General features: G+C 47.1%; 2 protein-coding genes, 1 long non-coding RNA gene and 1 other non-coding gene across 9 annotated transcripts; 2 read left to right on the forward strand and 2 right to left on the reverse strand.

Moving 5' to 3' along the window:
* Positions 1 to 11,826: 11,826 nt before the first annotated feature.
* On the forward strand, positions 11,827 to 206,009 carry LOC149361179 (monocarboxylate transporter 12-like). Of its 6 annotated transcripts, none has more exons than XM_089572607.1 (7): positions 11,827 to 11,887; positions 150,902 to 151,004; positions 180,398 to 180,581; positions 186,006 to 186,149; positions 191,045 to 191,389; positions 193,978 to 194,520; positions 205,163 to 206,009. In XM_089572607.1, the coding sequence occupies exons 1-7, from the start codon at positions 11,865 to 11,867 to the stop codon at positions 205,426 to 205,428; spliced, it is 1,608 nt and encodes a 535-aa protein (XP_089428733.1). In that variant the 5' UTR covers positions 11,827 to 11,864; the 3' UTR covers positions 205,429 to 206,009. The 6 variants fall into 6 exon arrangements, with proteins under 6 accessions (XP_089428733.1, XP_089428734.1, XP_089428735.1 ...); XM_089572609.1 differs by lacking the exon at positions 11,827 to 11,887 and adding an exon at positions 74,130 to 74,280; XM_089572610.1 differs by lacking the exon at positions 11,827 to 11,887 and adding an exon at positions 92,192 to 92,411.
* On the forward strand, positions 52,569 to 52,640 carry TRNAT-AGU (transfer RNA threonine (anticodon AGU)). Its single transcript has one exon. It is a non-coding gene; the product is annotated as a tRNA-Thr (tRNA).
* On the reverse strand, positions 95,386 to 102,234 carry LOC149361181 (uncharacterized). The gene is made up of 3 exons (XR_016288919.1): positions 101,927 to 102,234; positions 101,355 to 101,458; positions 95,386 to 96,703 (listed from the first exon to the last, which is right to left on the reverse strand). It is a non-coding gene; the product is annotated as an uncharacterized LOC149361181 (long non-coding RNA).
* A 1,513-nt stretch (positions 206,010 to 207,522) lies between the features above and the next one.
* Positions 207,523 to 230,469, reverse strand: LOC149361182 (uncharacterized). Its single transcript, XM_089568016.1, has 5 exons — positions 230,447 to 230,469; positions 222,922 to 223,167; positions 213,108 to 213,251; positions 209,301 to 209,878; positions 207,523 to 207,924 (listed from the first exon to the last, which is right to left on the reverse strand). Exons 1-5 carry the CDS (start codon positions 230,467 to 230,469, stop codon positions 207,710 to 207,712), a joined length of 1,206 nt encoding a protein of 401 aa, XP_089424142.1. The 3' UTR covers positions 207,523 to 207,709.
* Between the last annotated feature and the right edge of the window lie 57,889 nt (positions 230,470 to 288,358).

Below are 288,358 nucleotides of genomic sequence, written 5' to 3' on the forward strand. Positions count from 1 at the left end.
CGTGCAATCTTTTTTCAGGCACGTAAAAAATCGCACGATTAAATTTAGTATGCCAACTAAGTACAGCATGAATTCTAGTTCTCATTACACGCCTTTCAGGAATAAACAAATTAGGGTAGTGAGAGCATAGCAGAAGAGAACAGCAATAAATGTAATTTTTATGCGTAACAAAAGACAGATTGGGTTTCATTCTTTAATATGACTCGAGAAAGAATACGTAACAACTTATCTCCGTTTTCATTTGCAAAGACCGATTTCATTGCCAGCTCAATGCTCTCTCAGCGGCTACGTAGGTAAGCATCGACCAAAGCGGGTCTCTAGTTAAAGCGTAATGCTTTTTAGGGACACAAACAAAATGACACAGGCATATTCACATATGCATTCTTTTCTATGCTGTGAAACTGCGATATGGACAAGGTGCATCGCTTCACACTGAGTAGCACCCCAATGGAAAGATGAACACAGAAGTGAGTACGCGCACACACCAAAGCAACGCTGTTAATAATGAAGGATTGGCAAGCTTAGTACTTTGTGCGTATTTTGTTTCGTCTTCGATTCTCCGTTGGGTCTACGCACAGTGACAGATCACTGGACGACCAGGACGCATGGATGATGAGGCAGCACACGTTGTCAACGCCAGAAGGTCGGAAGAAGCCTCCGGAGCCCCTGACTGAGGAACGACCCACAAGCACTCCAGCTGCCATCCTCGTAGGAATTTTGAGGTCACTCAAGTCCTACGTGGAGGGATGCGAAAATATGCGTTTTGAGCAAAGGAAAGGGCGCAGTAGGTCTCAGATCTCACATCTCGGTGGCACCTCAACCGCACCTTAACGCATGCAACTGAAGGCCCACATAAAATTGGTCCCAACCCCTGTAGCAAGCTAGCCTCCAACTTTCCGCCTCAACATCTCGGAGGTCACCTCAACTGCACCTTAAGAGAAAATGTATTCGAAGAAAGTATGCATTTGAAGGTGGATATGCCATTGGTACAAAGCCATGTCGCAAGCTAGACTTGGCTAAAACATGTAAGTTATACGCAAAGAGAAATGCTTCGACACCACACGGAATGCTGTGCGATGAACGGTTGCTCAAAACTTTGGTGAATGTATTCGAGAATACTATCATCACAGTGAGGTCAATCAATGATAAAATCGCTGGGATTTCGTCTCTCCGTGGGATATCTGTTGCTCAAGCCAGCGTCGTAGGTTCGGCGGACGCGGTTTTGCGCCACGCGTCTCTATCCATCCTTGACTTCGGGACTCCCCTCCTCGAGGTTTGCAGCTCTCGAATGCAGACCAATGGGAGGCCGCATTGCTCAGTTCTGACTCGGACACACAGATCCGGGTTGTGTCAAGAGCCCTAGAAGTCGCGGAACGCCACGGGCTCATGGCCAGTTGATGGGGCTATAACCCCACACCATCTGCTACTTTTGTCGGCGAAAATAAAGTTTATCCTCCTCCACCTTCATAAATCCTGTTCTCTTCTGTCTGCGCGTGGCAGTGATTAATTGTGACTTATCTCGGATGTGGCTTTACCACTCTCTAAATTTGGCGTCATCCTGTCACCTCATCACGCACGTCGACGGCTCGGGTTCGATTTCCACCTAGGTATCAATTCTCTTTTCTCATTTTTATTCTATTGTCTCATGACGTAATATGACCGATGACGTCACATACCTAGTGACATCGCAGGGGACAACTTCCGGCGGCATATTTTGAGGACACTTCCGGCGTCAACATAGCCATCTAATACTTTAGCATTAATAAACGTTTGATCAATCAATCAGTCACCACTTTATCGGTGGCGCACATTTCACGCTACGCTACGGTCTATTGTCTTTACTTGCAGTGGCAGCTTCAATGCTGCATTTAAAGCACTGGTCTGCTTTGTAATGATGTGGCTGGGCTTCGGAATTGGCAAAAGACGTTTTATAGATATCAGCAGATTTTGCGCGTCAACAAAGTAAAGGACCACGAGCCACAGCGAAACATATGCGCCAAAGGTCTTTCTGTGCGTCGAAGCTACTCAACAGCAAAACTGAAGGAACGATCCTTCAAGATTTATAAAAATGGCACATCATCCAGGTACACCTTCAGTGGAGCGGGGTTAATACGAGCACGGGGCGACGTCAGCTAGAGCTGTATCGTTGGCTCACGGTCGCGAGAAGTGAATACGCTAGTGAGAACCGCCACCGCGAGCTCCTATAGCGTTCAAATCAGAGCGAACGAGTGGTGTGGCGAAGTGTAAATGCACGTTCGGCGCTCCATGCATCCTTCCCCAGCACAGCGAAAATTATTTTCTTTCACTGCACTAGCATCAGTTATGACAGAAGCCAACAGCCACAGAAACCGTGGCTTCTCTCCTGATACAGCGCATCAGGAGAGAAAACCAATCCGGTAAAAAGTCCAATTCTTTGTAATCTCTACAAGGATTCGATATCGACGCTCTTCCCGCCCCCATTGTATCGTTCTGTCTACTTTGGGCTCGTGAGTCATGTTGTTTTAAAGCGAGTGCGTAAAATGCCAATTTCTCCTTGCACCAAAACCTTTTTCTATAAATTACACACCGAAACTCTACCTGTCAACACGTGGCTCGACAGCAAAAACATTTTTGTTTCTTCTGTAAACTTTCGCAGGTGCAATGTGCCTGAAACACCTGAACATTGTTTTATAGACTGCAAAGACGCGATTTTGTTTTAGAATGTTGTGTTGAGGACGCTACAGAAAGACTTTCTCGTAAATTCCTACGGTGTGCGCTACCTTGTTGTTCCCCAACCTGCCTCGAGCCCCTATGATAATGCCACGTATCATTGCAGTGTGTGTTCGTTCACGCTCAAGGCAGCAGGAAAGGGTCGTTATCTCTTTTGTTCGTGGCGCGAGAAGCGACCAGACTAATCTCGATTGTTCGCAGCCATGAAAGGCTGCATCTAGGTTTTTCCAGATTACCGTAGATGATCTTGACCTGTTATCTGGAAGTTTCCTTGCCGGCTTTAAATTTAGCGATGCCGCGAGCGGCGGACATTCGTAGTTCGACGATTGACGAGCACGCTTGTTGCTTACGCCGCCACCGAGCGAGTCAGTTCTTTTGCGGGCGCAAGTCAGCCCAAATAAAGAGCTTCGTTTGCAAGTATTTCTGGTGTCTTCCTGACCGCTGGACTGCCGTCACTACAACGTGACAATATGATTCTTCTGATTGTACTTCATGGCCTTTGGAAAACGCGCATGCAAGACCGTAACTTTGTACCTGTTGTTTCGCCAAGAATCATTTTAGCTGAATGTTGCTGCAGGTAACGGACATTTATAAAGAATCGGACTTTTTACCGCCATGTCAGCTCGATGGTTTGGAATGAACAAAGAAGCGTCTGGTGAATACGGTGTCTTCGTTCACTCCCATCTTCCTCCCTTCCCGTTACGGCGAGGTTCAGGTGTCCACCGAGATATGCGAGACAGATACATTTCGCGTTCTCAAAAACCAATTCACCGACGCACAAAGCGTACAACCGAACGGGCGATGGTGTTCTGTGGACTTGCTGGCAGCGTGGAGGAATGGTCACATGACCAAATATGGCGGCGCCCATGCTCCCGCGCTGTAGAGCGCCTATAAATGCGCGCTTGCCTTGGCGCGAATGCTTTGCTAGGCAGTCCTCTAAGGAGAACTGGCAGCGACAGGAAGAAGCGAGAAAGGACAACATGCACAAGAGACGCCAGAACAATGTGAAGAACGTCTTGCAAAGCGTCGTGCTAAGGATGCAGCTCGCCGACAAAGTTCTACCTCGCAGTGTGGTTGCACGTCATCGGTCACCAATGAATCTCAACACCTGACTGCTCGGGAACACCGCAATGCTACCAGGCGAAGCAATGAGCCGAATAATCGCCAGAAGGCAATGAGCCGAAGAATTGCGCTCTGTCTGTCTCCTTGGCTTTTTCCTGTGACTGTCTTTTTATAGCGCAACTTGGTTCCTTCAAATCGCCAGAAGAACGCGCGCACCATTGCTAACGCAATTTACCCGGTTTAACCAGAGTTAAACCACTGCCATTTTTTCTAGTGGATCGAGCCAGGAGTAAACGGATCGAAACAGATGCAGGAACCGTAGTTTTCATCGTTAAATATTGTCGACAAGAAATTCCCCTCACGACATAAATATACCAAATACAAAGGAAAATATTCCCCGTTGAACTTATTCTGGAGTGATGCGCCTAAAATCGTCCTTTCTGCAGTACAAATATACAATACGGTCAGTTTAAATAAGAGTGTTTCTTTAGCTACTTGGCTCATCTCAGTTTATCTGGAACGTAAGTGTAACCAGATTAAAAGCGTACCGCGCTGCGATGTCTTAACTTTGAGTTGAAACCATTTCGGTAACCTCCATCTTCCGCCCCATTGGTGAGTACCGGTTACAGCTGCTGTACGCTTTCCTATTGATGAATATTAGTAAATGGCCATTTATGACCTGAGATAACCTGTCGAATGCGCTTCACTCTATTGTAATTTTTTTAGATATTTACGTCTATGCAAATACCTACCTGATGTAGTTACTTGCATTTATATATTACTCTATGTATTCCGTTACCACTTCCAGCGCCTCGCTAAAAATCGTAAAGCGCGGTTCCCTTCCAAAGTTACTGAGCATTTGGCACGTGTATATTAAAAAGGGCCTTGATGTGGTATTAAATCCAGGATATCCGCTTTTATCCTTTGGCGACAGAGAGAACGAGCATGCGGCCTAAGAAAATAAAAAGATCATAATTTCCGCCGTGCCCGCTCTGTGAGTGCCATGCACTGCGTGCTTGTCGAACAGAGTGAAATTCATGGGTGTCTGGCCTCCGCCGGATTCCGGAAGTGCAATAAATTCCACAGTGGCAGTACTGCTGGCGACTTCGCCAGGTTCTGCAAATTTGGGAATGCTTTCTCCAATGATGTAACCATGCTGTAACCATGATGTGAAAAAGTCCGCACTTACAGTGGTACTGCGGAACTGCGTAGGTAAGCGCACGAAAGGAAAATACCGGAATCTTTTAACTCTAGTTACACACAGCTTCCGGCACGCATCACATTTTATAAGCAATGGAACGGCTGCAGAAATACCTTAGAACGATAAATCCAGCAGCCGGGCGTTTGCCACCAGCAGAATGACAGCGACATGTAACCATACGGTGTCCGTTTGTCAAAACAGCGGCAACTGTGATAAACACTTGCAGCTCCGGACGCGCGCGCGCAGCAGCGTAAACTTGGGTGCCCGTTTGTGAAAAAAGCTGCGACCGTCAGGCACATGTGCGGCAGCCTCAGTTCATCTGTGCGAAGCACATATGGGATTGCGCAACTTTGCAACATTAACGCTGCAGACTTGCGAGCACGCGCTTTACGAGAGAGTACTTTGGACGTGGGGCACGTAAGCCCTGGAGTGTGGTATTTCTCCTGCACTAAGCTGATTGCAGAAGTGGCAAACGTACATAAATACCGCTCGTATATATGGTTTTTTAAAAGAAAATGGCATTGCGGCTGATAAATGCTTGCTGGATGCTGGTGCTATTTCCGTGGTTAAAGATAAAGAGAATATTCTGGGCCATGCCTAATCCTAAAAAGCACAGACTGATCGCCGAGTTGGTGTTACATTGGAGACCACGTTGCAGAAGGATAAGAAGGACGCAGACAGCACAAAAGCGGTTGTGTCGTCTACGTCCTTCTCGTCCGTATTCGTGCGCGCTCGTACGCGGTATGCTTAATTCTAGCTTAATATTAGTGAAACCGGAGCACTGATTTTATTACAGGAAACCAGAGCGAGCATTTCACCAGCAGCAACACCAGGAGCCCGTTTCATTGTCTTTTAATTATTCCGTACCCTCTTGCCGTGTTATGCAATCCTTGCCCAAAAATGGTACAAGGAGCAGTACAACTCGTTCAGAATAGATTTACAAACGTATTTCCGATCACAGGACGCACCACTTTGACATTGGAATTGCAGGTAAATCACTTCCTTAGACGGGGCCCCTTCATTAATCGTCGCTATTTCTCTATTTTCCCTGCTAGACATAATTAGCCCTAATTATCTCGGAAATCTATAATTCACAACTCATTTCATTTTTTTCATTTATTTATACTGTCAGCCCAGATCACGGGCTATAACAGGAGTGGATAATGAGGTATAAAAAATAGCAAAAACACAAACATTGAAACGGGCACAAAAATTCGGTACATAAAGCGTTCACCACTTACACAAAAAATACAACACTGGCATATAATTCATGTAGACAATAAAACATCATGCAGCTTATCCAAAAATTCCCTAAGTGATTGTGAGGTGACAACAGAGTTTGGTAGCATATTCCATTCCTTAATGGTTCTTAGGAAAAAACTAAATTTAAAGCAATCATTCCGGACTGTGGGCATTGGTATGTACAAGCTGTGACGATGGCGTGATATTTCTCCAGTTTTAATTTCAAAGTACTTTGAATGGTTTATTTTCAAGCTGCGGTTAATAATCTGAAAAAGAAACTTGAGCCTGTCACATTTGGTTCTAAAATCGAGCGCTTCCAAATCAGCACGTTTACACAAAGACGTTGGGGAATCAGAATGTCGGTACCTATTAAATATAAACCTAGCACCGAGACGCTGAATTCTTTCCAGCTTAGAGCAATTGAATGCAGTGTGGGGGTCCCAAACGATTTTTCCATATTCGAGAATGGGCCTTATCAAGCTCTTAAAAACCAGACATTTGATTGAAGGGGTTGCACTATGCATATTTCGTCTGAGGCTCCAGAGTGCTTTTGAGGCCTTGGAACATGTATTATCTATGTGTGAATTCCAACGTAAGTCAGAAGTAAGTGTTAATCCAAGGTATTTGTATTTATTGACCCGGGTTATTATTCTATCATTGATACTATAACTATAATCTGAGATAGTTTTCTTTCTTGTAATGCTCATAAAAACTGTTTTATTTGGATTTAATACCATCTGCCACCTTTTGCACCATTCGTTGATTTTTTGCAAATTTAGATTTAGTTCAACATGATCTTCCAGAGTACCAATTTGTTTATAAATGATGCAGTCGTCTGCATACAATCGGACAGGTACACTGAGTTCGTTAGGCAAGTCATTGATGAAAATCAAAAACAGGAGCGGGCCCAGGACGCTGCCCTGCAGAACGCCGGAGTCTACTGGACTAGTGCTGGATTTATGAGCATGAACTTGAACATACTGTGCTCGACAGGAAAGATAGGACGTAGACCACTTAGTTATCGTTTCACTTTTAAATATACATCTGATTTTAAGTAACAGTTTAGGGTGCGAGACTTTATCAAACGCTTTTGCGAAATCTAAAAATACTATGTCTGTTTGCATGCGGGAATTAATTGACAAGCAGAGGTCGTGTGCAGTTTCAGTGAGTTGTGTGTTTGTGGAAAGTCCCTTGCGAAAGCCATGCTGATTAGCAAATAACAAATTATTACAGTCAAGGTAAGTTAATAAATGTTTCTAGATGATATGTTCAAGTATCTTAGAGCAAGCACAAATGAGGGAAATAGGTCTGTAATTCTCAACGCTCGAAGTAGGACCACTTTTAAGCACAGGCGCTATTTTCGCATTTTTCCAAGCAATGGGAACACAACCACTGTCGACAGACGACTGAAAAATTTTAGTTAGAAATTTGGAGGTCCACTCTGCATATATATATAAAAATTCATTCGGGATTCCATCTGGGCCTGGACTCTTTTTGGTGTCTATATTCAAGAGCAAATTCAGTACCCCTTCCTCACTGATCTCTACATCCGATATAGGAGGACTATCCGCAGGCTGAAAACACTGCGATTCGCCATCATCACGTGTGAAAACCGATGTAACAAATGAATTAAATCTCTCAGCTAACTCTACGCTCCCTTCATCATTTGCCTGCTTATTTTTACCTGAGCGATTTACATACCTCCAAAACTTGCTAGGTGCCTCGGTTAGAAACCTTGTGAGAGTCTGACTGTACAATTTCTCTTTACTTTCTTTGATGAGGCGTTTTAATTCATGGCTCATTAGATGTATGGAGTTTTTCAGTACAGGACTTGGGTGGTCTGATCATCTTTTACGCTTATGTTTTCGCTGTCTTTTTTTGTGAATGATATCCCTATTAATCCAAGGATTCCTTCTTCTTATTGTTTTCATGGTTTTAGGAATAAACATATTGATTCCATGCGCTATCATGTTTGCAAAGAACTCCCACAACTCATCGGTTCCAGCTCCGTCTTCATAGAAGCTCATGAATTCATTAAACGAGTTTTCGAGGTAGTCTAATACTCCGACATCGTCAGCAGCAGCAAAATTCAAAACAACTCTTCTACAAGGTTTATGACGTATATCAGGAATCCTATTGAGGGACACTACCACCATCTTATGGTCAGACAAACCTTCTTCCACATCACAACTCTGCAAAAACTCTTGTAAACCGGATGACAAGAAGACAAGATCCAATATCGAAGATGTGGTTGAACACACTCTTGTGCTCTGGTCAACAATCTGGTTCAAATCGTAGCAATATGCGAGTTCAACCAGCTGTTCCCTGGTAGCTACATCAACATTGCCAGGAGAAAGAGACAACCAATCAATTTCAGGCAGATTGAAATCACGAAGTAACAAGATATTGTCACCATAGTGAATTTTGGAGTCCAATAATCTTTTCAAGGCAATAAGCACATCAGTAGTTGAGTTTGGAGCTCGGTAGAAAGCCCCCACTAAGACACTGCGAGAATTCAGCATGATTTTGACCCATGCAGTTTCTAAATCTCCAAACCCTTCCATGACAGAAAAGGCTATGTTGCTCTTTATCATTATCGCAACGCCACCACCTCTCCTTTCACGGTCTTTTCTTACTATGGAGTAGCCGGGGGGTGTAACTTCACAGTCTCCGAAACATTTGTGTAGCCAAGTCTCAGCACTAAAGCAACCCTAAGGCAGCCCACAGAAACACATAACTGGAATAACTGTAAACGTAAATTGCATGCCTCTGATGCCGTCTGCACGTCAAAACGCATTGCCCAATGCGCCATTACAGGTATTAAGAACTAGTTTACTGAATCTTTCATGTGACAATTACAGATTGCTGTGCGAATCTTTTTCAATGCTACCTTTCTAGGCTTTCTTCAGGGATACTCACTGCATTGCGTTTGGAACGAAGTATTTCATTTCGGGTCATGTTTCTCGATGTGTGCCTGCCGATTCTATTTTCAATTGCACTTCTTGACTCCTGGTATAACTGAACGCAAGTGCGCCATTTCATTTGTTTTTGACATTTATTATGCTCTCGTCGCAGAATTTCATGTTGTTCTATTGTGCATGCGGTACTTCGGTGCACTTACTTCACGCTCTGGGTTTATGATTGCGCATATACATATATTTTCATTTCTAGTTTGCATTGCACTCTCTGCGAAATTCTGAGGGTGAATGCAGTGTTGCTAATAAAAAAATACAATGTAGACTATTATTAGAGTGCGGTACAGCAATTTGAAAAGCCAAGAGTACTTTCAATCGACCTATACTCACAGAAGAAACAACTTGGAAGGGCAGTTCGTGATGAAGTCCATTATTTTTAATTCCTCCCGCACAGGCTGCAGACAGAATTGTTGTGACACCTACCATTATCTTTACTGGGACACTGGAGGCTCCCATGAGAACGTAAGTGCATCCCGTGTAACACCACGATTATCGCGGCAGTTCTTGAAGCTGTTATAGGCTTCCTCCCAATTACCAGGTTAAATTATCGAAGCGATATAGCGATATAATAGCGCATATTAAGACAGGACACACGAAGACACGAACAACACGAGCGCTAACTTCCACCAACAAGCTTCCACCAACAAGCCCAAAAAGCTACGCTTTTGAAATTATCGAAGTCGCCAGGGACGTGAAGAGAAGCATTTTTGGTCATATTTGTTCGCTGCCAGAAAAGAGAGGCAAAACAAATGTAAAATGCAACCATATCAAACAGTTGTGGGTAAACGAATTTTTGAGCGGCAAATTGTTTATGAACACAGTAGTTGCATACAATGTGAAATTTCACTAGAACAATAAATACATATGCACATCACCCGTCGGCAGTGTTGCAATCTTTTTTTCTATTTCCGTTTTTTCTATTGATTTTCTATGGCAGTCTTTCTAGTTCGATGCGATCGATGGAAACATTTTAAACGAAAAATTTTGCTACGTACCATAAGAATAAACCATTACCTTTTAAATTTTCATAATAGTACAATTTTCAAATTTTCAGAATTTTTGTCTGTGAATGTTGGACATGGTCCTCAAGCGGTGCATTCGTAAGATCGACTGTCAATCTTGATGTAGCTATGAAATTGTGCTCCTTGATACTAGTGCGCGCCATGCTCCCGGTATCGTAACGACATTGATAAAAGAGAAAGAGCTGTTCCAAGCAAACACTTGCAGCATTCGCAGACAGCACAGAGGGATGCTCCGAGAGTGACGCAGCGCCGCAATGTGCCCGCCGTTTTTTCCGACTACCCTGCAGATTGAGTACGCCTGCGTGGTTCTCAACCTACCTTGCTTGAACGAGCGTCACTATGCGCTCTTGCGCAGAGCATTACCATTCAGCGGCGTATAACGCTGGAGAACTCATGCCTTGGTTGAGCTGCCCAATTTACAACCGTCAAATGTTTGACGCCGTACAGGCATACAAATTTCGTTTTCAAAAGGCCGCAATTCGAGCACGGTGCACAGCGTTTCTTTGTTGCCGTTCACGGCTTCAATCACCTAGATAGTACGATGGCAGCCATACTTGTGCATGAATGCTACTCGGATTTCGCGGGACTTCTCTAACATATTGCTGGAATTTATTTTCAGCACACATGTTTTGCAGAAATGGCAATGAAAAATTCGGTTGTGTTATTTTCGAAACAAATGGTTATTTTCACACCGCGCAGCGGGCGATAATAAAGTTGACCGTCTTAGGCTGTAAGTAGGGCACATAATTTACTTTCTAGCCTGAGTTGCATCGGGACGTTAACCCCAATAAACAAACAAACAAACAAAGAAACATAATTTACTTTCCAATTTGATGTGGTACTCCTCAACTACGTTATCAGGAAAACGGGGAGAAACTAAGCGTGCGTGCAAGACTCGTTTTTCTGCGGCAGCTGGCTGGCGCTTTGCTTTTGACAACGTGCCTGTAGATAACAATAAATCTGTCACGTTAAAAGTTAGACAGGAGATTCTATAAAAAGGCTTCCTGCTTGAACGAAGCGCAAAGGTCACTCCAGTGTACGGAGTTAAATGTTATGGGCAGACACATCCCTTTATTCTGAGTGAGATCAAGCATATGAGGCAGGAAACGATCGCACATCACCAACAATGCACAAATAGACGCGCACGTCCGCCATAGACATGTGTTGGACGTGACGCTTTTTTTTTTATAATCGCCGAAAGGAACGTTAAGGAAAGACTGGCAAGATTTTTTTCAGTACGAAGCGAACTTTGGCCTACACCGCTAACCGGCTGGTAGCGCTGAAAATAGCTTCGAACAAGGTTTAAAACCCTAGGGCGGAAGCGATGCGAATATCCTTTGTTCAGGCAGGATCCTGCTTGAGTGCGCGCTTGAACGGCGTAGTTGCGGAGTCCAGCCCGCCAGTATGCTCGTGACGGAGGGTGCGCGCTATCATCCTCCACAGCGCAGGTGCCGTTGTGGAGGATGTTACTCTTTATGTTGTTCCCGACGAGTGTCATTCCTGCCCCTAAGGAAAAAAAACAACACGTGTACAAATCTACGCGCACCTTCAGCGCGTCGCGGCTGAAGGCTTTTTTTCTGTGGACAGTGAAACATCAGATCCCTATGGAAGTGGGTCAGCGCAGCCGCTCGGCCCAGCTTTGTAACCCGCTGGATGCTTACTGGCCGGAGAGAAAGGTCTGTGCACATTTTTCTCTCCTCGACTCGTTCACCTGCAGTAACTAACTTCCCCACACAGGAGAGCGGGAGAGTGTTCACATCGCATTATTTTATTAATGTAAAATCAACAGATGTCTCATCGATACGAAAACCCGGCGTCGTCCAAAAAGTGGCGGTGTTACAAACCTCGCGATTGGTTGAAACAGTTTGACGTCATCTAAGGCGGGAAAATACAAAATATTTTTATTTTTATTTGGAATACTGCCAGTCTCTAGTTGAGACCATTGGAGGTGGGCATTACATGTATCAGATTTAACAAAGTGAATCTGATTGCTCAAAGCAGCTTTATGAAATTCAAAACAACAAAGGAACAAGGAGTAGTCATGCAGTGCAGAAAACAAAAACGAAGTTAACAAATTTATACAAGCACTCTCACGAAAGGCAAGTTTAAAAGAAAACATTGGCACAACTGACCGCGTACTGCAAGATATCGACAAAACTAATGCAAATCGTTAGTTTTTTTAAAACAGAGTATTTTGTTCAGAGCAAAAAACTGAAAGTGAATCCGCGTTAGTAATGGATGCATCTATGCTGTGCCATTCTCTTGCTACTAGCGGGAAGAAAGTTTTTAAAAGTATCACTTTAATGTACAGGGTAAGTCAAAAGTACCAAGGCCGCAGGGTTTGCTTTCGGCCAGCATAGTCGGGCAGTTGAGATACCCTCGAAGCTCAAGATATCTGCAGAAAATAGAAGAAGGATCGTTCTACCATCTCAAAACCCTGATCGCTTTATCGGAATCTCAGGTGCCAAGATATACCGATGAAAAGCGGACCATGTGGCCTGGGAACTTTTGACCAACCCTGTACATATTCAGTTAGTGTATTCTCGTGCTGGTTTCTTAAGGCTCGTTTCTGTGACAGTGAAACATACTTTGATGGATCAACCTTGAACATGTTATGAAGAAGCTGATAGAGGAATTTTAGACGCGCGCTCTTTGTCTCTGTTGATAGTGTTTCGAGCTCGGAGATTGCAGCTAGTTCAGTTGACGAGTCTGTTTGTTTGTACCTATTGCGAATAAACCTCACTGCTTTACGCTGTATTCTTTCAAGTCGTGAAGTATTGGTTGCAGACTGAGGAAACCAAACTGTGTTAGCATACTCTTGTACAGGTCTAATGAACGCTTTATAAGCTAGAAGCTTAGTTTGTTCTGGAGCAAAACGAAGACATCTTTTAAGAAAAAACAGTTCCCGTAATGCAGCTGAGGTTACGTTTTGGATATGTTCGCCCCATCTAAGATCTTTAGTTAGCTTAACACCTAAATATTTGTGTTTGTTAGCGAGGGCCAGCGGAATACCATTCATTGTGTACACAAAGTTCGATCGTTGCTTTTCCCTTGTTACTGCAATTACTACAGATTTCTTTGTGTTAATTGACATCTGCCAGTTATTACACCAATGAGCAAGTTTTTCTAATGATCTGTTATTTGTGACATGGTCTTCAGGGCTCCTGATTTCTTGGTAAATTATACAGTTGTCAGCAAAGAGCTTGATGTTGCAGTTAATATCGGTGGTAATGACATTAATAAAGAGGAGAAACAGCAAATGTCCAACAACAGAGCCCTGAGGAACCCTGGATGAGACTGGTACCGATTTGGATTTGGTGATTGTATAGAACGAATTGTGAACGTTGCTGTAAGAAGTGTTCTACCCAAGCCACAAGTTCTCCATCGCCGATGAAACCCCGTAGCTTTGCGATTAGCTTGAAATGACAAACACAGTCGAAGGCTTTAGCGAAGTCGAGTAATATGATGTCAGTTTGGCTGTTACTGTGAATACTTAGAGCAAGGTCATGTACAACCTCTGTTAGTCGAGTAGTTGTTGATAGGCCTCGGCGGACTCCACGTTGATGAGGTTATTGCGCTTTAGAAACTCGGTTAGGTGCTTTGAATTTATACAGGGTCTGTTCTCAAAGTAGTAGGACTGGTTTTTTCCTGGGCGAACGGGCGGACGAGAAGTGGTCTGCGCGTGCAGGATTGTTGAAGGGGGATATTGGGAATGCTGGGGAAAATCGGCAGTCGGCTCTCGGCCGTTGAAGAGAGGAGGTCGTTTGTACTGTGAACCCCTGTCGAAACGTTTCGTCACGCAGAATCGTCGAGCGTTTATTGGATCAGCGATACGCGATCAACTTTTGAGTAAATCTTGGTAAAATGGGCAAAGAGACTAACGACATGATTAAGGAGGCCTACGGTGACGCTGCCATGGGTAGATCGGGTGTTTTTTGAGTGGCACAAGCTGTTCCGAGAAGGTCAGGAAAGAGTGGAAGACGACGACCGCTCCGGACGCCCCTCGACCAGGAAGACCAACGAAAATGTGTAGCGAGTGAAACATTTACTGAACAGTGATCGTAGAATGAGTATCAGAATGATTGCTGATGACTTGAGCATTCCTAAAACCCAAGTTTCTGAGATCGTGACAGAAAACTTATCCATGAGGAAAGCGTGCGCGAAGTTGGTGCCGGGAGTGTTCTCAGAGGAGGAAAAGGCCAACCGGTAGGATCTTCTTCATCTTCTGAATGATGACCCCGATTTTTTGCCCAGCACAAGGCGGCAACGCTGCCTCAGCCCCCCCCCCCCCCCCCCCCCCCCCCACAGCGTCGACTTGGCCCCGCCAAACTTTTTTCTATTCGCCAGAATAAAATAGACGCTCGAGGGGAAACATCACTTATCGGTAGAGGTGGTTCAAAACGCCGTGACGAGGGAGCTAAACAGCATTCCGGTCCAGGCGTTGCTGGAGGCGTACGAAAACTGTAAAACTCATTGGCAGCAGCGTGTAGGTGCGGAAGGGTGCTACCTTGAAAAATTGTAATCGTTTGTACTATTCTCTCGAATAAATTTTGTTTAAGAAAATGAGTCCTACTACTTTCAGAACAGACCATGTATGTTCCATTATTTTCCATGAGGTACTAGTGAGCGATACCAGCCTGTAGTTTGAAACTAAATAAGTGTTGACTGATTTATAAATCGGTAATACCGTGGCGATTTTTTAGTCATCTGGTAGCCTGGAAGTACTAAGGGATTTGCGATAGATTATACCTAGGTATTTGCTGCATTTTTCAGCATATCGTTTTAAAAAAGCATTTGCTATTTCAACTGGCCACTTGCTTTTTATTTTCTGGACCGAGCAGTAGATTGAAAATACTAGCGTTGGTAATAATAAGGGGTTCAATTTTCGGAGAGCACTGTATAATTTGATTTCGGGTACAACATAGTTATCTACAGTGAAAACCGAACGAAAAAAATCATTATGCTCGTTTGCTTTTCTAACATTTTCTTCAACTGGTAGATAAGAGGTGTCGTTTTTGTGGGCGATAAAATATTTTCTAAATCATTGCGGACTATTCACGAGAAAACTAGAAAGTGTAACTTGGAAATAGCGTTGTTGGGCATTTTTCGCTTTTTGTTTAAAGGCTGAAAGAGCAAATGCTAGCCTCGATGTTTTTAGCACGGTTACTCCCTTGATCTTGATGCTCTGTTTAAGCTCACATTCACTATACAACGGCCACAATGCTCCTCTTATTAAACAGATGGATATACTGCCACTACAATCATTACTTGAATACAGGACTGTCTTGACAATACTGCCACGTATCATTGTAGTGTTTGTTCGTTCACGCTCAAGGCTGCAGGAAAGGGTGGTTATCACTTTTGTTCGTGACGCGAGAAGCGACCAGACTAATCTCGATTGATCGCAGCCATGAAAGGCAGCATCTAGGTTTTTCCAGATTACTGTAGATGATCTTGACCTGTTATCTGGAAGTTTCCTTGCCGGCTTTAAATTGAGCGACGCCGCGAGCAGCGGGCATTCGTAGTTCGACGATTGACGAGTACGCTTGTTGCTTACGCCGCCACCGAGTGATTCAGTTCTTTTGCGGGCGCAAGTCAGCCCAAATAAACAGCTTCGTTTGCAAGTCTTTCTGGTGTCTTCCTGAGCGCTGGACTGCCGTCACTATAACGTGACATCTGGTGGAGGTGCTTGGTAGCATTCCATGTACCGGACACCCCCTACAAGCCGTGACGCCAGCCCTCTGAGTCATTTACCGCAGGACCTTAGTCCAGTCCACCGCGCAAGCCGACGTCTGCAAGGCGACGCACCTGAGTTCGGGATTCTGCCGGACCCTACCCGGAAGCGAAAGCCAGTAGCAACGTCCTCCATGAGCTTGCCCCAGACGACGACTCCAATCATTTTTCACCAGCCCCGGGTGCCACCAACCTTCGACGCTTCGCCTGGCGCCGACCCCGAAGAATGGCTGGAGCAGTTCGACCGTGTGGCTCTCTTTAACAACTGGGACAACGCCATGAAAATTAGGTACGTCTTCTTCGCCTTGGAGGGACCAGCAAGAATCTGGTTTAAGAATGAGGAAGCTAGCCTTACGGATTGGGAAACCTTCAAGGAGCAGCTTCTCAAGACTTTCACAAACGTCGTGAGAAAGGAGAGAGCCCAGCAGCTGCTACAGTCTCGCATACAGCACCCAAAGGAGACCGTTGCACTGAGGAGATGAAGCGTCTCTTCCGGCTTGCCGACTCGAGCATGAAGGAAGAAGAAAAGGTCAAGCTGCTTATGCAAGGAGTTAAAGAGCAACTCTTTGCGGGCCTCGTACGAACCCACCGAAAACCGTCGCGGAATTTGTAGAAGAGGCATCCACTATGAAAAAAACTCTTGATGCCCGAGCCCACCAGTATGACCGCCTGCAGCGCATTTTCTCAGCAAACTGCCAGGACACTGCTAACAACGATAACCTGCGGGAGGTTATCCGTCAAGTTGTTCGAGAGGAGCTCCGACGATTGCTGCCAACGGGAACGCAGCCGCAGCTTTCATCGCTCACAGTCGTCATCCGGGATGAAGTTCAACAGGCCTTGGGTGTGACGCCGACCACCACGCAGCCTATGGAGCCCCCAGCCATGACTTACGCCGCAGCTGTGCGCCGTCCTGCACCTCGACGACTGGACCCAAGCCCCTATCGCCCTCAGCCAGCTGCGTTGGACCGCCGCCCTCTCGCCCGAACCCGCCCGTCCTACGAGCATCGCACCCGGCCGAGGAAATGCGACGAGTGGAGAACTCCCGACCAGCGCCGCCCACTATGCTTTCACTGTGGCGAAGCCGGCCACATTATCCGGTATTGCCCATGCGAAATGGGCATCCGAGGGTTTTCTTACGACGCCCCACGACCCCGACCCGGCCAGCGACCAGCCGAAATCGAAGAGTTTTTGCGTCGGGAAGAATGCTCACCGCCCAGCCGCCTATCACGTTCCCCGTCGCGATCGTCACCGCGCTTTGTATCTCCTAGCCGAGGCTGCGCAGTGCGTCGACGCTCTCCCAGGCCCCGAAGGTTAAACTGAATAAAGCAGCCTCTGGAGGTGAGGTTGCTTATGAGCGCAAGAACTAAGATCCTCCATCAACGAAAACACAAGACTATGCCTCAACTACGACGACCCCTACGATGACGACCCCTACGATGACGACCCCTACGATGACGACCCCTACGATGACGACCCCTACGATGACGACCCCTCGATGAAGACCCCTCGATGACGACCCCTCGATGACGACCCCTCGATGACGACCCCTCGATGACGACCCCTCGATGACGACCCCTCGATGACGACCCCTACAATGACGACCCCTACGACGGCGACGATCCCTACGACGGCGACGATCCCTACGACGACGACGATCCCTACGACGACGACGATCCCTACGACGACGACGATCCCTACGACGACGACGATCCCTACGACGACGACGATCCCTACGACGACGACGATCCCTACGACGACGACGATCCCTACGACGACGACGATCCCTACGACGACGACGACAACTACGACGACGAAAACTACAACACCGACGACGACGACACGGCCACGACACGACACGACGACCCCTACGACGACAACGACAACAACTACGACTACGACAACTACGACGACGAAAACTACGACAACACCGATGACGACGACACGGCCAGACTTGAAGGTTTTACCGCTGCCTTTAAACCTTGTTATGAATGCTAAAGGACTCGAAGCTAGCATTCTCCGTGTTTATTTTCACTTTAAAGCATCGAGGCGATGCTTTTTTCTACGTATCATTGTAGTGTTTGTTCGTTCACGCTCAAGGCTGCAGGAAAGGGTCGTTATCACTTTTGTTCGTGACGCGAGAAGCGACCAGACTAATCTCGATTGATCGCAGGCATGAAAGGCTGCATCTAGGTTTTTCCAGATTACTGTAGATTATCTTGACCTGTTATCTGGAAGTTTCCTTGCCGGCTTTAAATTGAGCGATGCCGCGAGCAGCGGGCATTGGTAGTTCGACGATTGACGAGCACGCTTGTTGCTTACGCCGCCACCGAGTGATTCAATTCTTTTGCGGGCTCAAGTCAGCCCCCCCCAAAAAAAACGCTTCGTTTGCAAGTCTTTCTGGTGTCTTCCTGACCGCTGGACTGCCGTCACTACAACGTGACAATACACACATGCCTTACATGCCGTTACACTCATCGCTATTCTGTATCCCACCACTATGCACTCGCAACGCCACTCATAGAAATTTCCGTCTTCCGAAAACGAAGTCTATGGAGAAAGAAGGAGGGCCCATGTTGGTATTAAGCTGTGGAACAAGCTTCCAAGTGAACTCAAACATTGTAAAACTTTTCCTGTGTCATTGAAGAAATATTATAAACAATGAGTGAAGCCAGCGTTTTTTCTTTCCATCTATTTTAGAGTGTTTGCATGTGCTTGTAAAAGAGGCTTGGTGCTCTGAATATTTTTGCTCTCTGTACCCATTTATGTCTTTCTAAGTTCATGAGCTTTCATATGCATGTAATTAATTTTAGTTATGCCTGCAATTTTCTTTCTTTGAAACTGAATTGCATGGATCCCAACTAACTTTTAGCTAGGGATCCCGATGTTTTCACAAGCATGCCTTGTATGAATGTTGAGAAATAAAATTGAATCAATCAATCAATCAATCAATCAATCAATCAATCAATCAATCAATCAATCAATCAATCAATCAATCAGTCAGTCAGTCAGTCAGTCAGTCAGTCAATCAAGCTGTTTAACACGCCGTTTTGCTCGAACGACTTCACGTGTAATCCAAGGATTTTTTGTTGGCGGGCGTTTTGATATCAGGGGTACAAAATTAGATATACAGTGGCCTACAATGCTCTTGAACGCAAGCCAAAGAACATTTATTGCAGTATCTGTATTGCACGAAAATGCGGAAAAAGAATCAAATTCATGTTCGAGATACGTAAGTATGCTTGCATCGACAGCTAAGTCAAATCTAGGTACAGTAGTTGAAATGGTTCGAGTCGTCATGTCAATTCCTAGGGGAAGTACGCAGACGGGAATGTCATGGTCAGATATCCCATTGATGATGTCAGTCTTTGTCTTTTCGATTGGAAAATTGTCGCTAAGGAATATAAGATCAAGCATGTTTTTCGATGTATCTTGTGTGCGCGTTGGATATTAAACTGTTTGACAAAGGTTAAAGTTCAACACCAAATCGACGACTGCATAGGTTGCAGAGGATGAGAGGTGCACGTTATTCCAATCCATTTCAGGCATGTTAAAATCCCCCACGAGTATCACTCGAGAATTTTGCTTGCGAATATGACATTGCATATATTCATGAGTAATAGTTATACATTCATGCCCTGAAGAAGGGCTCCTGTAAACGCAACCTACAATAATATAAGCACCGTTTGCTTGTAGTTCACAAAATACAGCCTCAGCGCCTTCTACTTCTGGCAGGACGACGAAAGAAAGGTGCTTTCTAATCAGCAGGGCTACGCCACCACCACGTGTCTGTCGATCTTTGCATATCACGAAAGAGCTTGTAGGAGCGATTTCACTGTCCAAAATGTCTGTCGACAACCACGTTTCGGTGATGCCTACTATATCGGGTTCGTATTCCAGTAGCAAGTTCTCAAGGTTATCAGTTTTGTTAAGGATACTTCGGGCATTTATGTTTAAAATTGTTAGACTTTGGATTGTGCCCTGCGACGCGTCACTCGTGGGCCTGGATCGTCGTTTTTTTCCACTGGTATTGTGTCATTTCTTTCATCGTCCCATACAAACAAGCGGCTATTGATATAAAGTTTATCAAATGCCAGTGTCACCTTTTCACATCTATCTCGGTGTGGCTTTGAACTTTCCCACAACTTTTGCGCAGTTCACGTATTTTGGGCGAAAAATCTAAGCCAATCGAGTACATCGTTTCCTTTAGCTTGCGACAGTTTTTCAGTATTTCTATTTTTTGTCTTGTATGGGGAACCTGCGCTGAAGTTTGCCGTGTCGATGGCAGCGCTGTAACACACAGCATAGCGTGAGGAGCAAGCAGTTTTTGGGGCACTCGTGGTGCTATTTCACGCCACCTTCCTGAGCTTATTGGCGTGAGCTTCTGCGCACTGTCGAAGCCACACGTGGTGCCTGTCAGCTATCTGGGTTATGTCCTCAGAAGCGAGGCAAACAGTGCTATCAACCAAACGCGGGCTTCTAATCGTTCAGAATGTGCCCTCGCGTTTGTAGCGGCCCAAGCGACTGACGGCAGCAGTTTTTAGTCGAATAGTGGAATAACTCCAGTGCCACCTGGGCAGCGCAGGCTCCCCATTCAGGAGTTTAAAAATTACCGGCCGCGATTTATTCGGACCTGGTTTAGCTAAGTAGTGAATTCGTTCTATAGACACTGGGTCTAGTTCTAGCTTGTCCTGCATTATTTCTTTATTGACAGTGCTTTCAAGACGGACGTTCGTTTCATAATCAGTTTCAGGTAGGCCGTATATAATCAGGTTGGATCGTCTGCTACCGTTATCAAGGTCAGCAATTTTTTTCTCTAGTTTGATGATTACAAGTACATATCATCTACCTGCTTTTGAAAATTGGCAACGGTAGTTTCTAGCCTGGTTACCGCGTCTAGTTTTTTTATCAATTTCGACCAGCTTCTTTTCCTTTATATCCTTGATGTCTGAGGCTATTTCCTTGAGTTGTTTGACAAGCTGTGCAATATCCGGACCCGGGTTCGTTTCTATATCGCCTTCCAACAGAGGTGCTTTCGCAAACATGATGTTAAGCAAAACACAAAGCTCATCAGCCGCGGGCAGGGCAGCACTATCAAACAAGGGTCACTTGATCTAAAATATTTTCCATAATATTTTTTCATGTGCATCATAGTACTGGCTATTAACAAGTAATAGCCAGTACTGTTACTTACAAATTCCGCAACTGCAAAAAAAATATAATAGAATTGAAAAAACAAAATGGACATGAACCAAAAGTGCAGTAAAATTGCAATGCTTTACCGTTTAGTCGCACGTAAGTTCCTTATCTGCCCCCGGTTATTTTTTCCCAATACTGCCATCTTTGGTAGCCTCAGGCAGGGGGAGCTGCACGATATGAAATAAGTCCGCATAGATATAGAGCGCAGAGAAACAACAGTAAAAACAATGCAGCGACCCATGTAACGCGCATACATAGCAGAAATAAACAGTACACACCAAACCCAATGATGCAATAATATTGCGTCGGCTTTTCTATTATACTAAAAGTACTCATAGCTTGCTTTAGGTGGTGCCAGTGCTCGTTAAAAAAAGCAAGGGCTCTTGGTTCTATAATATTACCGCTCGATAGGAAAATTTTGCAATTTAGGATTGAAGTTCATGAAATGGGCCTCACGACTCCGCATAGTGATGTCTTGTTAATGGTGTAGCTAGTGATTTTATGTATGCGCCAAGACTCATTGATAGCTTTTCATTTTTCAGCAAAAAGTTCTTTTATTTTTTCTTTCTTCTGCCATGGTCATTAAAAAAGGTATCGGACACAGGGTAGCAAGACTGCAACAGCGAGATGATTGATCGCAAACCGAAGCAAATAAAGACCTGCTAGTCAATCACTCAGCGCGTTATTATTTTTCTAGCTTTTTTATTTTTATTTATTTATTTATTCATACTGTCAGCTGCTGCCAAGACAGGAGTTGAGATCCTTGAAATAAACAAGAACTAGATGCAGTACATCAGCAGATCACCGCCTTAGGAGAAATACAAAACAATACAACAATACAAATTTATAGGAAAGACAAAATGACATGTGATATGGGTCAAAAACATACCAGTCAAACCAGTCACAAATACTTCATGAGGGCGTTTTCAAACGCCTTTAAATCCGAACATTGAATCACTTCTTTTGGTAATTTGTTCCATTCGTCAATAGTGCGAACCAGAAAAGAGTATTTGAAGGAATCTGTTCTAAAATCCAGAGGTGTGATATGTTTGGAGTGTTTTGTTCTGCTGCCAGAAGCATTCAGTGGTTTGATGTATCGGTCTAGATAGACCTTACAGCTACCTGTCAGCACATGAAAAAAGAATATCAGTCTGTTAAGCTGCATTTTCTGCTTCACAGTTGTCAGCCCGGCCCTGTTTCTAAGTTCAGACACTGATTCAGTTCAGAGCTTAAAAGTGTCAGCAGCAGCAGCCGTGCGCGCGTAGCCTGCGAGCCAGCTGTTCCTCAAAATTGGCGAGAGTACAAGGAATAGGTGGTTCTTAGGCGCGGGTCTTCTCGGAACCGTGTATGATGTTTGCGGGAGAACCAGTTAATCATTGAAGACCTATGCGAAAAATGAACACAATCATTGGGTTGCACTGGCTTGAGGGTGGTTGTTCGTCTTATGACAGACGCTTTTTTGAAGGTGTCATGGTTGTCTGACGCGACGCCCAGAAGGAAGCATGATTAAATGTACTGAATAACTTCCAGCACGACACCAGCACAACAGAGGGAGGAAATATCCAGTGGCTTGATTTCTGCGCCTCTGTAGTAACATGAATTATTCAAAAACATTTCGTACTGCTGTAATATCTGGGCCTACGTATAACATGTTCATGAGATGGTGCCTTATATATTCCCGACTAGATTGTGCTGACCTAACCTCATCGTGGGAGTGTGCCTTCTCGCGTGGCGCTCGTCTTGCCACTCTCGATCCCTGAGTGAAGCTAGATAGCCGTTAACGCGCGTGTGTAAGGCCCAGACAGCTTCACATACTGAAATTCTCCCTAAGAGTTTTTACATTCCTGATATTGAGACTTCAGGCGTAAAAAAGGTTGTATCCGAATGATAGAAGAACATTCCAGAAACTGGTAGAATTTCTTTTGCGAAATCCTTGCACTTGCTTCCCTTTGCCTTGTTGGCGACTATGAATCTGCTGTTTAGTAGAGGCTTCAGGCAGAAATATTCGCAGAGAGATTGCTTGCTTCTCTATCTGAATTTTTCTTTAACTGTGCTGAACACAGTTAGCAAACGGGGGTTAGTACGGTCTCGCATATGGTCGGGAACTGGGGAACAGAGGCCAGATATTAAATCTAAACTGCAAAATGATCAAGATGGGCACGAACGAGCATCAATGACAGACATTAAATTATTGAAATGGGGCAGGTGCTAGAGAAATGCTTCGAAATATCAAGCTGTGGTGAGATTGTACCGATACACATTTTAATATCAAGCGCGGCAAAACAACGCGGACGAAAGAAATAACGCACGGTCCTTGCGCAGCTGAAGCCCACTGATGCAGAAATCCATTGGGCGACCATTTCGCAGGTCACTTGGATGTTCTGCGAAATGATGGACTCCGCGTGAGCACTGGGCCAAGGTGGGCTGCTTTCGCCCCTGGCGCCTAACACCTTGAAATGTTATACATGGTTTGGCCTGCAAAAATCCACGTTTTGGGTCGATTCGACCTGCGAAGAACCACCATTGTAAACCGCTAATATGGGCTACCATTAGGGTATTAGGGAATTTTTTTACACGTGCTTGACTTGGAAACTTTGTCCTCTTTTTTTTCTACAATGTATTATGCAGTTTGCAAAGCAGAAACATTTGACAAATTAAGCAGGAAAATTGAGCACCACCCAGGGAGCCACACTGATAGCCGAGAATATGCAGTCTATACAAATTCCACATTTTGTTTTCGGCAGAAAAGGCTCTCTAACCATAGCGACGATGAATGTTTTTCACACGTAGTCGACAAGCCAACAGCCTTACTCACCATGCACCTTCATTCTGTCGCTAACCGCATAGTCGTTAATATCTTCAGAGACAACGAATGTCACCTCTCAAAGAGGCGCGTTCACTGTCCTGCTGTTATTTCACTTCACCACTGCTGCAAAACACATTTTAATATAGCTTTCTTTGGCTGTATAAGCTTGTCTTTGTACAACAGCACCGCGCCTTTTCTCAATAATAAATGCGAAGTTTTGGCTATTAAAGCGTGCTTGTAATATTTCCTGATGCGACACACACCGCTCTCTACTGATGCTGATGAGTGTATAATTTTTGCAACTGCTGATAGTACGATTTTGTACAGTTGTTTTCACAGGAGGTCCCGTCACCACTGTTGACTCTGGGACCTCCTTCTTTACTCCATTGTTTTTGTAACCTGTAACCTGCTACATGCAATAAACGAAATTTCAATGGACAAGAAAATGACAGGTTTAACGTCAGGAGAAAGAAAGACAGCCCAATGGCCGCGTCAGGTAACAAACGGGTGTTAATGATATCCTAGTTGATCAAGAAGGAGAAAAGGGAATAAGCAGACATTTACTGTTCAGGCAAGGTAACGGATGGTCATTAAGGGTAACGAAGAGGATTCCAAGAGAAGGCAAGCGTAGCAGGTGGCGGTGAACAATAGGTGGATGGTCATTAAGGGTAACGGACTGGATTCTAAGAGAAGGCAAACTGGCAGGTGGCGGCAGAACGATAGGTGGGGGGGGGGGGGGGGGGAATCAAATTGGGAAGTTTGCGGGGTTAAGGCAGCCGCAGCTGGCAGAAGTCAGGGTTAATTGGAGCTATATGGGATAGGCCTTTGCCCTACGGGAGGCGTAGCAAGGCTTGTGATGAAAGCGTCTTCATCCAGCTCACCTCTGCCCTTAAAGAGGAAAATGAACGTTTTGCTAAAAATTGCATATAAGCATCGAGGACAAAAGAACTCAGAAGGTGAGGTTATATTGTGCTGCTGGCCTCCTCAAAACAACTTTTCTTAAACCCGTTTCCGTTTCTATCCCTTTCTCCGGGCACACCAAATCCGACCCAAGGCACCCGATTGGTGGGCTGAAGCACGGCCCATGGATGGAGAACTTTATTAAGCAAGCGAGTTTGGACCGTGCAAGGTCTCAGGGCCACCGCACAGCCCTCACATTACGCGCATGTGTCCAGGCCACGTAGGGCCATGGCACTGGCACCCCAGTTCACACAGCGAAGTTGCGTGTCCGGGTCCTGCGACGCAAGGAGGGCCTCCCATTCCTCCCATGTACCGATGGCGGGCTGTCCCTGCGTGGGAGGATCGGCAGGGCAGCCGAAGAGGATGTGGTCCAGGGTGGCGGCCCAGGCCAGTGAAACTCGCCGCAAGCTGGCAAGTGGGAGCAATGGCGTCACGGGGGCGGAGGTGTGGTGCGGAGGGTGCGGTCCGCACCGGGTGCAGAGCTCGAACCGCAGGAGCTTTAACAGGAACAGGGCCCGTTGGGCATGCAGAGCCCTTTTTAACAGTGAGTGTGCGCAGTTTTTTAATTCCTAAAAATTCAGCCTTCTCTGCCTGTATGAAAAGCAAAAATACATTAGGTATAGAGACACCTCGAAGCGGCATGCATTTACCTGGATGAGGCCAAGCATTGTTCATTACTTCATTTCTTCATATTCAACCTTGAGTTGAATTTTTTCGTCTTGCGGAACGTTTTCAGTAGCCGTTTGAATATTCCTCAGGATATCCCTGCCTGGGGCTCATGATAGGGTCGGGATTTCTAATTTGGAATCTATGAACAAAATACCTGACACCTACATGGAAACACCCAGGTTCCCATGCCTTGCTGTGTTATCTAATGAATGCAAACTGAAAAAGAAACAGAGAAGTTCAAGAAAGGATCAGCAAATTTGGCGCCCTCACTGTGAGAAAAAAAATCTTTTGCCTGTTTTCTTTTTGCTCCATACAAACTATGAGTGATTACATTTGTCCACCAAATCCCAATAAGTTGTCTACCTGCATATGAAAATCGAATGCTTGGAGAAAATTGAGTTACTACTTGTGATCCTATTACCCTTTAACATCAACACATAAATTCTATTTCATGCTATATGGTTACCCCCCCCCCCCCCCCCCCCCCCCCTCAACAGAGGAGACTTCTTGGTTCTGCAGGAACTCTTACCGCTTCGTCGATTGCATTATCGGCAGTAAATTGTTGCCCACGCAGAAATTTCTTTGGTTTACGAAAGAGAAGTAATCACCGGCACCAAGGTCGGAACAGTAGGGTGAATGCCTAAGCTCCATGAAGACGCTTTCCCAAATAGTTTGCATTTGCGAGACTTCTATATTGGCGTATTGGCGTGAGCAGGCTTGGCGCAATGCATTTGCCGCCAACTTCACATGGCATTTAGCTTTGATTTCTCCCGTAAAGCCATCGCTATTTAAGCATAAATTGCTACAGTCATCATCTTCTGTGGCATGCATTTTATTAATAAAATACGTCTGGTGTTCTAAAGAAGTGATGCCGTAATCTTTCAAGCTGAAGTTAGCACACTGAATTTCTTTAGATAGAGTTGGAGCCCAAATGCTTCCGTTGCACGAAATTTGAAATCCCTTCATTTTTGTCTCGCCCACACTGAATTTCTTTTGCCAGCCCGTCACTTCCAGTGCTTTAACCAAACTTAATCGGTAATGTGTACATGCGCATAAATATTTCGAGATACTGAAGTAAACGACTTCTAGAAGCTGTGAAGGTGTTTGTTTTGCAGTAATGAATAATGTTGCCTTGTAATTATTGCAGTTTAATTTAGCTATCTTACGGTATCTGTCTAAGCTCTCTTTTTTGTTCTTGCTTATTCCAATAGCAATAAATTATGTTGTATTTGTGTGTTTGATGGAGCCTTGAGCCGTTCACCACTGTACTAGTCCTTGATCGTTCCTGCGTAAAGAGTACACGCGCTTTCACATGCTGGAAAGGTCTGTTGAATCAGTTGATTATTAGTTTCTCTCTAGTTATCTATGCAGATAAAACGCCAGAGGTTCTACATTTGGCCGGTTGCCTTTTTAACTATTTGTAACTTTTCGTGCTTATATCGTCGCAAACCTTTCAAATGCTCGCGAAATTTTTGCATTTCTTTTCGCACTCTCAATCGCCATATTCCTCCATATCTTCAGAACACTGATGCGTTCTTCTCTTAATTTTTGAGCATTTGTTGAAAAAGCAATATTCTTAGGTATTGTTTTTGTGGCCGTGCTAATATGAAATTGCCAGTATATTCATTAAGTGGGTTTTTCATGCATTTGCGTGCTGAATTACCTGTCGTAAGACATAGATTTGAAGTCAGCTCAACATTGAAGCGGAGAACGGCAATAGCACCGTGCACTGGAACACAAGGGGGAGGGGTGACTCTTTGGTTACTGCACCGGGTGTAACCTACACCATTTACGCCACTGCGTGGGAGCCGACATTCTCCTTTTATTTCTATAATTATGCCTCGTAATGGCAAGGCCTTGTTTTGGCACCGCTCGACAGTACGGCGCAAACCGACAAACAGGCAGTATCTAGAATGTGGAAGTATCCCCCGATATATTGTTGCAGACCTATTATAAAACCAGTAAGGCCATGAGTTCCAGAAGCCCTCAATCTATGTCGTTCAAGGGGATGAATGCAGTACCAATCTCTGTGCGGTAGACGATGCAAAAAAAAAAACGGTTAGCAGATTAACGATCTAAATGCGCGGCAATGTCCTAAATATCCGTGCTTACGATTTCCAACGGGTGTGGCATAAAAGTAAAAGAAGTTTGTATTTTAAAAGAGAGAATTTATGGCTATCGCTTTCAAGTTTCTCAGGTTACTCAGAGAAAAGTACAAAAAACATTGCTCAACATGGCGGCATCGGCCAACAGCGCTTTTAAATGGAGACTAAAGTTAAATAGCAAAATTTATGAATACGAAGTACTCCTCGGATTTTTTTTCTTCATTCATTTTTGTCGCCTCAAATACCATTTGTCGAGCGGAAAGGTGTTCGCGTTGCTGAGAAAATAACAAATGAATGTCGCGAAATCTATCACGATTCAAGTCAGAATCGAAGCTTTCTCCCCGTTCACGTAATTTTTGTGACATCTGCATATTCCGGCGCTTCTGCCAACCAGAGCGAGAACATCAAGCGTGCGCCACGTGACATGACGCCTGTCAACTATCCCGATGGAGCCGACAGCGGCTGGTGGGTCTCCAGCTGGATCGCATATCGTACCATTCGTCAATGCTCTCGTATTCGGTGTGTTTCCCTATTCCCGCGCGATTCAACAGCAGTGTGGGTTTTGTTGCCAGTTAATCTGTGTCCCGTGCACATGGGAACATCACCAGCTTGTTGATCTCAACGACAAAAATCCCACAGCAAGCAAGCGGAGCGATTTGGCGTAGGCCTATTAGCGCGTCAATGAAAATCAGAGACACACTCTTCTGCAGTTGTTTCTCTTGTCGTTTAGAGGGACTCGTAGACTGCGTGGTCTTTGCGATGTACGAAGTAGTGCATCATTCGCCTTTGAATGCACTCTCAGCAACGCATCTGACAGCGATGAGTGAAGGGATTTATGGTTTCACTTCTTTTCGCATCGAGCCCAGGCAGTTCAGCGTTCGTTTGTGTCAGTTAGACTAAACAGGAGTGGAAGGCATGCCGCGGAACAGAACCTGCATCTCGAGTGCGCGTACAAGAACTTGCAGTGCCAGGCAGGTAATATCTGTTAGATAAAAGACGGTCTCAAGAAAAAGAAAGCAGCCTCTTGGCATCCATTCGTTCGTATGCGCATGCCACTCATCTTCATGCGCAAAGTTCGAAAGCAAATTGACCAAACCTCGAAGTTGTTAATGCTGTTAAGTAACAACCCGGTCCGAGTTCATATTGTCATGTGTTTGTTGTTTCGAAAAGTTTGAGAATATTTGTAATCATACAACGAGGTACAAGAAGCTGACACCGTGCTTGCCCAAACGTCGCTGTAGGGAGGAAAATGTTGCCCCTCTGCAGTTGCAAACGGGAATTTGGCGCCGCTTGCAGTGCGGCTGGCGCATATTCGTTTGTGTTTATTCCTTGATATCCTGTTCAATGTGACGGGGGCTTATTGTTGGTTTCTTTCGTTTATGATCATGTTGATATTTAGGCTGATGGTGATGACGCAATTTTCTCGCTTATCAGTGCTCTATCGGGAACAATCCACCCTACTTAGTCCCGCCGTGGTGGCTCAGTGGTTATGGAGCTCGGCTACTGACCCGAAAGACGCGGGTTCGATCCCGGCCGCGGCGGTCGAATTTCTATGGAGGCGAAATTCTAGAGGCCCGTGTACTGTGCGATGTCAGTGCACGGTAAAGAACCCCAGGTGGTGGAAATTTCCGGAGCCCTTCACTACGGCATCTCTCGTAGCCTGAGTCGCTTTGGGACGGTAAACCCATAAACGAAACTAAACTAAACCACGCTACTTAGTCAATGTAGCTTCACTAAGTATTCCTCTTCAGTGCCCCTTTAAAGGGGACGCTTCTAATTTCCCTCCACGCATCCAGCGAACTCAGAACCGTGATACAATCGTGGAAAGTGCGAGATGGAACCCAAGAATGCATTTCTGCATTTATATAATCGTTTTTAGCTGTGCTGCTCAAATATGTTCAACACTGAGTCAGCGTCGTCTAGAGGTGCGAAAGCTTCAGTGGAGGTGTATCGATTTGGCACTTCGTTCTGCTAGTTCCGACGACAGTTTGCTCTCTTTGGAATTCATTCGTTTGCCTTCAAGAAACAATGTACACTCTGTATAGCCCCCGACAAAAGTATACAGCCCAAGAAGTTTGCTTCTAAGCTTTTTAGCAGTGCTACCTAGCACATCTAGGAGTCCAAAGCTTGGGAGGATTCCGAACGCGATGCCATTCCTATTTCGAGAAATTACGGTCCCTGAGGATGCATAAAGAGGCAAGCAGCAGGTATCAAAAGCAAACCCCTTGGGCCGTATACTTCTGACGAGGGGTGTAGATAGCGTTGTGCATTCGGTCAGTGGCCTCTAATTTCTTCTCTAATTTCGGCCAGTACATAATTACCACGTATCTTGCGCACAATCCATGTGCATCTGAATCTCAGTTCTACTCATCTAATTGCCTTTCTACCGCTTGCGGCGCCGTCTTCAGTTTAGTAACAAGGCATTTTGTTCTTGTCTCCGTTCCAGCCCCACGTATGAGCACTGTATAAAACTCTATAATTTTCTTATAATCCACAGTCGTTTGCCATTCGCCTTGTCATATCCTTTTCATACCGAATAGTGGCCACTGCTTCGTCGAGATATATGTATGCACTCACTTGAAGCTTGCGATATTGTACGGCCTATCACATACTTTTTCACCTTTTTCGTGCTCTTGAATACTAAGGAAAAAATGTAGGACAACAAAGAGAAGGACTGATATAGTCGGACAGACAAAGCACTAACAACGATTTATTCCACGAAGGAAGGTGGGTTTTATACCATCGTATCACAGTTGCAGCATGAGCACATTAATCTAGCAAAGCATATCACACAAGTACGCAAGCTTCTTTGGCAAGACCGTGAGAAGGGCTGCTTACACTGTAATTTTACAGAACTGCAATTCATACAGCCTCAGTTATTTTCCGCGTAAGCCGGTTTTTGGGCCCTTTTAAAAAAAATCATTTTTTGAGAAAGTGTATGCATTGACAATCGTGGCAGTGGACTGACAAACCTTTCTCACTCATGTTTCCCACACGTCAAGCCATGCTCCCGAATCTTATCATTCAAGCGTCTGTTGGTACACCTACATACTGCTTCTCCCAGGAATGAGGTATTCGATAGGCGACGTTTTCAATGTAATTCAAAAAATTTCGCCATGTGTATTTTCATAGCAAGTCGCCTTTTTTACTTCTGTCACATTTTTAGTGCACAGGTGACTCAACATAATTGAGGCCGAAAAACACTCGAGAGCCCACTCGCTACTCTATATTTTTTTACTTATGGGGCGGCTTACGAAAGTATATGTTAACGGCAGCATTTCCTTACTTAAGTGGAGTCTCATGATTGAATCCCGCCTTTTTCTGGTATACCTTCTTCAGAACGCTTTTCGTGACAAACACTGGAACATGGGAGGGCACCGAGTTTTAGCAGCGGCTTACACTGTTGTGAAAAACTTTCATGCATGAGGTGCGGGCAAGATTTCTTGACTACCTTCAGAAAATAAAGACGAGCAATAAATATTTTCGCAAGTTTAGAGGGGGGTGAACGAAATAGTAACAATGGTTTTTCCCCACGAGGTTCGAACTTCTAGAACGTCGGCCCTGCTGCAGTATGGGGCTATTGTCAAGGAATTTGATTTCACCTTTTTCAGGTAGTTCAAGCGTTAGTTCAAAAGATTTAAAATGCTCACGAAGCAATGCGAGGACATTAAAATCGTAAATCATGGTAGAACCGTCATGTCCGTTAAGTGCAATGAGGAAATCGTCAACACACCTAAAATTTTGATAATATTAGTGTCAGTTACCGTATCAGCAAAAATACCTCTTCGACCGGGCTAGAAACAAATCGCTAAGGACGGGAGCAATACAAGACCCAATACAAATGCCTTAACTATGATGGTAAGGTTTTTCATCCCACACTATGAAAGCGGAAGTGAGGAAATGTTCGTAGTTCTAGAAAATCATTAACCGAAACACCAGATGCATACTAAAGTGCAATCGGCCGATACTGATTGATACAAACTTCAACACAGGATACCAAAGTATTGTGTCGAATGGAATAGTAGAAATCTTTTATGCCGATAGAAAAAAGCAAGTAGGCTCCTTTCCCATGTGCCATTACAAAACTATAATCTAGACAAAAGACACCTGTCAAGATGTGATGAGGTGCAGTATTTAGAGTACATGAACCGAACAGCTTTACGTTGAATACTTTCTATTGCAATAATGTTATTTTTTGTGGAAATCTCAGGCAGTGCGCGCGTGCTCTACTATGCTAGTGTATGCTAGCTGTCTTACGTTAGCAGGGGCAAGTTGTAGTTTATGCCTCAAAGACAAGAGATTACGGAAGGACGAAGCGCACACGGTGCCAATATGCTTGTTGCAGCTGGTATATGCAGTTTACAAGCGCAGCGTAGACGGAACATTTCTTATTTTTGTTTCAGGCTCGAAGTGCCACTTAATGCACTAAGCGTCGTTCAAACTAGAATTGTTTGTTTTGTCAGCATGGGCTAAGAAAACTGTAAAGCCCACTTGCCGCATTTACGAAATATCGCGTTGAATGTGTGAAGTGAAAGAACAGGGGCGAGTGCTTAAAACTGGACGTTTATCGACAACAGAAAGAATGGTTTGGTTTATTGGTTTATAGGGGTTTAACGTTCCTAAGCAACTCAGGCTATGAGGGACACCGTAGTGAAGGGCTCCGGAAATTTCGACCACCTGGGGATCTTTTAACGCGCACTGACATCGCACAGTACAGGGGCACGGAGCTTCAGGGAACGGTAGTGCGCATGCGCAGAACGCAAGCGCGAGCCCTGCGTCTTGCGTATGTACTTTGCGTTGCGTGGCTTGCGTGGTTAACGTTGACAGCATGGCGGTGCCCTGCCCGCCCGCTTAGGACCAAACACTGCATCGCCGTTGCATTTTTCGACGCGATAGCTCGCTCTTAACGGTTGTATTCGCTTTTATTTGGCGCATTCTACCGCTCTTTAATGATACAGGTGAGAAATAGTCATCGTTTTTTAGATAAATTCAAGAATTTCTCCATGTTTAGCCTAACTGTGTACGGCGTACACTGGCGTCGTGGCAACGACTCTCGGAAAAGTACTTTAACTTTGCGCTGCAATTTATGTTTCATTGGTTCAATTGATTTACACTTAAAAGCAAAGCCCTCAAATCCATCCTTCACTGCCATTAAAGAAGCAGAAAAAAGGTTCTTCAGCATACAGTTCAGGAGCTTTGACTTGTCACTCTATGGCGCCACAGTATGTTACGCTTTCCGGGCGCTACGCTGGGGACTCCCAACTAAAACTCTCGTTGCCAGGACGGGTGGGAGTGCGCGTAAGGTGCGCCCGTAGCGTACGCAAAGCTGTTGCGGACGCACAGCTGAAAGTGTCGAATGTGTAAGTACAGCTGTACGTGAAATTTTAGAGGTGTATTGTAATGAAATTATTCATTTATTAACAATCCTGCCGATTTGGAAGAGGATTGTTTTGAGAAGCGCATGCAAAGGATAAGCGAAATTTGGAGGTCGTGGGGTCGGGCCCCATCAGCGGCATGGGGTTGTTTTTTCTTCTGAATTTTTATTGTTTTTGTTTAAAAGATTTAATATTTGCACAATTAATCTACAATTAAAGTTAAAAAAGGTCGGAATGGCCGGTTGGTCTGATCGTACGCTGGGCACTTCACGTCTTCGTCCACTCGTCCGGCGACACGTTGCCGGTTGGGGCAGCCACTCCAAACTTCTTGAAAAGCAAAACACTGATTTATTGAAGACTGGAGCAAAATACAAGAACTTAGAGAAAAAGGCGGTTTAAAAAAGGCTGTTAACAAAAAGGCTGTTTAAAAGAAGAGCTGTAGAAAAGCGGCCGAGACTGGGACTCGGCGCGCTCCTCTCTGGTCTTTGTTCGCAGCGGGTTTTAACCCTTCGATAATTGGGCGGAGCTTTATTAAATCAGCTCTCGCTTAATTTCAACCAATCCCGCTGCAATGGCACTGTAGGTACAAGTAGGTGGAGCCCAGTGCTCGCCAGAGCCCGACTCTAGAGGCGCCAGTAAGTCCACCGCTTCGGGGGTTTCAAAAGTCGCCGACTTTACTGTCCCCCACCCCCACTTGACAGCTCATCTCTCTTCAATGCGAAACGGTCGCCGACCCTCTGCAGCCCTGACAAGGCTGTTCGCGGTCTGCTCCCCGTTTCCCGCAGCCTTGGAGAGCGCCCGAAGAGCGCGAAGCCCTGTCTCCATTCTGGACCCCTCCAGACGGACATGGTAGGGAAAAATTAGCTACCGGCGCCATAGGCGTCTGCTTAACAATTAATTAAGACAATTAAAAAACATCCCTTATATGCTCCATAGTTTCGGTGGCTGTCGGCTTCCGTCAGGTATGTCACAACTAGCCCGCCTTTTCCCTTCACTTGCATGCTTAATAGTTTAATGTGGGCCTCGACTCTGGCAGTCTTCTTGCCATTTGTATCAAAAGAGGGTTCTCGCACGGCCTCCGCCCACACCCTTCGACCACGTTCCTACGTGGCACTCGCGGTAATGCTGGAAGTACAGCGTTCGCCGCTACGGACGAGGGTGGCGCTGGTGAACACTCTCGAGGTTCGGTTGCAATACACATAAATACCCCCGAAAGCAGAAGATTGAACACCCGTCGCCGTATCTCAGTTGGTAGAGCACAGGGCGCGAAATTCGGAGGTCGTGGGGTCGGACCCCATCGGCGGCATGTGGTTGTTTTTTCTTCTGATTTCTTATCAGTGAAGTGATTGAATATGTACATTATTCTTGCTGAAGTTAACACCACGAATTTGAAGGAAAAACAAATCCCCTGTGCTCTTTGGTTCCGCGGCAGCTGACTTCCGACATGCGTATCGTAACGAACAGCTCTTTGCCCTTCTCTTGCACGCCTCACAAATTTATTAGGGACTTTTGAGGAGAGGAAATGACGCAGTAACTGTCTCACATGTCTCGGTGAACACCTCAACTCGGCTTTGAGGGAAGGATCGAAAGTGGGAGTGAAAGAAGAAAGAGAGGAAGATTTGCAGTAGTAGAGGACTCCGGAATAATTTCGACTACCTGAGGATCTTTAGCTTGCACTGACATCGTACAGCACAAGGACACCTTTCGCGTTTCGCCTGCATCGAAGCGCGGCCGCTGCGGTCGGGCTCCAACTCGGGTACTTCGGCTCAGTAGCCAAGCACCCTAACCATTTACCTAATACGGCGGGTTGCAAGCCAGGTTCGAAGGCTGATGGAACAAAACGGCTGCGGTTAGACAGCCGTGAATACAGCACATGTTAAAAAAAAACAGAATTTCGTTAGTTGGACGCCGGAGGTCCTGCCCAAAAGTTATATGCATCTTTCGCTGGTTTGGCAGCAAGGTCACACTGTCTAGCTATACCTAGCAGATTCTCTTTGCGTATGGGTACGGATGCATTATGCATATTTGGCGTTCGTTAAAAAAAAACATTGCCGGAAGTTAGCGCCCACTACGACTTTCCTGCTCCCTTGTCGTCAGTTTCCGCTGCCCGTCTTGCCGTTAGAAGTGTATACAAGGGTTTCTGATATGTACAGTCTTGCAGTATAATGTGTGCTGTGTTCACGAACAAGGACAAGTAAAAGAGACGACACAAACGATGCGGAGAGTATCATCTGTTTTCAAGAAGCAAAGGCGTTATATAAATAGATCAACAACCTTCTTTTTTTGGTTATGCAGGAAATGGTATGTCCCACAATTTGGTCATCATTAGCCACATTTCATTTCGAGCCCATCTCCACGCCTTGGTAAATTTGACCTTTCATTTGAGTGAGTGAAGAATGACTGATGCATTGTCACAGGATTGTTCCAAAGCAGCTTCCGAAATTCCTCTCACAACCCGGCTTCTCGAAGTGGCCGGAATAACTTTGCTTGCAAAATCACTACGGAATGAGGATAAAGAGATGGCATGAGAGGTGAAAGGAGCACAAAAACACAATGGAAAACAAAAATATGACCAACAATCTTGTGCTTTCTGGTAAGAAATGCCCATCGGAAATATCAGAAGGGAAGAAATAAGAACTGCACCTCGAAAGCAAACACGGTCATGGGAAATGAAGATCTCATGAGCATTGCGTCCAACCAAGACAAGTTTAAAGTACATGAAATTAAAACAGAACACAACGATCATATAGACATCAGAACGCAACAAAAACAAGGTACATATCGACATAAAAGCCATGCGAGGGAGAAAAAAAGAAATTCTAATTTACACAAATAAGGCACATTTAACGAAATACATGAGGAACCAATATTTCAACACACCACCGCTAGCAGTAAGGTAGTTTGGTAGCACTCAGCAACTGCGCGATCCGCCTATTGATTTACTCATGGCCGTACATACGGTAGCAGAAAATATGTTACATATGTGTGTTTTGCTGCCGCGCAAATGTGCGTATGTGCGGATCCCAAAAGTACTACATGCACCACTTCCATATCTGTTGTGGGAAGACGTTTAGGTGTGAGCAGAAGTGGAACCGTATTGGTTTTTTGGAACATGGCGCCATAAAGAAGGATGTTTTTCACATATTCATGTTTAGCGCACATGGTTACGCTAAAAAACCTCCCTGTATTGAAAGCAATATGGGAGCTATTGGCCAGGCAGAAGAGGAGCTACAGCTTCGTTCAGCCCGCAAAGCCCTGGAACAGACAAAACAGTACGACTCCTAATATTCGCTCGCTTTCTCTTTATTCGGCTACCCTATGTGCTACTCTTGCATTGCATTTCATATCCGCTTCCCGAAGCGTGGCCTACTCAAGCTTCTAGTCCCTGGATCCCAAAAACACCTCATGAGAGTTGTGAACTTGAGGCGCTTCGCAGTTTGTTGTCTCGTGATTCCAAATACCCAAACAGTCGTGGAAGTTATACTCGTGTATATTAAAATTATTCTCCGATGTAAAGCTAGCAAACAGACCTGTCCCCTGAATGGCTGAAAGTAACAAAACTACGCGCATATGGCCTTGCAAAGAAACAGATCGAGATGATATAGCAAAATTTCGCTTATACAGCTGTGTTAAGGGTGTCAACTTGCTCTTTTTTTACAGTGCAGCAGTGGAAGTGCAGCAGTGGAAGCTCGTTCGGTCTGTCCTTGTGGCATACATAATGCATCTTTCATCGCATATGCGTGGTTTTGTTGAAGAAATGTTTGAAATAGAGATTTTATCGAGCGACATCAGCTCGTTCTATTTGTGGCCTTCGAAAAAAAAAACAGATATCATAAGCACGTCTGTACTGCGTTTGATACAGAGGGCAATAAAGGTTTCCATTACACTACTCCTATCGTTCCATTTGAAGGCATTATGAACGCACAATAAAACAGACATTTAGAGCGGCACTGAATGCATAAAGAGAACCGTGAAGCGAATAATTTCCTTTTATTTCTCTCTAACACATGCCTGCTGTGGACTGAACGCTTACCACCGAAATTTTTATTTATAAATAGGTGAAAGGACTTTAAGTTCCAACTTTAATACTGCCTCAATTTTTCATGACCATCATCTTCTGGCTAAAAGCGTAAGATGGAATTACTTGTGAGATTATGGCGAAGAGCAAAGGTCAGAAACGCGACAATTCATCACTGGGTGTGGATTGCGCGCTGTAGCAGGCGTCGAGGTGTTTTTGCCTGGACGACGCTCCCTTTCTGTTCGGTGCACGGACGACTTGCGTGAGCCGTACTTTCTTGGGCGCATGATGAATCGTGCGTTCAGTCTTGTTTCGTACGATCGGCTACATCGAGCAGCGCCTTCGCCATTCTGGCGCAATTCCAGATTGGCGTGTTGCTCGCCATTCTCGTGGACAATATGCCTCTAACTGCTGCAGATTTAAAGCTCGGTATGGAACCACCTGGCTCTTGGCACAGATCGTTATTATTTGCCCGAGCGACTTCCTTGTGCAAGGCGTAATCACTGCCCTTTCGCTCTCTGCCTCTGAGTGCTCCTAACGCCCCCACAGTTCAAGGACAATGCGTTCTTTGCAATCTGCTGTTTAGTCACAAATGTGTGCCTGCTCCGTGTCATGGGTTAGCAGCGTAGCAAGGCTCGCTAAGCAAGGTAAACAAGTAGTCCTTAGATGCGCAGCGAGGAAATGGGTCGGTCGGTATGGCGCAGATAGAAAGTGTAGCGATGCGCACTTTTCAACTTAGGAACAGACGCACTAGTAAGAAGCGGTGCGCTCAGCTTCTTGCAGTTGCTGTCCTCATCTATTATGCTTGGGAGTCCGTTCGGCTCTCTAGAGAGCGACTTTGGACGAAATGTTGTCCCCTGGCTTCGAAAATTCGGAGCATTTGCTCACTTTTCCGGCCGAAGATGCAGTAACGGCATTTGCACTCGCTGCAGAACCTCTCTAATACCGGTGCCCCGATTGCCAGGTTTATCGGCACTCTATCACACAGGTGGCGATCTTTGGATGGGGCTCTGTTCATGGGCTCCATATCGCTTACGGCGCTTGGTCGGCGAGGACGCGATGACTTTTCACAGCAGTTCCCTTTTGCAGCGTTGCCTGTAAGCAGCGGGGCTATCAGCAGGTATTTTGAGAGCGTTAGGCTGCTGCATACAAAGATCCGAGCCCTGACGCCGGGTCCTCAGAGAGGAGCCTCTATGCAGCTTGAAGGCGCTGGGTTCATTCTCATGTCATAAAATCCAGGGAACATTCATAAGAACGAAGAGAGGAGAATCGGTTAACGCTGCTGTGGCGAAAGAATCAATTGGGACCTACGTCGTTCAGTGCTCTAGGGTTGCAGTTAGGGTGGAGTCAAGTGCGAAGGGCTCTACGCAACTATGAAAAGGATCGTTGTTTCGCAGTGTTGTTATTTTCACGTAGCTTCTTCAGGAAAACCTTCCAGTGCGGGCAAAACAAAATGGTTTTACGGAGTGGTGGTATAGTCTTTCTGCTGAAAGTTTGGCCTTGTTAACGTGTATATAACAAGACGTCACGATTTTCACGACGAATTGTGAATGCCGTTCCTACCACGTTAACTATCATAGATTGCGTCGAACTACAATAAATTATAGCTAGTCTGGTCACGCCTTCCGTAAAAATTTCATAGGGATTTGAACTGTTTAGTCAGTCGCAGGTGATCTCTAGCAGGTATGCTATCCCTTTTTTTTTATTGAAATTAATCCATGTACTTTTTTCTGAAGCTTCGGGCTACTTCACTTTGCCCTGGTATAATCACTGCCAGTTAGTCATAAGACACCACCTTCTGGAAGGAACAATTCGGCATGTTATTGTCTATACCAGAAAGCAACCCGAAACACGCTAGCCAAAGCACAGTAAAGATTGGGTGTTCGGTGTAAGGGAGTTAATATCACATGTCTAGCTGGACTACTGGGCGTGTTGGACTTGACCCAAATATGTCACGAATAGGGAAATCTGAAAGTCTGTCTGTTTTTTTCCGCTTTTCGGAGCAAGTTTCTGCAACGCAAGACGCCAACTAGAAAAGTCCTAAGAAAGAGACGATAGCACCATGTCATGGTACTGCTGCGAAGGGAAAATACAGCACACGCTTTGGCAGTTATATGCGACGTGAAATGAATACTCTTTTAGGTAATTCACCACTTAGATGTCACTGTTACTTGGGCTCTTTGTTCCCCAAGTGTGAAAGGATAGGTATCGCTTCCAAATGCGGTACCTATCCAATCGGCATCTAGGTACCTATCGGTACCTAAGAAATTTTAGCTGGAGATAAAGGTGACGCACCCGAACGCAATGCGCGAATAATCTGAGCTCAAGGCCGGTGAAACGAGTTGAGTTAAATCGAGGAAAATGCAGAGAGCTGTGGAAAAGAAAATGACAGGTGTAACGTTAAGAGACAGGATGAGGGCACAGTGGATCACTGAACAAAGACAAGTTTAGGACATCCAAGTCGCAGTCAGGAAGAAGAAATGGGCTTGGGCACGGCATGCAATGGGAAGGCAAGGCAACCGATGGTCGTTAAGGGTACCGGACTTGATTCCAAGAGATGGCAAGCGTAACAGGGGTTGGCGGAAAGTTAGGAGGGTGGATGAGATTAAGAAGTTTGCTTGGATAGGGTGACCGCCGCTGGCACAAGACGGTGAAGTGGAGAGATATGGGAGAGGCACCTATCCTGCAGTGGGCGTGGTCATGCTAACGTCAGTCTTGCAGTGAGTCATCATGATGGCGACGGATAAGAATGTGGCCGAACTGTTGCCTTGCAGTACGCTTGACCTGGCTGAACATTCGAACGTACCTGCCTTTTCGTACACTAATCACATAAAAATTTGAATGACTAATGTTTCTGTTAAAACTTCCCATACTTTAGTGGGGCATAAAACATGTCAGGAAAATATAGCTCTACACACGACTTATGCAGTCAGGATAATTAAGTTCGTGCTTCAGTTTGCTTTTCCTAGGTCAAAATAACATCTTTCAGTTTTCGAACAGGAATTTTCCACAGCTATAAAGCATGGAGAAAGATAATGTAACAAAAAACGCCCATACGAACGCGCGCGTGTGTGTCATATCTGTCTTTCTGTTTCCTGCTTTGCGCTTCATACACGCGAGCATTTTAGCGACGAGGCCGAACCTCAACCCTTGTCCTGTCTATTTTATCTTAAACACCGCACAACTTTATGGCATGGGGCGTGTCACGTGACCTCTAACCAGTATGATGTTAAATCCAGCCGTACTTTTAGTATATTCATTCCTTTTCTGGATCGCTAACGAAGGCTCTCAAATGGCAGATTAGGAAATTCTTCCTCGCTGAGCCTTGAGTCCTGTCTCCTCACTGGGAAATGTTTTTTTTTTTTTGCGTTGGCTTTTGCTTGCTTTGCGCTGTGAATTAGCTAGCTCATGTACAAATTCGCCGCCTTAAATACAACGCCAGCGTTGAAACTACCTACAGCACCTGCCGCAGCATCTGCAATGGTGGAGACCGTCACGTGCGGATTCATCGAAGCCATCTACCCACAACGTAAAAGCAGCGCCATGGTACGGCTTTTGCGATGGGCAAGTAAGCTGCCCGCCATTCGGCATCAGGTAGAATCTGTTACCGTTTTCTTGTGCAGGTTAGTAGATATCGCCGAAGTCAAATCCAACATAGCATAGTGGGCGAGTTGGTATTGCATCTTGAAAGAAGAATACAGCGCAACTAAAGTGAAGGACACGGGAAAGGTCAGCGCTTGTACAGAGTCGATCACTCCTGTGTAGAGCGCTCGAGCGGTGCCGTGGGGTGGAAATAAAGCGAAATTTTTGGAGAAGCCTAATAGACATGTGCACCACACAGGCACCAGCGCATTACCCCTAGCAAAGAAGCTGCGATAAGATTTAACTTGATTTGCTTCCCAGCCCACCCCTCGAGCGCTCTAGACAAGTGTGATCGACTCTACGTACGTGCCCGTTTACGTGTACGTACGTGTACGTACGTGTACGTACGTGTACGTATGTCTACGTATGTATGTCTACGTATGTCTACGTATGTCTACGTATGTCTACGTATGTCTACGTATGTCTACGTATGTCTACGTATGTCTACGTATGTCTACGTATGTCTACGTACGTGTAAGTGTCTTTGATTTCCCTGGTCCTTCGTTTTACTTGCGCTTTTTTAAGGCGAAAGCCCTTAAAGTCTCATCGTTGTAAGCAGCAGTTGTCGACAGAAATGTCACGCTTTTCAGTTGGTCGAAACGGTCGTGACATCACAGTGGGCGAATTTCAAACGGGGCCAATTGTACTTCAGCTCGTAACCAGGCAACCAATTGAAGGGATCGTATAGTGATGCTCCAAGTAAGTGGGACTGAGCTTAGTTAATTGCTTAATTACTCAATTAGCCTAATTAACTTTTCTAGTCAGGCCATATAAATAAATAAAATCGAGTAAGAAATTGGTCGAGCTCGGGAATCGAACCCCGGTCTTCGGAGTGTGAGATGAGCATGCTATCCACTCCGCCATGCCAGCTCGATGGTTTGGGAAGAATAAAGGTGCGTCTAGTGAATACGGTGTCTTCGCTCACTCCCATCCTCCTCCCTTCCCTTCTGGCGAGGTTTAGGTGTCCACCGAGATATGAGAGACAGATACATTTCCTTTCCTCAAAAACCAATTTACCGACGAGCGAGGCATAGAACCGAATGGGCGATGGCGTTCTATGGACTCCTGGAAGCGTTGCAAGACGCTGTCGCGTTCCACTCTTAGAGGCGAAGCTTAACATCTTTACCACACATCAGTGACCGCACTTCAGGTCAAAAAAGTGCCCCCCTGAATTTTTACGGGTGTCCACCGAGATATGTGAGACAGTTACTGCGTCATTTCCTTTCCTCAAATACAATTTTCATTTTCTTCATTATGGGCCATCTTTGTCTTTCTTCTTCAACTCCCACTTCCTCCCTTCCTCTACGGTGCGGTTCAGGTGTCCACCGAGATGACAGAGAATTACTGCGCCCTTTCCTTTCCTCAAAAGCGTTCAAAGGGCAAGGCATCGCGCGGAACGGGTGGTGGCGTTCCGTGGACTGCCTGGCGCTACAACACGCTGTCGCGTTGCACTCCTAAAGGCGATGCTTAAGCGTCATCAATCAGCAGTTAATTAGTATTCAGGCACAAATCAGTAATTAACCATTAATTAGTGATTTGTCATCACTGTGTACTGTGCGATGTCAGTGCACGTCAAAGAACCCCAGGTGGTCAAAATTTCCGGAGCCCTGCACTACGGCGTCTCTCATAGCCTTAGTCGCTTTGGAACGTTAAACGCCATAATTCAAACCACTTAGTAATTACTACTCAATTACATGTGACGCCACCAGTGCCACAGAAGCAGCCAAAGTGGTGCGGAAAACGCTTTCGCCTCTACGCACTTTAGACAGTCAAAGTGCCCCCTGAATTTTTGTTCTTTCAAATCCAACCTCCTGCTGATTTGTCAACGTACCATGTTTAGAACTGAGCTTTTAACTCGTCAATTCCTCCTGTCCCAATTATGCTGTGTAGAGACATTAAAGTATTCAAGTTCATTACACTATGAGCCCACAGGGACAAGAACCATCAGGATATGCGCTGCAGCTCGGGCTGATCCAGAGACAGCCATAGTTTAGCATATCCACTTGTAGAGCTTCCGCTTCCAAGTCCACTAAGGTCACATAATCCCTGATGGCGAGCACAGAACAGTGCGCACAAATATCTCATTAATCTCATAATTCCTTTCGTTTTGTTGTCAGTCGAGTGGTGGTCCACTGCTTTAAAGCATAAACATCGTTCTATCGTTGGAATTCACATTAAACATATTAAGTATAATTTATGGTTGACGCTGTGCAACGCGTCATGTTCGAAATATATGCTGCGCTAGACGTGTGAAGTTCAGGACCACTGTGTGTTAACAGTGGATCAGCTTATGAATGCTTATCTGGCTAATAAATAATAGTGAACCCAATGAAACAACACTTATAACCGTGTGGGTAGGACATTATGTACTGATTAAAATTGTTAATTAGCTTTACAGCGGAAGTTTTAAAGTGATTATGTAACAGGCGTCCAGATATGGTTCAGGAACGAGTTTATTCGGCGAGGCATGCATTGGGAGGTGACTACCGATTTGCAATAGGAATGACTACCAGCGGTTACTGCAGGTGTATTTGCTACCTTTCATATTCTACTTCCGAACGATTATACCCTCAGAGCTAGTACAACAACAGCCTTTGCTACTCCTTCCCCACGCCACCTCTTTATTTTTTATGATGGAAAGCGCTTCGCTGCTCAGGTTTCCTCGTATCGCAACTGGATGCTTGTTACTGCAATCAGTGAGGAGCTCTATGTTATCTCCGAGGGGCGCGGGAAATCAATTTCTGCGTTCGCTGGTGGTGGTGCAAACGTTTAACTTGTGCGTATAGCACACGTGCTTCTACAACCCCCAATTATCAGCTGGGAAACCTCACGGTTGTTACCCTTCCAAGATTTGATTGCATCCCCACCCATAAAATGCTCCAACACAAGGTCCCCTACCGAAACAATCGTAGCCCCACCCTACGCTTATCCGCGAGCAGTTTCAATTTGTTTTTCTACCACTGCATATTTCCCGTTCAGTCCCCGCAACGATACACGTGCCATGAGTTTCCTCACGAAAGTGTTACAACGGGCACCTTTCTTGTGGATCTGTGCCCAGCTGTGCGATAAACAATCTACAATGTAATCCTTGCTACGGCTAGGCTAAACTTGTGCAGGTATGCACGCGTGCAGGCTGCTGTAGCGTGCAAGCCGAAAGGTCGTTGTGCCTCCGTGGATGGAGATCACGCGACCTAGTGTTTTAGAAACGGAGACAGGCACAGACGGACGCTAACAGTCACTACAAAGATGTGCAGTGCACACCTACATTTCAACCGCGCACGTGACGGATTGTCACACTTCTTCGTGGCATGTGTCAGATGTACGGATGGATGAACGCTGAGCGCGTTCCCTTCCAAACTATGTTGCGCTGGTGCCACTCTGCTGAATACTTTTATTTTAAGGCTTTGGTATTTATTCCAAATGCAGCACTGCTCTAAAATTTACCGTTTTAGCGCGAAAGCACTACGGCCCCCACTCATTAATCCGCCGATGTTTGTCTGAAGGTGTATATGTCTATATATACACCTGGGCATGTGTGATGATTACACGAGGTCACGTGACCTAGGTGGCAGGCGCGCGGTGTGCTTTTCCTCTCACAACACCGACGATGCCGGATTTTTTGCAGAACGGGATCTGTGACTAATGTAAATGCATAGAACGAGTGTAAGGCATTTGGTGTGTATCTACTCTGCTTCAGCTACGCCATGAAAACTCACACAGCATCCAGAATAGACTATATATACCATTTTAATCACAATGCAATGTGATAGATAACAATCGAAAACCAAGATAAACAATGGAAAACAATGGTCACGCAGTGCTAACGCATCTAACTCGCATTTGGTATAAATACGCAGATCGACAGTATTTTTTAAAATACATATTGCAATGCCTTGAGTCTATTTCAACTTCTATGTTAAACTATTATCTCTAGGTCCCTAATCACTTTTAAGGTACCAACACTCCAATCGTTTTTACTAACGTCTACCGTGGATACATATACAATTCTTTGTCCCTATTTCTAGTGATTCGGGGATTCTGACTGTACCGCCGTTGATATGGGTGCATACTGGTACATATCAGTTAATAAGCTGAAATGACTTTTCTGATTTACGACACCGTGCACATTAATCACCATTTTGGGCATATTCGTTCTTAGTTACGGGTTTTATGAAACCTTCATCTCCCTTCGACCATTGGGGTACTGCTCATTCCATTATCATACAGAAATGCCTTTTTTATTTTTTTCGTCCCTTGCTATACAAATCGACATTCGACTTCTTTTCCATCCAAATGATTCATTTTACACCCTCCCCATCTTTGACATTGTGTTAAACGATCCTTATTAACTTTCTGGCTTCCTGCATACTAAATGGTCAACTTTCTAGTTCTTCGCTGTGCTTTAAAGCTCTTTTTTTTTTAGAAATAACTAAATTCCTCAGCTTCACATCGGCTGTCGCACCTCTTCCTTAGCCTTTAATCACACAATATTACTGTGCACTTTCAGCTTCAAACGACGCACAGACCATGGCCCCCTGTACTCCCAAATTTCTCGTTTTCCCACGAGCATCTAGTCGCACTAGAGTTGTAGCTGCGATAGCACTTCTTTTCTTAGGCACGATACAGCTTTCCCATAAGTAATTCATGACACCATTACTCCTTCCCAGGTGCCTCTAAGCACTTCATACCTGCCGCACTCTCATAGCGGTCAATGCGGCATTATCTCTGCATTTATTCACATTAGGACTAGCAGCCTCTTAGGAATTTTCCACGAAGATCTTGGATTTGTTTATCCATACCCCCAGATATTGATGCCATAGCATTACAAGCCTCATCACGGATAAGACCTGGAGTTATGGTGTGTTATGAAATTCGCAGATTATGATGCTGACATATTCCCCACATCTAAAATAATTAAGTGTCCCCATCGTTTGTCCTGGTTATCTGGTGGCCTGGAATGACGAGCTCCAGATCCGTGCAGTTATCGAATATCTTACTAGCTGATTTTGCGTTTTACATGTAAAGACGATGGTGTCTCTTTCGTGATAATAGGTCGAGAAGCATGCCGTTCAGATAGTAAGTACTGCCGAAAAGTAAATTTTCGAACAAGGTGAAGGCTATGCAGCCGTAAAAACTGTTTCAGCGACAAGTGCTGCTTTAAAAGGCGCAGGGAAAATAGTGACTCCCTGTTGTGAACGGTACCTATCTGCTTTTATGGATGCCGCTATATTTGAGGACTGCTTGCCTGAAGATGATCGGGGACCTAAAGACGAGGTATGTAACACAGATACTGCGCCATTTCCTTTCCTCAGAAACCAATTTACCAAATTACCTAAAGACTCGTTTTGCATTCAGAGCATACTCGGACCGACGGGCTTGAGGTTCCGTCTCTTCCGCACCAGGTAGTTGCGCACAGTGACAGAAAGCTTCACTGTGCGCAGCTGGGTGACCCCTGTACCAGCAGTTTTGTACAGTAAGCACGCGCGTATGTTTTTGTTTGCTTTATTTTCGTTCGTAACAGAATACGCGGCACGTACATATTTACCTCGATAGAGAGTTTGCGCGTCTCAGTGTCGCCGCACGCAGACAATGGTCGCGCGCGATGTTTTTCCCACGCGCAGGCCATCCCATCAGTGCCGTCGTGGAGGTCATCGCGTAGGGCGCGATCGGACGCTCGCCCCTCCAAGCAATTTGCACGCCTGCGCACCGAGAACTATTGGCAGCCAAGCGTGGGCGCCGCAGCCCAGATATATTTTGCACATATTTATTTGTATATGGTCCCTCTGAGCAATGAAGCCACAACATATTGATGTAGGGAACCATGACCACCCTCGCTTCAACTCGTTCCGTTTGACAATGACACCTGCCGGTGGTCAGCTTAGTGCGCCCTCTTCTGCTCTTTCTCTCTTTGCACCAATCAAGCATGGAAGTTGTAAGCGTGTTCTCTGCAGCAGTTCGCGGATTTTGTTCTCAAGTGCGAGAATAAAGTTTTGCACGGTTCGCTACATTGCGTATGCTTTTACTTCATCTCATGCTGTGCCGTTCGAGCGAAAATTATTTTACGTTTTCGCAGTATTAAGAACTTGGTCATTTCGCATTAAAAACAAAAAAATGGTTTTTAAACAATGCGTAAATTTTCGCAACCCGTCTTGCCTAGGAACTGTGTGCTTAAGATGACCAGCGTACTCACTGTAACATAGTAGCAAAATCGTGTCAGTACGGCGTTTCATCACATCTGTAAAGAATTTGACAGCTTTTTACCTAACATATGAACTAGAAAGAGGGGACCCGAAAGCAGCCTAGGTTACTTTTTTCTTGTCTCGAACGAGTGTAATCTCATGTCAACCAGACTGAAATTGACTAAAATTTGCGCCGTAAAATCTCTGTACAATATGCGTTCTGTAATATTTAATGTGCAGACTATAGCCGAAATTTCCGGAAATATTTCAGCTGCAGTTACTACTTCTTCGGAGCCTGACGGTGGCTTGCATTCCGATGCAATACACACGAAAAACAGATTTTTCGAAGTGAGTGAGACGCAACAAAAGCTTTTCGTAAGGATCTCCCTAAAGAATTCTCAGGACATGAAGAAAGAAATGGTACGTAGGTGCGTGCCACTACACTGCTTCCCAGTAGGGGACCTTTCTTTTGCATTGGCAGTGATAATTTTGAGCTTTTTCTGTCTGTACAGTAACATTGACTTTTATTTGGAGCGATAACTTTATTTCCACAAATGTTCAAAGCGGAGCTCAAAGTTGGCCGCCGCCATGTGATCCGGGACGTGTCAGCTACAGCAGTGGAGTGGCGTCAAAGCCTGTTATTGGTTCATCTCACGCTGCGTACCCTTACTTTCCCAACACCCGCGGGTTCATTCATTCATTCATTCATTCATTCATTCATTCATTCATTCATTCATTCATTCATTCATTCATTCATTCATTCATTCATTCATTCTCAAAAAAGGAAATGCGTTAAAGCATGAGGAAGCGGAGTAGGTGGTTAGCAGCAGGCTGATAGGCAGTGTCAATGACTGATCTTCCAGGCCAAGTTATACAGGGCGGTACTTTCTAATATTTACAGATTTCTTTCATTTTAAGAGCTCTCAGGGATACCTCGGAGCGGTTTGTTGAGCGGAACTGTACACCAAGATTGACGGACATTATGTTCCTTACAAGGTTTAATATAATAATTGGTTGAATATTCAGATCAAATTGACTAATAAACTTTTTTTAGTTTTGATTTTTGGGGACAAGATTTTATTTAGAAATTTATGGGTGTCAGCATCGAAGGTGAGGCCTGAATTTAATTTTTTTTAATCGGCAATGAGGTTCGAATTATCGAGCGCCAAAATACGCACTCCAAAGCTTCTTCGGTTGGCTTTCCGGGAATACCTACTTATAAATTTGCGTCGCTGCACGTGGTATCGCATCTAAAATGAAGCTAACTTCTGATACATGACGAAACACATCAACTGCGTCTGTATTTGATGAATAAGAAGTGCGAGAGGTGCCATTTTCTAAATATGCAATGCGGAAAAGCCAAGTGAACAAACTTTCAACCGCGTGCTTTTGGCGTTCGCTATATCGAACCACGTTGGCAATTAATTAAATTTAAAAACACAGCTGACTTTCCATGTTGATTGCCATCAATTTCTCAATATAGCCTTGCCACCGCGTTAAGATTGACAATGTTTATCCACTAATTTTAGTTATTCATTTTATTATTGATTGATATGGGCCAAATAGTGTCAAAAGTAATGTTCAACAACCTAGCAAGGGAACAGCAGTTCGCAGTTGGTAGCGATGTGCTGGAAGTAGTAAGAGAATATGTATGCTTAGGGCAAGCAGTGACCGCAGATCCGGATCATGAGAGGGAAATAACTAGAAGAATAAGAATGGGGCGGAGCACATACGGCACGTTCTCTCAGATCATGAATGGCAGTTTGCCAATATCCCTCAAGAGAAAAGTGTACAACAGCTTTATCTTACCAGTACTCACCTATGGGGCAGAAACATGGAGGCTAACAAAGAGGGTTCAGCTTAAATTAAGGACAGCGTAGCGGGCTATGGAAAGAAAAATGATAGGTGTAAGGTTAAGAGATCGGAAGAGGGCAGAGTGGGTGAGGGAACAAAAGCGTGTTAATGATATCCTAGTTGGAATTAAGAGGAAGAAATGGGCTTGAGCAGGGCATGTAATGCGAAGGCAAGATAACCGATGGTCCTTAAGGGTAACGGAGTGGATTCCAAGAGAAGGCAAACGTAGCAGGGGACGGCAGAGAGTTAGGTGGGCGGATGAGATTAGGAAGTTTGCGGGGATACAGTGGCGGCAACTAGCAAAGGACAGGGTTAATTGGAGAGACATGGGAGAGGCCTTTGCCCTGCAGTGGGTGTAGTCAGGCTGATGATGATGATGATGATGACATAATGTCCGCCTTGCTGTACAATCAAGCTCAAGAAATCGCACCTACGTATCTCTCAGAGTTTTTAAAATAAAAATCTCTAAAGCTCAGAAAAAATTACTCTGTTTATGTACGTACTGCGTGTTACGAAGCTTCCCTCGCTTGCTGCTCTTCGAGAAAAAGTCTTCACCGCTATCACGAACTCACTGTACGCAAAGGTATCCTTTCTACAGAGAAGGAGTTCCGCTGGAATGATTCCTGTTCCCGTGCGCTGCTCTGGCAAGCGCCCCATCCCTTGTTATAAAGCCACTACAGGGGCCGCTTCTTCGGGCCCAAAGAAAAACAGTGGTGCACCATCGGTGTGACACTTGTACCTTGCACCTAGGTTTGGCGCGTTGTAACGAAGGGAAATTTAAATCAAGTGTTGATGATAGAAATGCGATATTTCGCTGATTACAAACTCGCAGCGGCGATTACAAGCAATCGCAGCTGCAAAAAAAATGCTCTTGTAAAAAAGTGCGAGGATCGGTCGTAGTGATATAGCTGGTGTTCAGCATAACCACCAATTTCACCTATTAAAATAATTCAACTTTTTTTACTTTGTGGTTATTAGCCAAATGACACCATCACCTTGACTACAGCGCCAGAACTGAAATGGGCATTGTTATGATCGTAAGCTCGCGATGCACTGTGTGGCCAGCCGGTGATCGGTCAAGATCACTGTCACGCATGCAGGGGACGCATGGGGGCTTCCAACGCTTCGCTTTACCTATGAATCCATCTCCAGTGACACTGACGGGTTTTTTGACCCAGGAAGGGGTGGCGTTCGAGAGTAAAGGGATCCGAGCCGTAAAGCGACTACACGCGTCCGTTAGGAGCAGCTTTGAACAGTGGAAAGCTTGCCATTGTTTTGACCCGACGCCAGCGGCCTACGGCGTGTCCCATGTGTTTTAAGCAAACCGCCTGCACCACAGTGCTTGTAATACCGAAGTGAGAAACGGAATTCCTATCAGTAGAATTGGTCGGGCTTGTTGGTTCATTAGAGATGCGAAAAAAGAGCCGTCGGCGTCTCGTTCGCGCAGTTCTTTCTTCGGAATTCCTATGCCTCCTCACAGTTCACGTGGTCCGGAAGAGGCAACGAGCGGCTTCGCTTACTGCAACAATGCTGTACCAGCCCGCGCAGCATTCTTTTTGCAGCAGTGCTGCGTTTATATTGGCTGCTTTCTGGAGGGGTGTGTCCTGTGCTTGACTGGTTATCGTGCGCAGCGAAGGGCACGACCTGAGGCGTTTTCAGGACGGTCATGACCGACACATGACTTTTTTCTGTGCCGCGGGCACGGAGCTCAAATAGCCGCGCATTGCAATGAGCTCTGGTTTATGGTTTATGGTCTAGGGGAGTTTAACGTCCCAAAGCGACTCAGGCTGTGAGGAACGGCGTTGTGCAGTGCTTCGGAAATTTCGACCACCTGGGGTTCTTTACTGTGCACTGACATCGCACAGTACACGGGCCTCTAGAATTTCGCCTCCATCGAAATTCGACCGCAGCGGCCGGGATAGAACCTGCGTCTTTGGGGTCAGCAGCCGAGCGCCATAACCACTGAGCGCAATGAGCTCTGAGGGCTTGCGTTTTGCTCTTGAAAGTGTTAAAAATGTGAAGAAGTTCTCATAAAAGTGCTATTAAACTGTCTTGCTTTCGTTTTCCCAATTGCAACGCCTTAGTAAGTCTTCAAAACGAAGCCAAGACACGCTAGCAAGTGGCACGCGGGTTCGTGCTATCCTTAGCCGCACGACAGCACACTGAAAGTAGCGGTGGCTCAGTGATTATGGTGCTCGGCTGCTGACCCAAAAGACGCGGGTTCGATCCAGGCCGCGACGGTCAAATTTCTATGAAGGCGAAATTCTAGAGGCCCGTGTACTGTGCGATGTCAGTGCACGTTAAGGAACCTCAGGTGGTCGAAATTTCCGGAGCCCTTCACTACGGCGTCTCTGATAGCCTGAGTCGCTTTGGGACGTTAAACCCCATAAACCAAACCAAACAGAACCAAACCAAGCACATTGGAAGTGAGATTGTGAGGATAATTGTACGTTTACATACATTTATTGCGCACACAAATTCTGCATACTTGTGTCCAATAATACTGAAATAAATCAATTCACTCGCAAAGTACACCTAAGTCAAAGACGTCTGAGGTTTATTTGTGGAACTTCGAAGTGAGCGACATGCGTCTTGTTTGTACTTCTGTTGTACGCACTGACTAATTTACGACGGTTCGCAATATTTTGCAAATTAGCGTTGACGTAGTGTTTGATTATGTGGTCACTCAGCTGTTTATTTGTTTTTTTTTTTCAGTAAGCATTGACTTTATTGAAGTTCAATTTTGGTGCCAAGGTAACTATTGCGCATATATATATATATATATATATATATATATATATATATATATATGAAAGAAGCCAACAGCCACAAAAACCAAGGAGATTTTTTTTTAATTTTTATTTTTTTTTTCTTGTGGTGTTGATCAAGTAAGAATATTACTGAATATATTGTCGCTTAAAGGTGACTACTTAGAAAAGCAGAAGAAAAAACAACCACATGCCGCCGGTGGGCTCCTTGGTTTCTGTGGCTGTTGGCTTCTTTCATATTTATAACGAGCCCCTCATTCCCCTTCCCTTATATATATATATATATATATATATATATATATATATATATAAACGTAATTCGGTTGACACACGGTAGAAAAACAACAACTTAATTCTAACGTTTCGACCAGGGTCTGGCACTCTGACGAAGACCAGACCCTGGTCGAAACGTTAGAATAAAGTTGTTGTTTTTCTACCGTGTGTCAACCGAATTACGTTTATGTTCTACCGAATCCATCCGATCTTCACCCCCTTCTTATATATATATATATATATATATATATATATATATATATATATATATATAGCGAAGTATACGCTTCGTTAAATTGCGTTAACACGTTTTGGCGGGCTAGTTGGTTAAGCATCTTGAATAACGCTTCGTTAAAGGAAACATATTTATTCTACTCGACGTTTTGATCGGAAGACCGATCTTCTAAGATCGGTCTTCCGATCGAAACGTCGTGTAGAATAAATATGTTCCCTTTAACGAAGCGTATACTTCGCTAGATACTCTTGTAAGCACTCAAGTACTCCTATGCCTCCTATGCCTCCTATGGCGTCAAGGCTGCCAGAACCGAAGCCCTCGCTAAGCAATTAAGCAAACAACGAAAGGGGATGGAGGGGCTCGTTATAAGTATGAGAGAAGCCAACAGCCACTGAAACCAAGGAACACAGGGGATTTTTAATTGATTTATTTATTTTGTGGTATTGATCAATTTAGAATATAACGTGGGTGGCGCTGATGAACACTCTCAATGTTAGGTCACATGTAAATACAAACACCCCCGAAAGCAGCAGATCAGACAGCCGTCGCCGTAGCTCAGCGGTAGAGCACCGGACGAGTAATTGGGAGATCGTGGGTTCGGATCCCACCGGCGGCGTGTGGTTGTTTTTCTTCTGCTTTTCTAATCAATTAGCTTTAAGCGATAACATATTCAGTAATATTCTAAATTGATCAACACCACAAATTAAATAAATTAATTAAAAATCCCCTGTGTTCCTTGGTTTCAGTGGCTGTTGGCTTCTCTCATACTTATAACGAGCCCCTCCATCCCCTTTCGTTGTTTGCTTAATTGCTTAGCGAGGGCCTCGGTTCTGGCAGCCTTGACGCCATAGGAGGCATAGGAGGCATAGGAGTACTTGACTGCTTACAAGAGTATATAGCGAAGTATACGCTTCGTTAAAGGAAACATATTTATTCTACTCGACGTTTCGATCGGAAGACCGATCTTAGAAGATCGGTCTTCCGATCAAAACGTCGAGTAGAATAAATACGTTTCCTTTAACGAAGCGTATACTTCGCTATATATATATATATATATATATATATATATATATATATATATATATATATATACTTATATATTTATATATATATATATATATATATATATATTGTGAGACAGGAGACAGAGCGCCGGATGGAGCGAGCTTTAATGGCACCCGCAAGTATGGCGACCAACCCTTCGAAGAAGAAGATGATCGATGATGATGGTTATGTACAGATGAAGACGAAGGTCGCATGTTGTGCTTTGAGCGATGATGATGGATATGTACAGATGAAGACGAAGGTCGCATGTTGTGCTTACAATATTGATATAGCTCAGAAGTGGACGAAGAAGAAGTGCTTCGCCATCTCGCTGGTGACGAGGAAGAAGAAGTGGTTCGTCTTCTTGCTGGTGACCGCTCGGCAGACTGGAGCAGTTCTTGTGTCTCTGTGTGCTGTGTAATATTCGTGACAAATCTGGTGGAGGTGCTGGGTACGCTTCCAGACCCGCGTAGGCTACCGACCAATACGGATCTCACCCCAGTTCACCAGCGCCGCGGCCGCCGCCTCCGTGGAGCGTCCCCTGAATTTGGACTCCTTCCGGCTGCAACCAGGGCGACGCAACCCCGGCCTTCGGAGGCACCAGCTGCCATGGCAACTGAGACCACGCTCCCGGCGCACATCCTCTGTCATCAGCCACGAACACCCCCGTCGTTTCATGGCGACGTGTTCGAGGACGCCGAGGATTGGCTCGAGATATTCGAACGGGTTGCCCGTTACAACGGCTGGAGTGACAACCGTAAGCTCCACAATGTCTATTTTGCACTTGAAGAGTCGGCTCGGACATGGTTCGAAAATCATGAAGCTTCGTTTACGTCCTGGGAAGCTTTCTGCCGCAATCTTAAAGCCACTTTTCCGAATGCAGACCGTCGAGAGCGAGCAGAAGCTGCGTTACACTCGCGCAACCAGCGCCACAACGAGAGTGTACGCATGTACTACGAGGACATGACTCGCCTTTTTAAGCGCGCGGATCCCAACATGACAGAAGACAAGAAGCTTCGTCACCTCATGCGGGGTGTCAAGCAAGAGCTCTTCGCAGGACTCGTGCGCAGCCCACCAAGCACTGTGGCAGAGTTCCTCACCGAGGCGGCAACTATGGAGAAGACGCTGGAACAGCGAGCCCGCCAGTACAATCGCGACGTCAACACCTTCGGGCCTGATCCCATCTCCATGCCTCCCGGTATCGACGCGGCCTTTCTACGCGAGCTGGTCCGATCCGTCGTCAGAGAGGAACTGCAGGCCTTCCGTACGCCGTCCGAGACACCATCTTTCACGCCACTGAGCGAAGTCATCCGGGACGAGGTGCGCCTGGCAGCACAACAGCACCAGATTTCCGAGGTTCCTCGCCAGCCTGATGCAAGGCCCACGTATGCGTCCGTCCTGCGCCAGGCCCCTGGGTACGACGTCACTGCCGCGACTCCAGCAGTGCTCTCGTCGAGCTCCCCTCGTGGTGACGCTCCGCCAGCCTATCAGCGGCCGCGAAAGAGTGAAGTGTGGCGTGCCCCGGATCGTCGGCCCCTCTGCTATCACTGTGGCGAGGCGGGTCACCTCTACAGGGCGTGCCCATACCGCCGCGTGGGCCTGCGTGGTTTCGCGCCGGACGACCCGTGCCCTCAGAACGGGGAACGACCGTAGGAGATAGCATTCCATCTGTCGTCGCGCCAGAACCACATCACGTCAGGCCACCAGGAGGCTCGATCACCGTCGCCGCGACGCTACCGTTCTCCAAGCCCCCGTCAAGCCGCAGGCTACTCCGGACGCCGTTCTCCCAGTCCACGCCGGGAAAACTGATTCCAGCGGCCTCTGGAGGCAAGGCCGCTGATGCCGGGACTTGTGAAGATCCTCCTGCGCCACTACCACGCGACGATGTTTCTCCGGGAGCGAGTAGCGACAGCATCCGACGCGCTACCTCCGATTTGTGCGTCAAAATTGACGGAATCGACGTGACCGCTTTGCTGGATACTGGTGCCGACTATTCTGTCATGTGCCTGGCCCTTGCCGTACAACTGAAGAAAGTATTGACGGGGTGGTCGGGGCCTAGCATTCGCACTGCTGGGGGTCACCTGATTATCCCTGCCGGCAGGTGCACAGCTCGTGTCGATATCCGTGGTTTTGTGTACGTCGGCGAGTTTGTAGTCCTCCGTGAGTGTTCGAGGGACTTGATCCTCGGTCTTGACTTTCTCCACACGAACGGTGCTGTCATTGACCTCCACGAATCACGGGTCACGTTCTCGACGAAACGGGCCGTGGCACGCACTGACACAGACGATTCACGCTTCACTGCTCTGCGACTTGTTGACGACGACGTAATGGTGCCACCCCGGTCCAGTGTGCTAGTTCTCGTGAGGAATGATTTATTCCACGACTACGAAGGTGTCGCTGATAGCCACGTACCCCTGCTGCTCGAGAAAGGAGTAGCCATCGCTCGCGGGCTCGTCCAACTACAAGACGGTTGTGCTAGTGTGCTCCTTACAAATTTTGCCAACGAGTTGCAGCACCTCGCCAAGGGCACGGCTGTCGCCTTCCTGCATGACTTCGCTGTGGTGCCTCAAGTGTGCGCCCTGGAGACAAGCCCTGAAGACCAGGCCCCACCATGCCCTGTCCTTCCGTCCGTCAGAATCAATCCCGATTTGGCGCCTGAGCAGAAGGCTCTTCTCTCGGCGCTTCTAACCGACTTCGCGGGTTGTTTTGCCACAAGCTCCAGGGTCGGTCGTACGCCTGTCGCAAAGCATCGCATTATCACCGACGAGACTACACCACCCGTATGCCAGCGCCCATACCGCGTTACTTCGACGGAACGCGAAGCCATTAAAAGGCAAGTGGACGAAATGCTCGCCGACGATGTCATTCAACCGTCGACAAGTCCATGGGCGTCACCGGTAGTCCTCGTGAAAAAGAAAGACAACACCCTGAGATTTTGTGTCGATTACCGCAAACTGAACAACGTGACGAAAAAGGACGTTTACCCGCTCCCCAGGATTGATGATGCACTCGACAGACTACGTGATGCCAGGTTCTTTTCCTCCTTGGATCTCAAAAGCGGCTACTGGCAGATAGAGGTGGACGAGCGAGACCGCGAGAAAACTGCTTTTGTGACGCCTGATGGCCTATACGAATTTAAGGTGCTCCCGTTTGGACTATGCTCAGCGCCGGCCACTTTCCAACGCATGATGGACACTGTCTTGTCTGGGCTCAAGTGGCAGACGTGCCTCGTATACCTGGACGACGTCGTCATTTTCTCGCCCACCTTCGAGCAACACTTGGAGCGGCTGCGCACAGTGCTCCGGGCGCTCCAATGTGCGCAACTTACGATCAAGCCCGAGAAATGCTATTTCGGTTTTGAGGAGCTTCGTTTCCTCGGCCATGTTGTCAGCGCGCGCGGTGTTCTCCCAGATCCCGACAAGACCGCTGCTGTCTCCAGTTTCCCGCGTCCCACTGACAAAAAGACCCTTCGACGTTTTTTGGGACTGTGCTCTTACTATCGACGATTCGTCCAAGATTTTTCCAAAATAGCTGAACCCTTAACAGCGCTGACCAGAGACGACACACCCTTCTTGTGGGGAAGCGACCAAGAGGATGCTTTCGTGGAGCTCCGCCACCGCCTGCAACGTCCACCGATACTCGCCCATTTCGATGACGCCGCAGCAACTGACATACACACTGATGCTAGCAACGTAGGCCTTGGGGCGGTCCTGGTACAGTGGCAGGATGGCGCCGAACGAGTCATCGCATACGCAAGCCGTACACTTTCGCGCTCGGAATGCAACTATTCAACGACTGAGAAAGAATGTCTTGCGGTAGTCAGGGCCATCAGTAAGTTCCGCCCATACCTATACGGAAGACCATTTCGCGTTGTCAGTGATCACCACTCGTTATGCTGGCTGGCCAGCCTCAAAGATCCATCTGGGCGGTTGGCGAGGTGGAGCCTCCGTTTGCAGGAGTACGACGTAACGGTCGTGTACAAGTCGGGGCGGAAGCACCAAGATGCGGATTGTTTATCACGCGCGCCAGTGGACCTTGCTTCCCCGGAAATCACTGAAGACTTCTCTTTCCTTGGTGCTGTTAGCGCAACCGATATAGCGCAGCTTCAAAGGGAAGACCCAGAGTTAGCGCCGCTCATCGCGTACCTGGAAGGCTGCGACGGTTCCCGCATTCCTCGTGTTTTTCTTCGTGGACTCAAATACTTCACTCTGCAGAACGGCGTCCTCTACAAGCGCAACTTTGAGAGCAACACTGCAACATTTCTGCTCGTAGTACCGTCCGAGTTGCGACCTGATATCTTGAGCGCTTGCCACGACGAACCATCTGCCGGCCACCTGGGGGTCAGTCGTACCTTAGCGAGGATTCGGCAGAGGTACTACTGGCCAAGATTACTTCCATCAGTGCGGACATACGTCAAAACCTGTCGCGACTGCCAGCGCCGTAAGTCTCCTCCCTTCAAACCCGCAGGATTTCTTCATTCCATAGCGCCTCCGAAGACGCCTTTCCAACAAGTGGGAATGGACCTACTCGGCCCTTTCCCGAAGTCATCCACTGGAAAACGTTGGATTGCTGTCGCGACGGATTATTTGACGCGGTACGCTGAGACAACGGCGCTTGCAAACGGAACTGCTGTCGAAGTGGCTACGTTTTTTGTACACAACATCGTGCTGCGTCATGGCGCTCCTGCGGTTATAATTACTGACCGTGGAGCTGCTTTCACAGCCCGCTTGACTCAGGCAGTCCTAGATCTGACCCACACCAGCCATAGGCGTACAACAGCGTACCACCCACAGACAAATGGTTTGGTAGAGCGCCTTAACAGAACCCTGGCCGACATGCTCTCCATGTATGTGGATGTGGAGCATAAAACATGGGACCAAATTCTCCCATACGTAACGTTCGCTTACAATACGGCCCTGCAAGAGACAACGCGGCTCCCGCCCTTCCAGCTTGTCTTCGGTCGTCCAGTTGTTACTTCTTTGGATGCCATGTTGCCCGTCGACCCTCAGTGTGACCTAGAGCCAGATCTTGACGTCGCCACTTTCGTTCAGCGGGCTGAAGAAGCACGTCAACTGGCCAGGCAGCGAATACACCGTCAACAGCACGCCGACGCTGACCGCTACAATCTCGGACGGCGATTTGTTACGTACGAACCAGGCGACCACGTGTGGGTTTGGACACCAGTTCGTCGCCGTGGGTTGTCCGAAAAATTACTGCGCCGATACTTCGGACCTTACCGAGTTCTCCGCCGCATTAGCGACGTGACGTACGAAGTTTCACCGGCAACCCCAGGCCGCCCTTCGCGCAGACCACCGCATCCGGATGTTGTGCACGTCGTTCGTATGAAGCCGTACCACGACCGTCCTGCTGATTGTACTTGACGCTGAGTGCCACCGGTTGTGTGTCGTGATAGCTGTGTCTCACTTTCCGTGTCTAACCCATTTTCCCCTCTGTGAAAGCGGCCCGCATCGAGGCGATGCTGCAGGGGAGGGAGCAATGATACAGCTCAGAAGTGGACGAAGAAGAAGTGCTTCGCCATCTCGCTGGTGACGAGGAAGAAGAAGTGGTTCGTCTTCTTGCTGGTGACCGCTCGGCAGACTGGAGCAGTTCTTGTGTCTCTGTGTGCTGTGTAATATTCGTGGCAATATATATATATATATATATATATATATATATATATATATATATATATATATATATATATATATATATATATATATATATATAAGAAGGGGGTGAAGATCGGATGGATCCGGTACAACATAAACGTAATTCGGTTGACACACGGTAGAAAAACAACAACTTTATTCTAACGTTTCGACCAGGGTCTGGTCTTCGTCAGAGTGCCAGACCCTGACGAAGGCCAGACCCTGGTCGAAACGTTAGAATTTGTTGTTTTTGTTGTTTTTCTACCGTGTGTCAACCGAATTACGTTTATATATATTGAAAGGGGGTTCGCGTACTAGTGACCTCAGCTATACAGTTCGCCAAACAGCTGAGCGGACGGCAGCAAAATCAGTCAGTCTACACAGCCAGAGAGCTGGAGCCGCGCGCGCCGGCACACTTCGTCGTCAACTTCTTCGTCTGCCATCGAGGCAACCTGAGGCGCATTCATAATAGTTCAGGCGCGTTACTTGTAATTCACTACAATGGCCCCGGGATGGAAGAGGAGCCATCCTGGCGACCTATGGTGCTGGCAAGAGGAGCGGGTCGTAATAAGTCTTGAGGCGACTGACATGGACAAGCTCACGGCCGCGACGACGCAAGTCCGAAGAGGGTGTAAGCGGCTCTACAATATAATTAACAGGGGATGTTGATTCGACGACGCGGTAAGGGCCATGATGTTCTCTGCGAAATTGCGAAGACTGTCCTGGTGTAGTGGAGGGGACCCAAAGCCAAACTAATGAACCTGGAGAGAAAGCGTGCGCGGTTTGATGGGCATCGTGTTCATGCTTTCGGCGACCTTGGGAGTCCGAGGTGAAAGAACGGGCCAGTTGGCGACATTCCTCGGCGTGCTTGGCGAGTTCGGAAAGGGGCGTGCATTCGGAGGCGTCCGGAGTGTACGGCAAAACCGTGTCCATTGTGGAGGACGGCTCACGGCCATACAACAGGTAGAAAGGGGAAAATCCGGTGGTTGACTGGGTGGCGGTATTGTATGCGTACGTCACAAAAGGCAGCACAGAGTCCCAGTTAGACTGATCTGACGAGACGTACATGGTGAGCATATCGCCGAGAGTGCGATTAAAGCGCTCAGTCAGCCCGTTAGTTTGAGGGTGGTAGGCAGTGGTGGTCCGATGAATGATGCGACACTCTCTGAGGAGGGCTTCCACCACGTCCGAAAGAAAGACACGGCCTCGATCACTGAGCAACTCGCGCGGCGCACCATGGCGGAGAACAAAATTGTGCAGCAGGAATAGCCTCGGCGTAGGTTAAGGGAGCAACCGAAGGGACTGGATGCACAGGGGTTGAGATGGTCGGCGATGCCACCATGCGACGGCGACAGTGGCGGGCGACATGTCCCGCGTACCCACAGGAGTAACAGATGGGTCGGTTATCCGATGTGCGCCAAGGGTTGTAAAGCCGCTGCGGAGACGGCGAAGAAACCGGGGCTGGTCGTAGAGACGGCTGCGAAGGTCCAGGGCGTCAGACGACCGCAACCTCCACCAAATGAAAGGGGGTTCGCGTACTAGTGACCTCAGCTATACAGTTCGCCAAACAGCTGAGCGGACGGCAGCAAAATCAGTCAGTCTACACAGCCAGAGAGCTGGAGCCGCGCGCGCCGGCACACTTCGTCGTCAACTTCTTCGTCTGCCATCGAGGCAACCTGAGGCGCATTCATAATAGTTCAGGCGCGTTACTTGTAATTCACTACAATATATATATATATATATATATATATATATATATATATATATGAGAGAAGCCAACAGCTACATAAACCAAGGAGCACAGGGCATTTTTTTAATTTATTTATTTTTTTGTGGTGTTGATCAAGTAAGAATATTACTGTCGCTTAAAGCTAATTGATTAGAAAAGCAGAAGAAAGGACAACCACATGCCGCCGGTGGGATCCGAACCCACGACCTCCGAATTACGCGTCCGGTGCTCTACCTCTGAGCTACGGCGACGGCTGTCAAACCTTCTGCTTTCGGTGGTATTTATGTTTACAAATAACCTAACCTTGAGAGTGTTCATCTATATATATATATATATATATATTGTAGTGTGCCAACTGTGACAGGTTCCGCTACCGCCATGCGCCGACACTGCGCTGCGCCTGACGACGACGAAGTTATGCGCCGACACTACGCTGCGCCTGACGACGACGAAGTTCCCCCGCTCTCTTCTCTCTTGGTGCTGGCTACGCCCGTCTACGCTGCCAGACCCTGCACAGCGGTTCGGTCTCTTGAGGACGCCTAATAAACGCACCCCTACAATTGGTGCAGGTGCTGGGTTCGTCCCCTACCAACCTGGAACTCCGGAGCCGTACGCTGCCGCCTGTGTCAACCATGCCAAATGAGACTGCCCCAACACCGGCGGCCAGTTCAACCACCGTCATTTGTTCTGGCGCCATCCGGCAGCGTGACCCTGCCCTCTTCAGTGGCACTGCCGACCAAGATGTTGACGACTGGTTGTCATCGTATGAGCGAGTGAGCAGCTACAACAAATGGGATGACACTATCAAGCTGAGTAACGTCATCTTTTATCTCATGGACGTGGCGAACCTCTGGTTTCGAAACCATGAGGCGGACCTACCCACTTGGCCCGTATTTAAGAAGAGTTTTGCGGAAGTATTCGGCCGCCCTGCGGTGCGCAAGCTCCGTGCCGAACAGCGCTTACGGGACCGCGCTCAACACACCGACGAGACCTTCACAAGTTACATTGAGGACATCGTTGACCTCTGCAAACGTGTCAACGCCGCCATGCCAGAAGCGGATAAGATCCACCACATCCTCAAAGGCATCGCTGACGACGCATTTCAGATGCTCCTCGCGAAAAATCCTACCACCGTCAGTGAGGTTATTAAGCTTTGCCAGAGCTACGACGAGCTCCGCAAGCAGCGCGCTTCCACACGGCGTGCCGGTGTCTGCGACGAGGCCCTCTCTACACTGGCCCTGGGCGGTACTTCTCCTGAGGACTCCCCTCTTCTCAACCAAATCAAAGCCTTCGTTCGTGAAGAGGTCGCTCGCCAGCTGTCCCTCATATCACATTTTCAAGACCCCGCCCGCCAAGTTCCTGACTCGACCCCGTCTTTGGCTCCTACCATTCGCCGTGTCGTGCAAGACCAAGTCGCTGACCTGCTACCGTCAAGCCCTGTGCTCCCGCCTGTGACAGCACCCCTGACGTACGCCCAAGCAGTGGCCAGGCCACGACATACGCCGGCACCCGATTCCTACCAGGCCGCCCCTTCTTTCCGTCCGCCGCCGCCGTCTGAGCCCCCGTCTCAAGCTCCGTTCTCAAGAGTTCGCCCACATCCTACGAATCCCTGGCGTACTGCGGACAACCGACCCATCTGTTACGCCTGTGGTCAGCCCGGCCATGTCGCGCGGCTTTGCCGCCAGCGCCTTCCGCCTTCTCGACCTGATCTGCGCTCCTACCCGTACGATGCCGAACTATCCTCGCCGCGAAGTCCACCTGGTCCCCCCTTTGTTTCCCCTGATCGCCAAATTTACACCACTCGCCGATCGCCTTCCCCTCGACGCCGTTCCCCTTCTCCGATGCTGCGACGTTCTAGCTCCGCACTTGAGGGAAACTAACAGCCGCAGTTCCTGGGGCAAGAACTGCGCTTGTTTCGAACTCCTCAAGTCCTCCGTGTCGTCCCGCTAATGTAATCGTAGTGTTCGTGGAAGGTGCCAAGGTTCTCGCCCTCGTCGACACGGGCGCTGCAGTATCTGTTATAAGTGAAGCTCTCTGCAGCCGACTCCGCAAAGTGACTACTCCACTTTCTGACTTTTCGCTTCGCACCGCCTCATCAGAGCGCAGTCATCCCTCAGCCGCATGTACGGCCCGTGTCCTCATTCAAGATGTTTTGTACACCATCGAGTTTATTGTGCTGTCTCACTGCTCACACGACATCATCCTGGGATGTGACTTCCTTTCGACCCATCGTGCCGTTATTGACTGCGCTCGAGCTGAAATCGCCTTTTCTCCGCTGTGTGACGCTCCCTTTTGCGACGTACCTACGCAGTCTGCCAAACTTGTGGTCGCGACTGATACCGACATTCCTCCGTTTTCTGCTGCCCTCGTACCCCTCTCCTGTGCCGGCGTCACTCATTCAACTGTTTTCTTCACGCCTTCCGAAACCGCTTCCCGCCATCCCTGCCTCCTGCTTCCCTTTGCTGTTCTGACGATCGACCATGGACAAAGTGCAATTTACGTCTCGAACCCATCTTCGTGCCCGTCAGCAGTGCTCCGAGGTGAATGCCTCGGGCGTATTGAAGAACTTGATTCCTGCCTTCCCTACCCTATTCTTGATACCACCGCTTCCTTCGATGTCAATGTGCTCAGCTCCTGTGATGTTAAGAATGATCCACCGCCCTCCGACGTCTTCCACCGTGCCATTGACGCTGACCTTCCACCCGCGCTACGTGATCAACTCGTCGCCCTCCTCCAGCGCTTCAGGTCTTCTTTCGATCTTCCTCAGACTGCCTTGGGCCGTACGTCTGTCGTTGCGCACACCATCGACACCGGTACACACGCCCCTCTTCGCCAGCGCCCCTATCGTGTCTCGGCTTCTGAGCGCCGCGTCATTTCTGATCACGTGGACGACATGCTCCGTCGGGGTGTCATACAACCATCTCACAGTCCCTGGGCGTCTCCTGTTGTGTTGGTAAAAAAGAAAGATGGTTCCATCAGGTTCTGTGTTGATTACCGCCGGCTCAACAACATCACACGCAAGGACGTCTATCCCCTGCCACGAATCGATGACGCCCTGGACTGCTTGCAAGGAGCTGAGTATTTCTCCTCGCTGGATTTGAGGTCAGGTTACTGGCAGCTGCCTATGGCTGACACTGATCGCTCTAAAACTGCCTTCATAACACCTGACGGCTTATATGAGTTCAACGTCATGCCGTTTGGCCTTTGCAACGCCCCGGTAACTTTCGAACGCCTGATGGACACCATCCTTAGTGGACTCAAGTGGGAGAGTTGTCTTTGCTATCTCGATGACATCGTCGTCTTTTCTGCTGACTTTTCTTCTCATCTCATCCGCCTGGAGCGCGTTCTGACTTGTCTTACTGACGCTGGGCTCCAGATGAATTTGAAAAAGTGCCGCTTTGCTGCCCGACAACTCACCATTTTAGGACATGTAGTCTCTAAAGACGGCATTCTTCCGGACTCCGCCAAACTTCGTGCAGTTGCCGAATTTCCAAAGCCCACCTCACTGAAGCAGCTCCGTAGCTTCGTTGGCCTTTGCTCGTACTTCCGTCGCTTCATCTTAAATTTCGCCTCGATCATCGCTCCTCTGACCCAGCTACTCGCAGGCAGCTCCAACCTCTCCGCTTGGACGCCTGCTTGCGATGACGCCTTCGACACGTTGCGCCGCCTTTTGGTTTCGCCTCCTATCCTGCGCCACTTTGACCCGACTGCGCCTACTGAGATCCACACTGACGCCAGCGGTATTGGACTGGGTGCTGTTCTCACCCAACGCAAACCTGGCTTCCGTGAATATGTGGTCGCCTACGCCAGTCGGACCTTGAGCAAAGCGGAGGCCAACTATTCTGTTACCGAACGAGAATGTTTGGCCATCATTTGGGCCATTGGAAAATTTCGTCCCTATGTCTACGGTCGCCCGTTCTGTATAGTAACCGACCACCATGCCCTGTGCTGGCAGGCCTCTCTCAAAGACTCGTCAGGCCGCCTAGCTCGCTGGGCTCTGCGATTGCAGGAGTATGACATTCATGTCATTTACCGCTCCGGCCTCAAGCATAATGACGCGGACGCTCTTTCCCGCTCGCCGCTACCTAGTGCTTCATCGCCTGCTCCTGTGTCTGCTTACGACTTGTCCTCGCTTGCCACTGCCGACATGTCAACCGAGCAGCAGAAAGACCCTTGGATCGCCAGTCTTATTAACTTCCTTTCGAGTCCTACGACTGATAATTCGTCCCGTTCTCTCTTACGTCAAGCCCGTCACTTTTCTATTCGGGACGGTCTCCTCTACCGTCGCAATTACCTGTTCGACGGAAGCAAATGGCTCCTAGTGATCCCCCGCCATCTACGCACCGACATTTGCGCCGCTTTTCATGCGGACCCACAGTGTGCCCACGGCGGCGTGTTGAAAACCTACACGCGTCTGCGTCTTCGATTCTACTGGCGTGGCATGTACCGCTTTGTTCGCCACTTTGTGCGATCTTGCCCATCCTGTCAACGGCGTTAATGTCCGCCTCACACCTCGCCTGCTCCACTGCAGCCGTTACCCTGCCCTGCCCGCCCGTTTGACCGCGTTGGCATAGACCTCTACGGCCCCCTCCCTCCCACTCCCGCTGGTCACCGCTGGATTATCGTGGCCGTGGATCATCTCACACGTTATGCTGAAACGTCTCCATTACCATCTGCCTCCGCCCGCGACGTGGCCTCCTTTCTTCTAGAGAACCTGATTCTTCGCCATGGTGCTCCTCAAGAACTGCTCAGCGACCGCGGACGCGTATTCCTGTCTGACGCTCTTGAGGCCCTCCTCAAGGAATGCCGCATTATCCATCGAACCGCTTCGTCTTACCACCCTCAGACCAACGGCCTGACCGAGCGTTTCAACCGAACCCTCAGTGACATGCTGTCCATGTACGTCGACGCCAACCACTCCAACTGGGACCAAGTTCTTCCCTTCGTCACCTACGCATATAACACTGCGACACAAACCACCACTGGATTCTCTCCCTTCTTTCTTCTGTACGGCCGCGAGCCTCCCTGCACGATGGATACTCTTCTTCGCTACCGACCCGACATTTCCGAGTCCACGCCACTGTCCGACGCTGCCAGGTACGCCGAAGAATGCCGCCAGCTTGCTCGCTCGTTTACCACGCAGACCCAGTGGCAGCAAAAACATGACCGCGACACTTCCGCGGCCTCTACCTCCTACCCTGCCGACTCCCTTGTGTGGCTCTGGGTGCCTCCCACAACTTCCGGCCTTTCGCGGAAACTGCTGCATCGGTATCATGGTCCCTACCGGGTTCTCAAGCAAACATCTCCGGTCAATTATATTGTTGAGCCTGTTGCACCCGCTGCGGACTTGCGTCGCCGTGGCCGCGAAACCGTCCACGTCGACCGACTGAAGCCGTACTACGACCCCTCTGTTCTTCCTTCCCCTTAAGACGCCAGGATGGCTCCTTTTCACCCGGGGGAAACTGTAGTGTGCCAACTGTGACAGGTTCCGCTACCGCCATGCGCCGACACTGCGCTGCGCCTGACGACGACGAAGTTATGCGCCGACACTACGCTGCGCCTGACGACGACGAAGTTCCCCCGCTCTCTTCTCTCTTGGTGCTGGCTACGCCCGTCTACGCTGCCAGACCCTGCACAGCGGTTCGGTCTCTTGAGGACGCCTAATAAACGCACCCCTACAATATATATATATGTATGCATATATATATATATAGGGAAGCGAAATGAGGGGCTCGTTATATGAATGAGGGAAGCCAACAGCCAGAGAAACCAAGGGACACAGGGGATTTTTAATTAATTTATTTAATTTGTGGTGTTGATCAATTTAGAATATTACTGAATATGTTATCGCTTAAACCTAATTGATTAGAAAAGGAGAAGAAAAACAACCACACGCCGCCGGTGGGATCCCAACCCACGACCTCCCAATTACGCGTCCGGTGCTCTACCGCTGAGCTACGGCGACGGCTGTCTGATGTGCTGCTTTCGGGGGTATTTGTATTTACATGTGACCTAACCTTGAGAGTGTTCATCAGCGCCACCCACGTTATATTCTAAATTGATCAATACCACAAAATAAATAAATCAATTAAAAATCCCCTGTGTTCCTTGGTTTCAGTGGCTGTTGGCTTCTCTCATACTTATAACGAGCCCCTCCATCCCCTTTCGTTGTTTGCTTAATTGCTTAGCGAGGGCCTCGGTTCTGGCAGCCTTGACGCCATAGGAGGCATAACAGGGTTCTCACACAGCTTCCACCTTCGTCGTTCGATGACGTTCCATGTCACACCAGCGGTAACTCAGAACGTACTACGTCCGCCGCATATGAGCGTGGGTGGAGCTGATGAACACTCTCAAGGTTAGGTCACGTTTAAACACAAATACCCCCGAAAGCAGCAGATCAGACAGCCGTCGCCGTAGCTCAGCGGTAGAGCACCGGACGCGTAATTCGGAGGTCGTGGGTTCGGTTCCCACCGGCGGCATGTGGTTGTTTTTTCTTCTGCTTTTCTAATCAATTAGCTTTAAGCGATAACATATTCAGTAATATTCTAAATTGATCAACAGCACAAAATAAATAAATTAATTAAAAATCTCCTGCTCCTGTGTCTCTTGGTTTCTGTGGCTGTTGGCATCTCTCAAATATATATATATATATATATATATAGAGAGAGAGAGAGACAGAAAATAAATTTCTGGTGACTTTGTCTTATATTGATCAGTTAGGTGCCAAGCAATCTTTTTGATATATATATATATATATATATATATATATATATATATATATATATATATCGGTCTTCCGATCGAAACGTCGAGTCGAATACATATGTCTCCTTTAACGAAGCGTATCCTTCGCTATATATATATATATATATATATATATATATATATGTATATAGTAAGAACATACACCAACGTTTGAAACGCTTGAAACTATTTATCGACGCTTCGGCCGTGGAACGGCCTTGATCAGAATGTAAGACATTCTGACGAAGGCCGTTCTGCGGTCGAAACGTCAATAATTGCTTCAAGCGCTTCAAACATCGGTCTACGTTCTTACTACTACATACCGTGCCAAGATTTCTTTTTTTTTTGCTGAATTATATATATATATATATATACTGTTGTAATCTTTACTGTCATGGGCCTCTTTGCAGTTGCCTAAGCAGCTTCTAGAGCAGAAGACTGCCCACGCAGTTACCTTTTAGAAATATAAGCCGATTCAAAAATTTAACTTAGGAAAGTGCAGCACCTTCCGCGTATAACAACTAGGGGCGGTTCTTATCAACAAGAGCGGCGATGATTAAAGGTCAAGTGCATCGGTCGCCTGATGTTGGCGTTGCAGCCAGAGCATAAAAAGAAGCTAAATTTCGAAACAAAGGTGGGGACATGAACTGGCGCGCTTCAAAACGACTGGTGTTAGGTATTGAGGATTGCGACTGGCCTTTCGCCGGAGACGTGAGGTGAGGCTGCAGGGGCTGGAACGCGACTGCAGCGCCACTGAGCCGCCGGGAAAATCGTGGTTATATATAGCTGCATTCGAGGCACGTCAGTGGAAGCCACGAGTGCATTCTTACCCCCCCCCCCCCCACCCCCGCTCCCCCACCGCTTATCGCTTGGATTCACGGCCTGCACCGAAAGCCTCACCCTCCTTTGTTAACATTTGAATGGGACAGTGCTCGGGAAGGTACACATTCAAGCGTGTGTGCTGTTCACGAGTATAAGCGGCAGTGTCTCGAGGATTTCCGCAGCGCCGGTGACGCTAACAACGCAGTGCACACAAGCACTTCACTGCCACTCAGCGGCTCTCGTCTAACCCTCCAGCCACTTGAACACAGAGCCTAAGCGGGACTTTCCCACCTTCAGGGCACGCACTCCTCGAGTCGTCGAGTTTAGCGAAGTGAACGAACGCACCTTGCCGACAATAAAAGGCAAAACCCCTCCCAGTTTTTTTTTTCATGTTTCAAAGGTAGTTCATTTGTTTGTATGCGGCGGGTGCAGACTTCGATCGGCAATGACGCCACGTACCCCCACTTATGCGGTCGGTGCACGCTTTCTCGTGGACAGGTGTTCGGCTACTATGGGGTGAAATGTCTGGAAATTAGGCGTTCGTCCCCAACTTCTTCAGCCGGAAAATACTTTGTGCCATGGCGCTCTTTGACGAAACCTCCTTTCCGCCATAAAAATCTATCATCTTCATCATCAGTTCATTTGCGTGTAGGTGCAGGACGTGTCATATTCAGCGACATTGACAGAATCACATCGTTCCTATAGCTAATGCGGTGGCTCAGTGGCTATGGTGCTCGGCTACTGACCCGAAAGACGTGGGTTCGATCCAGGCCGCGGCGGCTGGAATTTCTTTGGAGGAGATATTCTAGAGGCCCATGTACTGTGCGATGTCAGTGCACGTTAAAGAACCCCAGGTGGTCGAAATTTCCGGAGCCCTCCACTACGGCGTCTCTCATAGCCTTAGTCGCTTTGGGACGTTGAACCCCATAAACCAAACCATCTATAGCTAATGCTCTTTATCGGACTGGTTCGTTTACGGATTCCGACGTGGTAACTAGCGCTAAAAAGACACGGACACAGAAAGAAGCGGCAGGACACACGTCAGACTTGCCGCTGATATTTTACTACAGGACGGAAATATTCACACTCGATCGGCTGACGCCACCTATCAGATGCAGTCGCGTTAAGCGGTGAAAATGAAAGACAACACCAAAATCACACCCCAAAGTGAATGACGTGATCAGTATTACACGCGAACATGAATAAACAAAAGAATAGAAGAATAAAAAAAACACCAATAACGATAAATAAGTCTGTGACATGAGGTAGGCAGGCGTCTAAAATTTGGGTGGTGGAAAAGATAAGTTAAAAACTGGTATAGAGCCGAAAGGCCACTTAATTATGATAGTAAACTGGAAAGATTCATTTTAGAGACACGTGTAAAAGGTAAAAGCAATGAAGTTGTTCAGTAACTAAACGTAGGCTGTGGCACAAGACGCAGCACCCACGTAGTAGGAACGAGAAGGAAGACTGCCCCTATAACACCATACTCTAAAATGGTAAAATGTAAACCGTCGTGGGGCCGAGGTGCAGCGGGTGGCTATCGCGTCGGTTGCGGCGCAACGAATGGTGCCGAAGATAAGGCTTTAATGATAAAAAAAATACCAGTAGCAATACAAAAAAGTCGTTATTGTAAATGGATTATGCGACCAGGCGTACAGAGACACTGAAAAATATTGCCGTCTTAAGCGGAGTAACTAAAAGTCAATAATGAATTTCTTTCCGAATAATAGGGACTTGCAGGCGGTGGTGATAAAGTTTCGTTCTTGGCCAGCGAAACCGAAGAATCATTGCGCCATCGGCATGTGGCGAGCGCTGTTCCATTAAGCGAATGGTTCTTTAGGGGGTGATAGACGCGGTGCTGCTCTAGACTTCGCATGGCATCAAGCGCACCAATACCACACTGCTGGCCAAGAGCAAGGAATCTCCAGACTGCGGTGCAACGTTTGCTGCCATAAGCACTACCTGCCAATCAACCACCATGCCCGCCACAGCCGGCTGGGGCAGTACTATATCCAGTTTTGACGCTAGAATAGCTTTCTATAGAAATGGCTAATACAAACAAGCGCTCATCACCAGGACATGACGCGGCGAAATACGAAGCTATCGTTCAGCAAGGCCGAAACTGGAATTGGAAACTTAGAATGGCAGTTTTCGTTCTGAAAACTGATTTGTAAAGAAGTGCGCATCTTTCAGGTCTATTGCCCTACTGAGGTGCATAGGGAGAGGAATTAAAAAGAATCCCCACAAAGGATAAAAACATAAAGGACACAGCAGCTCAGCTTTAAAGCCATGACGCTTTAGCGTCAATCGGCCCACTCAGAGCCTGAGGTACTCTTTACGTATCATTGTGCAGACACAGGTGCTATTCTTCCATTCGCCGTCAAAAATCGCATCACCTCCCTTTTGAGTACGCGCAGGCAGACAGGCCGAATTTCCAGGTTTCAACGACTTTATTCTCTCTGGCGCATGGCCCAGCAGCCGGCGCGAGCACGTGTCGCAAGTGCGGTACTTCGTCGATGATGGCGATAGCGCCGCTACAATCACAATGCGATGTCACTACAGATCCCTCACTCCTTTTCTGTCGCCTATCTTCTGCTTATGCGTGCCCCTCTGTGCGGTTATTCTTTGCATTCGTAGATCGTGGGGAGTCCTGACACCATTCTTGGCCCAGTACTGCAACGCTTAAGCTCTGTGCCACTGCCCCACCTGGTGGCAGTGGTGAAGTCACCGGTGGGGCTTGTGAGCCCCAGTCTGCTCTTTCCAAGCAACCTCTAGCGAGCAACCACAGTTGACCCTCCCACCTCCCGTGGTGGGTAGTTTGCTCATAATCCGATGGGCAGTTTTCAACCCATCGGTACGCCCTTACAAAATGGTCTATAGACAGTCTATAGACATCTTATTGATTTTATTGACTTCCTATAGATATTGATTTTTGTCTCAGAATAATCTGTAGACTGTCTATAGACAAAAGTCTACTAAAAGAGCATGGCCATAAACCTATCGATTGTCTATAGACTGTCTGTGGCATATGTATTGCCTACAGACTGCTATCTAGGATTTGTCTATAGACAGTCTATAGACTTTATAGGCAGAAGTCTATAGGCAGTCTCTATAGACTGTCGAAAGCATTTTTTGTAAGGGCGGACAGGTTGCGATGACGTCACGAAGCCATGCCACCTAGATGGCATGCGGGCCACCGGATGTTGCCCTCACGAGACCGACGACGCCGGATCTTCTCCAGAGCCTTAAGGCTGTCTTTGTAACATTACCCACTGAAAGTCGGAATGCGTACCGCAAAGAAGTAAATTGCTTAAATCAAATCCGGCTATAAGGAGTCGCGTTTGCCTCTGTATCATCAATGAAAGAGGGCCTCCTGTATGATATATGCCGGTTTCTTCAGTGAACGTTGTTCAATGCAACGGGTGCACAGAAGAAGCCAAAGTGCACTACCCTAGGTCGTGGCGGCATAACCCGGAACAAATGTTAACGCGAAAGCTTTAAACCGTTGAGCGCGCGTTAAGCAACTTGTGGACCACCTAGGTGGCGTCATTACAACCTGCCTATTGGATTGTGAGAAAACTGACCAACATGGCAGGTGGTATTTAAATTAATTACTGGTCAGGCGAGTTTTCTCGAGAAGAGCAACCCTGGGTCGCACAAGCCCCACCGGTGGCAGCATCTGCCATCGCAGGGCAGTGGCGCATAGCTTAACCGCTGCACCACTGCGCCAGGAATGGTATGAGGACTCCCACTGATCTATGAATGTTGAGAATGGCCAGTTGCGCATATAAGGGCATTCACCCAATAAAGCTGTCGCGTAATGCTTTTAAGGGGAACTCAAGTATCCCTTCGAATTTTGCTTTTGCCAAGATATGAAATGCCTGGCTGTTTCGTCTTCAAATGAAGCAGCGAAAATCTAGCATAAGCAGGATGACTGACATGCCCCAAGCTACAATACTACAATATTTTTTTTTTGTTATATAAATGCAATGTTATCAGAAGGCAACAAATCTTCATCGACGGCTCGCCTTATCAATGCCTTATCTCTTGTGGTCGATATGTGCAAATATTCTCCGGAAGACTTTAACGGATGACGTCTTCACCATTTACAGAGCTGTATGGGATCAAAGAAGCAGTTCTGCGTGCCTGGCGCCTCACTGCCTTTCGGCGGGTCATTTTTACTAATTCTAAGGCAGCTTTCTGTAAGCTTTGGATCATGCTGAGAGCAACAAATTCTTATCCGATCTCTCGTGATGTTGGATACCTGCATTCATGAGCATGCCCAGCGTCCATGGCCACGGAATGGTAATCCACGTAGCTCGGGCACACTGCGGCATTTCGGTCATCGAAAGATATATGAAGTGGCATGAAAATGACTGCAGTACTAGAATTACCGGAGTTTCTATAGAAGGCCTGACACGTCGGTAATTGCGCAGATATTTTTCAACTACCAAAGGGCCCTCTTGTAAATCTCGCCGGAGCATAATTGCTGATACTCGCATTCCCTTGATCCAGCACCTAAATCAAGCCCTTAAGCATCGACCACATCGTACCGCAGAACGTCTACCATCAGCTCTGTCCGAATACAGCCTTAACATCCAAATACTTATAGCTGTTCTCCTCACTTGCTTTTGAAATTCCCGGCTTACACAGATGGGAGAAAATATCATTTCAAAAGAGGAGCAGTTACCCAAATTTCCCCACACAATAAAGAGCCCGTTCGTCTGCTTCCTCTGACCTGTGCAGAAGCGCTGTGCATTCAGCTGTTTTTCGGTATCTCTCTCAAGGCACTGGATACTTAGACAAGCTGTATACGCTTTTATACTCTTTGGCGCCAACCCCATACTAATATCCAAGAAGACAAATTAAATGTTTTTCGCTTGTTCCTAATTGTCTTTCACACTTTTCTCCACTCCCTTTCCCTGCCCTTTAAACAGAGTAACATGTAGCGTGGTTAAACGTTTGATTTTGCTTTTTGAATGAAGAACTCTCAACCTGTCGTTGGTTCGACATGGCAATTAATAATCCAACTTCCGTACATTCTCCACACCATGCAACCCCTACCGCGCACTTCAGTGAGTACTGATACTACCGCACAAGACGCTGACACAACACGAAATGAACAGGACATGCGCAAAGGTGCAAATTTGCAACGTCTTATAGCGCAGTAACGTTGTTTCAATCGTAAGCCATAGCCAATTAGACCAACTTGCTGATTTCCGTGTCTTCAACTCACCTTTAGAGTAAAGTCTGGTTTTGTAATAGGACCCCGGCTATTATGGACGACACGAATGATAGAAAAGACATAAGGGGAGCAAACCTATTAAATGTACTTACGCCTCGTTATTATGGAAACTGGCTTTCAGGACAATGCACAAAGTGAAAATGCACAAACACCATCGGGGCCCATGTATTTTGTCGCGTTAATGTGGAGAGCGCTGAGAAGAAAACAAAAAGCATGGCTGCCCTCACAGACCTTTCTTTTCTTGTGTTTTGAGTGCAGAACACCAGCAAAAGTGAGCGCGAAAGTGCAAATTCCTGCGTGGTGGCCTTCGTTTGTATGGTTTCAAGCTCATGCACAGATGCATTTGCCGTATTATATGAATGGTTGTGAAGAGAACTCTCTCTGCTGCTTGTGCTATACGTTGAAAACCGCAGTCAGAAGCTTTCAGCCGGCTGAGTGAAAGTAGCGGTTAGTGAGAAATGTTAGCGGTTAGTGAGAAATGAAAAATCGTAATAGGAGATACGAAAGCCATCACGTGCCTGATGGACCACTAGGCGCTCCAAACTGCGTACATAATTTTAAGCCAATGGCTGCATGGATAACACGCATGGAGCTGTCAAGGTTTGTGTACGCCCCCCCCCCCTCCCCCTCTTCACTGCATAGCACTCTGCTCATAGGTACGTCAAGAATGTAAACGCGTTTACGTTCCAATTCGTACAGGGTTAGAGAATGATTTCGTGCTCGGGTATTTCCGCGAGACGAATGCGACCGTAATCAGCAAAGCTTTTGTCCTATCTTGTTTGGCATTTCTAAGCAGCAGCTATTCATCACTTATCGCCACTCGGTACTAAAGGGCGGCTGACATTCTGCCCCACGGATACACCTTAGCTCCTTTCAGCCTATTCCATTACAAGCAAGTCCATAGGCGGCCGTTTCCGCTCAGACATCAGGGCCTGCCACCCAATGCGACGAGAGGTTCTGTCCGAAGCCTAGGAAAATGCGCCGCCTCGTCTTTTACAAGCTCTTTTGGGCTCGCGGAACGGTCAGTGTAAATCTGTGTCTTTATTGTTTTTGAAGAAATTCCGGTGGCCATTATATTCAGTACCACGTTTCCTCACTTCCTGTGCAGAGCAGAAACTCGGGTTCAACAAAAGCAATGTGCCTAAATGTGTCAGAAGGATGTTTCTTCTCTAGATCAAAACTACGGGTACCAAATCTAGACTGCCTGTTTTAAATGTCTAACTTTCTTCCTGCGCACTTTCCTGCTTCTGTCGGAATGAAGCAGAATTTTAATTAATTTTACTCGGGGATTTTCGGTGATTTTTGCTGCGTCTGGTGACACTGTGCTTTTTTTTACATCTCCACATGTTGTGGTCTCCTGTCAAGCTGCCATAGTGACCCTTGCTTAATGGCACTGCTCATATACCGGGGAATGGCCCCACCGCGGTGGCTCAGTGGTTATGGCGCTCGGCTACTGGCCCGAAAGACGCGGGTTCGATCCCGGCCGCGCCGGCCGAATTTCGACGGAGGCGAAATTCTAGAGGCCCGTGTACTGTGCGATGTCAGTGCACGTTAAAGAACCCCCGGTGGTCGAAATTTCCGTAGCAATTCACTACAGCGTCCCTCATAGCCTGAATTGCTTTGGGACGTTAAACCTCAATAAACCAATAAACCAACCATACACCGGGGAATGACGCCACGATAAATGTGTTTGATTGTACGTTAAGAAGTAAGACCTGTTGGTTGGTTAATGGGGGTTTAACGTCCCAAAGCAACTCATGCTATGAGGGACGCCGTAGTGGAGGGCTCCGGAAATTTCGACCACCTGTGGTTCTTTAGCATGAACTGACATCGCACAGTAGATCGTGAATGGTCAAAAGTTGATACGCGTCGCATTTACGCGGTTTTTGGAAGGGCAAAGCGTTCGCACATTCATTGATTGTGATGTTAAGAACCCGACACGTGCTGGTACGACGAGTTTCGCCGATATATTTACTGAAAGCATCGGAAACCCGTATCCGTGCAATGTGAAGTGGCGTCATGTAGAGGTCAGCTAGCCACAAATGCTCTCTACCTAGTACGTCGCGCCATGAAAATCAGGGGCCACTGCGTTGTTATCATTTAAAAGGCACAAGTAAAAGGCATAGAACATGTGCCTGGAGTAGAATCCCGCTTGATTTATACGTTTACACCTAATCTAAAGGTTTATGAAGGAAGGAAGGACCGAAGGAACGACGGAAGGGAGGAAGGAATGAAAGGAAGGAAGGGAGGAAAGAAGGAAGGAGGGAAGGAAGGAAGGAAGGAAGGAAGGAAGGAAGCATGGAGGGAAGGAAAGAAGGAAGGAAGGATCGAAGGAAGGACGGAAGGAAGGAATGAAGGAAGGAAGGAAAGAAGGAAGGAAGGAGGGAAGGAAGGAAGGAGGGAATGAAAGAAAAGGAAGGAAGGAAGGAGGGAAAGAAGGAAAGAAGGAAGGAAGGAATGAAAGAAGGAAGGAAGGAAGCATGGAGGGAAGGAAAGAAGGAAGGAAGGAAGGATTGAAGGAAGGACGGAAGGAAGGAAGGAATGAAAGGAAGGAAGGAAGGAGGGAATGAAATAAGGAAGGAAGGAAGGAAGGAAAGAAGGAAGGAAGGACGAAGGAAGGAAGGAAAGAAGGAAGGAATGAAGGAAGGAGGGAAGGAAGGAAGGAATAAATGAAGGAAAGAGGGAAGGAAGGAAGGAGGGAAGGAAGGAGGGAAGGAAGGAAGGAAGTAAAGAAGGAAGGAAGGACGGAAGGAAGGAATGAAAGGAAGGAAAGAATGAAGGAAGGAAAGAAGGAAGGAAAGAAGGAAGGAAAGAAGGAAGGAAAGAAGGAAGGAAGGAGGGAAGCAAGGAAGGAGGGAATTAAAGAAGGAAGGAAGCATGGAGGGAAGGAAAGAAGGAAGGAAGGAAGGATCGAAGGAAGGACGGAAGGAAGGAAGGAAGGAATGAAAGGAAGGAAGGACTGAAGGGAAGGAAGGAATGAATGAAGGAAGGAAGGAATGAATGAAGGAAGGAAGGAAGGAAGGAAGGAAAGAAGGAAGGAAGGAAGGAAGGAGGGAAGGAAGCAAGGAGGGAAGGAAGGAAGGAAGGAAGGAAGGAAGGAAGGAAGGAAGGAAGGAAAGAAGGAAGGAAGGAAGGAAGGAAGACAAAACTTTATTGTACTCTAGTGCAGCTTTAGGGGATCTTTAGAGGCGTTCTCTCCTGGGTTGTATCCCCAGGAGTCTTTTCAGGGGGTTTGTATTCTGGGGAGCATGTCTATGTTTTGGCAGGCACATGTGATGTGATATAGAGCGGGTTCTTCGCAGCACCAGGGACATATGTTCGCGTGTATCCTAGGGATGATTTTGTTTACTATATGTTGATTTGGGTAAGAGCCGCCTGCCTGTAATTGTCTTCAAGCGACAGCTTCCTCTCTGTTGAGAGATTTGCGGGGATATCGCATTCTTCTGCCCCTATGGTTTTCTAGTATGACCGAGTATTCCTTGGACGCCTAAGCGAGTCTCCTGGTTTCCTCTTGGCGTCTTGGTTCCCTGCCACCCCCATATGTTCCGATAACCGCAATTTTGTGTGTGCTCTTGTCGTTTTCTTCTTCGTGGTTTTTAATTCTATCGATCGCTAAGAGGTAGACATAAAAAAAAATCTTGTACATTTCCAGAAATCTTATAGTTTTGTAAAAGAGATCCTCTCACAAAGCTAGAACAAAAGAAAAAACGAAATACAGCGGTCTCCATCAGTGGCCTATTTCACAAGTGAACTGCACGCGCCGACACCCGTTTTGGGGGGCGGATCCCAGAGGTTACGCGACAACGCCATTCACTTCAGAACGGTGGCGACCCGTCCTTTTCGGACGGGACTTGACGACAGTGAATCTACCAGAAGGAAGATTTTCAAATAACTTTGTCGGCTATAAAGGATTCATTTGCTGTCGGATGGATGTAGACATACCAGAAAGTGCCGGAGATTCAGCTTACACTGAGTACAACAATCGGACAAAGTCACCTTCAGCGTCCCTTTAAAGCACCGTAGACACCAAAACTTGTTAGCTATTTTCTTCTGGTTTATGCCGCTCAAGACGTTAATTTACATGGATCTCCGAGCTGTATTAGCCCACGAAGGTTAAATAATTTATAGCAGCGTTTTCCTGTCAAGCGGTCACGGTTTGCGTTTGAAGAGCCAGATTGCTGCTCTTCCCTCAGGATTGGTTATAGCTCACATGAAACATCAGTAAACTGCGACAAAATTTCCGCTTTCTCGTTTTTGTGTACTACAATGTTTGAGCCGCCTTTCAAGGTCTGAGATGATGCCTAATGAAGGAGCAGTGATACTGCAGTTTTGTCTATCTCATATGACCTGTATGAACATCGATGTCCCAGCCATCACTTCGTTGTTGATACCGAAAGAGTACGAACAAAAAATTCAATTACGAATGTTTTGCCAATCACAGGCGAATACCCCGTAGCTATCCATGAATACTAATGTCTTACACATCGCCGCAAAGAATAAAATACGCATGTAGAAATTCTGTCTCTGCGCCACATTATGTGTCGCGCGTTTGCCTTGACGCGTCGGCAAGGAAGGGAGATTCACATGAGCATTTATGCGTATACTTGGGGGTTTGTTACTAGTGACAACCAGAATAAAGTTTTGTTTCCCTAGCCGGTGCCATCCATTATTTCCTTAGCGTGCGGTACTGTAGCTCTACCGCACTACTGGTTGGAAAGCGAAAGAAAAAATACAGATAAGTTTTCTAAAAGTTAGTCTTCCCTAGCCAACCGTATAGGCGTAGCGCTGTCTAAATAAACTTTTTGTTTCTTGGCAGGTCACGAGATAGCTAAAATGCAGGTCTCAATCCCAAAAGAAAATATTGCTTTCAGTGAAGGAAAGGCATACAAACGGTGTCACTGCTTTGTGGACACGTCAACCCTCTATGAGTGAAGGGATGTAGGAAGGATTGAAAGTAGGAAGAGAGAAAGAAGCGTCTTAGTGCAGTCTGGCGGTGATAATAGTTTTCGTCCAAGCCATCGCCATTCTCTGGGTAAGTAGAAATATATGTGATTTTTGGAGAAGACGGAGCGTACGTTTTCTCCACACAAAACTCCCCTGGAGGCTGCTGCCGCTGAGGCCCTCATGATTTGGTGTCTCGGGTCGTCGAGGTCCGAGCTGTACAGCACCTTATATCAATGACATGTGTCGTATATGGTATTTTCGGTATTCTTTGTTTTTTTGGTGGGCTCCCTAAAAATATCGAACAGCTATGGCCATCATATTTTGCATTTTTCCTCTGTCGAAACGCTACCACCGCGGCCAGGAATTCTTTCCGCGTCCTAAGGCCTGCAGCCGAATGATCTACAAGCCACCACAGCGTATATACCGGGTGTTTTTTTTAGAAGGTACAAAATTAAAAAAAAAAGGTAAACTGCTTTAGATTCATTTCAGCACTGGGGCTGTACTGGCGGCTGCGGCGGGCGCCAGGCAAGAGGAAAACTGCTTTAATGATGGTTTGGTTTGGTTTATTAGGGTTTAACGTCCCAAAGCAACTGAGGCTATGAGGGACGCTGTAGTGAAGGGCTCCGGAAATTTCGACCACCTGGGGTTAGTTCGCTGATTAACTAAATAATATTTAGTTAATCAGCGAACTAACCCCAGGTGGTCGAAATTTCCGGAAGTTTATTAACATATTATGTTAATAAACTTTTATAATTTTTATTTTTGAGGGGTATGTTGTATTCGAAGAATTGGAGATCGTCCTCCAAAACAGTCCAATCGTGAAAAAACAATTTTAATTAAAAATTTTTCACGCACTTTACAAGGCGCGAAAAAGTCACCCTGGTAGGCATCTTCACACCGTAACTCAGCGGCGGTGAGCGCCTCTGATGTAGTTCGCTCCGCCCTGCGCTTTACGTCACACGGCTGATGTCACCTGAAGCCCGGACAGGCGGCCTGCGCTATCGCTGCTTGTCTCGCTTCGCTCCGCGGCCTCACGGAATGCCGCGTTTGAACAAAAACGCACTGACACAAAGCGCAGGGCTCAGCGAACTACGTCACAGGCGCTCACAGACGCTGTGTTACAGTGTGAAGCTGCCTACCAGGGTGACTTTTCTGGCCTCGTAACGCGCGCAAAAAATTTTTTCATTCAATTTTTTTTTCTTGGGTGGACTGTTTGGAAGACGATCTCCAATTCTGCTAAGACAGCATATCCCCTAAAATAAAAATTATAAAAGTTAATTAACGTATTCAGTTAATCACAGAACTAATTAAAGTAGTTTGCCTCGTACCTGGCGTTCGCCGTAGCCCTCAGTATAGACCAAGGGTTAAAAGAAATCTAAAGGAATATACCTTTCTTTAAAAATTTTGGACCTTCTAAAGAAACACCCGGTACTTAGAAGAAAGGGGACGGGCCTACCGCGTGCACACGGGAGAGTGGGCAAAATAATAACTCTCCTCTTCTTTTTTTTGGTATTTATTAACGACCTTCCTTGCAACATATCATCGTCAATTCGCCTATTCGCAGACGACTGCATTCTGTATCGACGCATATCATCAAACAACGATCAAGTCCTCCTCCAAAATGACCTCAACGAAATAACCAACTGGTGCACCCGGTGGCTGATGACATTAAACGTTTCAAAATGCAAGTACATGACAGTATCACGTAAACGCAATAGCTTAAATTACCAGTATTCTTTAAGGTCAATCCCCCTAACACAAGTCGACTCCTACCGGTACTTAGGAATAACAATCACTAGCAAACTTTCATGGTCCGAGCACATCTTAAACATAGTAGCTGAAAGTTCAAAATCGCTCAACAGACTGAGAAGATACTTAGCCGTGTCCCCTCCATTCATCCGCAAACTCGCTTATGAAACATTCATTCGTACTAAACTAGAATATGCCTCACCCATTTGGAACCCGCACCAGTCATACCTAATTGAAGCATTAGAATCAGTACAAAGTCGTGCAGCCCGTGCCCAAAGTCGTGCGCTGTTTACAGAAGCTTTGTTCTGAAACAGCAGGAGATAAGAGTTAATGAATAATTCCTGAGTAATCCTGAGTAATTCCTGAGTAATGAATAATTCCTGGGCCCAGACGAAGACAAGTCCTCTTGTCGAAACGTTGACTCAAGCAACCTGAGGTTTTCCCCTCCCTGGTTCATTTTGTGATCGCCACGGACCATCTACCACACCCTCTCTCTACCATGAATTCCTGAGTAACGTGCGATTCGCTGATGATATAGCCTTGCAAAGTAACTCAAGGTCCGAAATGCCAAGCATGATCATTTACCTAGGCATGCAAGGCTGTACGCGTGTCTAAAAATTAATATGAAGAAAGTTGAAGCAATGTTCAACAGTCTCACAAGGTAACTGCAGTTTATGATGGGCTACGAGGTGCTGGAAATGGCTAAGGAATATGTCTCTTAAGGCAGGTAGCGACTGCAGATCCTGACCAGGAGAGCGAAATACCTAAGAGAATAAGATTGTGGCGGAACTCACTCTGCCGATACTGTCAGATCACGAATGGCACTTTACCGATATCCCTCAAGAGGAGAGTATATAAAAGCTGTATCCTACCGGTACTCACCTAAGGGGCAGAAACTTGGACGTTAACGAAAAGGGCTCAACTTAAGAACAACGCGTCAGGGTATGAAAAGGAAAATGATAGGTGTAACGTTGAGAGACAGAAAGAGGGCAGATTGAGTCTGGGATCAAGCATGGGTTAATGACATCCTAGTCGAAATCAAAAAGAAGAAATCGGCACAGGCGGGGCATGCAATGTGAAGGTCAGATAAGCGATAGTCGTTAATGGTTACGAACTGAATTCCAAGAAAAGGCAAGTGTTGAAGGGGGCTGCAGAAAGTTAGGCGAGCGGAAGACTGCTGAGACAAGATGGCCTCAGCTGCTACAGGATAGGGTTAATTGGAGATAAAAGGGTGGTTAAGGATTTGTCTTGCAAATGGCGCAGTAAAACCGATGACAACGATGAATCAAAGAGACAGCGAAAACATAGAGTCTGGGTATACACTGCGAATCTTGGGTCCCTTGTTCCCCGCTTACTGTGCTGTTCTAGATTATTAGCCATTCTTACTGTCTCCTATTTGACTAATCATCTAATGTACTCCCCATTAATTCTAGTGATTCTGAAAGCTTTCCGGTGTTCGGTGTAAATATGCATTTGCATAAATAACAAAGAACACTATTTGCGCGCTAGCTTAACACATCTCAAAGCCCCTTCATTTAAAAAACAAAACAAAAGAGGTTCGTAAATTGTGTTTTTGCTATCAAATAATGCTGGCCTGTGACATCACTGGTCTAGCTGCCGCGGCTATAAAAAACAGCCGCCCTCTATGTTAATTTTTCTTCTTGCGCTGACTCGTACGTGTGCTACCGATGTGAAGATACTTTACTGGTATTTGATGTGAAACGTTTGACGGCAGCCCATCTGGTCGGTCTGGTATATGTCAAAGTTTAAATAAACGGCACCGGCAAAAAAGATGAAATTATGTTTCGGCTCTCACACCTGATTGCTTGTTCACAATTTTGCTGGTGGTTATGGGTTGGCTGTATGCGTAGCGATTATATTCGGGATCAAAAGTTTGAGGGATGGATTGTGAACACGATTCCCATTTGGGAGCTTTACCGTCATTTAATTCATGTTTCGGTGGACCATGTTTATTGTTTATTCAGCGTTGCCGTAGCATGGTGAAACTGTTGCGGATAATTTATTTGCCAGCCGGAATTAATTTATAGCGCAATAGCGTGATACATCGTTCATCTTGTCTGCCAACCCATTCTTTCACGCGAATGCTATTCGAAGGCTAAATTGAAGGATATGTTTTCTTCTGGTTGTTGATTTATATTAAACAATGGCATGCAGCTGGAACCAGAGGACAGGAAGTACACACGATAAAACAGGAGTATTTCTGTACTCCAGAATTAGGTGTATTTTGAAAGATACTTTGTGCAGGAAAATAAACCTCCTTATATAGATTATTTTTACAAAGCCGTATCTTTCATCGCGTTTTGGAATAATACGAATTAGCGAGGTTGTTTGCGGGGCTAGTTGGTACAACAAACCTTATGCAGAAACAGCAGGTAAAGAGTAGGGACAAGAGAACAGGACGGAACAAGCGCTTTTCGCGTCCTGTTCTCTTGTCCTTCGCCTTCACCCGTGCTTTAAAAATACAATATCTTTAAAGTAACATGAGCAGTAAACTCTATAAAGCTGGCCGATTCGCTAACAAGGTGCTTTTCTTCATTAAAACCAGATTTGATCGCCTACAATACCTTTTTAAAGCACTCTTTTCGTCACTCACAACCTCCCACTTCTCGAGGTGGCCGATGCATGGAAATTATTTCGCTGTCCACGCACAAACTAATGCCGGTGTCGAGCTCCTTTTAGTGCACAAAAATTCACTGAGGCCATCTCAAGTCACTTTATTGCGTACATTTTTGTGACAGACAGGTTGGCGGTTTTGTGCGCGTGTTTTCAATCGCTGCCACCTAGATCAGAGCGTAACAGCTCTACGTTAAGTCTCTGGTAAAAGTACGACTTATTGGGGAATTTAGAACATGACGGGCAGTCGCATGGCACCCAGCAATCAATGCCAAAATTTGTGAACATCCTCTAACAGTGTTACAGGCAGTGCAGCCCATATGTCGCTTCTGCCTTCTGTTCTCGGTCCCGGCAACAACTAATTTTTTAGAGGGCAGGAATTCAAGCAAAGAAACCCACAAAAACAAAAATTACAGGATTGCACCTGCTACAGAGCGGAAATGCGAAAATCTTTCCCTTTACTCGCACCCATGACTGTTGCCGAGCTCGAACCCTCGACTTTTGCGGCACTCGAACCCACGGCCTTTTTTAAGAGCATTAGCTCTTTTGATCGCGTTTCGACCTCCGAATCATGTTGATTCCACGGATAGGATCCAAGACGGCGGCCTCCCTTGCAACGACGTTGTATCCCAGTGGTGGTAATGGTAACAGAGGTGGTTACATAGTGCAATATAATAATAACAGGAGGTACTATGATGCTCGAGCACCACAATTGGAAACTAGACTATCTCTATCCGGTATACACATCCCTGTCTGGCAGGCGTCAAAGTCGGGCCATTTAGTGATAACATTCGTGTAAAATCCCTGGATGGTGTTATACGATTCAACGTTTCGTACACTATAAACTTACTGGTTAAAGTAGAGCCTAGCTCGCGGCAGGAATTCAAATCGGTGACCTATGTTCCCTCAATCCTACGTGTTTTCGAATCTTGATTTGAACATTGGTCTCAACCGTTTATCGCAGTGTGTTCTGGGTGGTGGCATACGATTTCGCGTTTCGTGCAGCATTCGAGTTTGAGACTAGCTCGCGGCAGGGATTCGAACCAGCTACTCATGTTACGCGTGTTAATGGTAGATACTCGATCACTGCTGCAGCGTCGGCTCATTTTTTGCTATCGCTATCATCATGACTACTTTATCACCACTAACATCATCATCATCATCGCTACAACCGACTGTCACTATCGCTATCATTGTCAACACAATCATCATCATCATCACGATACCAACTACCACTACCGCTAAATATCATCCCTATATCTATCTCTAGCACTATAACTATCAGTAGCTATCAATATCACTACGGCTACCATCACTATCCATCTATAGCACTATCACTATCGGCAGCTATAACTGTCACTATCACTACCATCACTACCACTATCTATCTCCAGCACTAACTCTCATTATCAGTAGCTCTCATTATCACTTTGTATGAATACTTTTTACTACTTACTATCTCCATGATCATTACATATATGTTACTTATCAATTGTTGCTTAGTCAACTTTTACATTTTATTTTAATTTCCATGCAACTTATTATTCACAGCTCGTGTGGACAATTTTGCGGACAGCCTTTATCTAAAACTTCCGTCCACGCCTCTCATGAGCCAAGAAAGGCTCTCGCCTTAGTATGTACAATACGATTGCGCAACCTAATATTATTCATTATTATTAGCGCTTTCACAAACTTCATGTTTGTTATTTATATTGAATAGTTAGATGTATTATTACATTTAGTAAGGCTGAGATCTGGGCGAGTTGGTATGCATTCATACTGGTGAACAGCGCAAAAAAGGCGGGACAACAACAAGACAGCGCTTGTCTTGTTGTTGTCCCGCCTTTTTTGCGCTGTTCACCAGTATGTAATATTACATGCCTCAGTGAGAATTCATGCTTAAGTACATTTGAATCAAGGAGGGGTTTCACAGCAAAATAATACTTGCGGTCGGCGCAAGAACTCAATATTCCTAAATTTGCGTGCTCCGTCGAATAGCGAAAAACGCCAGTTGACGCTTCTGAGATTGGTTCATCAATGCCACAAACTCAACCTGAGTGGTGAATTTGTATCCCCAGCACGAATCTGGCGCTTTTATTTATTGTAAGTGGATCTGCATTAAGGAAGTGCAGCTAAGCCAAGGCTGTCAACGCCAAGCGCGAGCGCTGAAACGACCGACTTCTTATAGCATTTGTTGTGTCACGAAAGCAGATGCAAACGCAGCTCGCGGAACACACCCACCGGTCATTACCGAAAGCACACAAATTTTCTCCGCTCTAACGAAAGCCAGTGCGAACAGCGGAGCTCTCGCGTGGCTGCTTCCCAGAGGGCATGACGCGAGGCTGAAAGAGGTCGCCCCGAGGGCAGAGGACTAAATCCAAGTGCAGCTGGCTCGCAGCCAGCCACGTAATTAATACCCCGGCGCTGGCAAACAAGCAATCGGCGGACCCGAAACGCTTACATAATTAGGAAGCGTTGACGAGCCTAGGCAACTCATAAGTTATAGGCAGAGAGGTTGCTGGTGAACCTCTTGCGTTCACCTCATCTTCGAAGAGAAGCACGCTTATTCTTTGGTAACGAACGCACTTTTCATCCTTTTTCCAGCAATATTTCTGAACTTTCTGAATATTTCTGAGCCTTAGGAACAATGCAGAAGGGGAAAGCAGCTGGTGAGGATCAGATAACAGCAGATTTGTTGAAGGATGGAGGAGAGATTGTGCTCTAAAAACTAGCCACCCTGTATTCACAATCCCTTCTGACTTCGAGCATACCTAGAGCTTGCAAAAACGCTAACATTATCTTATTTCATAAGAAAGGAGACGTCAGGGACTTGAATAATTAAAGACCGATCAGCTTACTGTCCGTTGCCAACAAGGTATTTACTAAGGTAATCGCTAATAGTGTCAGGACAACCTTAGACTTCATTAAACCAAATTACCAGGCGGGCTTTCATAAAAGATACTGGACAATAGACAATATTCACGCAATCAGTCAGGTGATAGAGAATGCGCAGAATATAACCAGCCACTATATATCGCGTTCATTGATTACGTGAAAACAATGGACTCAGTAGAAACCTGAGCAGTCATGCAGGCACTGCGGAATCAGGGTGTAGAAGAGTATTATGTGAAAATATTGGAAGATATTTATAACGATTGCACAGCTACCATAGTTCTCCATAAAGACAGCAATAGGACTCCAGTAAGGAAAGATGTCAGGCAGGGAGACAGGATCTTGCCTATGCTATTCACTGCTTGTTTACAGGAGGTATTCCGGGGACTGGAATAGGAACAGTTGGGGATAAGAGTTAATGGAGAATACCTAAGTAATTTCCGATTCGCTGATGACATTGCCTTGCTAAGTCACTCAGGACAGGAACTGCAAAGCATGATCAATGAATTAGATAGGCAGAGCAGAACCGTGGGTCTAAAATTAACATGCAGAAAACCAAAGTAATGTTCAACAGCCTAGCAAGGGTACAGCAGTTCGCAATTGGTAGCGAGGTGCTGGAAGTAGTAAGAGAATATGTCTACTTAGGGCAGGTAGTGACCGCAGATCCGGATCATGAGAGGGAAATAACTAGAAGAATAAGAATGGGGTGGAGCGCGTATGGCAGGTTCTCTCAGATCATGAATGGCAGTTTACCAATGTCCCTCAAGAGAAAAGTATACTAGAGGTGTATCTTACCGGTACTGACCTATGCGGCAGAAACGTGGAGGCCAGCAAAGAGGGTTCAGCTTAAGTTAAGGACAACGCAGCGAGCTATGGAAAGAAAAATTATAGGTGCAACGTTAAGAGATCGCAAGCGGGCTGAGTGGGTGAGGGAGTAAACGCGCGTTAATGATATTATAGTTGAAATCAAGAGGAAGAAGTGGGCTTGGCAAGGGCATGTAATGCGAAGGCAAGATAACCGCTGGTCCTTAAGGGTAACGGAGTAGATTCCAAGAGAAGGCAAGCGTAGCAGGGGGCGGCAGAAAGTTAGGTGGGCGGATGAGATTAGGGAATTTGCGGGAATACGGTGGCCGCAGCTGGCAGAGGACAGGGTTAATTGGAGACATGGGAGAGGCCTTTGACCTGCAGTGGGCGCAGTCAGGCTGATGATGATGATGACGATTATACATATTCATTCAGTGTCTACTTCTGACCAGTGTTTACTGCAGATAGTCTCCAAACTTTTTTCTTCACTTAAAATTCAGTCTTAAATTCACGACCTTCATGTTTCCAGTGCAGGTGCTCTTAATTTGATGTTAGCCTTGATAACTACAAAAATCTGTTGACCCTATGCGGCACTCAGCTCATTTCTACTGCAATATGCTTATAGATGCTATAAGACTTATCGGAGGTGTTTCGCGATATCCCTCATTAAAAAAAATTGAGGATATTATCTCTGTATTAATAACCCCAACCTTGTCATAGTTAGTTGTTTTTCCCAATGCTTAAAATATGTATAGTATTTCATTCCACTATATTATCGGTGACTGACATTTCACCAGGCATCCTACAGAGTTGCGTTATGGGTTTATTTCTTTTATTGTTGTATATTAACGATCTACTGTTTCTTGCATTAAAAATATACTCCTATGAGCCGTTGACTGAATGCTTTATTATACAATTACATCAACCCTGGACCAGGAAATTTAAACAAATATTTGGGAAGCTGCTGTAAGCGCGGTTCTCTACATTGCAAAGCAGCATTAAGTTCTCCTGGCCGCCACAGCGGCTTAGTGGTTATGGTGCTCGGCTGCAGACCCTAAATACGCGGGTTCCATCCAGGCCGCGGCGGACGGATTTTGATAGAAGAGAAATTCTAGAGGCCCTTGTACTTTGCGATGTAAGTGCACGTTAAAGAGCCCCGGGTGGTCGAAATTCCCGGAGCCCGTCACAACGGGACGTTAAATCTTTCACTTTGGGGCGTTAAACCCCCATTAACAAAAAAGCATGAATTTCTCCAAAACTATATTCATGTCATTCTTCAGGGACAATTCAATTCCTCATTCACATACTCCTTTTCTTTATTCTTTTTGCCAAGGCTATTGATTAAAAGGAGTTCTAGAATACAGATACCACAGTCTTACATTCATCAAAGATACGTCATTGTCTAAACATATCTATAGGTTTCTACAAACTTGTGCAAAGGACTTCGATCTTTCCTCCACTAGATACCAAGTGACTTCAATACAAAATTACGATCCGCCAAATACCACAATACGGCTGCGCCGTTTAGAATCCCAATAAGCTTGCGCATACAAACAAATAGGAATCCACATGAGAGAGATTTTTCTCCTTTTCTTATCTGTCTGAGCTGGGGCGCACTCATTTCCCTAACGACGTCACATTGCATGCTCATAATACTTACACACATTAAATAACTGTACACGATTTGAGTAACTTGACCAGTACAGTCGGGGACAAAAGTCTCCAGACCACGTGTTCCTCTAACGAAGCCGATAGCTCTGCTATTAGTCGGTGGCTAGTGACCACACTTGTGGAGGTAAAAGTTAAATTTTTGTTCTTTCATCACCACAGGTGTGGTCTCCAGCCGCTGTCTGATAGTAGAGTTATAAGCTTCGTTTGAGGAACACGTGGTCCAGGAGACTTTTGTCCCCGACTGTACATGTGTTGTACGAGAGTACTAAAGGACAATCCTACAAAATATGAGTAAAATCTGTCCTTATGACAAAACGATTAAACATTTTGTCGTATTTTTTGCACAGTTTTGCCGTTTATCTGGACTTAGTGCGTTTATAATTAGTAAACATGAATCATCACATACAATTCACCAGGGCTAAAAATAAAAAAAAATACTGCAATTTGTTTCCTTTGTTTGTAGTTTCAGTTTCCCTTCCTGTACGATCGGTGCGACATCACAACTTCGTGTGCGCCTAATCCCGCTTTTGCTTCCGTCCTCTGGAAATTAATCAAAAATTAACTTTTGACTGTTTGTTAACAGCAACGACGCCTAGAGAGGGGCCTGTAGAAGTCGGAATAACAGCATATTTTTTATCTGGAACCCCAAAGAGCCGGTATAGTCTGTTTGGAACCAGGTCAAACCAGAACGGAATATTCCCCAAAAGGAGTACACAAACGGAAACAGAAACTTTAGCGAAGAAACTATATCCGTGCCCATGCTGCCAGATAAAACAACGCGCTATTATACCCCCAAATGAGGTCCAAATAGCAGTCCTTGATGAACATGCTTCAGAACTTGTTTCATGTCTATTACAGCGGCCATTGAAGGTGCGGGCGTTTGAAGTCGACTAGATATGTTTCGTACTGCTGTATCGCTATTTTTGTAGACTCCATAAGGTTGTTGAGATAAGCATATAAAGGCTGGCGCTAATCACTATGGCTGCAGTTGCAGAGTCGTAATGGGAAAGGGTGCGGACGACGTCTTTATTACGCCCGATAGCCACTTTTTTTATATCGGAAAAACAAGCGGCAGAAGCCGTTGTGAATCCACATACCTCCACGCTTGTTTTGAAACTTGGAACGACACAACAGGGGTATACGCATGACGGACAGAGAGGACAAAGAGCCGTTACATCCTGCAAGAACATTTGCTTGCGACAGTCACTCACGTCCACTTGACGATCGAAGGAAAACGCAAGCAGAGTTTCCTATTACTTTTGGGGCTCAGGCTGAGCAACTAGTGGTTAGCGCGCCGGTTGACCTTCACTATACTCCACGACAACTTTCTGTGGCCCTCGGTTGGATGCTGTGAAGCTTAAAGAAGTCCTGACTTTCTACGCAGCGGAAGTGAATATCCCCCCACCGCCCCTTGCGGTTAATAGTTATCTGTTAAAGGCTAGTAGGTCGTCAATATTCCTCATTTAAGGCGCTTTCCTAACACAACTGGCAACTTTCAACGTTGAAACTGGAAGAAAAAACTTGGGGCTTTTTTTACCTTATTCTGAATAGGAACATGAGATATGATTTAGGCTGGCTGCTCTGGTGTCTACAATGCGTGTATAATGTTCGTGCGACTTTCCCGCCAAAACTTGGATTGAAGCCCGTTCCATCGGATTTATATGGTATGCATAAGTCGTGACCTTCAGGAATGTTCGGCTATCTTCAGGAAGGTTGCTCACAATTCAGTGGCCAGGTTGCCACCTACCACTGTGGGCACGTTGGGATGATGTCACAACGTCAGATGACCTCTATCGACCAATGAGGGAACTCCGTGACAGAGAGGCCTGCATTTTTTTTAGAGTCGACATTCTAAATGCTAACGCACTGAAGAAGTTTTTTAATTACAGAAAATTTGCTAGATAAACGTGTAATTGCAAGAAGCTTACATTAATGTCGCCAGCTGATCCAGCGACGGAATGAAACTGCTGCGCGGAGCTGCTGAACTGCTGTGCGGCAGAACTAATTCGCGGATTGTCTTAGTTGAGGACGCCGCATATTTGCACCATTCCTTTTACTGCCAAGGAAAACAGAAGCCTACTGCAGGAGCCGTCCATGGCAGACTTCAAAATATTCTCATACTCATGGCATGTCCACACGCTTATCTTCAGGGGTATATTTAAATTCTAGGCCGTTTTCAAGAAAGTCTTCGTAGCCAATATCCCACAGCCACCACCCATTACCGTTATTTCCTTAGCGTCTGCTGTTCTCTTCACAAATCCTGTAATAATGTGGCCAGTCGATTGTGCCGCTCTGTGTCTGGTATAATTGTTTGTTACCAATTGTGTAATTTTTTTTTCCCTTATATCCACCCCTGCTAGAATCCTTCTGGTGATTGACAGTATATTTAAATAAAAGTAAAAAATAAAGTTCCAACTTTGAACGAAGGCGCCGCCGAACTAAGCTGCACGTCAGCACTCTCTGTAATGAGTGACGGGTAACGTGCCAGTTCCTTTCCTTGCAACGATTTCGTACTTTCTTCACAAGCGCTTCAGGCAGCAAGCGGCTCGCACCGCCAAAGAACCTGATAGGCACTTGCTCGTACCTGATAACCTGCTTTAACTGTATGCTTGCGCGTATACCTTATGTTATCGCATAATAAACACGCTTGCATAATGATCGGGACTCCTAATTTGGCTTTCCAAAACTGCAATTTTTTTCGCTCATTTAATAAACGCTCACCGTTCTATTCGAGCGCAGTCTTTACATGATGATGACGAATGCTAGCAGGTCTTCTTTTTTTAACGCCTAAAGAACGGCGCATTACTATAAAGTGGAATTTTTGTAATATGAAGGCTGCTGTACCTCATCTACGAGACGAATGGCCAGCAAGGATGTGCAGCGAGAAAACAGAGGGCCATTGGAGAGTCTGGTTTCAAAGGGTATCTCTGTTCGGTATGTCATAATGAATGTCTTAGGGACTCGTTCCGGTTGGTGATCGCGCTGACGGCTGTGAACTCCACTTGTGCTCCTTTAGATACTACGAGGGGAGGCTAAGCGTGTTATACGTGCGAGCGTAAGATAAAAGTTCTTGACTTTTGTTGCTTCCGTGCGCGAGGACACGGAAACTGCACTGGATAGTACTGGGTAGTGGAAGGCGAACCCTACCAGGTGAAATGTTTTTTTGACTAGCCTTTTTTCTGTCGTGTTTTTGCCAACCTAAGTTTGTGTGAATATTTTAACCCCTCTAAACCCCCCCCCCCCCCCCCCGTCCTCCTCGAGATTTGGGGACATTTTAAAAGAAAGCGCATTGATTATGTAAGTATATACAGTATAACGGCACGTGGAAAAACAAGCAAGCTTTAAAAGAAACGCTGCACTCAAACCGGGGGAGTCAAAATTTGTCTTTTACTACCTTCTTTTCATTCCAGCTTGTGGGTTCGTTCACGTCCTCTTTACGCTTAACCAACTTTCCCAATTACTCCTTTTGACGAAGTGTCATGAATATGAGCTTGGGTTAGAAGAGAGTTCCGTGGAACGTCCTCCGGTACTATTTCACATCATGAAATATTGTCGAAGCGTTACGGAAAATACCTCACAAAACATTGTAATAGGACGCCAGTTGGTTGTGTCAAATTGCTGATCAATTAAAGTTTAACGCAATGTTAATCACCGTGCGCGATTTTAAAAGGCAGACATACGCTAATTTTGTCTCCAGGCTGTGAAAAACCTTTGCACTGCGTCTGCAAAGTTGTCAGGATTACTCCTATCCAGTCAGCGCATTGCGCTCACTGACCAGCCTTCCATGAGCGCGTCAGCTGAGAAGCGGTACGTGTCGTGACAAGCCCTCGGGTTGCGTCACCGGAACCTTATTGAATCGCCGCAAAGCACACACAAATTGCTACCTATTGACAAGAGTCCGCGAAAAGCGCGCAGCACAAAAAAAGCAGATCCGACCACCGGCGGGGAGCGGCCGCCAAGAAGAGGCAGCGGGGGAGAGAAACCGGTTCCGACCGGTGACACGCGCCGGTGGTGGGCAAAAGGCGAGCGGGCGATGTTAGCCGTAGAGGCGCGTCTTGTATCACACGGCTGCTTTCCTTCACGTTTCCGATATGCTAAACAGGGGAAGAGGGTAGACACGGAGGAGAAAACAAAAACAAGATGCCACCAAAGAATGGGGCGGCATGCGTAGCGCAAAGCAGGGGCAAAACCTTTTTCCCCTTCTTCCTACTCTCTCTTTCCGCAGCATGCACTCTCGAGGCTGTGGCGGGAGCGTAACTTTTAGCTGGTCCGCTCGAAGCTGATTGCTCATGGGGTTTTCAAGGCATGAATGGTCGCTTGTTGAGCGGCCCGGGAGCCTCACAACTCGCACTGGTCGTCACGCATGCGGGTGCTCGCCTTTCGACTGTTCCTTCGCCGCCTTAGGAGTCCACGCTGAAGGGACCAGGGGACCCGCGCTGTGCGCGTCGCTTACGGCATGTGAGTGCTCTTCCCTGGTTTAGCTCTCTCGTTCTTGACGAAGTATCGGACTTCGCAGGAGTCTTAGTTGCTTTATTAACCCGCGCTTAATCAGAACTGCCAGGGGCTTCAGTACACCACAAATCCACAGGCATCGAGGCCGACGCATTGCGCGCTAATAAGAAATAGGCGTTCCAGCACGCAAGGAAATATATCTGCAGTTAACTCCAGCTCGACAGCTCCTTGTGAATCCTTTCAATGCTGGGTAAAGAGCCGGTAGCTTTTAGATCACGTCAATCAGTGACATAGTTGGAGACCAGTGAACGCGGTAAGTCAGCCATGATGAGCTGAGAGAAGAGAATCACCCTTCACGCTCCTCATTCAAGCACTAAGGCCGAGCCCAGAGTTCTTGTTGTTCTAACTAGACGCCTCGCAAGGCACGTCAGCGGAAAATATGATAAGTGGATCAGTTACTTCTCAGTACTCACTGTTCTTAAGTATGGCATTACATACCCAACTAATACTAATACTTAATCTGCGCTTTTATATTGAAAATCAGACCTCCCTCGTTCCCACTTCTACATTTCGTGCAATACAGTTTCATTACTTGAAAACTAAGTATTTTAACCTGCTTCTGTTTCCCAGCGCACCACAGGGATCATTATTTTCACTCAACTCTGAAATATCGTTCGTCATCAGTTCGTCCAGCCTTGCTTTTTAATCAACAACTGATGCGATTGGTTGACAGCTGCGTTTGGAACACTCCCCTGCTCCAGATGCTTCGAAATGCTTAAGACAGAATTGCGCCGCCTTTTTCAACTATTTATCATTTGAACTGCCTACAATTTTCTCGGAAATGAGCGCTAGTCCTGTGTGGTCCTCTCTTGTGTTCGTCTTGGTTGCGCTACTGTTCTTTTCTTACAAAATGAGCACCCTCGCAAGGACCCATGAGCAAGGCTATTAAAAAAAGTGTTAAGATTTTCCAAACTTTCAAGAAGATTGATTTTTTTATGTGCCATAAATTAGCTATTATCTGAAGCTATTTTTCTAACATTGTGTAATATTTGCGCATATCTTTTTTAGTGCATTGCGGTGTATATGTGGAGTTAGTGGAACGTTACACTTTGTGAGTAAGACATGATGTTGGGCTAGTCGGTTCATGGTTAGAGCGAAACAAAACTGCGCGAAGACGACGGGACAAAAGAAAGGCACGAATGCACACACACACAAAGCGCAGTGTGTGTGTATTGTGCGCTTTGTGTGTGTGTATTCGTGCCTTTCTTTTGTCCCGTCGTCTTCGCGCAGTTTTGTTCCGCTCTAACTTTGTGAGTAGCTGCGCATTCACTAACTTTTGGGGCATCGTTTCGTATAACTACGCACGTAATAATGATCTTGTGTCCCAATAAACTTTGAATTGAAACTCATTTAAATTTTTATATGCAGGAATAGTTAACCGCTAGCATTCGAAGTAAAGTTGCCACGAACTCGGCGATGCAAAATTTTTGGCATTTTACAAAGGGAGCCAGACATTCACTAGAAACAGTTATGGCGTCAGTAGCAGTTTACTTGTGATTACGTTTCCCCCGGCCGGTACTTCCTTCCAACAAGCGCGCGCCCTGTGAAAGACACACTGAGCTACAGAAGTGTGACTCTTCGCACGGAAGAAGAATGTGTTATCTCCACTCCAGATCGCGCCGCACGAAACTTTAGCTTTCACCATACCATTAGGTGCGGATGGCTGTCTATTAGAAGCATCTATGGCCACGTCAGAGATGAACGCTCAAATTTGTACTCTTATTGACAATGATTAGATGATGACAATTCGGATATTAGTTAGTATTGGCAGTCACTGAATAAGATTTAGCATGACGTTTACTAACTGGAGAGCGGGCTTGAAATGGGGTACAAACCGTTTCTCACCACTATCTTTAGCCTTTAATTAAATCCCTGATCCATGGCAGCTGCCTTACTGCTTATTTAGTCGTGTAATTGCTAGCAGCACAGGAATCCATGGTGTGCTCAGTGATGCGATATGGGTGCTAATCCTGGAAAATCACCGCTTTTATTGCTGTCTTTTTTTTTTCTGGAGGTTGGGTGGAGGGGGGCAGGGTGCGAAGTGTGTGATCCTATGAGGTGCTGCATGCCCTTAGATGGCAAAGATTTCTTTTCTCACATTGCAGTGTAATGATGAAACTAAAGGCGTCGTTCAGTGGAGAGACTGAATAGTTTGCGTTTTGGCAGTGGAAGCTGCGAAATGGCAAACAAATATATCACATCAGCAGCAGTAATCGCAGCTAAACGTGCTAACTTTATGGGTGCCTAAACCAAGTTTATCGTTTTAAACACACTACTGGGACTCTAAGCCGGAATGAGTAAGGCTAGCAGGGAAAAAGAAAAATTCACTTCGAAGGCCGGTGCAGCACAGCAGAGCATCGTTGCCACACCTAACAATGTAGAGGTGCGCTTAATTTGGCTGAGATTTCTTGCAGAAGGAAAGAAGAGTCGTGGGAGAAAGCAGTACATGCATATACACTCCAAAATGCCCGGCAGTATTGGAGAGCGAGGTGGTTGTAGTACAGGTTGTCGTGCGCAAGTGGCATTTTTGGACGCAAAGGCGGGCCTATTAAAGCAGTGCAGCTTTAGTAAGAGGGTTTCAAATTCGGCTAGTTGGTAGTTAACATGGTCACACACAATTGCGCTTTTGAAGAAAACTTGGGATAGCACAGGGACGACACAAACTCTGGTGCGCAAACTGACAACTCTTATGACATGTGAAGCTTATATATGTGGGCTCATCGCAATAAAACTTTAGTTGACAGTTTGCACACCAGAGTTTGTGTCGTCCATGGGTTGTCCCAAGTCTTCTTCAAAAGCGCAATTATGTGTGACGAAGCATTAGTAATTACGTATAATAGTTGCATTGAATTGGGATACAAAGAAGTTAATGTTAGGAGATCTCTGAAATGCAAAGATAGATTTTGGCTCTTCAGTTATATGAGGCGCTCCTTTATAATAGCAGAAATTAAGGTATTTTGTAACCAAACAGCGGCTTTTCGTTATATGTCTTTTATTGTAGGGTTTACGTGAGCTCGCTATTACCGTACTGTACATGTCATATGAGGTGAACAGATGTTGCAGTCATGATTTATGTTACCAAATGTTTTGGCTTAATGTGGACTACACAATATATCTCCCTGTGTTAAGACACTATGGTTTGTACATAAAAAAATACGTTTTATACTTGTAGCAATATCCATGGATACATTATTTTCTTCTGAAAGGTGCGGGTACTATCTAAAATACGCTTTTCTGTGGTACCTCTGATAAAAGTTCGGTAGGATATATTACAGTATTATTTTCTATGTCATACTGACTTTCTAACCGTAGTCATAGTTTATGTCGTCATCTATTTATAATGCTCCATTTGCTTACGCAGGTTGTTCCAAAATAAAACGCCGCAAGCTTAATGTACAGGAGTGCGGTGTACATCCGGACAAACCTTTAGCTGGCGTGAGTGGCGGCCGCTTTTTTAGTGCTCCTGTGTTTGCGAAGAAGAAAAACTTGCGGAAACCTCAATATTAAGCACGGGATTAGTGAGCCTTTGCGTAGTTTTAATATCTTCACAAGTTTGCTATGTCATGAGCTGCAGGAGCACAGAAAGCGCGGCTGACACACACGCCAGCTTAAGATTTGGCCGGCTGTGCTCTTTTTTGAGGACAAATTTATTATCGCCAAACGTTTCATTTTTTTTGCTTATTGTTAATATTTATTTTTATTTTGACGCATCCAAGATTACGCTTCCTGCGTCAATTTACTGACATTCTTCGTAAAACAACAATTCAGTTTCTTGAAAACCAGAAAGGGCTGTAGAGTAACGTAAAAAAAACAATCGCAATCGTTTCACATATACATACATGTCAATCCATTTGCGCATAGAAAAAGAAAAATGGGGGCTAAAGATTAAGCCCTAATATCCATCGTAGAATCAAATGCAAGCTTAACACGCCTCAGTGGCTCAGTGTCTTTCGCATCCACCTGCTGATATGAAGGCTGTGGGTAGTATTTCGGCCAAAACTGAAGAACACCGTGTGCTGAGCGATGTCAACGCACGTTAGAGACCCCCAGGGCGACCAAAGGACTCTGGAGCCCTCCACTACTGCGTTTCTGATAATCCATGTGTCGCTTCAGGACATTAAACCCTACAATTTACAATTTAGAAAAACCTTGACCAAGTAATGCAAATCATTACGTTGCCAGCTGGCACTCAGTCATGGAAGCCTGGGACAGATTTCGCAATTTCTTCATTCCGGTTTCTGAAATCAGATAGATAAAAAGCAATAAATTTACAATATTTGAGCCAACGTATACTGCGAACATAAAATTACTGCTTTTTGAAAAGATTTCCTCGCTAGAAACGTGACCAAGATGTGTTTGTGATGTGATGGCCTTCTGGGGCACAATTTCCTCTGCCACTTTATGCCTCCATGACGGGAAGTATGATGAAATGCTCGTTTCACGTACAACGAACCCAGTGGATGTTGAGAGAGAAAATCAGAGATTTTGTTGGACCTCTTTCAGGCGTAGAAATTGCCTCTTTATTTGTTGTATCATAAATGAACGTGTTCGGAATAACGCACCCCTTACATGTAAAAAGTAAACTAAACGTACAGAAAACACTCTGGTTCCTTATCAAAACTCTTCTTGATACCTGCTTTTCTGGGCTACCCACATGGGTTAAAGTTGAAATGGCTAGAGTAAGGACGCCATCCATGCCGGTCGCGTGAAGCCTGCGGCGCACTTGTACTTAAACCAAAACTTGCGATCGAGCCTGTTATATGTGCATAATATCTCGTCGACAGTTGCATTTATCGAAAGAAGAAGACGCGTTATATTTTTGTAAAACTTCCGGATATGTTGGGAGCAGCTCATTGCTATAAGGCTTCAAATCTCTAATGAGTACCGTCTTAAAAGCAGTTACGGTATGCGATCCAAATTTTCCTTTACAGAAGACGCTCGCGCACCATTTCGATCTACGTGCGTTTTCGCTTACATTTTCTGTCTGCTCCCCCTAACGTAACACGCAGGCGTTGCGCCCTTCCAGCTGGCAACTGCCATGCTGTACTTTCCCCATATCCGGGACTGGCTGTCAGTGTGTTTGCTCACCAAGTAAATATCAAAGGAGGGCGCCCCGGCCGGTATCTCTTGGTTGCGAATCACCGCCGGGCGCCGCAACCTACAGCCACGGCAGAAATGGCGCTTTAGCGAGTGTTTCAGCTCTCGTAAAGTAAAATGCGTGCCTAAACTACGCCAGGTATCCATCTGGTCCCAGCCTGCGGGAGCGGACTACTTAGTGTCGATGGAAGCTAGCCTTTCTTTTTGTGACGAGTTCGTGCGCTAAAAAGCATTCATTAATGCACTGGAGAAGTCGATGTACCGGCCATGAATGATTGGGTATTTAATGGCTTGAAATTAATTTTGACGATGTCCGGCTGTTGAGCATAAACCAAAATCTCTGTAGAGAAGTATTTTCGAATGCAGCCGATGCGGATCAGATTCACCTCGTGACGTCTTGGTTAGCAGTGGAAAGCCGCAATGGTTGAACAGTCATAGTCAGCCTATACGTTTGAAAGGGAGGGGGTACTATTGCTTGCTACAAAAAGTTATTTCTGCATGTCAGCGTACAAAGACCGAGGCCTAAACTCAGCTTGCGGCGCTTACGAATCTGTAGAGATGCGTGCTTACTAAGATGCAACCCCAATTATGAGATATTCGGTAGTTCCCTTCTGTCACTGGTTCCGGTCGTTAATTAATCGTTTCAGGCATTGTGGTTACTGTGGCTGAGGGAATCCTGCAGGAATCGAACAGGTTACCGGCAAATTAACGGTATTTCGCATGCTTACGTAGGGCGCATGCTTACAGCGCAGTTTTGTGTGCTCCTTTTTTTCATCCTTTGCCTGCAAGCGCTGTTTTTTCTCAAGACTTACGTACTTATGTACAGGAGCGGTGTTCAACACAAAATTGACGCTTTCTGGAGGAAAGATGATACAGCTTGTTTGCGTCGATGTCATGAAATAGTTGGTATCGCTAATGTCCATCTGCATGTCGAGCTTCAACTTTTTTCTTGGTCATTTTCCTTCCCGTCAGCGCATGAAAGTGAAAAAATAATTTGTTCTTTCTTGTACATGTTAACGAAAGCACATACGTGTACCTTCTTTGTGGCATGAAATAAATAATACCGAGTTATAACTAAATCATTTCAGGCTTAATCACTGGACAGTTTCGGGGGCGAGCTGCCTCAACATTCAATTGAAGAATCAGATCTGCTTTTTTTGCGATGCAAGGCTACATAAAAGGCTAGATAATGTTTCCAGCATGTTTAAGTACTGTTTTGTCGAAGTTCATGCTTGAAAAGTTTTTTTATGTTAACGAATTCGTGCGCAGAAAGAAAATAAACTACTACGCACCTTTCATCTGTAAATGCAAAGACATAGGCAATAGGAGGAACAATATACGTACAATAAAACAGCGTAGCTATCAGGCATTTTGGAGAGGGAGGAAAGCTACGGACAGCTAGCTTGCAAAGCAAATCCTTTCGGCATTTCCTTCTCCTATTCAAATGTTTTTAGAGAAGGTCGAACGTCAACATTCCCCATAATTTTTAAATGCATCTGTGGTTTGAGTAAAACACATACCATGGTTGCCGACAATCAGCTCCAGATCTACCAGGCGTTCTTGAAACGTACTTTGCCGAACGAGCATATGGGGATTGTTAAAAGGAACGCTATTGTTGTATTGTTTTGATATCGATGAGCCGAACAAAAGTGGTATTTTTGCCGCTTCAAGGACTTCTGAAGTGATGCAGCCTCTAAGCAGTTGGTTGTACCACTATGGTTGCGCCTTGCTGCGCCCCACCGGAGCCGCGCCCGAGCGCTCACGTTGCAAACGATGCCCCCAGGACGCCCGAAACTCGACCCTACCATTCACAGCATGTTACCGCTGCGCAATACGGCCGCCCGACAGCGCTTTATTGAATACGCACAATGGCTGGCGCTCCGCTTCGGCAGCGCAAACTTCTTGCATCGAGACGGTTTCGAGGTCTTTGCAATTTTTCTACGCCTGATAGTACACGCAGCTTCAACGTGAAAGAGAACACACTGTTCACATTCAGTCGATCAATATTGGCTAGTTATTAATGATCAGAATGCTTTTTTTTCTCATTCCAAATAGTTCGCAGTTTGAGCGATAGCACCCACGAGACGTTATTCGCACTGCAGCACAAATCTACTGTTCCCTTTGATATTGCACTTACCTCTAAAATGAAAGCTCTTCACTAAGAGCTGTAAGGTTTTTCTTCTAAGTGATTTGCCTTAGAAGAGACTTGGATATTATCAGTGGTGTGCGCCAGGCTAGCGGACTTAATTCTTTCATTGCAGTGGTCTTTTAAACATGACATGACATGACAAACATGACATGACATGTGAGAAACCAGGACTGAGCACGATAATTCAAAAAAGGGTGTTTGATACACAAACCCGATGCTATCAAAAATTCTATTTCCGATACCGATACAAGATATAAAACTAAAATTAAAAAAAAATATATATATTACATTATTTATATCATAAAAATATTATATAAGTTAGAAAACTAAATCCGGCCAAACGGATTTCTTTCAGCTCCAATTTCCCTGAACTCGGCTGTCGGTGCAGGTGGCTTTGTTAGAACATTAGCAATCGGCTGAATCCGGAGTTAGGTTGAAGCGGTCACTTACAATAACAGCCCAGCAAAATCTTCCCTTTAAAGTAATTTTCTTCCTACGAACGGGCCTGTGGGCACTTTAAACATTTTATGCAGCTTTTAATTCGTTACTGCGATATTTATCAAGCTGATTTTGGCTTGGGTCTATGCAGAAAAGGTGCAAGCTTCGTGCACTTTCGAAGGCCGAACAGCTATTTCTGATGCACTGTTTTCAACAGACGTTTGAAACGGAACACTCTTAAGTTAAAAGATATGAGAAAAACAACGAAAGTAAAATGGCTGAAAGCATTAACTGCGCAAAACATACGACGTTACTGACCCTTGTTATATAGATGTTACCTTTATTAAGAGGCATTAAGCAACGTTTCGGCAAACCGATCGACCAAAAGACCCCCGAGAAGTGGCCACGCTTTTAACGAAGGAAATGAAAAAAAAAGACCCCATATACAGAAGCAGCATTACACGTGACCCGTGTTCTGTTCTGTGAGGGTGAATTTTTATCCTTGAATTAGAGTGAACCATAGCCATGTTGACTTGACCTTCCGTGAGGTATAGTTAAGAAACTGAAGCCATCTGTCAAACAAAGAATGTAGTAAGAAAGAATATTTACCGGGTGAACAGCATTGGCATTGTTTATTCCTACTTTCGGTCCATTCCTTTCTCCAGTGAACTATCGCCTGAGCGAGCGCTGCGTGCCAAAGTCTGACTCACAGCAGGCTCAAAATAAAGGGAACATTATGTTTTTTCGCATCGAATGTCGTTAAAAATGCGATACACTAGAAATGTATTTTCGATACCGATAGTTTGTCCTTTAGCAAGCGATACCTCATACCGATACACTAAATGTATCGCAAGAGAGCGTGTCTATACTGGCCATGTCTCCGAGGAACTGGTTTCAGGACTGTATAGGTGTACAAAATGGTGTGCTGTGTTGTTGCACTTCGCTAAACCTCGTACGCAATCCAGCTACAACGACTGCAGCAGACGAGTGAAAGATATTGCAGTTTGCACATGTCTGATTTGACCTGAAGCTTGCTTATGACGTCACAGATACGGGTCGGCTGCCGGAAGCGATAGTGAAAGGTCCGTCAGTAAAGAAATCCGTTTGTATATTGTTTTGCGGTGCAAGTGTTCAGCTTCGTTTACTAATTTTTTGCGCACTATTATCAAGAAAAAAGCACGCCACGTGAAATGTAGCGCATCTACCTTCTCGAAGGCAGAGTGGACGCTCCGCCTTGGAAGCTTGAAGAAGCAATGCTAGGTGGCGATGCGCACCTCGTTGCGTGTTCACGGCTCGCATCAGCGTCACCCTATACGCAAAGAAGGTTAACAAAGTAAGAAGAATGGTTATTGGTAGTCATCTCCTCCAAATAGTGCCTACCGCAACAAAGAGAAAAACTTACAATATTTTTCCCGGTTCCGAACTGTATTCGTACCCCGACGTTATGCACTAATACCAGAATACCGAGCCCCCTTATAAAGTCCGTAGCTTTTTTAACACGGGCAGGGCAGATGGTCCGCGTTCCGACCCTTGATAAACGCGGTAGCTCTTTCTCCTGAAAATCTGCAGTGATCCCAAGTTTTCCGTTGTTACAAACCGTGATAGGTTATTTTCATATTTTCATTATTTTCATAACATAATAACCGTGATAGGTTATTATGTTACAAACCGTGATAGGCTCAAGTGATAGGTTATTTTCTTTCTTGCCATGGTTCGTCTGATCATCGAAGGAGGTCTAGCTTGTAGTTTAACGTATGACCTGCCAGCTGTCGCTTACCGAAATGACGCTGCTGTGACGCCACGAAATTGTCAGGTGCTTCAAGGGAGAGAAGGAGGAGCAGAGTAGCGCGCAAGGGGCTTGAGACACGGCCTCCACGTTCACTGGGTGCGTTGCAACGCTCTTGCCTTTCCACAATGGGTGCAATGCCCGGAGTTTTACTGCGGCAGGGAGAGCAATAGCGCTCGTGATTGTACAACATGCAAGCGCACGACGGCGCGCTGTCTACTCAAGTAGCATCTATCGCAGCTGGAGTCCCGCAATCACATCCGCTGACAGTGGCCACCAGTTTCGCGGTTGACGATAGCGGCTCCTTTCCGCCACTGCACTATCGGTATTTTCCAACATGTCCACAATAGTTCCAGGAGTCGAACGACAACAATAACGAAGAGAGCTAGCATCCTGTAGATGAGATCATAGGAAGGGGTGTAAGCGCAGGCTACCTTATCATATCAGGAAGTGCCTCCCACGCGCGGTTGTATCAATGGATAGGCACAACAGTAAACGCCCAACCGCTTTGTTTGTTTATTTTTTTTTCTTTTCTGGAGTTGGGAGCTGCATAGAATGCAGGCGCACGGAACAGTCCCGTCGTGCATGTAAAGCTCTCGGGTCCCAAAAACTGGCTTCGCTCCAGATGTGAACAGCGCCATTCGTTGTTCATATTTCGCCGGAACATGCACTGCACTTTTTTTCCTAATTTGGTGCCATGAAGTACGGCAATAAATGGTAGATGCATAATTTGCAGCCTCCTTTTAAATCGAGGTGATTCCTGAATGTGTTTCCTGACCACTAAGTAAAGCCCCTAAAAATTATCTTCCGCAACTATTGTGAGTTTTCGCACACCATTGCGGAATTATTTACCCGTAATCTGCCAGAAACCACCCCAACTGCTTTTTCTAATTTCTACTTTTTTTTTCGGGAATGACTGCACTTGGCTGTTTCCCAGTGCAAAGGGATTCCTGTAGTACTCTTGTTGTCACTGTGACGCCTAGTGCCTAAAAGTTCTTGCACTCTCCAAGAATCTATTGTGTCTAGTGCCTAAAAATTCTTAGACTCTACAAGAATGTAGTGTGTCACGTCGATATCTTCGCTACAGAACTAACAGGCATCCTCTTTAACGTAAATGTTGCAGGGCCAAACTGTGCTCAAGTACCTATTCCGAGCCATAAAAAATAACGCGTTTCTGAGAGTTTCTGAGCAACGTTTCCTTTTACAGCGAACGCTGGAATAGCTTTTTATAAGCCATTTAGTAAAAGCGATTTAAAGGGCACTATGGCAGCCGCGCGAAGCATGACGCGTAAAGCGCTAAGTAGACACGACAGCCACGTACCTCCAAGCGCGACTGAGGTGTCCACTCACCTAGGGATCTTGAAAAAAAAACAGCGCGAACGAAGACGAGCACAAAAGACAAGAAAACGGACGACACAGAGCTGACTAACAACTGAGGGTTTATTGCTGATCATACAAGTATAAATACATAATGTCGGCAGAGAGCGAAAGGGCCACTAGCCCGCCAAAACGTGTTAACGCAATCACCTAGGGAGCCAGTTATGGGCCATTCTTCTCCTGAGAACCAACAGAGTCTATATCCTCTGTTGGTTATGAGAAAGGAAAAGGCGCATAACTGCATAATTTGTAGGCGGACACCATCGCCACACCAAAACGCGATTGAGGTGTCCACTCACCTTGGGAGCCAGTTATGGGCCATTCTTTTCCTGAGAACCAACAGAGTCTATATCCTCTGTTGGTTAAGAGAAAGGAAAACGCGCATAACTGCCTAATTTGTAGGCGGACACCATCACCACACCAAAACGCGACTGAGGTGTCCACTCACCTAGGGAGCCAGTTATGGGCCATTCTTTTCCTGAGAACCAACAGAGTCTATATCCTCTGTTGGTTATGAGAAAGGAAAAGGCGCATAACTGCCTATTTGTAGGCGGACACCATCACCACACCAAAACGCGACTGAGGTGTCCACTCTCCTAGGGAGCCAGTTATGGGCCATTCTTTTCCTGAGAACCAACAGAGTCTATATCCTCTGTTGGTTATGAGAAAGGAAAAGGCGCATAAGTGCCTAATTTGTAGGCGGGCACCATCACCACACCAAAACGCGACTGATGTGTCCACTCACCTAGGGAGCCAGTTATGGGTCATTCTTTTCCTGAGAACCAACAGAGTCTATATCCTCTGTTCGTTATGAGAAAGGAAAAGGCGCATAACTGCCTAATTTGTAGACGGACACCATCGCCACAGCAAAACGCGATTGAGGTGTCCACTCGCCCAGTTAGCTGGTTATGCGCCTTTTCTTTCCTCAAGAGCAACGAGGGTTTACATTGGGAATAAGGCAGCACTGGTAACTAGACTAAGCAAGCGAGCCCTGTCAAGCGGGCAAGCGAGTGTTCGTGAAGTGTGCCGGGAACGCTATCGAACCGAAGACGACGAACGGAAAAAGGCCGAATATGGACACCTGAGCGCATAAAGCCAAACTGGGCATGTAACACGCCCAACCGGGCGGTCGCCTATGAAACGTCAAATTGGGCCTGCCACTTCAAGCCCCTCGCATGCTAATTTCAATCAGCTTTTTTGCTGATAAATGTGCTTATCGGTATGCTTACACACACACACACACGCACACACACACACACACACACACACACACACACACACACACACACACACACACACACACACACACACACACACACACACACACACACACACACACACACACACAAACAAACACACACACACACACAAACACTTACACACACTTACACACACACACGATGAGTACCACGCCGTGAGCCGCCAGGATGGCTCCTCCTTCGCCATTGTAATTACGAAGTGCCTGGCGGCAACGGGACGGCTCTCGGCGAGCCCGTGACTATCGTTCACCGCTGACTGTCGGTGAACGCCGTTCCGCACTTATCGCTTTCTGCCGTGCTGTATTTTGTGCTCTGTGCCCGAAAAACCGATTACAAGATTATATATATATATATATATATATATATATATATATATATATATGGCGAAGTATACGCGTCTTTAAAGGAAACATATTAGACGACGTTTCGACCGGAAGAACGTTTTTCAAGAGTGATTTGTCTGATGATGTTTCCCCTTTTATAGGGGTGGGCACCGCGCAGGTAAGTGAGTAACACAAAGTGGATCGAAGAAAAATACGCATAAAAACAAAGAAGTTAGGAGGAGTAGGACCCACAGGATAAAAAAAGAAAAGGAGAGCGCGCAGAACAGGTGCTCAGTAGGAAAAAACACTGTCCAAATGCGGCCTCTGCTTTGTTAAAGGTGCAGTGAAGAGGAATCTCAACTCGTCTTTTTTGCCGCGGAAACTCAATCTACACGTTCCGAGCATTCTTAGAAACTACGACCTATTGCTCTGTGTGGCCGATTTCCTTACTTAAATCGAATCAACGTCTGGCTCCCGCCTTTATTTTTAATTCTCCCCGTACGGTGGGCGGAGTCGACCAACGCGTGGAGTGTCTTTCACACAGTCCGGTGGCGGCTTGCCGCTCTGCCATCGGCGGAGTAATATGTAGTAATCCGTAGTAGCAAGTAGTCCGCCCTTATTTTTATTTCTGCGGGCTTATTTTGCGGCTATATTATCTGCGAATGAAACCATTCATTCACGGAAACCTAAAAAACAAAATAAAGCGAAAGCAAAGCCTCCACAGAGCTGGCTGAAAGGCACTCCACGCGTTGGTCGACTCCGCCCACCGTACGGGGACAATTAAAAAAATAAAGGCGAGAGCCAGACGTTAATTCCATTTAATTAGGGAAATCGACCACACAGGGCAATAAGTCGTAGTTTCTAAGAATGCTCGGAATGTGTAGATCAAGTTCCCGCGGCAAAAGGAGGAGTTAGATTCCACTTCACTGCACCTTTAGCACCACAGGCTTGCTTATTTACAGGCGTGTCCAGCTCTGAGATGATGGACAGGGTTCGTGGTCGTGCAGCAACTTTCGTGGAAAAATGCGGGAACTTGTCCCTAAACCTGGCCTCCCTCCTCCTTTGTTCTCTTTTTTTTCCTTCCTTCCCTCGCGGCTAGGAGGAGGGACAAGTTCCCGTATTTTTCCACGAAAGCTGCTGCACGACCACGCACCCTGTCGATCATCTCAGAGCTGGACACGCCTGTAAATAAGCAAGCCTGTGGTGCTTAACAAAACGGAGGCCGCACCTGGACATTGTATTTTCCTACCGAGTACCTGTTCTACACAGCCTCCTGTTCTTTTTCGTGTGGGTGCCACTCCCCCTAATTTCTTTCTTTTTATGGGTATTTTTCTTCTATATGCTTTGTGTTTCTCGCTCACTTGTTCGATGCCCACCCTTATAAAAAGGGAAACATCATCAGACAAATCACTCTTGAAGAAGATCGGTCTTCCGATCGAAACGTTGAGTCCAATAAATATGTTTCCTTTAACGAAGCGTATATTTCGCTGTATACTGCTGTAAGCAGTCAAGTACTTTATGCTCTCGCAACCTATATATATTACTTCACCTTTAGCAGTCCTACAGGAGTTTGCCCTCACTGAAATGAGCATTTTCTCATTTTTGTAGCCTACCATGTCATGTGTCAGTTTTCATTTATTTCTATTTACTCGTGAGCTACCGTGATATTTTCCTACAGGTTGCGACTGCCGCGTTTTAAGCAAATGAGAACTGTCACCACCTATCGTTTCTCCCCTCTGTGTTTCAACCTTTTTCATGCTTAATCTTGCTTCTTTTCTTTCATGCTTGAAATCTTCGGCACCCAATATGCCGTGTTGTCAAGCGCGCCAGATACATGCCCTCCTACTGTCCATTCATTCATATTAAAGCGATGGTAGCGTTATAAACACCTCCAATGAAAAAACTGGTGTGGGTGTCTGTCCTTTTGATCGGTAGCTGGGCACCCAACCTCTACGCTATTGAGCAACGTTCGTTCAGTCGGGTAAATGGAGACCTTGTACGAGAACATCATGCCACAGAATAGGCTAATTACGCTACCGGAACACTTAGCTAATAGCTTCAGTAATTAGTGTCCCCAATTAATATGCTTGAAGATATGTAACTGAGCAGTAAGCGTGGCAACAAGTGTGTCAATATCTGCGCCAGGGAACCCCGAATTGACCGTAGGGATCATTTAACGCTATGGCGTCATACTCTTATGCTGGATTTAAGTGTCTAAGTTTTTTTTGGTGTAGAATGGAGGAGAACGTCCAGATTCACAGCAGGATGGTTTCACTCGAAGCGTATCAGGTGATTTTCGAAAATAGCTGCTCGAAAAACGGGAACGAAGGGTAGAAAAACACAGGACAAGCGCTGACAGCTGCATAGAGTGTAGGTGCTGTGACAGGGTGTCGCAGCACCTCGTGCTGCACTTAGTTATATTTTTCTGTCATTCTGGGTATCGAGATGTATTCAGAAAAATTTGGGTGGAATCATGTCACGTATTTTCAGGTACATTGATGATTTTTTTTCTTATTGAAAAAACGGACTTTTCTAGGCACATGCCTGGTGTGTTAGAACTATTCAATGCTAGCGCATGTGGTTTGCAGTTCACAACTGAAGTTCTGGTTGATAACCAGGCAAAATTTTTAGATTTGTGCTCGACTATAGAGAAGGGACACATGTGTTGTAACTACTCACCACGGGCCGAGAAACCGTTGCTGAATTATAATTCGCATCACTCAAAGGTAGTAAAAACCGGAATTGTTGTTTCTTTCTTGTCATCGGCGTTGTCAAAATCCTGTGACTATGCTATGAAACAAAGCTTCGATGATCAGGCTAAGAGGCTTGGGGATGCAGGTTATCCTGGTGAGCTCATCGCTTTGGGTTCCAATAAAATATTAAAGAGCTGAAAACCTCTGCTTTGCCGCCTTCTTCACAGAAAGAACAAGAAAGGGAAAAAGTTTGCAGTCCTTCCCTATGTACAGTGGTGAGCAGCCTTGTCTAGAGCGCTCGGGCGGTGCACTTCCTTGCAAACAAATCCAGATTTTGTGGCAGCCTCTAGGGTCCAGCTGCAACGCTTGCACGGAAGTAGCGCCAGATAGCCTCGTAAACAAAGCAGGCACGAAAACTTTGCCCTGTAATGAGAGGCTGCTTTCTAATTTCGGTTTTTCTTACCAAGTGCACACTGCTCAAGCGCTCTAGACAAGGCTGCTCACCACTGTACACCTCCTGTCACATGGTTCTGAAAATGTGGCCCATAGGCACAAAGTTGATGTTGTTTTTTCGGCACCAGATTGGCTCAATAAAATTTGTTAACTTGTAGAAAACAAGGCTCGGCATCCTAATAAACCTGTAGCGTCTTGTGGCATTAAGCATGGTAAGAAATTTTCGCCGTGTGTTGAGGGGGTAGATTATAAATACTTGTGTCCTGTGGTCAAATTTACATAGGTCAAATGGGACGGTTTATTAACACACGACTCAAAGAACATCTGAACCCATTAGATTCTGCCAACTCCACTAATTTAGTTGATCATTGCCGAGGGTGTCATTCCTGTTTTCCTTCCTTATACTATAGAGACATATCCTATAAACACACCGACCAATTGACCAGAGAAATTGTCGATACTTGCCAAATGGAAAAAAAAAACAAGATTGTGCGTCAGCAAATCACCCCTGCTCCTGCGTGACACTGAGGTTGCCTACCTTGATCCAACATAGTCGCACGCGCATTGTGGTTTTGTTTTCGGTTGTTACCTATTCCCTTATATTTGCCTGCTTCTTGTGATTAAACTTTAGTTGAGAGACTGCGCTTGTCCAGTGTTTTTCTACCCTGCGTCCCCGTTTTTCGCGCTGTTATTTTCAAAATGTATCACCAACTCGCCCGCCTAGCTATTGCGTATCAGGTGAGCCTTTAAGACATCTCTGATCTGTCTAAAAATTTGACGCGCTTTTAGTGCAGAGAGAGTAATGCAATTTTAACACTGTAACGTTAAAGGCCCCAGTAAACAGAAAATCCGTTATCCGCGTTGTAGGCGTCATCTTCAGCGTTATCGGCGCTGTGAGCGAGAAGTCAAGAGTATTGCTTTGGCAGGTTGTCCCCAGAGAGCACCCTAGGATGCAGGTGAGCCACCTAAGCCACGTGATTTTGCGGCGCCATGATAGCCTGCCCACCGGATTGTGAGCAAGTTGCCTGCCGTGGCAGGTGGCACTTAATTAATAATTGGTTGCTTGGGAAGAGAAACCTGGGCTCCACATGTAGGGCCCACCGCTAGGAGCACCTGCCATCGCAGGGCAGTGGCGCATCGCTTAACCGCTCTGAGACTGCACCAGGAGGGGTATGAGGACTCCCAGGGATCATTGAATGTAAAGTAGAAAATTACCTTCGGCATATATGGGAATTTACCTACTACATTATCGCATAATACCCTTAAGGCAGAAGTAAGCATCTCCTCGAATGTTTTTTCGAATAATTTGGGAAAGAAAATATTATTATCAGTTGAGCACGTGCGCACTTTGCGAGCGGGCGCAAAACAGCGCGCGAGGAAAAAAATTCTAAGCGTGCAAGAGTTCGGCAGATCGTTTCGATTTCTTTTTTTTTACAGTGCGTGGATACTTCAAGTAATAATGTAGAATTAGATGAGCTTCTCTCAGATCATGAATAATGAAAGGGTAAGGAAGCAGCTCCGCAACACTTCCGCCAAGCCTTTGGATTCCGCCAAAAAAAATGCGACATGCAGAAAATGGGGAAGGTGGCAGTGAGAACCTTTGCGGATGCCTTGTGGGCAGCTGCTCGTTGGACATGAACGACGTGGTCATCTATTTTTTTTTTTTTTGGCACCAGCCTCAGGAGTAGGAATAAATATCGGCGATTAGTAGGCATATACAGTGCTGCAGCCTGTGCCGAAGCCTGAAGCGGGACATAGCAAGACAGAGGTCCAAGCGGACATCGATCCATTTCATCCATTGCGTCCGTATTTGCTGCGCCTCCACCATCGCTTCCCACCGAGTACTATGCGTCCGTAGTTTTGACCTGAGAGCCCTCTGCACCAATCGCGTGGGTTATGTTATCAGGGGAATTGGAAATACTATCGGAGCTGGCATGTAAGATGCCTAAAGTGATTGCGAACGAGGGAAAATAAAAAAAAATGTTGACAAAACACCGGAAGGCAGCGTTCAATCTTTCCCTGCCCTGCAACCTCGAATGTGGAACTGCATGGTGAGGTGCTTTCCTGAAATTTCTATGAGTCGAGTGGAACAGAAGTACACCTAGCTCCGGACTGCATACTCTTTCACTTAGCTAGTTGAGCCTAACGCGACGGAGCAAAATATCGTTAAGAAACGGAGTTAAAATTGTCGGAAGTAGCATAAGTGCTTTCTGCTTAGGACTAAAACCGCCAGAACTCGCGTGGACGGGTTTTACAAATTTTCTGTTTTTTTTTTCTCTGTCTTCTCTGTGTAGCCACTGACCTTTGCCCATTACATTTCAAAGTAACAGTTTCAGGGGAAGTACGGTCAAAGTTAATGGATGTATACGTTCTAACAGCGCCTCCGGAATTCTATTTTCACTTACGAGCAGAGGGGGCTTCTGCTTGAAGCTCTTTTTAGAAAGGCAGTGGCTAGAAGCGGCGCGAAACTGACCTCCCCTCCCCTCCTCCTCAACCCTGTCCAGAACTGAAGGAGGAAACTGGACCTTCTCCCCAAATTACTACCACTGCTTTTCTATTGCGTGTAGAAACACTTTCTGAATGGTACGACTAAACAGCGGTGACGGACGGGACGCAAAAAGGAGAGACAGACACATGCGCTGAACTAACAACCAAATGGTTTATTGCGAAAGAGGGGTGCAATATAAAGCATAGAAGGGAAGAAAATGCGAAACGAACATGACATGACATACACACGGGAAATCATCGCTGATTAAGAAAGGCGATCTCCTGTGGGAATAAAGCCACCGACGGTTGGCTTGCGCATGAGTTGCCTAATGCGTGAATGTGAAAAGCCTCCGATATAGGGAAGCGCACCTGAAGTTTGCTCCCACTGCACCAGCGCTACTTCTCCCCTGCCGGTCATTTTGGCGTTTCTGTCCGGGCACGTCGCCGGCGAAGCGCATTGAGCCAGCAGCCTGTCGAAGCAGCGCGTGCTGCTCGCGCGGCTGGCACTCTCTCTTTCATTGTGAGCACGCGCCGTCCTGCTCGCGGGCGCACAAAAGAGGTGTTGCCGCTCGCTGTGAGTCATGGTTGGAATTCCGCGACGTTCTAAGAGTGGAGAAACTTGTTATGTCAGGCGTTGTCTCAGTAGTTCTCTGAACATCAACAGCCAAGGACTGCCCGTGGAATTCTACAGATTTCCTGGACATGTCCTACATTCTTGGGAAAAAAATTAATATTAGAAAATTGTAACGCACAGTAATGGAAATATTGAAGATAATGGTCCACTCTTTCTCTGTGTAGCAAAATCTTAAAAAAATTTTCATTGGTCGTATCGAGCAGTTGACGATAGGAAAAACGTTAATACGAAAAAAAAAAATGCAAGCCTATCGATGAGAGATTGCTGTAGTCAAATTTTTTAGTATATGAAAAAAAAAATGCGTTCATACACTCTTTTCTATTTAAAAGTGTTTGTGTGGAATTGTTGGGTATGAAATGGATGAGAACGAGAAACGGCAGGCCTCGATAACTGCTGTGGGCAGGGTGAAGTAAGCGTTTTTCTGTTGCTAAACACGTTTGGTATGTTCGACGCGTAATATTCTGAGCAGTATTTGCTGTAATTCACTAAGAATGCAGTGTTTAGTAAAGTTCGCGCTACCGAAACTCAATTTTGTTGCCATTTTTTATTTTGGAGGCTGACAACAACAGCTAGCGGCGTTATGCAGACGCGTGTGAGGCAAGGTCAGTGATCGCCTCAATGTTCCGACTTGTGACGCCTGGCTCAATTTTCGAAGTTGCTTTGCATGTAAAAAATTTCTAAAAATAAAAATAATCAAAATGTTTGCTTGCTTAGGAATGAGCGTTTGCATATGAGCGATGGCTCTGCAAATAAATTGTTTTGGGGATGCGCGTGCGCTGTAATCGGCATTCAAATAAATATACCAACCGCTTATCTCCGTTGTAGCGATTGACCAAACTAGATCATTTTTTCTCTTAGCCGTATATAGCAAGCAGCTGGTAGGCTCATTTCGTGCGTGTTTTCGTTTTTCTCTTCAGCCTCGCGTGTCGCGTTAAGGCCACTTTATTTTAAGTTAAAATAAAAATTATTTCCATTATTATTCAGCGAAACACGTAACAAAATCCTTATTATTTGGCCAACAATCCTGCATGCACCGAACTGCTCAGCCACCCAACGAAATTAAGTATCTTGCGAAGATGGCTGTGCCAAAATTTACCTCGAATTCCATGTCTTAAATGATCTAGTCATTTACTTGCGATACACATTTCGCCGTTGCGGTAACGGCTTTTTCGTCAACGATCTGCTTCACGGACTGGGCCTGATCCACTAGCAGTTCTTTTTTTCAAGTTTGCGCGGCGAAAAAAAAATTCACTGTCCACTATTTCTTTTAACCTACATCTCAGAGCGTACTGCCGCGACAGAAAGAAATGCGAACAGCGCGGTGCCTAGGCGCTCCGCTGTTGGAATTTATTTTCGTCAAGCTTATACTTGGCTCGCAACACAAATACGCTAGCGACATCCGTGATACAATAATGTACCACTCTAGCGTCTTTTTGTTACTACCGAGATAAAAACGCATAGAAGATAAATTGCGACTGCGCAGCGCGTGGGCTCCGTGCTGTTCGCATTTCTTTCTAGCGCCCCTGTAGATTTTGCTAATCCTCTCAAGCTCGTCGGCGTTCAAGCACGAGGGGAAAAGGCCAAAAAAGCTCGCGACTGCACAAAGAGATTTGCAGGCTGGCCAACACGTGCAAAGTACGTGCAGAACTGGCTTTTTTTCAGGAGAAAGCGCGCTGCTCGCGCAGCTACTCAATGGGAGCGGTGACCCGTTTGCCCGGTCAAAAATGCGGAGTCGGTCGGAGAGGGCGCATTTCAGTGGCGTCCTCAGCGCCCCCCTGCGATGCTGCGGTCTCCTATCAGGCGCGAGGTGTGATATCTATACTTGGCGAGGATAGTCGTTTTGATCAGAAACACTTCACATTCATTGCAATCTGCGGAATGAATGACCTTGTTATTTCGGCGTGACTGGTTATCAATGTTTTTCGCGTGTTCCCGTCACGCCGAAATAACATGGTCATTCATTCCGCAGATTGCAATCAATGCGAAGCCTTTCTGATCGAAACGACTATCCTCGCCAAGTATAGAGGTCACAACTCGCGCCTTGTATCGGAGGCTTTTCACATTCACGCATTAGGTAAGGTAACTCATGCGCAAGCCAACCGTCGGTGGCTCTATTCCCACAGGAGATCGCCTTTCTTAATCAGTGATGATTTCCCGTGTGTATGTCATGTCATGTTCGTCGTGCATTTTCTTCCCTTCTATGCTTTATATTGCGCCTCTCTTTCGCAATAAGCCATTTCGTTTCTTCTTCTTCCGTTCTGTCCCGTCCCGTCCCTTGTGTAATGCTCTTGAAGAGGGGTCTTTAAAGAAATAAAATTGATTGATTGATTGATTGATTGATTAATTGATTAATTGATTGGTCCGTCAGCGCTGTTTAGTCGTACCATTCAACATGAACCAACCGGCCCAACTCAGCCCTCTCCTTAGAAACACTTGCCTCCTGAACAGTACAAAACGGGGGCGAGACTCTCTTCTAGCTCACTTTTAGCGAGGAGGGACGGCATGCCTACTTCGCGGAGCTAAAGTACCATACTCAGCCGCGTTACCTGAAATGCCAGCTGCGTTTTATTTGTTACAAAGTATTACGAAGCCTAAGAGTCTTCGGGGAGGCAGCCTTCAAAGGGAAATTTTTCAAAACATGAACGATGGAGGAGGAAATGGGGGGGGGGGGGGGGGGCAAAAATTAAGTTTTCCTAAATAGATATTCACTCGTGCTTCAGCGAGACTGTAGTCGCTCAAAGTTAGGGGCACAGCGTCTTCAATGCGGGCAAGATCTCAGACATATACTGGACCGACACACTTGCTGTTGACCGGAATCTCCAAGGTGTGTGCGCTCATATGAAAAGTATTGGCTGAGTGACTGCCTAATAACAAACATTACTTATTTTTAAATTAGTTTGAATGAACGTAACTGGACTGCTATTCCCATTCTTCAAGCATAAGGTGATCTCCTATTTAGCTCGATTTCTCGCCGGTCGCAGTTAAAAGTTAATACTTTAACTTTTACTTTACTTTTTTACTTTAAAAGGTAAAATTAACTATGGAGAGAAGCTCTCCATTTTTTTTCTAAGCATGGAGGCAGGCGCACATTCTCACAGTTTAAAGCAACAAAAATGAACAATGCACGTGGGCGGAGCATGGCGCAGCCCTGTGAGTAGCAGCACTGTAAGAGACGGAGGGAATGTCGAGAAGCGGATGGGAATGAAAGAGGGCGAAACAGGAAACAAAGATAAAGATCAGCGATAATTTCTAGAATATGACATGCGCCTTGCATAATAGATGCGTGCAGGCAAGCACATGATGATTTCAGCTGCAAAAGGGCGCAGTAAATACACAACCCTAATCACCGCACAGAAGGGCTGGATATCCGACGTGGTTACTGTAGTATGCTGGGAATCCTTACGTGTCGTTCTTCAGCGCCACTGTGCGCTTGATACAGATGGCAGAACGGACGATGGTTGCGCTACCTTCCCTCTTATTTAAGATCTTTTGTTTTCTGATTTCAAAAATCGTTGGCCGTTTAGCGTTTCTAAGCACGAGATATAGTTCCAAACGGCAGTTTTTTGAAGGTGAACACCACCGCCACGCACCGGAACGCGCGATTGAAATGTCCACTGAACCAGGCAGCTAGGTCACGCGTTTTGAACTTTTTCATCGTAAATGCCTATTTACCAAATGCACGCCGGCGGCCTATCTTCCAGTGCCGAGTTTCTACAGCAATTTTGTCAACACCAAAGCGTATTGCTGTAATGTCATGTTTCTGCCACGGCGTTGTCCGCGCCAACGCATGCAGCGCACATCTTTCTGTCACTACCGCCACGAAGCTGAAAACACAAATATTAGTTTGATAGTAGGAATACTTGATGAAGAGTACGATGTGTAATCCTTAGCGCGACAGTGTGTTGCAGTTTAACACGAAGCGTGTTCGGCTGCTGATATTACCACTTTCGGAAACCCCGGGGTGTGACATCCTCTCAGGGAAGTTTTATAAGACATTTAAATCTATGTAACCCGCAGTCCTAGTCCAAATTTTTGAGCAGAGTATTGATGTTGGATTTTTTACCCACGCATTTACCAAAACTCATATTGTCTTAATACCAAAAACTGACGACAAGAAAAAATAGCCGTTTATATGGCTACAGACCTATCACGCTTTCTAATTTTGATTATAAGATCTTCGCTAAAGTCCTCTCTAATCGGCTACAGCTTGCAATGGATACTTTTATTGAACCTCATCAAACATGTGGCTTCAGGGGTCGGTCAATACAATCTTAACTACATATAGCGCGCACAGTGATGCAGTACTACTGTGACGCTCAGGAACAATTAGCACTGCTGCAAATTAACATGGCAAGGGCGTTCGATCAGGTGTCTCATTCATTTCTTTCTTTTCTTCTAAAACACGTCAATCTTGGTTCAGTGCTTTCTACTGGGATACGCCTTTATTACAAAAACTTTTGAACGCTCTTGATTGTTAATGGCTGTCTCACACAAACAGTCCAAAATCAGTCCTCTGTGAAACAGGGTTGCCTGCTGTCGCCGCTTCTGTTCGCATTTTACTTGGAGCCACTTTGTCTACGTGTTATAAAGAATGCAGCTGTCAATTGTTTCCGTACTATGAATCACAACCTGAAGGTGTTATACTATTCGGATGGCCTCGAGCTTTTCTGTTCTGATAAGCCAAGCATCAATGAGGTTATTCGTTTAACGGAAGACTTCGGTTCAGTGTCAGGAGCCCGACTTGATCATCCTAGGCTATCGCAGCAGGCGAGCACACCTCGTTTAAACTGCACCGCACTCTCGCGCTGTGCATTGCACATTGTCTTCTTCATGAAGCAATAGTACAATCAAAGTAATATTCGGATTTGTGGTATGGGGTGGCATGCGCTGGCGTAGACAACGTTGTGGCAGAAAGAGACACGGCACTAGAGCAATACGTGTTGGCGTTGAGAATATTCCTGCACAAACGCAGCGCTGGAGCATAGGCCGCCGGCGTGCATTGGGTAAATTTCAACTGACGATGAAAAAGTTGAATACGTGCACAACTGGTTCTCTGGTTCTTTCTCATGATCAATATATCTCTGGAATGAAAGCTTTCTGAAACGTGGAATATTTAGCCCCGTTCTCTATTTCAGTCACCGATCTGTCAGCATTTGTTTAACCTATTTCAATTACACATCTGAGATCCTTTCATTTATTTCCTAATTGCTATTATTATCATGATTATTTTATTTTTCCCCACCACTATTTTCTTGTTTAACATTTTGTACACCTATCAGTTGCCGCCTGTGCCCCGCAGTGGGTATGCGCCATTTTCTAGAGGACAACAACAACAACAACAACAACGGGCACATCACTGGCGCTTTTATGTGCGTGGTGGTGGTGGTGCCATCTGCAAAAAAACTGTGCTTCCGCACAATGTTTTCTGTTCAGAGTGAGAGAGAGATAGAGAGAGAGAGAAAAAACAATTTTAATGAGGGGCAAAGGAGGAGAGGTCGGCCGGTGGTAACATGGCCCTGGCCTGCTAATCCACACTGGGGAAAGGGAAGGGAAGAAAGGGAAAGGGTGAATGAAGGTTGATGATGGCATAATACAAAGAGTTTCATGGCTGATGTCCACACACACATACACACACTGGCTGGCACTCTCATCGCGGTGAGTATACGCACGTGAAACTCATGTCTTTAATACACACACCGATACATTTCATTAACACATACTGGAGTAGGGGCTCTATGAAAACACAAATGTAAACCGTGTAAACTGCGCAAACCGTAGGTAGTGCACAGGCGGTCACAGACGGGTATCCTGGCCTGTTTCACATAAAAGTTTGAGCACAGCCTTCGTCGCACACCACCAAGCAGCACGTTTCGCCCTGGCGCCTAGAAGAGTTTCTTCAGAGAGAGGGCGAGAGTCTAATTGTCTCATGGTCGCTTCCAATGTTCTCCTCTCATCAGTGTAGTTCGGGCGCTCGCAAAGAACTTGTCAAATAGTGTCTGGAGTGTGGCACTGCACGCAGTTTGGGTGAGTTTCTATTCCGATCTTGTGAAGGTAGTGTTTGGTGTAGGCAACGCCAAGCCGTAACCCGTGGAATATAGTCCCCTGGCAGATGCAGATGAAAATCGTGAGCCGCGATGAGGTCCTGTTGATGGCTCGAATCGTTGCAGTACAACTGCATTGCGGCTTGCATTAAATGCGCCATCAAGGCTCCAATGTCAGATCTGGAAAAGGCTATTTCAAAGAAGGCACCAACATGATGTGCCAGACGAGCCTCGACAAAGAAACGCTAAACAGCCAACCACTCTTTTTTCTTGTTCAGCTTGGACGAAAGACGTTGTTTAAGCCCACTGGCGTCTTAAAAATAAACCGACCAAATGGATCTTTGGAATTTCGGCTCAGGGGTTTCTCAGGGCTTATTCGGCGTCGCACACAACTTCAAGCCTTACTCCACCTTTGAATCTCCGCGGCATTGTAACCTGTGCTCCTGACCGAAATAAAAATTAGTTTAAATTAACGGCGCCTATGCATTTTGTGCGTCTCGCCAATATCGTTGAGCACAGCTGAAGCCGTGAAGCCGAACTCAGTCTTATGAGTGTTGTAACTGTACGCCGCCAGCATCGCAGTACCTTACGGCAGGGCATCTGATTCCGTCCTGCCGTTTTCACTCCCAGACCAGCGCGTGCACTTGCAGCTAAATTTCATAGCTATTGTTACCATGGCGTTAATAGAAGTATTTGAGGCCCCAGTGGGCGCTGGTGTTTCAGGCTGGCGGATTTTTATTGGCCGACACGACTGGCAACTCTGGTGATGCTAATGACATTAGACCATCCCTTAAGCTCTGCGTCATAGTGCTTCAAAATTTAAAGAGGCGGTATCTTCAATCGGCGCCAACCGCGTGTAAGCACCACTTCTACTCTGATCAAGGCTTGTCTCCTGAAAATATCAATGAGGAATTATCTCTGAAATGTAGCCCGTGTCTTATTTGTTGCAGGTGCAGGTTTAACAGTTCTTCCGTTTAAGTAAGAAAAGTTGTATTCGTGCACACGCGAGTGCATTAGATATTCATAGTTACCCTAAGCTCATCGAAGCAGTGATAACGTTGAACATGAATCACTTGGTGATTGCTCATAGTTGAGTGTTTCATTTACAGCCTTACTACACCAACGCTAGGTTTCACGTTGCATTTCCTGATTACAGCCTTTATGTGAGCGTCCACCCTATCGAGTTCCCGGAAACGGCAAGATAACCGGCCTCGGTCCCATCACTATAAGACAGACAGCTTCTCCTCGCACTGCATTGTCCAGCGAAGCATATACGTTCCCGGTCGAGGCTAGCTGTCGCCGCCATAGCCACTTTTTCTCGGTCGGTGTGCAGCTACAGCATGCCTGTCAAGTGTCCACGGGTACGTATACCCGTTGAATTTCATTGTGGAGATTAATAGCTTAAGCTTTAGAGTGGACAGAACGAGAGAGTTGCTGCTCTAGCACCTCTGCATAAAATGACACTAATAGCCATCCCTCAATAGTTTGCTCTAAACAGATGAGTGACGCCGAAAATAGACACCACCACTGTAAAAGGAACCGCTAGCTTAGCCACCAAGAGTGGACGCAGAGAGGGGTATTAAATTTATAAGCCTTCACAGCTTCTAGCGGCACTCGTGACCACGTCACGACCTGCTCAATGACGGGTCCTTGTTCGAAACCGCATCTTCTGCATGCATTGTTGTCTACAGGATTACATGCTTTACAGCATCTAGGCACAACGTGACAGCCCTTCTAGCAACCACTATAGAAAACAGCGGCGCTTGCGGTTAAGTTTCGCCATACTTCTCCCAGCGCAAACCAAGAGCGAGGGCTCCAGCTCCTGTTAACCCATTAGCGCCCTGCCTTCTTCTGAAAGTACAGTTACATTTCCATGACTACAACATCAAAGATGAATTTCTTTTTTTTTTCAAGTAGGCCATGCTTTTGTCATCAGAAGATCGGCCGACGCTTCTTAACTAAGAAAGCGCGTTTCCTCTCCTCAGTATGCCATTTTCCCGTGGTGAAACTTCAGGGTGCTTGTTTCCCACGAACTGCGCCGATAGTCGCTGGCTAATTATTTCCTCGCGGCCGCGTTAATTTACATATTACTCTAGATTCAAGTATAGAGCAGCACGAAAGATGAAAGCAAACAATGGATGCTTTGATTGCCGCGAACCTTTGGCTCTTTTTGCGCTATGATGAACTATTTACTGCTGTACTTTCTGTGGTATGCTGGGTCTTCTCGTGTGCACAACGGCGCCCATCTATTTCGGGTCATAGATCTTATGGTTCCTCGCAGTTTTGCGGAAAAAAACACTTCGTCTGCTCAGCGAGGTCTCACATAATGCGGTACTTGTCGCTAGCTATCCTGAATATGACGACGGTGTGATTTTAATTGGTTAAAATAAAGTTTTCGTTATAAGAACTGGACGTACCGCAGAGCAGACAGTTACTGTTATGCATTGCACATCTACTGTGGAATGTCCTTGAGTTCGGAAATGCAGCTTTTGGAAGCGCATGTTCTGCGATCTTTGCCTGAGGTAATTTGAACGCTTAGAGACAATTTCGTCTTTTTTGGCAATTTCTTTTCACTGTCAAGACATTCTTGTAACGCTCTGCCAGGGGGAATTTCGGGCTCCAGGAACCATTCGACAAAACGCGCTTAGGAAGTGTCCACTCGGCCCAGTGAAAGCAACGGAATAGAAGGAGCCAGGAAAAATTGGTTCTTGCTTTAATAGTGTAGGTTACGTGCTTTTTTTGAAGTCTTAGGACAACAGTGTAGCCACTATAGCCTGCAGCTATAACAACATTGAGCTCGCATATTTTGTGAAGTGGTAGTTACCTATAGACCATGAAAAACGGTACTTTTGTAAGCCAAAAAACCTTTCCTTTTACAATAGTAGTATGACAGGTGACGACCGTTCGGATCAAGCCGTCAGGTTGTCCTACATCGCATTAGGGGCAAAAAGAGGGGGTGGCTGTTGACACGAAAGCTCAACTTTGCAATTGTGCACGCCTGAACAATTAACCAGCCAGATTGCTAAAGACGAGCCTGCTATTTTTACTTTGGTACATGCGTCACTCCTCATTACCTGCGCCTTGACATGCAGCAACCAGCGGTTCGAAGACACTTTGGCTCAATCGTATCTGATGCTGCTTTGAAAAGGAGAAAACTTCCCGCGCAAATTAGAATAATTGCGCTGCCACTATAGCCAAATAAGGATTCGTGAGGGCCTGCAAGAAGTGTTATATCACCCTACGTAAAAATTACAGGCATATTAACAAAATTCACACCACCAAGTGGGAGTGGAGCGAAGTCGCAAGCCATATGTGCTATGGGGAGGACCCAGCGTACTATAAAAAGTACACGTGTGTAGCTTCGGAAGGAATGAAGCAATCGTGATGAAATTTCCTGATTTTCTTTATAAACGAGCATTATGTGCTAAAAATAAGGAAAATCCCTCTGTTAGATTTTTCTTTGTCCCTGATGGGTTAATTACGAACTATCTAGTAGAACACGGGTGTTTAATGAGACACTCCATCTCACACAGAACTCAGTTCATTTTTTGAAGAGCTAAATTATTTTACAAAGTACCGTTAGTTGCGCCAAGCCATAGTGGCAGGTAATAATTAGGTCAGAACAAATGTGCGCTGCTGTTCACGCACTCCTAAAGCAAAACGGCTTGATGAGGACCAGAGGCAGAAAGTCAGAGTTGAAGACTATTTTGTTAATATTTTGATTGCAGCTCTGCTTTTCAAGCGCGCGCTACTGCAGCAGTGTATATGAAGGCGTTCAAATACCTGGCTCAGGTGGCTGAGGGGCTACTGTGCTCTGCTGGTCAGTACGCGACCATGTATTTGTATGTGTATTCAACAGTACCATGGACTTGAATGAGTACTATGTGGGAGTTATGCCAGTAACAAAATATGAGAAAAGAAGAAATTATCAAACAAAGATATCAGGCATTTTATCTCAGCAAAACGAAACAACTTCTTATTGCAAAGAGCAACGGCCAAGGAGCAAGCACTTCTAGTTTTTTCGCCTTCATGATATGTTGTTCCAGCTTGTTTCAGTCGCACTATGTTGTTAAGAAATCGAACCCTCATACTACATTGCTGTATTATAATTCTATAATGCTTACTGCACCTTCCACGCGTACGTGGATTCAATATTGTCTTTTAGTTTACTTGCCGAAGTTGAGTAGGTCACGTTTCTGTGGACGTGGAGGAATTTACCCCCTGCCTCCTTTTCTACGTCCAAGATCGGCAAGCTGGCTGTATCGTATAATGGGGAAAAGTCATTAGTGTTTTTTGCGCGTGCAGACAATGAACCCCAGCGCCCGTCCTTGCAACGTTTCCTCAAGGTTTCATGCTAGGCATTTGGTATATATGGGTCTTGTACTTCACAGTCATGTCTAGTACTCCGGACTAACATTTTGTGCTTGCCCATTTGGCCCTTGATCTCTTGTCGTATCATCGCTTCAAATATCCATGTTTTTATTTTGATTGGTGGCTAGGTTAGGTGCGATGAGATGAAAGAGAGATGCAAACAACTCCCCTGTGTTAAAAATTCGAAGCACAGAAACGTGCCCGGTTACTCTAAATTAAACCGAATTTCTTGACAGCGGAGCTGCTTAACACGCGAGTTCAGCATTAGCGCATGAGTAGGAGAAGATTAAAAGGACGGAAATGTTCGATACTTGCACTACGCCGGAAGGGAAGGAAAGATGGGGGTGATGGAGCGCAAAGAGAACTCGTCTAAAAGCGCAATTTTGATCGTTAAAATTTATTAGTTCTTTGAATACCTTCAAATCGAAAATGTTATCGCGCCTTCAGCGTTTATTTTTTTGTTACAAAATATGAAAAATATTTTTCTCCTCGGCCTCCACAACGATAAAGCAACTGACGTATTCTGAAATTGTAATCATACTCCACATGTGATGCACCACAACTCGAAGCACTAAGGGAGTTTTGCCCAGACAATGCAGATCGGGCTTAACAATGCAATGTCTTTACCTCCCGTAAGCGAAAACAGGACGACGACCCGAATGTGGGTGGGACCATAACAGACATCGTGTATGCTATCAGATAAACCGTTGGCCGGCCGGATGGCGCGAGCCGGAGCTCTTTCACTACGTCGTACGACAACACCAGTTTACGCTAAAACAATCCCTGCTTTGCGCGACGATTTGCTACGGGGCTGGTGTAGCCGACCTTCCTGTTAGAAACCTGTGCCTTCTGTCCCTTTATCAGTCGTTTTTTTTTTCACCTTACGGCATTCCGGCTGTTCGGTAAAAGAAAGTAAAAGCTGTCCCAACGGCGAGCCGATACTCTCGTTGGTTTCGCGTGCAATCGACAGACAATGCCTGGGCGGTTAGGAACAATGGCTAGTTCTTAGGCGCGTAGACGACGATGTCATATCAGTTTTTACGCAATGAAAATTCGTTCTCTAAGCCATGCATCGCGAGAAACTGTGTCGCTTTTTTCCGCAAAAGTCCCAAGCGCTGCGCACGAGGAGCGCAGTATGTTTAGTGCAGACAAGTCAGCTGGGCACATGTTGCAAGGCCTTAAACGCCCATTTCAGAAAACGTGCGCTTTTACTACCACGCCACGCACTCTCCTTTGCTTCTCCGCCCTGGAAAACGGCGGCCGCTTAATTTCCATTCATTATGCTACAAATCAGCGACAAATCAGTATTTATTTAATTGCAATGTCTGCAGCGCCCTCAAGGCATAGTTGCAGAAACGGAAGACATTGGGGCGGGGGGGGGGGGGGGGGAGTTTACAAACACAAGTCCCGAAAACAACATGAACTAGCCGTTCATATTGGATAACAATCAGTTAATGTCACAGAAAAGAAAAATAAAGAAAAACAGAGGAACCGAGAGAGAATGTACCTATTCCAACATAGTGACTGTGCACACAAGGAAGAAAAAAGATAAAAAAACAAACGAAAGAGCAAAGAGCACCAGCGCTACATCCATCCCAATCATTGCGTGAAAGCTACCACACAACGTACGTATAAAGCCCGCTTTAACCAAAGCGCGAGCCTACCATCGTGGCCTTGTGGTAGGGTGTCTATCTCGCAACCTAAGGCTCATGTGCTCGATTCCTGACTAATATCCACAATATTCATTTAAGTGTAATTCTGTTCCTTTACATATCTGCATGTTCATTTGTAATAGTGACGTTTTAATCATTTCGCGACCTTCTGATCACCAGTTTTAAACGTCATATTATCAAATCCACCGCTCCAGTAGTCACCTAACCGCCTTTCAGACCAATACAGATTTTCGTTCGCATCAATGACAACCGCTGCAACGCCCACGCCAGATTTTCCGCTTAACGGGACCGACTACGCTGTCGCGTTAAAAGCTCGTAAACTTTCTGAAATTCTTCTGTAAAAACCTTGACATTCTTGTAGCCTACCGATACGTATTCGACCGGCTTTTTCTATGTGACTGCAGTGAGTAAATAAACACTGAAACACTTATAATCTTCAATTTTCTTTACAGAATCTTGTTGTTTAAAGGCTACAGGTGTCCACGAAGGTTTTCGGAACGCCGAAATCACAAGAAGCCTAAATTTCCTCGCCACGCAGGGACTCAGCCAGGTATTAAGAAAGCGTGTTGTGCTGTTCACGAAGGAAACCACGGAGTTCATCCATCAGTTCGTGCATGCGTTCCGAAAGTGCGCAGAAAATAAGTTTTGTTGTAATTTTCTTGCTCCGAAAACTTTTGTGGGCACCTGTACACAGACAACGAAGGAATGTCTGGACGTAAAGGGCACGTAGCAACTTTTTTCGGCGTTAAAAACGCCTCATTTCTCGCACCAGCGTTGAATGCGGTCTAAGTTTTGCTGGTGGTAATATGGCATAAAGTGGCATGTAGGGCATGCCACACAGCAAACGGGCATCGAGTTGGGCATCGTAAGCACTGAAACACTTCACCAGCGGATGTTACGTTTGTACCGTCCTTTTTTGCGCACCTCACGCCCATTTTAGGACCTATGCGGAGAAAGGATCAGATGTTCAGGATGAGGATTTGTGTGGAAAAAAAATCAGATCAAAAAGTTTTTGTAGGTTGGTTTGTGCGAGTGTGCGTGCGTGCGTTCGTGCGTGCGAGCGCAACGGATTTGCAGTTCAAGTCGGAGCTTGGGACAGAGAAGGTAAACTCCACAAACGCGCTTTTTTTTTTGCACCCCGTCAGTGCAGCCTTAGAAGATAGAATTTCCACATATTTCCTTAAAGAGTGAAGTAAAGATCCACAAACCTAGGATACGTGAGTATGGGGCAACGAGAGCAGCAAGTCTTCTAGGAACGATGCTTGGAACGATGCAGGACGATGCTCCTGGGTACGACTGAAGTAGCACTGAGCAAGACGAAAAACATTTCTGGATTATCATGCTTATGAACAACATGTGGTAGCAAATTGCAAGGTATCTGCTGAATGCACTGCAGTGCACCTCCACTTGAAGGCAATTAATTCTGTGGCAGCGATCGCTTTTGCTAACACTTATTCATGATCGCTTAACTGTTACAGACCTTCGCGGAAGACCGCTACTCAGGGCTTTGCTCTTTTTTTCGAATACACGGGAGTAGCAGTAGCAGTTCTTTTATAAAAAAACTCGAAGGAAATTGTCGCCGACACCGCAGCTGTCTCATATGACAGTGGGCCCCTTCATCCTGCATCTGAAAAAGTAGAAGCCAGCACAGCTACGTGTTACTATGTATTGAATTATTCAAAGCATAGATCATGTAAACAATAGGTGAGAAGGAAGTAGCAACACAGTGGTGGCGGCGACAGCAAGCTCCATCGCGCCCTACAAAGGGCATCCTCTCCTGCAAGAGGGTGGTACACAGAAGCACCCGATGTCAGAATCCCTGCGTCACGGGGCCCGTGTTCAACAGAGTTCAGAAGTTCCCGAGACAATTGCCCGTCTTCGTTGCCTCAGGCACACAACGTGCTGCTCCACTCTCGGGATTTTTTCATTCTTCAGTCGCCTGTTTGCAGTACAGCTCTCCCGCTAGCCAACCGTTTGGGGATACTTGTCGTCCAAATAAGCCATTACCCTCTTTAGTGTTGTCGCCTCTAAGTACTTTCAGACCGGCCTCCACACCCCTGGTGGTATCTCACTTGAACGTCTTCTGGATAATGTCATTATTTTGTTTTTCTTTCTCTCAGAGTACGTTGTTGTAATTGTAATGGTGATAACAGAACTGCTTTATTTATCAACGTTTGTTTGGTGAAACAGGTGTTCTCCGTGCGGGGCGATGGGGCAGAATAACACCCAGACTTTTCTTCTCCCTAGTTTATATTTTGTTCATCGCCTCTTCCTCTGGTTTTACGCCCTCAGAGAACGGGAAACTTATGAATTGATGGCTGGATGATTATCGGTAGGACACACTGAGAATGGAAATTCCATACAGGGGTTTTTGGCATGGAGTTTCTGGTACGGGGTTTTTGAGCCGCAGGTAGTATAGCACGGGGTAAATGCTGCCAGGGCTCCCACGACGCGGCACCAATGGCACGGGGCTTTTGCGACGGGTTTGATCAATTGGGTGATCGTGCTGCAACCACGGATGCCAGCTTTGGCAATCGCACAGCGCAGTGTTTAGGAACAACAACAAAAAATATGGGGATTGGCACCAAGACGCTGCGTGAGTCAGGATGGGCATGCACACTTTTAGCCTCGTCTACATGGCGAGGCAAACTACAGGAACCATGCCAGGGACTTTTGAAGATAGCTTTCCTAATTTAAACATAGTATCGCCGTCCCTTTATAGGTCTCTATCGTATCGAATGCGCTCATTGTAAACGCTGTAGAGGTGCCCGCAAAAGTGCTCCAAGCACAGAAACCGCAAAAAGGCTTGCTTTCTTGGCAGCCTGTGCTTTCAGCCATAGAATGAAGGGCCTCAACGTAAGGCTGCGCACCGGCCGGCGAGTTTATTAAGCATTAGCTTTCTGTTCTTTTCGTCATTACCATTCTGCCAAACAACTTTTGAGGGTGTCTGTACAAGAAGCTCTGGAGAGATTCCAGAAAGAAACATCGAACGTCGTGCGTAGCCTCTTTTTTTCTGCGACGTTCAGAGGGTTTAGATGAATCGCCAGAATGGAGCGCATTTAAATCGAACTCTTTTCCGTATACATGAGCATGGAGGCGTGGGTCTACAAAATGAACCTGGAAAGCGTTATCAGAACTTTCCTAGTCTTCAAGAAGAAGCCATGCTTACTGCGGCCTCGTGCCCAGAGCGCGGCTGCGTAGCTTATGGTACTGAACTCAAATATGCGAGAGAAATTGATTCGGAGACAAGACATGAACACGGTGAGTAAGGAAACAAATCGGAGCTAGAAAAAATTACGAAGACCAACTCATGGGCGTATTTATCGGGGGAAGGGGGCAGCGGAAAAGGCATAGGGTCGTGGTGTCAAGGTATGAGGCAAATGTCGCGTATTACAGGTATTACGGGATGACACGTAGGATTTTATGCGGCTGCACAGTCGTCGACATTGCAGGCCAGCCCTGAAATAGCGCGCGCAACTTGCCACCCTTTGCGGAGCAGCGGTTGTGCAACGGCGGGTTATCGCCCAGCGATGGCGGCATCCACAAGGAGTGCAAACCGAAGCGATCAGAGGAAGCGGTTGCAGCACGATTGCCTGGAAGCCCAGCTTAAGTGAGAGGGTGAGGGTAGTGATATGGGTTGTGCTTTCCTTTGGCGTGTTTTATTTATTGGGGATTCCTGTGACCAGTGATCGTTCGATCGCGCCACCTTCGAGTGTGATGTCTATGTTGCATTTTCGTACCCATATAGCTACCTATTAGTAGCTACCTCCTACCTAGTAGGATGAATATTAACAATTCATTCATTCATTCATTCATTCATTCATTCATTCATTCATTCATCGCGTTCTCGTGTTCGTTACCATCCAATGCATTTTCTTCTGCTTTTTGTCGCCTTCTTTTGCAGTGTCGAGAGGTTTGTTAATTACTATGGCAGGATATTGAAACTCAGGGTTTGACGGAAACCTGTCTGGTCGGGAATGTTCATGGCGGGAGACGACTGAGCGCCGACCAATCTTGTTAAAATAAAATAGATTTCGGCCCCGCTACGGGGTCTTCTACACAATATTATGAACAAGGCCCCTGTACCGGGGCCGAAACGTATTTTCTTTGAACAAGATTGGTCGGCGCTCAATACTTTCCTGTTATGAGAGGACATTAGGAGATCCCTGGACATTGAATCCGGGGCTTCGCGCCAACTTATTATTTCAGAAGGGTAGAAATGCGGGCCAGCCGGTACATTGTAAAAGGAAAAAAAAAACCAGTCACAGAAGACGAGGGACAAGAGGAGTGTACACGCCACAACGACTGGACCAACAACTGATTATTATTTCACGTTTCGATGTTCCTTAGGCTTAACTCCCGCCGAATACAGCGCCTCGTCTGCATCCGACAGGTGTTTCATGCGATCGTCTGAGCTGTTACAGTGAGATGTGAGAAAAATGGAAGAAACTGGAAAAGCTGAAGGAGAATTTCCCACGCTCATTTCGGCTGTCGCAGAGGCGAGAAATTGCGGTGATTTGAGAAACAACCCAAATTTTATTCATTAATTACACTGCACATGTGGCGCCATGCTGCTGCGTTTCCTTCTTAAACCCGGAGATTTCGCTCAATGGAAAAAATGGTTTATTCGAGTGATGGTCTGCCATTATCTCAATAAATCAATGTGCTGCCGGCATATAGAATGCCTTCTTTTCTGATGCAACGACGAAGAAGTGAAGCTCTCTGGTCTGAGTTCGTAACCACCTATAAGGGCTGCATTGCGTAAGAAAAACAACTCTTTGTCTCAAAACATTGAAAAAGAAAAGAAGCTAAAACTTTCTTACAGTTTGTGGTACAACACACTCGCTGCCTCGGCGAGTCCGGCTCGCGACGGCGCAGCAGAGTACGATCGATGAGGATGAAAAACTGCGCCTCCATCGGCTTCCTACGATACACCGTGTCCACCAGGAATGATGCACTGGAGCCGAGGTGCTGCTATAAAACTCATGCGGAAAAATCTCGCAGGGTTTCTCTACACAGCCTCGATTTCTTCATTAAATTCTTGCCTATATCGATTGACCAGCGCGCTGGTATCATGAAGAAACTACCATTCCTGAAAAAGGAGCTTCTACAAGATCATCATCATCATCAGCCTGACTACGCCCACTGCAGGGCAAAGGCCTCTGTCATGTCTCTCCAATTAACCCTGTCCTTCGCCAGCCGCGGCCACCATATTCCCTCAAACTTCTTAATCTCATCCGCCCACCTAATTTTTTGCCGCCCCCCTGCTACACTTGCCTTCTCTTGGAATCCACTCCGTTACCCTTAAGGACCAGCGGTTATCTTGCCTTCGCATTACATGCCCTGCCCAAGCCCACTTCTTCTTCTTGATTTCCACTAGGATATAATTAACGCGCGTTTGTTCTCTCACCCACTCTGCCCGCTTCCGATCTCTTAACGTCACACCTGTCATTTTTCTTTCCATAGCTCGCTGCGTTGCCCTTGACTTAAGCTGAACCCTCTTTGTTAGCCTCCACGTTTCTGCCCCATAGGTGTGTACCGGTAAGATACACCTGTTGTATACTTTTCTCTTGAGGGATATTGGTAAACTGCCACTCATGATCTGAGATAACCTGCCATATGCGCTGCACCCCATTCTTATTCTTCTAGTTATTTCCCTCTCATGGTATGGATCAGCTATCACTACCTTACCTAAATAGACATATTATCTTACTGCTTCCAGCACCTGGCTACCAAGTGCGAACTGCTGTTCCCTTGCTAGGCTGTTTAACATTACTTTGGTTTTCTGCATGTTAATTTTTAGCCCTACCGTTCTGTTTTGCCTGTCTAATTCATTGATCTTGCTTTGGAGTTCATGTCCTGAGTTACTTAGCAAGGCAATGTCATCAGCAAATCGCAAATTACTTAGGTGTTCTCCATTAACTCTAATCCCCAACTGTTCCCATTTCAGGCCCCGGAATACCTCTTGTAAACAGGCAGTAAATAACATAGGCGAGATCGTATCTCCCTGCCTGACACCGTTCCTTATTAGAATTTTATTGCTGACTTTATGGAGAACTATGGTAGCTGTGCAGTTGTTATAAATATCTTCCAATATACAAGATTTTATTGAGATAGGAGGTGTCTCTCCTGCTGCGTACTCTACGCCTTCCTGTGCTTGCGCCAAAATGGTTGCACAAGATAGGTAGTGGTGAAAAACGAAATACAAGTATAGCCGCACCAGGCTGTTCCCAAGCCCATTGTAATGACTTCATGGTGCTTTGCTTTCAGACCTGTGATGATAGATCACACCGTGTTGGAATGCGCTCCAGCGATCACCGAAAATTTCACTTATCTTGCCAGTTGCGATCAGTTGAAGATGTGTTGCCTGCAGTCCTCTGACTACAGAGCACAGCGTCCTCCACTTGTCCCAGTCGTTTAGTTCACAGGCCAATTTCAATGACACCAGGCGCTTTGCATTCAGACCGCTGATGATAGACCACAATGTCATCCCCTTCAAGGCAGCGATCACGGAGTCTCTTATTTGAGAATAACAGTGCGATGACTTCAGGTGCAGCGCTCACAGAGAGCTCTGATGCAGCAGACCTGTTATTCTGCCATGCATCCACACGTTGCCATCCACTTCTTACTAGAGATGTCCATTATTTTCTCGACATATTTGCCAACGTTGCGAGCTTCAATCAAGAACGCGAAATGTGTTTCATTTTCAACGTCAAGTTTTTCCAGCAATAACTACGGCCTCCGATGCTGACCTGACATCAGCGTAGCCGAAGAAAGCCAAGTAATAAAATGGTACTTGGAGGAAAAAATCGGTGAAGTTTTCAATCCCCCTTTAAAGTTTCGCCGCATTGTAAACCTGTTACGTGACATTGCAAAATAAACGCCCGCGAAGCTGTGGCAAGCGTATAAGCTGTCAGCTTTAGTGGCAGACGTGTCTCTCCTGGTGCGCACTGTACGTCTTCCTCTGCTTGCGCAATTCAATATACGCTAGTCGATGAGACAGGTTCACTGCAACGAACGAGAGCTGGGCACCCAGCGCCTATGAACGCTGAGGAGTACGAGGTGCGGCATGATCTCTTCGCACTGCGTCACTGCGGCTGTGTAAACTTAGAGACGCGCACAAATGACGACACCATTGTTTCGAGTTATAAGCAACGACTGGTGTTTTTTGCCGTAAGGCTGCTCCTTGTCGAGCGAGTATAGGTTACATAGGTTGCCAGATTACAAGTCAGAAAAAGCTAGAATGAACAGTTTCTTTATACTCCCCCCGGAATGAGCTTCAGATCATTCGTGCGTAGTCTCCATGGGGTACAGCAACTGGATCGGTCTTCTTAGGATGGTCCCACCAGGTAGGCGCACCATGCAGGCTCTAGTGTACCCATCCCGTCTGACGAGCACATCAACCACTTTTCCGGTTTTCCATAGCTGCCTTGGCAGATGAGGCTGGTGAACTAGCACAAGAGTTCCTTTCTTCAAGGCACTAGATGAGCTTGGCACAGCAAAATGAGAGGAGCGAAGACCTGTGAGGTACTCTTTCTGCCACCGGCGCCAGAAGTGATCAGCTAAACTTTGATGATATCGCCAGCGACGAGTTAGTTGACCCGGTGTTGATGTCGTTGACTCTGTGCTACAGCCCGGGGGCAAGGACGTTAAACGTTTTCCCACGAGAAAATGGGATGGAGTGAGTGGCTCCGGCTCGTGAGCTTCTGCGGACACGTAGGTGAGGGGTCTTGAATTGATCACGGCCTCGATTTCGGTCAAGACTGTAGCGAGCTCCTCGAATGTGCAGAAGCTGTTACCAAAAACCTTCTTCAGAGAAGTCTTCACTGAACGAACCATTCGCTCCCAGAATCCGCCCCACCAGGCGGCTCTCTCAACGATAAACTTCCATTTTATCTGGTGGTCTAAGAAATAACTTCGGATCTCTGTGCCACGCAGCGTTGTCCACAGCCGTTTCAGGTCTCTCGAAGCGCGCTGAAACGTCTTAGCATTGTCCGAAAATATCACTCGACAGACTCCTCTTCTGGAAACGAACCTCTTGAATGCCATCAGAAAATTGGGCGTAGACATGGCAGTCACCAGTTCTAGGTGCACTGCGCGGGTGACTGCACATGTGAATATCACGATGTATGATTTCTTGTTGTCTTGATCTCTTGTGTTCAACGGCCCGGCGAAATCAATGCCTGTCACCTCGAATGGTGGAGCTTGGGTTACCCTGTCACGAGGTAAAGGGGCAACTGGCTCCGTGGCAGGGCGGCTGTTGAATCGGTTGCAAATCAAGCATTTCTTCAAGATCTTTTTCACCATCTGTCTTCCCCGAACTATCCAAAACTGCTCTCTCAGCTCTGTGAGAGTCTCAAGTGCGCCTGCATGTAGAAGGCGGCGATGGTTGGCGATTATTAAAAGTTCGGTGAAATGATGACCGGCAGGCAGGATTATTGGATGCGTAATGTTGTAGGAGAGGCCAGCATTACTCAAACGTCCCCCAACTCTTAGCACTCCGTCCTCATCGCAGTAAGGTTCCAGATCCCGCAACGGAGAGCTGCAGGGCAAGCGTGATGCGCGACGTACGCACTGCAGCTCTTCACCGAAGGCCTTTCGCTGCACCTGACTTATGAGACAAGTCTGTGCTTGGGCGACCTCTTCCGCCGTGAGATATCCACTACGTTTCTGGTGAGGGTTCCTTGAGTTGTGCACGAATCGCTGCATCCATGCAACAACACGAACAAGTTTAGAGAGGGAGCTGTGCCGTTCCAGCGGCAAGACAGTTTCCTGTGTTGCTACGTTGTGTACTTGCACCGATCTTCTCTCCTCATCTGCTGCGGCCATATCAACGTCAATTTCGTGCCTTGGCCAGGCGATGGGCGTTTCTCTGAGCCAAGTAGGTCCATTCCACCAAACGGTGTTTGTCTTGAGGGCTTGGGAACTCACTCCTCGCGTCAGAAAGTCGGCAGGGTTGTCTGCTCCGGGGCAGTGATTCCAGGTTTCTGGATCCGTTCGCTGCTGAATTTCCAGCACCCGATTGGCCACAAAAGGCTTCCATTGTTGCGCTGACCCGCGAACCCAATAAAACGCAATTGTAGAATCACTCCAGAGATGCCATTTGGCAACTGGTAGTTTCAATGATTGCATCAAGTATTCCTTCAGTCTTGCGCCTATCAGCATTCCCATCAATTCCAATCTGGGAAGAGTGAGCTTCTTAATCGGTGCCACCCGCGATTTGGATAAGATCAGAGTCACGGCTGGGGCCTTGGCTCCCGAGGTACGCATGTATGCAACTGCCCCGTAAGCCTTCGGGCTAGCATCGGCGAAAATGTGAATATCAATCCTGCCGGCATTATGAAGTCCGTCGTATCTTCTGGGTACGGTTACTTCAGTCAAGTGGTGGAGCTGTGAATGCCACTCCTTCCAAGATGACTGTACTTCTTCAGGTAGGGGTGCGTCCCACTCAACTCCCAACTCCCAGAGCGTTTGAAACATCAACTAGGCTGTAACAGTGACTGGGGAGATGAGCCAAGAGGATCGTATATTCGAGCCGACGCCTGAAGAATAAAGCGTTTTGTGTTGCTGTTTTGGTTCAGGAGGTCCAATACGGCCTCCAATGAAAATCCCAAACAGTCATCGTGCTTGTTCCAGACAAGTCCTAACACTCTCGACACACTTGCTGTCGGACATTCCACCTGGTCCAGGGCACCTCCTATCCCGTCATCGTCAAACAGTTGGAGCAATTTCTTGGAATTCGAGTTCCATTTGCGGAGTGTCATGCTCGCTAGACTCATAATTTCCAATGCCTCGTGGTAAAGGTCTTCTGCTTCTTCTTCAGAGTCTGCTCCAGTGATTAGATCACCCACGTAGAGGTTTTCAGCAATTATTGCCGTTGTCTTGGGATGAACACCTGTTGTCGCCAAGTGGTGACGCAAGGTAGCGGCTAGAAGAAACGGACTGCTCGTCGCTCCAAAGGGCACCCTTTTCATTCTCCAGGTCTCTAAGAGCGGCCTCGGGTCTTCTTCGGTTGGCATCTGTTCATAACATAAGAATCTCATCGCATCGCGGTCCTCACGACGGACTTCTATCTGCAGAAAAGCCTTTTCGATGTCTGCAGTAATGCCGATGCAATGAATTCTGAAATTTAACAAGATTTTCAGGAGATCAGGGTTCAAGTTAGGACCAGCCTCCAGAACCTGATTTAGAGAGACACCTCCTGGCTCGCTGGATGATGCGTCAAAGACAACCCTGAGCTTGGTGGAATGGCTGTCAGGCTTAAGAACTGCCCGATGCGGCATGTAATAAATTCTGTTTTCTGAGCTGCTGCTTTCCTCTGCAGGGAGTCGTTCGGCAAAACCTTGATGGAGGTACTGACGTATCGCAGCATCATATTCGTGCATCATTTCCTCGTCCCTCCTTAGCTTCTTTGTCAGGTTGTACAAACGCTTCTCTGCAACTGCCTTGTTATCGCCTAGGTTGAGTTTAACCTGCTTCCACGGTAAGGCGACTTCGTAGCGCCTGTCAACAAGCCTGACAGATGAGGCAAATTCTTTGATGATGTCGTTGTCTTCGTTTTGTTGGGCAACAGGCTCAACAATGCCCATGCTCTCGAGCTCCCAAAACGACTTAAGGTCAGCTGAAAGGCACTGGGCCTCGTCACTCATGCTGGCCCGCAGCACAGCCACGGATGAACAGCTAGCGGAGGAACTGCTGAAAGGAATAGGACCTTGCAATGTCCAGCCGAATTCCGTCTTCAGTGCCATTAATGAATCTTGCAGTTTTCGCACGTGGCCAGACGCGAGAGTCCAATAATAATCAGAACCAATAAGAATGCCGATGCCTTTTCTCGTCAGATGACCTGGTGGTACGGTTACATCTGCAAGCTCATTTATCTCTGCTTGAACTCCTTCGATGACCTTTTCGGGAAGAGTCAGCTGGTCAGAGCATATCTCGGGTATCTCTAAAGCTTCGATGGAGTGTTGCTTTCGGTTGTACTGACTTCTCAGCCAAACGCGGACACGCTTCCGTTTGTGCTTAATAACGTTTCCGGCTCCTCCAAAGGGGTAAATGGTGATGTCTTCTCCCACAACCTCTAACTGGAGTTGGTGCGAGAGCTCTTCGGTCACAAAACTCCTCTGGCTACCCCCGTCAAACAGGAGACGAGTTAAAGTGCTTCGTTGCGGTCCCTCTGCCCATACTTGGGCAGTCTGGAGCAGCACAGTGGGAGCCCTGTCGCTCTTCTTGCCTGTAGCTGAATGCAGTTCGGTTGCTGAGCTGTTAACTGGTTTCCACGCAGGATCACACATTTGAGTTAAATGCCTTTTGCCACATATCTTGCACTTCACTCCTTTGTTGCGACATTGTTTCGACGTGTGTCCTTTGACAGAGCAGCGGAAGCATCCGCCTGCCTGACGCAATGCCCGTTTCTTTTCTTCCAGAGAAAGCGAGGTCTGGCAGTCTTTGGTCACGTGATCTTTGGCGGCACAAAATGCACAGGGCTCATTCCGCTCCAGCTCACTGGCGGAAAAGAGCGATGCCGCTGAACTCTTTGAAACTCTGGACTTTTCATTATCGAATCGTGGTTTTGCATTAACGTTCTTGCTTTCCCGATGACCAACCTGCACCGCCTTCTCCCTGCTCTCAACTTCCTCTTTTAGAAATTCTTGCAGACTTGCAATGCAAAGGATATCCTCTTGCTTTGCTGCTGAACAACGCTTGTGGTAATTCATTACAAGGTCGCTTGGCAGCACTCTTAGGAACGCGGAGGCAAGCATTGCGCCGTAGCTGTCTGTTTTGACGCCAAGCGCCGTGAGAGCGGCTATGTTGCGCTGCATGTGGTCATAGAGTCGACGTAGGTCCCTTACCTCCTGCCCGCTTCGTACCGTCGGGAGGTCCAGCAGTTGGGTGAGGTGCTCCTGGATTAGCACATCTGTGCGTCCGAAGCGCTCCTTCAGGAGCTCGATGGCAGTGTTGTAATTGGATCCTGTAGCTTGAATCCCGGCCACCGCTGCTGCAGCCCTCCCAGTGAGCGCTGACTGCAAATATAAGAACTTCTCGCCGTTGGAAAGGGCATCGTTGCTGTGAATCGCTTGCTGGTACTGCTCCCAGAAGGGCTGCCACTCCGTGGCGGCGCCGCTGAATCGTTGCAGCTCGAGTTTCGGCAACCTGACCTTTGAGCCGGCACCGCTCCGGTTACCGTCGCGAGGCGCCCGTGTAGCATCCGGTCCTGGACTGGCGTTCGCTCGCTGAGCTTCGGCATGTTGGCTGAGTTTTACAGCGTAGGTGACAATTCTGTCGTTGTACGCTATTGTACGCGTGAAGTTTTCCTCAGCTTCTTCATCAGGCACAAGTGGCTCGATAGCAGCGTCCACCTCGTTGAGCTGTATCTGAAGGGCGCTAAGCCTCGCTGACAGTATGTTGAGAGCCTTTTCGTCAGCGTGCGCCTCTAAAGATGAATCTACCTCAGAAATCAGTTTTGTCACCTGTGATCTCAATGCTCCTCGTTTCTTCTTCAGCCGTTCCATTTCAACCTCGTTGTAGTGTCGGTCGTGGTCGTAGCGCCAAGCTTGGCTTCAGGTGTGGCGTCTCCAGGCCTCGTTTTAGAGCGTCGGGCGTGGCTTTCCTAGGCCTCGTTCCTGGAACCTTCAGTCCAAGGTGGTTTCACCTCCAAGGATCGTTGCGGTGATGGCCCAGAATTCGTTGTCCCGCCGAGACTTAATGGCCTTGCTGTTTACGCACCGTTGCAGCGTTTTAGTCCCTGGTTTCGGCACCATAAATTTGTGTAAACTTAGAGACGCGCACAAATGACGACACCATTGTTTCGAGTTATAAGCAACGACTGGTGTTTATTGCCGTAAGGCTGCTCCTTGTCGAGCGAGTATAGGTTACATAGGTTGCCAGATTACAAGTCAGAAAAAGCTAGAATGAACAGTTTCTTTAGCGTCCGAGGTTCGAACGAGCGCTCCCGCGTATTCCTTCGGCGTTTCGTTGTTTGAAAACTGGTTCTTCAATATATGGGCGCCTCTCCTGAATGAACATCAACGAATATTATTCGCTCACTAGGGTTATACCATAATGGATCCCCTTCGAATTAATATTTTTTTTGCACTTCCATCTCATCCAGTTAGTCAGAATTTTCAAATAGCCACTACGCCCTATTCCTGGCTGCCGTCAGAAGCGTCTGAAGTGCGGGAGCGCAGAACAATGTCCATTGTTTGAGGACTGCTCAACGGGAGTTGCACTGTCGATTGACGGCTTCTCGGCGCATCTCTTCCTACGTATTTGCGTCATCTCATTCTCAATGCACACCGGATGGACTTGCATCAGCCCACTATATGAAGTATTGGGAATGGGATTTAGCGATCTTGTTGCACACTTTACTGGGCTTTTGCCACTTTATTGGCTGTCGTTTGCCTTATCTGCGGTCCAATGTACGAGTGGAGGAGTATTTTTTCGATAGGTTTGTGGCGTAGTTGGCGCCGCCTTATGACCTGCATATGGCAGGTTATCTCAGATCATGAATGGCAGTTTACCAATATCCCTCAAGTATACAACAGCTGTATCTTAGCGGTACTCACCTATGGGGCAGAAACGTGGAGGCTAACAAAGAGGGTTCAGCTTAAGTTAAGAACAACGCAGCGAGCTATGGAAAGGAAAATGATAGGTGTAACATTAAGAGATCGGAAGAGGGCGGAGTGGGTGAGGGAACAAACGCGGGTTAATGACATCCTAGTTGAAACCAAGAGGAAGAAGTGGGCTTGGGCAGGGCATGTAATGCGAAGGCAAGATAACCGCTGGTCCTTAAGGGTAACGGAGTGGATTCCAAGAGAAGGCAAGCGTAGCAGGGAGCGGCAGAAAATTAGGTGGGCGGATGAGATTAAGAAGTTTGCGGGAATATGGTGGCCGCGGCTGGCGAAGGACAGCGCAGTGGGCGTAGTCAGGCTGATGATGATGATGAGGGTCTGCTTTTGAGCACTGTAGTAAGGCAGTGACGACACCTCAGAATCTCAAAACATCTATATAGGGTGGAAGCATTGCTCTAACCAATAAAAACTTTTATAGCTTTATCGGCATCATAAGGGCCAGCATATGTCAATGAAAAGAAGACCATGTAGCCTGAGGACGTTTGAGCAATCATTTACACTCCCTTGGTGAGGAATTAAAATGCTTACCATGGAGGCGTGGTGTGACCGATGCCGAGCGTGCTCTTTATGCAGTTATGCTCTCGGGTGCGTTAAAGTTTTGAGGTGAGGGGAGTGGTGGGGGAGTGGCAGTACTGGCTATGGAGAAAAGTGCCAGTAATTCTTTCTAACGAGTTAAGTTTTGTGCCTGGCTCCAAAATCTATCATGTATTTTCCGGGAAATCTGTGACTTCAAATAAACTGATAAACTTGCGGACTCGGCCCGTGGTTGGTATTGATGCAGGAACACCAGAAATTCGCGCGTTAGGCCAACAACGTTACTACACAGCCCTACTGCGAAGTGAAAGCGCAGAATTGTTTCTTCGAATAGTAAGAGAAGAAAATACTCTGAGCGGGCCACTTTAAATGTATTACCAAATAACTTCTGCTGAACGGTTTACTGATAAACTAGTGCAGTGCTAACACGCACTATCTGGTGGCGCGAAAAGCTGCAAGATATCCTTATTTCGAAAACTCAATCTGTAACCTACTTTGAGAATGACGACCGCCAGATTGACCCTTTAGCAGGCTGCTGCTTGACAGCTGTCCAGCGTCATGGCGTCTCGCCCACTTTCAGTGCGACCTGAGATCAATTTGGCTGCAGTAAAGTCGCAGCGTTTCACCGATGGTGAGCGGCCGCAGCAGTAAAGACCTGTGGATATTCTTTGAACACTGCTTTATGAACGGGCAACATTTCGTTCAGTCCTTTAAAAAAACTTTGCAGCCTTAATCGCATTCTTAAAGATAAAAATGGGATAGCATTTATGTTGCCTGCTATGGTGTCTACAATGAGTATCTATTGATCTTATTGCAGTGATCGCGAAAAAATTTCGGTTGTAACCGGTTCCATTGCCTTTATATGGTATGCATGTGTCATCACCTTCTAAAATATTCAACTATCTTTCATTTAAGCATCAGATAGACTTCAGTTCAGTTCAGTTTATTTTCCTTAAAGACTCCTTAAAGACCCTATTCAGGGGTCTCTAAAGTGAACAGCTTGTAGTCTCTAGACCAGTGTAGGTAAGGGAAGTCGGCAAAACGGATCCGTATCCTTGAGAAAAGAATTGGCTCTGAGGGCTGAGCCGCTCTGGCTGGGGTCCAGAAGCAGGAATGACAGTGCACAGGGACTGGGCGATGCTCGCCGCCGTCGAAAGTGGTGCGGCCGAGCCCGTACCAGCGTCCTTCCTGTGGAAAGCCACAGCTGTGCTTCTTCCGGGGGCTTCATGCCCGAGGTTTTTGCTTCGGCCGGCAGAAGACAGCCAACTAAGAACTGGCATTGTCCTTGGAAATCCGACTGTCTAGTTAAAACAATGCATTGCGAGGGCCGTTGAACAGTGCTGACGAAATGTGATTTCAACCAAGTGCTTTGAATGTCAACGTGAAGAAATTAAAAAAAAGCGCAGGTAAATGGCCGGACTTTGTTTTCATGTTTCGGCCGAGGCATTGTAGCCTTGTGTTTTTTTTGTGTTGCTTTTACAACACTGTCCACTCCTGACATTGTGTGCTGTTGGTTGATGGGGTCGGCAATTAGATCTCGGGCAGGCTTGCTTGTCATATCCTGCCGTAGTTGGTGCAAACCGCTGCTATGTTTGATGTTTTTTCGCACGATGCGGTGCCTCGGGCTTTAAATTTCTGCTTCCTTTACGAAATAATATCAGCTGACTGCCAGTGCTTGCTCTGTGCTTATGCGTTTCGTTTTCAACGTCTCATCCATTTCGCACGGTTCTTAAAAAGACTTCATTTCTTTCTCCTCGAATGCAGGCTCAGCTATACACCCGTATTCCTTATTGCTGCAAAAGTTGCTGAACCGATAATTGCCTACATCACCTCGACTCTTTACTCCTCTACCGGAGCTTGGAGTGTCGGCACCTAAAACATCGAGATAGTAAATCGCGGCTGTCTGCCACGAGGACCTAACTGAAAATGAGCTCAGTATTTCTTCTGAAATTTACGATCAGCACAGGGCCGACGTGCCATGTGGGCAGAGTGCGCTTGTCATGGTTGCTACCTGATCGCTGGCATAATCCATAGGCATACACGCATACTAAGGTTCCCCAGACACGTGGACATATAAATGAGTCAGATTTCTATTTGCGTCCGCTTTCATACAGTGGTAACATTTTGAAAACGTCTGGCGGCAAACCTGGTCCGCCAGGAACTAGCTCGCTGCGAGCACACACATGCGAGTTATTCTACGACGCACCTGGTACGAATTCCGCGTTATGTCATTATTTCCGGCTTACGCACACTGCTATGGTAGCTCATGCTTGTGTCGGCACGTGTGAGCAGGCACTTACGTGTCCTGAATTGAGCTCTTGATTTCAGAGAACGTCGATGTCACCATCGCCTCTTACGACATTCAGTGATTTTAGTTCAGGGAGGACAGGCGTGGGTGACGTATATACCACACCCCGTTCCGACATGACATCCGGGAAGAGTGTTTCTTCCGGACCTCCCGATGGTATCGTCATACAGTCGTCGAGATTCGGTGATGTATTCTAAAGTGTTGCGGATTTTACAATTGCTCTGTTCGGCTGAAATAGACAGGAATTGTTTTACAGCCCTATATACTGACATAACGTACACGCTCACGTGTTTCCCCTTCTAGCCGCGTCACAACCGGCAATAGGAAAAGTTGCAGTAGCTGAGTGCGTCACTAGAACGGCTACAGGCCTACTTGTAGAAAGACCAGGACATCGCAACACAAATCAGACAGTGACAAGATTTAAAACTACAGTTACACGCGGGAACCGAAGCCCTGGTAGAACTGTTGAGACATGCGTTAACACCGAATGCCCACAGAAGTCCCCACAGGCACATGATGATGACGTCCTCAGGCTTAATCGCGCATACCAAGTAGGCTTAGGACAGGCCTATTATAATGGACATCTTCTTCCCCTACTGTGTCCTCTTCCTTATCTTCATATTTTTTTCATGTCACCAAGGCAAGCCCAAAAAACTGTCGTGCAACTTCAGCGGGCCTATATGCAATTTGTAAGGTACAAATGCGCATGTGTTAGTCTACTTCTCTTAAAACGTGGTTGGTCTCTGATATTATCCAGGCGAAAATCAAAAAGTCACTGGCGGACTGCTATATGCGCTTCTGCAATGCGTGTTTTTTTGCGGTCTGCGGACATGCAAAAATTATGAGGACGACGACACCGCTAGAGAACAAATTTTTCTTTATATGCAGTGAAGTTATAAAACAGCAATGAACAGAAGTACAATCATTAAACCTACGAGTGCCCGTGCAACCCGATAATACTACACCAAAAGTATTTGAAATTTCTCATCTAAGACCAACGCGTTGAAGTGCTTCTAAATATCCTGAAACGACACGAAATTGGAATGCCTTGGGTGCCCAAGCTGCAAACTGCAAGACTGTGCGCTCACGCACGCCTTTCTCAGTTTATTGAAAAATGCTTCCTAACCTGCGGTTTTACCTGCATTTGTGCATTGTAATACCTGTTCGTAGAAATATTACGGCCGGGTGACCACTTTCCAAATTGTGTTGAAGTTACAGTTGAACCCGGATATACTTAATTCGAAGGGGCCTGCGAATTAGATGGACATATCCATAATACGATATATAAAAAATGGCAGTACATACCGGTAGCATTACCCTACAAGCAAAGAGATATTGACCCGCGGTAATGTTGTGGTTCTTGCAGCGACGTGCCAGCCGCCGATGTGCTGGCAGCGCATGGGTCGCTAGGTGTAGCTACTTTCTGCGTATCGAAGCCGAAGTGAACGCTTCTTTGGAGCTAGAGACTGCCTATAATAAGATGTCTAATCTTGTTACCTTTACATCATAAGCAAAGCAATCGCTCAGTCAAATAAAAGCACAGCTGGTGGCCGCAATGCCCTCGGTAGCAGCGCGAACGGAGCACATCAGGAGAGTGCCGCCGCAATGCTTTAGTTAGGTTGACTTCACTTCATGATGGCGCTGTCAGAGAAGCGCCACTTGGAGGTGTGGGACTTACAGTTCTATGTACCAAATTACAGGCAAAATTCCATTTCGATAGACTGCACTACTTTCCAATACTTTTACACGGGACTTTCAAGGCGGTAATCAGTGTTTTCGATATCGCCAATGATTCAAAATATCCGAGTTCGACATATGTGGGCTCGACTTTAAAGCAGAACTTTGGCGTTAAATCATGTATGTTGTTAATTTTGCATTTTTATAGCTGTTTCATTAAATACACATATCTTTGCAATCTACTTCCACCGGAAGTGTCTGTACTGCCGCAGTCGTGGCCGTTTGTTCAATTTGCTTTCAGTACTTTCTTTACGCCATAATTTCAGCCCTAGGCATGTTGTCTTGCATTCGGTCGAATTTAAATACCCATTTCTTTTCATTTGTCCCCTCTCTTCGCCCAAGACTCTGTGTAATGTTTGCAGTATGTGTGCACTGAACAATACGCAGCATAACGCTCCGAGCATAACGCATACGCAGCATAACGCTCTGCAGCATAACGATAGTGTCATGTATTTCGAGCGGAAGACAACGGCGGCGTGCCGCTGCGCGAGGAATGTCTGAGCCGCAAGTAAATCAAGATGAGATTTCCGAATTGTGCGCAGTCTGTGATTCTGCCGGCTTCATGTTGCTCGTCTGGCCTGCAAGCCGGATGCCACCGCCCCACAGATGGCTGCTGTTCGTGCCAGCGCTGTTTCTATTTTTGGTTCACAGCGCTTGCGGCACATCCCATCGAAGTTAGGTTGCCACACAGACCTGAAAATGGACTATTCTGTCATGGATAGGCCAGCACTAGATGGCTGAGATGGCCGAAACAGTGATCCAGGCCACCGCCAAGAATTCTGTCAAGAACACAAATGTCTAGATTAAATCGCGCCGTGGTGGTTCCGAGGCTATGGCGTTGGGCTGTCGGACTTAAGGTGTCAGGATCGAATTTTAGATGTGGCGGCTACGTTGTTACGGAAGCGAAATTCGAACCCACCCGTGTTCTGTGCAACGTCAGTGGTCATTAATGGACCTGTAGTGACCAAACTTGGTCTGGAGTCCTCTGCTACAGTGTTTTTTTCTATCCGGCGGGCAGATTGGGGGCATTAAATTCCACTTACTTACCTATCCACATTTTTAGCTCAGTCTCATTGCTGCTGTTTGAGAGTTACTTGTTGTACTCATCACTATTGCTTTCACGTTTAACGTCTTAACTGCTGGTAAAACTATTTCTTGATCACTTTATTCATAATGGGCACAGAACGAAGTCAATTTTAATTCGTTTAAACCTAAATAATTCTGGCTCCAATAGGTCAAAATTATCCGGAGCCCTCAACTACGGCGTCCCTCATAGCCTGAGTAGCTTTGGAACGTTGAACCGCACAAAACGAAAGCAACCAATCTTATTGTTTTTCTTCTTATGGAATCGAGCTCGAACGCAGAAGCTGTAGTTCGGCGATCCACAAAAGCAACTCTTGTAAAACGTTCCTTGCACCGTACACCTGACAAATTCTATATCACTCTGCCGTGAGGATCGAACAAGCGGCTGTACAGGGGCGTATGAGGAAGTACGAGGCGAGAATACGCACATGCATGTGCACAAAGGGTCTGCCGTTCGCGGGTATGGTTCGGCAGTCGGCTCCGTCACCGAACGCTGTGCAGCCGTATTTTCGACGCTCGCGTACTGCTATTGAAGGACTGGCCAGGCGTACTTTAGCGGCTGTCCCTGGAGCTAAGGAACATGACCGATCAAAAGTGAGTTGAGTTTGATTTAAACCCAAAGTAATTATGAATGTATTGAAACGCGAAGCGGCAACCATGATTGCAGTGACGAAAAGGGAATTTCTAGGTTTTTTTTTTACACTCAGTACGAAAAGTAAATTAATGAACCTTTGTAATATTCCACTTTGCAGTAACGGAATGCTTTAGAAGTGCTTGTCGTGTGCATTCTACTCGTTTCCATCATAGTACCTCCATCATTGCAGGCTAATTGTTTAATTTTTGTCTGGGGTACCGTTCGCCCGTAATGTCCCGCAAAAGGTTGGAGCTTGTATTTGTAACCCTCGCCTACTATCTGCATACAGCTATCTCCATCGAGGTATGCAAATGAATTGTTCTGTGTTCTTCTTCCGCTGCCTCTGCATTTCGGGGCTAGCGACTTCTTAAGCTGTCATAGAATGGCCTTTCCTTTCTCCTCTTGTACACCTTAGTGCATGAATAAAATGAATGAATGAATGAATGAATGAATGAATGAATGAATGAATGAATGAATGAATGAATGAATGAATGAATGAATGAATGAATGAATGAATGAATGAATGACCTCTAAAAGTGGTCAATATAGACCATTCAGTTCTACGCTAGATATTAATCTGCGTCAGAAGGGCTTATGCTTGCTTAAACTTAGTAACTTTTGCTATATACAACTTATCCTGCGCTGCTAACAATATTTTAGGGCTGTCTTGTTTTGTACGTGCATAAAATAAACCTGCGTAATAATTTTCTTCCTTTTTTTGCTCCTGTGTGCGTGACTATCATACCGCTCAATGTTTGGACCCCAATAAATTTTTTAAATTTCTTGGTACTTTTCGTTCTTACTTTTTGGCGCTAATTCTAACTTTATGCGGATTTCATTAACAACCTTCCTGAAGCTGTATTCGCTGCACACTTGACTCACAGCAGTCTGCATATGCAGCTATGCCGCAGCGCGCGCATACGTCATGAACTTTCTTATTAATTTTCTTCGCTTCTTAAAACTTTCACAAATTCTGTTCTTTTGACACACACCTTTCTTCAAGCAGAGGGTTGCTTTTGGAAATAAACTGAAGAATAGCTATAGACACCTGCAGTGGTGACTAACATGACTCGTCCTGTATGTGCTGTAAAACGAGCACACTGCCATGAAAAACGATGGTCGATATTGTTTCCTCATTTTGTTTTAAAACGGGCATTAATTGTTTATAGACCTTCATACTCTCGAAATGTGAAACAGAGGGCGAGATATCCAGAACGGAAGGGCGAGAAGATTTTCCGCGACTGTGTCCTCTGAGTCTAGTAGCCTCTGTCAAAAGCGTGTAACTAAAACTGCCTCGTGCTTTTCTTTGTATTCGCACACTGCCCCCCCCCCCCCCCCAAAAAAAAAAAAAAGGCAGATGGCGGTGGTTTAACTGCGTGCTCCGACTTTCGCTATCAGTGCGACATGAAGCGTGCCGAACATGAAGATCGTTTGCAATTCAAATACGCTTTTTCTTTCCACTCAACTGATCCAAACACTTGGCTGCTCACCCTGCTGTCAGCGCGTATGATTTATGGTGTGATTGACTTGTTCCAGTACGGTAAAAAGCTTGTGGAGGAATTTGAACCCAGCGAAAAAATTTGCAGGCAGTTTAGCATTGCTAAGCATGGAATATTGTGCGAAGGCACTTTTTTAGGTGGACAGCACCACCACGTACCCGAGATCGCGATTTAGTGGCCCACTGACCCTGAGAGAATGCTATGCGCCTTTCCTTTCCTTAAAATCAATGCAAAATCAATGCCCTTGGCAACGCCAACGCCAATGAACCCAATGAATACTGGCGGCCTATTGCTGTATTTCTGTCAAAACTATGACAATTCAAAAACGCAAACAGCGCACACTACCGCAACATAGCTCAAGGTGCGATTTAGGCCTCCACTAACCCCTCCTAGGTGTCAGTTCTATGCGTTTTCTTTCCTTTCGTGACTTTTGCGGACGGGTGGAAGTTTATGAAGACGACGACGAGCAATGCACAGCGCGAGAGTGTGTTGAAGTAAATCATTAGCTTGGCAACAAAAGTTAATCCATTTGCTTGGGACCAATTTCTTTGGGCTCTCCTCACTGACCCTGGCCAATCCCCCCGCGTGGGTATGTGCCATGCCACCAAGGCAACAATAACAACAACAACTACCTGAGGCGTGATCGGCTGCGGCGATATCGTAGTGTAGTCTTGCAGTGGCCAGCGGAGCTGAATTTTTAGCGCCACTGAAGGTTGGAAATCCAGTCACGGTAATATTTATTTTATTTTTGCACGTATCTTAGAGGCTTCAGAGAGGCATCGGTTTTTCATGATATGTCGCGTATTAGTGCCTTCGCACTAAAAGGAAAAAGTGCGGTCAATGTGCGCACATTACAGAAGTCGGCAGACAGGCCGCTTTCGAATTAATGTCAACACTGGGGGAAGCGGCGACAAATTTCGATGCAATTTCGTTTCTGGCCTAGCGGAGCACCATTTCTAGCATAGGCAAGCTTCGGCGAATAAGTTGTTACTTTGTGAATAAGATCTGCGGGCCTCATTCTGCTGCGCTTTCAAACGTCTCAAATAAGGGTATGAGAGAAAAGAAAGGGTATTGGACGTTGTCTAGTACGTAATCATCGCACTGCAAACCATGAATAAGGGAATTTTTCATGCCGTCCTACCCGTCATTGACCTTGGCATATCTTCGTTCTTCTCTGCTCAATAGCAGGAGGGGTCGGATGGAGCCCCTGTTTGTTCCTGCCTCTGTATGAACGAAGAAAAGGATAAGGGCTGTAATATTTAGTTGAACTTCCAGATGCCTTAAAGGAGCACTACATCAAGGAAAAAGAAAAGCGGTTCCGGCAGAATTTTTTTTTTGAGAGAGTATACCGGCTAGAGAGGGGACGGGAAGCTAGCTTAAACAACTGCCCACGAGCTGATTAAAAGTGGGACAGGACACAATCGTGTATAAAAAGGCTGAGGCTTAACTTGGTTAAGCCTGGAGAATGCGAAGCATCATCGTATCGCGCAATTTGGAGGCGCACAACCACAGCGACGGCGCGAGGTGGGCCCCCGTTTCTCCACTGTCGTGACGTCATCGTGTCACGTGGTGTGACGTCATGTATCACGTGATTTGGAGGCGCACAACCACAGCGACGGCGCGAGGTGGGCCCCCGTTACTCCGCGGTCGTGACGTCATCGTGTCACGTGGTGTGACGTCATGTATCACGTGATTTGGAGGCGCACAACCACAGCGACGGCGCGAGGTGGGCCCCCGTTTCTCCACGGTCGTGACGTCATCGTGTCACGTGGTCTGACGTCATGTGTCACGTGATTTGCAGGCGCACAACCACAGCGACGGCGCGAGGTGGGCCCCCGTTTCTCTACTGTCGTGACGTCATCGTGTCACGTGGTGTGACGTCATGTATCACGTGATTTGGAGGCGCATAACCACGGTGAAGGGCTGAAGTGGTAGCTAAAGTAGTATGCTTCGCATAAAATACGTACAGAAATGGGCCCTGTTCTTTGTAGAATTTGTGCCTAGTTAATGCCGGTGCTTCCCTGCTGTATAAGAAACAATAAAATCGATCCAATTTGCCCAAAGATGCAATTCCGTCATACATTTTTACGTTAAATGGCGTTGGAGGTGTTAATGAAGAGCTTTAAAGAAATCAAGTAAATAAAGCAACGGAAACAGAACACAAGAGCAAATAGTTGTTCTGACATATTAGTACAGAATTGAAACAACAGGCAAAAAAAAAACTTTATATTTGACCAGCCTTATATTTTTCTACTAAGCGAAAAGGTAAGCCTACTCCTATTGCCTACTCCTATTGTAAGCCTATCCGATTTGCCCAAAGGTGCAATTCTGTCATACATTTTTACGTTAGATGGCGTTGGGGGTGTTAATGAAGACCTTTAAAGAAATCAAGTAAATAAAGCAACGCATACAATCAGATCACAAGAGCAAATAGTTGCTCTGACATATTAGTACATAAGTGAAACAACAAGCAAAAAAAACTTTATATTTGACCAGCCTTATATTTTTCTCAAAAGAAAACATTTGACAGAAGTCTGTCTGGTTGGGAAATTTAATGTTAGGAGAAGGACTCTCCCCTCATCCTACGTCCATGGGCTGCGGCCATTGACCCGCAGGTCCTCCACACAGGGGCTTAAAAAGCCAAGCTGCGCTCGCCCGTAGTCACACCGTGAAGAAGGGGCCGAGCCGGTCCCGAAACGTCGTGTTTTTCCTGTATTTTACTTGGTTGGCGTCACTTACCTTCTCCTAACCTTATATTTTTCTATTAAGCGAAAAGGTAAGCCTACTCCTTAGGCAAACATAATTAAAGTCCGCAGATGTTTGCCCTAAGCACAATGTAGTTTTTTGCTCTCGTTGCATGGGAGGTTAAGCGAATCGAATTTTTCTTCATTCTTATGGAACCCTACGGTGAGATAACTTCTTCGCAAAGACAGTTTAGTCCAAGAGGTCGCCGTGGCTTCAATCGACGGTGAAATGGTAGCTGCCGAGAAACTGCATTACACTGGACCAATTTTAGATGTAAATACCAGCAGATATTTCTGGGAGGTCGCGTTGCTGCAAAAGCTACAGAATGCATGGCGAACAAGTCACCTAGTTTTGCACGGGGCAGAGTCCTGTGAGCTCGTCACCATGCATCCAACCAGCTGGCCTACAAAGTCACGTCTCGCAAACACCGAGTGGTGCGCATTACAAGTGCACCTAAATATATGCCGTATTGGTTGCACAATAATAGGTCTAACGCCGGGAAACTCGCCATCACGTACGGCCCAGCTGTTCTCGGACGAACTCTTTTTCCATAACGCGCCGGCGCACAGTATCTGAAGCCGTAGAGTCTCTCCGGATTGTATGCGAAGCTTTCTTCATGGGTTCTCTCTGCCTTTCACTTCGCACCTCCTTCACTGCAGCTCAGTCTTTCCTTTCGCACCCATTCACATCCTGGCCGCACCTCTTTGGCGCCGACTGGAAAATAACTTCCAGATGATAGCTGCACCAACAAGCTCTCATACCAAGGCCGCGATTTCAGTGGGGTCACCAGCCCGTATACATATATCGCAATCTAGAAATAACATAGGTGGACCATGTTCGCGAGGCCGTTGTGTGCAACCTTGCCAGAACGCGCTGTCTTGCATGCCATGCGAACGAGATGCGCACGCATTTTCGAAATACACACCTGCTTAGCAACTCCTCTACGTACTAATCTGCGGTACGCTCGAGCGCAGCTTCACTCTAAGTGCTCCGGCATTGTTTCCCGTGGTATTCAGAGGCCTCCGCCAACATCGAAAGTTTCAACCTTCACAAATACATGGTAGCATCTTTATTTCATTTCACTGTCCCCATAACAGCTCCCGAAATGCTGCACTACTACTCCTCGATAAGCGCAGACAAGCTAAGACATATCCACGGGTCGGTAGCTCATCGCGTGTCGACGGGATAGAAAATGAGGGGGAAGATCATTCTCCGCTCTCAGAATCGTTGCATTGCAGATAACTCTACGCCTCCCTCTCCCTCTCTTGCAAAGCCGCAGCGTTTTCCCGTCGCTCGAAGCGCATTTGAATTAGGAAGCGCGTCCCGAGTCATTCCGTTGATGCGTCGCTCCGTCGAGCGCTCCAAATACAAACAAGAGACGGCGGTGTTCTCACCACACAGGACGTGCGGCGGAGAGTAGCGTGCGCCCGCGTCTCCCGCGCCACATATGCCGCGGAAATCCTGGATCTCTGTGGCCCCGTTGGGAGCATCTGTTCGGCTCCATCGTCAGGTTCGTCACTCATCTGCGCAGCGGGCACTGACAGCCGCGACGTCGTCTAGCACGAATCGCTACGAGAGCGGTTGGTCTGTAAACGACATCGCCCTATGCGTTCTAGCTCATCATTGGCACGGTTGGTGAACTTCTTGCTATCATCGAGCGAGAAAAATGCTCGGCCGCGACTAAGAAACGCCGAAACATCGTGACCACTTTCTGAACTCCGACCTTGAGTGAGTCACTTCTTTTTTTAGCTCCCTTTCCCATTTTTCGTCCCAGCGGTTTGTCGCTTTTTTGTTCATTTCTAGAATGTCAAGAGTTTCTTAAATTGGGAGCACTGGTGCATGTACTAAGCACTCCTAGAAACGATTTCTCATTTTCAAGCGTTGCTTCAAAAGGAGAAATGCTCAAAATGAGTTACCTAAAACAGACTAAAGTTTGGGGATTGGTGGACATGGTTGTCAAAACGGCATCATCTCGACTATCAATAATTTAACAATAATAACTATTCGTCCTGTTAAACACTACATGTATTGAACGTTTGTAATGAACGTTTTCATATTGGAAACCCGGGGCCACTTTTTGTAATGTTTTGTTCAATTGTCCTGTCTTTCGGTCCTCTGTCTTTAGTAGTCGGTAGCTACTTGATAGTGTCGTAGGTTGTGTCTGATGGCACCACGCAATCACAAACAAAAAAGGTACATTTAAACTTTACAATGCCGCATAGCCAGCAGTTCTGGACAAATGCGTTTTAGAACAGGAAAGCGCTTATGAACACATTTTTTTTTTCATATAACAGCCTATATATCCTGTAACAATCAATATATTCGCTATAACAATCATTATATCCGCAGATAACCCGACGGAAGTTGTCTATTTTTTTCATCGGTTAACGTTCTTGCTATCGTCAAAAGCGTTCCCTAGTGGTTTTCTATGGCAGTCTTAACTATTCGATGCGATTGATGAAAACGGTTAAAAAAAAGATTTTGCTGCATGTCAGAGGAACGGACCATTATCTTTAATTTTTCCATAAGAGTGTCTTATAATTTTTGAATTTTCAAAATTTTTGGACGAGAAGATGGAACATGGGTGAATATAAAACCATTTTTAACAGTCAGTACATTCAAATGACGCCCTAGCAGCTGCCCCTGAAGTGATTGCTGTGAGCGATATGAAAATTATTAGCTTCTCATCAGCCTATCAATCACATTTATTACTTTGTTCAATAGTGCAGAAGGTTAGGCGCCACGTTAAGCTTACAGTAATGCTCATTCGAGGCAAGTAAGCATGCGGGTAGATACAAAAAGCGAAAGCACGTAGTGAGCAACCTAAGCGTCGAAGTGGAGTTCCAAAAGCCGGTAAGAAAAGCTGTGCGCGAAAACGTAGACGTTTAAGAAATTCCCACTGGTTGGTTTGCTTACTTGATTTCGCCGCAAAGTCAAGCTCCCATCAAGGCAAGCTTCAGTTTCTAGCCGTCTCTGAGTGGGCAGCTGTTTGTCCTGTGGATAGACGAAGACAAAGCAGTGAAAACCTGCCATCGATGCTCATGATTCCATATATGCAAAGGACATGTCACAGTATGCCTGCCTCATAACAACTTTCAATGTATTAGAAATGTTTCAGGAGCTAAGCATAAGGAGAAAGATGTTCATATTTACTTATGGTTCGCGGTAAGCATCGCGAATAATGCGCCTTATACGGCTATGTACGGCTACGGCGATACGGCTATGGCGTAAATCTGGTACAGTTCACAGAGCCGAAGTGTTTTTGCCACGAGACATTTCCGTGCTGATCGGCAGAATTGCAGATACTGTTGCTGGGTACAGTTTTCTTCTGATAACGCATATTACGGAACGATTGCATCCATTCGTTGTAACGTCGGCCTCTTTGGCTTCCCCCTTTGCTCTCACCACTCGCAAAGAACAAAAGATGAGCGGCCAATGTGGCCCCAAAACGCAAGCCGTGCGTAGTGACACATATTCTTTCTTCCAGCTTCCTGGAAATCCGATGTCGTTTCAATCTGCCATACCGGAATGATGTCGCGCAGGAATACACCATGCTGAGCAAGGGATGCTCGAGCCCAAACCGGAAAAAAGTGTGTGCTCTTCGCTCTCTCTCTATCTCTCTATGCTACTTCCGTTTGAGTGGGCGCGTGGGCGATGACGCATGAACCATCTAACCGCACGTTCAGCGCATGCGATTGCGTTTGCAGGACTGCTGCAAGAATAGATGCCATCTTTTATTCATGAATTCTCCCGCTTGCGTTTCTGATGGCCGTCAATGATCCCTAGAGTTTAGGAACAATGATTCACGGAAGGGTGGGCAAACTGTAATGTGTTCATTTTGGTTGGTTGTTGAAAAATCGCAAGCTTATGTTTCAGCGAACGCAAAGATAAGTGCAACGAAATAAAAAAGTGGTTGTAAAGGCGCTCGATTCAGTGTGCCTAGCGTTGACACATCGTCGGCGGCTTTGTCACCGAAAGAACTTACTGCTCTGTCAAATACATCACTAAACTTGGTCATGTCCCCGTTTCCACGTCAAACTCATTTGACTTGATTGCCCTGAGAACGCTCCCTGCTCTTGTTACTCATCGCAAATATAATGTCATAGTTCATCAACACTTGAACCTCTTGAGATTGCGGTCACCTGTACTGTGCTGCAGGCCTGTGTTGTCGGATGGCAGTTTTTTATGCTTTTCCCTAGAGGCACTGGCTAAGACGAGCCGTCTGAGCAATCGCGGAAACGTCAATCACAGAAGGCTTATTTTATTCCTTCATAAGCCGCATTTTTTGTCTTCGCCGGTCATGAGCTTATTTGCTCTGACAGTGCCTGAGTTCTTCGGTTTCCCAACTTGTGCCTTTGAAGAGATCTATGCGTTTCGATGTGTTTGACCCTCATAAGGTACTCATCGCTGTTATTGCGCCAGTAAGAAAAAATTTATAGGGGTTTAGCGTTGTTAAACCGAGTAGACCTGCGAAAGCAGGTGTTCATTCTTCAAATGGAGGGGCACTCCGCCTTAGGGGTGTGGCTTGATATCTTTAGTTGGTTAATGCCCATGTATGCTGAATTGGTAATTCCTACTTAAGATTCATAGATGGTGGGGAGTCCTCATGTACCACTACCAGCGCTGTGGCGCAGCGCTTGAGCGACGCGCCACTGCACTGGCAGGTGGCTCTTTCTATCCAAGCCACCTGTCGTGATTTCGCGACCCATGTTGCTGTTCCCGAGCAACCTCTCGCGCAGATGGCGAGAGGTTGCTCGTCCGAACGCTCGTCCGAACTTACCCGAGTTACTACCCGAGCTGACCCGAGTTACTACTCGAGCTTGGACCACGCGACGTCTATGGACCACGCGACGAGCGGTTAGACCTGGCGTAGTATTGCATTCGGAGAGGCGCTTATCGTTTCTGGGATGCTGTAGGAAGCTTATACCTGTCCATGTCAATGCACAGTTAACAGCGAGAGGAAATCGATGTGAGAAGAAATTAAATTAAAACGGAGCAAGTACTCGAGGTGCATCGTTGTTGAATTCATGTTTACGAAAGAGCACGGCTCATGCTCAATATTTGAAAGCGGGTCGCGTACAGATCGGTTATTAAACGTAAGCAGTATTGGAGCATAGGCCACTCGAACCAACAGTTGGCGGATATTAATTCCTAGTTACCAAAGCAGACATTCATTAAGGTTGCATAGTATATTATGTTATGGTGACATTGCTAAAAACATTGTATAAATTCTTTTCAGCAATGTCAGCTCAACACAAAATATTATACAACTCTATATTTTATAATGTAACTCTATAACAGCCCTATATGGGTAAACTATGTGCTATCCATTGTAAAGACACTGCAGCGGTGCCTTGGTGGTCTGAGCATCCGCCTCGCATGCGGGAGGTGTGGGGTTCGATCCTTAGTGCCGCTGGGTACCCACCGGTGTTACAGTGGGTACAAGCGCTCCCCTGGTCTGGTGCTCGGCTTATTTGGGGTGAAATGCTTAGAAAAAGGGTTCTTGGACCTCATTACAAGTAGGGAAAAAAAACCTTGTGCATGGGCGCTCTTTGGCCACAGATTCCCTTGCGCTATAAAAATTTGTCATCATCATCATCTATAACGTAAAGAATGACGCGGGGAATTTGAAGAGCGCTGAGTTTTTAGCAGTACCTTTATAGCGAAAGTACTGGACGCTCTGCTCTAAAGTACCGAAATTAAAATTTTCACAGCATGGCCGTTGGCTCTGTACACTTCGCGTTCAGTGGGCTCCCGCTAGTGACTGGCGAACCCAACTTTGCCCAGCCACGGTCGCTGCCACTGCGGCCCAGCAACCACATTCTTCTAAGGCGTGTAGTCTTGAAGTCCTTTTCATGAAGAAGAAATAGCGCTAAAAGTTACATCAATAATTGCAAAAAATTTGTGCTTTTGAAGTGAGGGATAAAAGACTGCTTTTCTTTTTTTATGCCCTTCTGGGAAGTTTCTTTTTATATTCTTTGGACACTTGAGTCACTAAGAAAGCATACATCATCATCATTACCATCATCATCATCAGCCTGACTACGCCCACTGCAGGGCAAAGGCCTCTCCCATGTTTCTCCAATTAACAATATTAATTAATTAGCATACCATGTGCTGTAACTTGAAGAATCAGTCTCGTCTCGGAGAAAGATAATTACACAACAAAAAGGCTTCAATACGATTTGTAGATCAATATTCAGTGAGTTCGGGCAATATATAGCCGATGTGAGCTATTCACATTTAGTTATAAAGCGCTGGAAAATGGCAACCCTCGAAAGCCGATTCTGTACTTCAACCCCTTGAGACATCCTTGTTTCTAGCACAGATGCTGTAACCGACGATTACAGGTCCGCCTTATTCCGCCCACGCGCATAATCTGTTCCTGTCTAAAGAACACCTAAACTGTCCTGGTAGGCTGCTGCGTTTCTTTAGAAGAGGTGTGAGAAAGGAAGTGAAAGGGTTTCTTGTCAAACTTGGAAAGTAGATGATCCGGGTTTATACGCTTCTAGTACACGCTAAACTCGATCTATGGAAGCAGGTAGATGCTTTTCCGCCGACATTTACGCGGGCGACCTGGCCCCTGATGAAAAACCTTTGAATCAAGGGGTTCGCGCCACATAATAACTATGTATAAAAGCCTGCCTATAGATATGCCCCCGGTCGCGAAAGCACTCTGATTGCCTATTGGCTCACAATGTAGTGGTTTGGGACCTTGACCTAAAACCATGGTCTTGGGACGATTTGATGCGGGCGGCCTCCAAGCGCACATTGTCGCGTTCACTTTGGTGCTATTTGAGTATGGAAATACGATTCTCATTTCCCATTCAGTTGCTTTCACCTCGGCCCCGCGACAGGCCGCCCTCGTCGTCTGGCCCCGACCTTGCACTCGTTTTGCGTCCGCGACCGCACTGCGGGTTGCGCGGCCACGGCGCATGTTCTCTGCTGATGCGAACAGCTATGACGTAGGGCACGCCCGCCGTCTGGGGCGCGCTGGGAAATTTATACGCACATTATAAGAAAGCTATGCTCATTAAGAAAGCGCGCACAAGCAAAAAGAGTAAGATCTGCATGGGGCCCCGTTTTAAGAGCTAGATACATAAACATCTTCCTGGAAAGGGTGGTGAACAGTCAATGAACCCTGTTTTCTCAGGTTGTTGTAATGTAATTAAATAATAAACAAATTTGTAACAGGAATAAAAACGCGCAGCAAGTGTCTCACAATGGCCACCTCACCCGCACCCTTAGCGAAGGGGACGGAGGAGGCGATGAACCGTTAGAGATCACTGCGGCAACCCTCATTGGGAGAATGCGGAAGCATTTACGCCTCCATACACCCTTTTCCTCTCTTTGATGTTTCGTAATTAATCATCTTAATTATTCACATTCATTCTGTTAAAACCCATATTGACTTCAATCACGCATTTTGGTTTTTAAAATTTCGCGCCATCGCAGCTTTCCCGTCCACCTGCTATATACCCGTGCAGCTTATTCGACCATCCAACGACTTAATTAATTGATCTATGTCAGTCAAAATTGTTCATCGATTAATCATCACCTAGCAAACACACTTCAATAGATTTCAAACATTATTTTCACTCCTTTGCTTATTTTTCCACTATTTTGCTATCCGCGGTTGTTTTCCCGTCCTCTCAGTATATCGATGTCCGCGCTATTTCGATGATGTTTCGGCATTTTTGCCTCTAAATAATTAACTAATCAAACTATCGACATAATTTTTTTGAGCATCATGCTCACAGCATGTTGTGTCGACCACAACCATTCGTTTGATCCTACATCTTCTGAGAACGCCACAACTGCTGCCGACACCTTTTGCGGACAATACCTCACCGACATTGGCAAGTAACGCTTTGGCATTAAAAGAAGAAAGAAAGAAAGGGGCGCCGTAGCGAAGGGCCCTGAAGTACTTCTGACCATCATGGGGTTTTTTAATACCAATTGGCATCACACTATACACAGGCATGGCTGGCATTTCGCCGCCATCGAAATGGTGTTCACCGCAGCCGTGATTCAACTGGCATGAATGCAAGGTACACGCATCTTCGATACTATCTTTCGATACATCATGTGTACCAGTGTTAGGAGTGTCAGCATTACAAAGAAAAGTAAAGAATCGGAGGATCGATATCCAAAATACATTTTCAGTGTATCGTGGATTTTAGCGATACTCGATACTCAAAAAAAAAAAATTGGAGCGCATTTTGACGGAGCTGGGAGTCAGAATTTGGGCCAGCAGCTCTTGCTCAGGCGGTAGTGCACTGAAAAAATCGATGCAGCACGATTAGGAAGAGACTATGGCAATGCCTTTAGCGAGATCAGTCTTCTCTCATCCAACGTTCGTCGTCTGACAGATAGACGACTTATTCCTTGCGCTCCCGCACATTTCGTGACAAAATGAACGAGGAGACAGGCTCCTTATTGCAGTCGAAACAACACTCTTTCACCCCTATCTTAAGTTGCTACGTTTGCAATAGAAATAGCGAATTTCGTCGTCATGCTCAGGAGCTTACAAAACATTATTTTTCAGCCCGATAAAATTCATGCACTCTTCCAAACGCGGGCCAATCGGGCAGGTAGCGCTTCCAGCGCCAAATGCATCACGTGACACATTCCATTTGTATGGAGTAGAAAGCGATACACTAATTCATAGTTGTAAAGAGACGCCTGTGAAAATTGAGTTTCTTTGTTGTACCGTCCGGATCCTCGAGTGGACTTGGCTATGCTGCGCATTTGCCTGCTGATAAAAGGTGCCTTCAACAAATACCACATGCCAACGCACTCATCTCCTCCTATAGACAGGCGTTTTTCATTGGCTTCGCTTACAACATGACCGCATCGCGGGACTATACTCTACTGGTGTTTCGTGGAAATGCTGTAAACAACAGAGATTAGCGAGATACGTTCAGGGTAATAAGAACATTTAGTCTTTCTATTTGTGTTATTTTCCTTCTAGCTTTTAATGTGGAATGTTCGACTTCAAATGTCTGTTAAAAACAGTGCTGCGGAAATAACTCTACGGTTTTTCCAAGCATACTGAGCTTCCCCCAGGGCAAAGACAGAGGCGAATCGGTAAATTCTGAAGCAAAAAAGGATAAACATCAGAAATGGCTTCAAGGTTATTCGCATGTATCCAAGTGCGCATAGCCCGGTTCGCATGAACAACATTAGCTTAAGAAAAGATTTAGCTGGGTTGCTTATGGAAATTATCGTCTGAACGTCCCAGTGGCTTCAGCCCAGTGCCTGCTGCGCCGGCAGTGGAGCTAAACAAATATATGCGGTCGTAATCGTTTTAACCCTTTCTGATACAGAATACTCTAAAGGTTCCAGAAATGACCGATGAATTTCTTAATTTAGCTAACCATATTACCAGCTTTATTAATAAAGGCAATTTCACTGGTGTATCGAGTATCTGTATCGGAAATCGATTCCCATTCTGTATCCTACAGCGGTGCCGGAAATACTATTTTTGAATGTACCAGCCATGGATATCCAAGATAGTTTTTTAAAGTATCGAGTCCAGAAAGGGATTAAATCCCCTGTCCACGGGTTCCCCACTTCTCTAGGCCTCTGCAGAGGGTTGTAATCTATTGCATCGAGCTGTTTCTTGGTCGACTGCAATACCTTAAAATAGCCTTGAACGGTGATGCACTAAAGAAAGACATTGTAGCATATTTTTTACTCCTTGTTATACTTCATTTCGTTATGCATATATAGTAAAAAAGAAAACAACCGCCTCCAATTGCTGCACGAAACGCATGCCCATAGGGTTGAACAGGATGTTGAGTGGGACGAGTTGGCAAGCGTTCATTCTCTTGCACACGGCACAGCGCTGACAGGACGAGGAAAGCAGTGAAACATAGCACGGGAACCTTACGCAACATCACGTGCTATATAAAAGCCCAACACGAGCCTCGCAGCTGGCACACATAGTTTGCACGGAGGAACGTTATATCTTTCTGCGCTAGTTATACCGAGGACACTTAATATTTACAGTTCTCTCCTTGATGAAAGACAAAGTAATTGGAATCAATCGAGCGCCTTCCTCTTACCATAAGAGCACGAAACGATTGATTCCGCAATGAATGCCAAATGACTGGAGGAGGTGACACTTTCTGAAAGGACTGAATTTCATGCACATTAATCATAAAGGGTGAAAGATAGCCAGAAAGAACGTCCAAACGAAAAAATTCTTCTCAACTTGTGCATTTACGAAAGGAACGAAGGAAACACTGATGTGTTAATAGGAAAGTACGCGCTACTCTTATCAGCCCCGATAAACCTGCGATGGAATCGTCGCAGGAATAAAGTTCGGTACACTTCATGATGGTGATGTTAGCTTTGTTGTCTTCCTTTTAATCCCAGAGTGTTAAATGTACCTCAACGCGTTTTTTCAGTCTCGGCAAGTGCAAATTTAAAAACATGCGCAAAAAAAAGCTCAAATTCGACTGGGAACCAGTGTCCAGGATTACGAACAAGGCAACCAGCACAACATTCGGCGTCGAAAACAGTTTATAATCTTGCTGCTCAAGTCCGGAGTGCAACGTCCCATATACGGTTCTTTTTCAAGCAGTGAGATTAACTGTACACCGCCTCATTTCCTCTGCTACATTTCATGTCAAGCTAGCTGGAATGCGCCCGGAGACGTCAAACCTTTACCTGTTTTGTAGACCCTTCACCATCAGTCACCGCAGCTCTGCGTTGTTTCTGCATTGACGCCGCTACATGCTATGTAACCCTGCGGAGGGTAACCAACTGCGAGCTGCTACTCCCATCGCCCCGTCGATGAGCCAACAACCACTGCAGTACTTACCCGCGGTCGTATTATGCAGTGAAGAATGACTTCAAAAGTAAGCTACGCCTCACTCGTATTTTCAATAGAAGGGGAAAACTAGAACACTGTAATACAGTTCCGACGGTCCTCACGGCATTGCAGAAGTTCCCAGGTGCTCATTTTTCTCAGTAGGAGTCGAGGGCCCCTAATTGTACGCGTGTCTCGTTTCGACTATCATTGTGTCACTAGTAAAGAAGAGCATAAATCTTCGTTAATACCTTTTACCGGCTGCGTTCATGCTATCTTTCATCGATTGGTCTCATATGATAATCATATCAAGCAATGCCTAAGCTATAAGAATCTCAACATCACGCCTGTAAGGGCTCTTTAGAACACCCGGCTTCCCTAGCAGCTCATGTGAGAACAGCACCAGAGGAAAGCCGCAGTTTTTCGAGGCACTTAAGGATTGTGATTTTGATAGAAATCCCCTTGTAGAGCTGTCACTGTCTCGTTAGGCCTGCACTATCATTTCATATATATTAACAGCGCTTATATAGGAACCGCAGTGTTGTTGGCGCACTCTCCAAAAAGGGGGCGGCGTATTACTTCAAAACGTTTTCTTCTGCGAAAACTGCTCCGAGCGTATAAAAATCACAGAGATCTGAGCAGGCCATAAAAAGAATTTAAAATGATAGATTTTGAGCCACCACAAGTGTTTTTTTTTATTTTTGTAATAAAGGCCTGTCAGTAAACATTCCTTCTTGAATAACAATTTTGGAACAGAGCTGCCTTGGAGAAACGCACAAGCAACCTTTAAATGTTGTGTGTTAAAAACCAATGAGGTTTCTGTCTTTTTTAGAATTCATTTTGTGAAAGGCTTTTTAATTATATACTCCATGATGCCACGAATGAAAGTGAAGCAAAATTTTGAAAAGAGTGCAAATACTTGCATATGCAGACACTCCTTAAGCAGCTTTGGGGCCGGACAGAAGGTATTTGGAGACCAGGATAGGTGCGAAACTGACATATATAATATTTCGGTGTCTGCTGCAAAGGTGGCAGTAAAGTTTATTGCAATAAACAAAATAAATTTACCGAGATTTCCTTTATCCCCCAGAGAGGAACTAACCTTATGCTACACACTGTTGTACGCTATTCGAATTTACGGATTCGTTCGTAACAAAACTGAACCATTTTGTTGTTAAATTTACTTGAATTCTATGGTCGTATCGTGCTATGATTGTATCTTACTACTCTTCGCATTAGATTATCATCGGTGCTGTTGTTTCCTGAAAAGTGAACACTATCCGCATTGGCGAATTGAGGCCCTTGGTACAAAAATAAATGGAGCGCCAGGAAGCAAAGAAGCTGAGCTGTTAAAATTTTAATCCTCTTTCTGCATCAGTACATGTTGATACGCAGATATAAACGGCCACCGCAAATAGGAGCTCTCGAAATCAGGCCTAACTTGAAGAACGAAGCCTCCTTCGAGGGCAGCATATCTATTTTGCTTTTCTCGCAAGAATCACACTCGTCATGGCGCTAAGTAAGGGCTTGTAGAAATTAGGAGCTACTGAAGTTACAAGCACTGCAATCCATACGAAGAATTCGCTCCTCACTGCCTTCTACAGACAGCCAGGAGAAACCCGGTGGTGTCATCGATTATAATAGTGTTGATATCTAAAACGTCAATGATCGAGATAAGTCTTCGCGCCAACGTTTCTTGTCGAGAAACGATCTTACGCAGTAGGCTTCCATATATGCTCATGTATAAGAAGAAACTAAAACGAACCTATTTTGCTCACGGACATTATCGCTGTAACAGCCGGAACGGCACAATAGCGACCTGTCTCCTGTTTTTCTTTTTGTGTTGTCGAGTCCTTTCGGCTCCTACAGAAATAATGCCAATGCATTCCGCGGACTTGACGGATAGCCGCCTCTCGTCTTTCTTGGTCTTCTTACAGAAACTTCCAACATACTGTCATGTTGTTCTCTTTTGCCTAGCGGCTGCGATTACCTGTTCAGTACCTCTTCAGTACGCCTGAAGATAAAGCGTATCTGAAGTACGATAAGCTCGTTCTCAACAAGGTGACGTACGTGTGGGATGAGGAAAAAAACGAAAGACGGGAGCTTGTGGGGCCCGGTGCAGATTCAGACGACCGCATTGCACAAGATAACGAAAACCAGGCTTTGCCTCAAAATCGAGTGAGAACCCGGCGAATGGCCGCAAACGGGGCACCCAAATGACCAGGAAATAACACTTGTCAACTAAGGTTACTTTCTTTAAATGTGCAGAGTATCGTGAATAAAAGTGTCGGATTTGAAGCGCTGCTCTATGACCTTGACCCGCATGTCACGCTGCTGACGGAGACCTGGTTGCACGCCGGTGTGCTCGATAATGAAATCATCCCCCCATCGTATAAAATATTTAGATGTGACAGGCAATCCCGAGGGGGTGGAGTTGCTATTGTAGTTAAGGAAAACATTAATGTGACAATTTTGCCAGCTATTCCTAAACACGAAAGCATCTTTTGTAAAATTGATTTTTACGGTAACTCTGTAGCTCCCGGTGTTGTATACCGCCCTCCTACGGCAGATCTTGCATTTCTCGAGCAACTCTACGATTATGTACAGCGTTTTCGGGGTGACCACGTAAAGTTTTTCTTAGCTGGGGATTTCAATTTGCCGAACATCGATTGGTCAACCATGAATACGATGGGCATGAATGTTAGGCACTCAGAGATTCTTTTGAACACTGCATTTTCATGTGGTCTAGCTCAAATTGTTACTGACCCTACCAGAATAACTGCAACCACTAGGCATATTCTTGATTTATTGTTTATAAGTTCCGCTGTCAAATGTGACACTGTTGATGTGATGAACGGGCTCTCTGATCACAACTTAGTATTTGGCACCTTTTCCTTTGAAAGGTATTGTGGCAAAAGCAAGCCTGTGATTGTTGTGAAAGATTTCAACAGGGCAGACGATGAGAGCATCCTGGACTGTTTAGAAATGAATTTGGACGGTTTTAATGTTGACGTAGATGTGAATGTTTTGTGGTGTAAATTCAAGCAAATTTGTCTTCATTGTATTGCCATGTTTGTTCCTGAGAGGATTAAGAAAAAGAAACAAAACCCCTGGGTTACGAGACAGATCATACACATGAAAAGAAAGCTTAAGAGAATGAGACGATCAGGTCGGTCTCGAGACCCTGCTATTAACACTCTAAGCGCAGCGCTGAAAACTGAGGTCAAAAAGGCTAAGGACACTTTCTTCAGTACAACTTTAGGCAATTTCATGAAAAAAGCACCAGGGAAATTTTGGAGGTATATAAGTGGCACCAAATCCAATAGTATTTCGTTGATGGTTGACGGCTGCCCAGTCTCAGAGGCAAAACCGGTTGCCGATGAATTTAACAGGTACTTTCAATCCGTATACGCCCAGAAGGATAGTCATCTTGTTACCGAGCCTGCTGGGTATTTTTCTTCTATGCCTGATGTCATTGTGAGTCGGTAAGGTATTTTAAACTTGCTCCTTAACCTTGATGCTAAAAAATCGGGCGGCCCCGATAACATTCCTACAGTTTTCCTGCACCGTTACGCGGAATGGATTTCGCATTACTTGTTCCTCATTTTTAACGCGTCACTAGCACAGTGTTCTCTTCCGGCAGACTGGAGGGGTGCTCGTATCATTCCCATATTCAAGTCAACTGATCGCCTGAGTGTATCCAATTACCGTCCAATTTCCTTGACCTCAACTAGTTGCAAAATATTAGAACATATAATCTGCCGACACTTGACCGTATTTCTCGAAGAAAACAAACTGTTATCAGACGCACAGCACGGGTTTCGGCGTGGTTTGTCGACTGTAACGCAGCTCCTTAGTGCATGCCATGATTTTTCACTCGCGATTAATAACAAAGAACAGATTGATGCTATATTTTTAGACTATGCGAAAGCATTTGATAAAGTGCCACATAATAAATTATTACAGAAACTTTACGACATGGGAATAAATAGCAGACTTATCGAGTTCATTAGGGCTTACCTAGAAAACAGGTATCAGTACGTCCAAGTTGACAAGTACTGCTCGGAGGCACTGCAGGTGACATCAGGGGTACCACAAGGCTCGGTTCTGGGACCGATTTTATTCCTTATTTATGTTAATGATATCGTAAAAGTCATACACAGTGATGTTAAGATAAAGCTTTTCGCAGATGACTGCGTTCTTTACACCTCTGTTAAATGTGCAACTGACCAAATTAAACTTAACAAAGCCCTTGCTGACGTTTCAGGTTGGTGCGCAAATTGGAACATGTTTTTAAATGCTGATAAGTTCTTAGTCCTCCGCATATCCAGGAACAAAACCGTTTTACAACATTCTTATTCTGTAAATGGCACTGCACTTAAGGAATCGCCGTCTGTTAAATACCTCAGAGTTACTATTACACACAATCTGAGTTGGGATTTCATATTAATACAGTCTGCACCAAAGCCTTTAAATCTCTCTGGTTTATTAGACGCAAGCTTTCAAAAGCCCCCATGCACGTGAAACTAGCAGCCTATAAAGCGTTGGTTCGGCCATGTCTGGAGTATGCCTCGTGTCTATGGGACCCTTATACAAAGAAAAATATTTCCAAATTAGAAAGGATTCAAAGAACCGCGGCCAGATTCATTTGTAATAAATATAAACGCACTGACAGCGTGACAGAAATGATTGATTATCTTGGTCTCGAGACACTACGAGCGAGGCGTTCCGAAGGCAGATTAAAATACTTGTATTTAATATATAACAATATAATAGACATCAACAATCATAATTTCATTACCCCTCACACACTACGCACAAGCTCGCGTTTTGATAACGGGAAAATGATTCGTGAATATAGCCCCCTAAACGATACCTTTAAGTATTCATTTTTTCCGAGAACCATACGCGCTTGGAATAAATTACCTAAGAATATTGTCGACAGTCCCAGTGCGCCAGAGTTCATTAAAAACCTAAAAATGTTGGGGTGAAGTTGTACTTGTACTTGTATTCTTGTATTGTTTCTTGTATTCGTGTATTCGTGTATGCGTGTATTCGTGTATTCTTGTATTCTTGTATTCTTGTATTCTTGATTCTTATAATTGTTTTTTTTTGTGTCCACTCCTGCTTGGAGTCAGCTGACTCTGCAGTATTCCCAAATAAATAAAAAATAATGCAATAACAAAAAAACTCTTAAGCAATCGTTGGTGGAGAGTTTGAATGCGCTAGCATTTTCTATTTCTGCTGATACTGTTGTAGCTCCGCCTTAAGGGGGTGACGCTGTAATATGTCAGTACCCGTATATGAGGAAGTGGAGATTCTGAACTTTACATACACAGACCGCTGGGAGCCGTCATACTATGCCTGGCGCAGTGGTGCGGCGCGTAAGCGAAGCGCCAGGGTCCCGGCAGGAGTCTGTTTCAAACACAGCAGCCGGTGGGGATTTTCAGACAAGGGTTGCTTCTTCATGAGCAACCCCTTGGACCCAGCCGTTAATTAAACTAACACGTGCCTCTGTGAGCAGGTTTCCACTTTCCACGGCAGGCAGGTTGTGATGACGCCACAGGGTTCGCATCACTTACAGTGACACGCCTCACGCACGACGGCACCCGCCATTTTCTCTTGCTCAAATCCTCCCCCCCCCCCTGCACATTAAAAACGCCCACTCCTAAGCCTTCCCGCTCACCCCATGAATGTGGTGCATTCTGGTGGCTCCTCGTCTCACCTACTCATTACGGCTCAGCTGAGCCTGCCGCTGAGCCTGCAGCTGAGCCTGCGCCAGGGAAAGGAACAGGAGGGGGATAAAGACTTTTCTGCAACCTCGGCGCCTTTTCCAGTAAACACAAGACGGTAATAGTTACGCCGTTTAACACGCAAGGAATCCTTCACCGACACCTCCACGGCTGTTAACATCTTCGAGATTCCTGACTGCGAACAACAGGCTTCCATTCACGTTCTGCGCATATTTGCGTAGGGCTAGCAAACAGGAAAAGGCGGCACTAACAGAACGCAACTGTTAGCACCGGCGTGCAGGAGCGCACGTGCGTGCTGACTATCCCCAGGTTACACATCAACAGATTCCGCAGTGCCGCTTATCAGTGAAAATAAAATAAAACGCAAAAGAGGACACACACACACACACACACACACACACACACACACACACACACACACACACACACACACACACACACACACACACACACACACACACACACACACACACACACACACACACACACACACACACACACACACGCACGCACGCACGCACACAAACACACAGCACACGCATACACACACACACGAGCACCAAACTGCCCAGATAATTGCGCTCCTGTGTCACTGGCCCCGTTTGTCTCCCGTGCGTACTGCCATGAGCACATGTTTGTTTCACTGAAATGTTTGCCGACAGCTGGTTACCGCGCTTTTCAATCTCTTCGTTCATGGGGCAGGACTCATCAATCATTGGTCCTGTCCTAACGTCCCTTTATAATAGCTGAGTCCTTGAATGACGTCGTGTACACGCCGAGAGCACTATGCAGCACAACTGCATGTTAAAGTGCTTATTTCAACGTTACATGCTTTCATGAATGTGCGGGCTGGTCAAAAGTTTCCAGGACACATGGTCTGCTTTTGAGCCATGCAGAGGAGCAGTTTCAACACCCCCGAATCTCAAAATCTCAAACGGTCTCAAACCGAACGAATCGGAAACGGTATAGGCGAAGCATCATTTTCACTTCTGATAACCTTGGTAGATTTACAGAGTTCTCAAGTGCTCGACTATAATGCTTAACAACAGACCCCAAGGCCTGAAAACTTTTGACCAATCCTATACGCATTGTTCCCTCGGTTACTGTTGAGATGATGGAGTATTCACGCTACTTCAGAGAAAAGGCACAAGAGGACAAAACGAGTCGCACCACAAGCCCACTTGTGTCTTCTAGTGTCTTCTGTTCCAAGTAGCGCGTACATTCCACCATGATCAGCCAACTTGCTTCTGTGTTAGCCCTATTGCTGTTGAGATTTTTGAAGGAATGATTATTCAAAATTAGGGAATAGCATTTACTCCACAGTTGTAAAGCGGAAGCTCTACTTGCCTAGCGGCGGCGATTTCACTGCGCCTTTACGAATAACCTTAAATTGGAGGAGCGGAGCTGCGTAAGTAACAACGTGATGTACCACGTGACTCGCAGCAGCTGCCATCGCGCGCTCCGCCGTCGCCGCGGCAGCTGCGCGGACCGCTTCGTGCTGCCCATGCAGTGTCTATCTTTGGATTATTTATTTTATTTATTAGAAAGCAAACATAGCAGGGGACGGCAGAAAGTTAGGTGGGCGGATGAGATTAACAAGTTTGCGGGGATACAGCGGCCGCAACTGGCAAAGGACCGGGTTAATTGGAGAGACATGGGAGAGGCCTTTGCCCTGCAGTGGGTGTAGTCAGGCTGATGATGATGATGATGATTAATACTGCAATCCCAGGAAGGGATTTTCGCAGGGTGAGCATACAGAAAATAGGTAAGTACAAATATTAAGAAAAAAAAGTACAAAGGCCACAAATTAATAATTAGCAACAAAAACACAACAGCAAAAATGAAAGGCTCAATGACATAACACAACAAAAAGGTACACTAAGGTTTGGGGCATATAAATACACTACTATCAAGTCATCAGTGAACATGGTCAACAGGGAATTAATTAAATGAAGAAAGAGCACCAAAACGATCACAATATTAAATTCAGTTAAAAAAAATGGGAAACGGGAATGCATGACAGAGGACATTATTGTGCACTGAGGTTGCCGATGAATGATGTTACAGATAGCTGTAGTACTTCGTCGTTAGTAAGTTGATTCCACTCCGTTACTGTTCGAGGAAAGAAAGAATATTTAAAGCAGTTATTACGCTGGGTGAAAGGGGTGATTGTAAGATTGTGACGTTGTCTTGTAGAATAACCTGAAGAGAAGGATATTAGTCCATCAATGTTAATTTTAAAATGACCTTTGACCAATTGGTATAAGAACTTTAGTCGAGCAACGCGATTCCTTTCGGTTATAGATATTAAAGCAGCCCTGTTTAAGAGGTCACTTACTGATGTGCGTCCATAGCTATTGTAAACAAAACGTACTGCTTTCTTTTGTATTTTTTAAATTTTATCTACGTTTTTTTTGGTGAATGGATCCCAGATTATTGCCGCATAATCTAATATTGGAAGGACAATCGATTTATACGCTATAAGCCGAACTCGGGGTGTGGAAAGTCTCAATTCACGCCTAAGAAAAAAAAGTTTATGGTTTGCATTATTTACAGTTTGATCAATGTGTTTAGTCCAGTCAAGGTTGTTAGTAATCCATAGCCCTAGATATTTGTAGTGTTAGACTTCGGAAAGAATGTTGTTATCAAATGAATATTGGAACATCAGTGGACTTTTCTTGTGAGTGATTCTCATATACACGGTTTTTTGAAAGTTGATAGGCATCTGCCCTGCATCACACCAGGCATTAATTTTCTGAAAAGCCTCATTAAGTTTTACCTGATCTGACATGTTTTTAATTTCGGAGTATAGCACACAATCATCCGCATATAGTTTAATATTAACTGGAATGTCTTTCACGATGTCGTTAATGTAAATGATAAACAAGAGTGGCCCAAGCACTGAGCCCTGAGGGACGCCAGAGTCAACAAAAACAGTAAGAGAGAGAGAATAAATTTTATTTATAGTCTTCTAAGAGGAAGGCTCTCTTCTGGAGTAGGCGGGCTACTGTCGCTTGGTGGCCTTGATCTCTTGGATCTCTGCGACCTGGTCAGCTCTCTCTGTGAGCAACTTTTGTTGCCAAAGGTCCGAGCTTCGCAGCGCTGTCTCCCACTTCTCTTCTGTGGTTATTCCGCTTAAAGGGTTTTTACTGCAGGCCCACATGATGTGGTTGAGGTTAGCATACTCTCCGCAGCGTTTGCAATCTGTCGAGTATATATCGGGATGAATTTTGGCCAATATTGCGGGGCATGAGAATGTGGGCGTTTGGAGCTGCCGGAGAGTGGCTGCTTCCTCTTGCGTGAGCGTGGCGTTGGGCGAGGGATATTAACATATTATATTAACATACTGGGAGGGGGATAACCTACATCAGTGAAATTGCCGCCCTCACGTTGGGCTGGCATCTCTAGTTTGTTCGAGTTGGCATAATGAATAGACATTTAACCGTGCGTCGGAGCAAAATAACATTCCAGCTGTCTGAACTGCTCGTGGTTCCTTCGCACTACAGTAATGGCCGCCTATTAATAAGCGTTTCGAAATGACGTTGTGGTGGTACGATGCACAGCAAAGCTGGAGCTTCAATGGCAGCTTATACGTTGCATCCATTGGCTGCGGTGTAAGCGCATAGCAACACCTAAGCACAAGTGCCAAGCTGTCATCGCTAAAGAAAGACGTCTCTCAGGCGACGCTCGGTGGACTGCTTGAAGGTGATAGGATTTGCCTTGCTGCTTGTTTTGCTGTTTCTGATTAAAGTACAAATGTACATTTGCCTACATTCAATGCAATTTCTTCACTTTATTTTCACAACACAATGTATCGCTTCTCTCGACCACACATACACACACTTATTGTGATTTTTCTGATGGTGGTATGCTTAGAATCGTTATATCCGACGTTTATGCACTAAAGTTGGTTATAACCAAGGTAGGGAACTTAGCTTTATTATATACGTGGTAATCACATCACGCTCGTTATATACAAGGTCGACACACGAAATTGCGGTATATCCGAGAGGGATACTGAGGTTTGTTATATCTAAGGTTGAAAGACTAAAGATTTTTTGTGTTAGGTGTTGCATACTAAGGTTCATTATATCTCTGTTAGTATACTAAGTTGAGGGATCACGCCGTTCCCGCTGGCACAGACCCTTCTATTCCTAACGCATTAATAAAGCAGTGCGCCAAAAATAGACAAATACCAGACGGCATCCGGTCCTCTTTGCTTCCCTTGGCTATTTGAGCGCTGTTTTGCCTGCTTGAGTAAGTCATCCATTAACTGGAGCGATCAAGCACTGCACTGAATGAATCTTATTCTTGAACACCAATGGGTGCTCCAGCACCCTCCGATGCACTCTCCGCTGGGTGTACCACCACTCAGCTTCTCCGGCTCGTCCTCTGGGAGATGACGGCATTCCTGGTCAATTGAAAAGAAACGTATGCAGTCCAGATGCTAAATAGCGAGCCGTATAGAGAATCGCCGGGAAGCAAGCAGGTCTGCACGAGTCTGTACTCCTGGCCGCGCTCTCCCGGCATCGACGCTGAAAATTCCCCAAACTGTTCGCTAGCTGAAATGGAAGCACGTGCCTTGCACCCGTCATTTTGGCTCTCAGGGTAGGTCGGCATATGTTAGCAACAGTCCCAGCCAGTTACAGCAAAGCTGCAAGGTGCCAACGTCTTTTCTTCCTTTTCTAGCGTGCGGCCCTTAATTTTCCGGGTGTTTCGCTTCAAGGCAGTTGTCAGAGAAAAACGCTTAGCGGCACGCCCCTACGCTCCACCGTTAAGCTCTCACTACGGCAAACGGAAGCACCCTTTTACAATGTCAAAGTCTCTGAAGCAAAAGGAAATGAGGCGAAGCTCGGCCAGAGATGCTATCGCTGCTCCATGGGTGCTGCTTTCCTGGAAAGTCAGTCGGCCGGCAGAATGCGCTCGACGTCAGCGGAGATAGCCGAATGGCAGCTGCGTGTTCCATCGCTCTTATCACGCTAGCACTTTGCGTAGGCAACGCCAGGAGTGCTGCGCGCGCTCTTCTGTCATTTTGGCTAGAATTATGACGCGTGGTTTGCGGACTCGTCAAGTCGGAAGACCAAACCGTAGCAGCACGATGTATGGCCGTGTGTGCAGATGTGTCTACATGCTATTTAAAAGCCGAGCGCTCCTTGCTTTCTCCGCTTGGCAGCGTGGTCAGCGGACCGTGTGGAGAACCGTCATGAATTAGTGCCGTGCCGTGAGGGGCAGCTAGCTACAACAGACGCGTTTCAGCAGCAGGTCGGACGACTGGAAGCGAATATTTAGAACAGTACTGATTATTTAATGCCATTACCGACGAAGTGTTGTTAATTTTGAGTGTGTGCTTTTGTTCAGGAAGAAATACGTCGCCTTGATTGCGAAGCTGTGAAGGTCGTAGCCTCAGTAATCGAGCGATACGCTCAGATTCGATGCCGTTTTGTGCAGAAAATACCGATATTTCTATGGCAGTCGGCCTAAAACATTACCTAAGAAGCTCGAACAAGCAAGGTGCATTCCACAGGTTTATAAGAGCTTCACACTGTTTCCAGGCTTGCTGCCCTAGATCCTAAGGTGGGGAGAATATCTAAATCAAAACCCTCTAGAATACGACCAATACAATATTCTCCAAATGATGAAGTTCTCAGCATGGTCGAGAAAGGCTGTCTCGAGAAGATCGTGAAGCAACACGCCCTGCTAAGAAGAAGCTCTGCGTAAACCAAGCCGGATGCTCTATGGAGGGCGCCGAAGAGATTAAGCAACTGGAAATTGACTCAAACTCTCCGCACCTCGCAACGGAACGAATCGATTGTGACATGAAGATACCATGCTCAAGTCCATGCGTTGGGCCAGCTTTGACGTCGTCTACGGTCGTCGTATTGAGCGACGTATTGTTAGAGCGAGAGGACATTCAGAAGAGGAAGGTAGGAACTAGATTTCACTCATCGCGAATATCAGCTGGCTTTGTGACCTCAGACGATTAATTCGTTCTTAATTAATTATTCGTGCTTAATTCGTTCGCGACCATACCATGTTATCGCAGGTTAACCGATTCCAAGAGCTCTGTGATGTGTGTGTGTGTGTGTGTGTGTGTGTGTATATATATATATATATATATATATATATATATATATTTATACCGCTGAGCTACAGCGACGGCTGTCAAATATATATATATATATTTGACAGCCGTCGCTGTAGCTCAGCGGTAGAGCACCGGACGCGTAATTCGGAGGTCGTGGGTTCGGATCCCACCGGCGGCATGTGGTTGTTTTTTCTTCTGCTTTTGTAATCAATTAGCTTTAAGCGATAACACATCAGTAATATTCTAAATCAAACAGCAGCTCAAAATAAATAAATAACATAAAAAAATTGAAAATCCACTCTGTCCTTTGGTTTCTGGGGCTGTTGGCTTCTCTCATATATATATATATATATATATATATATATATATATATATATGTGAGAGAAGCCAACAGCCCCAGAAACCAAAGGACAGAGTGGATTTTCAATTTTTTTTTATTTATGTTATTTATTTATTTTGAGCTGCTGTTTGATTTAGAATATTACTGATGTGTTATCGCTTAAAGCTAATTGATTACAAAAGCAGAAGAAAAAACAACCACATGCCGCCGGTGGAATCCGAACCCACGACCTCCGAATTACGCGTCCGGTGCTCTACCGCTGAGCTACAGCGACGGCTGTCAAATCTTCTGCTTTCGGGGGTATTTATGTTTACAAATAACCTAACTTAGAGAGTGTTCATCAGCGCCACCCACGTTCTTAAGCGGCGGAAGTAGCACGTCCTGAGTTACCGATGATGTGACGTAGAACGTCATCGAACGGCGAGGGTGGAAGCTGTGTGAGAACCCTCTTATGCTTCCTATTGCGTCAAGGCTGCCAGAACCGAGGCCCTCGCTAAGTAATTAAGCAATCAAGGGAAGGGGAATGAGGGGCTGGTTGTAAATATGAGAGAAGCCAAAAGCCACAAAAACCAAAGGACAGAGGGAATTTTCAATTATTTTTCTATTTATTTATTTTGAGCTGTTGTTTGATTTAGAATATTACTGATGTGTTATCGGTTAAAGCTAATTGATTAGAAAAGAAGAAGAAAAAACAACCACATGCCGCCGGTGGATATATATATATATATGCATGGAGAGAGAGAGAGACGAGAGAGACGCTTTCATTTACTGTTATCTGCAGGGTGCTTGATCTGACATCGATGAAGGCTTCGGCATGGACTAAAGTTTCACTGTCATAAACCTCATGTACTGTTACTGAAGCCACCTAATTTCTCGATAACTGTAAGCTCGTGATGATACGAGTATGAGTAATCTTGAACGCTTTGCAGCCGTTTAAAAACTGATTTTCCGGACACCGAAGAGAAATACAAAAAATTGTGTAAGGCTCATTATGATTACCCCAAATGTGAAAATTGAGCGCAGCTCTGCTCTGTCGCCGTCTAAGGCTCTGTAGGGTTATCGTTTTGCTTTAATGGGTCGCCGGAACATCCGGCGACGACATTAGTTCGATAACAGTACTAGTCGAAGAATACGACGATGTGCAATGCACAACACGAGAGCGTGTTGCAGTTTAAAACGAAGCGTGATCGCTGTGGCAATAGCTTTGTGCTCTCCTGCAGTTGCCAGCAAAGCTGAACTGCACCGCAGCTTCTAATCCATGTAGAGACATTGTTCATTTTTATTTATTTATTGTTTGGCTCGGTTACACCTATGGCGGCGACGCGGCTCAACCCATGAACGGGCGCTTAAGAACTGAGCTCTAAATCAAAATTTTTTAAGTGGCAACGTTTAAATAAGTATGTCTTCCAACTACTAAAGTAAGCAAAGCGCTGGTGTTTTCACTCGGCATTCCACAGCAGCAAGTAAAATTCTGAGGAATGTACAGAAACTTGAACTTGGCAATCGTAGCTCAAGTGTTGCAGTCCTTGCGGGTATTGAGTTTAACCACTATTTCGCATTGACAAGCGTGGTTGCCTGAAGGGTGATGTCAAGCGGAGGCTTTTTTAACACTGTATAACTCTCTAGATAGATTATTTCACTTGCCTACACCAGGTAAATTCAGCAAGTCACTTTAAATGCGCGCTTGATTAAGGAGTAAGACGCGCTGCAGTTGACTGTCGAGAGTGCTGTGCTATTTTTACCGCTGATTATACGTGACTAGTTTTTTAAAGCTTATGTATTGCGGACGGTTCCAGACTCATACCGATCAGCGTCGTCAAATCTCTTCCTGATAAAATTTACAGGATGATACAAGGAGCCTGTTTTGTTGCATTTCATTTTGTAGGAACGAGTCAGAGCCGACTGAGTGGCGTCCGCGTGCTAAGGCACCCTGAACCTCAACTGTCTTAATTATGCCGCAGCGTGCATAAAATATATCGAAGAACTAAACATGCCGATCGAAGTGTTTCAAAACGTGATGTCCACAATAGAGACATTTTTCATTACCTGGATTGCTGCTGCCAGAATCCTTAAGATGGAACCTTACTTGTGAGCTAGCAATATGCAGGAAGCCTTCTAGATATGCAAAGTTTTCCCTGACCTGAGAAGGGCTCCAAGAAAAAACTCTCACTTTTGCCAGGAGGCAATCGTACGAGTATCGGAAAGTCTTCAATGTAGTACAGCGGACCATTGATTCTTGAGGCAACGACATCGCTTTTCTCTGGCCTTCCACGTTCAAAAGAGACGAGTTGGCGTTGTGTACATCCAGAAAAAGCAGCAGGTTTGCATGCTTAGAGATAGTGATCCCAAGTCGAAGACTCTGCAGGGTTCAGCCAAAGCGGAAACGCAAAGAACCGTAAACATGGAAATGGCTTCCTTGCTTCGGGATAACGCTCTTTACAAAGCCGCGAAGCTTTATAATGCTAGTTCTCTCGTGCTCTTCATCCATCGCCGCCGGCAACCTGTAATAACTTTGCTGCTTGAGGCGCTACTAGATTGCTCTGGAGCGATTGTAAACTCTCGCAGCAGTCCCTCTGGTGTTGCCGATTACAGACGGTGTGTTAGGCGCTGTATCTCCATTGTTTGTCTTAACCTTTAAACTGAGCGTGGCCTTGAGCGACAAATGCCAATCGCTGTTGCTGCTATCTCCACCGCCGTGCTGTTTCCTCTTTGTGGCGACAACCCTTACAAAAAAGTTTAGACAGTCTCTAGAGTGCCTATAGACTTCTGTAAATAAAGTCTATAGACCATCTATAGACAAATCCTAGAGAGCAGTCTATAGGCAATACAAATGCTATAGACAATCTATAGATTTATGGCCATACATTTTTAGTAGACTTTTGTCTATAGACAGTCCATAGACTATGGAAAGACAAAAATCAATATCTATAGGAAGTCAATAGAGTCAATATGAAGTCTATAGACTGTCTATAGACCATTTTTATAAGGGAAGTGCTTTGCGGCTGAAGTCTTCACTTGCCTGTCTGTATGCCATCACCACCACACGCAATAGTAAGAGCGCGAGGAAAGAAATTAGGGCTTCAGTTACTTAATAATTCACACTATAATATTTCTTCTTCCTGAAAGACAGTAGCTGCAAAAACCGCAACTCTACCCAGAGACGAGGCAGTAGTGAGCGGCTTTCTGAGCAGCGCCAAACTTGTCGGGCATCGTGGCACCACGCAGTGACATGCACACGTTAAAAATTCAAGGATCTCTTTAAAAGTAGCATCATTTTCATTGTGCCGATGAAATATGACCATCGTTGCCGACGATTATGTCGCCACATGTGTATCTCTTATAAAGCCGCCGCGGTGGATCAGGCTATGGCGCTGGGCTGCTGACTCGAAAGACGCGAGTTCGGTTCCGGCCGCAGAGTTCGAATTTCGATGGAGGAGAAATGTTAGAAGCCAATGTGCTATGCGATGTCAGCGCAGGTTAAAGAACCTCAGGTGGTCAAAATTATCGCGAGCCGCCCGCAACGGTGTCACTCGTGTTATTAGAATAACTGGATGTGGAGCACGAGTGCGGAAAGAAAGAAGTGGCGCATAAGGTGAATAATACTCTGCGCATTGAAGGCAAAATGGCAGGAAACGGCATTTCGCTTAAAAAAAAACTAAAACCTTGATGTGCTAGCTTCGAAAACAACAGACGTCAGAGGCTATTGTTCTTGCGACGCGGACTGAAAGCGCGCTTAGTTATCTACAAGGCAAACGTCGTCGTTTTTACGCATAAAAACGCCCGCTTAACAAACACAACCTGTACTGGGTGACGCTTGCACAAAAATTGCCGCTGTCAGCGAAGAGCGAGCGGTGTGACAGACCTTTGCCCTTTCATGTGCGTTTTCATTCCGTGCTCTTTCGCGTGTCGTAGCGAGCTGGCTGTCGATGACGATAGTCCCAGTGTAGACGAAATGTAGACAAGCTGTGATCACATGAAAAAGAACGGACCATTGCAAAAGAATGGTGTGCGGTGACGCAAAACTGTACTGCTTCCCCACATTGGCAGCCTTTCCCTGTTTCTCAATCTGACGTTCAGACAGTCAATCATGTGCCGAGGACGAATAATTTCCCAACCGGCTGCGTAGCATAGATACCGCGCCGCGCTACCGGGAGGATTTCGCAGCTTTATATAGACAGGCGCATAAACGGGTTCTTCCGAAGAGGCTCGATGAGACCGGAGCAGACCAAACGCTAGCGTCTAAGTCGGCCGTTAGGTTACGACTGAAGCATACTTCGGCGTGCGCAGCGCTGCGCACTTCTGATATGGTACCGGTGAGTCTCGAGATTCTGAACCTTGTTCTTTTTGCATCTTGAGGTGTCGGCAGGCCCTCTCGTGGTTCTCTGTTTAGCAAGACAAGCTTTGCAACAATCTCTCGTTTCGAATGATCGACGTTGGCCGATTACACAAGACAGAAAGCACCTCGCATTGTTACTTTTGTGTATTCATTTACATCGCCCCCTGCTCTCGCGTGGCCTGTGGGCAGGTTAAATATTTGTCTTTTAAAACGTCACTCAGTGATTGCATACGTTCAAAACAGACGCGTTGACGTTGTTTACATGCAGAAAAAGCAGAAGGTTTGCACGCTTAGCGATAGTGCTCCCCTGTAAAACGGTCTGCAGGGTTCAAACAAAACGGAACCGCAAAGAACCGCAAACGTAGAAATGACTTCCTTCCCCTCTCGATAACGCTCTTTACAACTCCGCGAATGTTTTAATGCTTGTTTTTTTCAACCTCTTTGTTCGTAGCCGCCGGAAGGCCCTAATAACTTGGCCACTTGAGGCGCTACCAGATTTCTCTGGAGCGACTGTAAACTCTCGCAGCAGTCCCTTTGGCGTTACCGACTACAGACGGTGTGTTAGGCGCTGCATTTTCATTGTTTGTTTTAACCTTTAAACTGAGTGGGGCATTGAGCGACGAATGCCAATCGCAGTTGTTGCTATCCCCACCGCCAGCGACAGCTGCTCCCAAGGAGCACCTTGCGGCTGAAGTCTTCGCTTGGCTGTCTGTATGCAATCACCGCCACGCGCAATAGTAAGACGCGGGTGAAAGAAATTAGGACTTCAGTTAATTTATAATTGGCGCTATTAATATTTCTTCTTCCTGAAAGATAGTTGCTGCGAAAATCGCAACTCTACCCAGAGACGAGGCAGTAGTGAGCAGCTTTCTGAGCATTGCCAAACTTGTCGGACATGTGGCACCATGCAGTGACATGTAGACGTTTAAAATTCAAATATCTCTTTAAAAGTAGCATAATGTTTATTTTGCCGATGAAATATGATTATATTTGGCGACGATTATGCCGTCACATGTGTATCTGTTATAAAGCCGCCGAGGTGGCTCAGTGGCTATGGCGCTGGGCTGCTTACTGGAAAGACGCGAGTCCGATTCCGGCTGCGGCGTTCGCATTTCCATCGAGAAGAAATGCTGCAGACCAGTGTACTGTGCGATGTCAGTGCAGGTTAAAGGGCCCCAGGTGGTCGAAATTATCTGAAGCTCTCCACAACGGTGTCCCTCATTGCCTGGGTCGCCTTGGGACGTTAAACGCCAGAAAAGTGTATCTGTTATAGCCTAAAGGCACCTTTCAGCACTTAAAGATAAAAAAAAAAATCACTCTATTGGCGCGGTGCAAACTATCCGTACAGACTAAAGAGTTTTCTGCAATTATTTATGAAAATTACTAAAATTATTTCTCATTGATTATAAGGAATACGGCGCAAAAAATGTGTCTTTTGGCTTATGGCGGTGTAACGTCCCAAAGCGACTCTAGCTCTGAGGGACGTCGTAGTGAAAGGCTCCGGAAATTTCGATCACCTACGATTCTGAACGTGCACTGACATCGCACAGCACAGGGGCGTCTAGAATTTTGCATTCATCAAAATTCAACCGCCGTGGCCGGGATCGAACCCGCGTCTTTCGGGTCAGCAGCCGACCGCCATAACCACTGAGCCACCTCAATTGCAGCGCGGAAAAGGTGTTGTCCTAGCATACAGTTTTCTAGTGGCTTAGAAATATTCCAACGCTCGACAGACCGGTTTGTAGTCGATCCCTAAGAATTTTTGTTACCTAAGTGCACTCTCTGTAACACACAACAGAAACTGGAAGTAATGACCAGCTTGTGGTACCTCCTGTATGACGTGAAATTAAGTGCTTAGTTTTATGAAGTTGTTGCAGCACATGTAAAGGATGAACAGCAGAGTTTTTATGCACGAAAATCCCTAAGTTTCAATACTCATGGAACCCTTGGTGTAGAGTTACAAGTGACAAGCATTTTGTGTGTTTTTTTTGTCGTCCCCCTTTCTTCAAGTGGTTTGAGCCGATCTGTCAGCTGGGGTGATCAGCGCTAGCGAGGGGTAAAGTTTGCTAAACAGGGGTATATTTAGGAGAGAAAAGCAGAAGTTTACTTTTGTGTTCAATTCCAGTAGGTTAAGAAATGGTCAAATTTACTACGCCGTAATTCTTCACTGACGGAAGCGCCAAACAAGTACCCGATATTATAAGATAATTGGACACGGATCACGAGTGCTGAAAGAAAGAAGTAGCGCAAAAGGTGGACTCCCAAAATTATCAAAATTCTCTACTCCTTGCACATGAGTGTGTTTGTATCCGCTATGCACCCTGGAAAAATCCCCCGCCGTAGGTACCTGCCATTCACCCTGAGGACAAAATCATCATCGTCATAGCACTCTGCGAATTGAGAGCAAAATTGCAGCAAACTGCATTTCGCTACGAAAAAATAAAACATTGATATCCTAGCCTCAAAAACAAAAGACATCAGAGGCTAGAGTTTTCGCGGCGCGGCTTCAAAGCTGGAACGGTTATTCACAAGACAAACGTCGCTTTGACGCATAAAAACGCCCGCTTAACCAACACAACCTGTACCGAGTGACGCTCGCACATAAATCGCCGCTGTTAGCTAAGTGCAAGTGCAATGACAGGCCTGTTCCACCTCGTGTGTGGTTTCAGTCCGTGCTCTTCCGCTTGTCGCAGCGAACTGGCTGTAGATGACTGTAGACCCAGTGAAGACATTGTGTAGGCAGGCTGTGATCACATGAAAAAGTACGGACCATTGTTAAAGAACTGCGTGCGAAACAGAGAGAGAGGAAGGAATTTTAAGAAGAAGAAAGAAATAGAGGTCGCCCAGTGAGGCAAAACTCTACTGCTTCGCCACATTGGCAGCCTTTCTCTTTTCTCAATCAGACGTTCAGACCGTCAATCATGTGCCGAGGACGAGTAATTTCGCAAACGGCTGCGTAGCACATATATCGCGCCGCGCTATCGGAGAGATTTACATAGACAAGCGCATAAAACATTTCTCCGGCTCGATGAGACCCGAGCAGACCGAAGGCTAGCGTCTAGGTCGGCCGTTAGGTAACGATTGAAGCATACTTCGGCGTGCAGAGTAGTGACCACTTCTGATATGGAGCCGATGAGTATCGATATTGAGAACCTTGCTCTTTGAGCATCTTGAGGTGTCGGCAGGCCTTCTCGTGGTTCTCTGTTTAGCAAAACAAGCTTTGCAACAATCTTCTCTTTCGATTGTCGACATTAGCGGCCCAGCCAAGACAGAAAGCGCGTGGTACTTTTGCTTATTCATTTATGTCGCCCGTTGCTTTCATGTGGCCTGTGAGCAGGTTACATATTTTCTTTTTGAAAATGTCTCTCAGCGGTCGCTTGCTAAATTTACAGATAAGCTTGAAGCATGAAGATATAGGGATTCTTTCGCATTTAATTTCAGGCTTTGAGAACCTGTATAAGAAAATATTTAGCAGATTGTCAGTGCTGTGTTGGAAATTAGGCTGCCACTTTTTGTGAACAAAAGCAGTACCAAGCAAGGAAAGTCATAAAAGTAAAAAAATTAATTGCAGCCGGTTTATCTTTGCTAACCAGGAAATATTGTGCGAAAGCAGGTTTTTACAGGTGGACACTTACGCCATGCACCTGAAACCACGATTGAAAGCGCGTTTCTTTTCGTTTCGTGACCTGCGCAAAGACGGAAGTTGGAGGCGGCGACGTGCAGTGATCAGCGCGAGAATGTGTAGCAGTTGAGCACGATGCGTGGCCAGCTGCGGCGATAGCACAGTGCTCTCGAGCAGTGGCCAGTGAATGTGATGTGTCTGCGCCGCCGCGGTTTCAGAACCCAGCCAGACCATATTTTTTTATTTCTGCAGGTCTGCCCAGATCACCTCATTCAAAGTCTCGTGTATTTCTCACCATTTCCTCCATCACGTGACTCAGTTCTGAGGCGTCCCGTCACACCGCCATTTTACAGGCCACAAGGCCACTGAAACAGGGTAACAGTAATATCTAACACGAAACTATTGGAAGGTGTCTACGAATTACCTCTCACTTCTAAGCAGTTCGACTGACGCGATCTCACTTAGGAAATGTACCCTGGATACTGCCCGATAGTTCTTAATCTAATTCTTAAGAGCTCAATTCCTAGCAACTGCTGCTGTGTGGCTTACCTCTGCGTTCTCGCTGATACTCTGTTATACTGCCCACAGCTATGGTGCCAACTCCATACCACAGAACACGGTATTCTGTGATATGAAGAAATGCCGGAATAACTTCTTGCCTTCTTCGGTCGGTTAAGGGTTCTATTCGTTTTTTTTTTGTGTGTATGAAAGATTTGTTAGAGACCTCCCCCCCCAGAAACTGCACTGTCTGCTCGCCTCGGTGTAATTATTGCCCACCTTGCGCAGTGTTTCTTTTTCTGTGGTTCCCGTACGTGAATTCCATAAGTCAAAATTACTCGTATTGCGCCAATGCGGAGGGGGCTTTTGGGGTGTTGAGAACTGTGAATCAGCTTCTTACGATGCACGCAACGGCGACAACGTTATTCTCATTAGCCTCAGCCGCGGCGGCCAAATTTCGCAAAAACGCAAGAACTGCAAAAACTGAAGTGCACAGAAAATTACAAAAACACCTCTGTGCTGCTCAATTTTAGAGCAGATTAAAGAACGCCAGGTGGCCTAGTATACCTGAGATTCTGGAAAATTTCCAGTGCTGCTTTGGGACGCTGATTACCGCGTACTGGTTTCTCTTTGTTTTGCGCTCGTGGTTTCAAGTTTGAACATTACATTGGCTCGACTGGAGACAAAAATATACCGCGCAGGCCGGATTTTCTTTGTTTTGGTGCAACAGTAGCTTAGGCCTGAGGCCCGGTGCGATATCGCTGCAGCCGTGGCGTCGTGGTTCTGGGATTGCTCAGCGCGTTGGAGAACGCCACGGGGCGGCTGAAAACGGTCAGCTGTGCTGGGCTGCAGTGTTTTTATTTATTTACTTACTTATTTCATTACCCTCAGGGCCAGAGGGCATTACAGAGGGGAGTGGGTTACACACGAAAGTGAAACAAAAAATACAGCTGTAAATACACATAAAGATTAGACAAAATGAAGCTCACAGATGAAAGGAGCAAACAGGTTACGTCAAAACATTTATCAAATTAACAGCGCATATCTCGGAATAAAAACAACTACAAAAACATCAGCATACAAGAAAAACAAAATCGACAAGAGATATCACGTTCAAAAGGCTGGAACATAAGCGCATATAGAAAAAGTGGAACAACCGCAAAAAAATAAAAACAGCAGCACCAGGCTGGTTAAAGCAGATTTAGACGTAGATTTATCAGAAATTTCGACAATAGATCCGGGAAGGTGATTCCGTCTTGCTGACGTACTTGGGATGAATGAATTGTGATAATGGCTGGTTTGGCATGAAGGAACCAACCTTGTGACGACGGTCAACGCGATGTGAAATGTAACAGGGTGGTAATATCATTTTATTCTTAAGAATGGGATTGGGAACAGGCAAAGGCGGTATAATTTCCTACGTTGTGACAGCAGGGGTAGTGACAAGCTTGTTTTCATAGTCGTGACGCTGTAGTTGCGATGATAATTTGAAAGAATGAAACGAGCGGAGGCTCTCTCTCTCGCATGCAGCATGGGCCGGACAGCGTGCACAGCTGGCTCACGGCGGTCGCGTGCGCCTTCTCGGGCTTCTTCGCCCTGGCCCCGCTGCGATCCTTCGGCGTGCTCTTCGTGGCCATCATACAGGAGTTCGGCGTCAACCGCGAGGAGGCCTCGTGGACCCTCATGCTGCTGGGCGGCGCCAGGGTGCTCTCAGGTGGGCTCCGCTTTTCCTCCTCTTGCTTGGTCCAGCACAATGGATACGCGGTCGAGACCGCCCGGGTGGAACTCTCTAGCGTCATCTCAGGCTGACGCGCTACAAGCTGGTGATCTCGACCGGGGAGGGATTACAGGCACTTACCCTGTTTAGTTTTTTTTCTCTCGTATAACACTTCGGCGTCATTTAGTGCTTACTATGACAAGAAAAAGCTTTTCAAGGTATTCACTAGTTCTCTCTGTGCCGGTAACACGCTTCGCAGTATATGCCTTAAGCATATGTTCAAAGTGCTTTGTTATACTTCTGGGGTCCTTTCAGTTTGTTATTAGTTTCTTGTTTTCCTACGTTTTCCCATGTACCTGGTGCTTTATTTCTCTCTGCTTCTACATATTTCCTATTCCCTCTCACTTCTCAATCAGACGTGCATTTCGCTTGTTACGGCGCCCGCATGGGCACCTGCAGCGTGCAGACGTTGGTGAGTTGCGACACCACCGGTTCCCGAGCATCCGCAGTGATATCCCCGCAGGGGGATGATGGTGAGCAGTGCGTCACAACGGACCCGAGCGCCCACGCTTAGCCGTGCCTGGCTACGCCGTGAATAAGACACCAGTCAACAAGATGTCTATTATTACGCTTCGAAGATAAATATCAAGACTCGGGATTGCTAGATGCCCTATCTGAAATTGCCTAAGACACAATCCAGTGGTACAGCCTAGCCTTTGTGTGTGACTTCACATTAACAGACCTTCGCAAAAAAGAAATGCCATATGAACACATGGGACAAGAATATATGTCTATTAAAGAAAAATATCTAAGCAACACAGAATTTTCCACCGATGGCTCAAAATCAAGAAACTGTGTCGGTAGTGCCATAGTAAAAGCAAATTGGGAAAATATAGTCAGATGGCCGAATTGTACATCAATTTTCACTGCTGAATTTTAAGCTGTGTGTACAGCAGTAGGCAGAATAATGAATTGCAATATTGAAAACAGCATAATTTACACTGATTCACTCAGCCTACTTCATTCACTCCATTCCAGAAATACAGTTGAGCCCCTAGTCGTGAGCATAATACATAACGTAGAAAAAAATTCAGGGGCACTTTGACTGTCTAAAGTGCGTAGAGGCGAAAGCGTTTTCCGAACCACTTTCGCTGCTTCTGTGGCACTGGTGGCGTCAAATATAATTCAGTACTAATTACTGAGTGATGACAAATCACTAATTAATGGTTAATTACTAATTAATGCCTGAATACTAATTAACTGATAATTAATGACGCTTAAGCTTCGCCTTTAGGAGTGGAACGCGACAGCGTGTTGTAGCGCTGCCAGGGAGTCCACGGAACGCCACCACCTGTCCGGCGCGATGCCTTGCCCTTTGAACGCAACGCTTTTTGAGGAAAGGAAATGGCGCAGTAATTCTCTGTCATCCCGGTGGACACCTGAACCGCACCGTAGAGGAAGGGAGGAAGTGGGAGTGAAAGAAGACAAAGAGGGCCCGTAATGAAGGAAATGAAATTTGTATTTGAGGAAAGGAAATTACGCAGTAACTGTCTCACATATCTCGGTGAACACCCGTCAAAATTCAGGGGGCACTTTTTTTACCTAAAGTGTGGTCACTGATGTGTGGTTAAGATGTTAAGCTTCGCCTCTAAGAGTGGAACGCGACAACATCTTGCAACGCTGCTAGGGAGTCCATAGTTTGGTTTGGTTTATTGGGGTTTAACGTCCCGAAGCAACTTAGGCTATGAGGGACGCCGTAGTGAAGGGCTCCGGAAATTTCGACCGCCTGGGGTTCTTTAACGTGCACTGACATCGCACAGCACACGGGCCTCTGTCCATAGAACGCCATTGCCCATTCGGTTCTATGCCTCGCTCGTCGGTAAATTGGTTTTTGAGGAGACACCTAAACCTCTCCGGAAGGGAAGGGAGGAGGATGGGAGTGAGCGAAGAAACCGTATTCACTTGACGCGCCTTTGTTCATTCCAAACCATCGAGCTGGCATGGAGGAGTGGATAGCATGCTCGTCTCGCACGCCGAAGACCGGGGTTCTATTCCCGAGCTCGACCAATTTGCTACTCCGTTTTATTTATTTATATGGCCTGACTAGAAAAGTTAATTGGACTAATTGGGTAATTAAGCAATTAACTAAGCTCAGTCCCACTTACTTGGAGCATTACTGTACGATCCCTTCAATTGGTTGCATGGTTACTAGGCAAAGTACAATTGGCCCCGTTTGAAATTCGCGCACTGTGACGTCAAAGCCGTTTCGATCAATTGAAAAGCGTGACATTTTCTGTCGACAACTGCTGCTTACAACAATGAGGCATTAAAGGCTTTCGCCTTAAAATCACAACACAAGGTCACCTGAGAAAGATTGTGCCCGATGCTGAGCCACGTCGGGATAGAGGGAAACGAGAGAACAGACACATGCACTTCAGGAGCTTGCAGCGGTGAAATTAAGAATTTCAACTTGCCGCACAAAGACTGCATGAAGTTAATACACTCTTAGTTGAAAGATCAATAGCAAGCGGTTTGGGAAAGCGAAAACGCACCACACTTCGTTAAGCCCTTTGTGGGAAAATGGAAATCATGCAAGCATCTAGAACGTTTCATGGAAGTAATCTATGTCGACTTTGCATTGGACACTCTCACCCGGCAAAAGTTTCTTTTGACAAAGCAAGGCAAACCTCTATGTGAAAAATGTGAATATGACAGCGCGGTATAGCTTATTTTATTCTCACGCTGAAAACTTCAAAAACTAAAAAAAAATTAAGTCAATTTTATACAGAATGCATCCCTTTTCACCCAGCGCTGCTCTTTGGTGATAATGCAATTTTTTACATGTCTATGTTCTTAGCTTTTTAAGGGATGCCGGATTTCTACGAAAATATTGAGTTCTTACCCGCTGCATCGCTTGATTTTATGATATACATCAGCCACTTTCACACTCCTGAGAAGTATGAGTTGTTTGTTTTATCGGTTGGCAGCATCAACATCCTTGCCCAGGCAAGGGTGGACACTGAGATTGCCCGACCCTCTTTAAAGGTTTTATTATTAGTCAATTCTAAAGTTACTTTACTTTCTCATCACTAGGTAGCAATAACGTTCTCGACCCTTCAATCTAGCGATGATGTTTCTCATGTTTATGAATCTGCAGAAAACTTTTCCTAATCCTTGAGCTTGGCGCATGATAGCCTTAGTTGCCTATGTGCTATAAAACCCAACACAACACCCTCTTCTCATGGCTATTGTATGCCTGTCCCTTTTCCATTCATTTTTCTTGTATCTGTTTAGATGTTACCACAACTAATTAGAATATTAGTAGAGTATCATGAATGGTGAGCGGGAAGGACCTGTTTGTTAATGCCGCACAATAGCCGGAGCAGTATCCACCGTTTGGCAGGTAAAGGTGGTTTTCCTGGTTGATAAAATGCATTGAGGTCGTGCCTGACCGTCAAATGACAAAGATGACCTAGCGGCATTTGTAAAGCGCTTTACAGTTAATCTTTTTTGCCTTTTGTGTGGGGGCTGTTTTCAGTTTTTACGTTGCAAGGAAAAAGTTAATGAGGATGCGGAAGCTGCTGCTAAAAGAATCACCGTAGTGTTTCTTTGTTTATTAGTACAAACACATCTCTACATATTGTACTCCGTTCAAGTAAGGTACGTCGTTTCTTAATCACAAGTATCGGCGCCAAACGCAAGAGGAGGGTTTCCCCCCACGTGGAAACCTTTATTTTCTTTTGCAACAGCCATGTGTCGAGAACGCGATATCATTGTGTGCTGACCTGCATGCGCGACTAATCTGAGGCTGTTATCACTTCATGCGATTTTGCTTTCACCGCAGCCCTAGGCTGCGGAGGCCCCCCTTTGTCACACCCCAGGAGGAATCCCTCGTCGCAACAGCCGTCAATAGAGAAGCCGCTTGGAAGCACAAAGGCAGGCCTCGTAGGTGTGCTTCAGTTTAACGACAACAAAGACCCGCGGATATGCAAACACCCCTTATGCCCTCTGTTTGCTCCCAGAAACTGTCCAGGAATTGCACGATGAGCGAGCAAGGAGTCAGCGGGCACCACAGTTGCCCTTTAGCTGTTTCATCAATGTGGCACTTTTTATTTTTTTGCCGTGAACATTCGAAGCCGTTGCCGGCTTTTGACGGCCGTTGCTGCGTGGCAAAGAAAAGCTGCACACAACTACTGCGCGTTTCTCGGCGATGGTGGAATGTGACATAAGAAGTCAAAACGCGTTTTGTAACGATGTAATTTCCCGTTAATTCATTTTCGTCGTCACCTTTGGTGCCTGCCGCTGATAGCCAGCCAATGGCGTCGTTCGGCGGCTGTACAGTCAATGACGAGAGTGACGATGAAAAGAAGGGTATATAATGAGAGACAAAAAGCATCCTTGCAGATTATATCCCCCGTCTGAGTGAAGCAAAGAGTATTCTTTATTCTTGCTAAATTTTTCCCGCCGCTTCCTCTAATACTGAAGCGAACCAGATTTCCGAATATGCATCTGAAAGTCACGCGCTCGAAAACGGACAGAAGGTTTCTATTTTTCATTTTGGCTCTGTAGCAGTCATCCTTGTTGTCCGCTAACCAGCAACTAGCGAAGTACGAGAATTTCCAACAAAAGCAAATTGTTTTAACACCACTGGGCGGCTAATGCAACCTTCCAATTTTGTTTTCTTTCGTCGGGCGCATGACATCATTTATAGCTAAATATCTCGGCAAGTTTGAATAAATGTTCACTTTCCAAGCTCGCGTCTTCGCGTGATATGTTTTTTATTCCTGCAGTGCGGCCAGAAGGAAAGCAAATGCGCGAGGAAGAGGAGTGACGATAAGTGGTGATGGTACTATGGTTCAGACAAGGACAACTCCTAAGGAAAATACAGTAATTTTTAAGGCAGGCAAGCATTATTTATAGGCCAAGTGCGAGAAGCCCCGCGCATGTGCCAAAATTTCAAGCACGAAATACGCAAAAAGAAAGAATGTGAGTTACCCCAAGCTAGCCGCCGCCTTATTTCAATTTATTTCATTTTATTACCTTAAAGGCCCTTTAAAAGGGGTGTTACATAAGGGTTGGCAAGAATTAAAAGCACAAACTCACAATAACCGGAAATGTTTTGCCTTATCAGCGAAAAGACTTGGGCAAGTGATGATGGCAACGTTGTTTGGAAGGCCGTTCCAGTCTGCGGCTGCACGAAGAAAGAAGGAATTAGAAAAGGTGACTGTGCGTGAGCGTGGACGGGCAACTTGCAGGTGATGGCTGATGCGATGAGATATGCGTGCTGAGGATGATATATAGCTTGCTTTTTTTTGCGCGTTGTTTTTCGTAGTATTGTCATAGGCAGTCAATTTGGTTATCTTATGTGCGAGCCCGGCCGACAAAAATGTGCCACATGCAGAACTTGTTCTCTGCGCGCAGGCCTGTTGGCGGGTCCCCTTGCCCACCGGTTCACGACGAGGCCGGTCCTCCTGTTCGGCAGCGTTGTGTCAGCGGGAGGAGTCATGCTGGCCTACTTCGCCACCAACATCTGGACCCTGCACCTCACGCTGGGTATCGTTCACGGTGCGTACAGCAGTTCGTATGCGAACGGATCACTCAGTTTTGTTTGACGTTCTTTTTGCTGCCTACGGATTTCTTTAATTGCTTTGTTCTGTAAAATCGTAATAACTGAGAAGGAACTGGTGAAAGGCTGTCAGATACAGCTGCCAATGGCCTGCACTTCCCGGGAGAACTTTTATGATGTTCCAAAAAAAAGAAAGCGAAGTGTTAACAAATCAGAACAGTGCCATAAATTGTAACTGCTGCAAGAGGACTAATAGTGTGACAGATATGATGAATCTCTTGGGCCTGGAAACGTTCACATCCAGACGAGCAGAATAGAGGCTTACGTTCCTGCATATCCGATGTAGCAATAAGGTGCAAATTGGGAAGGTTCATTACCTCACGCTTGTATTTCAAGGAAATATTTGTTTTAACTGCGGAACAGTGAGAGAAGACTGCCTTGTTTGTACTGATGCCTTTAAGTATTCTTGTTTCACTACTACTGTCTCTGAGTAGAATAATATGCCTCTGCGCATTGTTGGCAGCGGTGATGTACGCGAATTTATTGCACATGTGAAAATTAAGATTTTGATCTTCTTGGTTCTTCATTTATTTCAATACGTAAAAAATGGCCCAAATGCACATTGATGTACTGGAGACAAAGTTCCACAAGCACTGTGAACAAATATAAACACGAAAGTACCCAGTAGCATTACGGCTGCAAACACATGCACTTCGGAAGTGGTGTACATGGGACATAAATAGCGCAATATTAACTGTAACATACAAAACTCTAATAGCGCATAAAAAGAAGACAAGGGAAACAGTCAATCGCTTATGGCATGTTATGATGATAGGTCAGTTAGTGCTCGTAAATGTGATTTAAGAGCGGCCAGGAAGCTATTGCCACCTAGTGCAACTATTTCGATTGGCAGTATGTTCCACTGATATATGATGTGTGGGAAAAATATGGTTTAAATACTGATGTCAGCAAGAAATTTCTTGTATTTTACACTTGTGAATGTACTTGGAAATGTACAGCCTTTGTCAAAAGTTGAGAGCCCAGGGGGCTTGCTTCAAAGCCCTATTGTGGCGCTCCTGTAGCACTAATGGAAACTTACGCATCGGAGGGAGTAGGACCAAAACTGTTCTTACCTTCAAGAGATTTGGGACGCTGAGGACGCATTACGAGCAAAGCAATGTGGCCCAGAAGCGGACCCCCTGGGCTCTAAACTTTTGACAAAGGCTGTACGTGGGAGGTGCTAGGTAAGCTTCATGGTCAATGACAAATTTTCTTATTCAGAAAATAGTTGAAAAACACTAAGCTGAACAAGGTTCGGCGGAGCTTTAGGGAATACCAGCCTAGCTATATCACTTAGTGATTTTGGATTCGCTCGCCCACCCATGTTTGGACTCAATTCGGAGCCTGCAGTATTGTTAAATAATAAAACTAAAGCTAAACTGCAATACAAAAAGTGAAAAAAAAAGAAGGGAGGCAATCGTTTCTCGCTCTTGTGAAGCCAGATAAAAGTGACGCTGGCCTCGGCGCAATTGTTGGAAAAGGAAGCTCGTGACGCTGCTACAGACACGTACCAATTGTGATGGAAATGTGATGAAGCGAAAAGTATGCCTCGGAATAAAAAGTGCCATTTGGCGGCTTCGGCACAAATTGAGCTCAGCATCGCCTCAGCCTGTGCCACAGAATTATGTTTGTGCGGCACTTTGCAAGAAAGAACATGTACACTTCAGGGAAAACAAGATACATATAGGCTTTCTGTCTCCTTGCTGTGTCTTTCAAATCGAACACGGCGGCAAGTAGCTGTAAGCAGTTTATTAGCAGATTAATTGGTACTTGTGGGCACAGCTGCGACAGGGCTGTCGTGACCTCATTAGTAAATATACCTAATGTCATACAGCCCTCAACACACTTGTATACAGTGCTCGAATTCAGAGGCGTAATGTGTGCTGGCGGGAATGTCGCTGCCTGGTGACAACGAGAGAGCTTTTTGAGACGTGAGGAGCCAGCCATGGTGCGTTATAAGAAATCGCTTGTAGCGTAAGGTAATGTTTGACGCCCCAAAGCTGTTGTTAAAGGGACACTGACGACACAGTAAAGCTGGGCTGTATCGATAGTCAAGGCGGAGAGTTGGGCAAGTTGGATAACGTTCACGATGTAAAAACAGAGCAAAATGAACACGAAGGACGGAAAGGCAACGACGCAGACAAGCGTTTGTCTGCATCGTTCCCTTTCTGTCCCTCGTGTTTCCTTAGCGCTGTTTTCACATCGTGAATGTACCGATAGTCTACGTCATTCTAAAGAAAGGCCCCGCCGCGGTGGCTCAGTGGTTATCGGCTGCTGACCCGAAAGACGCGGGTTCGATCCCGGCCGCGGCGGCTGAATTTCTTGAAGGCGAAATTCTAGAGGCCCGTGTGCTGTGCGATGTCAGTGCACGTTAAAGAACCCCAGGTGGTCGAAATTTCCGGAGCCCTTCACTACGGCGTCTCTCATAGCCTCAGTCGCTTTGGAACGTTAAACCGCACTAAACCAACCGAACCATTCTAAAGAACGCTCGCTCCGAAAACGGAGCTAGAAAATACCATAATATTAATTACGGGTGCCGTATTCTATAAGGCCTCTATTTTCCATTGTTCATTTCGGTCTATTTTGCGTCGATTTGGTCCTGTCATTGGCCACTCAATATACACACGGCTTTCAAGCGTCCGTGAGAGGCGACCCGGTCATTGACCCTCACCAGTGGCTGTTATTGGCTGCGATATGCAGCCAATATGTAGTTCGCTCTCCAACCACCCCAACGGCAGGGTCGCTTCCCACAGACGCTTGAAAGCCGTGGGTGTATCTGAGTGACAAATGACAGAGGATCAAATGGACGCGAAATGGAGAACGGAAGATGAGCAGCTCTTAAAATACAGCTCCAGGTGTCGCCATCAGTGGCCGATTTCGCAAGTAAACAGCTTGCGTCGACACCAATTTTTTAGCGCGGATCCCAGACGCTACCCTACAGCAGCATTCACTTCCAAACGGTGGCGACCTTTCTTTTCTCGGTGTGGTCGTCACGAGACCGAATAATGTGATGAGAAAATGAGGCTTTAAGGGTTTAGGCTTTCAAGTTATTTAGGCAATGTTGTGCAGGGCAAGAATTACACACTACTCGCCGGGAGAGCAATGCTATTCTGATGAATTCAGATATAGGGGCAGACACACAAACCTACCACAAATGGCAGTCTGCCATCGACATAGCTTGATTGCTCAGGAAAATAAATGGCCAAGTAACGTAAGCGCACACGCCCAAAGAGTGTAACGCCTTATATGCAACAAATAGCTTATTTTCCCTGTATCTCAATCGCATCGCTTACCAAAAGTGTATAAATGATGCTTCAAAATCAGCCGGATATTACTCACGGCATTGTCTAATAAATATGCTGTCAAATGAGTATTAAATTCATATCTAAAGAGCTTACACGCCCCTTTGTTAGCTAGGGCAACGTTTATTGACAGTAGAAAGATCAAGAATCTTACTTACGTATTTTACTAAGAAATAGAAGCGAATCGCAAAAAACGAAACCAGAGGATGTCGTCACTTCTGAAGGGATGCATGAAAGCTTTTCGCAGTTTCTATTATACTGCTGAAATTAATAAGTGCGCATTTAAAAGCTTGGTACGATAACGAATCACGACAGACTGCCTAGTTAACATCTGATCAAATTGTACAAGTGTAGCTCCGTCGAAGCTTGTTGGAACTGCCGACATTGTTCCGATATCAGCGATCCCTGTTTGATCAGCATGGAAGGAATTGAACCTGACAGTGCTCAGCAACAGAACGTTACATCCTGGGAGTAACGACAGTGGTATCAAAACGCGACTGCGTTTTAAGACAGCACGGTTTGCACCGTGTATATGACCAACGAAGCGCAGAGGCATTGACTGGATAGTACCTTCCACTGATTGTGCTTGAACGGAGAAGCCTTGACAAAGCATTGTGAGAGGCAAATTTGGTTGTTTCTTTATTAAGGCGCAACCCATAATAGCAGAAAAATATTTGCAGGAAAACGCATTAGCCGCAATAAAAAAAGAAAAAAATTAAAAATACAGCGTTGTTTAAAGATATACGAGCTTTGGAAATCATCAAGGAATGGTGCAAAGTACACCGGGAGATCCAGAAGCGGAAGTAGGCATTCATTTCTACACTAGGTCTTGTAAAGCAGCAGTCCAGGTAGTGATTTCAGCGGGCAGACGCCTTGAATCACGCATTGCTCGTGGAATAAAGCTGTATGTGAGTATGTTTATTCCGCACCTGTACTCGCTCACCTTTAATGGGTGTTCAGGGGGGGGGGAGCTGAGTTCATTGATGTGCTTTCATTTTTCAAAGCCACTCTTGCATTCAACACGCTATTAAAAGAAAAAAGGGGCTCAAATATTTGCTCCTGTAATGGCAGAAATACAAATTCAAAACGGATGTTTTGTACGCTAGTAAAGGCCTAAAAATGAAAATACAGATGTCACCCCTACCGGACGTTATGCAACGAAATTTCTTTATCAAGACAGTTTTTGGCCGGCGAAATTGTACGGCTCGGCTATGTCGCCATTCACTTCCAAACCGTGATCGCGTAGTTCGTTTCCGTCTCAAAGTTTCAAGTTTGAAGCGAAAGAGGCGAAAATTTTAAAATGTATATATCTCAGAAATAGCGCATCTTTTGCTACCGTGTACAAACATCAAAGTAGCCAGGAATAGCCATATCTTTGAATTTTTCAACGAACAAAAAGTTTGATGCTTTTGTCCCAGTGTCCTTTTTGAGCTACACAATGTTCGGCCCATAGCTGTCGCTGTAAATGTTTGCCCGCGAAGGCCTTAACTACTACGGCTAAAGTTGCACACGGCTCCCTTTCCACCCGGCAGGATTCGGCTCGGGCATCGTCTACGCCATGAATCCGGTGCTGATCAGCGAGCACTTCGTCAAGCACCAGACGCTGGCCACGGGCGTCTGCTTCGCCGGCTCCACGCTGGGAAGCTTCGTCTTCCCCAAGCTCATCGAGAAGCTGATCGCGCACTACGACTTCCAGGAGGCCATGCTGGTGTTCGGGGCACTCACCCTGAACGCAGCCGCGTTCAGCCTCTTCCTGCGCCAGCCGCACTGGCTCAAGCGCTGCGACACGTCCGTGGAGTCGCTCATCACGGTGGAGAGCTCGGACGAAAAGACCTCGCCTGCGCTGCCTTACGTCATCCCCATATTCCCCGACAACGGTGAGGCGGGCCTTATTACCCTACCTCGCACTTGAGGTCTTGCTGGGCGCTGGCCAGCTTTCTTGAGAAGTTAAAAAATGAGGAAAGAACAATTGATACGTAACAGTGCCGCATAGTTTTTACGAACTGTTGGCCAGTGTTGCGTTGCGGGGTCATTGATGCATCACGCACTTCTTCATCTTTGAAAACACTCGACAAGTTCACTTTGCGGAACTTGCTGAATGCCTGCTTACCTAAAACATAAGCCTAAAGCCAGGCGTCATATGCACGATGACTCTGGAACGAATCGGTCATATTAATGAAGTGTCATGCGTCTGTCGGACAGTTTCGCTACGGAAAACAGAGCAGCGAATCCTCTAATTATAATTTTTTTTTTCTGGTGATGGGATATTTGTGAAGAGTTGCATTCTATTTGTTTCCATTCAGCTAACGAAAGACGACGCCGCATGTAGGCAGTTCGAAGCGAATGGAAAAACTAATTTGAAATAAACAAAGGTGACATTTAATAATAAATGAGGGCAGAATGCCGTTACGTGCCAGAGCTCTGCAGCTTTAATCCACTTCTAATTTAAGCAGAAACACTGTCAGCCCAAGCGGAGAACGCATTGGTGGCGGAAATAACAAGAAAAACATGAGTTATGAGTAGAGACCGGATTTTAGGCAAATGCCTATTTTTTCGACACTTCGTAGACGCACCATTTTTCCATATGAGCACGAATTAGGTGTTGACAATATGTTTAATACTCTTTTTATAGTGCCTATAAATGCCTATTTTGGTGTCAGTGCCTATAAATGCCTATTTCCGACGTCGGTGCCTAAAAATGCCCTATTTTACAGAAAAGGGGCCTGAAGTACGCTGTGGTTTTGCTTTCAGATTCTGTTTGCTTTCGAATCCATTTCGGTTTTCAGTAGAACACACACGTGGCAACATTAGATGACCTCGTCAGTTTGCTGTGGTGAACACTGCACCTACGCCGGCTGCGTACACAATACCAACCACGCCAGCCGAAAATATCGAAGCAACCTTTTTCCTATTTTCTGCCATTTTATAGTGGCAGCTTGTTGATGAATTTGGCTGTTAAAGTGGTAGTTGACCAGATGGCACCACAAATGACAACATATTTATTAATGTTGAAGCATTGTTTATGCCTGCAATAAATAAGTTCAATTCCTGTGTGAGCGAAGACTGAACTGATTTGTCTGATGCTTTGAATTGACAATGTTTCTATCAAATTCTAAGTGCATGTCCTCCTGTTAAGGTTGAGCATAGTGGTGTTCTGGGCCAGTTGGTAAAGCATGTTTAAGGGAGGCGTAGCGCGAAAAAAGACAGGGACGAGAGAGACACAGCACTGGTCCTGTGTGTTGTGTCTCTCTCGTCCCTGTCTTTTTTCGCGCTACGCCTCCCATAATCCTGTTAAGGTGTTCACTGTTTCTACCTTTGTGCACGACAAGCGAATTGTTTCTTTCGAGGTACGCCAAAGTGTTTTAAAACCGTTGGTAACCGACCCTTTTGCTCTGCTGAAGCATATGTATTGTACGAAAAGTTGCGTGACAGCCTTAAAAAAAACGGCCTCTAATGTTCGCACCTTGCTTAAGGTCCCAAATCATTCTTGCTGTGTTTTTCTTTTATTTTACGGCAGATATGCGCGCTGAAGTTCGGAACTGTGTGCACTTTTGATAAAGTTTATAGTGCCTATTTTTCTCCGTTAGGTGTCTAAAATGGAATTTTAGCCGCCTATTTATGGCGCCTAAAACGTGCTTTTTAGTGCCTAAAAATCCGGCCTCTAGTTATGAGATATCTGGCTTGCAGTGTACCTTCCTTAAACTTCCGCAAGCACTCTTCTAAACACACCTCTACGTTTGAGGATGACCATTTTAAATTCTAACTGTGAACTTCTTTTCAAGCAGCGCAGAAAAACACGCGTAGAGCAAAACATTGTCGTTCATTTAGCTGTCTGCTGCAGTTCCCGCGGCCTCACCCCCCCCCCCCCCCCCATCCCCCGCTAAAGCTGAGGCCTGGGCTCCTCACTCTGGTCCCAGCCCCGTGGCTTGGTTCTTAGGCACTCAGGCCGCGAAATCATGACATCAAAGAAATAATTTTGGTACATTTGACCGTTTTGTTGCTGCTGTACCTTGCGTAACACCTTAAGAACGATTATATTTATTGAGAAATTCATTCAGCATGAAACCGTTTATATAAATTTGTATGAAAAAAAATGAACCATGATAGAAGTTATAGAGATTAACATGTTTTCTACCAGGAAGAAGACGAGTTATTATGGGTAGAGGCAGAGCTTTTTTAAGCTGTCAAAAGCTGAGACAAAGGACTCTTCACTTCCCTTCACTTTCTTACCCTAAAGGCCCCCAGGATATATAAGCGATAAAAGGTGCCTAAACCATCATTTATATTTGTTTTACAGTGCGCATGAGTAAACCGGATCCGATTTTAGGACTCATCGCTAGCTTTGGCTATAGATGCGTGCTATATGGCGCTGTATATCGCCTGGGCCCATTTTAAAGCTCGTTGCTTGAGCCCTCCTTCAGCCTTCATTCTCACGCAACGTCGCCGCTTATTTCATTTTCGACAGCCTCCAAGGATCCGCAAGCAGTTGCGGATGTGCAGGCGGTGGCACTCAGGCAGAAGCGCAACAGGTCTTCCGTGCTGAGCGGCTTGGACGTCCTTCGGATACCCATGCTCTACCTAGTCATGTACTCGTCCGTGGCCTTCAACCTGGGCTACGACTGTTACAACTCGTTGCTCGTCGACTTCGCCGTCGATAACGGCATCGAGCAGAGCAGCGCAGTCACCATGACGTCGCTGAGTTCCCTGGCCGACCTTGTGGGCCGACTGGGCCTGCCCGTGATCGTCGACCGCCAGCTGCTGAAGAGGCGGACGATGATGGCGATAGTGCTAGCGCTCGTCGGCGCCATGTATGTGGTGCTGCCTCAGTGCAAAGACTACGGGTCGCTGTTCGCGCTGGCGTCGGCGGTGGCCTTCTTGCTCGGCAGCGGCGTGGTGCTGTTCCCCGTGATACTCGTCGAGTGCGTGGGCCTAGACAGGATCGCCATGGCGACTGGATTGCTCACGGCGCTGTCGGCCACCTTCTCCTTCGCGAAGCCCTCTCTCATCGGTAAGCGGAGACCCGAAGGTTGAATAGCCCTTATTCCCTAGTTTTCCTTGGCTCTTTGACAAATGCAAAGAAGTGTATTCTCATTATCCTGAGACACGTACTGAGTGCCTGGGGCTTCTCTAGCGTTTGGGTTCCTTTGCCCTTATTTCTGTTTACTCGTGCCCTCTTTTCATCCTCTATACTGAAAGGCAGGTAGTTTAATGTGGCATCGACAGCTACCAAATTTTTGCAAAACTTACTCTTGGCGGAAATTTCTCTTGAAGAGATCGCCAGTGAGGTAATGTACACGAAAGTGGTTTTCTTTTGTTCAGTAATTTTTTTCGAATGCATAATTTTTGAAAAATGCAAATAAGGGAGCTGGCGTGTTGCCGTCCCTATTTCCTGATCACTTGTATTTTATCCCCGAATGGTGCCGACATTTTCTGCAGTGGTCTCTCTCACGATTTCTCGCAGTAATAGTGCTGTTTTCTGTGAAGTTTATTTTTATTTATTTTTTTTATTTATAGATACTGCGATCTTGTACAGATCATAGCAGGGTGGGACAAAACAAAATACAAGCATATAAACACACACAAATTCACAACATTTACAGGCACTTTTCAAACAGAAGTAAAGAATTTTGATTAACAGTCTCGCTATTAAGTTTGTTCCAATCAGTAATTGTCCTCGGAAAAAAAGAATATTTAAAGCAGTTATTTCGCGCGTTCAAAGGGGTGATTGTTAGTGCATGCCTTTGTCTCGTGTTATAACCTGAGGAGTAAGAAAAATAATTAGAGGTATCAACTTTATAATGTCTTTTTATAAGCTGGAAAAAAAAACTTTAATCGACAAACACGATTGCGCTCAGTGACGGGGGGTAACCCACTTCGCCTCACGAGCTCACTTACAGATGCACGGCCATATGAGTTAAAAATAAATCTAGCTACTTTATGCTGTATTCGCTCTAATTTCTGAATGTTTGTTAACGTGAAAGGGTCCCAAATGATTACGGCATATTCTAGTAACGGACGGATGAGGGAATTGTACGCCAATAGACGAACACTAGATGGGGATGACTTTAGGGAGCGCCTCAAGAAAAATAGTTTCCGCATTGAGTTTGCTACTACAGCGTCTATGTGTTTTGACCACGAAAGGTTGTTAGTAATCCATAGGCCCAAATATTTATACTCTGTCACTTCTAATAATGATATGCTGTTTGTACCGTACACAAAATGAAGAGGCATTTTCTTGTTTGTAAATTTCATGAACACGGTTTTTTCAAAATTAATGCACATCTGCCATTTGTTGCACCACGCAACCACCTTCGCTAAGTCATTATTTAGACGCACCTGGTCGTCAACTGAAGACACCATTTGATACAGGACACAGTCATCCGCGTACAGCCTCACGTGAACTGAAAGATCTGCCACAATGTCATTAATAAACAACAGAAATAAGAGTGGTCCCAAAACAGATCCCTGGGGGACGCCAGACATAACCCGGACACTGCTAGAAGAAATATTGTTCAGAGTGACGAACTGACATCTGTTCGAGAGATAAGCTTTAATCCATGCAAGTATCCTGTCGTTTTTAATGTAATAACTTAATTTATGAATTAGTTTGTTATGTGACACCTTATCGAATGCTTTACGGAAATCCATGAATATTGCGTCTGTTTGTTTTCCCTGGTTAATTGACTGAGCAAAGTCATGCACAGTTTCAACTAACTGTGTACTTGTGGAAAACCCACGCCTGAAGCCATGCTGAAAATCGGTAAGTACTTTGTGCTGTTCCAAGAAACCTAATATATGTTTATGAATTATATGTTCTAAAATTTTACATGACGTGGAAGTTAGAGATATGGGTCGGTAATTCTCGATGTGTGCTTTTTTTCCGGTTTTGTGCAGAGGTTTAATCGCGGCTGTCCTCCAGTCATCCGGTAAAGATCCGTCATGTAAAGATCTGTTGAATATTACTGTCAAGTACTTTGCGCACCACTCCGCATAGCGCTTCAAAAAAGTGTTTGGTATGTTATCGGGACCTGCTGATTTTTTGACATCAAGGTTCAAAAGCAAATTACAAACACCAGTCTCTGAAATTACAACATCAGATATGGCAGGGAGTGCTGCAGAAAAGTTGGGCAGGCATCCATTATCCTCTCTGAATACTGACTGAAAAGATTTGTTGAACGCAGAACAAACAACAGCCTCATCACGCACACATTTGCCGTCTACTATGAATTCGTTCGTGGAAGAAGATTTCGGCATGATTTGGCGCCAGAATCTCTCGGGAGACGTTTTAATGAACGAGGGCAGGAGCGTTCCGTAATACTTTTCTTTGTCGCAAATTATTTTCTGCTTAAGTTCCTCTGAAATTGCTTCCACAATTGGTTTTAATGATGAATTCCTGCTTGATTTCTTTTTTAACCTTTTAAGCCTTCGCTGCAAGCGTAACGTCTCCCGAGAAATCCAAGGATTGCGGTACACAGACTTTTTTGCAATTTTGGGAACGAAACGGGCAATACAATGGGAGACGATCATTTTAAAAGTGAGCCATAGGTCATTAACACTATCAGTGCTATTCCTAAAATTCTCATAACATGAATCAAGCATGTCCAAAATAGATTCGTCTTCTGCACGCGAAAAATTGGGAAAAAATTGCACGCTAGTTTGACGATCTGGGTACACATTTGACAAGCTCAGCAGCACAGCTTTGTGATCGGATATTCCGTTTGTGACTTCACAGGCTACGAAATTGCGGATGGCACCACTGACAAAAAATAGATCTAGAATTGATCCCGCGGCTCCTTGCATTCTCGTAAAATTATTTACTACTTGCAGCAGGTCAAATGTGAACACAATGTCGAGCATTACAGTATCAGCATTATGGGCAGAGAATGATGAAAAGGTGTTCCAGTCAATATTAGGCAAGTTGAAATCACCAGCCAGTATTAGTCTATCGTCTCTTTTTACATGGCATTGTAAATATGCTCTTAAGTTTTCCAAGACCGCAACCGAAGAGTTGGGAGGCCTGTAAAAAACACCAAGAACAAAGCGAACCCTGTTGATGTATGTTTTGCAAAATATGGCTTCAATGCCTTGAGCATCAGGCATCCTGAAAAGTTGCAATGATGATTTCATTAAAATTGCCACTCCTCCACCTCTTCTGTCACGGTCACTACGAAAAACCTTATAATCTTTAGGTACAAATTCACTGTCAAATATTTCATTGCTTAGCCAGGTCTCGGTAAGCATGGCAACGTCCGCGTCATGTGAGAACAGCATGCCTTCGAGTTCTGCAGCTTTGTTTACGACGCTGCGACAGTTTATGTTAAGGATTTTGAAAACCAGACTGTTTCCTTGTTGGTGTCACTTTTGGTTCCTCGGGATTTTATACCGAGTGTTTCTGTTAATCTGTTAGTTTGTATGAAGAAGTGTTGGCGCCGCTTCAGCAATATTTAGCTATTGCAGCGTTACATTTCTCTGCGGAAGATGCCGACTTCTTGTAGAGTAAGATGACGTTTGCATTTAGCACGTATTTATTACCCGACTGCTGCGAATGTTCTGTGTGGTAATTCTTCATTGGCATTCTATTCGCTGAAGCCTATTACATGCAAGAAAGAGGCAATGCCAAAGTCAAAACTGCTGAGTTGATGCCTGGATTCAAGCATAACACGCTATGTAATAGCGCTGCAGCAGGCTTTCTGCATGTGTTATATCTAAGCTTTTAAGCAGTCTTCCGATTTCCCATAAAGTAAAGAGTAGTAATGAAAAACGCATCCTTAAGGCGGACTTACAGATCGCACTTCCAGAACTTCCAGAGTGTTTTCTACTCAGAATGGTTAAGGGAAGCTAATAAATCCATAAATCAAGGACAGGATTCCTTCTCACAGTTCATAGAGCACTCTATGGGATCTCCGCATCAGCTCGCTGTCGCCAGAAACGCCACGCTTTGGGCGAATCAGATGTGTAGCAGTTAGGGTGGGTAAAGACGGCCCGAAGCGCCGGCATTACGTGAACAACCAGAAGAAGGAAGTCTTGTGCAGCCGAAGCGATGTACTTTATGAGAGAGTGCTTCTCTATCGAAAACTACAACACAAAATTTTCAGTTTTCATAGCAGATTTTATGTACTGTTTTTGATATGATCATGCAGTAGCGATACAGTATCCGCACCATTCTGCTTTCCGTTGTCGTAGCGACAGAACTGGAGGAAAATACTACTGAAAAGTACGGTGCTACTACATAAAAATACTATTATAGTACAGATCCCTACAATATGACAGGATGGAAGCCATTTTGTCGCATTTTGTAACCTATTCTCCCGTTTTTTTTTCTTTGACTGCGGAAAGGAAGCCTCTCCTTTTCTTAAGATAAAAGCTTGTGCTAGAAAAATCGGGAGTCCCTTTCTTATTGGCGCTATGTGCCGCGAATGGCGATTTCGGGCGACATGACCACAGCATGTGACGATATTGCGCGTACATAAATAGCAAGATGAACAAGTCGGCACATCTTTGTTGTGGAAAACAAAACGGCGCATAAGGTGGGAGATCTCGATGAGTCAAGTGTGCGTCTCCTTGTCATCTTTCTCGTGTCTTCTGCGCTGTATTTTTTCGACATTAGGATGATAAGCGTACCATGCAGCCTTTTTAAGCCCTCGGTACTGCGTCTCAATCAGCTACTCAGCAATTCCACCTTCGGCCACGGATTTCTCCGAAATGACAAGCAATTGCGAGCGTTACCGTCACAGTTGGATACGCCCCACCAAGCGCTCGCGCCCCACCAAGCGCTCGCGAGGAACAGTTTGTAGGAAGTAAAACGTCCATGACTCATGTGACATGCACTTCACATTACACTCAAACCTTCCGCAACTTTCGCCGAAATCTCTGCAAGCCGTTTCGTAGGGACTCGTGCATTCCGCGAGGTTTTGCAAATACAGCTGCACCGACGTCATCTTTGCGCATGCTCGAACAGAAAGCGTCTGAGCGGCGCGTAGAATGATTGTTATACTCGCACGACAGGCCTTGCAAAATACTTTCACAAATTTTACCCGCTGCGAAGAGCCTCTATGAATGACTGTAGCGTAGTGACAACGGAGTGTTTCACTGCAGGTACGCAAGAATAGCTTGACAGTGAGAACTCAGTACCTCTCGAATATCGCTTAATATCTAGTATCAAGGGATGAACTACTATAAACTGTAGCCAACTACGATTAGTAATAATTTCGTTGCAGCTTTTCATTTATTAATAACGCGTTTTCCTTCGACAGCAATGTCTTCTTTTCACAGTATATTTGCATCCTGTTTTGTGAATCTAACTTGGGACCCGCCTACCGAAATAATGTTATGTACTTTTTTTTGCTATTCGTGATCAGGCAGGCATGTTAGATAACAGCAGTTCCCACGGCACGTACCTCTATTTATCGTCAGTGGGCAGGCATTTTTTTTAAAGACAACTGCGCACCTTCAATATTGTCACCTGTAATTTACGTACCCAAGTGCGGCGAGACGCAATTTCGCTACATAGCGGGAGGCGTGGGGAGGGTGCGCTAGAGACACTTTCCAGCTTCACTTGGTACATCTGACGTTACGGTGACAAATTCAAACGCATCAAAGCCAAGGGAGGTCGTTGCCGGCTACTGAAATGGTACGGATGTCAGCCGTCAGAAACAAGTACTGTGAGCGCTTTTCTAAAAAAAGTTTGAAGTGCGGTGACAACTCCCTTCGGTGATCTCGTGGGGCTAACTTTATTTTTTCGTCCAAGGCCGGCACGTGGTCGTTATTCGCCAGCGGCCGCTGTCGTTGCGCGTGGCAGAACCGAAGCCGTCAAGCTTGAGCGGAAGACCCCCTCTTTAGTGCGCCAGGAAAAAAGCGGTTGGTCTCCCCGCCCCTAAGCCGCGTGAGCGGATGCTTTAGCACGCAACGCCTGCAAGGAAGGGGCGTTTGCATTTATTTGCCAGCACCAACGGTTACTTTGCCTCTCGACAGCGTGTGTTAGCTTGTATAATGGAATAAGGCACGACAGACGTGCCTGCAGCTACGTAATAAAATTAGAACCGTCAGAATTAATGGCCTGTGCGTTGTAATAAAAAATAGCACTTTATTGGGAGCGCCGACGGGGGGGGGGTAATAACAGGTGTCCCTCTCCCGAGGTCCATCGCATGTAATACCTGTATGATGCGATGAAACGCAAGTGAACTTCGGGCCCTGTCGCAATCCTCGAAACGCTTCTTCACCTCACGAGGGCTTGGTACTCAGAGATTTAAGCTACGCGACGCTGGTGTGCTGAAGATGTCGTAAGAAGTTAAGCCACCGGCGAAGCCAAGGAGGACGCCCAAATAATCGCCCAAGTCGGAGTCCCTGTTGCCTTCCTCCTGCTTCACTTGCTTGCTCGCCGTGCGGTAACACATCACTTCGGCAGTGATGCAGCAAATGCTAGCGCCGAGAGACGTCCTCTTTCACTCCCAACAAAACTGGCACCCCTTAGCGGGTTGTATTCATGTTTTCATGAAGCTGTTTCTTTCCTTGCTCATTTGAGACATACAGATTGCATATTTTCGGTGAATTTTCCTGAAGGTACATGCACTGGGATAAAAACAGCAATATATGAGATTTTTTGCGATGAAAACTGTACTATTTTAAAGAATTTTATGCCATTGTGAAGCAGACATTTTACCTACACTGTGCGTAGCCCTCAGTTCTTGTCGTTCTGGTTACATCCGTTCCTTTAACTCCGCTCTCATTCAAGGGAAGTTGCCGGCTTTATGAGTGCACCCTTGAACTCGCCCGTTAGTTAGTTTTCTCGGAGAGTGAACCAGTTTCAGCATTTTCCAGTATACTGCGTGATTTTATTAGATGTTTACGGATTTATTTTAGAAACTTTGAGAGATGAATCGTTGCGGTCTACTTAGCTGGACTGTACAGTAGGGCAGACATTATTTACCTGGTATGAATAAATAATGACACAGTTCGTTAGCTAAAGTTAAGTAATTAACCTTTTTTTTACTTTAAAATAGAAGGCTGTAGTGTGGAACTCAAGGCCTTCAACAATTAGGTCAAACACACTAATTCGAAAGTTGTTGAGTTGTCTTTTCCGCATGGCATATTTATAAACTGGCATCGCTCGCATTTCTTTTGCATCAGATAAAGAAGCCGTTGGTGAGTTTCGTGACATAGAAGTAGTTCACTTGATTTTGGCGATGACGCATCATGTAGCGGCTGCATATTTATACCAATATTTTGCATGTGACGAACGATCTATGACGGAACGATCGGTCGGCCTGAAACTTCCTTATGGATGTCACTCTTAATCTGATTCTCAAATACTAATGGTGGCAACACTCAGTAGTTGCAAGCTTTAGCAATTAATTTTTGATACCAAGTCTTTCATGTATACCCTTACGAAACAATTTTGATGTAAAATTTATTGCTTCAGTTTTGTTTGCAAGTTATCAAGGTTTTCTGAATTACTGCTTGCAGTGTTCAATGCAGTTCGTCTACAATATTTTGTGAAACATTTATGACCTTGAGAACATTATTGAATTATTTCTTCAATAGGAGGCCATCATAGTATTCAATTTAGGCCTACATAGCATCCAGTGCTGGTTATCTCTTTCAGCATTTCATTCAACGCGTAAATAAATTACTTTTTTTGCCGAAATGTGTATAGCGAAAGGCGACTAATGAAATAGTGCTACTGAAGAGAAAATCAGGACTGATAGAAGATTTTGGATCTATTCCAATATTTTATCAGACTGCGAGATGACTAAATTTTAAAATCGCCATCCATGAAGCAAGGACGTCGCGAGTCATTAGCAGAGCACTTCGTGACTACACTTTCGCACAGGGTGTATAATCCGTAGGGCACAATTCTGGCCTAAAAAATTGAAACCATTTAGGAGAGGATTAAGCTCCTGTCGTGCCACGGAAGATGGCGACGGGTGAGCATCAGGGGCTTTTATTGCAACTCCGGTTACGAATATCGATGCGCCCCATGTAGCGCGTAAATTGCAGGTCACGTGACACTTTCTCGAACATTGAAAGGCCGCAGCTCGCTCCACAAGCGGTCACTTTAGTCAATGAGTGGTCCTTGAACTGTGCAGTCATTGCGTTTTGATGGAACATGCATGAAAAACTCGTTTCAAAGGCACTGTTTTCGAACTGTCACGCAAGCAGCAGCTTCAAGAGGAAGTTTTCATAGCCCAGTGCGCTTCAAAGCAACTTTGTTCGCCGCTTATGTATTCACTTTTGAGACCATTGTGCGTCATCAGATATGTTCTGTCCAAATTTTACTGTTTGCATCACTCCCGTCGTCAATACAAAGGACATACTTTCATTCGGACAGATTAAAAAGGGGGAAAAATGTCCTGCCCTAACCGCATAGGTACAACAATTTCACCAGCCGCGGCGGCAAAGTGGTTATAGTGTCGAGTTGGCGAGGGAGAGGAAGCGGCAACAAGTCACGGCCTGCGGCTTTCGAGTGAGATTTTAAAGCTTTCTCGAATGTTTTGATAAAAATGTCGCGAGTGCTGCGCATTCTTTGCTTTCGGCTGCGTTGTTGTCTTCGCATTGTTTCGATGCTTATCGATTTATTTTACTGAAAAATTTCGAACAGAAGTCATCAAAAAATTTGGAAACGAATACAGTTCTCCAATTATGTTTGCTCGCTCCAATTGCAAAACGAACCTTTCGTAGAGAATACACCACTATTCACAGGTGCAATGTGTTGCAAAAGTTTACAGCACACTGCAAACTTTTTCATGAGAAGGCAGCTGCAAAAGCTGGCATTCAGCCCTGGCTTCAAGGTCTAACCATTTTCCCACAGGGTAGCGTCGATCCTTCAAAGTATTCAGCCATGAAGGCACAGTGGGCAAGACAGCGTTGTTCAAGATACCAATTTATGCATTTTTTTGCGTCGAATATTATTGGAAACTCCCTTTTTTTTCTTCCTCTCGCCCTCTCTTTTCTTATGGCCCATTCGTGCGTAAACATTACTCCGATGGGGACCAAGCCCGAGTAAAACCGTCCTTGTTCGTTGCTCAGCTGGCATAGAGCGACCGCTCCGTGACGCCGCACCGCCCGCCCATCGTCGCCCTATATGTGACAATAATCCGCTGTTTATGACCCGACGAAAATCGTGTACCGAAAATCCCTGCTCTTGCACTGACTCGAATGCAGTTATCATTCTCTGTAGTCCTCTTTTTTTTTTAATGCGTAAGTTTGAATTGAGCACTTTATCGCAAAATGTGTCCGGCGATGGCGCGTGAATACTCGGTTGCCAGGAGACAAAGAAGGCAAAAAGACGGAAACCCGCTCTTCACTTTCAGAGCGGAGGGAGAGAGGGAAAGTGGGAAAGGGAAGAGGCAGAGAGATTGGGAGCCGACGGGTGATGAAAGGGACATCACGGTCGCCAATAAGAGTCAAGCGATGTGGGCAAGGGATACCGTGCGTCACACGACCATTGATGGACTGCACCACGCCACCCGCTCCGAGGGTCTGTACCCATCAGCGACAGCAGCTGTTCCGTCCGGGGGCAACATTCTTGCCAACGCATTATCTAACTCATGAATCGCATTGATCCTTTGCGTATTTTTCAAACTCATAACTCTGAAAGGGTTCGTAGCAAAGTTGCTAACGATACATCCCAAGGCCTTTTCATACTCCGTAGTATTTTCTTCTCACCTGAACCTCAACGGGTAGATTTCTGCCGGAAATACCTTCCCATCAGTTTTTTAGTACTTTATATGTGTGTAGAATCCTTGAGAACTCAGAGCAGATTTTTATCAATTCTGCTTAGATTCACCCCAAGGCCGTCGCTTTTTGTGAGGGGCGAAATGCTAAAAACGTTTTGTACTACGACTTTGTTCCATGTTTAAAACTTCAGTTAGTCGTTACTCATCCCAAGCCTTCCATAACAGTACGTCTGACGGATGACAAGAGGCCTGGCCGTAAAAAGTGGTTACCTTTAAATCCGCTCCATTGGCGTTGGACATTCAAAAAATAAAATAGGAACTCGACGTTCAAACAATAACTGAAGTGTACGATTACGTGCGCCGTCTCTCATCCACTCCCACAAATCCCGATCGCCCAAAAACTACCAATTCTGGAGGTGGTTCCCTGAAACATAGGGATTCCTAGGTCGTCTACTTTATAATACAAAAAAAATTAAAATAACATGCCCTTAGTCAATGCATGCTAGACTCTAAAAAGCGCTAGGTCGCACGTTAAGCTTTTGGCATAAATGATCGGGTTTCACAGTCGTGGGCTGAGCTTTCGTTGCGCACAGAAAGCCTTCCTTTTGAAATTCCTTTCAAAGGAAGTGTAGCGTTGCATGTAAACATGAAAAATTTGCCTATCGCGAGCTTCTCATGTTCGCAGAAGGAAAAAAGTGATAATTCGGCAAACGTGAAACTGCAAGTAGAATCGGGTTCCATTGATCGTTCAGATCGCGCTCAAATTGCGAGCGCTTAACGTGCTATGCTGATTACTTAGATCATTTACCCAGTGGCGGCCTCTTAACTCATACTTACAGCCGGACTTGCCGAAGATCGTAGAAAACTCGCACCATAATTAACCAAATAACTCACTACTAAATTTATCCCAGACTTCGCTTGGGTATGGGCTATCGCTTCGGCATTTCGCTTACCTTTACCTCCTCGAACTTGCAGGCTACTTCCGGGACACACGGGGCTCGTACAACCTGCTGTTCGTGGCCTGCGGATTGGTAGCGATATCCACGTCGCTGGCATGGGTGGTCGTCGACATCATCATGCGCAAAAGGCGCAGCACATGGACTCTCGACACCTCGTCGGGAGGCAAAACGGAAGCGGTTTCCGGCAAGCTGTGTTATCCGCGGCTCGTCTACGTCGGCGACGGAAAATACTTAGAGACGCGCAGGTCTCGGGCTTCCAGCACCATGACTGTTCTCTACTGATTTGATGGACTGCATTACTACTTGTAAAGATACAGGTTTCCCATCTGCTAACGATAACGCCTGAGCAAGTTGGAAGTGCTGCTTCTGGACCTCTTGAGAGCTGCTATGGTTACCTGCGAATTTTTCAGAGCGAGGTAATAATCTCGGCGCCTCGTTCTGTGGGCGCAATTCTGGAAAAAGTCGCAGGTGTGGGCAGTGTGCTTCTCTACGAGTGCTCCCGGCGGAAGGTGTTTTGCCTCCACACGAAGCGAAGTGAAGTGGCCTGGAAGACAAGTGCGAAAAGAGCAACAAGGCGTGTTCAGTGAAGTTGGCCTATCCCTCTGGACTGGATTCTTGACTCCACGATTTGTCATTTTCACAGTTTCATTTCGGTTCACTGGGATTGGTCTGCTCTTGTTGCTTCAAGCCCCTTCTCGAAGCGTCTCACAGACCAATGTGTACAGTGTTCATACTTTTATTGACTTTTTAGAGCGTGCTGCTCGGTTTTGAGTGTCACATATTGATGCGGAACGAATGCGCGGGGCGGCAATGACTGTCCGTGGCAGCGCGAGTGAAAACATAAAAATAAATATCCACAGGCATTTGGGCCACTCAATGATGTGATGTCAGCGCACGCAGCTTGCGTGGCTACCTTCAAATCCTTGGCACTTTCTCACTATACAATGTTACACGAATAGGCGTACTGCACAACATTAAGACCTTATTGCATGCCTACAAGTGAACTCAGAGGGTAAAGTATCACATTGTCGTTCGATACCCTCATTTCTCCGCAGCATTAGTCTATAATAAGTTCGTCATTTGTACATCAGTTACTCTATCCATACAGGAGTGCCATACATGTTCAATAAATGTTTGACAGAAAAAACTCCGTTTACAGGGATGAGATTTAAGCTTTTTGTCTATTGGTGATTTGATTCAGCACTGAAATGCTGGAGATGAATCATAAATAATAGAACAAATTGGCCCAATGAAAGACCATCTACTATAATGCACCCAAAGGTATCAGTTGTGGAAGGCAACCAAGTGCCTTCTATGAGTGCAAAATAGCACTGCCGTGCAAATTCTTACCCACAAAACCTGTTTTTAATTCGTGATGTTGGCACACCATGTACAGCCAACCAGTGGTACATCTTGACTAGATGCACTGGCTATATATGTAGACCAGAGAATTTTCTTATCTTCTGAGCCGAGATTTCAAACCTATGCGGTGGCTGCCGACCGCGATCGCTTCTCGATGGAGGCGAAATGCTAGGGGCATGTGTGCTGTGTTATGTCAGTGTACGTTAAAGAACCCAAGATGCTCGAAATTATCCAGCGCCCTCTACTACGGTGTCCCTCTTAGCCTGAATTGCTTTGGGACGTTAAGCCCCATAAACAAACTAAACCAATCAACCGAGAGATTTCTTTTGGTATATATTCTCTCCCTCTGCTGACAGTGAATGGAGCTTGGCCGAGCATAGTTTAGTTAAAGCACAAAAACCTGCATCATACAGAGTGATCTGAAATGCCTTCCTTGCGTAGTACATGCCAGAACTAATTCGAAAAAGCTGCGTGTTCGACGTGCCACGGCTCAAACTGAGCCTCACTGTCCAGTGATGGGTACATATAACACCATAACACCATGCGGTCCTGATGACTACATCAGGATTTTAACTCTTTCGGGCAACACCTGTGTGCTCGCTTAGGCTTTAACACCTCATGACTAGTAATTGTTTCTATCGCACATTCTGATTGCCATCGTCTCCATTGGTTTTGTGACTTTTTGCTTTTTCTTTTCGTACTGTTTTCATTATTACCCTTTTTCACTGCTCTCTGCGCAAATTGTTAAAGGTTTATGGCTTTTAGTGCTCACATCGTAATAAGTAAATAAATAAACTGCATAAATGAACAGTGAATAAAATAAAATAAAAATTCACTAACTTTAAATGCCATTTGTACAGGACGAAAAACTAAGAATTCACCACGCTGATATGAAACCAAGCTGCATGACAGACACAGTGTGCCAGAGGTGATGGCACTTCGCACTTGTCGCCTTTGATGCGTCTATCTGTGTTCGTAGTCACCACAAATGCGCATGCAATAACGAGGGTACTTCACAAGCAATGGTCAGTGGAGTGAGAGTAGAAGGCAAAGTTTGCAGCAATCGTAACCGGTTGCTTTTAAAAGTTGAATTTCAATTCTATGAGTCATTTATTCCTTAACAAAAGAGTACCTGCCATTTATATGGCTTCGGCTTAAAAATTTAATAGTTGAAATGCTTCGAAGCTCGGCGTGTAATATGTTACGCCATCAGTGACGTAAGGTCGACAGAGCGATAAGTCACCAGCGACGGGGCATCCCGGTCTTCTACGAGTTTGTCGCTTGCCGTCCATGTTTTCCTCTTCATACGCGCTAATGTCACAATTACCGCAAGCCACAGAAGTGCGTTAAACAGAATGACGCCACTTGTCACGTAGTAAAGTGTGCTGTAGCTGTCCTGCACATCTTTGAAGTAGCCTGTAAAACAAAATAGTAGGAGAAATCAGTCGGTCAGAAAGTGACAGAAGTTGTTGAGTATATCAAAGATATCACGCAGTGCTACGAAAGTTTCATTAACATCGTCGTCGTCAGCATGAAAAAGGCCACTCTCATATACGTCCAAATTCTTCGTCATGGGAAAGCTGCGCCTATGTTATCCACGCAAACATCCTAATCTAATCCACCCACCTGACTCTCTGACGTCCCCTGCTGCGCTTTCTCTCTCTTTGAATCGATCAGCAATGCTGACGACTAAGCATGTTGGCATTGATCCACCTTACACCAGCCTAAAGACGCTACAGAGACAGGAGAGGATAACACATTCCAGAGTTGGAATTCATTCCGTTACTTGAGATGACCATTGGTTATCTTGCCTCCGTATTAGATTCTCTGCACATGCCAATTCATTCCCATTCGGTCTTGATCTCGGCCATGAAATTGTTACTTTCAGTTTGTTTTCTGACACACTTTGCTCTCTTTGCTCAATTTCAGTTAAACTCTTTTCGTTAGCACGCATGCTTCTGCCTCATGGGTTAGTACCGGCAAGATATCGTTGTTACACACTTTCATCTTGAGGTACATTTGTAAACTGCTATTCATTGCCTGAGAGTGCCTGCCAAATGCGCTCTACTCCATTCTCATTCTCCTGGTTATTTTACTCTAACGGTCACAATCTGCGGTAATTACCTGCCCTAGGTAGACGCATTCCCCTACCATTTCCAACGGTCCCCTGCCTATCGTTAACTGCAGCACGCTTTCTTGATAGCCGAACATTACTTTAGGTTTCTTCAGATTAATTTCTAGACTCACAAGACCTTAGCCCGCGTTTATTGGGATAACAACAGCCGATATACATGCAAGGAAACTCTGCGAATGGCTTTGCTTTCCTGCAAAAATTGCACAGCTCTGTCAGAAGCAACGCGATCATTATGAACCGAAACATTATTGGCTAGTGAGGGACAAAATGAAATACTGTGATTGTGACGACAAGGAAGGATTAAAAAAAGAACGAAAAAAAAGAACAAGTATTCGTTTTTGAATGCTTCGGTAAGGTTTTGAAAGTTATGTCGAAATTCACTGCCGAGTAGATAAGAGTTTCAGAGCAAATTCTAAGCATACTTCGACTCCAACATGTTCTACCGGAAGGCCGTGCATAAAGTGATATAAAAAGGTATGGGTATTCTTGAAAGGAACGATTCCAAATAGTCTCTTGCCAACTTTGATTGCATATATAATTAGGAAGTCAGACGTTTCTCCAACAGTTACATGTTTCTCTGCTGTTTTTCTTCGAATAGACACAGTCGTGCGACTTGGTAAAAACAAAACAACATTAACAACGAAATTCATTGCATTACCAATCACGAATGGTTTCGTGAGAAACGCAAGCGACGCGATGCAGGTGACGAAGTTGTTGCTCTCCGCCAGCTTGCTCGAACCGACCGCGTCCGCCATCATGGAGCTGTGCACGGCGGTGGCGTGGCCGTTGAACGCACCCATGCCGACGCCCGCCAGGAACATCCTAGGGTAGTCCCGAACCAGGGAGAGGATGAGCAGTCCTGTTGCGACTACTGCGTAGTCGACCACGATGAGCACGGGCTGGGTTACGTAGCCAGCGTCGCTCACCATCGGCAGAACTACCCGACCTATGCAGTCGAACACGGAAGCGGCAGGGACGACAATTACAGCCAAGGTGATTGGAATGTTTTTCCTGACGGCGGCGTCGATGGCTACGGTTGCGATCAGGTTGAAGACATAGAAGAAGAATATGTGAGTCAAGGCTGTGATATAGAACAATGGTTTCCTCAGTATCGACTCCGCGCTGCCGGACTCAGAAGGATTCACCAGCGAGCTGTACTTTTCTCCAGCGCTGAAGGGTTCACTGCTACTCTTTTTATCAGAGCCGCTGCGACTATCTTCACTGGTCTCGAACGGCCTGTAAGCAGTGCGGGAACAAATGCTTCAGTTCGTGTTCGAAGCGTGTTGATCGAGCAGGGAAGGAAAGGGCTCGCAAAAGTCATTGGAACAAACACGGCTGGGCAAACCGAAACATAACGAGAATGACTTTGCACGATTTCACCAAACGTTACCATCAAGTGTGACGCTTCTATGACATTAGAACATCGCTAATTTATTGTGCAACTCTCCAAGTTTGGAAGCCAGATTTCCCACCTCGAGTGGTTAATTTATGCTATGCAGAAGAAATTGGCTATTCTGGAATCGAAAATTTAGTCGTTCTCTGTATAAACACATTGCACCGACTTCACAGCAGCAGTTATGCTGAAAAACTACGAAAACTGAAGGAAATGCGTGTATCTATAATCTGCTTATCGCCACCTCCTCCAGTCGGCAATGCGTAAGGTGTGCGTAATTCACTATCATGGAGCCTGTGCCAACGAATGCAAGCCGTCTATAACGTGTAGTAAAGTGAAATTACGCATGATTCTTGTCACAATAAACTAAAAAATAAGTTTCTTCTGAATTAGATAATGGGGCTAGACGAGTCAGAAAATGGGGAAAGACCAAGTGTAGAGATTTGAATAACTTCGATCACCTAGGGTTCTTTAACGTGCGCTAACACCGCATAGTACACGGGCCCCCCAGCATTTCGCGTCTATCGAAATGCGATTTCCACGGCCAGGAGCGAACCCGAGTCTTTCGGGTCAGCAGCCGAACATCATGACCACTGAACAACCATACCGGCTAAAAAAATCAGTTCGAATTTTCGTTATGCTTCCCAGCTAATTGCACTCAAATATGCTATAGCACCAAGTTATCAAAAAGCTCAATACTAGTTGCTGGGCTTGTTCGTTCCTACTAGCACTACAGCTCGTTCCGCCAATTGTCGGTCTTCTTCACATAACGGGATGTACAGCCTTTGTCAAAACGTTAGGGCCCAGGGGGATTGCTTCTAAGGGCGTGCAGGGTGGGTAGCATTCGTGGAAGTCCTAAACAACGAGGGGGTAGCACCAGAAGTCCTACCTTTAGGAGATTTTGATCGCTAAGGATAAGCCATAGAGTGTTGACTCAGAAGGAAAACACCTGGGTTCCAAACTCTTGACAACGGGGATTCATGGAAAGGTGGGCAAGAAAGACGAAGATTGGTCGCTAAGCTGCTCGGGTAAGCAGAGTAGGAGTCGAAGGCTCCTCAAGATGATCGACAGGGCTCACAAGACTGCGAAGGCCACTGGGGCCCTGGGCTTAGGGCTCCACCTACGCTGAGAGAACCTTTGTGACAATAAAGTTGTTCATTCATTCATTCCTTTTTCATGTCTGGCCTTGAAAGGTAAGCTATCGGTTTACACCGCTGCCCCCTAAAAAGAAAAAGGCCTCTTCACTGTGGCATCACGCACCTTGCCCACCTCACCATACGATGGCATGAATTAGTACATGAGGCTCAGGACGCGACGGCCGTCAGAAGCTCAGCATCTTGGCGGTTGTCGTGTTTTGAGCTTCGTGGTCAAAATTCATGTCATGAGAAGATCAAGAGGGGAAGGTGTGAGGCGTCAGAGGAGGAATGCAGAGAACTTTTCTTTCTAGGAGCCACTGTTTGCACCGATTATTTAATGCGCCTTAGAGGCTTTTTGGCGGCTGATTAGTGTTGACCGGTCATTTACACCAGTTTGCAGTGAAATAAATATTTCCTTTACACAGACAGCTGCAAACAAACACTGTTGAACCAGTCAACTGCATTAAATGTGTTACTATTTTCCAAAATGCATCCTTGCTATTTTGTTAGCCACGCCGTCTATATCACAGACGAGTACTGACGTCTCTTTGTCGGTCATTCATGATGTCAGAACTCGGCCCTAGTAAAGGTGGAAATGCGGAAAGAATTACGGCAAAATGTGGTCCCTGGAATTAGTACTAACGCATGGTTTCCGGTTTTAATACTGCGATCATGTGGTTAGCTCCGATGTTTTCTAATCACTTTCAAATCACAGTTCAAAGTTGAAGAATCGAGCCGGGTCATGGCAAGCGATTTAGAAGCGAGTATCAGTTGTTACGACTGAAATGGATATATTGATGATTACTGTGGTAGTTCATCTACAGCAATATAATAAAATGGGAGGCACGCGGTTTGATCACCAGCGCCGTAGGGCATGCAACCCAGGTTTTCCATTGGGTGACAACTTTACTCTGTCTCACTGCTTGGCCTGTATGGTCTGAAATCAAATGAGAACTTTGACTCGCCTCCCGCAGACAAGACACATTTTTCATGATGCTCATCGGCCAAGACACCCAGAAGTTTTCAAAATCAAATCTCCATCTAAACTAGTTGTAGCAACAAGAGTACTCCTTCATGCTGAGGGAGTTTCTTCGTGTAAACAGGTTACTTCCTTGCTTATTACCAAATTCTGAATCTCGGAAAACAGAGCAATATTACGCTAAAGCTCGAACGATACCGAACCTTCCATTTCCTTTTTTTTACTTAGATCTGGTAGAAGTATGCCTTTATACCTGCACGAAATGAAAATGCCCATGCATATCAAGTGCTGCATTATATGCAGTTTTAAGAGTTTGAAACAAAACACTGGAAAGAACGTCCGCGAATACACTGAGAAACTGTCTGTCTTACTTCATAAAAATTGATAAGAGAGGGATGTTTAAGAGGAACCCTCCGCAAAAGAGAAGGACCTTCTCGCGACCAAATCTTCCAGCGACGTATAGCAGGAGTCCTGGGAAAACAACGCCAGCGCCGCAGAAGGCGGCAATGTTCAGGTGCATAATAAGCCGACGTTTCGTTGTGAAGTGCCTCTCGATGAAAGAGCCAGCCAAGACAAACACCAAGCCGGACCCGATGCCTAGAAGTGTTGTAAAAGACAAGCGGATAAAATTTTACTTTGAGTTTTCCTCAACGCCAGTACGTTTTCACAAAAGATCCGTAAAGATACTAGCGGCTGCGTTTTGAGACTTATTCTTGATGCGACATGCGTGTCGGTTGCACGGGATATAGTTTTCTTCGTATGTTTTAATTGCTTACGTTAACGTGCTTCACGGTGAGTGATTTGAGCTAGGTTAGTCAAGTTGTTCACGTATACTCGAACAAGCGAAGAGCTTTACGCATGTCGCAGGCAGAAAACTATGTCAGTGACATGCTCAATGCAACAAGAGCTTCAGTTCACGCAGCTTGCACGTCCTTCGACGCGCAGCGGTGCACTTACCGTGTGTAATGCCGAAGGCTGCCGCCAGCATTGGAAAGGTCGGGGCGTAGTGTGCTGCAAATATTCCAGCCAGCTGGCAGAAAGTGGCGCAGAGCAGCACGTGCCCGCGCGCACACCAGCGGAGCAGTATCTGGCAAAGAATGCCTGCAAGGCGGAGAGTGAGAACGTTCGTCGCTTTCAGCTACTCATTTCACATACCTTTGACGGTCAGGCAACCAGCGCCCAGGCTTGCTTATGGCTTTTTGGGGTCAGAATTTGTTGGTCGATAGGACCAACAAATTTTCCACTCTTACCACTAGAATTTCAGAGAGTATCAATCCAACGCACATCAACGATCCGATTCTTAAGAATCGTGTTTCATGAAAACATGTCGTGGTCTCCTCATGTCGACGCCTTAAGAGCAATTGGCTTATTGAATAAAATAAGATTATTTCTCCCGCCTGGGGCAAAAATATACTATGCACTTACACACTCGCCTCTCATTTATTGTTCCCTGGTGTGGTCAATGACAACTGAGACAAATGTAAAATATATATTATCATTACAAACCCGAGCTATGCGGGCGATTGGGAACGTGCCCTACTCGGAAAGAACTGCCCTATATTTTAGCAGGTATAGCATACTTCAGATAAAACAACTGTTTAAACAAAAACTATCTCTGGAAGCGCTACGACAATACAGTGCAGATATAACATAATTTCAATAAACCGAAGCAGGGCCCGTATAAACTAAAACAGAGTTAAATAGTTAATGCCAGATAACGTACCAATTATGGCTTACAGAGGTTATCGTCGCAGATACCACAATTCTTCAACAAGTACCCTGAGATATTAAACTTACCAAGTTCTATAGTCTCTCCAGTTCAATTCATAAAGCAAGTTAAAGCAATGTTTTTATCTTAGCCAAATCTTGGTGTTATTAACCTGTATTATGTTGTACTACCATCTTGCACTATGTAGATTATATTTCATAACTTATGTACACTGGATTACATTCCACATTATCAATTTTTGTTTGGTGAAACAATTTTTTTACTGATAAACTTAATGCAGTAGGTAATGCATTGCTTTTTATTGTTAAAATTCAAGTAAGGTATTTTCCTTGTCCTTCTACAGAGATATTAGAGTGTATTCTAAGACGGTGTGTATCTTACTGTATTTGTATTGATGTGTTATGCTTGGGTATGCGTATGATGCACAATCATATGTACACATGTGCTGCCTATGCTGTCAGGTTGCCATAGCCTAGTCAGGCCCCATCCGGGCCTTTTGCTATTGTCTCCTGACCCAATTTGTGTTAAATTGTCTCGAATAGAAAGAAAGAAAAAAAGAAAAGAAAGGAAGGACTGTCAAAAGTGCGCTACTGCTCATGATAAGCCGACGCGGCGTTCACTCTGAACCTTGCGTACTATGGGGGCTCTACCTTTTGTTAAAAATTATTTTGAACCCTTTATATAGTGTTCAAGCATTTCGTTCAAGCTTTAGCAGCGAATTAGCGCTTCTGTATTGGGCATCTTTACGGTGAGCCTATGCAACTGTATTTTCCAAAATATAAGGAGAACTGAAATCTACAGAAGCTCCTGCTGTTAACATGCTGTGGATGAATTTCTGGAACAGCAAATCCTCGATAATTCCGGTCTGTTATTTTGTGGAAACTCGATAATTCGGACACCTCGTCTGGCCCCGTCGAATATACGCACAATTGCATGGTGTGAAACACACGTTAAGGAGGAGTAATTGGGCTGCGCTCCTGTTAATTCGGACAGGTGTCGGAGATCACGCGTATATAGGGCGGGAAATGGGATGGTAATGACTGTGGGAGCGCGACTGCGAAGTCTGGCCACTACAGAACAAGTGGCGCTGCTGTCCAAACAAAATGTTAGATTGCCGTACTTGCAACTATGGTTGTCAGTGAAGAGGGTACAGCGGGGCGCTTTTTTGTTGTGTGCTACCCTCTCCCATTTCCTTTTTTTGTTTCATTCCTTATGCGCCGTAGACCGTGTTGTCAGCTTCTCTCGTGCTATCGTTATGCTGCAGTCGTTTGACATTACGCCATGTGTGTGCACGCAAGGTGTGCTTTGTTTTTTGCACGCGTGTGTGCGTGCACGTGTGTGCATGTTTCCTAAAGACAGGTTTGAATCCCCAGGACGAAGGACAAATGGCTTGGTTCTTTTTTCACCATGACCACACTAAACCATTTCTAAATCGCTCGCGGTTTTCCCGCCGCCACGTTCCCGCGGCAAACCAACAAACAAACAAACACCAGGAAACAAATCCTCCAGGCACAGTGCGCCAACGATTTGCAGATGTTGAGAACGGGAGGAAAGAAACACGAAGAGATTGAGAAGGGACGCGTGGGAAAGCCACGGTCCTCACGAGGAGCGATGCTAATTTGCCAAGGTCGAGAAGGGTGTTAAGGCATTCAACCGGCCACTTCCCGTCCCCACCTCGTGCAATCGCTGGCTTCCCCCGGCGATAATCCTGGGGAGGGGGGAGCGGCCTTGACCCTCCAGTGTCGCGAGCGGTCAACTGGCCCCGCGAGGGGTGCAAAATTAACGCCTCCACGTCGCGACATGCCTGCGAAGAACCGGCGCCGTGGCCAGCCGTGGCCACCTCGGTCGCAAAAGAAAAAGGAAAATAAGGTATGCACACACTTTGTGACAGGAGGGCTCCCTCCTGCTCCACAAGAAAAGAATTTTCTTTCTGCACAAGCTTCCACCGCTTCCTCAATCTGACAGAACAGAAGTGAAAAAAACCACAGCTTTAGAGAAGAGACACAGGAAAAAAATTGCACAGGCCATCTTCACACTATGTGATGCGACATATATGCGTCAACTGTATTGAAAACTGTCTGTCGGGTTGGGGTTTAAGACTTATAATAGGGTTCGAAATTAGAAATTAATTCGAAAAACCATACGCATGCAGAAGCACAACAACATGCGCTAAGAAATCAAAGCACAACAGCGAAAGCTACCCCCAAAATACGTCACTCTGCCTTAAGTCCGAGGTGCCAGCGAAACCTTCGGCCGAATCCTGAAAAAAGATGGTCTCTATGTTGTTTGCAAGGCTACAAACACTGTTGCGCCTACCTGCTCAAAAGAACGGCCACGGAAAGAAGAGCCCAAGGCATTATCCACAAAATTCCATGCGGCGACTGCGATGCAAGCTAAATACGGAAAGCCAAAAATCTAAAAGGAAGAATTCGGCCACATAAAAACGACGTCCTCAACTTCGCAAGAGCGTGCAATCCCGTAGCCGGATATTGCGAATACTGAGACTACAGAATCGACTTCAACGAAGTCAGCATCTTCGCATTCAAACTACCACGAACAACATCAACCGCGGAAAGGGAAACCTGCTGCAGTATATGCACAAGGACATCGCACTGACGCTCAAAGAAGAAAAGTCGCCATTTACCGCCTCCCCACCGTCCGACAACGTGACTCACAGCCTTAACCCATCCCCATATCCCCCTTCCCTTGCGCCTTTCTCAGTTTTCGTCCTTTTCAGTTTTCGTTCTTTTGACCTCTTGCTCCCCTCCATGCACATTTAAAGACGCTAGCTACTGTCCCCAGACTCCCCTGAAGGAGGGGCCGGGCTGGCTCCGGACAGTTTGGTTTCAAATTAAAATTTTTGGTTGGAGATGCGTCAGAATTTACTGCAAGTCACCTGTGTTTGTTGCAAATTTTGCTTTTACGTTTATCGTCGTCCCATTGTCTCTCTCTCTCCTAATTTCATTTCGCCTTCGCTATTTGGCAGTTATATCGGGCTGCAGGGGCTTCTGGTGACTGGGGCTTCTAGACGGCGGAGGTGGTTGGCGGGCTGGCGGCCTTCTGTACAGTGGAGTAGACTCCGGGGGCACCTAGCGGTGTGCCCATTCGAATATACCACCCGGCAGGGCTCAGTTTCGCACGCATATACGGATCCCACCGGCGGCATGTGGTTGTTTTTTCTTCTGCTTTTCTAATTAATTAACTTTAAGCGATAACATATTCAGTAATATTCTAAATTGATCAACACCACAAAATAAATAAATAAATTAAAAATCCCCTGTGCCCCTTGGTTTCTGTGGCTGTTGGCTTCTGTCATATACTATACCATGTATACACTATACTATACTATACTATACTATACTATACTATACTATACTATACTATACTATACTATACTATACTATACTATACTATACTATACTATACTATACTATACTATACTATACTATACTATACTATAAAGAGTACTATGCTACTAAACAAGTAAAGTACCTTCCTAAGCACATCTGTAATAGATTTTCAGAGTAATAATTTTCTATCCGCATTCAAACGTCTTCTGTCTTATCTCTTTTTTCAGGTAATAGTGGCACAACCTATAAATTAATTTACAACAGAAATAATAAAAATGTAGAGGGTTCAGTTGCTTACTGCAGGCACCAGGTGCTCCAGGTGGTGACCAAGACGCGAGTTGAATAACATCCATAGATGTAGATGACATTCATGAAAAGTACTCGATGAATGAATGAATGCGGTGTATTGCAAACAATACGGCAGCAAGCCTTGTCAAGCGCTCACTATGAGCCCCCTTTCCTGCTGTCCTGGTTTTATGAACAACAAACATTAATTAAATAAACATTTCCACTGAACAGTGCCACAATAGGACTGGCAGATGATTGCTAGAACTCGGGTATTTATGAGGTTTAATCTTGTAGAAATATCCGGAATCTTTTGCGCCGTTCTTTCCTTCTTCTCGTCTTACATGCAAGGCAGGCAGATGTTATGTACAGTGCGTCCTTGCATGTAATGAGTGATTGACCATGTGTCTGGTAATAAATGGCCTATTTATCTGCTCCCGCATGCAGTAGCCTTCTCACAACACCTGTGACCTCTTTCCACCCACATAGAAAAAGAAGCAAAATGACCGAAGTCCTTCACTTGCACAAGAAGCGCGAGGTTACGTTTCCTATGATCCTACGTTAATTCACATGTTTGCAAGAAAATAGCTTGAATTCAACCTACCAATCAAGATGCGTTGTGGCCGTAAAGACATAATTGTAAATGATATGATTGAAAGACTCGAGAGCTCACTGTACATGAAACTCGAAGTACGAGCTCCTCACTATCGTAACAAGTCTACGCATTCTATTGAGGCTTCATCACTTCACTTTCGTTAAGCGGAATATGGTGCCCTTGACACGCTCTCATTTCTAAGCTTCGTCTAGCAAACAGGTGTAATGACATGCGCGATTGCACTGTCCCATTTTCTGTGGGTTCCATAAACAATTCCACCTATTTGGACTTGATATTTTATTACACCTTATGCGAAAGCGCCTCAAAGGTAAGAGGACCTTCAGGGGGTAAGGTTGCTGGAGGTCTGAAGGGTCTGAAACGAATGAAGATGCCACGGTCCTTGGAACATATTTCAGCGTTGTTTTCGTGCGAATACGCCACTGCATACCATTTTAGTCCTTTTAATCCCTTTCCGAAACATCACACCACTGGAACAAGGACTCCAAATGAACCCTGGCAGCTCCCAGTTGTTTTTATGGGCTGCGTGGAAGGATGTAGCCTGCCTAAACATAGTGAACTTATCTGGGAATTTGTGATAAATTCTTTAGATGCCGCTCTTTCGCTGAGATGACAGCGGCTGCAGGACTCCACTCAATACAGTAGGTTCCGCCATCGATGACTCTGGCGCCTCGTTGAGACCTTCTACGATGCACAACTGTGACATCGGTTATGACGTATGAGTTAAACGTGGTAGCCCACTAAGACGGTGTGCGCAGTCAATGCTAGTACTCTTTACAGACGGCATCCATGAGTGTCACTGGTTTAATTTGAGGATAGGATGACTACAGTTGGCGATGCGTCTCACAGGCGATCTTGCGGATGAGTGCCAGTAGTTTATTATTGCCGCTAGCTATGGAATCCTCGTGACTTGCACACAAAACTTGCAAATTACTCGTATTTGTGAGCTGAGACGCCTAGGCTCTCATAAATGGTTAGGTTTGGTTTGGTTTATGGGGTTTAACGTCCCAATGCGACTAAGGCTATGAGACGCCGTAGTGGAGGGCTCCGGAAATTTCGACCACCTGGGGTTCTTTAACGTGCACTGACATCCGAAATGGTTAATTCTACTGCAATGTATGGGGCGACAATCACTGGAGGTTTCCTTGCAGGATTCCAGAAAGTGGCTGTTGTACGCCTTGCGCTATGATGTCGGCCTTCTCCTAGGTAAATCTGGGGTACGTGCGACATAAAAAGTGCATCATTCTTCCAATCGTTTCATTGAGATTGCGTACCTGTGACTGCAGTAGTATGGCAATCTTAAGCTTCCGCACCATGCTCGTGAAGGTTGTCCAGGAAGTCTGATGGTTTTCATGTCGTTTTATACCGGAGTGTACAATCTCAGAAAATTTTTGTCCTTTCAGGGGTAAACACGGGGGCGAAGTTTGATCAGCGAGGACATTAACTTCGGGTAGATGTTTAGCCGTCAGTAGCAAAGAGACGTACGGAGGCACGTACGACGTCACTCTTGGTCCCCGCTCTCTTGCTCTCCTCATGTGTAAGTACCACACCAACCTTAATGACATGTTGCTCGCTCGCGCTGCGCCAGTTGCGGATACGCAAGAGACAATTTCGCTGGGGTCAGAACCATCAGATTACATCCCTGCCTTTCCGGGCATATCTCTTTCTGCCACGTAGAAGACGACAAAGAGCAGGCAGTGCAGCTGGATGGAGTGGTGGCGCAAGGCCAACAGACAGGGCGACAACGGAGTTTTGTTTAACGACCAGGGCTTATCTTGCCTTCGCATTACATGCCTTGCAGAAGCACACTTCTTGCTCTTGATTTCGATTCGATTAATCCGCGTTGGTTCCCACACCACAATGCCAGCTTCAATGACCACTTCCAGTCCCTTAAAGTTACACCTATCATTTTTCTTCACTTAGCTCGTTGCATTGTCCCCAACTTAAGCCGAACCCGTCTCGTTAGCCTCCATGTTTCTGCCCCCTAGGTGAGTACCGATAAGACACAGCTGTTGTATACTTTTCTCTTGAGAGATATTGATAAACTGCCATTCAGGATCTGAGAGAACCTGCCATATGGGCTCCATCTCATTCTTTTTCTTCTAGATATATCTCTCTCATGATCCGGGTCAACGGCCACTACCTGCCTTGAGTTGACGTATTCCCTTATGACTTCCAGCTCATCGCTACCAATTGTGAACTGCTGTTCTCTTGCGAGAGTTGAACATTACTTCGGTTTTCAGCATGTTAATTCTAAGCCGTACGGTTCTGCTCTGCCTGTCTAACTGATTAATAATTCTTTGCAGTTAATTTCCTGAATGACATAGAAAGGCAATGCCATCAGCGAATCGGAAATTACTTAGGCATTCTCCATTAACTCTTATCTCCAACTGTCCCCATTTTAGGCCCTGGAATACCTCCTGTAAACCGGCGGTGAATAGCATTGGTGAGATCGTGTCTCCCTGCTTGACACCCTTCTGTATTGGAATTTTATTGCTGACTTTATGGAGGACAATGGTACCTGTGCAGTCGTTACAGATACCTTTCAATATTTGCACATCAGACTCATCTACACCGTCATTCCGCAAAGCCTGGTCACAGGTCTGACCACCGCCTTGGTCATTTAAAATAGGTGAGGCATTTTTTTTGGTCACCGCCAAAATAGCATTTGATGTTGGAAAGCACTTGGAGCTTCTGGGAAATGATGAAGGCTGTCATCAGAAGCAGGGTCATCGTGTACGTCGACGTTTTAAATAGGCTAGCAGCACATGCCATCTGAGACAGGAGGCCGAGGTCTGAGTCGATGATTGGTTCGCTGGATGCAATCAAAATCTAAGATTTTCGAGGCATCTGCGGCTTCACGCACTGGCTCATCGGGAGTACTCTTGCGGCAGCTTAGAGGAGGAATCTTTTGTGCACCCAGGGGATTTGATAGCTGACTTGTTGTAGTGACAGCAGTCTGGGATTATGTCATGCAGACGGATGCCAAACGCAGGCAATAGTGGTTTTTAGGAAACTGATCCCAGCGATAACGACAGTGATGTGGAATCCATTGCTTTTGGGATCGGAGTTGCACCCGAACTGCACACAACCACACTCACAAGGTCGAGCATCGCGACGGATCCAGTGGCGCCTAAGGCACATAGGCCACAGAACTCCGTCTATGTGTCTAACAAGATGAATAAAAATAAATACTGCGCACCGGTGTTCCTTGAATCTACTGCAACCTTCTAACCTGCTTAGTCCGTCACCTTCGTTTGCACCTACTTCATTCACCTCTTCGTTCCACGACTGGGACGCAGCGCCATCTTTTACTTTCCAGTCTACTAAAAAAAATAGCATTCCTACTTGCCTGGCCCAGCTCTCTACAACGCTCACGTAGCCATACCTCACTGTCTGACTGGCTTTCTCTCTCACCCCGCGCACACAGACGCACGTCAACGTCCCGTCACCCGGTTACAGGTTCATCTCAAGGCTTAACTGTTCCGACAAATGCCTGGGCTCATTCTATTTAAAATATCGATCATCTGATGAGGTGTAAAATTTGGAAAAATAATTAATTCCTCCTCTCCTTCAAACTGGGTGTCCTTTAACTCTGCTGGCACGCGGTTACGTCATTTTGTTCGCAGCCTACAAGCAGAGTTATATTTCGCGCGCCCGATAGCCGCGGCTCATTGTTCGCGTAGGACGGAGGCCTGCGGGAGTAATCCCCGGAGGTTCGGTATAGGTCAAGGTACATTCCCATTAACGAGGATATCGCGGCTGTCATTAATAATTTGGGCGTTCCAAGAACACATACAGCCAAGGGTGCGTGTTGCTGGTTCTCAGGCATTGTTGCGCCGTTTTTCACTGTCGACATCATAACATTAACCACATCAATTAGTGTTTACTAAACGACAAAATACACCCACCCCCACCCTCCCAATGGCATGCAAATTAAAGCCGCTTACCGAATAAGAATGACAAATAATCAGTGCTGGTTAGTTCGCGGAAAGTTTACACAATGATTACGTCATGCATTCCAACCAGTGCCACAGAACTCGGTTGCCACTGGCACTGCCACTGATCAAGCACAAACAGCCGTAGTAGCCCATGTATGTTTGGGGAGACATGTGGGTGAGGGCAAGTGCACTCAGCAGCCTGATTCAGGTACGAAAGTGCAATTTGAATTCAGTTGCCCAAGTTGGCCTTCGTTAGAGGGTAGGTACAAGGGCAGAGTGGCCCTAGCGAGGCTATGTGAGCCAGCAGTTTTGTATATACGTGTATATTACAGTTGTCTTTGATTTTGCTACGGAATAAGAAATGTGGATGGGCGATTCCCACGAAGTCAAAACCGAGGGAACTACGCTAATACAGCTAACCTGTACCATCTACGTTTAGAAGTCTGATCCGGTCGCTTTGTATGCGCCTGCTTCGCAACCACAATGTCACAATATTCTGAGTGAAACTCGGAAGAAAAAAAGACATAAACACGCCATATACTGCGCATTGCCGATCATGTTTAGTGTCTCATAGTGACGGAGCGGATGCCATGACATGGAAAGCATGCGCAGCATTGACGCATCAGTATTAGGTTCATGAAATTTGTTGGGATAGGATTCTCGCAAGCGTTGGGATCGCTGTAGTCAGAGAACATTATGACCGGTCATGGAGGTGAAGAATGCAGCGCATGGCGGCTCATGAGGAACGCTTTGAAGTCCTTGAACAGCGCTAACCCCACGCTGTCAGAGCAGTTGCGAGTGCCAGAGGCAATGCTGACACCACTCCGCTATACTAAGGAAAGATAAGGCTCACCTGAGAATGCAACGGCTGCAGAGCTGAGGCTGAGGGGCCAGGCGGCCTCTTCCCGGCTCAGCCCGAACTGCTCCCGGAAGAGGACAAAGAGGACGCCAGTGCTTCGGAGCGTGCCGCCAGTGAGGAAAGTCACTGCGATGCAGGAGGCGGCCATGAGCCAGTTCTCGTCCGCCGGCGTGCACCGGCAGCAGAGATGCGAAAGCACTGGCGAGGACGAGGTCTTCTTGGGCTCTTCCTCTTCCATTTCTGGAGACAGCGGGTGTAAACGAGCGACGTATAATATAAAAGCAGCGTGGCAACGTACTCGTCTATTGCATTCAAGCAAAAGCCAGACGCTGCAAAACCACCACCTCTAGCAGGCTGGCACACTCCGTTTCGAGACATCGCCCGAAGCGGGTACCTGAGCCGAGGGCCTGTACTTTTTTCTCACAATAGCTACATCTGGCACGAGTAACTAAGGGGTGCAATCGTTTTTCGTTCGAAAAGAACGATTCGCTACTGGCTCACACTTGTTACGCACCAACTGTACCTTAACACAACTTACAAAGGACTCAGAATTTTCGCCCTAATCCCGCGCGAAGGGCCATCGCTGCAGCTGCACGGCGCATTTCTCCCTCCTTTCAGCTCGCGCTCCATGTAGGGAAACCGGATTTACAGCCACACGAGACGTATTATCAAGAGCGTTCACTTCTCGGATCCCTGGGAGGGTATTCCGATCCCTCGCCATTTGAACTCCTAATTTATTAATGCGAAAGCATAAGTTGGATATATTCGCGATATCGTGTCCCCAGACAGTGGACGCGGAAAATTTTGAGGGGGTACTTTGGTTGTCTAAAGTGCAATGAGGCGAATGCCTTTCCCGCAACGCTCTCCAGCGCCCTTACGGTAGACAAGGCGAACTGCATATGCGTAGGCAGGAAGTCGGCGTAGCATAGTGGTTAGCACGCTCGGCTATGGAACGGAAGGATGGCGGTTCGACTCTCCCCGTGCGCAAGATTTTATGATTTTTTTCTAGTTAATGACTAGTTAGTCATAACTTGTGACTAGTATTGACTAGTTGTGACTTTCACTTCAGATGTAACGGACGGACGGACGGACGGACAGAACCTTGATGAGTCATTAAGGCTTGAATAATTGCATGTGATAGAGCATGATAAAATGTCGACCTGCTTGAAATTTGGTTAATGTGGAGTAGAATTAATTATAAAAGCGAAAAAGGGAATTATCTGTTGATGTAGCCACGGACGTCGATATAGTGTTCGACGTCAAAACATACTTGGAAGTCGAAATTGTCGCGAAATACGCTACCAAGCCGAATGAAGGTTGGAGATACATTAAAGGGTCATTAATTACCGTTAATTAACCAAACAACGCGTTAAAAAGTCGCAATTACCATAAAAATTAATTAGGCATTGTAAATTAAACTTCCAAAAAAAGTGATAAAATGGCTGTAAATGCGGTGCCGGCGAAACCAACATGGCTGTCTTGGTAACGCGTGACGTCACGCCGTCTCGTTGAAATGGGGCCACCGTGGTGTGAAAGCAGAGTGTGACGGTGTGATAGGGTGAGCGGTGGTGCGATGCAAGAACCTTCTAGAAAGTTGGTGTGCGTCGCCTCCGCTTCGGCGCCTTCGGGCTTGCGTCAGTCGGTGCTTTGCCGCCATCGAGTGCATGCGCTCCTTTTGTATGAGTCGAATGGTGCGGTATCTCGTTGTGTCATTGCGTGCGCGTTTGCGGTCATGGCAGGGTCGTCTACGTCGTCACCAGACGCGTCTTCGAATTCCCCTAAAACGTCCGCAAAAAGAAAACGCGTGAGGGAACGTAACACCGAAACGAAGCGTCTGAAACGTGCTTCGCAACACAAGCGAAATGAATGGCGATCACCGAACTCTCGCCTCCAGAAATACGAGGTCTGTTAGAAAAGTATCCGACTTTATTCTTTTTTGCGAACACCTGATGGATATGAGACAAGCGCGCTTGCATCAGGCGACCTTGAACCTTCATGCGCATGCATGAATTTTTTCCCGCCTGCCGATAGCGTCAGTGGCTGGGAAGCAGCGTTTGAGTGAGGCAGTGTGCAGTGCTCTCGTCGGTTTTTTATTGCAAGGAAAATGGCGGAGTGAAAGGAGCAGCGCTAATGCAACAAATTTTGCCATAAACTTGGCGACAGCCGAGTGGAAACCATTCGAAATATTCAGACGGCTTTCGGTGAAGATGCTATGAGCAGCACACAGTTTAAGCAGTGTTACAATTTTTTTAAAGATGGCCGCACATCGGTGGAGAACGAGCCACGCTCCAATCGGCCATCAACATGCCAAAATGACCAGGTCATTGCCGAAATGAACGCTATGGTGATGCGGGACTGTCGCGTGACTATCCGAGAAATTGAGGAAGAGGTGGACATGAGCAATTTCTCCGCACATTCCATTATCACCGAAGATTTGGCCATGGAGAGAGTTGCGGCGAAATTCGTGCCGAAGCTGCTCACGGTGGAGGAAAAGCAGCTTCGTGTTGAAGTCTCACAGGACATGCTGGATTCCGCAAACAGTGACCCCGACTTCATCAACATCATAATCACTAGTGACGAGTCTTGGGTGTACAGGTACGACCCGGAAACCAGATCCCAGTCGTCAGAGTGGAAGCATTCCACGTCACCAAGACTTAAGAAGGCCCGCCAATTGCGCAGCAATGTGAAAGTGATGCTGACTGCTTTCTTTGACACCCTCTGTGTGGCAGACCACGAGTACGCACTCTGCAGGGTCAAACAATGACCAAAGAGTACTACAGGGATGTATTCCGTTGCCTACGTGATGCTGTGCGGCGCAAGAACCCGGAGCTGAGGTCAACAGGAAATTGGCGCACCCATCGCGCCAATGCTCCTGCACATTCCTCGCACTCGGATCAGATTTTTTGGTGAAAAACCAGACTCCTGTAGTTCAACAGACTCCTTACTGTCCTGATATGGCCCCTGCGATTTCTGGCTAGTTCCCAAAATCAAAAGGCCATTGAAAGGAGCGCGATTTCAGACAAGGAAGAACATTATGGCTGCAACGACAGCTGAGCTAAACTCCATTTCGAAAAGGGCCTTTTCGGAATACTTCCCACAATGGCAGCACCGCTGGGAGAAGTGTGTGGAGTCCCAAGTAGACTACTTTAAAGATGACTAGGTTTGCAACGCTCCAGTTATGCAAGTTTTTTTTCAACGGCCAAAGGTCCTATCCTATCCGAGTATTGTCTCCCCGCAGTTTGGCTTGCAGACCTCGTATGCCGAAGCAAGGCGTTTGAAACGGGCTTCACAACGGACGCCAAGAGAATCCGAGTCGCCTGACTCGCGCGAGTCCCAAGTGAAGCAGAGGGAGGTGACAAGTGTGTAGCAGGCGTCAATGCTTTCGTATTCCCCTAATGCGGGTCGCCGCAGTGTTCAACTTTTTTGTGGCAGCCTCTTTATAGAGCCAATGCCAAAACTGCCAGCCAGATACGCACAGATTCACACCCGAAAATAACTGTCCAAACTGCGTCCTCGGTTCGCGGGCACCAACATATTGTGAGAAGATATGCTGCACGCTTTCATCAAGCTAGTGGTAGTTCACTGTTTTACCTTAAAATTTCTATCAAGCGTCTTCACTCGTTCCAGAGCACCCCCGCCCCCCCCGCCCCCCCCCCCCCCGCCCCACCTTATTACTAATTTCACATTTCTGCGCCGCTACGGGAAAGCCTCCCCATCTTCCTACTCCATGCCCTTATCACGCACTGCGCCCAGGCAACACTGGCCTGCCCCATCAAGGCCAAGAATCCACCACAATCCAATCCTGCTTTTCAACCCGATACAAGGCCCGATCAGCCGCGTCGGCACGAGCCATTTGTTATTTTGTTTTGGCGGTGTCAGGTCACTTATGCATTACTACACAGTGGCAAAGAAAGTCGGGGTCATCAAGTCGCATCGAGTAAACAAGAAAACGTGCACCAGACGTATCGTCATTTCAGGTCCGGCCGGAAATGGATATGTGATTGGGACAGGAATTGCGACAGTTTGCGAGAACAAGACTACGGGAACGCCAAACTGCGACAAAAGCTAAGTAACGGCGAGCAGGTGTTCAGTGAATGCGTGCACGATGCTGTATTTGAGCTGAGGGCGAAAAAAGTCACAGGAAGCGCATTAAGCAACCGGCTTCTTTCTGAAGAGGTTGTTAGAAATCTTTGGCCAAATAAAGTTCGCGTCCACACAGATAAATAAAATTTTAAATCCATGTGCGCTGCGCTTTTTTTTTCTGGCGGGAAAATTTTGTCTTCGCAGTCATGAATTTCGGTGACGTTCCGTGATAGCGGTCCCTCCATGTCGATGTCAAAGACTCAAATTTCGCAGGGTGATTAGCCAACAGTCGATTTCTTAAAAAAGAATGCTTCATTTCATGTTCACTGAAGTAATCGCTAATAATATTAATGCAGCCTACGGCTACAGCCAACCTATATAACAGGATGGTTTTCGAAAATAATACTGGACGGCAGATGACATTCACGCGGTCAGTTAACGCGTAGATGACTCCTTTGACAATAATCAGCCCTGCGTGGTTTATGAAAAATATTATTGAGTCGGAACATATCAGTATTCATCCAGGCAACTGCATAATCAGGCATTCGAACAAGCATATGTAAAGGTGCTAGAAAATATCTTTAGTGAGCCGATAGAAACTACGCCGCATTAGAAGGAGAGTTATGGCATATCCCTAGTAAAAGGCATCAGGAAATGTGACAAACTATGCAGTGTTATGTACTGAATTTCTACTGCGAGTATGGTATTTTGTGCCAGGTTTAATATGCTGAACATTCCCGTGAGAGGAGGGGGGCAGCCTGCTTGTTTAACCATAACGTGGACGGATGTGACAGCACACAGACTTTTTCGCATTTTTCAGGTATTCACAGTGCCCCACTGGGAAGCGTTTGGTACCAGCGGTAGCAACTTCCGGCTTGCTTACGACATTGCCTACCTGTGGAGGGAGGAGAAATCGCCGCATATGTTTCGAGGGCCTAACATAGAAGGCACAGAAGAAATCCTAAAAGGTATACAAAGAAAGCTAATGCTATGCAGTGGGTGAAAAGAGCCACAGTTTACAATGTCCAGCAAGTAATTGGGAGTGGTGACAGGAATATATCTGTTTATGGCGGGTAGTGACTGCACTTCCTGACTATGACAGAAGGAAAACGATAGGCTGGAATAGTTTTGGCACGAATGCTGAGGTCATAAGTAGCAGCTTACCAGGGTTCCGCAGGAGAAAATTACATAAATGCTCTATCTTGTCGGTGATCACGTAGCGGCATAAACATGGACAGTGCCGAAAAGGCTTGAAAGAGTTTCTAGCAACGGAGCAAGCTACGGAAAAGCGAATGATAGGGTTACCGTTAAGAGACAGGCTGAAAGTAATATGGGTTGGGGAACAAACGAGTGAAAGTGATGTCCTAGGCTAGATTCAAAAGTGGAAAGAGGCATTGTGGCGCTAATGTATTGTGGAGAGGAGATATCCCATGATGCGGAAGTGAAGCGGGGTTGATTCAGAGAGGAGCAAACCCCAACAGTTGGTAGCATAGTGTTATGTGCGTGAGTGACAGTAGGAAATTGGCTGCAGGTGGCGCAGGACAGGTCTAATTTAATATCAAGGGAAGAGGCCTTTGTACTTACTGGACTTAAGCGTGCCGACGTTGCGTGAGGGCGTTTCTAGTCAGGTAGTAGCGTCGGCGTCATAATACCTCCAAACAAAAATATCCTACGCCTACTCTCCGTTTAGGTAAGAACTAGCACCACTGGGCAGCCCAGCAACTTATTCCTCATGGGAATGTTCCCACTGATTTATATTTGTAAACTAGCGCGGAAAAAGGAAGTAGAAGAAAAAAAAACAAATTCACTAAGATAGCATTTTTTTTAGTTTCTTAGTCAGTTACCGCCTTTTGCGTTGGATGACGGATATAAGAGACAGTGAGCATGCGAATAAAAATTAGTCGCAGGTTGTCACAGTGGTGCTGTTTGTCGTTTTTTTTTTAAATCTTCACTACAAGCGTATTTTCGTCTCCCTGTCTTTCTCCCTGCTGGCGCAGAAGTTGATTCAAGCAGAATCATCATTATGTCTTCTTTACCATGGAGAGAAGAAAAATTTGGTATTCTTTATTGCCTTCTTTGATTGTTTGACTCAATAACCCTAAGACGCTGTTTGCCACTCTGCAATGCCTTATGAAACTGCAAGCACAAAGGAATGAGCTGCTTTGAAAACAATGGCAAACTAGAAGCAGCGGAAGAAAAACCCGCGTGAGGTTGAAAAAGTGATAACCGAACTATTCTTGCACTTTGCCTCATTAATAAGAATGCGCGAAACATGTAATGCAGCAAAACTCACCGTCATGTGCACTACCATTATTTCCGCTGGCTGCACATATTCTCTTAGGCCATGAACGTCCAACAGAAAGAATGTGCTGATGAGATAACCGGCTGGAGTACTGCCGACTAAATTTTCATGACAAAAACAACTGGAGCTATTTTTATGACTGAGGATACGCCGAACATTTCGCTTCCAAACAGCATTGAAAGACACACGCGAGCTACGATGCGCACTCGCCTACAATGTGGATGTGAAGAGCTCTACACAGAAACGGCGGGTCACACAGTGCACACTGCCTTTTGGCCTGATGTGGGGAGTAATGTGGCTGCAGCTGCTGCGAAGGTAATTGAAGGCAACGGGCACCGCCAGCTGGGAAGAAGTCAATGACTGAACGAACGAGTAAACGGGGACAATAAACGAGAAAAGTTGTTTACCATTGAAAGAAGGAACGAACGCCTGAAGCAACGAAACACCCGAACGACACGCAATTCAATGCGACGGTCTCGAAAAAAGAAGCTCGCAAGGGTAGTTAGAGTGCAGGTTAGGCCCTGTCCGTGTCACGACCATCATACCCAACGCTTCTGGACAACAGAAGTTTTGAACAAGAACCAGTTTATGAACGCAATATTTTTATATATTGTAAGATTTCACAATTTATATATCCGCAGACTCGCAAAGGGAGGCTTGCATTTTTTTGCTTTTGACGTTTTTGTTGTTGTCTAAAGTGTCTCCTTTTGGCTTTCTATGGCAGTCTGAACTGCTGGATGCAACGATGGAAAGATTTTAAAAGAAAGATTTTGCTGCATGTCGGAAGAATGGACCATTACTGTAAATATTTCTATAACAGTACCTTACAATATTCCAATAGTAAAATTTTTTTCGCCAGAAAGTTGGACATGGGCTGGAAGAGATGTAAAAAATAGAAGACAAGGACGGCGAAGGTGAAGGTGAAGAGAAGGATGATTAAAAAAGAAAAGGACAAAAATTTGGGCATTGATTTCGGAACGAAAGTGAAGTGAAAGATGTACACACCTTAGGCAGAGGAAAATAATCAAAAAGAGGTATGAAAAGACGTGGAATGATGAGGCGTATGTGGCGTAGGTCACAGGCGTCAGTTGTGGTACAAATAGGCTGCAGGCGTCGTCGGGTCTCTAGACTTACCGACCGGGCGTGAGCGCCGCCATCGTACACGTTCTAGTCTTGACGTCAAAAGCAATACCCTCGTCTACGGAACGCTGGCCCAGAGTATGTGGCTCTCGAAGTCGACGTAGAGACCTGCCGGTTGTGAACGTTCCTTCTCGGCGACAAGAAAACCCAAAGTCAACGCCGCGTTCCTGTAACTTGCTGTCACCCTGTGTATGCCTGCCTGCTGCCACCAGTGATGAGGCGCCGCTCAATGACAGACGCGCAACTTCCCCCCGGTGCAACTGCTGGGGGAGTCTCCAAGTATTAATTAGGACTTCTGCGCTGTAGTTAGTTTGGACTACATTCTCTTTGTTTTCTTTAGCGTCCTCCTTTTATGAGTTGTAAATTTGCTTGATAAAGTGCTTTATGTCGTACAGAGCCGTCCAGTTTGCCTTTTTCGTTTATAGTACAGCTCCCGCAGAATACTTGCCAGCTATGTGAAAGTAAGGTTACTTTCACTATCATAGCCTTCTAGATGTGGGCCAATGTCCAAATAGTTTGAGCAACAATTGACACTGTTTGTCAAGGGTACCGGTACACAAGCGTAGCTAGCACAGCTGACATTAGGGGCCGCCTGTTTATGTGCATGTGTTCCTTTTCGCAGGCTCTCTCGCACAGTCTGGCAAAATACGTAGGCTCGGCTCTCATAAGCAGCCTTCGTTCGGTCATAATCCTCTTCACACAAGTTTCTTTACCAGTTATGTGGACAGCTGTCATTTTCCTCCCCCGTCTGCAAGGCTGCTTCCCCTCTCATTTATTTTTTCTTGTACTTTGCACACAAGGTTTCGTTTTTATTGCGTCAAGCAAAGTTGGCTTCCTTCTTGTATGTTCTAGTATGAAGGACTGTGCTACGGGAATATGGAATGCGTGCGCAGTTCATCCGCGGTTATACCAGGTGTCCCAGCTAAATGTAACCAAGCTTTTAAAAACACGGGATGTCCTAGCCCTCTGAAACCAAATGAGGGTTGTTTAGAGTCGCGTGACCTAGTCTGCAGTATTTTTTCGTTCTTCAAGGTTGACTAATTAGTTAAGCTTAATTAACTAACTTTTTAATTATTGACTTGAGGAACAAAGTGTCAGAAAAGTTGTAGATCGTTTTGGGAAACAGCTTACTGAGACCTTTGCAGCAAAGTAATAATTACATAAAGTAGTTTTTTTACCTGCCTTTAACCATAACCCGCACAATAAGAAAACGCTTCCTCATGACAACTGTGCCACTTCAACGTCCCAAGGCGCGCCTTAAAGAATAAAATCCGTTTTTTCTGAAGTCCTCTCCTCGATGAGACTTTGCATGCACATTGGTACAGTGAAGTGAGCGAGCAGCTGGTCACGTGATAACTTTCTTTTAAGGTCAATAAATGAAGCTACTTAAATCGTAACTTGACGGAAACAGCACTACGAGCGGTTTTTCGAGGCGATCTAAAACTTTTTCATTGACACTTTCTTCTTGCAGTCAATAATTAAAAACTTAGCTAATTAAACTTAACTAATTAACTAACCTTGAAGAGCGAAAAAAATACTCAACACTAGGCCACGCGACTATGAACAACCCTCAGTAGGTTTCACTGGACTAGGACACTTGGCTTTTTTTTTAATTTTGGTTACATTTAGCTGGGACACCCAGTATATCGACGGGCCGTAGATTTTTCAAGCCAAAATCAAATCAAAATTGTTCAATCAAGATTGTGCACATATTGACGGCAAATGGTTGTTTTTATTGCGCTTTTATTTCTCCACATATCCAGCCTGGGGAAGGAGCGGGGTACTCTAACGCAGAGCAGCCACAAACGACGATTCCAATGGGCGGTGGCAACGGCAGTCACCGGGCGCTCTACATCAACGCAGAGCTGCCATTCCCCGATCTTTGACCGTGTTACTTGAAGTGGAAAAGTATAGCACCACTTTAATACGACTTCGCCTGCGCCATTCAAAAGAGTGGCTTAACTGCACGGGTGTGCTACTTTTCAGCATTTTGTTGTAGGTTTAGTCTAGGCTCTATGAACGCACTTCAAAAATTCTCAGGCTGTCCCGCTGTCCAGAGTACGCTTCGGCATGAAATTTATCGTTTTAAAGACGCAGCACAATATAGGAGTCCTCATTGATAATGATAGAGTGCTTTGTTTCTTCGGACGGACAGTGAGCAAGGCTTTTTAGCTACATTCAAGGCCTAAAGAACTTCCAGCATTAGCCCTTGAACAGCTTAACAGAGCGCCCGGCACCTCTCCCCGTTTTTGGCAGTCTATTAGCTCGGCCACTTCAGCCGGTAATCTTCATCTTGCTAGGCAGTGCTCTCAACGTCCCTCGCTCCTTGAGGTTAAATTGCGCCTGGCTCTTTTTCTTCATTCATTATTACAGCGCAAAGACGGCACAGAACAAGAAGGGGACGCAACAGCGCTGACTGTCAACTAAATTTTATTCGAGACCAGTAGGGTTTTTATACCACCTGGCGATCACAACAGGAAAAAAAACATACAAGAATAGCTGTAAACATGCGCAAGGGTACAAGAACGGCGGTTATTCGGCACGTGTCAGATTTCAAATTCTAGATATTTGATCTCTTTCTGGGACAATGTCACTGATGGTGCGCTTAAGCACTCGTCTTGCAGTCTTATAATCATACAAGCATCTATTATTTCTCTTATTAATGTGTCTACGGCGTCTCTCATAGCCTTAGTCGCTTTGGGACGTTAAACCCCATAAACCAAACCAAGGGGCACAGGTGATTTTTTTTAATTAATTTGTTTATTTTGTGGTGTTGATCAATTTAGAATATTACTGAATATGTTATCGCTTAAAGCTGATTGATTAGAAAAGCAGAAGAAAATATATATATATATATATATATATATATATATATATATATATATATATATATAGTAGTAAGAACGTAGACCAACGTTTGAAACGCTCGAAACAATTTATTGACGTTTCGACTGTGGAACGGCCTTCGTCAGAATGTGACGAAGGCCGTTCCACGGTCGAAACGTCAATAAATTGTTTCAAGCGTTTCAAACGTTGGTCTACGTTCTTACTACTACATACCGTGCCAAGAGTTTCCCTTTTTTTGCTGAATTTATATATATATATATATATATATATATATATATATATATATATATATATATATATATATATATATATATATATATATATATATATATATATATATGTTGTGTCCCCTTATTGCTTTTGTGTGTGTGCGCCCTCGCATCCTCCTCCTAACGACCACTTGCCTTTCGTCGCACGCTGTCGCCAGATGCCCCCCCATGGTGCGCCCCCGCGTCCTCCTCCTGTTTTGGGAAGCCACTCCCTCCCGTGGACGCTTCTCCGCTCCCTCCTTTCTTCGGGCGGCCAGTTCGGCTCCTGCCTCGGTCGACGCTGGTCGCACCCTCATCGGCTTTAAATAAACGAAGTCTTAAAGTACCGTGTGCGTCTTTCGCTGCATTCAACACAGCGACCGGACACGACAGTGGCGACGAGAAAGTGGATTCGACCCGCGCTACGCAACGCTATTGACAAGCCATGGCTACGCGAGGGTTTCCCAATCAGATACCAGAGTTCAACGGCTCATCGTGGTCATCGTGGGTTGGACGCCTTCAGTTCTACTTTGAAGCTAACAACATCACAGACCCAGCCTTGAAGAGGGCCAACCTGCTGACGCTGTGCGGGGAGCAGACCTACGATACTGTCTGCGCCCTTATTCAGCCAAGCACACCAGCGGCAGTGTCTTACGACGACATCGTAAAAGCGCTGCAAAAGCACTACGACCCAAGGCCATCCGAGGTCTACAGCCGGGCTCGCTTCCAACGACGAGATCAACTGGGAGGAGAAACTGTGAGCGCCTACGTAGCCGCGCTCAAGAAGCTCGCTGCCGACTGCAATTTTGGAACGCTGTCGACAACAGCTACCGGGCAGGAGGGAGACGCAGCTTCTTCTGCTAACACCACCATGCTTCCCTTGGACGTGATGTTACGCGACAGATTTGTGTGCGGACTGAGTGACGAGTCACTGCAGCAGCGCCTGTTCGCTGAGAAGGACCTCACATTCAGCAAAGCTTACGACATCGCCGTTCGAGCGGAGAGCGCCGGTCACCAGCAGAGAGGGATTCGCCGGAACACCGAGCCGGTACACCAGACAAGCAACCAGGTGCGCAAGCCTTCTGTTGTTGTAAAATCGGTCAAAAAGGCACAACGCTGCTGGCGGTGTGACGACCAACACAACCCCCAGGGATGTCGATTCCAGTCAGCCACGTGTAATTTTTGCCACAAGCGAGGGCATATCGAAAGAGCATGCATTACGAAACGGAGACTTGCCAAGATAAAGTCACCTTCCCAGCCTAATCACAGCGTCAACGCCTCAGAGAATACGCCGCTATCTGATCTTCATGGAGCAACATCAGCAACACCATCTGTGTTGTACGACCTGAACACCATGAATCTCGGCACGCGACCGAAGATTTTTACAGAAGTAAGCGTACATCACCAGCTGATTAAGTTCGAGGTGGACTCCGGCGCAGCCTGTACTCTGATCAGTGAGGACACGTTCCGAACTTCATGGCCATCTGACGCACCCGCCCTGCAACAAGACGACACGCACCTGCGAACGTGGTCAGGACAGAATCTGCCACTATTGGGCTCTGCCAACGTGCAGGTTAACTACAACGGCCAGACCCATACGCTACCTCTGCTTGTTGTGAAGGGCACAGGATCAAGCCTTCTAGGGAGAAACTGGTTTTCTCCACTAGGCGTGATGATATGCGGCATACACCAGACGCCGAGCCAGAACATGGTTGAGCAACTGCAAGAGAAATACGAAAGAGTATTCTCGGAAGAGATTCCAGGAAACGAAGGGCCCCCGGTCACACTGGAGTTGTTGGACAACGCGCAACCCAAATTTCTGAAGGCCAGGCCGGTGCCGTTTGCTCTCCGAGATTCAGTTGAAAAAGAGTTGGACAAACTGGAGCAGCAAGGTGTCATCGAGCCGACGCAGCATTCAGAATGGGCCACACCACTTGTCGTAGTTCGCAAGAAGAACGGAACCATACGCCTCTGCGGAGACTACCGGAGCACCGTCAATCTTGCGACTAAAGCGTCCTCTTACCCGCTACCGACACCTGAAGAAGTATTCAGTGTACTACGTGGCGCAAGAGTCTTCAGCACATTGGACCTCACCCAGGCGTATCAGCAGCTGAAGGTGAGCGAGTCAACTGCTGAATTATTGGCAATTAACACACTGAAAGGCTTGTACAAAGTCAAGCGACTGCCTTTTGGCGTAGCTGCAGCCCCGGCCATATTTCAAAAATTCATGGAGACAGTGCTTCAGGGCATCCCAGGAGTTTGTGTCTACCTTGACGATGTCATCATCAGTGGCACTTCCACTGAAGAGCATGCAGTGCGCCTAGAGCTCGTTCTCGAAAGGCTAGCAAACGCTAATTTGTGCATAAGCAAATCGAAGTGCTGTTTTGCGGTGCCAGAGGTGCAATTTCTGGGACACCGAATTGATGCGGAAGGCATTCACCCTACCGAGGACAAAGTGCGGGCGATCACAGAAGCACGAGCTCCAACAAACAAGCAGGAGCTACAGGCTTTTCTCGGACTCTTGACGTTCTACGACCGGTTCTTGGAACAAAGAGCTACCGTGGCCAACGACTTATACCAACTCCTTCGGAAAGATGTGACATGGACATGGTCGCCACGCCATCAGCAGTCATTCGATGCCCTGAAAGACCTGATTCGAAGATGTACAGTCCTCCGCCACTACGACGAAAGGAAGCCTCTGCTTTTGGCTTGCGACGCATCACCGTACGGAGTCGGCGCGGTTCTATCGCAAACTGACGAGCAAGGAAGGGAAGCTCCCATCGCCTTCGCCTCACGTACGTTGTCGCAAGCAGAACGCAACTACGCGCAACTTGACAAAGAAGGGCTAGCCATCGTCTACGCGGCGACACATTTTCACCAGTACATTGCCGGCCGGAAGGTGACCTTTATAACCGATCACCGACCGCTATTGGGCATTCTGGGACCACAAAGGCCTATGCCACCAACTTTGTCTCCGCGAATGACACGTTGGTGCATCAAACTCTCAGCGTACGACTACGCTCTGGTCTACCGCAATGGGAGTAAACATCAAAACGCCGATGCGCTAAGCCGTCTGCCACTAGACGCAACTGTTGACGAACCATTTCCACCAGGAGACGTTCTGATGTTCGAAGCACTGCCAGAACCTCCGCTTACAGCAGGCACAGTTGCAGCATCTACGCAGAAGTGCGCAGCTCTCCGGCTAGTTTACACAGCTGTTCAACAAGGCAACGTGCATAAACTCAAAGGGGACAACTTCGACGCTTACCGCAGGCGAGCTACAGAGTTGAGCACCCATCGCGGCTGCATCATATTTGGGTCCCGAGTTGTGATGCCGAGAGAACTACGCGCACAAGCTATGTCTCTCATCCACGCCGGACATCGGGGCATCGTTGCAATGAAAAAGTGTGCCAGAAGCTACATGTGGTGGCCTGGCATTGACAACGACATCGAAACAGTGGTGCGAGAATGCAAGCCTTGCCAGAGCAGCCGGAGCGCCCCGCCGAAAGCTCCTGTCCCAGAATGGGAAAAGCCAGACACACCATGGCACACACTGCACATTGATTTTGCAGGACCAATTGAGGGCTGCACTTTCCTTGTGGTCGTAGATGCCTACACAAAGTGGCTTGAGATAAGGCAAATGGGACAGACGACTTCGGCAGCAGTCATTGACAACCTCCGATCACTATTTGCAACGTTCGGCCTGCCGCGCAAGGTAGTGTCGGACAACGGAACACCGTTTGTGTCTGCGGAGATCCTCAAGTTTTATCGCGACAACGGGATCTCATCAGTTACATCGGCCCCCTACCACCCAGCGACAAACGGACAAGCCGAGCGCTACGTAGCCGAGCTAAAACGCGCCCTTGAAAGAGATCAGACAGGCTCGCTGCAGCGCCGCCTTGCGCGCTTTCTCTTCAAGCAGCACACGACGGTTCAGAGCACAACAGGCGAGACCCCCTCGAAAATGATGTTCGAGCGTGAAATGCGAACCCAGCTCACAGCCATCCTCCCCGAGCCAAAGGCAGAGACGTTCCGGGAAGAAAAAGCAATTCCGCGCTGCGGCACGCTTAATGAGGGGCAGCGCGTCCTCGCCCGACAGTTTCTGAAAAAGCCACGCTGGGAGGAAGCTGCAATTGTCAGACGCATAGGCCTGCGCTCTTGGCTCGTCAACATACATGGCACAGTAGCACGCCGACATCTCAACCAGCTGCGTAGATTTACGACGCCGTCTGAGAGCTGTCCGCCAGCGGAGAGAACACGTGCACCATCTTCCCACATAGCCTGGCACCTCTTCCCGGAAGAAGAGACTTCGCCCAGGACAGACCTAGGAGACACAGCGAACAACAGCCAGCCTACAAGTGTTTCTCCCCCGAGCGCACAAAGCCAGCGCGCCTCCACGCGTGAGCGCCGACCCCCTGCACGATACCAGGCAACTTTCTAAGGGGGAAGGAAGTGTTGTGTCCCCTTATTGCTTTTGTGTGTGTGCGCCCTCGCATCCTCCTCCTAACGACCACTCGCATCCTCCTCCTAACGACCACTTGCCTTTCGTCGCACGCTGTCGCCAGATGCCCCCCCATGGTGCGCCCCCGCGTCCTCCTCCTGTTTTGGGAAGCCACTCCCTCCCGTGGACGCTTCTCCGCTCCCTCCTTTCTTCGGGCGGCCAGTTCGGCTCCTGCCTCGGTCGACGCTGGTCGCACCCTCATCGGCTTTAAATAAACGAAGTCTTAAAGTACCGTGTGCGTCTTTCGCTGCATTCAACACAGCGACCGGACACGACAATATATATATATTGTTGCGGGAAAGAATATATTTACAGATATTTACAAATAGACAAGAACAGCTGCGAGCGGCACGGAGAACACAGTCCGAACTTCGTTGTTGTCTTCTACTCTTCCCACTCGTGCCATCGCTGTTTGTCGTCGTCGTCTACTCGCTTCAGGACCCCCGGCTGCTGAAACGCCGTCTCGGCGTTAGGGCGGCGGCGTATGAGCGTCGTGATAAGGTTTCAGGCGACAGACGTGGACGATGTCGCTGGTGGCGCCAGAGGACGATGGCGAGGTTTCAAGGGGAGCAATTTCATAGTTCACGTCGGTAACACGGCGCACGACACGGTAAGGGCCACGGTAGTGCGAAAGGAGCTTCTCTTTGCACACGTCCCAGCTGGTCAAATGGTCTTCGTGTGTCTCATACCAGACCCGGGCGGTGTCTTTTAGATAGAATATTACATTTGCGAGCATGAGGGTCGGATCCCAGCGGTTGTAGGTACTCACTCGCTCGTACATGCTGATCCAGTCGTCGACGTCAGTGTCGTCGGTACCAGAAAATGTCCCAGGGTCACGAGGGGGAGAAAGAACGAGTGATGTCATGGCCGGGGCTGAGGTTTGCTGGGCGGCGTCTTGGGTCATGATGAGTGAAGGTAACTGGCGGCCGCTGCGGAGCTCCGTCGTCGGTAGACGTAGGGGAAATCCGCACCTCCACCAAATATGTTGCGGGAAAGAATATATTTACAGATATTTACAAATAGACAAGAACAGCTGCGAGCGGCACGGAGAACACAGTCCGAACTTCGTTGTTGTCTTCTACTCTTCCCACTCGTGCCATCGCTGTTTGTCGTCGTCGTCTACTCGCTTCAATATATATATATATATATATATATATATATATATATATATATATATATATATATATATATATATATATATATATATATAGATGGTTTAAGCCCAGAAAGAAATGCCAGTTCGGCTTCTGCAGGGGCAGTATCTGTCGATTTGAAGGCGGAGACAAAGGGTTGCAGCACCGCCAACCGTAATAAAGACTCAGTGGACGGTTTGGTGGGAAACGCGGTCAACATGGAAAGGTGTGACACGCTTACTGTTAGCCCTGAGACAGACGGCGCGTTGGGAGATAAAGCAGAGGTCCCGCGCCAGAAAGACTGCAGTTAGGTTTGGTTTGGACGCAATGACAGAGCCAGAGAAGGGACACTCTGGTGCAGCTGGCGAGCACTAGCAGTCAGGAAGTTAAGGCTATACTCAGCGGCACAAATAGTGAACGGGAATCACCTGACGGCAGCAGTGAAGCGCCAGGCAAGAGCGCAATGCTCGCCGAAAAGTGCCATATAGATGAGATGGTTGCTTTAACCCGGAAAGGGGATGATGCTGCCTCCATAGGGAGACAGCAGGAAAATGAGCTTTGGTGCTCAAAGGGAACCACAGGAGTGGACGATTCGACAGTGAGCCGCCGCCTAGCACTTTGAGCAAAGCGCAAGAAGCGTCGCTACGCAAGAAAAATCGCGAACGTGACAAGCTTTTGAGAAATGCTAGGACAGGTGTTGATGCGGAGGCGACGACCGGCCGATTTACCCCGGACGGTATCGCCAAAACTGATGACGGATAAGGAAAATCAACAGTGAGATTTTTCCGAAGGCGGATAGGCCCGATGAAAGACAAGGTGACTGCCCTTCCGGGCCAAAAGCACCCTCCTCCATTGAGGGAACACAGGCGGCGTAGTCCTTGGACACGTGACGCATGCGACGTGCTATGGAGAATAGCGCGCGGCCGCCACACAGAAGTGCGCCCCAAGGGCCGTGTGAGTCGGAGGAGGACACGACATGCAGGCAACCAAAAGAGGAGGAGGCGCCTCTTTCGCAGTAGGTCGCGCGGAGGCGGAACTAATCAACCCCGCAGTTTGTAGACCGGCTGTCCGACCGCGACCGCGTCGTGCGCGGCTGAAGAATGACAAATTCTAATAATAAGTGTTTGCCACTTTGTTGTTGCATATACTGAACCCTAAAAAAAGGAGAAAGGATGAAGGCAAACGAAGTTTCAAGCTTTTAGTGGTGGTGGTGGTGGTAGTAGTTTATTTAAAAAATAAAAAAGTGAAGCAAAAGAGTGTTTCCGGCCGCGGCAATTGCTATCTAATATCTTAAGCACCCGAGCTGCAGCCGGCGGAAATGAAAGGGAAAGGGAGAGGATAGTGAGGAGAAGTATAGACGGGAGCGACAGCAAGAAAGGACAGGGGAGAGCTTTGTACACTATTTACAAAATACAAAAGTAGTCAAGTTCGCGCCGCTCGCGCGCTAGTGTCCAAGCATTGTCCGAATATAAGTGCGCGCGAGCGGCCACTGCGCACAATCACAAAAGATGTAAACTCTATGTACATAGCCGCGCGCACGTAGCGTCCTGTCTAGGACTAATCGCGCGCGCGACACACTGCACTAGCGGCCGGGGTGGGGCGCCCGGCCGCGTATACCGTCCGAGGTAGCATCAACGGAGCGTTCGTGTCACGCGTGCACTACCTGGCTGTAAGGAGATAGCGCCACCCAGCGGCGTTCGTGAGGAGAAGAAGACAAAGCACGAGGAGCGCGTGCGGAGGGGTACGCCGGGACAGGTCGAAGAGGATTACGTGGCAGAGAAGAGAAGAGCGCGGTGGGCGACGGACGTGGACGAGTTCTGCTGGCTCCCCGAGTTCCGGGCTTGGGCCTCAGCCGCAGACGTCCGGGCCACCAGACCTGGACATCCATCGTCGAGAGCCTCAACCACCAGGCCCAGGCGCCACTCTTCTCCGTCCATCCGTCAGCTGCTCCACACAGGCCGCCTCTGGTGCCTACGTGGCTTTTCCGGGATACCAGACCTGGGAACCGTGCTGGGAGCCCACAGACGCCGACGCTGCGGTAGCGTTGCATCAACATTGGAACACCCAGAGACTCCCTGACCGCCCGACACCCAGCCAGTCCTCCCCGCTCGTTGCTCGAATAAGAGACAAGTAGTGTGACTTTCCTCTTTGACTTTCTTTTTCCTGTATTTTTCGTAAGCACTTTGTTCTGTTCCCCCGTGTGTTTTTCCCGTGCGTTGTTGCCTTGCTATCTTGTTCCTTTCCTTTTTTCACTCTCATATTGAAATTGGCATCCTTTCCTATAAAAGCCGCCTCGTTTATTGTTTGTACTTTTGTATTTGTGTAAAATAAGACCTGCATGGATGGATGGAAAACTTTATTAAGCAAGTGAGTTTGGACCGTACAAGATCTCAGGGCCACCGCACAGCCCTCACATTACGCGCATGTGTCCAGGCCACGTAGGGCCATGGCACTGGCACCCCGGTTCACAAAGCGAAGTTGCGCGTCCGGGTCCTGCGACGCAAGGAGGGCCTCCCATTCCTCCCATGTACCGATGGCGGGCTGTCCCTGCGGGGGAGGATCGGCAGGGCAGCCGAAGAGGATGTGGTCTAGGGTGGCGTGCGGTTCTCCGCAGAGAGTGCACTCTGGGGAAACATGGCGGAAGTGGGATAGAAGCTGAGGGGTAGGAAGAGTTCGGGTCTGGAGTCGCCTCCAGAGGATTTGTTGGGAGTGGGATAGGCGGGGGTGGGGATGGGGATAGAGTCGACGGGCAAGGCGTGCTTGTTGAGTTAGTTCTGAGAACGTGTGTGCCCGCTCCCTCGAGAAATCCCGGCTGGGGTCGCCATTTGCCCGGCAAATAAGTCCTCGGGCTATGTTATCGGCGGCCTCATTTCCGGGATTGCCAGAGTGAGCCGGCACCCACACGAGCTCAATACGCCTATCGGGATTTAGGCAGCACATTCTCCATATCTGCCACGCGGGGGGATGGACGCGTCCGCGGGCGAAGTTAAGAATGGCTGTTTTGGAATCGCTTAGTATATAAGCCGCATTGGTTTGGGCAATGGCTATTGCTATAGCTGCTTCTGCAATCCCACAGATCCTCACAAATTTGGCGTCCACTACGACAGGACGAGGTCGGTTTTTATTTCTTTGCCTGTTGTGTTAATTTAGGAACAGTATGAGCGTGTCAGAGTTGGTTGCCTTAGGCGAGCGCATGGGCTTGTGCGGCGCGGAGTTGCGAGCGTGGGTGGAGGACGAGCTTCGTAAGCCACGGGAAGAGAGAGCCGCTGAGCGTGAAGCTGCGAAGCAGAAATTGGAGTTAGAAGCACGGAATTTGGAGACGGGGCGTGAAGCTGCGAAGCAGAAATTGGATTTAGAGGCACGGAATTTAGAGACGGAGCGAGAGGCTGCGAAGGAACGCTTGGAGTTAGAGGCGCGGAACTTGCAGCTACAAATAAGGCTCATGGAGGGTGGCGCAAATCCTCCGAGTGACCGTGGAGAGCGTAGCGTCTCATCGACCAGCTCCATTAACCCGCACAGCCTCATACCACAGTTCAATGAAGCGCGGGATGACCTCGATGCCTACTTAAAGAGGTTTGAGCATGTGGCCACGGGGCAGGGTTGGCCAAAAGAAAAGTGGGCAACGGCGTTGAGCTTGTGCCTTGGCGGCGAGGCACTTAGGGTCTTCGGTCGGCTCTCGCCTGAGGATTCCGTGGATTATGACAAAGCGAAGCTTGCCTTGCTTCAGAGGTTTAGGTTCACCGCGGAAGGGTACCGAGAGAAGTTTCGCCAGAGCAAGCCCAGGATGGAGAAACGGCCTCGCAATATGCTGCCAGGTTGTTTAGTTTCTTTGCCCGTTGGGTCGAGATGCGGGGAGAAGGCCGCACTTTTGAGGTGGTTCGTGAAATGGTCGTGAGCGAGCAGTTCCTGAACAACTGTCATTCCCGTTTAGCTCTCTTCTTACGTGAACGGGAGGGCAAGACAGTCTGCAAGCTGGTGGAGGCTGCCGATCATTTTCTCGAAGCACAATGGCAAAATAACTTGTTGGTCTTTAAAGAAAAGGGGGAGCACACGATAGGTAAAGCCAAAGACGAGATTTCAGGTCCACAGTCCCGCCTTCGGTGTTTTCTTTGTGACAAGACTGGGCACAAGGCGTCGGATTGTCGGACAAAGCCGAAGCAATTGTATTGCACCTGGTGCCGCGAGGTAGGACATGATGCCCAGTCATGCAAAGCTAAGAGACCAGGAGATCGTGAGGAGTCTGCCTGTTGCATGACACCTCGATATTCACATCCCGATAACCCTGCAGTGGTAACGCGCGTAGAGGGCCAGTTGGGGGAGATGGTCTGTCCTTCCAACCCGGTGGAAACTGCTATGCCCGTGGCGCACGGTGAGGTGTTCGGCCAGCCTGGTTCGGCATTACGGGATACGGGCAGCACCGGCATTGTTGTGCGTGAGTCCCTTGTACCGGCAGCGGCGCTTACAGGGAAACAGGCTACATTATTCTTGGCCAATGGGACCCCTGTAGAAGTTCCGGAAGCGGAGGTGGTGATTTCCTCACCATACTTTTCGGGTAAGGCCATCGCGCGGTGCTTGTCTACACCCCTGTACGACATCATAATAGGCAATGTCCCTGGCGCTAAACCTCCATTCTCGGTTGACCCGCCAGTTCTCACTGATCAGGCAGTTTCCCTTGCCATTACGGGTGCGGTCGATGTTCCTTCTCTTACGGTGACAGCAAAGGTTTCAGAGAGTAGCAAAAGCCCCACTCCTAACACACTCCGCTTGTCACGGCCGGAGTTTCGCCTCAAACAGGAAGAAGACCCGACCTTAGAGGTGTGTCGCAGGAAGTTGGGGCAAATATTTCGTGGCAAAGGACAGACCGCCCACTCTTTTGATACAGATGACGGAGTTCTTTTCCGAACATACCAGGTGTGTCCCGGCCGAGTCGTTGAGCAAGCGGTGGTACCGAAGCGCTTACGCACGCAAGTCCTTATGTTGGCGCATAAGGGTGCATTATCCGGCCATCAAGGAATACGGAAAACAATAGCTAGGGTGCTCAGTGAGTTTTACTGGCCCGGTGTACATGCTGACATCAAGAGTTATGTCAGATCGTGTGATATGTGTCAGCGGACTTTGTCGAAGGCAAGGGAGAACAGAGTGAATAACATCGTAGGACGGGAACATGTAAAATCATGGTGGAAACCGAGGTCGGTTTGCAGAAAACGGTTTCACAAAGGAAAACGGAAGTACTAGCTGAAAAAGGTCTCGGGACGGTGAAGTGGTTTGATGTGAAGAATGGAATACAGAAGAATTTAGCCCACACCTGTTCTTGTATTGTCTGTGTTTGCTCATGTTTGTTTTTGAGTCTCCGCTACCTACTTTTTATGGCTTCCGTGTTTCTTCGCCCTCTATGGACGCTTTACGTTGACTTTCCATGTGCTCTCTGTGCTGTGTGTGCGAATGTCTGTGGACGCTTCGAGCATTGACGACCATCGTATTATGTGTGGCGTGTAGTGTGCGCGCTGTGGTGCGGTGTTCTGTGTTGCGATCGTCGAGCGCGTCTGGTGTCGCTCTCCTGAAGTCGAGTTCTTTCCCTTGGAAAAAACTTCCGAAGAGGGGGCCTTCTGTAAGGAGATAGCGCCACCCAGCGGCGTTCGTGAGGAGAAGAAGACAAAGCACGAGGAGCGCGTGCGGAGGGGTACGCCGGGACAGGTCGAAGAGGTTTTCGTGGCAGAGAAGAGAAGAGCGCGGTGGGCGACGGACGAGTTCTGCTGGCTCCCCGAGTTCCGGGCTTGGGCCTCAGCCGCAGACGTCCGGGCCACCAGACCTGGACATCCATCGTCGAGAGCCTCAACCACCAGGCCCAGGCGCCACTCTTCTCCGTCCATCCGTCAGCTGCTCCACACAGGCCGCCTCTGGTGCCTACGTGGCTTTTCCGGGATACCAGACCTGGGAACCGTGCTGGGAGCCCACAGACGCCGACGCTGCGGTAGCGTTGCATCAACATTGGAACGCCCAGAGACTCCCTGACTGCCCGACACCCAGCCAGTCCTCCCCGCGCGTTGCGCGAATAAGAGACAAGTAGTGTGACTTTCCTCTTTGACTTTCTTTTTCCTGTATTTTTCGTAAGCACTTTGTTCTGTTCCCCCGTGTGTTTTTCCCGTGCGTTGTTGCCTTGCTCTCTTGTTCCTTTCCTTTTTTCACTCTCATATTGAAATTGGCATCCTTTCCTATAAAAGCCGCCTCGTTTATTGTTTGTACTTTTGTATTTGTGTAAAATAAGACCTGCAATCCCACAGATCCTCACACTGGCGAAGAGCAAGCTGGAAGTCAAGCCTGCCTGCTCGATGAACACACAGAGGCTCACCATTGTTCTGTCGCGGGTGCGCGCACTGCCGCGCGGCCATAGGCACGCTTCGAGACTGTCCGGGATGATTCCCAGCGCTCTGTAGGCCGCGAGCATCTCGCGACGCGGCACTGCAGAAGCGGTACAGCGAAGGAGCATGTGCTCCAATATCTCCACTGCGCCGCATTCAGCGCACGCGTCGCTCGACGAAAGTCCGTGGCGCACCCGTCTTACCCCGGGCCACACGCAGCCGACGCGCACTCGGATGATCATCGCCCGCTGGAGGCGCGACAGTGAGCGCGCGCCGACGAGAGAAATGCGCTCTCCTTGCGCGATGCGAGGGTCCGGGTGTTGCTGACGGAGGTGGTCGTGGATCACCGCACGCACGTCTTCCAGGGTGAGCGGTTCGTCGCTGGGAGGAAGCTGATGTGCGGCGATGGCGAGCTCGTCGGCTTGCTCGTTGCCGCAGATGCCGCAGTGACCGGGCACCCACTGCACGCGAATACTGCATCTGCGCTCCGCGAGGCGCTCAATGCGCTCGCGTAACGCGCACAGCAACGGGGTGCCACGGCCGGGAGTCTGCAGGCGGCTGAGGGCGGCACGGGAATCACACAGCAGAGCACACCTGGGTGGCGGCGGAGTAAGGGTGAGCACCAGGTCCAAGCCCAGGCGAAGACCCAGTAGCTCCGCCGTGGTCGAAGAGCACAGGTAAGCCACTCTTTGCTGGCGGTGCAGCTGCAGGGCGGGGATGGTGGCCGCTGCAGCGAGCGAGCAGTTTTCGCTCACCACGGAGCCGTCAGTGAACACAAGCAGATGGTCGCGCAGTTGCTCGTAGATGACGGCTCCGGCTAGCTGCTGCACCGCACATAGTGGTGTGCTGCGTTTTCCCGTGATGCCGACGATCTCTCGCTGTACCTCCGTCTTGAGGGGCCTGGGGGAGCAGAGGCCGTAGGGGGGCGTGGCGCGCGTCAGCTGGTCATATTCCTGCAGTGCCGCGCCTATTCTTGAGCGCGGGTATTGACGAAGGCGCTGCAGGAGTTCCCCTCCGTCTGGTTCGCGGTGAAGGCGGTGGATGAGGTGCAGCGAGCGCTGCGTGGCCTGTAGCTGCAGCGGCCACGCGCCCGCCTCTGCCAGTGTGGCCTCGCATTGCGAGTTGCCGGGTAGGCAGAGGCAGGTCCGCAGCGCTTTGCCATGCTGCCCCTCCAGTGCCTTCCATGATGGTTTGCGCACCGTGACGAGGGGCAGCGCGTAGAGTATCGCCCCTAAGGCTGTGGCGTTGTAGAGGCGCAGCGCAGCCTGCTGAGAAATCCCCTGGCCCCGGGCGGTGAGCTTGTGCACGGCGGCTGTAGTCCTCTTCATCTGCTGGCAGGCCCTGGTCGCCGCGGGGCGAAAGGAGAGGCGCTGGTCGATATCCAGGCCGAGGTACCGCGCGGAGCTCTTCCACGGCAGCGGCGTCCCAGCCAACGTCAGCGGCGCCAGGCGGGCGCATCTGCGAGCTCCGCAGGCCATGGCTGCAGACTTCCGCGCGCAAAGCGCCAGACCGAGGCCCCGCAACCGGTCGCCGATAGCGTCAAGGGAACCCTGGAGGCAGTCTCTCACGCGGGAAGCCTCGCCCGGAGGTCCCAAGCACCACACAGCGATGTCGTCCGCGTATATGGAGATGTACACGCGGTGCCGGTTGCATGTGGGCAGACAGCCCGGCACCGCCGACATCGCCACATTGAACAGGAACGGGGACAACACCGACCCCTGCGGCACGCCTAGATCCACCGGGCGGGGCTGAGAGAGAGCCGCTCCCACGCGCACGCGAATAGTGCGAACGTTGAGGAACCCCTGCACATAACGCAATAGACGACCGGCCACGCCCGCCTATTCCAGCCTCGCGAGAATTACCGCACGGTGGGCGTTGTCAAACGCACTCGAGACGTCGAGCAGCAAGAGCAGTGCTACCTGCCGCGCCGCCACGGCGTGCTCGAGTGCGGAGACAACGTCCGCGATTGAATCTGCCGCGCAGCGTATCCCGCGAAAGCCTGTCTGACGCTCGTCGAACAAGTCCGCCTCCGCGGCCCGCGCATGCAAGCGTTGGAGCGCCATATGCTCCATCAGCTTGCACGCCGCAGACGTAAGCGCCACTGGACGGTATCCGCTGAGCTCCGTGGGTGGGCGGCCTGGCTTCGGTATCGGGCAGACGACCGCTGTGCGCCACTCCTCAGGTAGCACCCCGCGTTCCCACACCAGGTTGAGATGCCGCAGGAGGACTTGAAGTTGCTCCGCGTCCAGGTTGCGCAGCATCTGGTAGGTAACCCCGTCTGGCCCGGGCGCTGAGCGGCGGGTGCAGTGGCGCAGCGCGTCGTTCAGTTCCGCCGCAGTGAAGAGCGCGTTGCACGGGCCGTCATCCGGGGCGGGGGAAGAGGCACTGGCGTCGAAACTGGGGCCCGATGTCGTCACTGCACTGCTCGCGGGGCACTGTGGCGCGAATCGGTCAGCGAACTGCTCAGCCAGCTGTTGGTTTGTTTGGCCGCTCGAGATGGCGAGAGCGGCCAGGGGCTGAGGGTTCGCCTCAGGTGTAGTGATGCGCCGCAGTGTGGCGAAGAGCCGTCGCGAGCTGCGATCCTTCTCCATCGTGTTGCAGAGAGAAGCCCACTGTCGTCGATAGAGCTTGTTGACGTGACGTCTTGCCGCTGCGTCTAGCCGATTGTAGACCGTCCAGTCTTCTGGCTTGTCCGTCCGTCGCGCCCTGCGCTCCACCTTGTCCCTTTTGTCGCGCAGATCGAGCAGCTTATTGTCGGGTGTTGGCTGACCTGCCCGCACCTCTGCGCGACGCGTAGCTGCGAGGGTGCTCCTGACAAGATTGGTGAAGTAATCGGCGCCGGACGCTGCGGCGGCGTCCACCTCTTGGCGGAAGCGGCCCCAATTCACGATAGCGTACGTACGCATGGGGCGCGCCTCTTTAGCAGTGGGCTCTATGGTGATGGAGAAGTGATCCGAGCCCCAGAGGGATGGTGCACGACGCCAGGTCGCCTCGATGCCGCTGGACGCGAACGCAACTTCGATGCAGGAGCCTGGCGATCCACGCCGTCGGAAGGTAGGCTGGCCAGTGTTGAGGGGAGTGAGTCCCAGCTGCGTTGCTGTGTCATAAAGGTCGTCGCCGCGCCGGTCGTTGCGCGCACTGCCCCACGCACAATGATGGGCATTGAAGTCACCAACTATGAGCTGGCGCGGGGCAGAACACGACGACACAGCAAGAAAACAGCGCGTTCCACGCCACAGCTGGGCGCTCATAAACACTGGCCACTGATGTGTCAACACCCCCGACGCGCACTGTCACTGCCACGCACTCCTGAACGTCACTCGTCGCCGCCGCCGTGCCGACGAGCGCGTGCTGGACGTCGCGCCGCACATAGCTGGAGGCCCGCGATTTTCCGGGTCGATGGGCTGGGTCGCCCGCAAGGGATTGATGCACATGACTCCTCCTCACACTTCGTTGGTGAATGGTAGCCGATGTAGCCGGGCCGCCACCTTTGGGGCTCCCCATCCCGCAGCCGGACGTAAGTTTCCTGCAGCACGATCACTACTGGTTTTTCGGATGTTCTGCGTGAGCGGAGCTCAGCGTATCGCGCTGCAAGGAAGCGGACGTTCCATTGCAGGACTGTGGGAATGCGGGGTGCTGCCCGGCGACTAGCCATCTTGTTGGCTGTTTAGTGCAGGAGGGCCTGTCGCTTCCTCACAGATGCGGCGACCCTCGGAGCCCTCTGGCAGGATCACGCTTAGTTCTCGCAGCGCGGCCTGCAGGCGCTCGATTAAGGCATCGCGTGCGTCCAGAGGGGAGCCACCGGAGGTAGTGGGTGCGGGCCTCACTGGTGAGGTGCGGGAACCGGCCGGCTGCTTGGGATGCTGCCCCCGCTGCTTCTGAGGCCGGAGCTGCTGAGAAGGCTGCTGCGGCTGCTTGCTGTGGCCCACAACCTGCGCATAGCTGCGCTTGCTTGGTTGCTGCTGTGCAACCTGCAGCGCCGTTTCTTCACGTACAACCGCGCGCACGGCCCGTCGTGAGAGAGGCACCTCTGACGAAGCCAAAATCGTGGCGACATGCCTCTCTCGTTGCCAGTGGGGGCATGAAGGGTCCGTGGCAGGGTGTCGGCCGCCGCAGTTTGAGCAGCGCGATTTTCCGCTGGTGCACGCTCCAGTGTCGTGTGGTCCACCGCAGCGGGCACAGCGGGCAGCAGCTCTGCAGGCCTCGGTGGCATGGCCCAGGCTGGAACAGCGGGAACACTGCACTGGGCGCGGGCGGCAGGGCCGGACAGCGAGGCGCCGCCTGTAAATGAACACATGCGGCGGCGGGATCGGCGCCGCAAATCGGAGAAGCAGCGTGCTTCCCGACAGCGACGCCGACGTCACTGCCACCGCCGACTCCACTGCGGCAAGCAGCTGGTCCGCTGACCGGCGCGCGTCCACGCCGAACACGAGCCCACTGGACTGGTTGCGAGGCGCTGGCTCCTTGGCGCACTCAGCCAGGCCACGGATGACAGTCGTGGCCAGAAGCGAGCCGAAGGTAGCTGCGCAGCCGGTGTCCACCGCCACCACATTCCTCCGTGTAAGATCGCGCCTCGTACACGACCTCGCTGGCTCTCCCTTTTGTACTCGCGCAGTGCAGCAACAAATGCGGAAGCAATTACCAGCATGGGGAGGACGCCACTTTGGAACGCAGCCGTGACGCCTCGGGCAGAGGGCGCGCGTGCGGCGTGGCCTTGCCGTCCCGAAAGGGGTGGTCTCCCTCCCACCGCGACTGATCAAAGGACTGATCCGCTGATTGATAGCGTTGTAGCCATGCGGGGAGGTAAACAAAGGTCTTCCGGTTGGACGCAGCACGAGAGTGTGGCCGCCTTGAGGCAGTTACGCACGTGCATGCTCTTAAGATGAAAAGTGCGTTCTTGGGGGAAGGCGAGGGTGTTGCGTGGAGAGCGTTTTACGAATGTTTTCTTGATTTGTTTGTTTTATTTATTCGAGCCCTGGTTTCGAGGCTATGCCCAACCCACAGGGCCGTGGCTACTACGAAATTAAGTAGCGATTGGTTGATCAAAGACTGGGGCGGGTCAAGAGAAATGACCGCCCCAGCGCCTTTGTTTATGTAAGAAATAAAAACGGAAGGAAAAGCCTGGAATGGCAGTCGCAACGAGGCTCTGTGCTTAGCACGTACGGAAAACTTCTAGGCTCTAACCGAGACCGCCGGTCGATGAGTAAGATTTTCCCCGAAGTTGTATATCTGTGTGAGATAGTATATCTGTGTGAGATAAGTACGCTGTAAGTTACAGTACTTGAACGTCTGTGTGACTTCGCGCTTCTGCAACTGAGTTTGCCTTGTATATACTCTGTAAATATAATTTCCCTTTCCTACCTTCTGCTTCTGGACTCCTGTGCTTCAAAACACCACCGAACTACTCACGTTTGGAGGAGGCTGAACTCCCCCGAAGAAAAGCAAACGAACCTGAAGAAAGCAAGAAAATTTACTGGCGCAGTCACGACAGAATTCGGGAATCGTCGACCGCGAGACGACACCACCGTCAAGCCAGCAGTGTCAGTCATCGACCGTCCGGGAGCCCGGGAAGGAGCCGACCTTCAGGCCCAGCCAAGGGAACAAGGGACTCCAGAGCGCCGACCCTGAGGCGTCATTCATCCTGCATCTCGGGACGAGGCAGCGGCAACAGAGAGGCAACGGATCCTACTAGCGACTCCAGCACGGGTGAGCGGGATTCCTTGCGTACCTCTGAGGTGGTTATGGCTCCTGTGTAAACGGGCGTATGGTGTTGACAAGGAGCATGATGGCGAGCTCAGACCGCAGACAGGAAAATGCGAGTGCATTGAAGGGGGTGGCTGCAGAGGGCTATGATCAGCCAGGCGAAACGTCAGAGGGCGATGATCAGTTAGGCGAAACGTCGCAGCAGGACGCAGCGACATCAGAGCCGATAGCGGGAGAGCTACGAAAGGTAGCTGCAACGCCGGATTCCGATGCATTGGCAATCCGCCGCATGGAACTGGATTTCGAGCTTGCGCTCGCAAAGCATAAGCTCGAAGTCGAATCTCGAGAGCGCATCGAATTGCAGAAGCTTGGGATAGCGATGACAGGTGGCCGGCAGACCCCCTTGATATCGGAATCAGGGGAACAACGGCGAACGGGCCTCGACCCAGTCTCCCAATGCGCGAAAGTCCTAAAGGGACTCAAGTTGCCGGGCGACGCGGACGTACCGCTTTGGTTTGACGAGGTGGAAAGAGTTTTCACGACGTACGATGTGCCGGAAAACAGCCGCGTACACTTGATCATGCCGACGCTGACCGAGCGTGTGCGGTATTTGCTTCGCGGTCTTAAGGACGACGAGTGCAGCGACTACGAGTCAGTGAAGGCGGCCGTATTAAGCGAGCTAAAGCTGACTCCCGTCGAGTACTTGGATCGGTTCGAACGCGCCGCAAAGCGTAAGGAGGAAACTTGGGCCCAATTAGCCTCTCGCGTGAAGACATACTTTCACTATTACCTTCGTTCGAGGGAGGCAGACACTAAGGAAGATGTGGTGGCTCTCGTCGTAGCCGATCGCATGAAAGCTAGCCTAAGCACCGAGGGTCTGGAGTATGTGCGCCTCCGCGAGGGGGAAAAGTGTGCGAAACCGGATGAGTTATCGCAGATGCTTTAGACTTTCGAGCAAGGAAAGGAAAGGAGCGCGCGGTGCGACCAACGACCGCACACGCGGAGAAAGAAAGGTCCCCATGCCCACCTTCAAGCAGTGACATCAAACGGCAGGCACAGTGTTATGTGTGCCGCGCAGGGGGTCACCGCGCTAAAGACTGCCCCCGCGCTGCGCAGAACGCGCAGAGAAATGATAAGCGCGCCCGGGCTCAGAAAGTAGCCGTCGCCAGCGCGGACGCTCCCGAAACCGCTGGGTCGGCCTACTCCCACAGGACTCTGGTTGCAGAAATTAAATCCCCGAGATCGCCAGAAGAAGTGCGCAAATGGAAGCTGCAGCAGGTAGAGATCGAATGCGGCGGAGTACCGACAACGGCGATTATAGACACCGGTAGTGAAATAACGGTAGTCCGAGAAAGCCTTCTGCCAGACGTGTCTCATGAGCCTTCCGGGAAGATAAAGCTTGTCTCAGCTTTCGGGGAAACAGTAGAAGCGAAGCTAGTTACGCTCGCGATCAGTATGAGGCGGCGCCCCACGCTTGTAGCTCGACCAGAGGCAGCACGTGTCGTGTGCGCAATTACGGGCAAGCTCGCGGAGGGAGTGGACTGCTTGCTCTCGCGAGAAGACTGGGAGCTGCTAGCACAGTGTGAACACAGCAACGAAGCGGTCGCCCGGAGTGAGGCACACATTAAAGCTGGCCCTACTACGACATCTTTCACCGTTGGCAGGGAAACTTTGGAGCCGGCCTCAACGACAGGCACGGCTCACGCGAACGATTCGCAGGCAGGCGAGCCGGAAAATAAAGAGTTGCCCGTGACATCAGGCGAGCAACATGAAGAAGGTAGTGACGGGTGTCCCGCCGAAGTCCGGCGCTCAACGCGTGACGATGAAGACGAGGCCCCAGAGCAACGCGAGAGATTCTGTTCGGCCCAGATGTCAGTTGAAAGCTTTAAGAAAGCTCGGGCTGATGCAAAAATAGTAGAAAGTGAGCATGCTCATCCCGTGGTGTGCGTTGGAAAAAAGGACGGCTCAGTGCGTATGTGTATCGACTACCGTGCGCTGAACGCGGCTACACGTACTGACGCCTTCCCGATGACACCCCCGCAGGAGTTAATTATGAGGGTCGGCAGCGCGAAGTTCATTACTCTCGTAGATTTGAGACGCGGTTATTGGCAGGTACCAGTGGCCCTCGAGAGTCAGCATTTGACTGCCTTCGTAACCCACGAAGGGCAGTACGCTTGGCGCGTCATGCCATTTGGGTTAAAAAATGCCGCTGCAACATTCCAGCGAATGATGAATACGCTGCTGTCAAGACACCAGAGCTACGCGGCGGCATATCTCGATGATATCGCCATTTTCTCCGCTTCGTGGCAGCAGCACCTGGAGCATTTAGGCATCGTGCCCGGCTTACTACGAGAAGCTAAACTCAAGGTAAGCCCCGAGAAGTGCCAGATTGCACAAGCTCAGATCAAGTACTTGGGTCACGTCGGGGGTGGCGGTACACACGGACCGGACCCCGATAAGCTAGCTGCTGTTCGCGACCTTCCGCCGCCTACTACGAAAAAGCAGCTGCGAAGCCTGCTTGGGCTATGCGGGCACTACCGCGAATACGTAGAGAACTACGCTGAGGTCGCTGCACCGCTCACATCCTTGACGAAGCGAGGCGTGCCAAACGCGATTCCATGGACTCGGGAAGCGCAGGAAGCTTTTACGAAGCTTAAAACGTCGCTTTGCGAAGCTGCAGCGCTAAATACCCCTAATGTCCTCAAGCCATACTGGCTGTTCACGGATGCGTCCGCGATCGCGGCCGGAGCTTGCCTGGCCCAGATGGGAGACTCGGGGAGAGAGGAGCCGGTCGCCTTCGCCAGCCACCGGTTCACTACAACCCAAACCCGATGGTCAACAATCGAGCGCGAGGCGTTTGCCATCATTTGGGCGCTCAAGAAATTCGACCATTGGTTGTTCGGAGCACAGGTTAACGTAGTCTCCGACCACAATCCCTTATCCTATCTAACGACGAGCACGCCTCATGGGGCAAAACTGGCAAGGTGGGCGCTGGCCTAGCAGCGCTACAATATCGTTGTGACACACAGGAAAGGCACCTGTAACGGCAACGCCGACGCGTTGTCTCGCGTCCCTAGCACGAGCTGGGGTAAGGAGCAATGAGCCATGGCCCCTCGGGCTACGCGAATGTTCCCGTTCACCCGCTGCAATTTGTGATGTGATCGGTGATCGGTGGCCAGAACTCTGTGCAAGGATGCTTGCATGCCCCTGACTCTCGTACTGTGACGGATATCGTGTATGCTCTGTGTTTGAGTGTTTTTGTGCGGTATCGGCGAGTTCTATCTTTGTGACCCGAGAGCCGTTTTTCAGCATGTAAATTTCTTTCTATGCATATTGTGTTTGTAGACAGCCGCGATCTTTTGTTGATCTTGTCTAAACGAGCGGACTCCCAAGCTCGTTTATACTCTCAGGGGGGACGTGTAAGATCGCGCCTCGTACACGACCTCGCTGGCTCTCCCCTTTGTACTTCCCGCGTGGCTCGCGCAGTGCAGCAACAAGTGCGGAAGCAATTACCGGCATGGGGAGGACGCCACTTTGGAACGCAGCCGTGACGCCTCGGGCAGAGGGCGCGCGTGCGGCGTGGCCTTGCCGTCCCGAAAGGGGTGGTCTCCCTCCCACCGCGACTGATCCGCTGACTGATAGCGTTGTAGCCATGCGGGGAGGTAAACAAAGGTCTTCCGGTTGGACACAGCACGAGAGGGTGGCCGCCTTGAGGCAGTTAGGCACGTGCATGCACTTAAGATGAAAAGTGCGTTCTTGGGGGAAAGCGAGGGTGTTGCGTGGAGAGCGTTTTACGAATGTTTTCTTGATTTGTTTGTTTTATTTATTCGAGCCCTGGTTTCGAGGCTATGCCCAACCCACAGGGCCGTGGCTACTGCGAAATTAAGTAGCGATTGGTTGACCAAAGAGTGGGGCGGGTCAAGAGAAATGACCGCCCCAGCGCCTTTGTTTATGTAAGAAATAAAAACGGAAGGAAAAGCCTGGAATGGCAGTCGCAACGAGGCTCCGTGCTTAGCACGTACGGAAAACATCTAGGCTCTAACCGAGACCGCCGGTCGATGAGTAAGATTTTCCCCGAAGTTGTATCTCTGTGTGAGATAGTATCTCTGTGTGAGATAAGTACCCTGTAAGTTACAGTACTTGAACGTCTGTGTGACTTCACGCTTCTGCAACTGAGTTTGCCTTGTATATACTCTGTAAATATAATTTCCCTTTCGTACCTTCTGCTTCTGGACTCCTGTGCTTCAAAACACCACCGAACTACTCACGTTTGGAGGAGGCTGAACTCCCCCGAAGAAAAGCAAACGAACCTGAAGAAGGAAGAGAATTTACTCTCCGAGTATTAACGCGAACCGCCAGCACGCCTGGGCGCGGGCCCAGCTCCTCAACAATCTCCCAGCCTTGTTCCCTGCATATGGCCATGCCGCGTTCCGCTGGCCGGAACAGGACTGTCCAGTGGAGCTCCTCATGGACCGCCACAGCAGCAGCAGCTCTCTGCAGGGCAGCCTTACGCCTTCGCTGTGCTCGGGTTGAAGCCTGGCGCCAGGGGATCAGGCTGGCGGCCTCCAGGGAGCATGAGGATGCCGGGGGGGCGTGGCACTCGTTGCTGTCAGGCACGCTGGCAGCGTGCGCCGCGCTCCGTCTGAGAGCCGCAGCTGCGGCCTCTTGGTCACGTGCCGGGTTTGCTGGCTTCTGCTGCGCCGCGTCAGCCGATGTCGTCACCGGCCGCTGGTCCCTCAGGGTGGGGGCTTGCGTTCCGGCGAGAGCAGGGGGAAAGCAGCCAATACTGGCAGACACGCTGTTGTCCGCTGTCACCTCACTGGCTCTTTATCCTGTGATCGCTCTCTCTGGACGCGGAGGGGAAGGTGAGACAGGTCCATGTAGCTGCAGCGCTTCGCGCTTGGCAGCAGATTCCTCGCCCCCGCTGCCTTTGGTCCCCTTCTCAGAGTGGGTGGAACGGCGCCGCTTGCGATGGGTGCATTGATCCATGGCGTCGTCCCCCTCTGGCTCTTCTACGGCTGCTCCCACCGCTGCCGGAATTTGGCCGCCGCCGTGTGGTGGCTGCTGGACTGGGCTGGCAATGGCGGCTTCCACGTGTTCGTCCGCACGCGCCGCCATCGCAGCAGCACGTGGCGGAAGGGCCAAGGTGCGTAGCGTTGCCTTCGCCGTCTCCGGAGTCAGGGCAGCGCGCTCTGTTGCGCGTTGCACGCACTCTATCCACCTCTCTAGCAGCGGGGATGATTCGAGAGACCGGTCGCGGCGTGCGCTCTGCGAACGAGGTCCGTCTGGCACAGTCCTAGGCTTGCGCATTCCGCGGCCGCGGGCCTCCTCGTGGGGCTCCATGGCCGGGGGCCACGGGAGGTGCTTATCCCAGGCCCAGGTCCGTTGCCTGCGGGTCGTACGTGCAGGGGATGCGGGCCCAACCCGAGTGCTGAAGTGCGTAGCTAGGCCAGGCCGAAGTCGAAGGAGCGTCAAAAAACACGTCCGACTCGGTGAAAAGTCAGAACCGGTCTCCCCTTTTAGTGGTAGTGCTGAGAGGTTTTTGTACACTTCGTCATTTTCGCTCAGTTGTGCAGCTTTTGGAGATGTTTGCCTGTTATAAAGTACAAGAAGGGCATGAAAGCGCAGACGAACTTAGCCGTTCTTTCTAAGCGGTCCGGGATGCTCCCCATGTACCAAAATTGCTACTTAACTTTTTTCGTGCGTTTTTGTGGGAGAATTTGTAACGTAGCAGGTTAGGTTTTCTCGGCATACGTGGGTCCTGAGAAGTTTCAGTGTGAGCTTTTCTCAACCTGCTATAATACCAAGATAGTAGCAATCCCTCTTTTAAACTGGTTTGCTCCGAGGGAAGTTGAGTGCTTGCTTGGGCATGCGGTTTAAGTTTCAGAGACGCTTTAAAGTATTTGGTCAACGTCAAAGAGGACAACGTTGCAGGCGACAGAGAGCTTCTGGCATACTTCGGCAAGCAGTTAGCCTCAGTCGTCTCTTTGTGCAGCAGCGGTGACTGCTATCCGCCGAGACTCGTCTGGCGGGGGAGGAAGCTGTCATGACTCAGCTTGCGACCTGCGTTTGACCAGACGACGACCCCAAAGAAGCATGCCGCGCTGAGAAAGTGCCTGGGGTATTTTCTTATGCTTCGCTGGTTGGGGATGAGCATTCCCGGCGAAGGACGCCCGAGGGCAGCGACCCACGACGGACGGAGCCAAGAGCGCCCGTTCGGGGAAATAAACGGACGGAGCCGAAGGGATTAGCCGTTTCCGTCAAGAGCCGACCACACCGTAGGCAGGTCGTCGCCGCAGTTGAGGCCTGCGGCGTTTCAAGGACCACATGTGTTTTCGATGACACGGAGCTGCTTCCAACCCTTTTGCTGCACTGCAGGAATTCGCAGCGGAGTTGCAATTTCTCCTCTCCCGTTCCCACGCGTTGACTCTGCAACGAGTGACTCCGCGTGCAACAGTGCTGTACGAATGTGATTGGTGCCCATCTTGGCCCCCGACTGATGGAGGGGTGGAAACTTAGAGGATTTATGGACGGTGCTCAGTGCGAAAGGACGCTGTGGGCCTTGCCGAAAAGGCTCATGCAGACGCTCGACGTTATGAACTCTGAATTTTATGCGAAGCATATTACTAGAGGTACACTACAGCCCTTCGCCGTGGTTACGCGCCGTGCACACCACGTGGTACATTGACGTCACACCACGTGACATACCACGTGACACATGACGTCACGACAGAGGAAGATGGAGGTACACTACAGCCCTTCGCCGTGGTTATGCGCCGTGCACACCACGTGGCACAGTGACGTCACACCACGTGACATACCACGTGACACATGACGTCACGACAGAGGAAGACGGAGGTACACTACAGCCCTTCGCCGTGGTTATGCGCCGTGCACACCACGTGGCACAGTGACGTCACACCACGTGACATACCACGTGACACATGACGTCACGACAGAGGAAGACGGAGGTACACTACAGCCCTTCGCCGTGGTTATGCGCCGTGCACACCACGTGGTACAATGACGCCACACCACGTGACATACCATGTGACACATGACGTCACGACAGAGGAAGACGGAGGTACACTACAGCCCTTCGCCGTGGTTACACGCCGTGCACACCACGTGGTACAGTGACGTCACACCACGTGACACATGACGTCACGACAGATCGCCGTCACGCGCTGGGAGAGGGAGAACGATGCCATCGCACAGACACCGGAATGTCCTCGAGCGGCATTCCCGCGCATTTCGAACAGGCGATGAAGAGCGGGATGAACGTCAACCAAGGAAAGCCATGTATTACCAAGCCTAGCCATCAATATGCTTCGCATCTGACTAGGCTTAACCTTAGCTAAGCCTCTGTCATTCTTTTATTCTTTGCTCTTCTAATATTCAGTACGTAAATAAGTTTCTTAAAAGTGCAATTAAACCCGCTTGTTTTTCGTTTCCCAAACTCCGAAGCTTCAACTTTCCTCAGCCCGACGACTCAACACGCTACCAAACGGAGCCCTGGTTCGAGTTATCCTGTGCGCTACAACAATACTCACCGGCCATCAGATTCGAACAAACTTGCTCGAGGTCGGAATATTTTCCCGAAAATGCTAAACGCATGCGGGGACATTCTTAACCAACAACATTACCCGTCCTTTATAATCAACGATGCCATTAAAAAGGCGGAAGCAACTAATATTAATCACGTCATTAAGGAATCTCAACCAACATCACAGAACTTATATCATACTAACATTCGCAAGCAACCTCCTGAACATTAACAAAATCCTTAAAAAAACACTTTAATATCATGAACCGAGTGCCTGGTTTTCAAATTTTTCTCAACGCCCCCAGGTAACATATAGAAGACCAAAAAACCTACAAAACCTTGTTGTTCATTCGACAGTCAGTAAAACGAAAGCGGTGGGTTGCATACCGTGCGGAAAAAGCCGATGCCATGTCTGCAAACATATGCAAACCATGCCACTGGCTAAAAGCACCCATTCAAATTTCAAACATTCTATCCCGGAAGATCGAAATTGCGATTCCAGCAATGTTATTTACATGCTCGAGTGTGGCGACTGTCGAATGTAATACATAGGCCAAAGAAACAATTCCTTCCGATTCAGGTTTAATAAGCACCGCTCACATACTCAATCCCTCCCCAACCTCCCTCTTTCGAAACACCTCCGCGAGAAAAGCCACGAGTTTGACAAACTTAAAGTAACAATACTACAGTGTGGCTTCAAACCACTCGTGAGCGCGAGCAACGAGAATCCTATTTTATTTTTTTAATTTAACACAGTGCAAAGTGGTATTAACGAAAGTCGCGGCACCCTCACCTCTCTACCGAGGTCAGAGGCCTACGAAAATACGCAAAGCACCACTGACTGCATCGTCTCAGGTCGTACCCCTTACTGCATGCCACATTTGTGCCGTTCCTTGACCACCAGTTTCACGCATCTTCTGGTCTCGCATACGTCGCATAACCTTTTTCTTTTAACTACTCTATAAGGTTACATTTTTAACATTCCTTCGGGTACATCCCCTCTTTCCCCCTTCCCTTCTTTTCTCTCATAGTCCAGAGGCAGCAGCTAAACCAGCTGTGGGTGCATTATTGCGGAGGGCAAAGAAAAAACACCGGTTTAAAATTTTTTCCGAGGTTCTTTCTTTTTGCTTCTTTTTTTCTTTTCCTGCTCTCTTTTTTTGTGGGAACAAGATTTTTTTGTTCTTTTTTCTTTTTTTGTGCCCTCGCAGGCAGCAGGAGAGACAAGTTCCCGCATCTTTCCAAGTAGGTTGCTGCACGGCCACGCACCCTGTCGCCCATCTCAGATGAGCTCTGGACGCCTGTTAATAAGCAGGCCTACGGTGCTTAACAAAGCAGAGGCCGCATCTGGACATGGTATTTTTCTAGGGCTTAGGTGTACTCCGCCCTCTCTATTTTTTCGTTCGGGTCCCATTCCTATTTTTCCTATCCATGCTTATTTCTTTGTTTTTTTACTTGTATATATTTTTTTACTTCTACCTGCTTGTTTCTCTTTCCCGTTCACCTGTTCTGTGCGCAACATGTTTCCCCAAAAGGGGAGACATCAGCAAAGACAAATCACTCTTGAAAAAGATCGGTCTTCCGATGGAAACATTTGCTATCACGAAGTGTATACTTCGCTGTATACTCATTTAAGCATCCCAGTACTTCATGCTCTCGAAACCTATATATATGGTTACGAAAGTGGGTTCCGTTGGTTTCCGCAGTGAAAAGGTTGAGTGAAGTAGGCACTTCTTAAAGACACATTTATTATCGACGTTTATACCGTAGTGCGGTCTTCTTCATAACTACAGTGGTATCTTGTCAGATTGACGTTTCTGAGCTGCAGACGAGAGTTAAAAGGAAGGGAACACGTGAACAGCAGCAACAGTTGGAAAGAAGGGGGTAGGGAAGGGAACAGACAGGGACAAGGTTGAGGGAAAACGGAAGAAAAAGATGGTGAAACGTGAGAAAGGAGGAGGAAGGCGGTGCGGAGGACATGGGTAGCGGGCAACGAGAAGCGTAAGAAAACAAACAAAGATAATACAAAGATGGGGGCTGATGTGGACGCGTGGCCAAAGAGGCGCCGTTCCGCAAATGACACTGGCGGCGACGAACATACAAAACCAGACCCTTTTGGGAGTGGATCCGTCATTCTTTCTTTCTATCTTTCCTTCCTTCTTTCTTCCTTTCTTTCTTACTTTCTTTCTTTCTTCCTTTCTTACTTCCTTTCTTTCTTTCTTTCTTTCTTTCTTTCTCTCTTTCTTTCTTTCTTTCTTTCTTTCTCTCTTTCTTCCTTTCTTTCTTTCTTTATTCCTTTCTTTCTCTCTTTCTTTCCTTCCTTCCTTCTTTCTTTCTTTCTTTCTCTCTTTCTTCCTTTCTTTCTTCCTTTTTTCTTTCCTTCTTTCTTTCTTTCTTACTTTCTTTCTTTCTTCCTTTCTCTCTTCCTTCCTTTCTTTCTTTCTTTCTTTCTTTCTTCCTTTCTCTCTTTCTTCCTTCCTTTCTTTCTCTCTTTCTTTCTTTCTTTCTTTCTTACTTTCTTTCTTGCTTTCTTTCAGCAACAGACGAAGCACTGAGCCTGATGCAGGGACAGAAGCTAAAGGCTCGTGGTGCCTGACGAGGTGTCTGACCCTTCACAGTTCACAGCGGTAGAGATACAATACGATTCTTAGAACAAAAGAATAAAGTGTGCCTCCCAGCTGTAATCGCAAAATATAAAAAAGCGCAACATTTGACAGTTGTACATGAACGTATTGCGTATACTGTTGAACACACAAACAACAGGGGCGCTATGCCGGAAGGCCCGAGTTTGGCGCTCGCCCGAGTTTCATCCGAGTTTGCGATGACGGCAGTCAGTGAACGAAGATAGCGCGGAACGTGCGCAGGCAGCGGACAATAAAATGTAGAGATAAAGCCACGTAAAGGCGATACAAGCGCACCCTGCGCGCCTGTTTCACACTTCAAACACAATACACTGCGCAATACCAGGCCGCAGCGCTACCTGAAGTTATCAGCGCCATATCAGCAATCGCGAAGTCGTGACTTCTCTGCTATCTATCTGCACACTCGCCGCTAGCTGTTTGACACGCCTTTTCGGGCGCGTCAAAGGCGTGCCTTCTCTTTCAGGCTCTATCTGTCTCTCCATTTCCGAAGACGAACAGTGCGCACTAGGTGCACTCTTGTATCAACCCTTTCTCTTCTCTCGAATACATTAAAAGGCAACAGATAATATTATGAACATTTTGTTCATTTCCAAATGTATTTTAAAATCTCAATCCAATGAAGCGTTGCTGAAAAGCATAGCTTTAGGAAATTAACAAAGATTTGACACTTTCTGCCGCTAGAGGTGATAGTGAGGCCATTGCTTGCAGCGTGGCTTGCATACGAACTAGAGCGGCAGCCCAACGTGTCGAAAACGAGAGAGCTCCTGCGCTGACACGCCGCCGGTAGCGCTGCCTTCGACTGGAAAGACTGGGCAACTACTACACGCTGAATCTGTCTTATTTTTCCGCCATTGCGATAATATATTTTATTGTGTCGTATATCAAAATATAACAGTCATGCATCTTCTGGCTTGCATAATAAACAAAAGCAACAAACTGAACTTCACTACACCCCCGCGTCACTGCTGCTCTCTGCAGTGACCTCAGGTGGAGCTCTCCGCTGCTACGGCCGCTGCCGCACCCCGCTATGGCCAACCATTGCTTTTAGTACGCTCTTGGCGAATCTCAGCGGTAGAAATTGGCCGTGCGAGTGGCTGTGATTGCGGTGTGAGAAAAAAAATCGCTGTTTGGCTGTATTCAGTGATTCATTACGTATGCCTGTTGTGTGTGACGCCTCTTTAGTGCACTGCGGATGCGAAGAGCGTGCTACCCAGCGACAAAACTCATCCTATGTCATCAGACGCTGACTAAAAGCTGTGAAGGGGGTGGCGCGCGTATCTGCGAAGTATTTGTTAACGTCGCGCACTTCAAGGTTTTGCGGACTGATTTGGTCATTAACGTCGATCACCGTTGTATACCGCAGGGACATCACATTAATATCATTCAGGCAGGTGAGGAATCCTGTTTGTAATAATGGAATCGGACTTATAACAGAGAAAGGTGTTACGGTTGTGAAGTACGCAGTGCTTGCGTGCTGGAAATTACAAACACTTTATTGCACTGGTTCTGGAGCAGTGATCGTTTGTCGATCCCAGATGTGTTTGACACATTGATGCTGAGCTTTATCACCGATGAAAGGACGGCCAAGCCAAACACCTGTGATGCGATGTTGTTGGAGTAGTACGTGCTCCAAGCACCGGTTCGTCGTCGTGCTCGGTGTTTGACGCCTTGCAAGCAGCTGTGACGCGCCTTCAGCGTTCTGCTGTGTCTTACGTGGTTGCAACAGGCTATAGTGTTGTGCAATCTTGGTATGCGAGCGAAGAAATCGGCGGCTTTAGCCACGTTGCGTGTCCTTCGTAGAGGTGCTTAGATTTATCAGCGATGACGTCTGTTTTTTTTCCTGTTGTATTTCGATGGTCAACATCGTCGATGTCTGTCAGAAATCAGCACAGCCGCGCAGCATACCTGTAGCCGGCAGGGATGTTGGGAGTGGCCCACCCATAGCGCGTACGCCTATAATTTATGTACGGCACGCCGGGGGCGTGAACAATGGTTTTGATTGACAGGTAAACTCGGAGCTAAACTCGTGAACGGTGAAGTGCCCCGAATTCATCTCGGGACTGTCATGGCGGCAGCAGCAGCAGCCTGGGTAATCGCTTCCTCTGACGGCAAATGTCAGTACGGCCGGCTGGACCCGTTTACTGCCTTGGCCGACGACGAATTCTAGCGAGATTTTCGCCTCTCCAAAAAATCGGTACGATCGTTGTGTAAATAGTTACGCGACGACCCACGCCTGCGGAGAGTGCGTACCGGGCTTCATTCGCTTTCGGTCAAAGAGCAAGTCCTCTGAGCCCTCCGGTTCTTCGCGACCGGGAGCTTCCAGGGGAGCGTCGGCGCAGAAGCTTTATTGGACGCCAATAAAGCACTGAGCGCCGCTGTGTGAGGGACGTCTCCGACGCGCTTATCGACGCGGCTGTGCAGAAGCGGTGGCTCGCTTTGCCCACGACTGCGGCCGAGCGTGCGTATGTTGAGGAGCGTTTCCTTCTGCGCGGCGGCATCACAGACGTCGTGGGATGCGTCCACGGGACCTACATTGGCGTAAAGGCCCCTTCGAAATCCAGCCCTGACATGGTGAAGGCCAACTATTTCACGAGGAAGGCACATTATGCATTGAACATTGCAATCAGTAAAAAATAATTGTTCTCGCCAAACCCTTTGGGCTACTCTACAGCACAGTGCCAAAGTCGGTCCCATACTCTTTTGGCGAAGACTGGATCAGCCGCTAACCGGTTCCACAGAACAATTCATAACATGCCAGGTACGTTAAGAGAGGCCCACAAAAAATAAATAAAAGATGCCCAGGCTTAGCTTGGTTAAGCCAAGAATGCGTTGCATATTGCGCGGTATTTTTTTTTTTAGGGCGAGGTATTGCTTTGCGGCACTCGATTTTCTCGGCAAGACGTCCCGCGCCGGCGCAGCGCCCCTAGCGGGAGGAGCGGGAGTCAGGTGGTGGCTGCGGCCGCGCGCGACCGCGCGAGTTGGGGCCCAGCTTTTCCTCCGGCTGTCGTGACGTCACGTCACGTGGTTGCGCTCAAGGTCAATGGTGGCTGCCCGGCCGCGCCCAAGGGCTGAACTGAGTGATTGCAATATGCAACGCATAAAAGTGGGCTCCTCGGCAACGGCGAAATCGAAAGTTGCAGATGACAACTTGTTAATGGGGCCACTGCAGAGCACTCACCACTGTGCTAATTGATTAAATCCGACGAATGAATGTCATCTTTCGCACAAACCTCTCACTTGCATCTAAAAAGTATAGTCACAATGCTGCAGAATCGGGAAGATAACCGCCACTGCTGACCAAAAGCCGGTGCGAGCTCATTGACAACGAATTTCGGACAGCTCACATTAACGCGGTATACATGTAATGAACAGATGCATGCAGTTCATTTCAGAACATGGCATAATATTCAAGCGATTCTGAAAAAAACGAGTTTTCTCATTCAAGTCACGCGAAATTCAACTTGCGATGAAAAAAAAAATGTGAGATAAAAAGTTTCACCATGCGGGATTTGAACCCACGCGCTCCCATTGCCTGTCGACTCTCCGGAGCGACGCGTTAGACCACACGGCCACAGAACAGCGCGGAGTGATACACCTCTCTTCATTTTTTTTTTGCGGACTACTTCCGTAGCCTTCACAGCGTTTGCACATGTACCTCGTCGCCATTGGCGGTCAGCTGATGACGGGCGTTGGTAGCGTTCCCTCGCGGTACAAAGCAAAATTTAATAATGCATAAATCACTCCAAAGCGCTTTAAATCCAAATCTTGCACACTATAAAATGTTTATAAAGGTGTATTAAGTGCATTATAAAATTCAACAAACCTCGTTTGTCTAATTGCACACGCAGTGCACTTGGTGGAGCGACACACAAATGAAAAGTGCACCGGCGGTTGGCTCACGTGACGCGTTCTTTGTAGACCGCCCAAGAAGCCGATGAGGTGGCGCCGATGTGATGATAAAGCACGGAATATATCCAGATAACCCAATGAAGTTTGAGGCGCGACGAGGGTGGGATTTTTTCCTGCTACCATTAGTTCACTCATCTGAGGGCGTCGCCAGAGCTCGGGAAGATTCCGAGTTTCAGCAAACTCGGGCCTTCCAGCATAGCGCCCCAGGTCACACATAATAGGGCGTCACACAAATTACATGAATAAATCTGCACAAATAGCCGCTGCACAAACACATACAAAAATATATACTGCACTTTTTACATTGTCAGTGAAATAGCATAATATTGTTTGAAAGGACACAAAAGCAAGTAAAAGCAATTTATAGAGTCCTTTTGAGTTATACAGAGTTTTGTGTTTCTTGGCAGCCGACAGTTCAATATGTTACGGAACGATAGCGCTGCATCGCCACTAGTAGGTGGGTAAGAACGCACACGAGGAGTCTGCGTTTCAGTAAACAATGTTTCCTCCCCGCGGGCCCGGTAGATTCTGCCAGGGTTCGTCGGGAGTACCTGTTTGTAGTGGCGGCGAGGCCAGGCTGTGTACAAAGCTTTAAAGTTCTCGCAAAAAAACTAGAATGGATGCACGATCAATGTTTAAAAATTATCTTTCGAAGCGTTGTTTATATAATGCACGAGGCTCGCTAGTGTGAGTAAAGAGAGGGACATATACTACGAGTTCTTAAGGGTATATTAAAGTTAGAAAATTTATGAGAGGTGTAGAATTGCTTTGTTTGGAGGGCGTGGATAAAAGAAAGAGCACCAGGCGTTTCGTTAACACCTTTTTGAATATTACTAAACTTACGGATAAAATATGGTGCACGTTGTTCACGTTCTTGCATGATTTTAAGCCCCCCTGAACAATTGCTACTTTTAGTTTGTCAAATGAGTGTTCTTCTGAGTTTACATCCCTGGATAAGAGGAGATTTAGGAGAGACTTTGTGTGTGTGCGGTGATTTTTATACCGAATGCGGAACGTAGTATCTACCTATCCTATGTATAGATGCTTACGCAGAGTGCATTCAAGGAGATAAATAATGTGTAATGAGTCGCAGTCAATGTTGCCGCTGATTTAATGCCAGAGACCACCGTTTACTCTTTGCCGAGGACGTGGTCTGCACATGTTTTCAAACTTTGCTGCGACCTTTACCATAGGGCCGACATCCACATTTTGCGATTGTGTCTTCCTTGGAGTAGACTAGATAGTTCTGAATGTTTGTGGCATGCCTGTAAATCACCTGGGGTGCGCGTGTAAATATATTAGATAGTTAGATTGTCGTTGGCTTTGTTGGTGGGTATTAAAGCGCTTAATAACAGTTCTGTTTATGGTCAGTGCATCACTGTTAAGTGCGACAATAAGATTTGTAGCGTAATCATTGTTATCGTTTCCGTGCCCCTCGAGTAATTGATTACGGTTCAGATTTAAAGCTCTGCTTATGACGTCATCATTAAAGGAAGGTGGAAAGCACGTTAAGCATGAGTTCGGAGTTGTGAAAGCCTAGGTTGCTAGCGCATATTGTTCTCAAATTACGGGCCTGTGAATATTGGATGCTGAGTTTGGACTGACGGGGATGAGAGCCTTGGAAATGTAGTTATTTTTGAGGATTGGTTGGTTTTCTGTAATATAAATGGTTGTACAAACTGACCCCTGGGTTGTGTGTGTGTGTGTATATATATATATATATATATATATATATATATATATATATATATATATATATATATATATATATATACATGGTCTGTTCTGAAAGTAGTAGGACTGGTTTTTTCCTGGGCGAACGTGCGGACGAGAGGTGGTCTGCGCGTGCAGGATCGTGGAAGGGGGATATTGGGAATGCTGTGGAAAATCGGCAGTCGGCTCTCGGCCGTTAAAAAGAGGAGGTCGCTTGTAGTGTGAACCCCTGTCGAAACGTCTCGTCACGAAGAATCGTCGAGCGTGTACTGCATCAGCGATACGCGATCAAATTTTGAGTAAATCTTGGTAAAACGGGCAAAGAGACTCACTACATGATTAAGGAGGCCTACGGTGACGCTTCCATGGGTAGATCAGGTGTTTTTGATAGGCACAAGCTTTTCCGAGAAGGTAAGGAAAGAGTGGAGGAAGACGACCGCTTCAGACGCCCTTCGACCAGCAAGACCAACGAAAATGTGTAGCGAGGGAAACATTTACTTAACAGTGATCTATCAGAATGATTGCTGATGACTTGAGCATTCCTCAAACCCAAGTTTTTGGGATCGTGACAGAAAACTTACCCATGAGGAAAGCGTGCGCGAAGTTGGTGCCGGGAGTGTTGTCAGAGGAGGAAAAGGCCAACCGGTAGGATCTTCTTCGTCATCTGAATGAGGACCCCGATTTTTTGTCCCGCACAAGGCGGCAACGCTGTCTCAGCCACCCTACAGCCTCGACTTGGCCCTGCCAGACTTTTTTCTATTCCCGAAAATAAAATCGACGCTCGAGGGGAAACATCACGGATCGGTAGAGGTGGTTCAACAGGCCGTGACGAGGGAGCTAAACAGCATTCCTGTCCAGGCGTTCCTGGAGGCGTACGAAAATTGTAAAACTCATTAGCCGCAATGAGTACGTGCGGAAGGGTGCTACCTTGAAAAATTGTAATCGTTTGTACTATTCTCTTGAATAAATTTTGTTTAAAAAAATGAGTCCTACTACTTTCAGAACAGAACATGTATATATATATATATATATATATATAGCAGTCCCGCGCGGGACTGCCGCGCGGGACTGCTGTCGGTAAACGCGTGCTTCGGGTTGGGGCTGCTGGAACCACTGACTCTCAGTGAACGCCGTTCTGCTACTTGTGCTTTGTTCCGTGCTGTGCATGTGTTTTTGTGCCAGAAAAACCCATTGCAAGTAGTAGAGGTGGACTCTGATCCCGTCCTGGAGCTGAGAAACGGCACCGCTACAACACAAATGCCGAGAGAAACCGCACAGCCGCCACCGCCGACGCCAGCACCTGTTCTCTGCGCCGGCATGGCACGGCAGCGGGACCAAGCTATCTTCAGCGGCACCGGCGGCAATGATGTCGAGGACTGACTGGCGTCCTACAAGAGGGTAAGCAGGCACAACCGCTGGGTCGACGCAATGAAGCTAAATAATGTCATCTTCTACCTCGCTTACGTCGCCAAACTCTGGTTCCGCAACCATGAAGCGGACATCACCTCCTTGTCGGCTTGCAAGACGAATTTCACCAAGGTATTTGGCTGTCCTGGTCTGCGCAAGCTCAGCGCTGAACAGCTCTTGCGTGAAGCGGGCGCAGAAGCCGGGTGAGACGTTCACCAGCTACGTGGCAGTAGTGGCGGACCTCTGCAAGCGCGTCAACTCTCAAATGTCGGAGGCCGATAAGATCGGGCACATTATAAAATGTCTCGACGAAGATGCCTTTCAAATGGTACTTCCCAGGCAGCCGGACACCGTTGCCTCCGTCATCAGCTTTTGCCAGAGCTACGAAGAGCTCGCCACGCGTCCTCGCTCGTCGCCCCATACGACAGGCCGAGGTACTATCCGCTAATGTCGTGGTCGCAGGAAAGCCCCAGTTCGTGCAGGAGGTAAAACGGTTCATCCGTGAAGAAGTCGCATGTGCAATCACGCTCGTGCATGGGGCTCCAGCTCTGTCACCACCACTTCAGCTTTTCAGCAGGCCATCCAGGCACATGTCGCGGATGCCCTGCAGATCGTGAATGCCGTGCCACCCATCCCTTAGCAGGCAGTGGCTGCCCCGCTTACCTACGCCGTCGTCCTGTTCCGCGCGGCTCCTCATCCCTCGGGCAACTTCTCCGACGCCACTGCAGCTCCGCCGCCTTTGGCACCGCGACCTGTTCGGTCATATCGGGCTCCCGCTCCACTATCGTTGCCGCACATGGCACCGGCGTCCCTTCCCTACGATCACCCATGGCGCACTCACGACAACAGGCCCATTTGTTTTGCCTCTGGCATTGCCGGACAAGTCGCTCGCTACTGCCACAATCAGCCCTATGCGTCTACTGACGTTATGACACCATCTGCATTCGGATCTTACACGCAGCACAAACGCATGCTGCTTAGTCCGCCACCATCTCCGTTCAATATTGACAGCCAGTCTGCAACGCCGCGCCGCTCCCCTTCTCCCCGGCGCCGTTCCATCCCCCCGATGCGCCCCCGCGTCAGCCCCAACGAAGCGGAAAACTACTGAACGCAGTTCCTGAGGCAAGAGCTGAACCTTCGGCGAACTTTAGAAGGCCTCTGAGGTCGTCCCCCGCCAACGTTGTGGATGAGGTCGTAGACGGTGTTGCAACGTGTGCCCTGCTGACGCCGGAGCAGCTGTATCAGTTATGGACGCGAAATTTTTCCGCCGCATCAGGGAAGTTCTGACGCCATTTTCTGGAATTTTACTCCATACTGCTGACACCCAGCAAATTCAGCCGCTCGCCGCTTGCACTGCATGAGTTGTTATCCAAGACGTCATCTACACAATTGAGTTCCTGGTGCTATCCTCCTGCTCGCATGACGTAATTCTTGGGTGGGACTTTCTGTCGGAACACTCTGCTGTTTTTGACGGCGACCGTGCTGAGGTCACTCTCTCTGTGCTACCCGACGACTCCACAGCCAAAAGTCCTGAGTATCCGGAAAAACCTCTTTCCCATGATGACGAACTTCCTGCTTCCTCACCGTTAGTCTCTCTGCCGTGTTTCTCTCCAGCCTACCCTCCCGACACACCTGTACTCTTTACTCCTTCAGAATTATTCGTTCGCCTCAGGAACCTATCGCTTCACTTCGCTGTTCTAACGGTGACCTCCGGAACGGCAACGATGCTCATCAGCAATCATCTGTCCTCTCCTTTGACTCTTGTTCGTGGTGAATGCATTGGATACGTAGCATTGGCTGAACTCCTACAAGTCGTCGACGACATCGAAGCCGCTCCTGCACCATCGCTCGATGCTCTCACCCCGGCTTCCCTGTCACATCAACCACCCTTTGATGTCCTGTACAGTGCTATCAATCGAGAACTTCATTCGACATGGCCTGACTAGCTCGTTCGTCTTTTGATGCGTGCCAGACTCCACTCGGCCGTGTTTCAGCGTTCACACATACCATCGATACTGGCACCCATCCTCCACTGCGCCAGCGACCATATCGGGTGTCAGCTCCGGAGCGACGCGTCATCACCGAGCAAATGGACGACATGCTAGTGCGCGGTATTCTGCAGCCCTCGAAGACCTCATGGTCTTCGCCGGTCCTGTTCGCTCGAAAGAAAGACGGCTCTATCCGATTTTGCGTCGATTACTGACGGCTGCACGCTGTAACCCGGAAAGACGTCTATCCTCTGCCACGCATAGATGACGCCCTCTATTGACTGCAAGGAGCTGAATTTTTTTCGTCACTCGATCTGAGATCTGGATATTGGCAAATAGCCAAGGTCGAAGATGACCGCGAAGAAGCAGCACTCGTCACCCCTGACGGGTTAAATAAGTTTAACTTAATGCCATTTGGGCTTTGCAATGATAGATAGGTATTAGGTATTCCTTATTTGAGACAACAAGGTCTCGGATACAAGGGCAAAAGGCAGATGTACTCTGCCTGATGGGGCCCAAGCACCCGACACAATCCTCAGTACAGACAACTTCATACGTACAACTTCATACGTTCTCATATACAAAAAATGCACATTTATACAAGGTAGAAAAAAGGAAGAAGGTGCGTACTTTTGCAATGACTAAATTACAAACTAGATATCTACAAGGCATATTAGAATGAGAAATGCAAGAGAATTCGCAGAGTTAACGGGAAAACCGGGACATCGAGAATTTCTGAGTGAACAGGCTTTTTAATCATTCGTATAAGAAAGGAGGTAAATTATAGCATTCCTTTTGAAGGAGTTATGTGTAACAGATTTCTGAATAATTTCGATGGTCTCTGTGTGTTTGTTTAGAAGATTAGGAATTAAATATGAAAGCATTTCGGTTCCATGGTTAGTCCTTACGAGTGGCACTCTGTGACTTACTGGCTACTTAATTTATAAGGCGCGTCACTACTTGAGCGTAATTGAACATATTTAGTGGGATGAAGTTAAAATCAATAAAGACATTAGAAAGCAATTTCAACTCAAACAATTCGTTCACTTTTAGGATGGAATGCTTCGAGAAGTACAGACCTGTATGATCAGTGTATGCAAGGTTTTCGACGTACCGTATTGCTTTTTTCTGTAGCGTTATCAACCTCGTGAGGTTAGTTTTCGTTGTAGATCGCCAAGCAAGTAAACAATAATGAAGACGCGATTGAATTAAGGTATAATATAATTGCCATTTCAGCCATTTCGGAACAAGGTCTCTAATTTTACAGAGTACACAGAGTGACCTTGATATGATAGCATGAACTTTGTTAATATGCAGGGTCCAACTCAAGTGTTCTTCAAAAATTATGCCTAAAAATTTGTAGGCAGAAACGCGTTCAATTGCTCTATTTTTGAATGTAAGCTTAATTTCAGTCATCAGGCTTGTTGCGTGCCTTTAATACAAAAACCTTTGTTTTATTAACAATGCCCTTGCTACATTCAAAAGAAGGATGGATAATGTCCTGTGTGGCCTACGCTGGAAGCCGTGTCTTGGCTACCTTAACGACGTCGTGCTTTCGGCCGACTTCTCGACACATCTGACTCGCCTGCGCCAAGTGCTGACTTGCCTCACCACCGCACGGCTCCAATTAAATTTGAAAAAATGAAATTTCGGAGCTCGCCAACTGACCATCCTCGGTCACGTCGTCTCTATACAAGGCATCCTTCCGGTTCCTGCACAACTTCGTGCGGTCGCCGAGTTTCCGAAGCCATCCACGCCCGAAGAACTGCGGAGTTTCATCGGCCTATGCTCTCATATATTCGGTGCGTCATCCAGAATTTCACCGCCATCATTTCACCTTTGACGCGACTTCAAGCCCAAAATTCATTTTCGTCATGTGGCTTCAAATCTGATGATGCTTTCGCTACACTGCGCCGGCTCCTTACCTCACCGCCCATACTTCGCCATTACGACCCGAATGCTCCGACCGAGATCCACACATATTCTACTGCCATCGGCATTGGTGCTGTGTTTTCACAATGGAAGCCTGATCAATATATAGTCGCCTATGCCAGCTGCAAGCTGTCTAAAGCCGAGATAAATCCCTCCATGTCAGAAAAATAATTTTTGGACATTTTGTAAGCAATAACCAAATTTCGACCATACCTCTACGGTCGCCCGCTCGATGTAGTCACCGACCACCATACTTTATGCCGGCTGTCGTCCTTGAAGGATCCATCCGGCCGACTTGGTCGTTGGGCATTGCTACTTCAGGAGTACGACATTCGAGTTATCTACCGTTCCGGGCGCAAGCACTCTGACGCCGACGCCCTCTCCCGGTCACCGCTACTTGCCAACGATGCGACCCTGTCTAGCATTGACCCCGTGCTCTCTTCATTACGCCCTCCAAACATGCTTCTGGAGCAGCGCGAGGACGCCTGGATAACCTCTCTTGTGCACCTTCTTTCCGGTCGCACTACACCAACGCCCTCCCGCTCGGTTCGTCGCCAAGCCCACCACTTCACTCTGCAAGATTGTTCTTTTTATCGCCTGAATTACAAGCCAGATGGTTGAAGATGGCTACTTGTCATACTTTGCCACATACGCGCTGAAGTCTGCGTATCTTTTCATGCCGAACTTTCAGAACCCTCATGCTGGTCTCTTAAAAACATACACGCGACTTCGGCACCGGTACTACTGGCGCGGCATGCACACCTTTCTACGAAAGTAGTCTTTGCCAAAAGTAACCAGGATGCATGGTTTGCTTCGCATTCGTGCAGCAGAGCCATCACGGTTTCTCTAAAGATCAAAAAGTACTTTGAAGGTGAGGACAGGGATTCTCTTACCATACAGTGATTTAGAGCTTGAGGGCCGGCATAACCGCATTAAACACGACTGAGAAGCAAACCATGCAACCTGGTTACTTTTGGGAAAGACTGTACATTCTCTCATGCCTTGACTGCTAACGCAGAAGGTCACCACCACAGCGCCTTTCCGGACCATTGCAGACTATACCTTGCCCTGCCCGTCCGTTTTATCATGTTGGCATCGACTTTTGTGGGCCTCTGCCGCCTTCTACTTCTGGTCACCGCTGGATTGTCGTCGCCGTCCACCATCTTACGCGCTATGCCGAGACGTCCGCTCTTTCGGCAACCACAGCCACAGACGTAGCGTTCTTCATTCTTCACCACCTCGTTCTTCGCCACGGTGCTCCCCGCGAGCTTCTTAGAGACCGCGGCTGCGTGTCTTTATCATATGTTGTCCAGGAGCTTCTACAAGAATGCCGCGTAGTTCAGAGAACAAGCATGACGTACCATCCTCAGACCAACGGGCTGACCGAAAGTTTAAATTGGACGCTCGGTGACATGCTCACTATGTATGTCACTACCGACCACTTTATCTGGGACATCGTACTCCCATTTGTCACATACGCCTATAATACCGCCGTCCAGTCTACTAATGGGTTTTCGCCATTCTTGCTCCTTTACGGACATGAAACTACCTGCCTGCTTGACACAGTTTCTCCCCTACCATCCTGATGCCTCTGACTGCTCGCCTGCTTCTGAAATCGCCAAGTATGCCGAATAATGCCGCCAACTAGCCCGATCCCTCACGTGCCACGATCAACATCGACAGAAAGAACGCCGCGATTTTGGTCAACCCTTTACCCGCCTACCTGCCGGCTCCCTTGTTTGGCTCTGGGTCCCTTCTGGTCCGCCTGGCCTGTCGTCCAAGTTCCTCTCCAAATATCACGGCTCGCATACCCTGTTGTCTGTCAGAGATCCCGCATGAACTACGTTATGGAACCGTTGCCACCATCCTCTGACCCCCGCCTCCGTACCGTGAAGCCGTTCACATTAGCCTCTTGAAGCCTTACTACGAACCCGTGATGTGCACCACGCCTTGAGTCGCCAGGATGGCTCCTCCGTCACCGGGAGCCGTTGCAACGACCAACAAGTGCCCGCGGGGCAGCGGGACTGCTCTCGGCGAGCGCGTGCTTCGGGTTGGGGCTGCTGGAACCGCTGACTGTCAGAGAACACCCTTTGCGCTTTGTGCTTTCTGCCGTTCTGTGCTTTATGCCCGAAAAACCCATGAAATATGCATACTGTTTTTGTGCGAAGTATTCAGGGGCCGTATTGGGCGCTATAAAAGAGTTCCGGTGCCATTTAGGAGAATAATTAACTAAAACTTGTTAAATAACTTTTTAGTTATTGTAATTAGGTGTTTGCGATTATGAAATTGTAGAGGCACATCAGTCAACCCGATATCCGTTGTTAGATTTAGAAAGATGCAATAGCGCGAACAACTACAGCTCTCTGAATCTCCGCTCTCCAGACGCGCGCAACGGGTCCGTGCGGCAATTGAGCCGCACGGCAGTTGAGTTATACCCGTATTAACTATCTCTACATCAGGGACTCACGGACAGCCACATCCAGCGGAGGCTGGACTTCTGCAACTGGTGCCTCGTGCTGTGTGACCAAGATGAAAATATTCTAAGTAATGCGCTTAGGATCGTCGAGGCATACCTCGGTAGAGATGCTGGGGTTAACATACACAACACGCACCACTGGTCAATAGTAAACCCAGGCAGGCTGCGAGAACACACGCACCAGTGGCAAGTTTCTTTTCCGGCCGCATCTTTGAGCCATACCTTGATGAAGGAAACCTGACAGCCAAGCGATACACTTACTTCATTCTAAAGGATGTTGCGGTGGTCTTCGTGTCGAAACTTCCGCTTAGCGTTTTGCGTTCGATGTGGTACCAACACGATGGAGCGCCACCACATTCGCCTTTTGTGCTCTGCGTTTTCTTGACGTTTTCTGTGCGCCCATTCACAATGGAATGGGCGCGTCGGGCCCATTTCATTGCCACTGAGGCCACCAGATTTGGCCCCATTGGACATTTTTCTTCGATGACACGTAAAAACTGAAAAACAGCTCCAACAATTCTCGATGATCTCAAGGGCATTCTAGAATGATCGCAGCGCTGGCCATAGTCCCAGAGGACATAATTGTGCGTTTAGGGCAAGGTCTAGCGCAGTTATGTATTTGCATGCAAGGCCACCCTTTTGAGCATTATCTCTTAGCCCCTCAGCGTTCCTACAGAAATAAATGTTTCATGACTGCGACCATACTGTGTGTTTGGCAGGGTTTTCCGAAATCGGTACCTAAATACCGGTGCACAGAATCCGTAGAAAGCTTTCCAAAAGCAACGTCCGTGGTATCACAAAGCAAAGCTCTTTAGCAGCGGGAAACGCATTTGTGGGATCGCAGGTCACGGTTGCACTCTGCGCTCGTGATGACGAGTCACATTTGGGTTTGCGAGGAGGCTCCAACGAGTGATAAACACGACGCCGCTAGCCGTTGTTCGGGCCGAAGATAAAGAGCTGTGTGCGTGTGATGTGTTCAACTGTGAGTGACGTCAACACGCGTATAGCTCTGCAGCGCTCATCTGCCGCACGGAGCCCGTTGCACGCCTCTGGGGGCGCGCAACGGGCGTAAATTTTCCATTACATTTTTAATCACAATTACATTTTTGTAAATCGCACGACGGATATCGGGTTGACTAATGATCGCCTATAATGTCCTAATTACAAACACCCAGCTGCCATAACTAAAAAGTATATAACAAATTTTAGGTAAATATTCTCTGATTAGCACTTGGAACCCGTTTTATAGCGCCCGCTACGGCCCTGGTCACTTCGCGGAAGAAAAACAATTTTACCTGCGAAAGGCTTTATAAATTACTTAGTATTCCCTGTAACCTCATGTGCGTGCGTGTGTGTGTGCGTGCGTGCGTGCGTGTGGGAGTGTGTGTGCATGCGTGTGTGTGTGTGCGCGAAAAGAAAATCATAATTACTCAACGAGAAATAATATTTGCAAATAAACAAAAATATTCTTACTGAACAGCATGCCCTAAACTATCCACTGAAGTTTAAGAGAATAAAAACCGAATAGGCCCAAAGTATGGAGGTCCCGCTATAACTGTCAAAAGTTGTAGCACTGATTTCTACTAGTTATACGAGAATCGAAGTCACTACAAACTATATATACAACCGTCATGTTGTGCGTGCAGCAAAACTGCCTTTCGGTGTTCATGACGCCAGCGAATAATCTAGCGCCGCAGTTCCATCGGTGAGCGCGGCGAGAACTACGAAAGAGTCATGGCCTCCGACATTCGACATAAAGATCACGGTTGGCTGAACCTAACTTAGCCCTGGAACGTTGGCCAAACTTTTCGCCTATGTAATAAAATTATGGACTCCGCAACTCGAACGGAAGGCATTGTGGAACTGAAGCCTCCAAACAGCGCAAGACGGATTGCGGCAGCGTGTTGTGCTGCGTCAAAGTGGGCCCTGTTTTCCGAACAGTATCGTAAAAATCGAGGGAGGGCCTCGTTCGGGCTCTCTAGAGATTATTCTAAAAGTACTCGGGAACCTGAAAACATATGCGGTTCGATTGAAATCTTTTTTTTAAGATGCGCAATTTGATCTCTCTGACGAGTTTAATGGGACCGTACTGAAATCGCTATTCAGAAGTTCCTGAAATATGCGAAACATTAGTATAGAGTCCCGGAAACATTGCTCTCGTGATTCACTTAAAATCACGATTTCCGACCACGAATTCTTCACCTTACTGCAGCGGCTACAAATACGCAGGCCATACCACAATCCGATATGTCCACTGGGAGCATGCAATTCCTCCCGGTTTCAGCTTTATGAAAGCCCCCGTCTGTTTTTGTAACCAGGCGGACATATTCGACGCACCTCACCTAGCGACGCGGATCTTGCAGTGACTAAAACGCACTAGCTGTGCTCGGAATGCTGCCATAAATTACGTGCGCTGCTGTTGTCAGCGAGAGCAGTGAGTTACACTTCAGCGCCTCAATAAAGTGTTGGCGATTTCCACGTCACGGAAACATCTGTTTAACAAGCGCCAAGTCAGGAGAGCTTCCGGCTCTCTTTCAGCGCCCAAGTGGGGAAGCTGCGGGGAAATGTCGACAAATAATTAAAGACCAGTTTGTTCCATTAAAAGAGGAGCACAATCACCGTCAGAATACGTCGCATAGCGCGTGCATCGTTGCTGAGGTTTTATTTGTCATCAGAGCAACAGTTATGCACACCGACAGGATTGTGAACTGCGTCGGAAGTGTTATCTACGGAATTCCCTTTTCTTGCGGCGAACAGCATGTTGTTCAGACAGGTGCCTGCTAGAGCAACCCTCTGGGGCCCATAATAATTTCTTCGACAAGATAGTTGGTTCAAATCCTGTTTTTCCTAACGTTCTTATTGCTCGCTTTGTTATCCTGTATTCACCAGTGCTTTCATGCTGTCGTCCTCTGTTTGTTTTGCTTAGCTATTATCCATGTATCTGCCTTGTGTCATTACCGGGAATGTTTTTACTAGTACATTGTGAATTGTACGTCTTATTAATAACAGAATTATTCATTTAGTTTTCAGTCGTGACTTTTTATGTTCTGAATTACAAATTTTCAACTGACGATGCCAAATATCATTTGTCTGTACGCACATGAATTGTTAAGGGGCACAGACCCCGTCAAGCTGTCTTCTTCAGTTTTTGTCTGTGCTCCAGACCTCTGTAAAGATGTCCAATAAAGATGAATGAAAAATGAAAGAAAAAAAATTAAGTTCGGCAATCTCGAAAACCCAAACAGGAATGTGCTGCGTTGTTTATGCAAACATCTATCATTTTTCACCATAAGGATCCGATCTTGATTACTTCTATGACAAAGGAAGATTTCGACAAATGGCCGTTCTGTATAGCATGCATCCTCTCTTGTGCCACTAGCCATCCGCGGTTTGATGAGAGACTATAGCAAAAGCAAATGCAAATAAGATGCTGAAAAACTTTCCAACTGGCTCAAAGGCGTCTACCAAAGATTATCACAGCATGCGTAGCATCGATAAAGGAAATCTACAAAAAGTACAGTTTATGCTCTTATGAACTCAAAGCCCCGCTAGTGGGGAAAAAATGGGACTGCTTGATTGGTGCACAGATACTTTTTTCGTTCTCTCAAGAGTGCCGGTTGCATCGTGTCGTTATCATCATCGCTATAACCCTGCACAGCAGAAGAAACATCACCAAGTGACTTCCAGTTAACCACATCCTGCACCAGCTGTGGCTACTTTATCCTTATGCACAGCCTAAGCTCTCCCACCCACCTGACTTTCTGCTCCGCCCCGCTAAGCTGCCTTGCCTTTGGAAATATTCGCTTACTAGACTAAAGAACAAACCCTTATCTTCCCGTTGCATTACGTGTCCGCCCCATGACCATTCATTCTTCGTCCCTCCGGCAAGGAGAACAACTCGAATTTGTCCCTGTCTCTTAATGTTGCACGTATCATTTTCATTTCCAAAGCTCACTGCGTTGTTATGGGGGCTCTAAAATCCCGAACCCTGCAAATTGTGAACGAGAGGCACAGCAACGAGCCATGCGTCGAGACCGCATGGCACAAGGACGTTTTGTATTTCGTTTCCATCGTGATACGGAAGCCCCGGCTGGGGATCGATTTGGCCACCTCCGGCTTAGCAACAAAATACCACAGCTACTGAGCAGATGGGGCAGGTCGCTACTATAATGACTGTCAACAGAAAAAAAAGTAAAACCTCTTGTTAACACAGGACAGTCTGAACGACTTTTTCACGTGATTCTCGTCGCCGCGTACACGATACTTTTAATCAAAGTACGGAAAGGCAAAAAGAAAAATTTTCACAGGTTGGATACCTCCGCGCAAGAATTGTACTATTCGGCAATAACGACAGCGCCGCCGCGGTGGCCGAGTGGTTATGGTGCTCGACTGCTGACCCGAAAGACGTGGGTTCGATCCCGGCCGCGGCGGTTGAATTTCTTTGGAGGAGAAATTCTAGAGGCCCGTGTACTGTGCGATGTCAGTGCACGTTAAAGAACCCCAGGTGGTCGAAATTTCTGGAGCCCTCCACTGCGGCGTCTCTCTTAGCCTTAGTCGCTTTGGGACGTTAAACCCCATAAACCAACCAACCAATAACGACAGCGCAGTTGGGTGGTAATGACTTCAGCATTTATTATCATGAAGCAGTCTACAAATATTCCCCAAGATAAAAGTATACAACAGCTGTATCGGACCGGTATCACATTGGGGCAGAAACGTGGCGGCTAAAGGAAAGGCTTCAGCTTATATCAAGGACCACACAGGGAGTTATGGAATGCAAAGTCATTGGTGTAATGTTAATAGATAGGAAGAGAGCAGAACGGGTCAGGGAACAAACGATGGTAATGGAATCCTAGTAAAAGGCAAGAAGGAGAAATATGCTTAAGTAGAACCTCTGATGTGAAGGCAAGATAACTGATGGTCGTTTAGGGTAGCGGACTGTGTTCCAAGAGAAAGTAAGAGCAGCAGACGGCGGAAAAAAGTTAGGTGAGCGGATGAGATTAAGAAGTCTGCGGGGATAAGATGGCCGCGGCTGACACAGTACATGAATAATTGGAGAGATATGGAAAATGCCTTTGTCCTGCAGTTAGCGTAGTAAAGCTGACGATGATGAACTTCAACACTGGGGAACTTGTCACAGCGGGATACCACCCTCCTATTCATACATTAGGATTGTTATGCAGCGACGTGAAATTGAAGGTCTCTTGGCATCAATAACTAACCATAGACTTATATAGCTGCAGTTCGGGTGTTCGGACGCACATCAGAGCCACTTCATACGCGACGAAAGGTTTGATAACCTTTCCGGCCCTTTCTGTACTCTGAGTAAACACGCATCCACACACCGCGTTGACACAAGCACTGCTGTTTAAGCTCTAGGTTGTCAGTCATTATTTGGGCGGAAAAATCTCGCATGACTTAAGCGAAATTCGTTAGTCTTAATACAATTTCACCGTTCGTAGTCGACAACATGCACTCCGCGACTAAGCACGGAGACTGTAGTATGTGCCACTCGAAATGCGATGATTGTGGGCATGCGGAATGCCGTGCTTGAAAACACTGGCACTTCAGCTCGTCATCGGGAGTAGGCATACGCATGAATGCAGTATGCGACTGGTGGAACACAACCGTTGATGGGTCTTGGATGGTGCTAGCCGGACCAGATCCGCCGGCCGCCTGATGTGCAGTCGCCCTTCCAGCTTCTATTATTCGAGCTCAGCCGTGCGCTATCTCTTTGCCTGCACTCTCGGCTTACGGTACCGCCTGCATCAGCCGCTTCACTTTGTACTCTTGGCTAGCATGATCAGCGTGTTTTCTCCACATGCGCTGCTTGACATGCAGCCGCGCTCATCGGCTTTTCTCCGGCAGGAGTTAGAGGTCCCCCGCCCTAGCCGTATATTCACCTCCACGTGTGGCAGCAAAAAGTTGCCGTTTCCTGTATACTCACACCGTTTTCTTCTCAGACGTCGAACCCTCGATGTGTAGCTTATCTATAACGTTCCGTACGTATCCACTTATCCGGCCTCATTATAGTTTAGCTGCTGGACTGCTGCCACTGATCTTGTAGAAGCTGACCATAAACGAACCAGGCAAGAGCGGCGACAGACATGGATGATGGCTATTAATTTGTGCACTTCTCGTTCCTGTAAGAGCGATCCAAAGAGAGTAGCTGACAACAAGCATGACGACGATGACGACGATGATGATTATGTGTTTCCTTCCTCCGTAACCAGTAGGTAGGCTAAATAACCTGTGTTTTCACACAGTAACTACCAGGGCACTCTGAGTGGCACCGTCTCTTACAAGTGTGCCAGTGTAGTCATTGCCTGGTGCCCTAGTCTGGGCCTCAAATACAAGTTCAAATAGACAAGACTAATCCGTGTGAAGGGTACCGTAGAGTACACGGCGTTGTGCGATTGAGCTGCTCGCTATGCGACCGTGTTGGTTTTATTACTGCTCAGAGGGATGAGAGCTTTGCTAGCATGGATGCAGTTCGCATGTAAATTAGCGCTGTTGCAAAGCGTTAATTTCAGTGCCTACTTCAATGGTTTTTCGAGAGGATGATGCACTGACAATGCCGAGATTGGGCATTAATTGCATGAATACAGTTGTTATGGGTTCAAAGTCTCTGCTGTTGGACTTTCTAGGACTGAAATCCTTGGGCCCAGGCTCGAAAAAAAAATTCCGGCTAGCTACCATCAATGGCGTTAAATGAAACGCGAGAAGGCAAAATGTTGCACGTTCCCACATTCGGAACGTGCTTTTGAGGTATGGGACAAAGCCGACTGAAATTTGTTTTACATATGTGGGAATTAATTTTTCTAGGCAATTTCACGATTGTGGTGCTCTCAACATGCCAGTAGTGCTCCATATCAAAGTGCAGCTTGTATGCACGGCAGGCGCGCGGAGTTTTCACTTAGCCGTTCGTTGGAAAACAGTCAATCGTGTTCCTGTGACGTAAACCGAATTGAACGACCCCGCTCCTGCAGCTACTGAAAAGAAAGACTGGAGTCCCAGATGTCGACCATAAAGATATCCGGTTTAGTACAGAGGTGCGCAATCTGCTGTTTCCTCACTCTATGATATAAGACGCCATAGCATAGGGCGAAGGGGCGCTAAACACCCTCGACTATCTTCCCTTCGTCTTGTTGACAGCAATTCATTATCCTCGCAGTGAAAGATAAAAAAAGCATTTCACGCCCTAGTTAAATTGCCCTTCCACTGTTGCTTCCAGCCTTGCTGGTTTTCGCACGGAGTTTGGTACTGGTGTGCGTTATACTCAGGGAAGTCGCTGCTTTGAAAGAGCAGGCCATTCCTGGTCGTGTGGTCCTTCTGTTGCTGAAAGTTAAACCAGTAATATGCGTTGTGGGGCTAGTTGGTTCATACTCAGATATTCTTTTATGTGCACAGATAGACGACAGAATAAGACAAGGTATACAGGACGGAGCGCAACATTCAACTATTTTATTCCAGAAAAAGTACATGACATTTATACAAAAAAAATGGCTGAGGCTTAACTTGGTTAACCCTGGTCAGATGCGAAGCATATTGATGGCTAGGCTTGGTAATACATGGCTTTCCTTGGTTGAATACTTGGTCATTTTAATACAACCACTAGAAGCCTTCGTCGTGGGGGAATACAACGGCATGGCTACAGCGGAACGCTGACTAACCCTGAGACGCGCGTTGGGTGGGCGCCTGGATTGCTACGGAAGCCGCGTCCGCCTGCCCGGTGGAGCGAGCGTTTCACCTACACCGAGTGTGAACGCGCGTTCGAAATGCGCGGGAATGCCGCTCGAGGACATTCCGGTGTCTGTGCGATGGCATCGTTCTTCCTCACCCAGCGCGTGACGGCGATCTGCCGTGACGTCATGTGTCACGTGGTATGTCACGTGGTGTGACGTCACTGTACCACGGGGTCTGCACGGCGTGCAACCACAGCGACGGCGCGAGGTGGACCCCCATCTTCCTCTGTCGTGACGTCATGTGTCACGTGGTATGTCACGTGGTGTGACGTCACTGTACCACGTGGTGTGCACGGCGTGTAACCACGGCGAAGGGCTTTAGTCTACCTCTGTCTTCCTCTGCCGTGACGTCATGTGTCACGTGGTATGTCACGTGGTGTGACGTCACTGTACCACGTGGTGTGCACGGCGTGTAACCACGGCGAAGGGCTGTAGTGTACCTCCGTCTTCCTCTGTCGTGACGTCATGTGTCACGTGGTATGTAACGTGGTGTGACGTCACTGTACCACGTGGTGTGCACGGCGCGTAACCACAGCGAAGGGCTGTAGTGTACCTCCGTCTTCCTCTGTCGTGACGTCATGTGTCACGTGGTATGTAACGTGGTGTGACGTCACTGTACCACGTGGTGTGCACGGCGTGCAACCACAGCGACGGCGCGAGGTGGAACCCCATCTTCCTCTGTCGTGACGTCATGGGTCACGTGGTATGTCACGTGGTGTGACGTCACTGTACCACGTGGTGTGCACGGCGTGTAACCACGGCGAAGGGCTTTAGTCTACCTCTGTCTTCCTCTGCCGTGATGTCATGTGTCACGTGGTATGTCACGTGGTGTGACGTCACTGTACCACGTGGTGTGCACGGCGTGTAACCACGGCGAAGGGCTGTAGTGTACCTCTGTCTTCCTCTGTCGTGACGTCATGTGTCACGTGGTATGTAACGTGGTGTGACGTCACTGTACCACGCGGTGTGCACGGCGCGTAACCACAGCGAAGGGCTGTAGTGTACCTCCGTCTTCCTCTGTCGTGACGTCATGTGTCACGTGTATGTAACGTGGTGTGACGTCACTGTACCACGTGGTGTGCACGGTCCGTAACCACGGCGAAGGGCTGTAGTGTACCTCTAGTAATATGCTTCGCATAAAAGAATGGATAATCATCAGTGCCACGTGCAAGCCAAAACCGGAGAAAAGCACATAGGAAGGGCACAGGTGACTCCCCTCTTATGTAATTTATCTAAAAAGGCAAAATCTTTATCATATATTGTCACAGATGGTGCACTGACGCATGAACTACCGCTTTTCCTTATATGGTAGGTGTCACAAAATTCGGCGCATTTTAGGAACAAAGAAAAACCGCCGCGAGCACGGCGTCTCGCCGGCGCGAGCACGACGGGGGAGAGGGAAAGCCCCGCCGAGCGCATGCCTCTCTCTCCACCGCCGCGGCGTGCGCCGAGGAAATGAGTCATCCCCGCCGAATTCTCTGGAACAGACGAGTCGGTTCTACAGCTGATGGGGGGAAAGGGCGCAGCCTTGCGTGCACTAAGACACGTCCCCCTCGCCCGTCGGCGTCGGCGCCACTCAAGAACACGCTCGAAACTTCGAGATGCGACCCGCGACCTCTGACCAATGGGGACGCGCGGCCGGTGAGAAGAGGAAAGGGAGACAGCACTGCCAATGCTGCGTGTATGTGCGCGCCTACTCGGGCGCGAACAACAAACAGACGGGAGAGCGAGCCTATAAAGAAGGACGTTGACCGCTATCAGTCAGTCCGGACCGCCGTTTAAGCTTCATTGAAGCGCGCCCGTTCGACTCCCGGGGAAACACCACTCGGCCAGCATCGGACCAACGAGGCAACGGTCGCCAGTCTGCGGGACGGCATCGTCGTGGAACTCTGGTCGTCGGACTGCCGCAGTGCCCGGTGAACAAATTGTGTTTTGTTTGTTTATCTCTCTCCTGTGCTAGTGCACTTTAGGTGCAATATTGCCTCTGTATTGTACTCTCTCTCCAGTTTAACTTTGCACGAAGTGCATTGTTTCGTTAATCACTTTGTATGTGTTTGTACTAGTGATTGTGTAATCCTCTGTATCGTCTCATCGCTGTATAAACCTTGTTTTGTTTTGTGAACCTTTGGCTCCGACCCATTCTCTGGCTTGCGACCAGCGAAAGCTGGGCACCGAACGCCCAAAAACCTCTTGTCACTTGGTAGCTGGTCTCCGCTGAGCTTGCCACGCTGAGTCGAGGGCATCTCCTTCGAGTCCGAGACCGCTACCCCCACACGCTCTAAGGGTGTCTGGGAGCTTCCCACGTTAAAAGTGCGCGAAGTCTGGGTGACAATATATTCTGGCGTCCGCGACAGGACGTTTGGTGTTGCAAGCACAGAGAACGGAGAAAGAGTCGGAAGGAGTTTACGAATCGTAAACGAGTGTTAGCAGCAGAGCGATATTGTGAGTTGCCGCGCCGAAGCGGTTAGTGATGTTCACCGTGTAGAGGTATTCATTGCCTGGAATGTAGAGTTCGGTCTCCAAATATGAGCTTTAAGGAGCTAAAGGAGCTAGTAGAGGCCGGTCTCCAGATGGGGATGACCGGAGCCGAACTGCGAGAATGGGTGGACCAGGAAAGAGACAGAGCTGAGAAAGAAAGAGAGAGAGCTCGAGAAGAGAGAGAAAGAGAAAGAGAATGGCAAAGGAGAGAGGAAGAGAAAGAGAGAGAATGGCAGAAGAGACAAGAAGCGGCGGAGAAGCTCTCTTTGGAACGAGAGAGAGAATGGCAGAAACAACAAGAAGAAAGACAGCGCGCTAGAGAAGCCGCTGAGAAAGAGAGGCAAAAGAAACGAGAAGAAGAACAGAGAGAACGGAAAAGGCGCGAAGAAGCGGCCGAAAGAGCTTTTGAAAAAGAAATGGCAATCATTCAGAGGAAGATTGCTGAAATTCGGCGTTTGAACAACGTCAGGAAGCCTGTGGAGCTTAACCCCGTAGAGGCCGGGTGGAAGACTAACGAGTCTAATTTGTTGACAACCACGGAAGAGGTTGTAACTAGCTCCACTAGAGAGAGTGAGGTTGTGGAACAGTCTGTGCCTGCAGCTGCAACCACAGAGAGTGAAGAACAGACCGGAGTGTCGCTTCCTCAGGAAGTTGAAAGTGTAGCTACTGCTGAGGTAGTACGCACTGAAGTAAAGGACAACCTGACGCTTCAGTCAGAGAGCACCTTAAAGAAGTCGCCTGATGACGACGACGAAGCAGTTCGGACCTCCATCGAGAATCCCGAGTGCAACGTGTCTGAGTCTTGCAGCGCCGACCACGAGAAGGAGTGGTTAAGTGGCACTGAGTGTGAAAGCTCAGACGAAGTAATAGCTGAGGAGAGCGCACTCAGAGAAAACACGGAGACCGTTCCGAGTGATCCCTCGAGCAGCGAGGAGGGCTTTCCCAATGAGGATGTCGAGGAAATTTGTGCCTATGAAGAAGGCGAGGGAATTTTTGCTTATGAGGAAGGAGTGGGTGCAGTCGAAGGAAAGCCTATTTACGGCTGCACGGTAAGTGACCAACTGATGGAAGGAATCAGGGAGGAGAATAATTCTCCAAAGAATCCTGAGTCTCGTTTCAAGCACTGTGCACGCAGCAAGGTCAGGAAGAGGAAAAAGAAGAAAACGGGTATCCGAGAAGAAACCTCAGCCCATGAAGAACAGAAAGGGCCCGAACGAGTGGCTTCATCGGGAAAACCCATCTCGGATGATGAGTGTGAAAACGAAACGGGCGGGCCCCGTAGAGAAGTCTGGGAGAAAGTAAAAAGAGAGAAAACCGAGCCCAGCACCGATGATAAAGGTGAAATCGAACCCGACAAGGCCTGGAGAAAATTCAGGAAGAAAATGAACAGAGGCAGAACCAAGCTGAAGACAGCCGAGCCGAAGACAAAGGAGCTGCGCGAACATCGCAGCAAAGTGAAAAAGCTGCGACGAGCAAGCCCAGCGTTCAGTAAGGACTCAGTCTGGAGGCGCAAAAGAAAACAGAAGAGCGCGCGCCGAGAAGAAGGAAGACACGAGAAGTGGAGCCATCAAGTGCGAACTGGCGTTAAAGTCGTTCGTAACCGACGCGCTAGCCACAGGAAAAGAAGGGCTCGAAGACTGGGCGCAGAACCAGACAGGAGTACGAGTTGGAAGCGGAGCCAAAACCGCGTTCGCAAGAGAAGCCTCAGCATGAGGCGGAAGAAGACTAGAACGCGCGACAGGAAGAAAAGTCAGAGTCGCGTGCGTAAGAGAACTAAAAGCGTGACTGAAACCTTGAGCGAAACAATCCTGTTCCGAGCCCGCTCGGTAGGCCAAACTTGGAAGTTTAGGCGAAAGTGTGCCTTGTATTTGTGTGCTCCATGTTTGTAGCCTTGTGTTAATGTACTGCCCAATCGCGGCGTGTACTTATGTGCATTGTGAACATTGCACTGTGTTGTGTATGTGAAAACATCATGGTAGTGGTGTATGTATTTTCACATGTAGTTTGTGAGCGCATGCATGTGCGCGCGAATTGAACCGCCAAACTGAGGCGTGCTTTGAAGTGCAACCTGTCTATTGCACTGTGTTATGTATGTGAAGGCATCAAGGTATTGATGTGTGTACTTTGGCATTCGCCATTGACTGTGTGAGCGCATGCATGTGCGCGCGAATTTTGTGGTTTGTGAATATTGTTACACAATATTCTTAAAGGAAGGGGCAGTGTCACAAAATTCGGCGCATTTTAGGAACAAACAAAGAAAAACCGCCGCGAGCACGGAGTCTCGCCGGCGCGAGCCCGACGGGGGAGAGGGAAAGCCCCGCCGAGCGCATGCCTCTCTCTCCACCGCCGCGGCGTGCGCCGAGGAAATGAGTCATCCCCGCCGAATTCTCTGGAACAGACGAGTCGGTTCTACAGCTGACGGGGGGAAAGGGCGCAGCCTTGCGTGCACTAAGACACGTCCCCCTCGTCCGTCGGCGTCGGCGCCACTCAAGAACACGCTCGAAACTTCGAGATGCGACCCGCGACCCGCGACCTCTGACCAATGGGGACGCGCGGCCGGTGAGAAGAGGAAAGGGAGACAGCACTGCCAATGCTGCGTGTATGTGCGCGCCTACTCGGGCGCGAACAACAAACAGACGGGAGAGCGAGCCTATAGACCAGATTTTTTTACCCTCGCACGCAGGCTGCGGAGGCGCGCCTACTCTCGACGCCAGTCGCCATCTGTCGGCGCGCGCGGCCCGAGGGACTGCGGGTCGCGCCGGCGCCGCGCATAGAACGCATGTTTACGTGTTCGCTTCTGACGTTTTGTGCTCCATCAGCTGACGTATGAGGGTGTGTGCTGTGCGTCACTACTCACATTTGCCCTCTTCCAGACAGTGCTGCGGTTATCTTGTGCGCAGTTACTCGTTAACGTGACATCCGAGGGTAGTCGACCAGGTAGTGTACTGACTGGAAACCGGCACTTCGAAGCAGATTTTTGCGCTGTCGTGTCGTTTGTTGTCGCCTTTTACGTGCGATATCATCTATGATAATATTATGCATCAGAATGTAGATCTATTGACTTGACTCAGTGGAGTAGTAACTGGATAGGCGAGCTGCAGACTGAAGGTTGTCCCGACGGAGCGCGTGTTTTCGATCACCAGTACGTGTTCAGCATCCTTGCGCTGAGCTTGCTCTTGTTCCCATTAAAAACATTTCATGCACAGGATTGTAAGCACGACCGCTACCGATTTCAGCTGCTTTTTCAACACATGTCATAGGTATCTGGGGGGTAAAGGTTTA

Source organism: Amblyomma mixtum, chromosome 2 (assembly GCF_055824585.1).
Source record: "Amblyomma mixtum isolate Tamu chromosome 2, ASM5582458v1, whole genome shotgun sequence".
In the NCBI taxonomy this organism is placed as follows: domain Eukaryota; kingdom Metazoa; phylum Arthropoda; class Arachnida; order Ixodida; family Ixodidae; genus Amblyomma; species Amblyomma mixtum.

Excerpts from the sequence above, each read along its gene's own strand:
- LOC149361179 (XM_089572607.1), top strand. The coding sequence starts at position 11,865 with ATGCTTACTGGCCGGAGAGAAAG. Across the intron at positions 180,582-186,005 it reads CGGCGCCAGGGTGCTCTCAG|GCCTGTTGGCGGGTCCCCTT; the intron begins GTGGGCTCCGCT and ends CTCTGCGCGCAG. Across the intron at positions 191,390-193,977 it reads CCCCATATTCCCCGACAACG|CCTCCAAGGATCCGCAAGCA; the intron begins GTGAGGCGGGCC and ends CATTTTCGACAG.
- LOC149361182 (XM_089568016.1), bottom strand. The coding sequence starts at position 230,469 with ATGGCGGCGCTCACGCCCGGTCG. Across the intron at positions 223,168-230,446 it reads GCGGCGCTCACGCCCGGTCG|AAATGGAAGAGGAAGAGCCC; the intron begins GTAAGTCTAGAG and ends CGCTGTCTCCAG. Across the intron at positions 209,879-213,107 it reads AGCCTTCGGCATTACACACG|GCCGTTCGAGACCAGTGAAG; the intron begins GTAAGTGCACCG and ends CACTGCTTACAG.